Below are 213,325 nucleotides of genomic sequence, written 5' to 3'. Positions count from 1 at the left end.
TCATTACTGTCTCTCTCCCATTATCCACAAATCCCTCTTGGAGCCCACTTCAATAAAGAATATGTTTCACAGAGCTCTGCATAAGGGGGGTAATGATATCAAATAATACGTGGATTTCTACATCATGATACTGTGTCAAATGTATCAAAATTAATCTCTTCAACAGCATATTTGAATTTTGGATCCCTGATCTTGAAATACATTTTAGTCGGGGGGAAAGCATCTTCGTCCCTGCAGCTCTGCCTTTCTCTCTGCACTTGTGCAGTCTTGACAGCAGAGGTCACTAAACTATACGTTGTGACGACCGCAGCACCCTTTGCCATGGACCTGTGTATGTGTGTGCCACAGTTTCTTTACACTGACAGTGTACACCTCACAACTGCCACTGCAGTCAAACACTGCATGATTCGGTGTGTGTCTCCCAGCTTTGTTGCTGTAGCAGTGTATAAGCATGTCTCTTGAGTTTGTCATTGATGTGAAAAAGCTGTTTTCCTTGTCCACAATGAAATGCAAGACCAGCACTTTCATTCACATCCAATGCTGTATCTTTTTCTGAAAATAACCACCCCCCATAAACCTACTGTAGATGTCAATATAAATCAATATACATGCATGGATCATGTAAATAAAGCTTGCCCTTGCTGGGCAGCCCTAAACAAAGCAACTGCTGTTTACTGTGATGTCACAACTCCAGCCTCATACTGTAACATAGGACATACATTCATGTATATGACTCATGAATATCATTACAAGCTGCTGTAATGCTTGCAGAAAAGTTACATCTGTTTTCATTTACAACCCTAAAACAAATTCTCAATAAATTTTATTCCTAAAGAAAGACACCCTAACCCAGACACATAGACCTGCGTTGACACTGTGCTTTTACAGCCTCAAACAATACAAAAAAAAGTCCAGGTTTTTATTTTGCAAAGTAAGAGAAAAGGTCAATCACCCATTGATTTTAATCTGGACTCGGCCAGTAGCCCTGAGGTTTTGTGACAGCTGTTATTTACAGCACCAGGTCAGAAAAGCTTGCAGCTGCACATGGCACACCTAGCTTAAACTAATGAACCTATGCTCATCAGAATAGATCTGTAGTATAACCGATTAGAAAGTTAGAATATGTAACATTTCTGCAGTAGAATGTCTAAATCTAAAATTCTTTGTCATATATTTTCGTTGAGTTGTCTATTTACACTGTCCTGAATGCTTCAAACAATGTTCAAGCCCAGAAAAATGTTAACTGAGGTAATGGTGCGATTCACTTGTCGCTCCATCTTCTGGGACAGAGTCAGAGAGTGAGGAAGGTATTCGTAATGTGAATGTGAATAAAACTTTACAACACTGCTCCATTCAAGAACATTCTTGCTTTAGTTCTGAATTTCATCATTAATCGTGGTTGATTAACAACAAAGACAGCAACTCCCATGATCCCGGATGTATGTCTGATGAAACTATCAACACTCACTGATCTTCTCTGTGAGTTGTGTCTTCATGTTTTTCACAACAGGGCAGAGCTGTACAGGGATTCATGCCAACCAATCACTAAATGAGTCAACAACCGGTCAAACTATACCAAGTACAAATGTGGGAAAAACAATCTGCTCCACCTCTGTGGTCTCTCCATCAGTCAAGGTAACAACATCAAGTAAATTTTTATATGTATAGCTTAGGTTGCAGCCTGCATCGTGTAATGCAATTACTCTGGAGTAACTATGTAACCTTCGTACGAGTGCATGATACATTTATGTAGTTACTTGAGAACAAGCTCAGATGTTATGGGCGGTTAGTGGACAACAACTTTGAATTAGTTAAAGATAAAGTGTAGTTATTTGTTATCAACTATCTTATTTTTAATCAGCACCTGTCCTTAGATGTGAATCATACAGGCACAGGATATATGTTGTGTAGCGTGCTGTTGTGGCTGCCCAAGTGTAACCACTGTAGCGTCAATTCCACGACTGAGCATGTGGTAAAACCTTGATCTAAGAAAGCCCAAAAAACTAAACGTGTGCTTCATTACATGTGGTTCTTTGTCTGTTTCTTTATATTGTAGGCCGAAGCTTCTGGAGAACAAGAACGTCGTATTTTTTAAAGGTGAAATTTCAATGGAAGCACACTCTTTGTTATACACAGCAATAAGAGATGCTGCATTATAGTGGGTTCAAATGTTTTTGCAGCATTAGTCATGGGATATATTCCATATTATAGTCACATTTGATATTTTATTCTGAATTGATGCCTTTACCTACTTACTCAAGCACTTCTACTATACTTTGGTCTGAACCCTTTGCCTTGCTGTCTTGTGTATTTGTTGATCGTTGACCTCAATACTCATGCTTCTCTTCTCGCCAGGCACTTGCATTGAGACCTTAAGGCCTTTATCTCTCTGAGGGCCAAACGTCCAACTCTGCAGGGTGCCACCTCTGGCATTTCTCTTAAACCTTGAAACACAGACTCAAGTAGATGTTCGAACATTTTAAGCAAGTTCAAAAGCTACGTGGAGGTCAGTGGGGACACTTTTAACTCCTAACTCTGTCTGTCTCCCAGAGCCTTGCCTGTCTCAGGTGTACCACGGTGTTGCCTTCCATGGAGCAGACTACCAGACCGTCTTCACGGCAGACCATGAGGAGTGTCAGAGAGCCTGCACAAATGACCCTTACCGTCAGTTCTTTACCTTTATGAATGGAAACTCAGCAGAATACAGGTGAAAAAGGATAATGTCACTTTAAATTGTGTATTGACAGCTTATAGTGTCAATCCTACATGGATACATTTATGTTTGAGGTGTTTATGTACCAAAACCCTACTAATATTATCACTAATTAACAATTAAGTAATATATTTTCCTTCTGTTTATAGATATAAGCGCCACCTTAAATTCAGCTGGACAGTACCAAGGGTTACTGAAGCACAGGCAGGTGCTGATTCTGTGTCTGGATTCTCCCACAACATAGAAATAACTCAACAGTCCAACACAGGTACACAAGCCCTCAGTAAATGTGGCAGCATTGGTTGTAGAGAGGTATCTTGCAGGCTGTCTTGCAAGTTTTCTCGGGGTTGTATCTGAGTATTAACAGCATGTTGGACCAACTTCTTTGCAAACACTAACATCCCAGGAAACTGAACAGAGAGTCTGCCTGTCCAGAACACTGCCATGCCTTGTGCATTGCTCATCCACAATGTGCCTTCCTCTCTTATGTCCGTTAATGTCTGAATGTGCATTTGCGGTGGTGCTAGAGTGAAGCTCAAGCCTTGATCAGCCGACAGTGTCCTAGATTGTATAGCATTATAATGCTAATAATACAATAATAATGACAACAGTCAAGGGAATAGTCAACTTCAGGAAGTAGGATTCTTTGCTTCCTTTTTTAACCTTTTAAATTACTAATTCCCACTCATAATAATGTCTGTAAGGGAAAGAGATAATAAACTCTGTGGAGGTATTATTTTTCTACAAATAAATGTCATCAGTATGATCTTTAAGTACAACTGAGTAAATGTACCTACTCAGCTACCTACCAGCTCTCGTGCACACACTAACAAAGACATTAAATGACGCCGCTCCAATAAAAAAACTGATCGCACTGATTCGTACAGTACATCACACCTCAGGAGAAATCTCTCTCACTTCCTGTTTTCAGCCATTTTTTTCTCTCACTTCTGCCTCCTCCAAGCATATTGATCCCTCCCCTTTTCCCCATTCCTGCTTGAACCACAACGCCGGCCTATTCCGTACACCCTCGCCCCACGCACACACAAACAAACACGCACTTTCTCCATCGTTCCCTTCCCTCCTTCCTCTCTTCTCCCTCCAGCCTCCCCTCCCCCGTGGGAAACCCAGTGCAGTGTGACTGTGGTTGTCCTTCCTGGAAGCTGTGGTGGTGACTCTGGCTCCTCTGCTCAGAGGCTAGAATAGTGCCAGCCAGCCTGTGTGTGTGTTTGTGTGTCGTCTGAGTGCCTGTGTGTGTGTGTGTGTGTGTGTGTGTGTGTGTGTAGCATGCACCCTCCACAAACATTCCACCACCGTACCGTCCGTCCGACCGCCGGCCGGCCTCGCACGAGAGCCACGCCGCCACCGCGGTTCAGTCCTGACGCCAGCCCAGAAGACATTACACACACACACACACACACGTAAACAAAACACTCAGAAACATATACACACACACACACACACACACACAGGACGCATGAGCACATGAGCCTGGCTTTAAGCACACACTCGCACACTCACCCGAATAAACAATATGCACTTTGCGGAACACACACATTTTTGGACCGCAGACCACAGACATTGCATCCTGAAGTAGATCAAAGCGTTCTCCAGCAGTAAACACACACAAGGCTCTTCTCTGCTCTCTCATCCCCGCGGAGCCGTTTTGGTGAAGCACGGCACAATTATGTTGATCTTCTTGAGGAACAACTCCTCCAACTGTCACCCATCGTCGTCGGGAGGGGGGGGGGGCTCCTTGCGCGCCCTCCGCACGCTGGACGACTCGCCGCGATTCACACTCTTTCTCGCTCTGTCCTTTTAAACCTTCACAATCCTTCTCATCTCCCGTTAACCCTGTCTCCTGCCTCCCTCCAACCCTGTTATTGAACGTCTACGCCGAATCAGTCACCCGACCACAGCCCTTCAGATCTTTTCCTTTGTTTTCCCGTCTCTCCATCTCGCCCTCTTCTCCCCTGTCTGTCCATTGTTGAGGAGACAGTGGCGCAGACAAACGGGGAGAGAAGATATCCGCTGGTGTACCACAAGATTGGAGAGAAAGAATGGCAGAGAGACAGCAGAGGAGAAGGAAGATACATAGACTGATATGAGGGTAACGTTAATTACAGGGGACTGCCAATTAGAGGGCAAAGTGATGGGTCTGTTTGCCTCGCCGCGGCATCCCAAAAACATCACCAGCTCCCACCATGTTTATCCTCTGCAGCCACAAGACCACAGCTCCCATCAGCCATCACTGGAGACGGCTTAGATACCGAAAGGGGTTTACGGCTGGCGAGCATGCAAGCAGTGTTTGCAGACATGACTAATATGGATAAGTGGAGGGCTTTCAACCATTCCTCCGCCATTTGTACTGACAGCAGTTCATTTCTGGCTTTTCGAGAAGTTTCTGCTTGCTTGTACGGTCGGAAAAAACACACATGAACGTGAACAAGGTAAAGGCATTTAGTCTTTATAGAGATTTTCGTTGAACATTCTTCAAAATAGGAAAATGTAATCAAATGTATAAAGGTTTTGAGAGGAAAAAAAAACCAAACAAATATCACAGTTAAAAGTCAGTAAAAATCAGCGTCGCTCTGTTGAGCGGTGTATGTACAGTATGGCAAGATCATGAATTTATTCAGCTCCTCTTGTTCTCTCACATTCCTTCATCATTCCATTACATATGATTGTTTGTGATTATCAGTCTGATATGGCTTTTAGAGTCCTTCAACACTTCATATCTGCTACATGGTGCGCACCGGAGCTCCATGTCCACCGTACAGAGTCCATTTGGAAAACCCGGAGTCGACCCTCAGAAAGCTCCGATCTCAGTCCCCCATCCCTGGGCTGATTTAGCCGATCCGCTCAAGACCCTGCGCTGGCCTGCGGGAGACCCCAGAGGTGCGAAGGGCCTGAAAGAGACTTGCAGTGGGGCAGAAGATGATAAAGTAGAGGAGGAGGAGGTAGAAGAAGAGGAAGAGGAAGGGGTGAGGAGTGGGAGGGGCGAGGCCCTGGTGGCGCTGTGAGGGGACGGCTGAGTCGGCCTGGAGGGGGCGAGGACTGGTGATGCTGCGAGGGAAGGCACCCTGTGGACGGTGGCCAGGGCGGTAGGCGCGAGGAGCTGCGGCGCGCCCTGCTGGCACCCGGCTAGGGGGGCGAGGCTGAGGGAGGCGGGCGTAGCGTAGCTCCCCAGCAGGGCTAGATCTCTCCGCCCGCTGGAGAAAGGAGGCGAGGAGGAGGCCTGAGAGGTGGGGGAGATCTGAGGGAAGGACGCCCACGGCCAAGGAGGGAAGGGCAGGGCGGAGGCCGGGGGCGACTGGAGGAGGAGGGGGTCTAGCTCACTTGCGCAGTGGGAAAGGTGGGAGACGAGGCGGGCTCCTATGGGGTCCGGGGACTCCGCATCGAGGGAGCTGAGGTACCGCACCACCTCCCCAACACACTCCCTGAAGCCCAGGGTCCTGTAGTCGACTGCCAGGGCCCTCGCATCAAAGTAACCTAGGAGGGGAAAAGACAGTTTAGTCATACACTGATGAATAGTCGTGGAATGGAGTTAGTCTTCATTTCAAGGGCTTTTTGAGTTGATGCTTCACAAACGATGGATGAAACTGATGCATAAAAAGCTAAAAAGTGATTTTTCTTTTCATGCAACAAACTCAGAAGTCTCACCTTTTCCGCCCATGGCATGCAGGAGTTTGAGGTGGTCCACAGTCATCTGCAGGATCTCTGCTTTCTCCAGCTTTGATGAACCCTGCAGGGAAAATGAGCAACACCATGAATCAGTTGCATCCGAGTTTATGGAGCCGCTTTATCATTTCTGTCACCGAAACAGTGGTCTTAATTCCTCCCTTGCTTTGTGAGGAGTTACCTGTTTCTCAAAAGCACTGGGCACCAGCCTCCTGAGCTCTGACAGGCTGTGGTTGATCCGGTCTCTGCGCCTCTTCTCTATGATCTACACAAGAAGACGAGCAGAGAGACAGTCAGGGCAAACCAGAAAAAAAAAACAAAAAAACCCGACAGTACTGAAAAGATTAAGATCCAAGGCTGCAATCCACTCACCCCTCTTCTCTTCTTTCGGGCCAGAATCTGCGAGGCGCTGCCAGGAGACATGGACCCGGTGACTGGGCTGCACCATGGAGACAGAGAGAGAGGGAGAGAGAGAGAAAGAGAGGGAGATGAGGGGGGATGGCATTGGCACAGAGAGCAACGCAGTGACTTTGATTCTCCTGCATATTGTTATTATTACCCTCCTTAATATGACACAGAGACAGGATGGCACATCAGCTCCCTTCAATCTAATTTGTTTTTTGGGCAAGGAACGGCATACGAGTGCCCGGGAGAGGAGGGAAGACAAGATTGTTTTTGGTTTAATGCGTTTCTGGACATTAGTCTCAGTGAAATGACATGCTGTTCTCCTTTCCATCTGAGCGAAAGCACTTTTAGAAAGATGATTATATAGCCTCGGGGCGATGCTTTCGCTCGCATGGGACTCCAGCGTGCGGCTCCAGCGAGTACAGTCACTCAATATGGATTGTGTTTGTTTGCGAGCTCTCGTCTTACAGGCCTGAAAGACGCCTGACAGCTTGGAGTTCCCTTCAAACTGCCCCACCAGAGACTTATTGAGTTTCTATTAGATTTTGACATGAAGGCTGCCAATTCAGCTGTGTGTTTTTGTTTAGGTTTATGTTTGATGGGGCTGACTGGAGGAGGCAGAGCTGTCTTCTGCTTGCGTGACAAATGGCAATTTGATTTATCCAAACCGTCTTCAGTGTTACTGGCTTGCTCATCCCCTGTGATGTTACCAGTATCGCTGTGAATGTGCGCACAAATGGAAATTCTTTTTCCCGTTATTTTCATTATTAAGGAATCTGACCAGTTTGCCTTTAAAGCAAGAATGATTTAAAGAGTGTGTGCGGTTTTGGGAGACATTTGAATGCTGATCAAACGTTTCCAAGACATTATGATAATTCATACATGATATCCTGCATTGCATTGTCACTTTTGGTTTAAAAAGCTCTAATTATTTTCTTTCAACTTAAAAAGCATTTAGTTTGTATCATCATATCTTCATAATATCTCCATTTTCAAGCCTCTATTTCTTCTATAACTACATGTATTAAACTTTTTTTGTATATGACTAATGAACAAAAAATGAGCAATTCAAGTTATTTTAAGTTTTCTGTGTCTAAGATCTTAACCTGAATACAACAAAGCTGCAAAGGTATATAATAATATCAGTATTTTTAAATAGATGAATCACAATTTTTATGTCTCATATTAAAAGTGCACTTTAGGTTCGGAGATGAAATTCAAACTCAGATTTGTAATATTTGCAATCTTAGTGACGCGATGATACAATCTGAGAAATATTTGTTTTTGTCATAACTGACTAAACCAGCTGTTCTCAGAGGAAAATAAGGTCCCCAGAACACTGTCTGAAGCTAAAAAAGGGTGGCAGGGTCCGCCACATATAAACACAGTAAAACAGTATGAAACTGTGTCATCCTTTAAGGTCAGTCGGTTTATTCAGTCATGAAAGCAAAAAGAGTTTGTTTATTTAGCTGCGGCATCAAAAAAATCAGTCATTGAAGCTTTCTCTCTTCTGGTTAAAATTTCCTCCCCTAAATTACACAGTGCACCTTTAAAGTATAATAAAATAATTTCACTGTATTTACTCAAATACAATGTTCCCACGAAATGCTAAAAATCAATCCTCGCTGTGTTTGGTGAGGAGCTGTCGCTCTCTGTTGCTTCAGCGTTAATTTGACAGCTCAGCCTTTGGTTTTTTTTTTTCTTTTTCTTCTGTTTGACGCGACATCAAAGAGTTCCTGAACTGGAAAGGATTAAAAACGTAATCTTGTTACATCACAATAACTTTCAATTATAAATTACCCCTAAAACGTCCTGGTTACTGAAAAGAGAATTTCAACTCATGACGCTCTTTAAAGTGTGTTTTATCTGAAGACATTTTCTAAATTCGAATCCATTTAGTTTGAAATGTCAGAAGATCCTGACGTCTCCATGCTTCAGACATGACAGGCCTGATGTTACTTTTTGAATTCTACCTATTACAATAGTGCATGATATACATGCAAACCTGTGTATTTACTCAGATGTTAAAGAGAAATTACAAAGTTTCATTTAGAGGCCTCAAGTTAAACCTACTGCTGACAGCGCAGGTTGTTTGGAAGAGTCAGTGGCGTTAAATCACCATGAACAAGATTTATTTTTAGTTTCTAACATGTGGGATGAATGCGGACAACTTTAGTAGAGTCGCAATCTCTTTTTTTCAGTTACTGCTCTCAGCTCCTGACACTTCAAAACTGAGACTTCTCCTGTCGTCTCTCAACTTGTCTGCATTTTCCATGTGTGGCAAGCGTCTGAGTGTCAAAACGCTTGTAACGCCCACAGATTACAGCCAAATGTGTCCAGAGCAAATTTGTCTTCCCTTTCTAATTGCAGCTGTTGACTATGTCATTTTCCTTTTTAAGTGTGATCTGAAGGCATGCGCCGCAGCCTCAGGTGTGGTTGGCGGACGCTCACCAGAAGCCGTCTTCTTGTCCCACGTCAATAAACTCGTCTGTGTCCGAGTCTGGGGAGCTGTAGTCGTGAGGTCTCTTCATGTCTTTGACCCTTCCTCGCCTCCTGGACTGATGGACTGATGGATGGATGGATGGATGGATGGATGATGGATCTGGACGATCTTCTCGACCGTTCTCTCTGCTGCGTGGAGGCGACACACCGACGACCGTCTCCCCTCTAGACGAAGCGCTCACCCTGTGTGCCCCTCACTCTGTTTCTCTCGCGCTCCTACTTATAAAAGCCTTGTTGTCCTTAGTTACTTCTTGTCACTTGTGTTTGTTTTTGTCTCGTTTCTTCATGTGTCTCCTGTCCTGTCCTCTGTGAGTCAGCACTGCCACTTGATCGACCCCCAAGGGCCCATGGCAACTAAGAAAAATCACAAGCTGCTTTAGTCTTTTACTCTGTCACTGGCATCCAATCATAGTCTCTCGCTCTCTCGCTCTCTCTGTTATTTCTCTCTTGGCTGCCTCTCTCTGTCACAGCCACCCAATGACAAAATAGGACTCTGGCAGTTGGGGCAGGGTTGCCAGTTTTGGCTCCCCCCCGCCTCTTCTCCCTGTCCCTCCTCCCTCCCTTTAATCTGTCCTTCCCTGGCTTGTCACCCTCCTTCCCTCCCTCCCAACGCCCCCCCCCCCCCCCCTCGGCCCCATCTTTCCACCCCTTTGCTCAGTCATCCTCAGTCAATTAGCCTCCAATCCCATCCTGCGCTCCTTCCTTCCTTCTTTCTATCTATCCTCCTTTCTTTCTCTCTCTCTCTCTCTCTCTCTCTCTCTCTCTCTGCTCCTTTAATTATACTTCTTTGTAGAACAATGGCAGCGGGAGGGAGGAGAGGAGAGAGGTGAGGAGTGTGGGAATGATGGACTGTGAAAACGCTCCATCGTCTGCAGGGGAGTGTGCGACAGCGCACAAAGCTTGACTCTCACACAGTCACACAGGTGACGGGGAGAATGGAAAGACTGAACTCCTTTTTTTGGGTGAGTATGAGAGACAAACACAGAGAGAGAGAGAGAGAGAGAGAGAGAGAACACGGCCGCAGCTATGATCAGACAGGAAACACATGACCTGCAGGCAGCTGTCACTGATCAGCAATTATGAAGAATCAGAATATTGTGCATGTTTTTTTGTTTTGTTTTGTTTTGTTTTTTTACATTTATTCTGGAACACTACTTCACATTGCTTTAATACTGCTTACTAAAGTGTAAAATCATTTATAACAGTATTTCCACACCAGACAGACAGGCAGCTCCTGCAGCTATGCTCCAAAACTGTTCTCATGATCTTATGTTTGTCCTGTTTATTTAGCACTATTTAATTAAGCTAAATAAAAGTGGTGCTTGTTATCTTTTTTTCACACAATCAAATAGCGAGTGTAAGCTATGAGTTGCACAGGACACATTTACATACACACTAACCTATTAAACTGTCACTTGGAGTGGTTGTATTCATATAATCCATCATTTCAAGTTAGCTGAACACTTTCTGTTTCTATGTAGCTAACTTGGACAGTTCAGTCATTACATTGACCTAAAAATGACTATTTCAATTGTTGTGCAGTACATTGTTGACATTTTTATTGTTAAAATATTAATGTTACTTTTAGCTAACCACAGCCAGGCGAGAACAGCTAGAACTTTCTAAACTCCGCTTTACCTAACAAGCTACAGCTACTTTAACATAATTTTTAGCTAACTAGTTACAGCTATTTCAACTTTTCACCATACTTTTAGCTAGCTACAACTGGTTTAGTGAGCTACAACATTAAAGTAAACACATTTTAGCCAACTAAGTATTTAAAACATTTATCAGTTACATTCATAGTCAGTGAACTGGTTAGCTAACTATCACTAGCGTTAAGTACATCTGGTTGGGATTAACAGATTTTTCCCATAAGGAATGTCCAACTTCAATTGCTGAATATTGTGTTTTTTAAAAAACACGACACAGAATTTGCGGTCCTTTTCGACGTCGTGTGCAGCTCCCACACATTTTTGAATCTGTGTTTCAGTGAGTGCAGGGATGAGGGCAGAAACCGCAGGGTCAAGAGAGGAAGCGGCCCGGTGAGTGTCTGAACATCTGGGCTCTTCACGGGACAAGATAACTCTCTGTACACTCGCACACACACACACACACACACACACACACACACACACACGGTTGGTGCGGCACTTCAGTGCCATGTTCCGCTGCCACCGTGGGAAGATTGCTGGTACAGATTGCCATGGAAACACGAAGCCTAGGCGCCCGTTGTTATATGTGTGTGCATATGTGTGTGTGAAAGACGGAGAGAGGCCAAGTGGCATGCCCCCTTCCACACAATGCCCAGCTGAGTGTGTCTCTTCCTGCCTGGCAGACTGGAAGGGTGTGTTACTTTAAACATACCACAATGCATGAATGTGAGATGTTTTTGAGCGAGTGACGTTTCTTTTCTCCTTTTTTTTTTTTTGTACTGAGTTCGGTCCTGTAAGTTGCACCAAGCTTTTTGTAAATAAAAATCAGGTGTATTTAGATTAACTCTATGCGTTTCTTTTACTCCAGATGTTTCTTTTTCTCCTTCTCTTTGAGGATGATGTGCTTCCCAGCAACCTTGTTTTTCTGACCATCTCACTCGCATTAGATGTAACTCAGCCCTGCCCTCCTGCGTTTTATCATATCATACACGTAAAGCAATAAACTAACTTGAAACATGTGCATGTGCGTGTGTTTTTGTATTAGCCGAGTGTCAGTAATCAGTGTGACCATCACCAGGGGGGATTATAGTGTGGTGAGTATGAGTCAGGGCTAACAGAAAAGAGAAATCCCTGTCTTTCTCCGACCCACCATCCCTACAAACAAACCCCCCGTCTACATATCCTTTCATTACCAATCATTCCTTAATTCAGATCTGGATCTAATTTCAGCATCAGAAAACAGGGAAGAAAGAGTCTGAGAGGAAAGAGACATCTATGAAGTCAGGCCTCAGTCTCTTCTCTGTTGTTATTTTTATCACCCGCCCGCCCGCCTCTTCAAAGAACAACTTTCCTCTCTGTATCAACATTTTTTTTTTGTTTTTTATGTCGATGAAATCATTCTGGTTTCACTCATCGATGCTGGCCGGCCACTCCTCCCAGTTGTTCCAGGACGAGGCAAGTTGCATGAAAAGCATGTGATAAGTGGAAAGTAATTAAGAGGATGAGTGAATAAATAAATAAGTTAATTATGAAAATGGCTTCATGGTGGGGGTGTTTGATGGAGAGAAACATACAGAAAGAATGAGAGAGAAAGAGAGAGAGAAGGAGAGAGAGAAAGAAAGAAAGAAAGAGAGCTGGCACTGGATGGTGGGATGGAATTCTGGGAGATTTCTGGCGATCTTGGTCGGCCACTTCAAGTCCTCTCCCTCCCATCCCCCCAAACCACAACAAGGCGACGTCCCTTATTGAAATTAACAAGCTCATACTTTTACAATTTGCGCACACACGCACACATGCGCAACTGGAATATGAACGTGTGAACGCTCAGGGACGCACACACACACACACACACACACACACACGCAGCCCCCTTCACACGAATGTGGACAGCGCATACCCACAATTTATAAGACACAAACACTCAGCTGCAATTATTGTTTCTGATGCATGACTATTGCTATTGTTCGAGAGTCTGTGAGATGGAACCGGCTCGGCAGGAAAGTTTGTTTGTGACTTTTTTTCTCCGCACCCACGTCAGACTGAATCACTGATCAGATATGTCTCACTGCACGGTTGACTTTGATTATTTGTTCTCTGTTTTTTAGCAGCAGAGAAAAAAAACATTCGGAGCGACACTCTCCCCCCTTAAAATGCCGACATCTGAGTGTTGAAAGAGCAAAAATAAGTAAACCATTAAAGATCAAACAGGCACAGAGACAATCTGTTTAGTGGCTCTTAATTGAGACAAAAGTGCAGAATTACAAACAGTAGTGGTGTCGAAATCCTATACAGTATAAGAGCCACACGAGTGAACTCAAGTGGCGTCCGTCTGTTTATCTGTGAACACACTAAAGATGTATATTCATTTGTAGTAACATAAGTATATTTATCGTGCAGACAAGCTGCTGAATGTGTTTGTTTTATATGTCAGTGGACCATAAAACACTAACAAACATGATTAAATCACTTTACATGGAAATAAACACCGTTATAGTTTCATTTCCTACACGGTATATTTTACAAAACAGAGTTGTTCATTATAATATATGGAGGGTTTATCGTTAAAGAGACAGTATGTAATTCTCAATTAATTTCTGGTTCCTGGCAGCTTTACGGTGAAGTTTGTGCTTAAAAAAGAATCGTTTAAAAAGTGTCAAACAAAGACAAAAAATAAACGCAGAGATAATCTGCAAGAATGAAGCCAAATCAAACAAAGGTTAAGTTTCCAGCCAGTGTTACTCACAAAGACATGTTGTTTGTATCCTTTGCGCTCTAAAAAATGTTACAGTGCTGCGTCTTAAATGCAAGAGCAAGGTAAGGTTTTTTATTATTGCACGACAACGAAATGTGATTGTGAAGATATAAAACACATGATAAGAAATGGAGAATAATAATAGAGACAGACACATAAAAAGGAAAAAATAAGAGATCATAACAAGCTAAAGCTCAACTCGATTTGTATCTCAGAAATGTCGCACTTTCATTAAATAAGAAAAACAAGTTCCATTCCATCCATGAAACACAATTATTTTTAAAGAAATTTAATTGACGGCAAGCTAAGAAATCAACACACGTGTTAATGAATGCAAAAATTCCTTAACAGAGATCGACAAGTTGAAAATTGTTAATCCAAGTTCACACAATGTTCCCCGAAAAGAAAATTATTCTTTATAAACATTTTATCCTTGATATTAATATAATGCTTTAAAAGGTCCTACTCACTAACTGTGTTTAAGGAATGTTAGTGTTTTTAGAGTTTGTAAATGAGACTTTTAAATTACAAGGTACCCGAAAAAAACAATTCCTCAGATGTTTTCATATAGCATTAATCAAAATCAAATGTTTGTAGTGTTCAGTGTTTGAGCTCCTGCAGAGAAAGTATGAAAGGCCAATTGTGGTCAAAGCAGCCCCGCATGGTGCGCTGCTGTATGCGAGTGCTATTGACATACACCCCCTCCAAAAAAAAAAAAAATCATTTGATTTCTTATTGGTATGAGGCCTTTATAGCAGTCGGCCTGTGGCTGGGCGCTCAGTGGCTGGGGTCGGGATTGGATTGGCATGGGAACTGGCACCGGAGCAGCTTGGCACTGTCCAGGCTGGACCCATGAGGGAATTATCTGCCCTTCAGACACATAAGGAATGCCTGGGACCTGTGGCACCGCCTGTCTGGCCGTCTCCACGATTTCACTCGGAATAACCTGGATATATGGGGCATTCCTGGGAACGGCAGGTCTGTTCCTATAGGGTGATTCCACAGAGCCGCATTGTGTTTTTAATGATCTGATGGAGCCGATATGAGGTGTGAATAAACCTCCAGAGAAACGGGGTTAGACACAGTCAGAATATATGAGTGTGAGATAGTGGCTGCTGTGATTTTAAGGTGTCAAGAGGGCAGGAGGGCTGCAGTGACGGGTCATGCTGCCTGTCAGAGAGCGAGAGACACAGGGGGAGAACAGAGAGAGAGAGAGAGAGAGAGAGAGAGAGAGAGAGAGAGAGTGAGAGAGAGAGAGAGGGAGAGAGAGGGAGAGAGTCCTCCCTCCTCATCCGGCCCCTACACACAGATAAATAAAGAGGCTAAAAGCCGGAGAGAAGAAGCAGAAAGGAACTTTTGTGGCTTCCGAGTGGGGTCCCTTTCATGGCCGTTCCCACAGTACTAAGGCCCGTGATGACATTCACCACACACACATACACACACGCTGATGGGCCCTGTGACTGCGGTGACTTTCGCTGGTGCCGGGCCCCAGACGGGACGGCGAGGGCCCCGAGAGCCACAGGCAGCCATTGTGCTGTCGCCGCGGAAACCAGCCTCTTTATGTCAGACATGTTTTTCTGTTTGTTTTCTTTTTTATGTCTTTAATGTGGGCAAGGGGGAATGTTTCCCCTCTCATCTCCTCCCCTCCCTCCCCACTGTTCTGCGTTATTTCCCCCCAATACCCGTCTTCCTCCCTCCTCCCACCGATCCATCCACATTTGTTTCTCCTCTTTTTTCCTCCCTCGTCGTCCTCCTCCACTCCATTCCTCCCTTATTTTGCCTCCCCCCATTTTTTTCCCCCTGGAGATCGTCATTTGTTAAGCTCTTTGCTCGGACAGCCCATATCTTTGTCGTGGTGTTGCGGCCTCCCTCTCACTCAGCCCCTTTTTATCTATACTTCATGAGGTTTTGGCACAAACCGGCACTTCTCCTTTCCTGCGCTGACAAAAAAAAAAAAAAGAAAAAAATAACAATGCGCACAACTCTAAAACAACAACAACAAAAAAACCTTTCCCCGAAAGAATTCTGCCTTTCCCACGCTAAGCCAATTTTCATCACAAGATTAAACAAACTCCCAATAACAAAATGAAAGAAAAAGTGGAAGGGGGGTAAAGGAAAAAAAAAAAAAAAAAAAGAATCTGGTTATGATTCCAGTCTCCAAAAAAAAAAAAAAAAGCCAAGAGAGGATGCCCCAAAGTCCTCCAATGAGAAAAACAAACCTGAAAAGAAAAAAAAAAAAAAGTCCAACTGTTACTATTTTTAAGTGCTTAAAGAATGTCGTTTGGTGCCATGACTCAAAGGCACGCCGGCCCTCGTCCGTAATCAGTTCATTCTGACTGCGCTCCTCCGCCACATCACACACAGGACGCAATCTTTCATGAGCCGCAGAGAGAGGAGGAGGAGGAAAAGGGGAAAGTGAAAAATGAAAGAGTTCAGGGCTAATCCACTGTGTCCCCTCAGCCATGCATGCGACGGTGCCTCGTTTGATGGCTGGCAGGGGGGTTAGGGCTCAGGCTAATATTAGCCACTGTAAAGCTAGTTTCGCCCGAGCGTTTTTCACTGGGAAGCTGGCTATCGTTCAAGTTTACGGAGGAGACTAATTTTTACCGCATGGAGTCATGTGATGCCTAATTCCTCCATCAGCTTTTTTATTTATGACAGTGTCCAAAGAAAAGGCGTCCAGGAGACGCGCAATTCTGAGAGGAAACTGTACATGACAAGGATATATTGAAAACATATGTTTCTCTTCGCTGGTCAGCTCCAAATTTAAAGTTTGGGATCGATTGGATGCCGGGTTTGACGCTGCCCCCGACACCCGTGGCTGCCGCTCCCTGGCAGCCTCTCACTTCTCCAAATCCCTCTTATAACTTTACACCTCAGATTACGGCCTTATCACTGAGGCATCCGGTCGACACCTCGTTCCGACGGCAGCTCAGAAGAGCAGGCATAAGCCCCTAAAAACCAGCATAAAAACTTGCCGCCACCACACTGCTGGGTAATTTTTAGCGTTCCCAGAAGGGGATTACAGTGAGTGTGCAGGGAAAGAACAGAAGAGTTGTGATGTAGGCACGATGAGGAACATCAGTTTCATGCCCAGAGGGAGCCGGTACCACTTTAAATGTTCCTGATGGCTTTTTTTAATTATTAGAAAAATACTACCATTACTGAAACAATGGATGCACTGACCACAATCTGGATTCTTTTTGGTTCATTTTCCAAACTATGTCTGTATTGTTCATTAAAACTAATGAATTGGATCAGCTCAGCTGACAAACATTCAAACTCTGTAATGAACTGGAATGGTCTCACACCCCCCGCTGTCTGATGAGCATGCTGTTTCAAATGTTCTTATGAATGGATTATAAACTGGATGTTAATGAACACTGACAATTGTATGAAAGGCTCCTCTCATCCAATGTGAATACATTAAGGTTCTTTGTTGAACTTGATAGGCCGACTGCTTGGAGTGATGTTATAGTATATCTTTAAACTAAGCTAAGAAATTAAGCAAGGCTACGTCAAGCTAAGTAGTTCATAATTTATTGACTACCTTTCACTTTGTCTAAATACTTTAGTTGACACTTTTCACTAATACTTTGATCCCTTGAGCTAGTTCCTTTCTACAATTTTAAGCTTACCATTTCAACAATTATCATTTAGCCTTCTTGTAGCTATTTGCTATTCTACCTGTTTTATCATGAGGCTAGCCTATTTTAGCGGTTTAACATTTTTATTCATTACCCTTAGCTTGCTGTTGCAGCTTTTTTTTTTGTCAGGCTAGCCTACTTTTAGCTAAATATTTAATAGTTTTTATCCATTTGGCCTAACTTTAGCTTGCTATTTCACCTGTTTCATTGTTAGGCTACTTTTAGCTATAGGCCTCTCTGTTTAATGATTATTCAGCCAGCTAACTAAACTTCTCTGCTTGTTTGCTGACTTGTTTTTACCCTCTGAAATGTGTCGGCAGAGTATGTTCAACTCATTTTTGACAGGAAGCTCACTCTTATTGTACATTTGCAAAAGATCCGCACCATTGCATTTGTAGGCCTAATCCTATTTGTCTGTGTTTTCCTTCTTAACCTTGAAATTCAAATCTCAAGCAGCTGAGTTCAGATAGTTTATTAAATTGTTTGGAACTAATATAGCAGTTTAGCAGTAATATAGCAGCTTTTTTTTTTTTTTAAATATGAAAACACAATGCTGTCATTTTTGACATCAAACAAACACAAGACAATCCCGTCACAAAGCACGAGTTACAGCACAGAGACGTATGGATGCAGACAGACACAGAAAGCTTTTACACACACGTGAGGTGTTCTTGCGTAGTGAACTAATTCTGTAACCTCTGCATGTCGCTCACGCACAGACACGCGCCGTCTTTCTCAGACATGAAAACTCGCTTGAGGACAACTAGCTGACTGCATATAGTGCAGGAGGCTTTGATCTTTGGACTTGGCTGTGGCACAGACAGCCAGCCAGCGCTGAGGCCCTGCGCTACCGGAAGCTTGTGGTCTGGGACGGCTCCATTTACTACTCTGTTCTGGTGCTAAATATACAATAATAAAAAGGCTGTTCAGATTTATTTCAGACGGTGATACATTTCCTCTCCAGCGGGGTGGCGGAGGGGGGGGAAGAAAGGCCGGCGAGAGACAGACGTCTCCAGATCACCAAAGAACATTAAGTGATAATTACAGAGAGAGATAGAAAGAGAGCGACGAGGTTTCCCCCTCTCGCTTCTCTCTTCCTCTTCCTCTGCCACCACAGAGGAGAGTGGCGTCTCCAAACTAAAGAGGGGCGCCCGCTGTATTAGGCTCCCAATGATTGGCTATGATTGCATTATCTGATCTCATGAGGGATAAAAGGACAGCAACACACACTCGCACACACACACACACACACCACACGGCTGTATTTCATTGCTCAATGTTCAGTTCCCTCTCAGAAGTCAAACATGGCTTTTTTTAAAAAACATCTTTAGACGTGCAGCCATAAAACACAAAACGGTTCAAATTCAAACATTGCCTTTATCTGTTTTAAGTCATTTTTTTTCTGAAACACACAAGCATGCGCACACGCACGCACGCACACAAACACACACACACAAACAGACACACACACACACACACTCATACTCCCCTATGTACTCGACTTCACCACCAGTCCACCGCACTCCTCTCAAAGCTCTTTGATCCCCGGTCGAGGGTCCTCTCCGCGGTGCCTCCGTCTGAATTCCAGAGATTCTGGGATAATTCAAACGTTTCACGGCACATACTTGGTCCCCCCAGGAGACAGCGGCAGAGATGGAAAATGCCACCACGGTCTCTCTCCCTCCATTGTCCCTACTCTTTAATCAGGCCCTCTCTGTGGCTCGCGCTGCCACCGTGGTGTGTTGTCTCAGCCTGGGAAAATGCCGGCCTAAGTGGCTGTTATGTGCTGAGGCGCAGACCACAGGGACCCAGAGGGGTGCTGCTGGAGCCCTCTGTGCCAGCCGTGGGTCTCACAGTGGCTAACACACACAATGAGTGAGGTCCCAAATCTGGATGCAGACCTTACATAACAGCCATAGCTACATCTATTTACTTTTCAGACTGGTCCTCTGTCAGTAAATCATACGCCATCATAATCATAGGCCAAAAACCCAATCATAAATCAAGAATATTATTTGTTCCTTTGGGGTTGCTGGGTGTAAACTAGCATTAAACTGCCACACAGATAGGGCAGCATTGTACAAACCCTCAGTGTGATTGCTTGGCTGTGAAACGTCTGTGGAGAGGGAGTTTCCTGCCCTTATGTCAACAAAGGACCAAAACAAAGGCTTTGTGTTTCCCTGAGTCAGAGCAAGAAGAAGGTCAGCTACCTCAGAGTTCAGCCCTGCTTTGGGATAGACTCGTGTTCGGACCGGGCATCCGGGTCAACCGAGCGTTGGGCTGCCTTCAGCCGGACACAACGCTCCACCAGGTCAAGTTTACAAGGACTGATTCAAACCTCGCTGGTTTATGCCAGTTTATATTTAGGGCTTATAAGCGTGAATAGAGTTTTTATGAGGTGCTATAAATTTCATTTTCAAAAGAGGGTGAGCATGGAGGCTCATGTACGCCTACCCTGTGGTTTCCACAGGCCACCACGAAGCCTTTGTGTTCTCGCTGTTTGCCATGGGAAAATATCTGAAACAAATAAGTCGCTCGGTCGGCACCCATCAGTGTTAAAAAACACTTCAGAGAGCTGTGGATTGTGATGAGAGGGTGTGGCGCAGCGCTGAAGGAACTACTTGTTTACTCTCGCTCTGTCTGAAAATAAAAAAAAAAAAAAAAAAAGGGAATTATTTCCTCCCCGAAATGGAAGGCAAATAAACAAGTATTCTTGAGCAGACAACGTGGGCAGGAGCGAGCCGCCTGCGGTCGTGCAGCGGCATGCTGGACTCGGCATGAGAAGGAGGGTGACACTCTGAGGTTCTTCCCCACAACATCATCACCACCATCATCACTGCCATCATCGCTATCACTGAGGTTCTGCCGAGAGAGGGGCAGACATGAATCCAGCTTCAGAGGAGTCCAATGCAGGATACGTTTAACGGTCGAAAAACACATGATAACTATAACGTATCGAAGGGGGATTAGGATAATATATTCACTGACCGACTTTTTTTTTTTTATCATTATTAAACAAGCTCTCTTTGTTTTTTCAACTGAATAAAACATCTGAAAACTGCTTGTTTACTCGCTTGTGGAAAGTAATAATATTTCTGAATTTTTATTAATGCCTCATTAGTTTGTAAGCGTCAAAATTCCTAGTTTGAATTCCTCCTCCAAAAACTACACAGAGCCCCTTTAACCGCTCAATGATAATTGTTGCTCTGAAATTCATAATGACAGTTGATACCATTTTAGAATGTCTGCTTAATTCACCATGAATTGAATTAGTATTTAATATGTCTCAACTCTGATTGCTTCTGTGAATCTCTTCTCTAATTAGCCACTGTATCTGTGTTTTATTTTTGTTAAGTCCTGGGAATTATTTTAAGGATGTTTTGGTTATTCATTTGCACAATTGCGTCCTTATTTTAGAGACGCACAACTACAGCGCAGTGTCTTGAAACTACTGGCTGAGCTACAGCCGCCCCACTGGACACGAGCACCCATATGAGACAGGGCTTATCACACCATACTGCAGCAAATGAAGGCTGGCACCATGCTGTTTAATTTGATACCGTGCATGAGCATAAAGAAATTACTTTAATAATTCTAATAAATATTATGGTTGAAAACTCCATCCATTTAAATCATTGTGTCATGAGACAGTATAAACCAAACAATGTCCATGTGAAATATGCCCTGCTGAAGAGCAATTTGACAGGAAACATTTTATTCCTGTCAAACCTGGGACTTTGTCTTATTTTGCGATCCACCCACTAGATAATCATAATAATAATAATAATTGTCATTTTACATCAGATAAAAAACTAATTAGATTGTCTCGAATTTTAACACTATCCTCTGGGTTCATGAATCATTTTTTTTAGGTTTTACTGATAATGAATTTCAACAACATGAAGGTCACCAAAAGGCACATAATAATTTAAAGGTCCATGTAGGCTACAGGTTTAAAAGCCCGATTGTATAATAATAATAATAATAATAATAATAATAATAATAATAATAATAATGATAACATAAATAGAAAATAGAATATTATATATAGTTCACAGGTTATATTTATAAATAAAAAAGTTTTATTAATTTTTCTAGATAACGTGAACAGGATCCTGTTCTACATACTCCGATGCAGCAGTTGGCGGTACGCACCTAAAAGTTGACATCACAATCCGCCGAAAAAAGCGAAGAAGAAGAAGACTCACAAAGCGGAAGTTGTTGGCTAACGTGCACCTGGCTAATGTCTCTCTTCGTGATATCAGAAAGGTTTTTATCACGGGCAGTTGCGTCATTCCGCAGGTGAGACCGTATCAAATATCACCTTTTCTCCGTGTGTGTCACCGTGCTTCCTAGAGTTCAGTCGGTGTTGTTGTTTTGCTGTTTTGAGTCCTAAAGTGTCACCAACTAGCTACTCGGCGCTAGCAACACAAGCTAGCTTGTTGTCAAACACAGCGAGCTGTCAAACGTGTATCTATGTGGTGAAACGCTCGTATAAGCCCTTTTGTCTTTAAGGCTGACTACAATATGCACACTAATGGGTGACGTTATTAGCTCAACATGTCCTTCTTTACCCCTGACCCATTTTGACTTAGTATTCTATATCTGTAAATGAACTGCCCCCTAAACAAGCAAAACAATTAAGTGATGCACAGGATCATACTGCCACTGCCAAACTTTTGCTGTGCTGTATGCACACACACACCTTTTAAATGATTGTCTCTCTGTCTTTCCTACTCTCTCTCTCTGTCTCTCTAGCAGGGCTCACTGAGGTGTAGTCATGGAAGTGCCATGCTACATGCCCAAACTGCTGTTTGAGCTCAATGAGCAGCGCAAGAGGGACTTCTTCTGTGACTGCAGCATCCTCGTCGAAGGCCGTGTCTTCAAAGCCCATCGCAATGTGCTGTTTGCTGGCAGCGGCTATTTCCGGGCTCTTCTGGTTCACTATCTACAGGTGAGAAGATGCAAGATTCAGTAGTTTTTTTTGCCACATCAACATAATTGATTGATTCACTTGTGAATGTATTTTGGTCTTGGTGAGCTCACCCAAAGGCAGACAAGACAACCAACACGCTCATAAAATACACAAATGAAACACATTAAAATATCATGAATAGAAAAAGAAGAAGAAGAAGAAAAAAACACACAGACCAGCACCAGTAGGCTGGATTAGCAGTGACACCAATGGCCCATTAGATAAAGTGCTACAAGCGCAGTCCAAACAATCATATTTGATCCAACAGTGCTCTCTTTCCATGCTCAAACACATAGGAGTAGAAAAGCTGATATCAGTATTAACCATAATGTAATTTTGTATGTTTTTTCAAGAAGAGTAGGGCTAGTGTTTGACTAAGATAATGTGTTTATTATTATGTTATTAATGATGACTTACAATCCTTAAAAAAAACAAAACAACAAAGCAGATCACTTTCTATCTCTTTTCAGGATAACGGACAGCGCTACAGCACGGCATCGTTGGACATCGTGACAGCCGATGCCTTTTCGATTATTCTGGACTTCCTTTACTCTGGCCGCTTGGCCCTGAACAGAAGCAACGTCATTGAGGTGATGTCGGCAGCCAGCTACCTGCAGATGACAGATCTGGTCAACTTCTGTAAGGTATACATCCGCTCCTCATTGGAAATCTGCAACAAGGAGAAGGAGAGGTACATGGAGAAGGAGAACCAGGCGCAGGATGGAGGGATGGCCCCCGCAGACAGCGGCACTACTGCTGCGACGACCTCCAGTGGTGCGGAGGCTGCGGAGCCTCGTTCACGGGTGGCAGAGGCAGATAGGGGGTCGGGTTCAGGTCCGGAGTCTGTGACCTCGGCTAGAACCCCCTTGTCTATCCCCGTCACCACAACTCCAGGCACCAGCATGGACGGCCACTACCATTCCAGGGAGGAATTTGGAGCTGGCAGTGAAGAGCAGAAAGGACACATGGACCAAACTAACCTCTCTTCTTCTTCATCGTCTGCCTTAACCCCGGAGTTAGTGAACCCCAAGATAGAGTACGACCCTGATGAGGAGCTTATAGAATCCCCTGACACCAAAGACCTGGCCTCATACCCTGGACCCTCTCTCCATAACCCTCATCATAGCAGACTACTTCCCCCAAGTCCATCTCCCTCCAATGAGCGCTCTCCCTTGGGATACAGCCCTTCTTTTAATACCAGGCAACTGATGGAGATATTAGCCCGGGGTGAAGGCCCCAGTCCTAACGGGGACAGAGTGGGACAGCGTTTTAACCCAGGACTAGGTAGCAGCACAGGAGGAGGCCGGATGGATGAAAGTTTAGGATTTGTGGGATCATCTATCATGGAGATCCAGTCTGATTGGCTCGGAGAGGACACAGGTAATTGGCAGTCTAAGCTCTCGGCAAACGCCGCAGGGTGACATATGTTTCTCTCAATACACTTCCAAGCAGAAGAGTATGAATGTATATTCACAGTGCTGTTCTATCGATGTAAATCTGAGCTGTTGGCCTCTCTCTCCCCCTGCAGGTGATGGTCTGGTAGTGCCAGTGAAACTCCATAAGTGCCCTTTCTGTCCGTACACTGCCAAGCAGAAGGGAATCATGAAGAGACACATCCGCTGCCACACGGGAGAGAGGCCCTTCCCCTGCCCCATGTGTGGCAAGAGGTTCACCAGACAGGAGCACCTTCGCAGCCACGCCCTCAGCGTAAGAACTCAGTGCAACTGCGAGATAATCAGCCCGGTTTTTGTAATATGTTGTGACATCTGACCTGCTTTTGATATGCAGTCGTCTAAGTCTAAATAGATAGATAGATAGATAGATAGATAGATAGATAGATAGATAGAATTACTTTAATGATCCCAGACTGGAAATTATTTTGTTACAGCAGTAGTGGGTCCGCAAATAAAACATTTCATACATAACATAAATAGAATCCATATATACATGTGTATATATACAGTGCACAGTGTGCTATAAACAGTAAACAATAATAATATATACAACAAACAAATATGCAAAATATACTATAACAATAATAATATATACAACAAAACAGTAGAGAGACAGAGTTCTCTGTCAGGCAGAGGTGAGAGAGTTGTTGAATAAAGTGATGATTGTTGGCAGGAAAGATTTCCTGTATCTGTTGCTACGACAGCGAAGCTGAAGCATCTTCCAGAGAAGTGCTCCGCTGTCTGACCAGTGTGAGTTGGAGAGGGTGTAGCGGGTTGAACTAAAAATCCTACAGTTTGATCAAACTTTCATTTGTCCAAACGTTGCCCACTTCACGTCAAACAGGGAAATTAAAAGCAGTTATAAAAAGTTATATTTATTTTTTAATTACTTGGGAATAAAAAAGAAAAAAAACTAGTTAAAGCCGGTAATTGCTTTCTGTTAGTCATGAACAGTAGAGCTGCAGCGATTAATCCATCAGTTGTCTTGAAATGTAATGCCACATATTTTGACAATCGATTAATCAGTATGTATGAAAAAGGGTCTAAATTATCTGATTCCATTTCTTTCAAATCTGAACATTTCTTGGCTTCTTTTCTCCTCTATGACAGTAAACTGAAGATCTTCGGGCTAAAGTCAAAACAAGACACTTCGCATTTTTTGACCTTTTTAATGGACTAATTGAGGGGGAAAAATCAACAAATTAATTGATATTAGGGGCGTGATGATGATCCTCTATATCCCTGATTTGACGTTACAATACAATTCGATGTTTTTCTTGATTTAAACATTCCCCTAAGAACGGACAGCTGTGTCATTGTTAGATGTCGCATCTGGAGTAGTAAAGAAATCAACAGATCATCTTCTCTAAAAAGATAAGGGTATTTTAAAGCAACGCTTCCACTCCAGGGTTTTTGCAGGTTTGGGTTAGGCAAGAAAATTAAATATATCACCCTTCAGAGTTAAAACAATAAACAACAAAGATATAAATGAAGTTACAAAGTTTGTTTCTCAAATCTGTATTGAGTAAACCCTCTTCACAAACAAATCAATAAAGGATCTTTGAAAAAGAAAATAAACCCCAACATCCCTGACACTGTTGGAGTTACCTCTGGTACCAGTCAGTTGATCGTCTTTGTGCACACAGGATACGTTTCTGAAAATGCAGCGTAAGCTAACAGTGTTGTCTCTAAAGTTTTGCTTTTGTTTTTCTCGCGCATATCGACGGATACAAAAACAGTGGGAAAGTTGGGGACCCTGTTTGTGGTTTCAGTGAAAGCTTATTTTGAGTTTAGAATCAAAAACCATGACCCACCTAATTGACAAGCAAAACATTGTCAGTAACAGCCCATGTCGACAGTAATTAGCCTTCTCACTGTTTAATTGAGAGCTATTAGTGTTATTAAATGCAGCTCTTTTTTCTCTGTCACTTGTATTTTGTGTGCAGTGAAGGAAGTATAATGAGAGCAGCAAATCTTTTGGCCCTTGGTGTTATTCTTCACCTACGAATGATCTACATGATGGTGTTACCTGTGCAGAATGTTTAACGTGCTGCCTTCACTCTCACTGTGTTGGCGATGACAGGTCCACAGACACTACTGGCCAGTGTCATGTAAGAGCTGCAGGAGAACCTTCACTGGATCCAGCGTCTCACCGGGACTCAGGCGCTTCGGTATCTGCGACAGCTGCAATTGCGTGACCACAACTCACGACGATTCCGCCCCTGTTCACCCCGTCAGCCAACCAGAGGCCATGGAACGTGCAGACGGGGGTACGGATTGGTCCAGTTTTATGGACGACGTGGACGAGGTGGAGGTTGGCAGAGTGGAGGATTTGGTAGAGAAACAGATGCTTGAAAGGCAGCTGGCTGTCTGCACTGATGTAGGTCACACACTGTGAATCTGTTGCCTGCTGTACTCGGAGAGGAGAACCATTCCTTGAGCCGTTCTACTGTTCGGGTTAACCCTTGCCATACTGTTACTGATCTTAAACTGTTACTGTAAAATGACTTTATCTGTTGAATCATTTGTTTCCAGAGCAGTTTTGACTGTTGTTTTGCCTGCCAACAAACACTGTTGATGGTGTATTTTAAAATCATAAATGTAGTCCGTAGTTTTCTGCATATGCTTTCGCACAGTTGATCTAATCAAAATGTCTCCGTATGTGCTGCACATGAAAAGAATGTGGCGGTCAAAGCTGTAGTTTTCTGGATTTTTCTTGACACAAACAGTAAGTTTGAGGGTTGTTGCAATAAATGTCTTGTGTAATTTTGTAAATATTTCTCTATATTAGACTTTGTATTTATGTACATGCATATACTTTCCAGTCTGCAGATATATGCACATTCCCCTGCTGCTTGTCATGTATGTGCATCAGATGATCAACCTGCAGTCTTGATATACAGACAGTGCCCGTTGACGCCCTCTAGTGGAGAAACAGAGTTAGGAGGGCAATCAGTAGCTCTCTCAATGCTCTCAGCACGCGATCATCTGGTTACAATGTACACAAACCTATTGTATTTGTATCTGGCCTTGTTTTTTGACTGCAGCAAGTCAGCGTTTGAGAGCTGATGCAAAAGCACCGACGACAGCTGCCAGCAGTACAGTGTATAAAGAGTTCAGCTGAAATACTTTTTACCTGTTTGTTTTTTTCTTTTGTATGTTGACCTTCACAAAGTCAGGAAATACCGAGTTCAAGCTACGTGGCAGCCAGGTGCCCAGGCATTTTGGGGAGCAGGGGCTGAAGTAAAAAAAAAGACGTATGTTCAAACACTTGTTCCTCAAATAATCCACACATTTGACATGATATTCATATATAAGGCCAGTCACATTCTAGAAAATAGGAAAGAATGCAATTTAATGGCATCCAAACTTTACAGTAGGCACACAAGCTGGTTGTTTTTTGAAGGCCCATACTATTTCTTTTTGTCTTGACATACTATGAATGATACATGTGGATTGCACAATGTAATGGCTGTAGGATAATAACGCCATCTTTGTTCAGATCGATTCTTTATAAACTTCACTTTCATTTCGGTATGAACTCCCAGGAAAAAGAAGGCTGTCTCTAACTGCTAACTCAGTTATAGAAGTCACCTTTGTCCCGTGTTGGTGCTTGTTACCCAGAGGGAAAAACAGAAATGATCCATTTGTTCTCACCACAGTCGCGCCAACAGCAATACCACTTGGAAATGCTTACTGGGAGAAAACCTGTCGCACACCACTTCCTCAAATGAGACAGAATTATATAGTTGTTGGTGTGCAAGACAAACTGCCAACTGAAACACTCTGTGAGGCAGGTTTACTTTTGACTGAAATCTCAAAAAGTAATGAATTGAGAAGGAAAACTGCTGTTCAGGTTCTACTGTTGGGGCTAACCCTTGCCATACTGTTCTTGATCTTGAATTATTACAGTAATTGGCAAGAAAGTTGAAATCATGTTCAAAAAAATCTGCCTGCCAGGCTTTAAATTCACAAGAGTCGCTCTTCACACACTTCAGTTTTCCGACCCAGACCATTAGAGGAAGTCAAAGCCTGTGGAGCCCAGTATGATCACGAGCTTTCTTTCTGCTTTCGACGGGCGATTACCTTGTGTTGTTACGAAGTGCACAGACCGGGGAATTTGAATTAAAGGGACACAGTATTGAAGTCACATTGGTCCTGTGTCGTCGGTACATGCTACACTGAGGGAAACAGAAATGATCAATTTGTCTTTACCACGGCGACGCCTGGAAGTAAAACCACTTGGAAATGCCTAGTGGAGGAAAATCTGTCACACGCCACTTCCTCAAATGAGACACAAGGATATACCTGCTGGTCCTGCTGGTGGTTAACAGTTGCACAGTCTGCCAGTGTCAGCAGGCTCCATTCAGTGTCTCAAACTGTTGGAAAACTGTGAAAATTAATTATAATCATTGAAAAATAATAACTTAAGTCTAATGCAGCACAGAGCAAGTCAAATGTTTTCCTGACAAATTAGACCACGGACCAATATTTGATGAGGTTTTGTCCCTGGGTCCCCCTTCTGATTGTGCTTCTAGGTGTTCTTTTTAAACGCAGTCAGACGTGTTTTCACTGTGTTTCTTATGAATGAAATTCTGAACAGTGAAGATAGACCCGGGGGTTCGTTTCACAAAACAGGTTTAGTGAAAACTCGGAGTCTGTTAACCGTGAAATGAGGGAAACTCTGAGTTTCCCGTTTCACAAAGGGAGGTAACTCAAACCAGAGAGAGAGGGGTAACTCTAGCCTGTTTCACAGAGAGAGGTAACTTAAGCTCTCAGTCAGTTACCATGGTAACATACTCTATGAACCTAACCTGGTCGGGCCCAGGTTTCTCTCCGTCTCCGCCCTCTTTCAGCCACACAAGGTATTTGATTTCCTCAGTCATTCAGTCAGCAGGCGAGTTTTGGGGTAGTACAGTTCCGCCGAAAGTTTTTTGAGAAAATCATTGCAAAAATTAGGCACAACCTAATCCGTCCTTACATTTCCAACATTACCAACCGAAGTCATGCTCTCACATCCCAGCAGATATTGTGTTTCGCTGCGGTTGTTTTTTGCAAATGGGAGGTTTTTTATACAACGTCGGAGATGCAGAGCACTTGAGCAAGGCAACTGTATGCAGAGCGGTCAGAGACACCACATGCCATCATCACTTTAGTGATTGAGTCACCATCACCACCACCACAGCAGTCAAATAAAGACATAATACACATTTCACTTGGTCTTCTTTATTTCCTGCAAATACATGAGATAGTTTAGTCAATGTTCCAATAGTTAACATGATTAACATAATTCACCTGCGACCATGCACCCACCTCTAACTTGTGCTCCAGTATTTCAATTTCTAGGTCTGCCCTCCTAATCTGGCGGTCCAAGTACTGCATTTCTTTGTCAGTTTTTTTTATTTTTTTCAGCAGGAGAATTGTGTAAACCTCTTTGACGGGTAACTGGGAATACAGACAAGGAGGACATTATACAGTTGCACATGAATTCCACAGAATGAATCTCTGGCGTTTACTGAACATCCATCTCACCGTGTCAATCTGTGCAGTGGAAGTTGAGGGACCGTCCTGCTGCTGCCCAGCCATGCCCTGTTAAAAAAAAAGGATGAGAATGTGTTGATACATCAGTGTAGGATAAATGTGTATTCCACCAGAATGTTAAGAAATGTAAATGGGAAGAGAACTATCAGTAACACATCAAGATGTTACCTCTATAGGCCTCTCCGGATCCCCCTCTGTAAAGGCAGAAGATACTGTTTCCTCGTACTCTTCATCCTAGATGAGTGATACGTTTCAGTATATTTAAACTACCATTTGACAAATACTCTTTGGAGTATGGCCTACTTACAGTTACAAGGTCTGTTGTGGCGTGAGGGCGCTCCACCAGGCAGATAGCACCATCAGAATCTGCTGGGACAAAAGTAAAAAAAAAAAAAGTCATGAAAGGGAAATAAATATTCTTATGAATAGGCTTAAATATATATATATATATATATATATATATATATATATATATATATATATATATATATATATATATATATATATATATATATATATATATATATATATATATATAGGTCTAGGCATACTACATTTTATAAAAGCACTTGTGTCTTGGGGGGTGAGCTCAGAGGATGAGCTTCCTCCAGGGATTCCCTCAGACACTGGCCTTCCTAAATCCTGTCTTAGGGCCAGCTCCTCTGCCTCCGTTAGAGGTGGCGGTGCTGGGCCACCAACTGTTTTACGGGCATCTGCTTTTTTTCTGTTGGCTGAGTAGAAGTCTGTGTTAGTTTAAATAGGCTTGATTATTTAACAGAACATGGTATAGATGAGAAGACATTTATGTGTGTGACAACAGCATTATGTTGGGGATAAAACAACTGTACAGTCAAACAGCCACTTAATATTCACTTTACAATGTAAAACATGATCAGAATGAGGTACCCCCATGAGATTATGCCGAGGTCTTACCTGTTTGAACCATGTTTTTATGTTTCATCTTAAGCTGCTGCCAAGTGCGCTTCTCCCCCGCCGGGTTGCACCTAAATGAAATATATTAATAGGCTACCACTCAAGCAGTTTCCCCCTGTAATATTATTGTGATTGCAAAGGACTACATTTAAACTCACGCGTTGACCCGAGCAGCAATCTTCTCCCACGTCGTCTCCCTCTCTTTTGCTGCTGCAGCGGTGTTACACTTCCTTCTGAAAACGTGCTCAAACTCACCGTATGAGCGCATTAGTATTTCTAATTCCAGTGGGGTGAAAAACGTAGCCCTCCTCTTCCCTATTGCCATGGTGATTGCCAACTAACTCAAATCAGCTGTTCTGGAACCGAAAACTCAGAGTTTCCTATCTCAGAGTAGATGGACTCAGAGTTCAGGGTTGGGCTCAGAGTTTGTTGAACCTGCTTTGTGAAACGGACCCTCGTCCTGTTGTTGCAGCCGGGGACGAGTTCCACAGGTTGGCGCAGTGTCTCCGCGGCCACAGAGGGCGAACACACAGTTTGGTCCTCCCCACCAGGTGGAGTCACGTGTCCCGTCAGACTGTTTTGTCAGGATAACTTCCTTCTCTGTCTGCAGAAGACAGCGATCGCAGAGAGAGAGATAGAGAGACATCATGGCACTGGGACCTGCACACATCGCGTCTTTCATGTGTCTGATCCCTCTTCTCCTGCTGGCACCGGGATGCGCAGCGCGCTACACGGCGGACTGGGCCAGCCTGGACGCCAGACCCCTGCCGCAGTGGTACGACGACGCCAAGTTTGGGATCTTCATCCACTGGGGCGTCTTCTCGGTCCCCGGCTTCGGGCAGTTTTCTGAGTGGTTCTGGTGGTGGTGGGCGTCCGGGAGGCAAGCGGAAGTGGATTTCATGAAGAAGAACTACCCTCCGGGCTTTAAATACGCGGATTTCGCGCCCCAGTTTCGCGCAGAGTTCTACAACCCGGATGACTGGGCAGATATATTCAAAGCGTCGGGAGCCAGGTATGAGATCTCTTCCTGCTTCCATCAGGTGATCACTGACTGCTGTTATACTGTGCACTAACCTGTTGGAGCCACACACCTGGCTTTATTTTGACTGCTCAGAGCCCCCCTGTTGTCAGCCTGTGTGCACCTGCAGGGTTCATGTACATGCTTGCCTGCAGGCTTTGTTACCCAGCACATAATAACCAGAAGAAAGCTATCTATATTATTCAGCACAAAAGTCAAACCAGAATACTGGTAACAGAATACTGCAGCACTTCCTTCTCACAGCAATGCGGAAGAGCGTTTATATGCGGTCTCCATGTCTTTACAGGTACATTGTATTCACAACCAAGCACCATGAAGGATTCACAAACTGGCCCTCACCTGTCTCCTGGAACTGGAACTCGATGGATACCGGTCCTCACCGGGACCTGGTGGGAGAGCTGGCTGTAGCTGTCAGGAAGAGGTGAGGCGGTCCGGAGAAGGAGGCTGCATGTATATTCATTCAGTGAGACACACTGACACGGCTGTAGTGACAATAAAGGAAGACGTTTATGTATGATGTGAATAATGATTGGTTTATAGGGGTGAATCTTCCAGGGGTCAGGGTTCAGAGTTTCACTGAAGTGTGCTTTCACACTACAGGTCACTGCGTTTGGGTCTCTACCACTCAATGTTTGAATTCTTCAATCCCCTCTACTTGGCGGACCGGGCCTCCGGATTCAAGACTCAGAATTTTGTCGCCCTCAAGACTCTTCCGGAGCTACTGCACCTCGTGATGTCGTACAAACCTGATCTGATCTGGTCTGATGGGGACTGGGAGGCACCTGACACTTACTGGAACTCGACCCAGTTCCTGGCCTGGCTGTACAATGACAGCCCAGTTAAGGTGAGGGGGCGTTCACAAACAAACAGCAGGCCACATCAGAGCGCTGTTTGTTCGATCACATTCTGTGAGCATGAGGTGGACCTAAGATAGGTCACAAATAAAAGTGACCAAATGTGAGAAAATAACTTCTGCAGCAGAAATATAATATTCTGATATTTTGTGCATTCATACATTTTATTTCCTCCATTTTCCCGAGAGAAGGGAATCATTTTCTCACGATCTCAAGATAAAGATGTAATTAATTTGAGATCCTGAGAAAACAAAACGATAGTTTAATTCCTGGAGTTTTACTTCTTCTTTGAGTTTTACTTCTTCTTTGAGGTTTTACTTCTTCTTTAAGTCCAGTGGTGGTCGACAAACCAGCCTATGTTTTTTCTTTTTTTTTTTTAAATTAGTGTCAATCTTAATTATTCTAAGTAACTAACACATTGCTTACTTTCCATGATGTCTTTTCTAGCAGATTCAACAATGTAGGCTAACCCTTCATCTACTGTAATCTATCAGTACAGGTTTAATTTTTTATTCTAAGGTGTGCGTTGTCTAGGTGGATGCTTGCCTATTTCATGGAGTGTTTAATTTAACAAGGTTACAGTAAATATGTAGTAAATAGTACTGAAGTACTTCAGCAGAGAATAGTTTGGAGGGTTTTTTCGATGAAAATAAAGTAAAGAAAGTACATTTTAATTTTGGCATGGTTTGCATTCACTTTGGGACATTTAAAAAATAGTTTTAGGTTAGTCTGCAGTGCTGGTAGTTCTTCATTCTGTAGTTGATGGCTTGTGTTTTTCAGGAAGGGGTGATTGTCAATGACAGGTGGGGTAAAGGCTGCTACTGCAAACACGGTGGCTACTTCAACTGCGCTGACAGGTTCTCGCCAGGTCAAGTTCCAAACCACAAATGGGAGAAATGCCAGGACCTCGATGCCTTCCAGTCTTGGGGCTACCGAAGAAACATGAAGCTAACCGATGTCATGGACCTGCCGTCCGTCATAAAGGTGAGAGGTCACAGTAGGTCTTCGCCCACCGCTGATGTCTGTCCGGTCATTTTGAGATGAACTATTCTGTGATTTTGCGTAATTCTAACACACTCTGTCCTCAGGACTTCGTGAGTGTGGTGGCAATGGGCGGTAACTACCTGTTGAACGTCGGGGCAAATTCAGATGGCATGATTGTCCCGGTGTTTGAGGAGCGGCTGAGGCAAATTGGTGTCTGGTTGGGGATTAATGGGGAGGCCATCTATGCTTCCAAGACCTGGAGGGTCCAGAAAGACAACACCACTGTCCCTGTCTGGTGAGATTGAGATTTTATTTGCCTCTTTTTTTTTTTCATTCCATTTCTTGCCGTTTACCTGAGAGCCAGGTAAAGGTGGCAGCAAGCTAAGCAAGCTAGCCAAGATGTCCTCTATTCCTAGCAATATCTTGCGGTTTTGTGATATAAAATAATGCAGTTTTTGTCTAAAGTAACCAATGCTTTCTATTATTATAGGTACACTGCCAAAAACAATACAGTTTATGCCATACTCCTCAGCTGGCCGCCCAAGCAATCACTTCAGCTCCCATCACCAAAGACGTCCACGGCCACAAAGGTAAGCCTCATGCCTCTGTGCTTTGATTTCGCTTTCCCTTCTTTGTCATCAACATAATCTCTACACACTACTCCTCTACATCCACAGGTAACACTTCTGGACTTCCCTAATGTACCACTGAAGTGGGCCCCAATGACGCAGACAGCTGGACTGACGGTTCTGATGCCTCCGATGCCGCCGTCTCCTGCCAACGCCTGGTGTTTGAAACTAGAGGGCGTGGCCTAGCGTCAGGGAGATGGAGCAAGATCGGGAACAAGTCGTTTTTTGGGGGGTTCAGGGTCTGTTACACTTTACTTTCTGAATGAATGTATGTATATGCGTGTAATTGTATAGTAATGATTTAACTCTCAGGGTGAAATGGGATTTAAAATGCACAGCGGGACGTAGAAAATCCCTTTTTACACAAAGATTCTGCTATAAGCGTTGTATAGGTAAGCCTTTGTTTTTTTTGGACTTAACCTAGGAGAGGGGCGCCAGCATAATGCCGCCCCAGTGTGCAACTTTTGTTACTGACTCTGTTGGCGGATCAGAGACTAAACAGAACCGTGTACCCAAGAAACATTGCCGTCTTGAAAGTGAAGTGTAAAAGGGGCTTTCACTGCCCCTAGACAACACAAGAGCAAAAACAAACAGCGAAACAAATGCCTGCGTCTTTCAATCAAAAGTACTACGTTGGGGGGGAAAAAAGAAGGAAAGCGGCGTCTGAACACACAGCGCTCTCCAAACTCAGGTAAAACTGTAAAACTAAGCAGTGCTGATCAAATAAGAGTCAAGATTCTGTTACTGCATTGCCTCTTCCTTACTTGAAATGTTTTTAGAGCCGTATTTCCGTGTACTTCTTTAACTGTTACATGAGAAAATATCTCGTGGGGCGGCCATGGTGGGCAGAAGGAGGACAGAAGGAATGTGACGTCATTCTCTGTTCAGGGCTGTTCATTAATCCACTTTATCTTTAAATAGCAAATAGATGTTTGCTGCTATATTAAAGGGGCACTATGTAGTTCTGGAGAAGAAAGTCTGACTCTGAATTTTAATATTTACAATATTAATTAGTTAATAGTACCAAAGCTGGAAAGGTGGCAGGGTTTCACAAATATAATCAAATGGAAACAGTATGAAAATGTGTTGTCCTTTAAGGTCAGTTTGTTAATTCAGTCATGAAAACGTGAGTTTGTTTGTTTAGTTGTGTTTAGGCATAAAAAAAGTCAGTCAATGACGATTAAAAATGAAAAATGTTGAGTGTCAGCGTCTCCTAGAAATCCAGTGGTATCTTGCCTTTTAAGAGGAATCATGAATGTGTTAAAATGTGAATACAAATCCCAAAAAATTGTTTTTATATGGTTTCTTAAATAAAATTAATCAGTATACTCGTGTGTGTGTGTGTGTGTGTGTGTGTGTGTGTGTGTGTGTGCATTAGACATTGGAGATGTTGTTGTCCTCTCTCTTGTTCATTTTAACCATAATTCCTGGTATGCGAAGCTGAAGCTGAGACGATAAAACATGATTTTAAAAATGTTCAAACACTTTAAATATTCATGAAGGTGAACTCTGTTTTCTGTGTTTCTTCCTTTTCCATATCAAACACAGTCTAGAAAGGTGGCAGGGTCCGCCAAAATGTAAACAGGGTACAACAGTATGGAATTGGGTTTGAAATTTCTTCAACAAAACTCCATTGTGCACCTCAACATGAGAGAACCATCCTTAAAGTCATTTCTAACACCGAGTCTTTGTGTCTTCCTTGTATTACCAAAAGTCCAAATGGCTGCTATGAAAAAGTCACCTATGTCTTATTTAAAATACAGTACTAACCGTATGTGCCTGGTGTTAAACATGATGTATCAATGGCAGAGGGTCTGTGGTTGAAGAAGGAATCATGAAGCCAACTGAGGAGGGCGACAATTAGCCTTCGTTAGTCCAATATGCCACAACACCACAGAGGAAGAAGAAGAAAAAGAATGTGTTTACGACTTTGGTTTGCTGGTTGCAGAGAGCGAGTGTGTGCGGGGTCCCTGCCGGACCGAGCGGTGTCACATGGGAAAGTCGCCGGACTTGAGTGACTTTGAGCGGGGGATGATAGTGGGAGCACGGCGCGCCGGCTGCAGCATCTCGGAAACAGTGAGCCGGCTCGGCTTCTCCAAGACCAGCGTGTCTCGGGTGTACAGGGAGTGGTGTCAGGAGCACAAGACCTCCAGCCAGCGGGGGTCCTGCGGGAGGAAACGCCTCGTCGATGACAGCGGGGAGAGGGTGATGGAGAGCGTGGTGGAGGCGAACAACCGCGCATCGACCGTGCAGATCCAGGCTCTGTACAACAGCAGCGGGCACGAGAATCCCATCTCGCTCAGGACCACCCGGCGGACCCTGAAGCGGCTCGGGTACAGCCACCGGGCTCAGCGGCGGGACTCGCTCGTCATGGCCGGGCTGGAGGCTCTGTCTGTGTACGCATCCTGCCCGGAACAGCTGGAGACAGCATCCGCAGATGTTGTGGGCAGCGACCGGAGCGACGCGGGCAGAGGAGATCACACCTCCACGGACCGTGTCTGCAGAAATGACCCGGGACCTTTGGGTGCAGAGGCCGTGAAAGGCCGACCACGTTCACATGTGGCGCCTCATTAAAAACAGAGTTTCCTTTGGGTGCATTTCTTTATGAACGGAACAATGTGTAAATATGTCCAAACAGAACTAATAATATAATCAGAGTATAGGAAAACTACAAATAAAAGAGGAACACAAGTTTAATTTAAATATAAGTCTATGAGCAAATTAATAAAACAAATAAATACAATCACATTGTTTTTTGTTTTTTGACATATGCCTGTCTACCTTTAGAGCCATATTCAGATAGGCCTGGGGGAATCTGAATACTGTTTTTGAGTAAATCAATAAAATGTTTCTTTTCTTTCATTTTTTAAATTAATTTATTTTATATAACAGCCTTTTATATATCTAGATTTGCCCGTTCTGATGCCAATCTTTACACATAATGTTAAGTTGAAATACAATCTGTATGCTGTAGGTCTGTTTGAATCATTTTTCAAGGCTCTGTCTTCATAAACTGTCCTTGTATAATACTGTCACCTATTTACAATGAAAGAACATTTCAAGAAGTTTTGATGTTTTCCAAGAAATCAGAAAAAAGGTCATGTAAGATTCATACACTAAGATTCCCTAACACATGATTTAACACTGGAAATATTAATATATTTACTTATCAACACAATATTTCTCAAAAAGTTATTGCAGTTAACATCTCACTGGGGACAACACCCTGAATGTGATCTTCAGACATTACAAACTAGAATGAATCACAATCTTAAAGGTGCTCTGTGTGGTTTTGGGGTATTATCATTAATCAGAAGATGAAGATCTTCAATGAATGTAATGCATACACAAATTAAAAATAAACATACTCTTTGAGCCATGGCTGAATAAACTGCATAAACAATCTGACCTTAAAGGACAACACAGTTTTACATTGCTTACATTCGGCGGACCCTGCCACCTTTCTAACTTCAAACAGTGTTCTTGAGACCTTATTTTCCTCTGAGAACAGCTCGTTTATTCACTTATGGAGTTTGTGTTATCACCTCATTAAAATAATAATAGTGCCCCTTTAAATATGGGATGCTGAATTTGCTTTATTCAGATTAGAAGTGGACTGAAGCAGTTCATTGCCGGTGCAAAGTCAGCAGGACTGTTTGTATCAATAAAAACTCTAATTTTTATTATTTTCTAACCAGGACATTCATGTCGTATATAACGTTTGCAACAAATAAAGCAATTTCGTGTTATTTGGATGTTATAAATACCGTGTAGATGTTGTCAGTGTGTATGCAGATGTATGCCCAGTAGTAATGCTCAGCTTTTAAATAAAGTTGTAATAAAAAAAAAAAAAAGACAGACGGGACAGTCACGTGACGCTTCATGTGATAACAGTCATATGATGGGAACGTTTTATTTACCTGAGGGGTAGAGAAAAGGTGAACTCTCAGTTTAATGTGGAAAACAGGCCGTGAAGCAGTTTCACTTCACCTTTGTTGCTTCACCTGCGGCGACAACACGTATCAGCTCTAAACCGACTGTTAGCTTCGTGTAGCATCACAGTGTAGCAGGAGTTAGCACCAGGCTAACCCGCTGTCATGCTAGCGACATTAGTTTTAGTTTTAGCTGTAGTTTCTCAAGCCGCGGCTCGGTACACCGCCGACTGGACGAGTTTGGACGCCAGGCCGCTGCCGTCATGGTACGACCAGGCCAAGGTGGGGATTTTTGTCCACTGGGGGGTGTTTTCTGTGCCCGGGTTCGGCAGTGAGTGGTTCTGGTGGCACTGGCAGGGCCAGCAGCCCCCGGACCAGAAGTGCGTGAGCTACATGTCCAAGAACTACCCGCCGGGCTTCAGCTACCCGGAGTTTGCTCCCCAGTTTCACGCTCAGTTCTTCAACCCGGAGGACTGGGCCGACATATTCAAGGCTTCAGGTGCAAAGTGAGTGGATTTCTGTAAAATAAACAGTTTCACTTCCGGTATCGAACTGCCCTGCTGAAAAAAAACAGCACAGACCAGCACCAAAACACAACATATGCTGGTCTTGCTAGTGACTGTTCACCAGCATATGTTGTGTTTTGGTGCTGGTCTGTGCTGTTTTTTTCAGCAGGGTGGTTCTTTCTTGACCTACACAGAATCATAATCACACATACTGTTTATTAAGCATACACATTGTCTCCGCTGCAGGTATGTGGTCCTGACCGCCAAACACCACGAAGGGTTTACTAACTGGGGCTCTCCACACTCCTGGAACTGGAACTCAGTTGACACTGGTCCTCACAGGGACCTGGTGGGAGATCTGGGGGAGACGGTGCGCAACAGGTGGGCCATCAGGTGTTTAGTATGAAGCTCAAGGAAAGAGTTTACAGCTGGTACTAACACAGTGGAATACAGTGGATTAAAGAGTGTTGCACAACCTGTCCTGCTCATCACACATTCACCAGCTGTTTCCTCTTTCTGTTGGGCCAATATGTGGTCTGATTTCAAGTTGTGTAGTCGCGTATACTGACACACTCCATTTCCAGTTCAGGGCCAATTCATGTCCTGATGTAATAGTAGTAACTTTGCTGTAGATTGGTGATGCATCAATTTTAGTCTCTCTTTGGGCTCTTGGAGATCATAATGAGTATTTTTCACACTTTCTTTTTGACATTTTACAGACTTGCAGTGACGAATCGTGCAAATATTAGGCAAAATAATCACCATTGAAAATAATTGTTAGTTGCAGCCCTAATACCGACCCTATTATGTCAATTGTGATGGGCAATGTACATTGAATCCAGTTTCCTTCCCAATGACATTATACCTATAAGTACATGCCATCATTACATGCTGCAGCCTCAGCTTTTAGTGCCACAGCATCCCTGTCCTCATGATACTTTACATAAAAGTTATTCCAATAAGTAAAGGGGCTTAATAGAAGATTATTATTTAATATCAGCAGAAATCCTGTGCTGAGTTATCGTATTGTGGGAGAATACATTTGGATCAGTGCATCCCTACCCCAGATTAGAGCCCAGCTGGTATATTGGTCAGCTGATATCATCTGATATTAGCCTTTAACAGATATGTTAGTATTGGTGTATGTGTTTTCTCATAGATGCCGATATAAAACATTTTCTTATTTTCCCAATATAATGTAGAAAAAGAGGATTTGGGAAATGTATAATTACTAAATAAAATCCTAGTGAATTTCCTTAATTTAGTTGATTGTTATACATAAGATATCCTTCATCCGTTACATATCTTTGTCACAAGTGTTTGATAAGCACATTTGTTGGATCATTGCATAAAATGTGTGTGTTTGAGCTGATATTTAGATATCTATTTATTTTTATCAGCCCCAGTATCGAGCATCAGTCAGACACTACCCCAGATACCAAGGAAACGTCCAACACATGCAGAAAGATCAGTTTAAATATGGTGATGTTGCAGCTTTTTTATTTTAATGTTGTTAACTTCCTCGTTAAGGTCATTGCACTATGGACTGTACAACTCCCTGTATGAGTGGTTCCACCCTCTGTACCTGAAGGACAAGAAGAATGGATTCAAAACACAGGAGTTTGTGATGAATAAACTACTACCAGAGCTTTATAACATGGTTGTAAGGTCTGTAACACCTACTGGCTGATTTCAATACAGACATGTTTATTGCATATAATAAAGCCAGACATCGGTATGTTTAAATCTCGGTCTTCCTCTTGTTTTGCAGGTACAGACCTGAGGTGATCTGGTCCGATGGGGACTGGGAGGCACCTGACACCTACTGGAACTCCACTGAGTTCCTGGCCTGGTTGTACAATGACAGCCCTGTCAAAGTCAGTGTGCTTTCTTGTTAAATCAAGACACTCAGCTGTTCATTATTTTCGTATGGTTGCAGACACTTACCAGATCTTCCTTGTATCAGGATACAGTAGTGACCAATGACAGATGGGGAGCTGGCTGTGCGTGTAAACACGGTGGCTACTATAACTGTGAGGACAAATATACTCCAGGCCAGCTGCCACAGCACAAATGGGAGAAATGCACATCTGTGGACACACATTCCTGGGGCTACCGTCGAAACATGAAGATGAGTGAACTGATGGACTTGCCCACTATCATAGAGGTGAGGATATGTGATCGTATTATTTAGAATTGATGACTACACAGGCTGTTTTTTGCTATTATACATATAGAATACAGATCATTCTGCTCTTGTACACAGCTGCCATGGACACAGTCAAGTGTTACATGTGGCTGTACTGTTTGCTAAAATATACATTTGTAATAAAAGCCAACATTCCCACAGGGATCAATCTGATCTAACATATTTTGCTGTTGGAATAACTTGTGCCTTTATTTCTCTCATCATTGTCAAGAGAATACTGAGTAGAAGTATAAGACAAGATGTGTCGGTCATTAAATGTTCTGCTGAATAAAAAGTTGTACAAGAACAACACTAATGTCATTTGTGCGTCTCCTCCTGCTACTGTTGCAGGATCTGGTTCACACGGTGGCTCTGGGAGGTAACTACCTCCTGAATGTGGGTCCCACACCTGATGGGATGATCCCTGCCGTGTTTGAGGAGAGGCTCAGGAGTGTCGGAGCGTGGCTGGAGATCAACGGGGAGGCCATCTACGCCTCCAAACCCTGGAGGATACAGACCGAGAACACCACTGTGCCAGTCTGGTAAGAAGCGGTTAGGAGTTGCTGATCTTGTCGTTCCTGTTATTGATAACTGAAAGCACAATTTCCTCAAATCTGTATAGGAGTGGTAGAGTGTGTCTCATGATGCATCACATGTTGTACAGAGAACAAAGGTACAACAAAGGTCACTGAAATGAGCGTTAACGCACTCAATTTAAGTTTCGCTCTGCTGTGGAAGAGCTGCTGCTGAGTATTTTGAGGGTTAAGCTTCAGAAAATAATTTGATATGAACATGTGGAAGTGTTTCGTCCAGTAATCGAAAGGCAGATCTTTTAGATTTCAAATGTACTTGTATTTTGCAAAGTTGGTTGTTGGACAGAAAATCCACAAAATAACATGCAAATTAGTGCATGTGCATTGGAGGCTTCAAATGTGAAAACGACCATCTAGTATCAAAGTCTACACAGTGAAGCTCAAACATTCACCTGTAGAAAGCTACGTGTTTGACTGGAGGGGTACTTTAAGATCTTTTAAAAGCTCTATTAGTGAAAACATGGGAGATAATTAATGAGAAATGTGGATGTAATCAATCAATCTGTGCTTCATCTGGCTTACTGCAGGGTTTTGTCCTTTCACCTCTATTTTTTTTTATCTTGCACACATGACTGTAGTAGTAGTACATACAGAAATCAATATATTGTGAAATGTGTTATATCTGTACTAGGGCTGCACAAAAAATCGTTAAAAAATCGCGATCTCGATTCACACATACACGTGATCTTATTTCTACACATAGCGATTTTGGAGCATTTTATATCTCGAGCTGAATCACAAACAAATGCTCCTATTTTCCTCCCGGATTTTTCAAAGCGCCCCCAAACGCAGCACTGCTGCTGCCTCCTCCCTCAACCTGTGGTAAAGCATCTTTACAACACGGGATTCAGCGGAGGAAGCCCGCCTGCAGTTAAGTGTATGGAAGGAGTGAGTGAGAGGCCATCTTTAGACAGGGCAGCAAGCCGCCAATCTGCCCGTCTTTTGGGCAGCTAGGTCTGCGGTTTTAGACAGAGGGCGGCAAATTGAGAGTCCGTTTAGGTCCGCCGATTTGCCGCCTCAGAGGGTACACTTATTTCCACCTCGCCTGCTAGGTGAGCAACTGGACAGCCGCTGAGATCCGGGAGATGCTAGCGTCTCCTGGATCTCTAGCGGTTTCGTTGTGTTAGCTTGTTGTTGTAGCGCAAGCTAGAAACGGTCGCTACTTTCAAAGTAAAAGCCCCCCGCTAAGAACCCAGTTCTAAACTACAATGGGGTGCAATGTAAAGCTCTTATTTTGAAGACAAATTTGTTGTCAACTGTTCCCAGCCCAACTTCGGGCTTCATGTCACGTCACATGTTTACTCGATGAATATTATGCCTCCGTTTTAGAAAGCCAATCAAAGCAGCTATCACATATCACCTAGCCAAAGATACGGCCCCAATAAACACTGTACAACATGAGGGATTAAAGGATTCCCTGTCATCTTGGAGACAAATTATTTTTTTTTTTTCTTTTGTAAAAATCATTTCTCATCCAATGATAGAACTTGAACAAAACAAAAAAAACATTGCTTTATGCCTCTGCCATACTACAATGTTTTTTTACTCATGAGTGCAATAAACATTTTGTGAAAAAATCGTGCCAGAGAATCGCGATCTCAATTCTAAGCAAAAAAATCGTGCTTCACAATTTTTCCAGAATCGTGCAGCCCTAATCTGTACTCAGTTTTTCAGATCATTGACACAAACCAAAACTACAAGTATTCATGGACTGGTGCGATCAACCTTTAATATCAACCTATTATAGAATATATCCAAAACAAGAGAAATCATAACCCAAACAAAACACAGCGACAGTCTTCCAACAATGATACATCGCACAAATGTTTAAATCATTCAGACCTACAGTACAATTTACTGGGGATCTGTATATGATGACGCTTTGAGAATACAGATGTCATTGTGAAAAAGACTCAGAAGCGTCTCTACTGTTTGTGTAACGTTTTATTCTTTTATTGATCTGTAGCTTTGTTCATTTGTCGCCTGACTTGTCATAAGGAAAATAACTGACTTCAAGGTGTTGTTAACCTCATCTATAAAAAGTTATTGGTAAAACAGAAAGATCCTTAGTTTCGCTTCATACTTAGTCTCATATGCTTTTATTGAGGACTATCAACGGCCCTATAAATGTCCTCTAGGATTATTTTAAATTGCTGAAATATCCCCTCAATGTGTCAGACTGAGTTTGGTCCTGACTGGGAAGTGGAGGCCTTTGGGGATTGTGCATTGACTCCGAATGTCTGTGCTAAATGTTTCTCATTCCTTTCTTTTAACCGGCTCGGTATTTGCATTGCAAATTCCTTACAGGCAGAGAGAAAAAGAAATGGAAATTATTTCAGATGTTAAAGAAATACAATTAAGTTTGGTTTTACTCCAGACGCCATTACACCTGTGAACAAGTACAAGTAATGGTCAGTTAATCTTGTGTATAGACTGACAGTCCTCATCCCAGTTCTCTGTTATGTCCTTGGTGTATTTTTACAGTATGTGCGTTAATAAATTGTCTGTGTGCATCTGTTTGTGCCCTCGCTTGCCTTGAATCGGACCTTGAGGGATGATGAAGTATTTTGAACTGAACTGATGCAAGTTCTCGTCTCCATCTGTCTAGGTATACATCAAAAGGGGAAACCGTCTATGCCATTGTGACAACCATACCTCCCAAACCCACAGTACAACTGCTGGGACCTAAAACATCAGCAGATACTAAGGTAAAGGGGCTGAGACAATGATGTCTTTATACAGATTATAAAACCTGCTGTCAGCAGCTCAGTGATTATTAATTTACTCAGGGAATATAGAAGTCCATACATGAAATGTAAGAAACTTAATTACAGATTTTTGTCTTTTGTCCAGGTGACCTTGTTGGGTAATCCACAGCCTTTATCCTGGTCGCCACTCACCCCCAGTGCTGGCCTTATTGTCCTTTTGCCTGAACGTCCCTCCTCCCCGGGTCGAGCCTGGACACTCAAACTGGACGGTGTCCAGTGAGCCTTACATCCTGGAAGTCAGAGTCGGACCTCTACAAGGCTGAATATTTAGAATTGGTTTATCTCAGGAGGATAATGGGAGGATAAGGGGAAACTTGTGTACTTTGCTTGAAAGACCAGCGCTTCTGTCACTTTTTTTTTTCCACATTATTTTTGCCAAAATGAAACACTCTTGAATGATTCCTTTGTAGCTTAGAAGACAGAAGGGTCACCCCTTCTTAATTGTGCTCTTTTTGTAATCATTTATGAATGAAAAGCGGAATCTGCTGTTTGGTGTGCAAAGCTTCCCTGGCATCTTCTAAGCATTTTTTTTTAAATGATTCAAGTGGTTGGTTTCAAAATGAATAGTTTACATGCAAAGCACTTTTTTTATTTTTTTACTGTATGCTTTTAAAATGTTTGAATAAAAGATGATTTGATTAATGAATGGTTGTTTGTTCAGTAGGTTGGTGATCTTAAAGGTCCCATTTTATGAAAAACACGTTTTCTCTGGTCTCTACATACTGTATATAAGCTGGTCCTCCCTGGGCCTGCCAACTCCCAGAATGAGGAAAGCAAGCGACTGCTGCATGGTCTCTGCAGCCCACCCACTGGTAAAACGGCGCTCCTATAGGCTGTTCAGATTCAGCTCCTTTCGTTACATAACAAGGGGAGTCATTTACATAGGCCGACCTCCTCTGCGTGGTGATAGGAGATACCCGAGAGGCCACGTCCATCCCCGAGGTGAAGTTCGGTGTGTCCAGCGGTAAGATAGCAGTGTTTCGTAATGTCGTCGCTCAGAGTTAGACATGCAAATTACTCTGTTGTTGGTTGTAAAAACCAACGTAAGTGTCTATATTCTGACCCAGCTACAGAACAGAAGAGACAGTGGTTGCATTTCATTTTTAACGACAACGTGCCGGCTGCGGTTCGTGTTAGCTTGTATGTGTATGCTAACCACTTCACATCAGACTCCTTCAGTAACGAGTGTCAGTAACTACAAAGCTGGCTTTGCCTCGACGCTGACCCTCGTAAAAGGATCAGTCCCAACCATATGGGACCCAGCAACTGCACCCGAGACACAGGTAAGTGTTGCTGCGGTTTTATAGTATTTACAGTTGCCTATGAGTATGGTGAAGTCAGCTTGAAATTGGCTAACTAGTTAGCTCCGCTTTGGTCCACTATGCAATGGCGTTTGAAGCGAGTTCATTGTTAATAATATTACGAGGGAGCTTGGTTGTCACAGTAAAAAGTCTGGAAACGTGCAGATTGGAGACAGAGACTGTGCGAAGACACACAGCTTTTGCTAGCTGTTAGCCATTAGCTACATGGTAGTAACTGTAACAACACATAGAACAAACTAACATTATTCAGACACTAACCATTCTGAAATGTCCTGCTGCAGCCTCAGAGTCTGTACTTCTTCAGGAGCCTCTCCTTCTGGGTCCGATTCTGGGTCAAACTGGTTCGGTTGAACTAAAGCATCTCCGCGAGCCATAGTGTTACATATATATACAGCCACCATAACATTAGCGCATGCTACCGCTAGCATAAGAGGCATCTTCTCCCTGAGAGGGACGCATAGCAGGCAAGTAGGCATTGACAGACGGAGCTCATTAGCATTTAAAGGTGCAGGCACAGAAACAGCCTGCTCTCAGTAGAGCGACTTTTAGACAGCTGAAATTCAGGACCACGGATGGGTTTGGGGCAATGCATATCGAATACAGTGTTGTTGGACCTCTGACAGCTGTGTGAAATTGATGAAAAACAGTATAATATGGGACCTTTAAAGGTTTGTGCCATCCTGATGAAAAGCAACACGTTGCAGATCAGAATCAATGTAAAGACATAATAAAATGCTGCTGGTCATAATCCATTTCCTTACATCTTTCTGTGTCCTTGGATCGCAGGGTTTTTGAATCCCTCGAAGCAAATCAAGAAACAAAGCTGTCTTTTTAATGTTTCTGATGGAATGTTAAGCATATCCAGTGCTCTCATGTTGAGCTCAGACACAATTACCTGTAAAAACCCAAATCCCATCCGAGTTTCTGTCGTCTCAGGTAAGATGTACAGATGTTTAGAGTGCTGAAGTACGACAAAACAACTTATTTTTTTGTACAACATCATACAGACATGATTGGGGAAATGATTACATGGATACATCTGGCTGGTTTGCTGTGCAGCGCAGGACTTGTTAGCACTTTTATATTCTGCAACCAAATGGAGAGCCTGAGGATGACATTATTCATTCACCTCCCACACTACTTTAAAAGTCCTGAGCTCTGGTTGTAGTCTGCTTCTCTTACCCCAAGGCTACTGCTGCGTGCTTTTAGTATCAGGTGGACACTTTATCTTCAGTAACAGCAGGCTGGATTCATGAGTACAGTTCTTTACCACAGCTATTGTGTGAAGGGACAGAAATATCCCCTCAATGTGTCAGACTGAGTTTGGTCCTGACTGGGAAGTGGAGGCCTTTGGGGATTGTGAATTTGACTCCGAATGCCTGTGCTAAATGTTTCTCATTCCTTTCTTTTAACCGGCTCGGTATTTGCATTGCAAATTCCTTACAGGCAGAGAGAAAAAGAAATGGAAATTATCTATGGAAAATTATTCTCTTTGACCCTTATTTTGCATTTTTAATGGATGCTGCCAAGGTTAGTATGCCTGAGCTGCTAAGAATATCTATTATGTTATTCAGTGTTTCGCTTTTGGACACTAAAGGAGACTGAGTGTCTGTTTTTTTGACATCACACTGCGTCACCATATCACACATTTGTGTAACTTGTGCCTAGCAGCTGGTTTGATTTAGCGCAGCTGTTCTGTTGTTGTTAGCGGAGCTGGGTCGGGTGTGTTAGAGCCGGCCAATCAGAGGAGACTGGGTATCCAGGAGGGGGGGAGGCCTACAGAAATGGAAAGTATGAGAGACCTGATGTGTTTTTTGAGCATTAAAGCATGTAAACCTGTTCTAGTAGTAACCTAGAATAAAACTATGAACCTGAAAATGAGCATAACATCCTCTTTTAAATGATTTTCTCTTGAGACAATGCCACTCGTTTGGAAACGACTTGGAAAGGTAAAGTAAAATTAGTTGTCTCTCCTAGCACAGTTTTCATAAAGGCCCTAAAATGTCCCTATAACTATATATAGCTTGATTCTGGCAAAAGTCAAGAAAATCCAACTAGCAAACAAGAAAAAAAAAAAAAACAGAATTAAAACAACAAAATAAATTCTTAGAAAAAGAGAGTTGGTTGTTGAGTCTCACCCCCAGGTCATCAAATACTTTGGTTTGGTTGGAGTCTAGACAATCAACTATCTTTCTCTAGGAAATTACCTTTTGGGGCTTAAAACAACACTCGAATCCAAAATGACGGAAAGGTTTGAGTTTGTTTGTTTGTTTGTATTGCCAAGCCGCTGTCTATCATACCACACCCACACACTCCTGATGGAGTCGATGAGTCTTTGATCAACTCATTCATTAATAATAACCAAGAAAGTTATATATCCAAACTTTGCCAAAAACACTTTTGATTGTTGCTTAATTAGCCATGAATATTTAAAGGGTCAATTCAGGCCCAAATCAAAATCACATATTTTCCCTCGTACTCATACTAGTGCTATTTATCCATCTAGAGATCTGGAGATATTGGCTGTGGAGGTGTTTGCCTTCTCTCCAGTGTAATGGAGCTTCATGGCACTCAGCTTGTGCTGATCAAAGCGGCACAAAAAGTAATTTGATAAACTCAACAGCAATGTCTCTTGCTGGAAATCATGACCCGGTTACTCATAATAATCCACAAAATGTGTTATGGGCAGTTTTATGTGGGAACCAGTTTCTTTCTGTATCAGTGCACAAAAGGAAGCATGTATCTACTCATTGGCGAGAGGCTAGCTAACTAAGCTAGCTAACTAAGCTAGCTAACGTTTCAGCTCAGCCGCAGAGAAGAGAGGCTAGCTAACTAAGCTAACTACGTTACAGCTCAGCCGAGGAGGACGCAAATAATGTTCATACAGCTGTCACTATCACGAGCCTCTCACCCATGAATAGATGTGCGCTTCCTCCTGTCTGTGATACAATGTAGTCCAGTAGAAAGAAAATAGTTCCTACATGAAAATGCGTTCAACAAAGGTGAGTGCTGTTGAGTTTTTTTACATGTATGTTTTTGGCGCTTTAAGCACCACAAAAAGCAGACATCTCTCTGGCTGGTATCTGATAACTTGGCAAGTCACAGAAAAACAAGCCACGTGGATGAATATCACTACAGGTTAAGAGGAAAGATATGTATTTTGGATTTTGTGGGGTGAACTGTCCCTTTAATATGATATAATTCCCAGTGCTTAAAAACATCCAACAGAGTCAAAAAATGAACACCAAAGAAAGACAAAGGAGACACAGCGCCCCTCATTTAACTCGCTAAAATAGCTTTATAATAATCATATTAATAGTAATAATATTAGCCATTAGAAAATGTTTTGACAACGTTGACAGTGTTACATTCTGTGTTGGGGTAAACCACGTCACAGTGTGCCATCTCTCTGGGCTTCAGCGCTATCAAGACGTGCTCCTTTTGACACATCTAGATCCATCAAACATACGAGATCAATAAATAAATTTGTATGTACATATGAGAACCACAACACAACAAACAGAATCATGATTTTACACATCACTGTGCAACGCCGCCCCCCCCACCACCACCACCACCACCACTGCCGCCCAGCACGTATCCAAACCGCATCTCCCGCTCACCGTGGCGTTCTCATGCATCTTGTGTATCACCGGTGGCATTATGAAACAAATTTCACATCTTATGGCATCGCTATTGCTATATGCTCCAGTCACTTGTTTTAATCAGAGGAAAAAAACAGAAGCATTTCATGTTTGTATATGTACAATTATGCTGTCTTGGCACTGAATCAAACGTATAAAAGAAGAGAACTCAAGAAATAAAGCCGAGCTCAAAGACAGAATAGCTCGCTGTATCAAACCCGTCTGGTTAAAAATCATGGCGTTCAGTGAGAAACACGAGAGCGAGATGAAAGAGGAGGAGAGAGTGGAGAGCGAGGGGCTGTCGAGTTTTTTGCTACATTATAGAGCAGAATACAGAGAGAGTAGAGTCTGTGTCGGCTTGATGTCCGCGTTGTTTTCCTACTCGGGCAGGAACTGAGAGTTGGGAGTGGAATAAATGCACATGGAGAAAGAAAAAAAGGTCTCATGTTTGGATCTTCCATTCAGTCCATCCGTTCAACGCTTGCTTTCCTCTTTCGGTGATCTCTCACTCCTCGCGGGAGCGTTCATCATTGATCCCAGAGAAAAAAAAAAAAGTCTTCCCAGAGTTATTGTCAGTTTGCTTCTCTTCTACTCCGTCTCCTCGGTAGCAGCGATTTAAGACTTCAGAGATTCAACTATTATTTTTTTTGTTAGTGTACACAAGACTCGCCCCTTGAATACAGAACAAAGTTTACCCATAGCTATAGTTGACAACACCGTTTATAATAATGAGAGTGATGGCGATAATTAATCCTTTTAATGACAATAATCATACTAATAATAATCATATTGTAATAACAATATATGTAATATTGAGAAGAGCAATGTCCATTGGCAACAGGTATTTACATTTTTGTAAACGTGAGGGTGGCAGGGTGTTCATTTTTTGTGTAGATACGCTCACACACGCTCGCACACACACACACACACGCACATACTGTACACACAAACGCAGTTACACCTCAGAGCTAAAGGCACATCAGAGTTTCAGTTTAACATCTTCAAGGGTCTGAGCTGCTCCGGAGGCAGAGGGGAGTAAAACCTCTGAGAGGTGAACCAAATAATACGTTTTGAGGCAAATCCCTGCAAGTGAAGAGGGCAAGAATTGAACCAATAGAAACATCAGCAGGTGATTGCTCACATTAAGTATTCTGTACTAATTATTCCTTGCGCTAAATAAATATTGCAACATTTCTAGAACAGAAATCTGAATAAAGCCAGGTTAAAAATTCCTGTTTCGTTTTGTTAGATACAAGAGTCAATGGTTTTTAAAGAGGGAGTTTTGAATCTCTCAGCCTACATTAAAGCATAAAATACTGCATAAACAACGTGCTTTTGCTTTTTGGAATAAAACCAGGCGATGAATGATTTATGAACGAACTGGAGGGAATAAAGCTGGAAAGTTTGGTGTATGTTGGTGCGACTGAAGTGGAAAAAAAATGGCCTGTAAAGATATGTTTTGTAGAATTCCATCCATGTCCAGGCAAAAATAAGACACTGCAGGTGAATAAGATAGAATACCTTACAATAATCAACCCATTATCATCATAAAACTTCCCAAGGTGATGAACTATGTTGAGACAATTATTTTGTGTATCTTAGGTTTTCTAAAAATGTTATTTTTAATGATGAAAATTTAAAGACAGAGACATTTTGTAAAATGTGTATTTTAGATATTTTTCTTTCCACTTGTCTGAAATAAAACACATCATGGTGGTAAAATAGCCTAAAATCACTAAATTGATTAGTGCGTGAAAAACCTATCGATATTTCGGCCTGCTGTGTTCGGTTAAAGGAGTTTGGTGAAAGTATAAGAAAAAATTATTGAAGATATAATTCTTAGGATTTTTGTGTAATCAGAGTGCTTTTTAAAAAAATGTTTTTCCTGTCCATGGTTGACATTTTTCAGTGATCCCTCTCACCATAATTCCTTTTATACAAAGTACTTTTCAGTGAAATTGCCTACAAAATCCGCGAGAGATTCACAGGAATCGTTGCACGTATGTTATCTAGTAATCCAACAAAGATAGATTAAATTCCTGCTCATTCCGTGCTGTTGCCAGGTAGTTACAAGCATTCAACTGCTGAAAAACAGGGTTTGTTTGGTGAAAAAAAATTCATCCACGAAACAAGACATGGTAATTTTCACCACTTTTTGACAGCTGCTCGGTTTTCGTAAAGCAGAAAAAAAACAAACATTGCTTTGACTTCTCCCGCTGAGGTTGAACTCAACCAACCGACTTTGCGTTTTCCTCCAGAGCAGCTCTGCCTCTCAGAAATGTCGACACAACTAAAACTCAAATCTGCTGCTACACAACCCTCCTGCAGATGTACAGTATACAGCACACACACACGTCGGCTACAACTGAGCTCTCGCCTCGACCACCACTCCTTTCACTCTCGTTCTCCAGTCTCAGGAAATGGCTACTGGAGAATCTGGGCTTAGTGGATCCACCCCTGTCGTTTAAAGAACTTGGACAAAGTTCCTGCGGGACTGATCCGGTCCTGTACTTTCAGGGTCCGTCGGTTGTGTGGTGTCCCCTGAGGACAGAGGCTTGGGTCGGGGGTTGGAGACACTGCTGCTAGAAACTGAGGTACTCGGAGTTGACTTGTCCGTCTGGCTGTCCACAAGGGGTTTTTGCACTTCTAGAAAGAGGTGAAAGGGTTCGTATAGAAGTCCGTGTGGTGTGGTGGTGAGTGCTCAGATCACGATTGTACAACTATACACCCAGGCGCTATGTTAAGCTGAGGCTCTTGTATTCATACAGTGAGGATATAAGATAGATGGGTGAAACACTGGACAGAAAATATGGAATTCCTACCACCAGAAAGTGTGTTTGCAATGGACCTGTTTCAAGGCAAGGTGGCTGGCTAACACCTCAACATGTGATCAAAAAGTATAGAGGAGAAAGTCAGCGAGAATTGAAGAAGTAGTAGTTGCTACGGCGGATAAATATCCCACAAAGCCTCTTTGATTCCCGGTGTCCCTCGAGCCTGACTCGTAATGGAAAGACCTTGCCGTCCCTCCGTGCGTAGGTGCGAGGGCTGTGAGGGTGGAGTCAGGAGGCCTTCACAGTGGAGTAACAGTATAAAAGCAGGTCTTTGTGCTTTGTTTGATGAGGGCTGTGTCAAACACCGCCGAGATGTTGTCGAGCTGGAGGGTAACAGAGGAGGAGGATGAGGGGATAAAAAAAGGCTGCTCTACAGCCCACACTGCTGCAGATGAATTAAACATGATTCTCAGCCCTTTTTTTTTTTTTTTTTTTCTCTTCTTCTCCTCGCCAGGGCAGCTTCGTTCCACACGGAGGTGGTTAAATTGATCCGTTTAGATTCACATCAAAACACCAATTGCTGTTTCAAGGTCGTCAGTATTATTGTCCTCCCGCGGACGTTATCTTAGTACAAAGAAGCGACTCGTTGAAATAACCGCACTGTAAAATCTCAGTTTCTTTTTACCCCGACCACAAAAAGAAAACGGTTCAGACGCTACAAAATTTGGCTTACATTTTATCAGTCGAAAAAAGGTCGATTCTGCTAAATTTCCCTCGGGCGAGGTCGACATAAAGCATGCAGTGTCGACGTCAACGAAAAGGTCCGCCAGTCTTAAGTGTGTATTGCACGTGAGAGTGAGGGGGGAGTGAGGGGGGAGACAAAGGGGGTGGCATGTCGGTACAATAAAAACATTTTCGTCGACAATATTCTCTGGAGACTTTATACTCTTCTATTTACATATCTTTCTATTTATATACTGTAAACTGTGTTCAAAGGAAACCTCCACATATAGCTGGTTAGGCACATGTAGTTGGTTCTAAAGAGGAAAATACAGGGAGGAGATGTACAGCAGTATATGTTGTTCGAACCACAGACAGATATACAGTAGGCCTAAGGAGGATCATACTCGGCAAGTAACACTCTTGCCAGTTACATACCCTGTGAACCCGACCCAGCGCTCACAAACTGAAGATAATAATCATTTGAAGTTCTTTTTCACATGTACTGAGTCTGGATATGCCACACAGCTGTAGTATAACACAATGCTATAATCTATCATAATAATACTGTAGAATTTCACATTTGATATATGCTTTTTTTTTTGTACATATACTGTACTCAATAGTCTCTACTAATCTAGAAATGTAGATTATATTATAAAATATACATCTCCCATTAAAATATCCCATTTTGCCAACACATTCCATCCAAATAGAAAACAAAAGAAAAGAAAACTGGTCATGCTAAAAGATCCCCATATTTTGTGTGTGTGTGTGTGTGTTTGTTTTTTTTCCCCCCGTTCTCTTTAAAATGGCTGATTTGGATTTTTAGTATTCACTGGGCTTCATCACACACGTCCCTCGCGACACGCAGCCCTTCATATTCACGCCACACGCACGCACACGAGCCTATATGCACCATCCGTACAAAATACTTCAATTAGAAACGTCTGCTCCGGACATAAATTCACAAGCGAGGCTCCCTCAAAAGCTTTTAAAAATCATGCTACACTTTGTCCTGATAGTATGATTTCAAGAAGTAAATAACCAGGAGGGGGGGAGAGGAACACCTAGTGCAGCAGACATACGGTACGTTGCCATTTGTGACGAGTGTTATTTCAATCTCAGCGGGATTACCGAACACTATCGAGTAGCTTCTTTTCTGCCGTTTCACATCGGGTGGTTTCCTCTCTGTGATGACTCTTTGGAAGGGGTGTGGACGGAGCTACATCGAAAAAAAAAAAGGACTCCGTTCGTTATTTCGTTTCTCATCAGCCGTGTGCTAAATGAAGAGGGCTGTACTTCAAGTTAGGCAGAGGCTTTGCAAGCTCTCCTCCTTTTGCTTCATCTTCTCAACTATGCAAACGTGTCTCTTCTATCGAGGAGCGTTTGATAGAAGAGAGGAGAAAAGACACCGTGTGTCATGGGAAAGAAAAGACTAAAGAAAGTGATCTTCTTCCATGGCTGTTTCGTCGCGTCTGTTAATCCCTGACTCAGGGTGGAGGGAACGCTCTGCAGACAAAGTGGTGTTTGGGTTGGTTCCTCATGTGACCACTCGGTGGTGCTAAAGTCTCACAGTGAAATGGGGGGCCTTCTCCGTAACAGCCACCAAAAATATATGCCCCCTTAAAAATTCCCAGAAACCCCACCCCTGAACACTCCAAACTTCAGAGAGACTGTGTAAAAAGCAAACTGCTCTGTCCTTTTTTTTTTTTTATTCCGTGTCTGCGATGCTCTCTCGCTGTCAAGGCTGTGATGCTACACTGCAAAAACTCCTTTTGGCAAAACACGAGTGTGCACACTATGTACAAATAGCACTTGCACATTCAAACAGCCTCACTGCTGAATGCTGAGGGTTGTCGGAGGACGTGAGGAAACGAAGGGGAAAGAGGCAGAAAATAGTTCCATATTCTTCGACTGGGTGCCTGGGTGGACAGATGGCACCTGGGTGAAAAGGAGCCCGCTGTAGGTGACTGACTATGCTTGGAGGATGTTCTTTGGGGATCGTCAGCCATCTGACTTTAAGGGCATTTAAACTGATGGTGAGAGTGAATCCATGTGTATTCATCCATACTGGTAGCATCCGTGAAGAGATGTATCTTAGTTGACTCCGTTGCGAATGGCATTGAGGAGATGCCAACGAGGGATCCACTGGGAGATTCTGTCATCTCCTCACACAGAGGTTTTGTGCCTGTTAAGCCCTTTATTTGCAGTGATGGAGAAGTGCTAGGTGAACACGCACAGGCATGCTACTACTGCGTGAGCCTCTGCTGACTACTGTTACAAAAGTGGACTGTTTCCTCTTCGTCGTCAGCCAAAAAAGAATTCTTAAAAAAGCCCATAGTTCACATCTGCTAGCTACTGCTTCAGGTCTGGGCTTCTGTATCAGTAAAACGTCCAAATTTCAAGACACTAAAATGGCTGTCATTGCTTGTTTAATGAGCGAGAGAAGTGGAATTAGCGGTTGTGGTAAGTGACGTGATGGAGATGCGGAATGGGGGGGGAGAGGATAAACAGCAATGACGCGCAGAAGATCTAAAACCGGGCTCAGAGAAAGACCGAGATTGTTAGTGGGGGAAAGTGAGGAGGTGGACGCTCAGAGTCGAGTCTGGGCCTCTGGGATGTAGATCTCGATGCTGTCGGCGCTCTCCGTGGCCGAGTTCTGCCTAAAGGAGGCGGTACGCTTGGTCTGCAGCAGCCTCCTCCTTGCTTCTGTCCTCTGACGGTCCCCGAGGTCCAGGGACTTCTCCCTGATGGGTAGGGTATGTCCACCCAGACGAGGCACCACCAGGCCCCCCGACCCGCCTCCTCTTTCTCCTCCTCCACCTCCGGCGCCACCGTCCGCGATGCTATCTGCCCGGAGGCTGCCGCTCACCCCGCCCGCTGGCTTCTTTGGTAAGGGAGGAGGAAGCTTCTTATCCTCCTGGCGCAGGGATGGTGAGACGTCGATATATGATGAAGACGGACAGTGGATTTATCGTGGCGGGTGGTGAAAAAAAAAGGTTTGTACGAAAAGGGGTCCCATGCAAAAAAAGTGGGGAGAAACAAGGAATGTGACAGAGATGAGCAAAACAAGCAACAATCACGGGCCGAGACAGGACAGACGAATGACCAAAATCAACAATAAATAAGCACCTCAGCATGCATTGGCATACAAGGAAATGAAATGGGAGAAGAAGAGGCCAACAAAGATAATGGAAAAAGAAGAAAAGAGAGACAATTGTTAGTTTGTTATCAAGATTCAAGTCGTTGATCAGTGAGTAGACAATATGAACAGCTGCAACAAATGCACGAATGCATTTCGATTTCTATCAGTTTAAGACTCCGTTGTCTCGTGGCTCGACTCAGATCCTCTTGCTGCTCTGTATTTTCACAGCCTGCAAAGGCTCGGAGGGCACGACCATCTGCGCTACTCTTCTGCACACTGCCATCTTAGCTCCCGGGGAGCGCTTCAGGGAAACCAGGGCTGTTTGGACCCCCGGGCCTCTCACCTTCTTTTCAGGTGGGAGCCTCCAGTTCAAGTCCTTGAGCCTCTGGAGGTCCTGAAACTTGACCCTGACGTCCTCTATGTTGAGCTGGAGCAGGTCCCAGAAGCCTGCCAGGTCCTGAGAGGTGGGCTGGGGGTACGCTGAAGGGTCCTGGGTGCAGCACAGGGAGATGGGACACAATAAGTGATGTGTGACAAAGTAGTATGTGGATTTGTGAAAGACGACAAGATTGCACAGGATCGACCTCTGCAGTTGTGCTTTTGCAGCCAAGCTGATTTTGCCCTGAGCAATAGTGAATCTGGGCAAAACCACGCACCATATCTAACGTGTGCTGTCATGATTTCAGATGCAATCGCACATACTCACCACACTTTGTTGGCAGAGGCGGAAGAACTGCTGGACTTTCTGAGACATGAGCATCTGGGCACTGCCAACTGCATTTCGGATCAGCTCGAGCACTGGGGAGGAAACAGCACACGAGTACTTTTAGAAATCCAAGAATTATTCATCATTTGTCTTTATCTCTCATCCTTTTGATCGTCCTCCCGAACTCACCCTCCTCTGGCAGCTCGTTCTCCTCTGCCTCCCTCTCCATGTTCTGGCACCAGCCCTCCATCCTCTCTACCTCCGTCTGCAGGAGGCGTAAGAAGAACTCTCCGTCTCTCATGCAGGGCGAGGCTCGGCCTGAGTCGGGCAGGCTCCGGGGGCCCTCCAGGGACGGCGTACCCGCCCAAGCTCTCTCAGAGGCAACGGGCAGAGGGGAGTGGGAGCGTGGAGGCAGGTGTGGGTGCTGGTGGGGCCGTGGGTCTGCTGGGCAGGGCTCAGTGGTGTAGCCACTCTGGATAAAGTCCTGGGTGGCAATTAATTTGACTGTAAGGATGAACTTGTCCTTCTAATACCAAGTAGTTAAATGTCTAGTATTTAATACTGTTTGACGTAACCATTTTTAAAATAATTTTTTGCTACTAAATGCTTGGAGGTTTTTATTTCAGTTTTTTGCTTTTGAAAAGAAAGAAATGCAAAAACAAGGGAACAGGAACACACGAAAAAGCGAAAACGGAAAGTCACTGACAACAAAGAGGGAACACAGAGGACACATGGGGACCGTGGAACAGGCACAGGAACAAAAGAGACGCAGGAAACGTAAGATAAAACCAGACAAACCAACCAAGAGTACAAGAAATACACAGACATAATTACACAGCGGCTAATGAACAACTGAAACTAGTGTACACAGAAAAAGGGCGGGAAAACTGACAAAGACAGGAAGTAAATCATGACACGTATGGATAAAAATTTAACATAAAAATGAGAAGTCGACTGAACCTGGGACCATGACAGTTGTATAACTTACTTTAAAAACAAACCACGTCTGTTGACCAGGTTCACATGAATAGTTTGACAATATGGGGGGGAAAAATGCGTGTTTGCTTTTTTTGCAGAGAATCAGAGGACAGGATCGATGCCATGCTCACATCTGTTCGTCGATTATGAAGCTCTAGCCAAGAAACAATTAGCTTAGCTTAGCACAAAGACTGGAAGAAAGGGGGAAACACCGAGCCAGGATGCGTCCGAAAGAAACAAGATCAGCTTAGCAGCACCTTAAAAACTCACTAAATATAAACTAAGTAACACCTTTGAAAATTGGCAACTTATGGCCAGGCTAGCTGATTCCCCGTTTCCAGGCTTTGTGCTAAGCTAAGCTAATTGTCTCCTGGCTGTAGATTTGTTGCTCTTTGCCATTTCTCAGCAAGACGCAAGTGCAAAATGTCGACTGTTCCAAGCCACCTGTATTGGCACAGTGAAGCGTTATTTCTGAACAGATCTCCACTCTGCACGTCGTGAGACTGCATATGTAGACAGATGCTCGTTAACAAACTCATTTTTGCCCGAGATTCATGCTAAACACTGATTTACAGTTGGTTGCCTCCAACAATGCAAGTTCCTCGACAAACAAACTTCTTGGAAAAACAAATCCTCTCTGGAAATGATGCATTTTTTCACCTAAAACACAGAATATAGTTTAAAAGAACACCATCTTCTCCGATGAAGGACGACTCGGGTGATCAGTTTTTTGCGCATCGTCGCACACTTACCTCTCTGTAGGCCCACTGTCCCTGTGTGTGGACGGTGCGGTGGCACTCTGTGTACTGGCTGGCGGACTCCGGCTCTGACGAGTGCCTTTGGAAGGAACAGCCGAACTGGAGACTCTTGTCCTGTGTCGGCACGGCGATGCTGAGCCCCGGGAAGCCCTCGGGGTCCAGGTCGGCCTGCACGCTCGCCGTCACGCTGTTGGAGCGCTTGAAACGGGCCCGCCTGCAACACGGGGGGAGTCACAGCAGGCCCAGAGGCCGTCCAGTCACACGGAGTATCACACGCAAACGCCTTTCTCAAATCATATTCCCCCCAAATAATTGCACATTCCGATTCGAGCAGGGATAGTCATGCTGTCACTGCAGTCGCTACGACTCAAGCGTTTGTGATAAGCCCTGCTAAATCCTCTGGCATATGACGCACCAGTGTGTGCAAATGTCACGTCAATGGACTCAGTGATGAGTGTTTACTCTATCACAAGTTTGTACCCCACCTCCCCTCATCCTCCTTTGCTGTCTGATGAGGTGCGAGGTGTGACTCAGATTTCCGTTCTCGCACTCCCGGTTTCTCCCGGACGTCACACCGTATCCCTTCGTGATTGCAGCAGTCGGGGGACATTGTTAACAGGTGCATGATCAAAGGCTGCGCGGGGTTCGGGAGAATGCGATGCTGCGACCGCTTGCATGCGTGTGTGCGATTGTGACCCGCAAGGCATGTTGGATATAATTAGGAGATGGCCTGCATCACATGTGAAAGTCATGTTGAAAGTATGAGTTGTGGCTGCAGTAGTCATGGTTACAGTTGAAAAAAAACAAGACTTCCTTGGAACAAAGTGTTACTGGTTTCAAGCTGTGACGTCTGATGAAATGTTAAATGAAATAATGGGATCTAGCCCAGAAATCAACCATAGGTGGCTGCACTGCTGGGCGCCCGGTAGATGAAGGCTTTTCAAATTACATGTTGAAATTATTCACATAAATTATTCTGGAGAGACAAAAAGCTCCTGATGAAGCCACATATGTGGGGGCGAAGCTAAATGAGCGAATAAACAAATGCACATCTTAGTTTTCAAATTTGTGTCCATAATTAAGGGCAAGTTAAATGTCAGGCTAAAATAAACACACTCCGGGTCGAGAAGAGATTTCAAGGATAAATACTTTTTTTTCCTGCTTTGACATTTAGTTGTGTTTTCATTACCTTTTGTCTTCTTCCACTTGGACTCCTATAGAATGGACCTCTGTCAGAGCTTTGCCCTCTGCGTCTGAATCTGACAGAGTCTCTGAACTGTCGACCTGAAAAACAGAAGCAGCCACAAAGTGCCACGGTCAGAGCGCAGAGGGATCTGTGGAAACATTGCAACCTAAACACTACATACACAACTGGAATTAAAGGAGCAATTAGACTTTTTGGTATACATACTCGTACAATTTGGGGCCTAGATGAGAAGACTGTTTCCACTCACAAGTTCGGGATTTTATCATTGTTTTTCACAGATATAATCTGTTAATTAGTGAGCTGTTGCTAAACAGATTTGTTGATGGTGGACAGAGCCTGAATAGCTGTTTCACTCGTGCTTTCAGTATCTTTGCTAATATGCAAACCAGCTCCTGGTGGTGGCTTCATATCTACCAGACACACATGAGCAGAAGCAGAAGCACTCCAGCAGGTCGCCAACAAGCAGTTATAGATACATACGCATAGATTTGTCATGTTAATTAGTGAGTCAGGAGTGTTGGTAGAATATTTTAAGGCTTTGTGGAGAGGCAGAAAAGCTGCTTCACCCGTTTCCAGTCTCTATGCTATACTAGTCAGTTCCTGACTTTGCTCCGTAGTAAATGCACAAACATGAAACTGGTATAAACCTTCTCATCCTTCTCTTGGCACATATTTCTTTAACATTTATCTTGTGTGATTATGATTGTATTTCGATTCTTGCGGAAATGATTAACCAATTGACATTTTAGTTGGTCCGCAGATCAACTTGGCATTTTGATAATGAATAATTTCAGTCATTTTCTTTTTTAAGCAAAAATGCACCGCATCATTCACCATGTTTCGGTTTGAGCTTCTCAAACGCGACGATTGTGCTTGTGGTCACACCAACCAAGCAGTCTTGTGAAGGACATCTTTCACTATTTTCTGACATTTTGTAGATCAAGAGATTTAACACACTGAAATAAGACTGATTAGTTGCTGATTAATTTCGGTAAAGGTGGAGTGAATGTGCTTTCTCACCTGCACAGCTATGGACGGCCTCCACTTCCTCCCACCACGTCCGTCGTCCTGCCCCCCAGCTTTACTCAGCACGATGCTGTTCTGAGGCAGCGAGACCGATTTCCCCAGGCTGCCGCCGACCCTGCTGTCCCTCTCGCGTGCCGGCCTCGGTGGGCCCTCCAGCAGACTGTCAGCTGAGCTGCTGTGTTTGGCCCTCACCCCGACTCCTGGACCCCCTCCGTAGGGCACCAGCTCCCTCGAACTCCTAACCCCGTCTAGGCTCTCTGCCGAGTTACTGTGCTGTCGGGATCTTCCAGGGCCCGTGGCGGTGTAGTAGCCTCCTCTGGAGGTGCGACCTGAGGGGCCGTCAGTGCTGCCCAGGTCCACGGAGTTGCTGTGCTGCTTGGGGCGCCCGGGGCCTGAGCCTGAGGTCAGCTGTCCGCTGTTCTGGAAGTAGGCATCCTGGGTCGACTCGGTGCTGCTCTGGGCTCGCACCGAGAGCGAAGACTTGGTCATGCGAGGTGGGAGTGGGGGAGGAGCACCTTTACGATAAGGAAAGACTGAAGTGTCAGAAGAGAAGGAGAAAGAAGGACAGAGGCAAAGTGGGCTGTTAAAGGCGACATGGGTCCTACATCAAGAGGGAACAGGGGAGGTGGATACTTACAAAAGGGACAGACTGAAAGGAGAACGTGAAAGGAAATGGTGAAAAGAGGGAAGTTTTGGACACGAAATGCAGAGCGAGGGAGAGAAAAGAACAACATCAATGAGAAGTAATGCCAGTGCAGGATGACAGAGAGATTTACAAATGCAGCTCAAAAAGCGCTCCGTCTTTTCACCGAAAATCAGCTCGTGGTTTGATTTTCAGAGAGTGGCGGGGAGTAAAGTGGTGGAGGAGATAGACATGACGGAAGTGACAAAAAGAAAAAAACCTCTCCCCCTGAGCTAACTTAACTCTGCTTCTAGAGGAAATAAAGCAATTTCCTGAGAGAAATATTAAAATGAGAAGCGCAGATTCTGCCTACGTTCACACACACACACACACACACACGCGGTTTATTTTCAGCGAGTAAAGAATCAAAATGCATTTCTTTCCAAGCATCTTCATCACCAACCAGCTTGTCACAGTTTACAAAGATCCTTACCATTAAGCTCTATAAGCGCCAGTGTGTGTGTCTATTCAGGGTTATGTGTGACTTGAGATTGCGTACTGTGCACGTGTGTTTGTGGTTAATGTGTATCACGGCTCACAGAAAATTTAATAAGTATCGGGGGGGAGGATTTGCTGGTCTAAGCTTGGAATTTGGAGTCCTGTGAGGCACTCGAGTGGCTCTGCAACATACACACCCACACACACACACACACACACACACACACACCCACTCTCTCTCTCACTCACACTCGAGATTATTGGAGATGAAAAGTACATTAGGCTTGTGTAAGAGTGTGATTGCAGAGATTAAACAAAGGAAATATCATTAAAAAAAAACACAAAATGAACAAAAACAGACATTTTTCAGACCAAGAAGAGAAGACGAGTGATACAGAGTAAGAAGGAATCGACGCAGACATACTATAGATAGAGAACAGCTGGAGACTCTGAGTTATCATCATAATCACAAGCGTTCCTGTACCTATTACTGAGCCTGAGAAACCGCAATCGCACAGGGCGGGTTGACGGAGGACGGAGATGAGAGAGAACAAAGAGCATGCACAATAACATAACGCACACGTCGATGCTTATAGCATGCACATACTGTATACACACACACACACAAAAAAGATAGCGCCGCGGAGGAGCAGAAGGCTTGGTTGAAAAAGTGAGATCATGGAGATCAAAAGAATACGAGAGAAAATTACATTAATAATGGATGCATTCATTGAATGTTGCCTTGCAGTTGGTGCGTGTGTGAGGTCCGCGCGTGAGCATGTGTGTCAGAGTCTTTTGTCGAGGTAAGCAGACACAAGCTGTCATAAAATCCCCTCTCCCACTGGCCGTCCCCACTGTGTCTCCCACCAGGTCGCCACCGCAGAAAAAGACAACCGCACATCTCGCAGAGACACAGCGCTGGTACGCCACACCGCACACTTACCGGCCCCGCTCTTGATGCTTCCCTGGGGGCCCGACATGGAGAAGACGGAGAGGCAGTCGTCGTCCTGGGAGCAGCCGGCCTGGATGGCACGCACGTAGCTGTGGCTGCGGGTGCGGAACACGCCGGGGAGATCCAGGGCCTCGACGGCTTGAGACTCCACCTCCCCGAACATGGTCTCACACACCGACTCGAACTGACGGTTCAGCGTGTCTCCCAGCTGAAGGAAGAGAGACACACTGCTGTAGTATATCTTATTTTAAATTAAATGTTTACATGCTTTAATGCTCAAAAAACAAGAGATTTCTCATTCTGTCCAGCGCTTCAACACTGTATTCCCCCTCTGTCTGAAACGCTCTGTTTTAGCGCCTGTCTCTTTAAGGCCCCCCCTCCTGAATACCCAGTCTCCTCTAATTGGTCAGCGCACACATGCCTGAGCCAGCACCACCAACAACAACAGAGCAGCTGTGCTTAAGTATTTATTATGTGTCAAACTTGCTGCTAGGCATAAATTATGCAAATATGTGACATGATGATGTAGTGTGATGTCATAAAGTCGCGGTATTCAAGGCGGGATTGCCATTTCAGGAGCAGTGTTTTCTGTGGGAGAGTGGAGCTTCTGTTGGTGCGGACCTTGACCTTTTACATCCAACAACCTTTTCAAAACACTGAAATAAAGGATAAAAGCCTTTAATACAAATAAACAACATCATTTGTTACCTGTGAGCTGGTCAGAGAGCGGGTGTAACTGCGGGAACGGGTGTGGGTTTTGGGTGTAGTTCGGCTGTTGGGGTAGGAGTCTGTGCACTGCTTACACGAGTACCTGGGGGAAAGAAATAATACACGTCGTCAGCTTCCTGCCACGTGAAGACACGGAGAGGTATTTCTTACTTGCTTCATTCTGGCTGTAAAATCTCCAGCTGTGCTCCTTGAGTCAAAAAACACACTTTTTTTTTGTAATGTTCAGCAACAGCTCACACCATTTGGTAAGCTACAGCTGTCACGTTAAATGTCACTGAGTCAGCCTCCATGACTTTGCCACCTGCAGAAATGATTGTGCAAGTGTTGTGACACTGCATCTCCATGTCAAGTGGGAAAAACTGCAAGGATTCATGTTATAACTCTAGTTTGTTTGTCTTAGTTAAATTCAGTCTGAACATTTGAGTAAACCTTTTTTTTTTTTTTTCATTTTGCTTATGCTAAATGCTGATAAATCTCAGACCTCTGAGTCCGAGTTCCCCAGCAGCTGGCATGCGAATGCTAGTTTTCTGTGTTTTTTAAAAAAATGAAATTGAACTGTGATGATGTGAGTAAAAGGTTGGATTTGTTAATTTTTTTTACAAGGCAATAATTCAATAAACAGAAACCACATCTCAAGATGCTGGTGGTTCATCTTCAGAAAAGTCAACAGCTTTGAATGTCACTGATATCTGTCAAGGATTATTTTAAAGGGGCACTCCAACAATGTAACGCACTTTTACTGAGCCTGTTAAGACACTTATTTAATATCGTCTCTGACTCTAGAAGGAGCAAACTGAATGTGTGGAGTCCCAACGTGTTGTTACTAAGCAGGGTGTCGTGATTTTAATCAAGTTAATTTCCTGTTATACTATCTACTGTTATTACTACGTTAATATCCTCATGTGTCATGTTTTACTTTCCACTTCCTCTCTTTGTCTGTTTTCCCGCCCTTTTTGCTGCACATTACATTTGTCCTGCCTGTCACACCTGTCGTCAGGTCTTGTGTTACTGCCCGTGTTCCTTGTGCTCTTTGGATTGTTTAGTTTTTTTGCACTTCTGGATTACTGTTTTGTTGCCTGCTATCAGTTGCCTTTCATTTTGTTCCTGCATTAGGGATTTTGGATTATAGGGTTCAGCTGCTGTTTTCTAATAAAACCCTTCCTAAAACAATCCATTTGTCATGACACTGACCTTTGATCCATGCTGATAGACCGTCTGAAGGCGTCCCTCTGGGCTATCAGGGTGGACTTCGGCGAGGCTTTGGGGCTGGTGTCCGAGTCAGCGCTGTCATCATCACCCATGGCCTTGATGTAGCTGCCGCTACGCATGCGGCGGCACGGAATCTCCCCTCCACTGTCGCCCACTCCGCCACCGCCATACCCACCTCCCCAGTCTTCTGATGGGACCTGAGGCGCAAGCGCAGTCACAAAAACATTCACAGGGTAAGTAAGACAAGGGCTGGGGGGCTTAAAGGGTAAGTTCAACCAAAACATTTGAATTCAGTCTTTATCTACTCACCCTCTCGCGATGGAAAGACAGGTGGAGTTTGGTTGTCGGCAAAACATTGTCCGAGCCTCGCAGCAAAACAGCTTTACAGCATTTTCTAAAACAGTAGATAGGGACTTGATGGGATGGGGTTTTAAAATGATAAAAAAAAAAAAAACATAAAGTTTGCATAAGCAAACTCTTGATTTTTACACAGTTTTTAAAGCGGGAATCTTGAATGTAGCTGCAAACAGCTCGACAGCCGTCAAGGATGAGTACTGACACGCTGTTTTGCTGTGAAGCTCCAGAAATGTTTTGCTGACTTTGAGACCGCACTCACTGTTTTTCTCACACTTTTTTTTTTTTTTATAGTGTGGAGGCGAGTAGATAATGACAACATTTTCATTTTCGGGTGAACATATCCTTTAATCTGCAACAATATGGTGAGTTCAAGTGTGCGACCATGTAGCGTACAAACATGGTCAAACTCAGTTTTAGTAATATTTTCCATAAATTGGTTAAGGACGGTTAAAATGATTATATAGTCAGTATGCATTCTTCTTCTACACCAACTGTTAAGGGAAAAGTTAACTCACAATGTGAATTAATTAGTGTTGAGATATTGGAGATGTTTTCGCTGCGCTGTCGGCAGCTTCTTCACAATATCTGTCGTTAAATTCAAAAGACTTCTCAGAACAGAAATATGTTTCATGAGTGAAAAATATTTCACGCCTCGAACCGGAGGAAGACGATGACTCAGACGTACTGTCGTGGTCACGCGTGCTCCCGGAGTAAAGCCGACACACACCAGCGCGGACAGCTGGATCATGCTCATGCACACGATGAGAGCGCACACTCACACACATGCACATGTATGCATACGTGGGAGATGATGAAAAAGAAAGAGAGAAAGGGACAAAAGGGACTTACAGAGAGAGAGAAACTCTGACAGCTGGAGAAACACTGACACGGAGAAGGAGAAACAGCGTGAGCCCGAAGCCGACGGACAGAGAGCAAATAAACACACACACACACACACACACACACACACAGAAAATGGCAGGTAGACGACAGGGAAGGTGGCGGACAGAGAGACAGACAGGTGTACGGGGAGTGACCAAAGAAGAAAAAACAGAGAAACTGAAGCTTAAAGGGGGAGAGAGCAGGAAGACAGACAGGTTGACAAATGAGAGATAAACAGAATGAGAAGCTCACACACAGGAACACGGTCAAGACGAGACACTGAGAGGGAAGACGACACACGACCAACGAGGAGAAATGAAATGAAACAAAAAAAGGAGACAGGTTCCTTCTGTGGCCGTCTTGTGGAGCGAACGAGCTCCTTAAATAAGTCAGAAGGCTCTTTAAATGTTCCCGCTCTCTGCTCTGTTGCCGTTTGTCGGAGGAACAACATCTAAGGCCGCCAACGAAGCTGCGAAATGTGTTCTGGCAAATTCATACAAGGTGACTTCTCCTGCCCGACACACACATCGAAAATTCAACAACATTCCAAACTTTCTATTAGTGTGTCGGGAACCTGAACAATGGGAAAACGGAGAGCCGGGCAGCTTTAGAGAGAGACAGTGAACACACCACACGTCCTGCCTTTAAAGCTGCATAGATGATTATTTCGGGGCCAGTCGCGGACAGCAGGGCCGTCAGCTGGACGTCATAGCAACGTCAAAATACCACAAACCGTGATGTTTCAGCTGTCCTGCTAGAGTTTTTGTACGCGGCGCTTTCAGCAGCGCTATACATCCTAAAAAAACTGTAAGCCAAAGTCTAACACAGGACAAGTGCAGCTTTAAATTTCATCACTGTGGAGCACCGCTCAGTTGGATATGTAAATATGAGTGTGTGTGTGTGTGTGTGTGTGTGTGTTAAGTGTTTGATCCCGCTTGTTTTCCAGTAGAATGAGTCGCTTCACACCTTCTAACAGGAAGCAACAGAAGCCGCTTGAGCCGAAAAAACCCATCTTTTAGTTTTTGCAAATGCTGTGAGGTGTGTATTCTCACACAAGCATGTGACCAAACTACCTACACACACACACACACACACACACACACAGAAGGCCCCGGGGTTTGGCATCCAGTTGAGTGTGTGTTTTTAAGGTCATCACTTAAAAGATGATTCAGCCTAATCTCCCGATCCCCCTGGCCTTCTACTATCTCTCTCATTTTCTCACCCTGCTCTTTCTCTCCTCCTCTCGCGTCGCCCCTTGGCTACCATCACCTCCTTTATCTCTCCTCTATCCCTCAGCTTGCTTTGCTATCTCTGCATCCCTCCACTTTGCTCTTTCCTCCCCTCCATCTTTGTCCCCCTCTCGCTCTCCGTCTCCGTCTTCATTTCACTCTCGCTCCATATTCCCGTTTTATTTTTATCATCCCTTATCTATCAGACACAGGCCGAGGGGAAGGGAGAGGCTTAGGGGACGGAGAGCGCCGGGTTGTGATGCCACACATCGTGATTGCCGTCGACACCATGGGAGAAAACCTTCCGCGTGTCCCTTTGCCTCTGACCAGCATAATTCAGACTTGTGAAGATTCTATCACTTTTTGTCCCTTTCAGTTTCATTCTGAGGCTTCTTCTCTTTCCCCCCTTGCTTTTGTAATGAAAACTTGAGTGGCCACCCACTGAGGGCCGAGTATAAGTCAGTATAAGCTTGTACATACAGCACGTGTTACAAAAATGCTCGTTCGTAGCTTGGGAGTACGATTACTATGTCTCCTTTTAAAGAGATATTCCGGTGTAAATTTAATCCATGGTCTAACACACCGTGAAACTGTGTTAGACTCCCTCTCGAGAGATCAAGCTAGCAGACCGCTAATTTACGGAGTTTTATCAACCTCAGAAACGACCGCACGACAACAATACACTGCAGTAAATGGATCCAAATATAAACCGCCACCAAAAAGCCACAAATAATGCTCAGAACAGCACCAAACTTCAGCAACAGTACAAACAGGGTCTCAGCACATAGTCCGGGGCATCTAACCTCCGCTAGCTTAGCTGGATTTCTACTGAAAAGCTGACTAAATGTACCTCTCTTCTGCAGCAGCTTCCTGTTGATGGGAAGTCCCGACGAGTCGATTACCGAGTGCAGTAGAGTTCCGCGGCTCATGGATGAAAATGTATGATTATGACTCCATGGAAAAGCAATCAAAGTTCATATGTGTCTTACCTGCCAGTATATAACAGTTATTATCGAGAGCGGACAGGGAAAAGAACGAAATTGAGCATTTCTAACCGCACTCGGTAATCGTCGCGTCGGGACTTCCCCGACCCGGAAGCTGATGGAGGAGAGTTGAAATCTGTTTTTAGCTTCACAATAGAAATCCAGCTAAGCTAGCGGAGGTTAGATGCCCTGGACTATGTGCTGAGACCCTATTTGTACTGTTGCTGAAGTTTGGTGCTGTTCTGAGCATTATTTGTGGCTTTTTGGTGGCGGTTTATATTTGGATCCATTTACTGCAGTGTATTGTTGTCGTGCGGTCGTTTCTGAGGTTGATAAAACTCCGTAAATTAGCGGTCTGCTAACTTGATCTCTCGAGAGGGAGTCTAACACAGTTTCACGGTGTGTTAGACCATGGATTAAACTTACACCGGAATATCCCTTTAACAAAGGCCATTTTGTGAGTTTTGCAATGGATACAAAGGTGCACACATTTTCTCGGTAGTCAGACCAACAAACCCGGTGATGGTGTTGTATAGGAGGATATATGACATGAGTCTCTTATCTTGCTGGGGTTTCCATGGCTATACTGAGCATTGAAACGTCCGACCAGGTATGAGCTGTATGATTATAATAAATATCTCGATGAAGTGGAATGTGAAGCAGCCCTCCTGCTGACAGCTGGCAGCACTGAAAAGGCCATCTCTATTCTCAGGGACATAGACAGTTCTCCTCCTCCTCATTCAACATGTTCTACCAACCTGAGATCTCCCCGCCTATAGCATCTATCCCCGAGCCGTTAGCATCTGCATGGCTGCTGACGTGACGTGTGTGAAGAAAAAAAAGTATTTTAAACATAACATTTGGCCACATGTGAGCAGTAGATGTAAGACGGGAACACAAAAAACTGACCATTTAATATGAGCGGATATTGTGAATTGTTAGCAATTTTTACACGACCAGCACAAGCAGAGCATTTATAGCATTTATCTGGAGTCAGTTTCCAGCCTTCTGATAAATGTATGTCCAATATTCAGCCCCAATATCACATGAGGGAAATATCCGCCTCTTTAGCTGCCAAATGCTCCACATGTTTGCCAGTTCATCGCTACCAGTGTCTGTGACAGTGTTACTGCGAGAACAAAAATATCTATGGCCTCTTTAAAGTTTAAGGTTGTTGAATGTATGATATCTTGTCTTTACACACTCCGTCTTGCACTTGTCTGGCAGCAAAGAACAAGACTTTGGAGTTTGGAGCCGCTGCTTCAACATGACACCTGTGATGCTGTTTGTCCTCGGGTCTGGTGTTGGTGGAGTAGACCTGAACAACTCTATATCTGCAGCTCCAGGACGCTCTCCGCTCTGAAGCCGAGGATCAATCCGGCTGACTCCAGCATATCTAAGCTCGGCACAAAAAATTCCATCTCCCCCTCTTTCTCGCAAAACTGCAAGTGGCGCCTGGAGATATGGGAGCGTCTGCGGCTGGGGAAGTTCATTTCGTGTCCTGAGGTGTGAATGCGACGGTGGCCCGAGGCACACAGAGGCAGATTGTGTGGGGTTTGTCCTTTGAAAGCGGTAACACACACAGTCGCGCTCTCTCTGTCTCTTCTATCAGCAGACCTCAGCTGTGTCTAAAGGATGAGAGTTGGAAAAACACCAGGGACTCCTGTGGCTACCTGCTGTTCCCGCAGAAACACAGCCTGCATGGCGGCTCTACCTCAGCACAGCTGGAGGTTTGTGTGTGCATGTTTGTGTGTTTTTTGTGTGTATGTGTGTGTGTGTACTCTGTCAGAAGGATCCATAGGTACCAAGTAGCAGCCATTAGCTTTTCATTTCAGATAATTTGTGTATACAACATGAGAGAAAGGGTTGGGTACAGAGATAGACTTTAAATAATCACTGTGTAGGTGATATGTGCTGACTTACAGCAAAATATCAAGACAGTACATGGAGCCTCTCTGTTGGCAGCTCAGTTTGGACTTGCACAAGTTGATTGCAAGTCTTGTATTAAAAAAAAGGGTTTTAACACACAGCAAACACACGTATAAAACCGGATAGAGGAGAGTGTCAGTGTCCAAATGATTGACATTGTTTTTTTTTTATCTTACACCCACTACATTTCCCATCATGCCTGTCATGAAGTCAGTGAGTTGTGCTGCTCTCGATTGTTCTCGACTATTGATCTAAAGGAAAACATGGATGCCTACGTCAAACTTCACGAGCTTCAACGATGGAATTACATTGCGTGAAAATCTGTCGAAATAGATGGAAATTTGATGTGTGATTGTAATACATAAGGAATTTCTTTTAGTCTTGATTGACTTTTCCATTGCACATTGGTGTCATGTGACAAAAAATATTATCCATTTGACCAGTATCAGGTATGTTGTGAAGTTATAAGAAGCCATTTTTACATGATCTATGACATCAGGAAATCATCAGAATCAAGATTTATGGACATTTAAAACATTGGAAACACTGTTATCACTGAAAAGGGAGTTTGATTTAGTTGTGACTCTGAGAGGAAGGTGTAAAGTAATGTACATGGTGAGACTGATTCTTATTTCTGTGTGAGAACACAGCAAAGTGTGTTTTTTATGATGTCTGTTGTCTTGATGTGTGGGAACCTTGCAGTATTAATACTGCAAGGTTCCCGCTCCTCTTTGCCGCAGGTCAGCGCTGAGCAGCAAACAGTCACCCGCACACTATATCCCCTCTGTACACACAAACACACACACATACACAGTGTTTGACATGCAGGCACTCACACACCTGCAGGTAGTGGAAGGTCCTCTCCTTCAGCTTACTCTCCACGGGCACGAGGGCTTTGTCGTAGCCTCCTCCCCTGGTGGAAGGGTACACCTCCCTGGCCTGACTCACTGTCATGGCTGACCAGGTGCTCCTTTTCAGGGAGTGGCCGTGGTGCCCGTGGTGTCCCCCTCCATCATTCCCAGCCAGAGCTATTGTGGTACAGGCAACACACTCCCCAGGCCCCTGCCCTGGCCCTGGCCCTGGCCCTGGCCCTGGCCCCGGACCCGGCCCCTGCCCACCGCCGCGCTCCTTGGGCCTCTTCATGGTGAGTTCCTGGATGGCTGCGTCAAGGCTCTCGTGTCCGCTGGGATACCCCCGTCTGCCCCCGCTGACCAGGAAGCTGCTGTCACTGTCCAGGTTGTCGTCAGAGCTCCACCAGCCTGCTGTCCTGCTGCGATGGCGTCGGCCAGACTCGTGCCGCGAGTCGCCGCTCTTGCTGCGCTCTCGGGACTTGCTCCTCCTAGTGGAGCGAGGCTGGTGACCTGAGTAGTGGCCTCCACTCTCCTCCCCCCCACTCCGGTGGCCCCCTCCTCTCTCACCACGGTAGTCCCCGCCCCCTCTCGTGCCATTGTACTCACGTTTGGATGGCGCCTCCAGGGAATGGGACTTGGCAAAGAGACGCTGCACGGAGTTGACCAGGTGGCGGATACGCGAGGGGCTCTCGCTGCGCTGCTCGGCGCCCCCACTGGTGGTACGCTGGTACTGCAGTGTGTGGAAGCCGTCAGGATGAAAGGGCACCTGCTTCTCAAACTGGTCTATCAGATTTGGGGGAATGCGGTGCATCTTCCCTCCGTGGCCAGACAGGCACTCCTCGCAAGAGTCAAGCGACTGGAGAGGCGGGTGTTGGCTGGGGTGCGAGCGGGGGAAGGTCCCCCCTCCGGAGTGGCTATGGGAGTGCGAGTGTGAGTGGGAATGATGCCGCTCAAGCGCCAGGGCCTCAGCTGGACCCGGAGGGTAATAGTGGCCATCGCTGTGACCCTGGTAGTAGTCTCTACCCGGGCCATCGCAGTCCTCAGGCGTGCAGTGGCAGGGGCCTCCTCCGCCACCACCGGAGGAGGAATGCTGGGACATGCTACGGCTGACATGGTACCCTTTCATAGGCGCCGGGGCGTGGTGGGCCGTCCGGGCCGAAAGGGGGCGCTGTGGGCGTGACAGGGCTGCACCGGTCTCACCTGCAGGCACAGAAAGAATCACCATTCAGGTCCTGACAGCAGAGAACACACTGTATTTACGGATAACGTATCAAATAATTGAATCTAGCGTTCGTTCTTGCAATCAGAAATATTTTTCCGTCTCATTACACAGAGTAATCGCGAGGTGATGAGTAGCTGTTGCTGATCACTCGCCCCAATCGCTGCTGCACTTGATTTGAAGTGCTAAAACACACCCAAACAGTGATTTGATCTTTTCAAAATAAGATTCAGAGCGAGTACAGGTATGAACAACGTATTTGACGTTTTAACACCGTTTGTGTCTGTGTGAGACACAAAGTAGGAGGCGCTGGAGTGTTATTCAACACTCATGACTTCGTAGATTGATGTCCAGATTGTTTTCTCTCTTCAGTCAAGTGGCCGGCTAAATTGAAAATGAAAACACATTTTTTCCCCTGTTCTTATTAACATTTTTATTGATTTTACACTTCATTTTTTAACGCAACCATGGACAAACAATAACAGCTCTCTTCTTCTCATTCCTCTCAAAGGCCGCTGGGCTGATTAATCAAGAATATTAGCCTCTCTGTCTCTCTCACGGTGTATCTTCACTTCCTGTCTCACTCTCCTGTTTATCATTATATTTATCAGCCCAGCACTCCTTGGTGTTGCCTCAATCCACGCCTGCGGGGGATGAGTTACAGCGGAGGAAAACGGTGCCTTTATTGATCACATGCGTCCTGTTCCAGGTGAGATAGCGAGCGTCCAAGTGCATTTGCGAACGTCTGTTGCGAATTCGCAGCTGGACAATGACGCGATTCACAATTTCCAGGTGAGCAGGCACGGAGAAACGTACAGGAGAGGACGGGACCTTCTCCAGGAAAAAAAAAAAAAACAAATGCAGGAAATGAAATCAATACATCTCGCCAAGCTGCAGCAGCGATGTGGCACAATGTAAAACCTTATCGCCCACGCAGTCTGGCTGCGGTGAGTAAAAGTAAGCAGAATGGAAACGGGATAAAGCCTATCTTTGTGTTTGCTTTCCTTTTCAGCACAGGGATAACAACGGCGATTACGTTCCAAATGTAGTAATCATGTGTTTTATTGGACTGGCATTAATTGCTGCTTTTGTAATAACACCCTCTGCTAACCACGCTCGCCACTAAACTATATAATGAATCACGGGCACCCAGCCTGTTTATAATGCACGCAAGCATTTCGCGATTTGATTAAATTGAGATGAATTACTCAATGAAAAGGCAGAATCGAGGCGGCTCGGCTGGACGGGATCTCGCTGAGCTCCGGCGAGTGTTTCACACAGAGATGAGAGATGGGGGACAGATGCTGGGATAATCATTAAATAGAGCATGGCCTGTTTGCCTTGATTGGCTGAATGAGAGCTGCCACCCGGGAAGCTCACCCACATCCAGCCGTGGCATTGGTGTAGCCGTGACGACGAGCCTCTTTCAGTTAAAATCCCAGCGTGGACGGATTTCAGACAGCCGTGACACCTGGGTGGATCGGGCCGCCGCGTGTTAGCGTAGGCCGTGCGAGGCCGGCACACGCTGCAGCTGACAGCGTGGCTCTTATCAAGTGTCAGATATGGAGTTTAAATGAGCCAGACCGAAATTTAAGGGTCTCCTGAACCAAATGATGTGTTGCAATCGATGCTGGCTGCTAGAAAGAAAAAGAAAATTCGCTCGAGGGTTAACAAATGGTTTTTAAAGCGTTTAATTGATTGTTAACGGTGAATGAAATACTGACTCAAGTTTAATCAAGGAGGCACTATGTCATTTTGGAGAATAAATTCAAACTCAGAATTTTAATGTTTACAATATTAATGAGGTAATAATACAAACTCAGCTCTATTATTTTCCCATAGCTGAATAAACGAGCTGTTCTCAGAGGAAAATAAGGTCCCAGAACACTGAAGCTAGAAAGGTGGCAGGGTCCCCTGAATGTAAAACGAAGTAAAACAGTATGAAATTGTTTTGTCATTTAATGTCAGTTTGTTTATTCGGTTTGTTCAGTCATGAAAACGTTTGAGGGTTTGTGTATTTAGTTTGTTTGGGCATTAAAAAAACGTCAGTAAAGACTCTTTTCTTCTGATCTGTGCCGTTTATTAATGACGCTTATGAAGTTTGATAAATAGACAACACAATAACCACAGCATCATTACAGTTTATATTTCTTCACATGGAAAGCAGAACGAAAAATTTTAGTTTGGCTTTAAAATGTTTAGACCTTTGCGAGAAAGCGAGACATGAAATGAAGATAAACGCATCGAATGGTTTATCGAGAGGGATATTTTTTGCAGCGTGCTGTGCTCGCGTGCGTTGTTCGCTGTTTGTGAACAGGCAGCAAAGTGAGCAGCGCCACTCCGCCTGGAGGAGTAAATTAAACCATGTTCTGTTTATTATGAAGTCTTTGGCTTCGGAGCAGGCCGCCGGCCATGAGCTGTCAATCACGGGGCGTGAGCGCAGGCGTTTAAAAAAAAAAAAAAAAAAAGACGCCCGTGTGCGGAGGGACTGCTGAAAAGATAGAGAGGTAGAGGAAGACGCAGCCAAACGCTGGATGTCTCTTCCCTTTATTTCCTCCTCTCTATCCATTCCTCCACATGCTCCCTCTCCTCTCCGTCTCTCCTCCTGACCTACTTCTATCCATCCTCCTGTCATGTCCCTCCCTCCCTACGCTCTCCTTCTTTCTTTGTTTTTTGTCTCTCCTTTATTCTTTAACCTGTCTGGCTCTCTCCCTGACAACGCTTCTCTCTGTTGAGTTAATTACAAAGTTTGTTTCCATTCCTCATTTCCTGGCCTCTCGTGATCTATCTGTCACCCGCCAGCGTATTATATTACAGTATCATGTACGCCCGTTTTTATACGCCAAATAATTCCATCACTGCCCCTCTGTGTTTTCACAGATCTCTTCAAATTAAATCCTGAACATGCTGCCATTATTTGATTTGACCCCTACCTAAATCCCTCCCTTTTGTACTCCACATCTTTTTGTTTTCTCTCTCTCTCTCCGTGCAGGCACAGCTCCTCAGGAGCAGCTCAGGAGGGAGTCGGAGCTGTACAACATGCTGTCATTGTTTAACACTGCTTGGCATCAACAAGGTTGTTACAGAGGCTTCAGTCTGGAGCCGTTTCATTTTAAATATTCATGCGATCATGCCAGCTGCTCTGACCCACTTTGCTAACAGCTGAGTCTGCCCTGCTCTCTGCCATCTCTGTGAGTTGTGGGTCAAAGGGTGTTCCACTGTAAATTCAAACGCTGAAATGATTTACACAGATTTTGACATATTTTTCCTCAGTTAAAGGGAATATTCTTGCCTGTCAAGAAGCAGAGTAGCTGAAAAATGTCAAAATATGGTTTTGCGGGTAGAATCATTGGTGCATTTCGTTTCAGATGGCGAGTAAAAACCAAACGGTGAGAGCGTTACACATTTTCAGCAATAAATATTTCTGCGCTCAAATCCCAACCAATCAATTTAGCAGAACTTTCATACATAACAATTTCGCCAGAGACACTGACATCGATAACTTTGGATCTGTTTGAATGCGGTGTTCAGTGTAATTGGACATGACTAGTCAGCCAGTTGCTACGCAGATGCGAACAGGTCAGTGTTTGTGAATCATAGATGAGGCAGCTGATGGTAAAAGGCATCATTCCAGAGAAAAAAACGTTAGATGAAGAAAAATTGTCATTAAAGGGATATTCCGGTGTAAGTTTAATCCATGGTCTAACACGACGTGAAACTGTGTTAGACTCCCTCTCGAGAGATAAAGTTTGCAGACCGCTAGCTAACGTAGTTTTAGCATCCTCAGAGACGACCGCACTATTTCGAGGCATCAAACATTTGATACCGTTGCCGTATTTGTCGGAATAGGTAAACAAAACTCACCACCTGAGAAGCCTTCCTTGTTGTGGGGAAGCCCTGTGAGTCGATTACCGAGTAGAGTTTCGCAGCTCAATGATGATCATTACTGCGGGACTCTACTGCACTCGGTAATCGACTCACAGTCTGGCAATGACATCAAATGTTTGATGCCTCGAAATATGTGCTGTCGTGAAACCCTATTTCTAATATTGCTGAAGTTTGGTGCTGTTCTGAGCATTATTTTGATGACGGTTTTATATTTGGACCCATTTACTGCAGTGTATTGTTGTCGTTCGGTCGTTTCTGAGGATGCTAAAACCACATTAGCTAGCGGTCTGCTAACTTTATCTCTTGAGAGGGAGTCTCACACAGTTTCACCGTGTGTTAGACCATGGATTAAACTTACACCAGAATATCCCTTTAAAGGAATAGTTCAGTTATTCATGACGTAAGATAAATACATTGATTTCTTCCCACGGTTGTGAGGTCTGGACCTGCACTGCTCCACCCAGCATGAGGAGTAAGATCAGGTTTAGGATAAGAATATCATATAAGCCCTTCAGAGACAGAGGTAGGCAGGTCATGCCTTCACCAGCCTAAAGAAAAACTAGACTATCTGCCTGGTACTGTGGCTGTATGCCTCTGCACACCATTTCAGTGGCTTTTCCTGAGTGATGGCATTGAATAATTGCCAGAACATTTTTCACAGACTATCATGATGTCACAGTGAAGTTGACCTTTGACATTTTGGACATAGAATGTCGTTAACTTCATAATTCTATCCTGTAATGCAACTTTGTTTTAATGGCAAACCATTTGTTCTGTGAGGTCACAATAACCTCTGACCTTAAACCACCTACGTTTACTCAGTTCATCCTCAAGTCCAAGTGGACATTGGTGCCAAATTTGAAGATACTCCCTCGAGACGTTCTTGAGGTATCGCGGTCACAAGAGTGAGAATGACAGACGTGAACGGACAGACAACCCGAAAACATAATCGCTGGTGCAGAGGCATAAACATTGTGCCGTGAACATGAAACTACAGTCTACATACAGACAAAAAAAGGGAGAAACAGCTGGTTCTGTCCTTAAGCAGCCAGATTGTGTTTTTCTGTGGGTTCATGTACTTCACTGTCGACACTATAAGGTTGTCTCCAGCAGGTTACTGTACCCAGGCAGGAAGCAATCCTGGCTCGTGACTTCCTGTAAAACTGCAGATATACCATTTGCAGACATCCACTTTCATTGGGAAGTGTATCTACCAAACTGTCCAACTGTCCCTTCAATTTATATAAATGTCACAAATTACTACTTCGAATATGGTTTTAATTCTCTACCAGAATGGGAGACAATAACAGACAATCATTTGGACAAGGCGGCCACTGCCTTGGCTTCTACTGAAATGGGCTAACACTGCAAGGCGGTCGGTATTGTCTTCCTGAATGCAGCCTTTGTTTGACTGCAGATACAATGAACGAAGCCGCAGCGTGGTCAGGGGCAGATATGTCGACTCATTTGAGACGCCGGGAAGGTGAAACTGCACAGAGTCCTTATAGAATTGTAGTCGAACAATGAGAAAGTTTTCATTAGCCCGGTATCTGTCCATATGTGCCAGTACAGTAGACTTCAAATAATCTATTAGGCACAGGAGCTGTGCAGACCCATAATGGAGAGTGGGACAGACAATCGTAAAATGTATAAATACGGGGTTGGAAACAATAGAGGATTGGCTCAGCTGTGTGTTGGCGTGCGCCTCCTTCTTCACCAGCCAGAGAGACAGGCATGCTGGGAAACTGGCAGAAGGACTGTTTTGCTCCTCTCAGCTTTTAGCCATGAATGATCTATTTTCATTTTTCCACTGCCTTTTCTCATACACACACACACACACACACACACACACACACACACACACACACACACACAGCTCTCTGGCAGCATGGTGACTGCCGTAGCTAACCCATCAGGATCCAGAGAGAATCGAGGATGATGGAAAAGATGGAAGATTTCAAGGGTGACCCGCAGCAGAGGGCCCGTGACGGCGAGCAGCAGCCTGTCAGCTCTGTGCATACGCAGAGCGAGGCCGATGTATGCGAAGAAGAGAAGAAAAGCTAATGGCTTAGGGTTTTAAAAAATGCAAACACACCTGCTGGCTGGGTACATACTTTCGTTTCTGTGTTGGATCAAGGTATTGGCAGGAGTTATGTGCAAGATGCTGCGCCCGAATGCTCACAAATAGGTGGTGAAAGGTGGTCGACAATGGGCTGCTGCCTGAAGGTGCCTATGAGGAGCACAGGAGAGTGATAGTGGAGGAAAATGTAGCAGAAAGATTGAGAGGAAATGCTGAAGTGGGAGGCAGAGAGGGTGTGAGAGCCGGTGTGTGAGAGAGAGGATGATGGCCACAGCACAGGGGAAATATGCTCCCATCATAAGGGCAAAATTGAAGAGTGCCTAGGGGGCAATTCCTCTATCTCACTCTCCTAGTCTCCTCCTCCTCTTGCCCTGTTTTCCCATCTCACATCCTTCCCATTCTCCCTTGCACAACCTGCTTTTTTTCCCCTTCCACTGCTCCTCCTCGTCCTCATAGCGCCCATTCTTTCACTCCTCCTCTTAGAGCACCTGTCAGCAGAAACGACCGTCCAGCAGGTTTTTCATGTGCGGACGTGCACGAGTAAAACAGGTCAGCTCCGTCAGTATGGGACCAGCGGGGTCAGCACAACGTTTTTTTTTACAAGATCACTTAGATTCAGCTTCAACTCATGAGACTTCATCGGGGATATCGTTTGTGGTGAAGCCGAATCGTTAATACAAAAGCAAACACACGGAAGCAAACAGACACAATCCTCACAAACGACCACAATACCTTTGAGGGTAACCCCATAATAATCATCTTGAGACATCTCTGTAAACCATAAACCAGGATCTACATAATGACTGATATAATAACATTTGCCAACAGCCACCAAATGGATACAAAAAAAAACAACTTTTTGAGACTATAATTTCCTGCAGGCAAAATATTTCTGAAAATGTAATTTATAAAACTTTTTAAACCATTTTTTAGGAAACTTAATTCAAGGCTTCTGGTGCTGGGGGGCGGGTTATTTTGTTCAGGGACCCACTGACACTGCTCATGACTGCTATTTCTAAAAACCAGAACTAGTGTGGAGGGTTCTGACTCACCCCCGGGAGAATATACAACAGATTTTCACTATAGACGCCTAATTGAAGCAGAGTGAGAGTCGATGTCGTCCACCATAGTCCTGGGAAATTGGTGACGTATACAAAGTTCAACATCATTCAATTTACGTCTTTGCCCATCAGGCGTGACCGCCATCATTTGTCAGCACAAGAGGAGACATATCATGAGTAGGGATGTATATCGTTAGGATTTCATCGATACCGATACCAAAACTGATACTCCTTATCGGTACCGATACTTATCGATACTCTTATCGATACTACAACATGTAATTTTGTGTAAAAAAAAATAAAGACTTTACAAGATGTCAAAAGATTACCACAAGGTAACAATACAGCTTCAACAGAACAGAAGCTATGCAATTACAAATACTGCGGAACAGATAACCAGGACTTTTATATCTGGCGGATACCGGAGCACAAAGCAGCAGTTCAGCTGAGTTTAGCACCGGGCTGGCAGGAAGTCAAGTACCGAAATATCAATATAACATCCGGTTACCTTTCAAAATAAAACAGTCAGTGTTGACACCAGCACACAAATCTCAAAAAAGAGGCAAACACAAGCTCTTCTACTAATCCTTCGGTCGGGAACACTTCCTGTTGTTGTTTTTATGTGGTCGCGAGTGATTATGTGATTATTGCGGGACGTCCTCGGCCTCGCGAAGCCAGCTGTCTACCGTACTGTGCCGTGGCGGACTCAAAACGCAACCGGTGGGGGTTACCAGACGGCGGACGGCGGAGCAAAACCGGATCAGAGCCGTAATGCAGCGGACAGTGTGCAGGGGAAATTCGGTGTAAGCAACATCACGCAAACACTTGGAGCATAGTATGAAGCTAAAGGAGTGCGGCGTGTTTGATTGTTATAACAAAGCGAGTACAGTTAGCAGCCCGGCTAGCAGCCTGGCTAACGCTAAAGACTGCAGCGCCGTGACAGCGGCACCCGGTTTCGTTTCTGCGACGTCAAGTCACGGAGTTTGTTGTTAAGTTTATAGTCATTACGGTTGGGTAGACGTTCAGAAACCATCCATGTCAAAAACCGATAAAAAATCATAAAAAAAAAAGTATTCTTTTTTTTTTTGTTTGTCCAGAATCTTAACGGTACCCCGGTACCCGGTAAAGTACCGGTCCTCGGTATACATCCATAGTCATGAGAGCATAAAAAAACATGGACACTTTCTCAAGTGTTTCACCAGGTGATCTCTAGTGTCATCTTGAACATGTAGGTATCCAGCGTTTTTGCAAGTCAAATGTGCATCTAAATACGTGTTCTTAGTTGTCATACCAGCTCAATGCAGGTTTGGGCATGCTCAGTTTAGACTGGGACTCCAACAAATACCAGATACATATCTTTGAAATGCAATTCTGTAATCAAGAGGATCATTGTATTGGGTAGTTTTCTAGTGTTCGGCTGCAACCCACGACATCTATAATGAAGTCTACTTGATCATATCAGAATGTATCCCTTTTTTTAAAGGAACATTAATCAGTCTGCTTCAGCAAACGAGACACATTTAGCATAAAGGTGTATGTTTACGCGACTGCAAACAGCCTGAGAAGGCCTCTGACTGTGCCTTAATGAGCAGGAAAATACCAACACCACTTAGCAGAGTGCTGCTTGCTCGTAATTGGCCCGCACATTCGCTCTCTACCTGCAATAACACGAGAGGACACTGGTGGGGATATTAGTTGGGGGTAAACACGGATGAAAGGCAATAAGAGAATAACACGACGGGCTCATTTCTGGCCTTGACCCTCTGCAGGAGAGCGCTCCACTCGCTCCCTGTACCACTCATACTCGTATTCATCCTCTCTCTTCATATCTCCTTGCCCATGTCTTGCTGTTCTCATTCTCTCCCTCTTCTTCTCATCTTCCCTCATCTTCTGTCTTTGCGTCCTTCTGATTCCCTCTCTTCCCCTCTGTCTGCTTCTTATCCGCATCCTCCCTCCTCAGCCCCCTTACCTCGTCGCTTCACGACTCTCTATCCCTCGCTCCCTGCACGCTGCGCTCCCCCTCTCTGCCTTGCTCTCTCCTTCTTTGTCCCTCCATCTCTCTCGTCGCTCGCGTTGAGCTGTATTACAAACTCTCCTGACAGAAACTCAAAGGTAGATGCAAAAACCGCCGCTCAGAGGAGAATCCCGACACACGCTCAGAGAGTTTTCCCACTGTCATGCTGTCACAAAGTTTGTTCTCCTTAAAGTGCCTTTGTTTTTTATTTGACTGTGTGTTTTTTCATCACAAGCAACAACAGTGTGTCATAGAGAGACGCATAGATAAAAGTATGCAACGTAGACACATTAAAGTCACAATTCTCATTCATTTTCATGAAGTTTTCGATACGCTTCACGGTCATAACTTCCTCAGCAATAGTCTTTCAATATATTTACATTCAGCATGTACCTCGCTACATAGTAGATGTCTTTGTTATGTGGCGGGGTCAGCCATTATCGTGCTGGTTTCCAATTGCCTACACACCCACAAGGACCTGACAGGAAACAACGCAGCCTCGGCCTTACTTGTTAACCGTTCACTCTCCTCACACATAATTATGATGAAGAGTTGCCGGTGACAGTCTGCACACAGAACTCACCAACTCAAAATCTTAAAGGGATTATAAAAACAAGGAACACGGTTTGAAGCCAGAAAGGTGGCAGGGTCCGCCATATATAAACAAAGTAAACTGTATGAAACGGTGTTGTCCTTTAAGGTCAGTTTGAAAATGGATTATTTGTTAATGTTTTCGTTTGGGCAGGACTTTCTTGAGGAAGGAAACGGGGCCCCGTCCAAGCAGTGATGCATTTTTGCATCCGTGTTTTGTTTGGAATCAAACACTTTCACTTGCGCGAGCAGCAACAGCCACCATCGCTAAACAGAAAAAAAACCAACCTGCTGTTTACAAGGTCAAGAATGAACCTTCATTCTAAACTCTGCCAACATGCTTGTAAACTGGCATAAGGACTCCTCTCAGTTTTGAGACGCGCACACTTCTCCTGCTGCCAAATGACAATCTTTCTCTCAACTTCGCCAACATGGGACAACAACTCCGCCGAGTGTCGAGAAAAAAATGGAAATTTTGAAAAAGCTATGACTGGACAAAATCAATCTGCTGAGGAAAGCTGCGTGATACCATCAAAAGCTCCTGTATGGAGTCAGAATGGACTTAGTAGTAAGATTGTTTAGTCTACTGCTGTTTCCAAAATGAAGAGTGAACAAGTTCTGGACACCCATCTTTTGATCGACAGATGATTACAGCAGAGGAAAAAAATCACAGCGAGACGTACTTAAGAGCAGAAAAAAAGAAGCAACTCACGCACTAACATCATGCACTGCGGAGGACCACTCCGGCTGTGATTCACAACTTTACCAATTTGTAGACGGACCTCCAGCACGCAGTGACTTCCAGCTCCTCTGCACAAACATGGATACCGGCTGCAGCTGTGTTCGCAGATGCAAATCACAGCCAGGCAGTGGGGTGGACACATGCACACGCTTCTAACCAGCTGACTTGAGTGTTGCTAGGCTACTTGGTGAACTAGGTTACTACATGTAGAACATCTTTGCATAAATCTCACATGGGTGTTCATAGAGAGAGGGAGATAGATAGATAGAGAGAGAGAGAGAGAGAGAGAGAGATAGAGAGAGAGAGAGAGTATAATAGCCTATTGGGACCAGTAATAGTGATCAGCCTCAGCTCATCATCCAAAAGGTGCAGCCATGTCAGCAGAAGATTAGGACTTGCTTGTGTGTGTTTAGTTGAAGACAAATGGAGGCATGTTTGAAATGCAAATGTGGTTTACATGCAAAATGTATATGACCATTTGCATATTGTATGTGTGCCTGTATGTGGTCGCTCATGCACGCTGCTTTGATGTAGGGTTGCCATGTATGGTAGGTTTGTGGGCAGAGCCAGTACAGAGGTGGGCCAAGTCCTTCTGCTTTCCTTTCTTTTCCTTTCCTTTCCTTTCCTTTGTTTTCTTGTTTTTTCCTTTCCTCTCCCCCTTTGCAATTCCTTTTTTCCTTCTTTCCTTTCTTTTCCTTTCCTTTCCTTTCCTTGCCTTTCCATTCCTTTCCTTAGACTTTCCTGTGTTTTCCTGTTTTTTCCTTTCCTCTCCCCCTTTGCAATTCCTTTTTTCCTTCTTTCCTTTCTTTTCCTTTCCTTTCCTTTCCTTTCCTTTCCTTAGACTTTCCTGTGTTTTCCTGTTTTTTCCTTTCCTCTCCCCCTTTGCAATTCCTTTTTTCCTTCTTTCCTTTGCTTTCATTCCCTCTCCTTTCCTTTCTTTTCCTTGCCCTGCCTTGCCTTGCTTTGCCTTTCCTTTCCTTTCCTTTCCTTTCCTTTCCTTTCCTTTCCTTTCCTTGCCTTTCCAATCACATGTTCACATCCTTCCATTCCTCACTCTCTCTTCCCAGCTCTGTAACTCCATTTTAAAGCAAGCTAGTATGAATGCGTACATTCAGGAGCCCTCTAATATTGAGCAGATGGAGGAGGCTTAATAACACTTAATCTCATTACGGTGCAAAAGAAATAGTTCGGCAGTCATCTTGGCTAAACGGGAAGTGTTTGCATCATTTAGTTAAAAGGCGGGCTCAATGTCCGCTGTGCCACATGCTGCATAAATCAATAGCTGGATGGATTTTACACACGCACACACACAGATACACAAACACACACAGCCACCTACAGATACACAGAGGAAGATGAAAAGCATGTCGTGCTGAGAGGTGTTCTGTCACTCCTGGCAATAGGGACACAGCTGTGCAATAGGTGAGAAGTGACAGTGAGTGGCAGTGAAAATACGATGTTTTGTGGTAGCGTGTGTGGGTGTGTGTGCGTGTGCGTGTGTGTGCACTGCCTTCTCTTGCTGGCTGTGCTTGTAACACTTGTTTACCTCCATCCAGCGTCCACCACCAGCATCAAACACACACGCATACATGCACAGGCAAACTTACGCACGCTATCCGTTGAGAGGCTCTTCAGGGATGATTCAGCAGTTACGTTTCTGATTTAAGTGATCAACGACTTTAACATTGCACTGTTTACTCTGATATTGGCAGGAAATATCCGAATCAGTGCTCAGATGCAAGTTCCTGCCTTGGGTACGTTTCCTGATGCAATCAAAGCTTCATGTCAAATGAGAAACTTACTGCCTCGGGCTACATGCTGATTTCCACATGCTAATGTTCTCACAATGAGAATGTTAGCATTCTGATGTTTAGCACGTACAATGTTTACAATGTTCGCCCTCTTAGTCTATCAAGTGCTAGTGCAAGCATGCTAACATTTGCTAATTAGCACTAAGGTAAAACAAGATAACCTTTCATTGATTCCCCTAAATGTTTGGATTAGTTATTTCCCGTTTTATTTTGTAAAGTATGTCCTACTGTCTTGTTGTGACCCTCTACTTCCTGTCTTTGTCTCTCTCTCCACCATTTTATTTGATCTTATTATTCGTTGTTGCTCGGTTTTTGCATTCTGGATTTTCGGACTGTGGCTTATCGTTTTACTGTTCGCTTTTTGTTCCTTTAACTGCCGGCCTCACTGTGTTTGTATTTTGGTCCTCACCATTTTTACCTACTTACATCATTATGCAATTTTGTCACAATTATGTAAAAAAAAAAAAAAAAAAAAAAACCAGCCCAAACTGAAGTAATACAGCGTTTGAAGCAAAATGTTCAAGACTGGAAATACTTCTAATGAGTTTGAAGGCCGATGAGTTGCGTGGGTCCTGCCCTTAAACACAACACTGGACCTGAGGCATGAGTTGGACTTGATGTGAGCAGGAACAAGATCAACAGTCTCCACAGGCACAGTGAAAGCTCGAGAACATTGTGTCTGACTGTTGCAGAAAAATCTTTCTCATTTACACGCCTCGAAACACTCAAGTTTTACTTTTGATGTTATTTTCCCTCGGTGGAGATGAGCGATGTACGTAATTCCAGTAATGCCTCGCTTATGCGCTGCACCGCCAGACAACGGTCTTCTATATCACTTAGTGTTGAATTTGTTGGTGCCGCACGTTGGTGGCCTTGTGTTATTACTGTACTCTTTGGGTTAAGTGTGTGTCAGGAAAAAAGAAAATAGACGGAGAGAAAGAGAGAGTAAAGGTGGAGGAGGATTACCTTGAAATCCAGCTCATCTCACATCCAGAGTTTGTAGCTGTACGCGACATGAATGTATAACTCTGTTCACTTGATTCATATTCAGCACAGTGTGCCGCACACTTCTATTAGCCCAATATTATCCAAATCAAATTAACTGAGGGTAATTTCATTTCTGTAATAGATACTATCTGATAGGATACACACAATGCCATGAAGCGTTACAACCACTCTTCCTCCACAAAGACTGTCATCCATCTGACATTTAGTCGTGTCATTTAAAATCAAGCACACTCGCATTTGAATTTCATGAATGGGTGTTTTGGTTTATAGTCGCCTACAAACTGAACACGGCGAGAAGTCAGCAGGGCTATAAATGGAAACGGTCCTCTCATTCGCTCCATTTACAGTTAAGAATCGACAAAGCAAACGAGGTGAGTGACATTCAGGAGTCATTCATCGAGGATGCAGACAAAAGAACAAGTATCGCTCAGGAGGAGAAGTGAAAAAGTACTCTGCCATTGTTCCCCGACTCATTATGAGGCACAAAATCCGCGCAATCTAAACCAGGCAAAACAATGAGCCTGCACGAGAGCGAGGATGAAAGGAAGAGGGAAAACAGGAGATAATGAAGACTTCATTAATCAGCGCTGATGGCAGCCCTCATTTATCATGCCATTGTTGAAACAAATACAAACTCCACCGCTGAGATCTCCTTAAAAAAAGCCTGATTGCGGAAAACGTTCCGCTCGCTGTCACGCAGACATAATCTGTGCAACTGCGCACACACCGCAGAGCAGGAATCCAAAAATCTTTACACAACCGCACGCCGACCTCGGGTGAAATTTACAGGTGGCACGTACGTTGGATTTCCAATCAATTCAATGGAGCAGAACGGGAGGATTTGAATGCAGGAGTGAAGGGAGCAGCGGTGTCTCCCTGCCGTTAGTGGCTCACTGTGCCTTTGATTTTTATGGCAGCGAAAACTGCCGGTTCAATAAAATGTTAGTGAGGAAAAAAATTGTCAAGACGAAATGAAAATGAGTCTGCGGATCTAATAAAATTGTCAAAGAAAAGATCAGGGAAAGCTGCAGGTTTTACTGTGGCTTATGTGGAATGAATAATGCAAGAGAGCTCAAATTGTCTGTGGGTGGAGCGACGGGGAACAACACGGGTCAGTCAGAGACGAGTAGATAATAAAGATAATAATGACTTTGAAAAGCATCAATCTGTGCTTTTTTCTCCCCTTGAACACCTCACATTAATTAAGAAAATAGGACATATAGATGATACAATATGAGTTGCAGCCTTGTTTAAAAAGTCACAGTGCACCACTGAACAGTACTTCAGAACTCGAGTCACTGTTAAAAAGGACACAGTTGACTCCACCTGTGTGGCTTCAGTTACTTTGACATATTCGGTGCTGGTGGCTTGTTTTTTTTTATGTCCTGACAGTGACAGTTACATCAGCAGGATTGTATTATCCTGACAATGTCTGCCTGCATCCACCAGCGTGGTGCTGAGCGGTGGGAACAACACGCTGTTACGAAAAAAAGTACTAAAGCTTTACTGGTAAGTTTGAGCAGGTTTTACATGTTTATTCCAAACAAGAGAATATGGATACAGTGTGAAAGGATCAGGTTGCATTTTTCAACTCTGTCTTAAAGGGATATTCCGGTGTAAGTTTAATCCATGGTCTAACACACCGTGAAACTGTGTTAGACTCCCTCTTGAGAGATCAAGTTATGGAGTTTTATCAACCTCAGAAACGACCGCAGGACAACAATACACTGCAGTAAACGGATCCAAATATAAACCGCCACCAAAAAGCCACAAATAATGCTCAGAACAGCACCAAACTTCAGCAACAGTACAAATAGGGTCTCAGCACATAGTCCGGGGCATCTAATCTCCGCTAGCTTAGCTGGATTTCTACTGAAAAGCTGACTAAATTTACCACTCTCCTGCAGCAGCTTCCTGTTGACGGGAAGTCCTGACGAGTCGATTACCGAGTGCAGTAGAGTTCCGCGGCTCATGGATGAAAATGTATGATTATGACTCCATGGAAAAGCAATCAGAGTTCATATGTGTCTTACCTGCCAGTTTATAACAGTTATTATCGAGAGCGGACAGGGAAAAGAACGGAATTGAGCATTTCTAACCGCACTCGGTAATCGTCGCATCGGGACTTCCCCGACCCGGAAGCTGATGGAGGAGAGTTGAAATCTGTTTTTAGCTTCACAATAGAAATCCAGCTAAGCTAGCGGAGGTTAGATGCCCCAGACTATGTGCTGAGACCCTATTTGTACTGTTGCTGAAGTTTGGTGCTGTTCTGAGCATTATTTGTGGGTTTTTGCATTTACTGCAGTGTATTGTTGTCGTGCGGTCGTTTCTGAGGTTTATAAAACTCCGTAAATTAGCGGTCTGCTAACTTGATCTCTCGAGAGGGAGTCTAACACAGTTTCACGGTGTGTTAGACCATGGATTAAATTTACACCGGAATATCCCTTTAAACAAATCCAGTGGCTATTTTCCAAAGTTACTAAAACAATATTCCCTCTTTGTGTTGCCATTCTCCCTCTGTAGGATCGTTTAAAGATACACACTCCATCCGTCTACCTACAGGGGTTTTAATTAAACTTTGGGCACTTTTGTGGGGAAACATCAGTGTAGATTTTGCGCTCCTATTGGAATAACAACAGGAAAGCATCTCTAAATGGTTAATGTGAGCATCAGAAACAATTAAAGAAAAAGCAAAAAATATTTCAATGTACAAATGGGCATGCAAGTGTTAAAAATGTTAGCTTATCCTTTAGCTTACCATATTGTTTGTTGCTCAGCCGAGAGGCAAGCATCATACTTCGTGCACCTGTTTGTCTGTTTCTATTTTCTTTCTGTTTTTTTTTTTTTTCAGGTGGAAGAAAACTTGAGGACAACAGGACTGACGTGATGACGACAACTGACGAGCGGACAAAGAGCGAGGGAACAACACAGGCTTGAATACAATCTAAACTTAAGAGAGGATGCAGGTGGAGGGACACTGGGAACAGGAAGGTGCTAACGAGACTGATATGAGACAGGTGTGGGGGGAAACAATGAGGCTGGGGAGGAGCACAGGAGCACAGGAGGGAAGGAAGTAGACTGTAATAACAAGACACGAGAGGATATAACTACGAAATAAAACAGGAAATCAACAAACCAAAGAACAGTGACAGTCAACCACCAAAATCTAATCAGTTCATCTTCGCCTCAAAGTGGACATTTGGGCGGAATTTGAGGAAATTCCCTCCTCCCCTGCCAGCTCAGAGGCATTTAAAAGCTAACAAAAAGCTAAATTGCTTTCAGATGATAGCTGATGGGTTCTGAGATTTCATTTCAGCCGAGGCATTCATCCACTTTTGCTCTCCACACGAGCTGTTTACCTGCATGTGAGCAAAGCCCGCTCAAATATAATTGGTCAATTCTACTCAAGAGTATAAAGGGAACGCAGAGTCTTTTCCCCTGCTTATAAATGTGTATTCATATGCAGATATCTGTTTATATAGATTATACCACTCATTACTGTCCTGCATTGATACACACTGACTAGCTCCAAGTTTTGAAGCAACGCAAGTTTTAAAGGAGAATTCTACAATTTTAAAGGGACAGTGTGTACCAATTTAAGTAATTTATTAACTCAAATCAATGTCTTTGTTCATAAGTAAGTCCTCATTGGTGTACAATTACCTCTGCCAACAATCTGATTTATCCTCCTGAGCGAAGAATTACCTATCTGAACATACATAGCACGGGCAAGCTCTATGGAGGCCGCCATGTCTTTCCGGCTTTAAAAAAACTATGGACTGCCGAGAGGGACACAAAGCACTAGATGGTACTACGTAGTAAGGCTAAACGCGTTTTCGCTCAGAGCTAGCTTGACTGCGGAACTGTGAGGGAACGTCTAGTTTTATAGCCTTAATAACTAACTACATCTTTACCACATTACTTGAATCAGTAGAAATACTCGACGCTGTTGGGAAAGAGTCCATATTTTGAAAATGAGTTTCTTGTCCGTCAGGGCCACCGTAGCTCCCGGAACGTCTCCAACGTCTTCAGAACGGGAGGGGTGAGCAAAGGAGTGTTGCAATGTAGAACCTCACAGCTAGATGGCGCTAAATACTTGATATATTACACACTGTCGTTTTAAATTGAATTGTAAATTGTATTTTAAACAAAAGTCAGATCTACAAAAAAAAAACACCATCAAAACTAAAGTAGCAGCGGCTGAGATATCCCATGTCAAGCTACAAAAATACTACACTTCCCATAATGCCAGTTGAAAAGCAACACCCTGGCTGGTAAATACTCATGTCATTCGTTCTCCAAGCCCACACTGAGATAACCACGATGACATTACAGGTTCCAGACTTGGCAAACGCCCCCATATGCACGTACACTGAACTCAATATGTAAAATCAATGGAGGCCCGTTTGAATGTGACTGTGAGAGTCTTTCCTGACATGAATGAAATCATCCCGCGAGGTCAGGGGGTCGCAGATGTTAATGCAGTGCATACATTATTTAGAATTGAAAAAAAAAAAATTGAATAGATAAATACTAATTATCTTAGAGAAAATAGGATGAGCGTAATGATGAAATTACAGCTGCGTGCTCTCGCCTGATAAATGAGGTCTGGAGCCGCTTCTCCGAGACAAAGTCTCTGTTCTCGTAGAGCCAACTTGAGATCCACGGATAATCAGGATCCTGGAAGTAGTGGAGTGGAGAGGAGCACGCTAATGAGAGCTAATGAGGAGAGAGCTCGTGGAAACAGCCTCTTGATTACCTGTCTGACTCGCCGTAATGGAAGACAATGCAGCCATGATTAGTGTGTTTCCAACAGTAAAATTGCGGTGCGCATGTGAAGTTTACGCGGGGTGCACACTTTCTCTGCCGTCTCTTTATCTCTGCCGGCGTGAGCCTCGTTCGTCTGCTCGGGGACTTATCATTCCTCTAATGTCGCACGGCTTCACAAGGCCTTGCAAATCCGTCTATCTGCGCGCGAGTGTGTGTGTTTTCCAAGGATGGTCCGTCCATCACCCATCAGTGGAGACAATAAAAGACAGCCATGATCCCTCCGAGAAATATCCAAAATCAGAGAGAAGCGCAGAGAGCTGGGATGACTCAGAGTGACGAGCTTAGCAGAAAACTTTGTGAGGAATTTTGGATCTCTGGTGAGTTTGAGACTGAATGAATGACAAGCCATCTGTGGGAAACAGATGAGCCAGACAGCCACAGCTGAGAAAGCCTTCCCACACAGAGGGAGAAGCTATATTCAGCAAACAGGGAGGGTAAATCCACCTTAATTCAAGTTTCCACATTTGTAGAGGAGACTACCCATCTGCGGCAGATATCTATACGGTTGAATCATCTTTTTTTCTTATTTTCCCTCCTAAACAGGAAGTCTGATCCTTCCAGATTACGAAGAAAATCTTTTCTTGTGCACGGAGCGCAAAAAGATCACCAAAATCTGACGACGCTTGCGAGAGTCCAAGCACAAAATAATGCCTCTTCTTAACGCTCGATACAAATTATTCTCCAGCTGTGGCGCAATTGATTTCTGATTGTTTGCAGCTCGGCCGTCTTTTTTTTTTTATTTTCACTCACACTTCCCTGGCTGGAAACAAGCTTGACACCTGCCATTCTGGTCGAAAGGAAGCGGGCAGGAAGGGATGGAGGAGGATTAAACAAGCCAGATCCATGCTCGGAGAAATTCTCAAAACAAAAATACTATTCTTTTCTGTGTTCGAAAAACACACATAACTTGTCCGGATTGTGCGTGGTCATTACACCAGCAGCCTTTACTTGAGCTGAAAGGCAGAACAGAACTCATTAGCAGGTTGTAAATATGTTAGCAATCCCTGTATAATTCTGTCAATATTTTCTCCACTTGTAATTCATATGATCCCGCTGTTGATCCCCAGAGCCACAAAGCAATTTAACTTCAACATGGCGCAACTCAAAAGGTTTTATAACAGTGGCGATTCATTTAGTGGTTCAATTTTTATAATAGTATTGATTCTACAAAGCCCTGTATAGTCCACAGAGTCACATTTCCAGGTAATGCAAAGAGACGCCTCTTTTCAAGAGTGGAGGTAATGTTTTTCCCACTTGTATTGCTGCGCACTTTTTAACCTCTTTTAACCAGTCAACCTCTCTCACCGTACTGTACAGTGCTTTTAGAGCAGCTAAGAGGTGCTGTTCGCCACTAAGTGAAGTGTTGCGGTGTATTAGCGCTGCATCATGGGGGTTTTATAAAATGTTGGAAATACTTCGGCGTGTGTTCCATAAATCTGAATTCCCCCTCTGTTGCTTTAAAGCCGTGCTGTCGAGACTCTTTTGTATCGGATCAAATGTGTGCAACGCGGGAAACACGACTCCTAACGAATGCTAATGTTCTAGCAACATCGCCATCGATCCCTTCATGTAGATTTTATTTATATTGCCCAATAGGACATATAACAAATTTGGCTTAAGGGGCTCTACGAGGATGCTCCTCATTAAGCTAACTTCCTTGTGTTAAAGTGTAGAAGCATAATTACGACGAAAGACGCACTTTTAAGATCAGGGTTCGTACACATTTTTCAGGGTCAAATTCAAGCACTTTTCAAGCACTTTTAAGGGTCATTTACAAAATTTTCCAGCACCTAATAGCTGGGGTAAAATACATATCTACAGGAATATATATACTCATGATTATTTTTTTCACTTTTTATCACAATTATGTACATTGTATTATGCTGTAAACATCTAAAATGATGTTTCATGATAGCAAAAACTTTAGAAATTAAAGGAGAACACAAAGTTTTATCCAAAAAAAGGGAAGCCACTTGGCGTTCTTCAGGTACACTCGCACCGGGACAAAGAGAGACCTGAGAGCACCTGGTAATTTTCTTTTTTGACATAAACTTTTTATAAGCTTTTCGCCTATTCATCAAAGTTTATTAATATTGAACGTGTCATCAGTCCAAATTGCATCCAATTCACCTTCTCCTCAGCCATCCTTCTCTATTGTTACCAGGCTGTTACCAGATTTTATTTCTCCTTGTAATTAGAAAACTATCCAGTCTGATCCCAATGTTGCCAAGACACAGAGTTATAATGTCAATCACTTTCAGGCACTTAAACTAAAATCCAAGCACTTTTCAGACCTTGAAAACACAACATTGAAATTCAAGCACTTTCAATGATTTCAAGCACCAGTACGAACCCTGTAAGATTTACCGTATTTTTGTTTTTCATTTTCTTTCCAATAGCAAGGGCTACAGTACACGGCGGAAGGATGTACTCATGCTGTTACGTTTTAGGAACACGGCAAAATGACTCAACTTCAGGCCGAGTTATTCCGGTATGAGTACAAGCCACGCAGTCTTTGTGTGGAGGCCGAGGATGACAAGACGTTGGTTCCAAGATTGCTCAGCTGTTATTGGACCACAGAGTGAAAATGTACAGCGTGTGACGCACTCTATTTTTGGACCCTTGAGGTAAGAAAAGTACTTCATAGAGTGATAATATGTCAGATGCTCTGATGTTAGCTGCATCTCAGTAGCTAATAAAGAAAGACGCATCATCATCGTTAGCTGACTCAACTGGGACTGGCTTTGAAGCCAATTTCCCAAACTCTAAATACAACATGACATGATTCACACTTTCCTTTCGCTGACGTTGTGAAAGAAGCGGCTGTGAATCACTGAATACCTTTTTATTCAGCGTAACAAACCCCCTGCAAAAACACTGATTTCACTATTTGACACATGTGATCTGTTAAAACATTTCATCTTATCCCATTCCGGGTTACAACCAACACGTGTTAATCTGTGACCTGCTGAAACAAATTTGCTGAAATCTAACCAAAGTGAAGAAAAGTCACAGAGTAAGCAGGATCCATCCAAATCCATCAAATCTCCGCTAACGCTAACGGTAGCCCCACCTAATCACCAATAGTAACCACGGGCGCAAGAGAAGTGGTTTATTTCCCTCCGGATCAAAGTTATCGTTTGCAAGAGGAAGATGTTATTTATTCTTTCAAAAGCATAAAGAGGATAGTTCTGTAAGCCAATCAGCAGGGAGCCCCTGACTGCTGAAGCTGAGGGGTGACAGAGGATTAAAGCAGTGGGAGGAGAGCGCAGACAGGGTGCAGATGTGTTAAGGAAGCTCAGTGCGGAGGCTCATGAGCCTTGTTAGCTCTGCCTCTCACAGGAAGCTGATCTCCCTAATCAGAATAAGCAGCTTGTCAGCGCACACTTCTCATCATCCAATTAATCACAATCAGACAGGAATCTACAACACATTAGCGCTACCTGGACCCAGAAATTCACTCAAACATGCACACACACACACACAAACATGCAGTCTGAGGAGGACGTGCACAGGCATCTGCGGCGTGACCTCGCTAAGTTTCAAGGGCGCCATGAAAGCGGAACGATTTGCGCTCATCACATCGACACTAACCCTTAACGGCCTTTCCTTTCAGCCAGCTGTGACGAGGGGGCGAAAAAAAAAAAAAAAAACCCAAAAAAACCTGGAGCCAATCAAACGAAAGATTAAATCACACAAGCTGAGAACGAGAGGGTAGTAAGGGGGGAAGTGAGAGCGCGGAGAGAACAGGCAGGGGAAGCGCTCGGGTGGGGAGACGGAGCGATTTTAAAGAGCACTGTCAACCACTCGCTCCCGTTCTCGGCTCCTTGAGGATCAGAGGGAGGCTCGGTGTCACTCGCCTGTCTGCTCTTTGATGTGCGCCGCGCGAGAGACGACGCTCGCAGCCTTTCATGTCGTACTTTGTATTCAAGCGTCCAAACCCTGGCGAGAATTACAGTAAGATAGTCGTTTAGTTCAAGCTCATCACACAGGCGATTTGCTCCTTCAGAGGCGTTCGACAGAGGACACCGAGCTGTATTTCACCGCGCCGCGCCGTTCCCTGAACGCACCACTCGTGCGTCACAGACAGACACAAAGAGAAGTTTGTGTGGCCCTTTCAACTGCAATGTCAAGGGTATCCAGGGATTTCCTGAGCCGAGGGTACATCTTCCCCTGAGCTGACTGATTTGATGTAAAGCAGAAGTACATTCTAAAGGTCAAGCGCTTTGTTCAGTCCGCAACCCTCCACTTATTGTCAAGAGCTCCAGACCGTAAAGTCGGGGAGGGGGGGGGGGCATCAAGTCGTTCTTTTAGCTCTGAGAGAGAGGGAGCAGGTTCTGATTGGCTCGTCTTAGCACTGTACAGATTGTGCTCCTGCAGCCGGGCTGGATCAGTGGAGACTACATGGTCTAGCATAGGTAAAGATGTCCATTATTTCGCCTGTGCTGCACACGCAACAGCTTGGTGTCGGCTCCTCGTGATCAAAAAAGTAAAAAAAAACCTCACGTTTGGCTCATCATTTGGCCTGATCAACTCCACTGAGTGCTCCACCGCGGAGAAGACATCCATCATATCAAAATCAAAACGCAATGAGGCATAAAATCGATACGGCTATGTGTTTCCTCCTGTAGCATTCCGCTGGTACGCCGGTGCCAGACATTGATAGCGCTCTAAATCATCCCGCAGCAGAGAGACTTCCTCGTGACTCACAGGTTTGCGGCGCGTTGGGATGAAAGCAAGTTCAACTAACACAAAGAAGAAAGGTGATTTTAGCACAATGACAGACTGGTGATGAAAGTGTTTCGGAGAGACAATACGGGCCCACTTTGGACTGCGTTACGCTAGGATAGGATAGGACAAACAGACGTGATAAGGACCGCGCTGTATAATCTGCAACGCCTGTCAAATCAAAATAAAGTACGAGGGCAACACAGAAAACAATCGGCATCAACGTGAGTTTGTGCAGAGAATGGGTAATACCTCCAACACCTGCAAAGCAGCCACAGCAGGATGTGGTGGTTCACATAAAGCACAGTAAGGTTTGTTTTTCCTCTTCCGTTACACTGCACCGCTGGATGTTGACAAAAAATTAGTCTTGAGAGCAAAAGGTGCGCACCTCGCTTAGTTTATATCGGGTGACTGCAAACGAAGGTGGACTCAAGTTGACTGCAGTTTCTGTTCCGATGACTTTCAACTTGACTCGACGGGAAGCAAATGACTTGAGGCTCGACTTGGAAGTTAAAGACTAGTGGTCTGACTTGACTCAAGACAGGCTGAATAAAATGACTTGTCTGTTTTCATTTTACGGAAGACTTAGTCTAATTTTGTCTGGATTTCGCTGTTTAAAAGTGATGGGGAGGGAGTATTTTAATTCAGCAATAAGTAACCTTTGTTAAGTTATTTGTTTTTGATTGATTCGGATTTCCGACCCCGGACATGTTACAGAACATGTCCGGGGTCGGAATCCGACTTTGCATATTTACCGACAGTGCCATACTGTGATCCGCTGTGTTGACGTTCTGCGAGCTTTGATCAAAGCCATGCATTCACTGCAGCCGCCACTCTATTCAGTGCTACACACTTCAACTATGTTCAGGACCAACACAACACTCAACACAACACGTTTACATGCACAGCTTAGTCGGATTACAGCCACAGTTTGACTATGCTACTCAACCAGACAACTGCAATTATCCGAGTATACATGCCGGTGAGAAAATCGGATTATTGGGCCGAAGCATGTCATACGCCGGTCCGCTAGGTGGCGCTGTACCCATTTCAACTAGTGGTAACAGAAACACCTCCGGCTGACCTTTTTATGTCACCAGCTGCCTCGGCATTCAAGAAATGACGAAGCTACATCTCTTTGTACACTTCGTATATGATGTACATGATAATCACACAAACTAGATGCACAATGGCGCTCTTTCTTGTGGTGATTTCGGAGGAAAGACGCCGCCATCGCTGTCTTCCAGCTTCCAGCTCACGGCCCCCGGGGAAAAAATCTCACGCCTGCGCAGAACGCAAAATCCGATCCGATCTGATGGAACATATACATGCAGGAGTAATGCGACTATCAATCGAATAATCAGGGTGCTTTAATTCGACTATGAGAAATCCGATCCAGTCCGATTTTAGTCAGACCAAGATACATGCATCTTAAATATCCGATCAGAGTCGGACTAACAGTAATTCGTTTTTCTTGTGGTGTCATGTAAACGCACTGACTGTTTTCATTGACTAGACCAGGATGCACAGACAAGACTTTCATGGCAGCAACACACACAGGGTCAGCTTCTTCCAATGGCTTTGTCAAGCTGGTCACAGCCATAAGGACATTGCATAACGCCCTTACTGAGTCTTGGAAATGGAAAGATAAAGGACAGCCAAAGAGCTCTAGACAACACACAAAAACCATTTGTTTTGCCAGAATCTATCAACCCCCACTGAAAAAAAAAATACAACCCAATCACCGTGTACTGCACCTCTTCTGCCCTCTTGTATGGTCATATAACATTTCCAGTTTTTGTACATTATTAAAGGAATGGTTTGACATGACGTCACAGGGTAACAACGTCTGCCTGGCACCACATTATTTGTGTTCAAACTCTACAGAAAAAAGGAAGGAAAAAACAGTTGGCTAAGCTAACTGGCTGTTTAATTGGAGAAAAGTTTTGTTCTTCTTCAAAATATCCAAAAATACCAAACCATTCCAATAAATTAAAGCTATTAAAGCGCTCTCATTAATTAACACCTTTATATCGTGGCTGTTGAATCCATACAAACATTCCCTGCAGGTTGTCTGGCAACTTCACAGTGATGACAAAACTCACAGTTTCCCCCTTCTTCCAGTCTTTATTGTAATTGCTAATGTAACCTCCTACTGTGCTGTTCTCATCTAACTCTTGGCTAGAGAGGAAATGAGCGTAGTTCCCAAAAAAGTGATAAACCGTTCTTTTCACTGCATTCATCTGACCTATTTACGTGGTGTATTTAGAGCCAGCAACATCTCAAATTCCTGCAGAAATGTTTGACCTTTGATTTGTACGACGACAAAATAAAGACAGAAAAACTCTTCGTGTGTGTCTGACCTGCACTGTGTAATCCAGTGGAAAGGTTATAGCGAGCGGCAGGCTGACTCATGCTGAAAACAAACCGAAATACAAACACCCACACGTCTGCGCTCTAACACGACACGTACGACTGAGGGCCTGGAAAACACGCCGGGTATATGAAAAGGTCAAGGGTTGTGGATCAATTCTGACAGGGCCACCGGGATATGGACACAGATGGCGCATAATCTACCATCCCCTCTGAATTATGCACTGTGACTCTCCCTCTCTCTCCCCCCTCTCTCTCTTCTCCGGCCAAAATCGCAGCCAAAAACTTTCATTCAGACCTAGTTACACTCGACTAAAAGCCCTTGTTGGTTCACGCTCCAGTGACACAATGATGACAGAGCCGATGCCCAGATCGGCAGAAAACAAAAACTTTTTCACGGGTGCGATGAGTTTCAGTTTTATTTTGTTGCCTACTAGGACAGGTTTACATGCTTTAAAGCTCAGAATCACATCAGCATTCTCAAACTGTCCAGAGCTGCAGCGCTGTAATCCCCCTCTGTCTGAAACGCTCTGGTTTAGCTCCTGTCTCTTTAAGGCCCCTCCCTCCTGAACACAACAGTCTGCTCTGATTTGTCAGCTCAAACACTCCTGAGCCAACACAGCTCACTGTGTGCCCGGACACTCTCATGTTTTCAGCTTCCAGTCATCTGGACTTGTACTGTGAAAGTAGGCACGAATTATGCAAATGTATGACATGGTGATGTGTAGTCACAGAATTAAAGGTTGGACAACTGATGAGGCGTTTTGGGTACTTCAGGAACATTGCTTTCTGTGGGAGAGGGGAGCTCCTGTCGATGGGCTTTTTGACTTTCAAGGCCTTTTACATGCAGGAGCTACATAACGCACTGAAGAACAGTAAGCATCTGAAAAAAGAGTAATAGGTCTCCTGGAAAAGATTTAAAATGAGCTAAAAATTATAATCAGAATTTGAAGAAATAATAGTTTTGATGTTGTTGATGAACGAATGTTGTCATCCAGGTCCGGGTAATTCTAAGTGCTGTATCGCAGGCCGCTGGACTTGTTTCAGTTTCACATCTCATCCAGTTGGCTTACTCAGTTCTAACTCACTGGAGGGGAGCTGGCAGGCTTTTTAAACTCTGTGTGGGAGTGACCTCACAGAGTCGTCAAGGACACCTGTCGGCTCTGCGTTTTGATGTTATGTGAAAGACATCAATGTACTGTGCTGCAGAGATATTTACTAAAGCTAGCATGCTAACCAGCTAGCCCCGAGCCACTGTGAGTCTATGTAACAGTCAGATAGTTAACAAAATCACTCCCCTGATGCTCTACGCTCCCAGTCCTGGCAGAGTTTACTAATAGGAGCGCTAACTACACAGCTAGCAGCAGTTAACAGCAGTTAGCGGTTACCCCGGTGATATGTGACTCCCTTTTGTTTAGACTGTGAATTTGAGAGGTGGCCAAATTCATAGAAAAAAAAATTGAAAATGTGCAATTAACTTTACTTCGGCATGAAAAGAAACAGAAACAGAATGGTTTTAATATAATCATATAAAACCAGCAGGGTTTTATAGACAGACAAACTTGAAGACTCTTATCTTTCACAACATAATTATATATCCAGTATCCGGGATGACACTGTGAACTGCTAGGATTTTAATATGATTCTAGTGTTAGTGGAACAATGCCAGACTCAGCACCCTTATTTTAATCTTGAAGAAAGACCTCAATTTGAAATGTGAATAATCACTGGGATAACAACGTGCTTTTCCAGGCAAATTTTACTTCTTTCATGTAGCTGAAATTATGCTTTATGCTGTCACACAGGTAAATTCAATTATTGATTAAAGTAAATGGCTTTGAATCAAAGCACCGTAGAGATCAGAACAGGTTTTTGGACAAATCTGGGACAGCTTTCTGCTGTCTACCAAAGCTGGAACAAAGGGAAGGAGAGCACCGTGTCAGTAAGTGTTTGGAATATATCATTTTATGGATAACTACATGAAGCATCCAGAAAAAAGCAAATAAACAAACAAAAAAACTATTGCTGCAGCAGTGACGGCAGTGACGCTTAAGAGTGCAAACAGAAATTCACATACAGATATAAGAGATATGTACATAAAACAAATGAAAGCAGAAGAGGACACAGGATGAGCTCCGCTGCCTTTCAATTACTGTCCCCTCTCTCCTTAAGGTCCCCCAGCTCTCATCTGAGACTGCTGTGAAATTGAATTGCTGAGCACATCTTGACAAACAAAGCAACTCTCCACCTTGCTGCCAACAGAGGGAAGGACTGACAGCGTGACGGCGACAACACACCCATGTCATAGCCTGATAAGTTAGGTAACTGTTGCAAAGAAAACAAATCTGGGGGCTTAGATCAAGAGTGCAGCGGAGCAACTGAATGGACCAACGAGGTGAGACGCACTGGTGCACTCTATGACTGGTCGTGCTCCTGTGCGCTAAGACACTTCCCAAAACCTGGTTCTGCAAATAGTGCCTGTGGAACAATGTGAAACTATTCACATTCCTTGTGTCAAAAAGGTTCAACTACTGCATGTAACTAACGACCTCTTCTTCACAACGTCCTTTTCCTCTTTACCTTAAGGAAATCGTTTGATAGTGATTTTGGAAAATGCGCTAACTTCACGTTTTGGCTGAGAGCTGGAAGAGAAGATTGATACCTCTCTCAAGGTCTCTGCAGTAAATATGAACCACAATAAGTGGCTGAATGATATCAATAACACTTTCACGCTAGAACAAGTCACTTCCCCCAAGTCCAACCCCCAAGTTACTGAAGCCTAACCTGCATATCTGGTCTTTGTCAAAAGAAAAGTTATTAGTACCTGTCTAATAATGATATTATTGGCTAGTTTATTTGTCCTGTTCAACCTATATGAACCTACAGCCAATAGCCTGTTAGCTTAGCTGAGCATAACGACTGGAAACACAAGGAAACAGCTTGTCTGGCTTTGTCGAAAGTTAGCAAAAAATCCATCTACTAGCATATTAAATGCTCATTTAAGGGATTGTATCATGTTTGTTTAATCAGTACAAAAAAATGACCTTTGAACAGAGCCAAGTTAGCTTTTCCCCAGCTCCTACTGTTTATGTTAAGCCAAGCTAACCAGCAGCTAGCTGTAGCTTTGTATATATACAAGAGTGGTATCGATCTTCTCAAGTACCTCTTGTCAAGAAAGAAAAAAAGATCATTGGCTCTACTTAACACCTGCAGCAAGTGTGTTATTGTTTAAGGCCGACGCAGGTTTTATTCATTCAGTAGTAGGTATAAACTTGACAGGACAGAGGAAACTCTCCATGGGGAATAGAATTAAACTGACTAGCAAAAGAGAGTTGGACGTGCCTTCAAACGCACTTGCTCCATTTGCTTCAGGCCATGTACCATAATGGATTAAATAGTGCCCTCTGTCTTGGACTGTGGAACTTCTCTGCTATGTTCTGAATAAAAATGTATATTTGTCCTACTTAGCCTATGCTACATATTCTGTGACAGAAATGAACTGTTGAACTTACTCTCATAAATAATAGAGCAAACACCGAGTTGTCTATGTACCAGTATGCAGAGTTGAAATCAAGTGTAGCCTAGTATTAAGTATTCGGAGCAAAGCGGGCACTGCTGCATTTAAAAACAGGATGGCGGTACCATTTTCGCTCTGAGAACAGGGAAATCAGACAAATCTGACTGACACTGAAATTTCACTGGCAGACAGCCTGTCCGAAATCTGCAGGTTTAAATCTAATGATCGAAGCACAGAAATAGCACATGGAGAACAAATTGGTCCCTGAAGACATTCATTCCTTTTTGGTACAAGAAGTATTATACGGAACAGTCTCATCCCAGTTTCTAACGTGTGATTATAATCGATCAAGTTGAAGAGTTGTAAGGGTTCTTTGGGGAGTAAGCTAATGCAGAAGTATCCGTGGTAAATTCAAGTATGCTACAAAATGAAATCTACCTTAAGAAGTTATCTAGTGTCAGATTCAATCTTAATATTTTATCTGTAAGAAGCCATGACTATTAAACTCACAATAACCATCTTTAGGCCCCTTGGGGGCAGTGGAAACAAACGTCAACATGATATTCCAGCACGTCGTTGTGATAGCAAATTGCTGTCTCATCATTACACCTAGCAACATTAGCATTGCCTACACCAGGCAATGGAAATTCCAATATATCTTCACCAACTTCGGTGGGAAATATCTGTCTATTTAGCTGGTTTTCAGAGCTTTTTGGTGCTAAACCCGGGAGCCTTCTGAGGGTGAGTGTAGCTAGTAGTTGCAGCGCGGTGAGACTGAACCGAACTGCAAAGCTGAGGACACAGAAACCAAGACAAATAGCTCAAAGAAGCGACAAAACTCTGTAAAAATAAGGGAAAGAAGCGAGCAATTTCACACACGTCATGTGATCATGTGATTTTTGATATAAAAACATAAATTATTTCCCCTTTAATTAAAAAAAAAATTGTGAAAAAGACAAACACACATTGCAGAACACACTTGCACAACAACTTCTCAAGCCAGGCGCACTGTAGGAGGGCAGTGTGGTTTGAGATGCTCCTGGCCTGCTTAGCCTGAACCCCTCCCCACCCCGGAGGCCCTGGGGCAACCCTTGGGCCTACCGAGCTTCCTGGGGCCCACAGTTGGTGATCTAGTTTTACAAGCTGACACATATGGGATCCCTCTATTATTCATACTCCAGGGAGGTGGAGTATTGGAGTCTCGCATCATGGTGGAACAGTGGGAGTTGGGGGGGTGTTGCTTCCGCGTTTCCGCATCACAGCAGAGTGCGAATTTGTGCGTCTGTGTGCGCTCGTTATTTCTGGATGGCATTTAATGTTGACACGGGGTTACGTAACATATCAGATGATCCCCGCACACCATCAGACTGTTTCATATACGCACGCAGGACGGATGGCTGGAAGGTTCTTTATGCACAATTTGCAAGAAAATACAGACATGGCATAATGCAGACATGGGCATGAATGCAACGAGAAAAGAAAGAAGCGCACAAACAGAGAGTTATTGAAAATCTACAGGGCCCCTGTCCTTAACCACACACACACACACACACACACACACACACACTGATTACTTCTCTCTGCTTGTACATGAGTGGGCCTCCTGACCAGCAGAGAGGAGCTGGGAGTGAATTACAAACCATTATCCCTTGCGCTAAAGCAGTTACAGCCGAAACCTGAGAGCCCTCACCGGAGGGGAGAGATGGAGAGAGTGCAGAAGGAGATGGGTGAGGAGGTGGGAGGGGGGGGGGGTGAGGCAGAGCAACGGGGAAAGTGACTTTAGGACAAATGGAAACGAGGGGAAAACAGATGGGGAGAAGGTGACGGAGGGATAGAGTGACAGTGGAGTGGAACAACGACTCCTTGACATTTCTCTGCCACTCTGCATGAGGGGAGTGTGGTTGACGGTGTGTACCTTTCGGGTTTGTGTTTTATTTTTCACCTCTCACCGCTCCTCACCCGTTCGGTTCTTATCGCACCCCCCTCCCCTCCCCTCCCCTCCCCTCCCCTCCCACTCCCGCCCCGTTTTCTTGCCCCGTCTCTGTTCCGTTTTCCTTCATCGCATTGTCACAGGTTCATGGTTTTCTTGGACAGATGACATCACATTAGTCACAGTGTTCAATCAAATGTCATTATCATTTCACAGAACTCTCATTGTGTGTGTTTGCACGTGTGTGTGTGTGTGTGTGTGTGTGTGTGTGAGACTGTGTCAGTAATGTCACTTCCACTCTTGGCAGGAACAGAAGATTTATCCCTATGGGGACTCATCTCACAGCTCTCTGCGCAAATATGAATAAAGAAGAGGGGAGATGAGGTTAGAGAGTGCCAAAAAGAAGAGATAATAAGTGTGTGTGTGTGTGTGTGTGTGTGTGTGTGTGTGTGTGTGTGTACAATGTTCGTGTGTTTTAAAATTCAAGAGAGTTAGAAAAAAAAGGTTTTTAAAAGGGGATGGGGAGAGATGAGGGCGAGAGAGGAGAGACCGTCGAGCAATTATGAAACGAAGGACAAGAAGAAGAAAGGACGAATGGAGAGACGAGGACCGGAAGTGGAGGAGAGGATGCACAGCAGTGATGTCCTCGCCGGCTGGGTACTGGGTAGCGGTGGTGGTGGGTGTGAGCCAGGGATAATCCTTGTATCCCATTGTCTCCTGTTTTCAAACCAATTATTGTCATCTGCAGCCCCATGAAAGAGAGTTAATGAGGGGAGCAGAGCTTTGGAGTGTCAGGCCACAGTCAGGGGAGCGCCGATAAAAAAGCGAGGATGGAGAGAACAAGGGGATGGGGGGGGGGGGGGGGGGGGGGGAAGTGGGACGGCAATGCAAAGGGATAAAGTGTAAAATAAGGGAGAGAGTGGAGAAAATGTCAAGAGTCAGGCGGCACAGTGATCCATTTTGCATCATGCCCTACTCCGACTCTTCTTCCCCTCCCGCTCGTGCACTCTCTCCTGTCCTGCCTCACAGGAAACCTCGCTTTTATCTTCTTCCTTTTCCCTTTTGCGTCTTCCCTTAAAGCAACTGAATATTATCACAGGCGTTTATCTGGTTTGACATTAGGCATACGTCCCTGTGTGCTAGTTTAAGACATTAGCTTGCTGGGGAGAGACAACGCTACAAGTAGCCACGCTACTAGCTCAACTAGGCTACATTTCCAAGTGCCAGTCAGCTAGCAGGTCGTCTGTTTTTCCAGGTAAGATTTGGGATAGCGCAACAAAATGCTGCATCACAATATTTTTTTGACTTTGAAGAAATAACGCCATTGTTAAAGGGATAGTTTCGGGTTTTTTGACATGGGGTTATATAAAGTAGATATCTATAGTCGATCTGTTCCCTGCCGTAATCAGCGATCAGTGCAGTCCAGAGAAAGAGCGAAATTTAACCACCTAAAACAAAGCTCACCTTAAAAAAATCTGTAACAGTTCAAGTGTACGTTGTACAGAGAAAATTCACACCGCTTTACATCGCCGTCAGACCAGCCTTTCTTTTGGCACTACATTTTCTCAACCATAGAACCTCCATATCCATACGCAGTTGCGCTAATGCGTAAGGATACGGAGGTTCTACGGTCTGTTAAGTTTCATTTTTATCTAAAGTAAACCTCTCGTCCAGCTACTGGGCCTCGCGCTGTATTTCGCCGCTCGCAGATCACCTGTTACCCAGTTGCGCTAATGCGTAGGGATACGGAGGTTCTACGGTTGAGAAAATGTAGTGCCAAAAGAAAGGGCGGTCTGACGGCGATGTAAAGCGCTGTGAATTTTCTTTATACAAGTAAGTAAGTATCACCCATAATGGTTCCTCTGGTAACCTCTGCAGCAGAGGTTACCAGAGGAACCATTATGGGTGATACTTACTGGTATAAGTACCAAGGTATCATAACAAAAGACGCACCAGTGGCACTTTCAGTGTGTTAGAAGGATCAGCTATGTGGGCAGAGCAATAATAACACAACTGTTAACCCAGATCTTCGTTAATGAGTGATAAACTGCACTAATCACTCTCTTAGAAAGAAGATTAATGAACCGTTACCGCTGAAAACCACAGTTCCAGTTAAGTGACAGGATGTGCCGGATGCGTCCTTCGGGCAAGGTATCATGGGGGCTGTGAGGAATGAGGTGGTTAAAACTGTGGTGTTGCTTTAGTTGCATGTTGTGTTACTTCTCATTGTGAACCACTTGTGATGTTCTGCTTGTCATACCTGCTATATAAATAAAGTGGGCTAAATACTTGCTCACTTACTTAATAGGGAATTCTGGGAGCAGCATTTGGCCTCAGTTGACAGCCATAAATCCTTGTGGGCAACCTCATGTGGATTCAGAAAGAGCAATGAAGCTGCTTTTTATTGGAAAACACAACAAAACATTCACCGGGGTTCCAGATCAGCTCGCTAAACACTAAGTATTCGTGTTCGTTTTCGGCAATTAAAAAAAAACAACCTGAAAAGTTAATGATCTGAAGAATCACAACGAGGTTTACGTTGAAGGTGCTTTGGAATTTGTTTTAAAGATTTTTAGAGAGCAGTGCTGTTAAGGCTGTTTCTTTGGATTAACAACATTACCACCAGTTCTCCATCTGAGCTTATGAAATGTTTGTGGAGCAAAATGACTACCTACGTCATAAAAATGACAAAACCGGTGGGAAAATCCATCAATTCATCGATCAATCTGTATGTCTGCGTCCAATGTATGATCTCCTCTACGCGCTCTGTTGAATATTTTTATAGGTGTGTTGCAACCGTCAAGGCCACTACACTGAGCTTCTCTCTGCATTCACTAGACAGCCCGTCTGCCACAGGCTGCTCTCACCATGGTAACCATAACATGTAACGTGCCATTTTTGACTCCATACATTCATTTTCATCAGCCTGTTCATCGCTCCACGTCTCTCCCACTCACTATTTTCAGTAATATCGGTTTCAGTTACTGCTTTGAGTATTGGCAAATATGCGTAAGTTAGTTGAGCTATGAAGTTTTGTTTTATGCTGATGTAACAGTGAGAACAGCTGAAATGTCAGATATAATCCCTGCCCTCCTGGGGAAGATCTGGTGGTTGAAAGTTTGGGGTTAATTTTTCGCTCCTCACCATCTGTCCACCCGATTCTTGTGAACGCAAAATCTCAGGAATGCGTCGGGGGAATTTCTTCGTATTTGGCACAAATGTCAACCCGGACTCGGATACATTAGTATTTCATTTTCATGTTTCACTTTTCTCTCACTATAGCTCATAAAAAATAAACAACAGTGTAATATTAGCCCTCAAATGAAAGCTTCATATATATTCATGTGTGGGCATTAAAGGCGCAGTAAGTGATTTTGGATAAAGGTAGTTGACTGTTGTGTCATTAAGTAGTCAAACACTTTGGGTTGGTCTTACATGATCTAACATATTGCACTTTTAAACCTTATCGATATATATCACAATTTTACCCAGGTGTTTGACTGCACACACACACTGTCTCTCTCTTACACACATACACACCTCAAAATCATAATAACTCCGTTTAACTTTGTGTGGAAATAAAAAAAAAGGAGATGTTCAACTTCCAGTCAAAAACATCCAGTTTTGGAAGTTATCAATCATAAATTTGTGTCGCGCTTACAAAGCTCAATTCTGAGGCTGCTCTACAAACAGTTTTCTCAATATAGCAACTTATCATCAAATCTTACAAATTTCGGGCACAAAATGACTAACTTCCTGCTGAAGCACCGCCCACTTTTGGGTTTCCTCACAAAACATGTTTTCAGCCACAACTCAAGACTTTTTATACTAACTATGACAAAAGTTCACTCAAATGTCTGATACGACAACATGATAAAGTGATGACATTTTCAGTCCAAAAGGTCAAAGGTCAACATCCCTCTGACATCATGATGATGGGCAAAACCAATTTCCTGGCCATTGTTCAACACCATAACTCCAGAACAAAAGAGGAGATTGTGAACATATTTTAAATTTGGTCAGAGGCTGAACTGGTGGCACTAATATTGGCTGCCTACTTGAAACTGTAGTCCATTACAATTCAGTTGGCTTCGCTGATATTGAGCTTCAGGTGATTGTCTTTGCAGCATGTGATGAAGACCTCTATCAGTCTTCTGTGACCCTCTGTAAAAATAGACGGCTTGTTTCAAACTGGAAATCATTCGCTGGAATCAAACATGTCAGCGTACCTTCCATTTTGACACAGAATGCACTCAACACCTTTTATTAAGAGCCCTAAATGTCTACACTACATCCATTATATGAGTCTGTAACCCTCATCTTGACTGTTGGGTGGAGGCGTACATCTGTGACTTTTGAATTAACAACAAGAGATATTGTTTTATGGTGGATTTCTGCTCTTATCCCATGAAACAAGCGATGCCAGCTCACATTTATGTCCGTTCAAAGAGTGACAGCTTATTCTGATTCTTCTTAGATCAATAAACAAACACCCCTACTAGAGTCACTTATTCCCCACATTAGTCAGTGTGCACGTGTCCTGTTTGGGTGGGTTTATGTCTGTGTTTGTGTGTGTGTGTGTGTGTGTGTGTGTGTCATGGTGTTTGAAGCACATGCTGTTTCAGCTGTGACTGGCAAGGCGGGTCACTGTGGGAGCATAAATGCTGCGAGTGACTAGAATTTGCGACCGCCTCCCTGTAGACACAGCGCACACACAGTCACTCATGTGTGAAAAAAGCACGCAAACGCACGCACGCACGCACGGCCTGAATCTGTTGCGTTTCACAATTTCAGAAGTGCACCTCCCTCACTTTACCAGCTGCTTTCTGTGACAAATCCGATCTGTTTTGGGCTCAAACCCTCTTATTACCTGCGCCGACAACTCACTCACGGCTGAAAATGGAATGCGGCGAGAAAGATTGCAGCTGAAGAACGAATATAAGGTGATAATGAGGATGTGATTTTCTTCTTGCGGGCTTTTGTGTGCGTGATTGTGTTCGTTAGAGAGCGCTCGAGACGGAGAGAAGGTGGCGGGGAGAGAGGAGAGAGGAGAGAGGAGGGGAGAGATGTTGCAGCGGTGATGAAGTAGAAAGACAAGAGGGAAAACGCTGGGAAGCTTTCACCCCCCCCCCGCTCGAAAATCTCGACGCTGCACTCTTGCCGCTCGCGAGCGTGATCAATGAGAGAATGTGCGAGGTATAGAGGAGAGGGAAGAGGACAAGATATCTCACTGCTCTGAGTCAGCAAAGAGACAGAGGGAGGGAGAGAGAAATGTTATTTCCCAAGATCAAACCTAAGTGTGTAAGCACCGGCACACATTCATCACAATACACACACACATTCATTAGGACATATTGTTTTAAAATCCCACGAGAGCCCGCGGAGCCACCGAGCTCCCCCTCATCAAATCAATGTAAACACTAACTCACCATTAAAACAGGATCACTCCCAGCATAAGAGCAGCGCTGTCGGTTGATTACGAGCTAAAACAATAATAAAACGCATCTCGGCAGGATTACTGCTAATCTGTAGTCGCAATACATATCATCCACTGATGTGCATGTAATTGGCAGGATCATTACTGGGTGTCTGTCTTTCTCTTATTAAAAATTCAAGGGGAATCACAATAAATTAGCCGCGCATGGCAGGTTCGCAGCTCCCCTCGTCGGTTTTGTCTTAATCAAACAATTTAAGGGTACAAGTGTAATAAGCAAATGTAAATTCTGCATCCAAGAGCAATGATTTAACTAATTGAAGAGAGACTTGAACGGCGCTCGGCGCTGACACGGGTACCGGTGCGGCTCGGTAAAGAGCGCGTCAGAGATAAACTGGATATCAAATCAGTTCGTCTGATGCACATTCAAGCATCACTGAAATAGTTTGTAACGATTTGATCTCGTTTTTGGAGATATGTAAAGATGCAAAGCCAAATATGATTCACGGTGTTGCATTTTCAAGACAAATGGGATCCAAGGATATATTTTACAGAGGTGACAGTTTACAAAAAGTTTTTTCAGCATCACATAATAAAAAAAAACGAGATAGCTTCGTTGTACAGGAGAAACAGTGTCTTGTGTAGGTTTGGTATTTTTGTGCAAAGACTTAATAGAAACAAAACTATGGAATACTAGAAAACTCGACACGTAAGCCCAGCACGGCAGGGATTTGCATTTCAATTACAACAGGGGCCTAACGAAGAATAGCCACTAACAAAGTTCCACTAGATCGCTTATAAACATGTTTAATTTCCTATAAATTCTTCACAACACAAGTTCCCCCTTTATTGAGTCGTTTAAACGCAGCAAAATCACCAAATGTTCAGCAGCAGTGACTCAACGCGGCTCCCGAAACATCTTGAAGAGATGAAACGGGAAAATACAGTCTGAGAGCACAAACAAGGACACAGGAGAGAAACTACATTTCAAACCACAGAGATTCACTTAGAAGCTGCAAAATTGCTGGGAGAAGAACAGACAGAGACTTCTTAAAAACGTCTCTCTAAGGTTTCCTGCACAGACATGAGTCTGAGTCTCACAGCACAGAAGGGGAGAAGGGGGGGGTCGTCACAGGTTGGCCACGGTCGAGTACGTCACCCTGCTTAGAGGCGGTGGCGAGCATGCGTTGGCGCCAGAGACGGTCTACCTCGGGCACGGCGTGGCTCAAAACGTTGCGGTAAAGCTGGTGATCGGAATGAAAACTCTGCAAGGCCAAAAGTGCCAATGGAGAAGCCCCATGAGAGTCTATAGCCACGCTAATGGCTCTGTGAGGCTGTACTTAGCCACAGCGGTGCTTTCAGCTCAATGCTAACATCCGCATGCCACCTGAATTTATTAGAATGAGGCCAGTTTGATGGCACAGCTGTGCAGGGGGGTCTAGGCCTTTGGAGCTCTCTCTTTTTTTAACAAGCTTTCCGGAAGGGCATTTTTCTGTTTAATCGCCCCTGTAATAATGGCATGGCACCAGATGTACGAGCCTCTGGCAAAAAAACACATCAGGATCACCCTGACAAGTGAGCGCTGGCATCTGATGAGCCTCCACACTCCCAATTTGTTACTCAAACTGGACTTCAGAGGTTGTATTTAAGGTCTCACGTGAACGAGAAGCAACACACCCCCAGCTTTTCTTCACCAAAAACTACATAGTCCCCTTTACTTTAACCTGCATGCTAACATTTGCTAGTAAAAGTGCAGCTGAAGCCGATGGGAGTGTCATTAGCACGATCATTAACTCAAATGTGAGAGGCACTGAAATTTGGACATGATGATGAGTCCAGTTGAAAAGTGGAGGGACATTTAATACCGGAAGCGTGGAAAAAAAACTATATTATCTGGGCAGAACAGATATCCGCATCGAATGGTTCGTGAGGTATTTCAGCGTTGGTCAAAGTGTTCCTCTGAACTGGCCGACTGACAGGCCGAGTGAGTGGCTGAAGAAGTGGAATGCAAATACGTCTTTTTTTTTCCGCACTGCTCTTAGGACTACTCGTGCGACTTCTCTTGACACTGAATGACTTTTTGTTGACATCTCCTGCGGCGAGGCCCTGTTTTCCTGGTCATTAGCTGGCTTTTGCGCAGAGCTCTCTGACTGCCAGTGCTAATTCTACACATTTAATTGGCCATCAAACCACTGAAAACCTCGACTGGCGGAGACCAACTCGAACTGCTCCCGACTCTGTCGCTGACTGATTATGTCTGAATGTTGTGCCAACACGCTTTAGCCGCGACCGAGTGCACAGAGAGAGACACTGTGGAACCTCAGTATGTGCCGGGCAGTGTGTAGAAATACTGGTGTGAATGCGTTTGTGCGAGTGTGTGTGTGTGTGTGTGTGTGTGTTCTAAGCGATGGGCGCTGGTCATGCGATCCATGCTGCTGTCTAATTATCCAGATGTGATGGATGGCTTTGATTAAATCATATGAAGGCTGAGACAGTCGCCGCCTCCCTCTGCCTCGCTCTCTCTCTTCCTCTGTCTCAGACACACACACACACACTGAAACACACACACACACACACACACACACTTATAGAGGTTGGAATTTCTCCTTTTTCTTTCACTGCATGATATGGGATTTGAGTAGTTCAGAACAGATGAGCCCTGCTTTCAACACTGATAAAAGACATCCATAAATCATCCGGAGTGAGGGAGGAAGAGAGAGAGAGAGAGACACAGAGAACGAATGGCAGAGAGAGAGAGAGAGAGAGAGGAATATAGGCAGATGCAGAGAAACGGGCAGTCTGAAAGAATAGAATATCAGTCATTTCAAAACTAATAACGCCCGCTTAATGTTGATTTTCACACGCAATAACTGACTCCATCTTGTCATCAGAAATCAGATGGGCACAACAGTTCCGTTCATCACGTCATCGGGTTTCTTCTGCAACATTTCCCCGCCATAAATGTCGCAGCCGGCTGAGTTCAGGGGGCCGCCTCTCCTCCGAACTTGACAGGTTTTGTTTTTTCGAAAATGCCAGCAGTGGCTCCGTGCCGCAAAACGGCGGACATATTTATTACATGCTTTTTTGTTATCGCTTTTTCATCGCGTCCATTTTCCCGTCAGCGCTACAAAGCAGGAGCTGCGGCTCTCTGACAGTGACAGATGGCCCCCCTGTTTGAGCAGCTCGGGGAAGAAGCTGGAGAGTACATAACTTTTCTTTCTTTCTTTCCTTTTCTTTTTCGCTCTCTTTTTTTTTTTTTTTTTTTACACATTAATAACAAAAGTAAAGTTTCTTTTTGCACTGCAGGCTGCACCATGAACATAAGAAAGTGCATAAAGTAATAATCTTCCTGCGTTAAGGGCACGCTGTCGTGTTGGAGAGCCACGTTGTCCTTTGAGGTTTGTTTGTTCTGCCGTGAAACAAAGAGAGTTTGTTAGGCCATGAAAAACAAGTCTCTCTCACGACAACCAATTCTTCCACAAAACCACATAGTGCACCTTTACGTTGCTGAGGCAGAGGATGGCACGCAGGAGAGCTACAGAGAGAGCCGCTCTCAGCCTAATTCTCTTATCTGCCGCTGATAAGCCGCACTGGAGATAATCAAGAAACACAATTGATAACCTGTTCTCCTGCAGGCTCGCTTCCCTCTGCCTCTACACAAACTCGACTACACACATCCCTAATGTGCCTCCTAATGAGACGCCGTCCTTCAGCGCGACAGAGAAAGCTGCTGTTTGAAGTTTTACTTTCCCAGAAACCGTATGCCGACAGCCGGGAGAGGCCGGGCACAGAGCCACAGCGCCGCGTGCACACGCGCACATGTAAGCACAGATACGCACATGAATGCGTTTTATGTATGCACGCCCACACACACGGCCATTCAGAAGTGGCACTCGAGTGAAGGGGGGGGGGGGAGAATGGAGGAAAGTGACTCATCTCTGCAAAATACACCTCAGATGACATCAATTGAAGCCTCTCTGGAGCTCGCCGTACTGTAGAGCGGTGTTTCATCAAACGCACTGCGACTAACTGCCGTTAATCTCAGTTATGAAGGGTGACCTTTATCAATAGCGATGATATACGCTAAGTACAGTATTTATGTGAGCATCTGCAATTTGTAGTATCTGTGTTTCCACGCTTATCCAATCAGGTTATTGGTCGTAAGTGGTAAAAATCACAAGTTATAGCTGGTTGCAGTCACCGGCTGCTGCCCCGGTTGGACTCCGAGGCGACGCCTGATTTGACAGCTCGATCTCTCCGCAAGCAACGTCGAAACTCAATGTTGTTGGTGTCGAATCCTCCGTTAGAGTCCCAGGAATTTCTCACTTCCGAAAAGCACAATCCGGTGGCCGTGACAGCGCGTGTTGATCGTCGATTATACAGCCTCAGCTGGACAATGATGTTGTGAAGTAACGTCGCTGCCCTCCCACTTTGAATGGTGTCCGCGCATCAGGCTAGTGTTACTCGTTAGGAGATCAGCGGCCTGTGTAATATTATTGCAGATTGATTTGTTTTTGTAATGTTTATGTACTGAGGTGTGTAACGCAGATACAGACAGGCAGATTTATCTCGCTGCTGCTATCAAATGATGAGAACGTAGCTGCGTTCACAAAAAATTGATGATCACGAGGCTAGCTGGTTAGCATGCTAACCTCGGGAGACATCTCTGCAACACAGGACGTCGGCATCCTTTCGTCACAATCTGATAACTTGATAACATGAATTCTTCTTTGTCTTCTTCCTCTTCTTCTTCTTCTTCTTCTTCTTCTTCTCATTTCCTTATTTGACAACTTTCCTTCATCAGGAGGGACCTGAAACTGAAGCAGCTAAATGGAATCCAACCACTGTTTATCATTTCATTGATGCTGTGACCTGTCGAAAGGACTTCAGTGAAGAAGGCCTACTTATCTGTTACCTTCACTGCATCGGATCAATGACAGCACAGCCATTTCTGGAAGGGTGTACATGAAGGTTAACACGACTGTAGGTTGATAAAAAATGGTAAAGTTGTTATAATACACTGGACAGTATACTTGCCAACCCTCCCAATTTCCCTCGGAGACTCTCGTTTTTCATTGCACTCTCCTGGTTTCCTCCCGGGGGTCACAGTCCTCCCGTATTTCTTGCAATTTATTTGACATTTTCACACTTTCACCCCCCTTTCAGTTATTTTAACCAGTCTAGTTTCTGTTGCTTTATAGCATGTAGTCTGCTTTACTGCTGCGCCTCGTCCTCTTCCGACTGAGCGACTGCGCACGGAGGAACGGAGGGGAGAAAGAATATTAAAAACACATTTCAAATGTATCTCGTTATTTTGATTCTTTTAATGTCAGGAAACACGGTTCTTGAGTCCCAGTTTTCTTTTCCGGGGTCGGACCCCCAGAATCCGACTGCAATCATCCTCGTATCCAAGAATAAGAGGTTGTCAAGTAAGAATTATGGAGATGTCAGTTAAACACAGTTGGTGCACACACATACTGTGTTGGGACACCACAGAGTTTTGATCAAGACTTTAAAGGGCATGATTTAAAAAGCTGAAGAAACAAACTGACCTTAAAGGACAACATCATTTCAAACGGTTTTACTTTGTTTATATGTGGCGGACCCTGCCACCTTTCTAGCTTCAAACAGTGTGCTGGGGACCTTATTAAAAAAAAAAACCATGCTGAGCTTAGATAATAACACATTGTTAAAGAAACCACTGGCTTCAAATCTTTTGTCTTGTGACCCGTTAGTCGGGGCACCTTGTCCCCTTTTTTCGAAGCTGTTAGCATCATGAAATTCAGAGTTTCATTGGACTTTAGAGAATATCAGAGAAATGTCTAAAATCTGATTAGTAAACACTGCAGCAAAGCGTGTTTTCCTTCTTGCCAAGGCCATTGATCATCTCACCGCCCGTCAGACTTCTCATCTTTCTAGCCCTTTAAATTCTAACCTTTACTGATGAAACCCAATCAAACCGCGAGGCCTCCTGAGGGCACGAGCAGCGTGACTCACACTCCGGACGTCTCCATAAAGAAACTGATGGACACGGCGGAGAGGAGCGCCTTCTTCTGTCGCCTCTATTATTTCTATCTATGTCTGGACGGCTCGTCATGTGTTATCGCTTACGTAACACTCACGCCTGTCACAAGTGAGCTGCGCCGCGCTCTCCCAGACAGCACTGACAGGTATGTGCAAAGCCGGGTTGGGGTTCAATACGCAGGGTTTGCGGTTCTTATAGCTGCCCATCAGAATCACACACACACACACACACACACACACACACTCACAGGGCACTTTGTCTCTAAGTGGCCCTCTCTGTAGCTACACATAAGTGGAACCGTCAGAGCTCCGTATAGGCTGCTTTATCGAACTGTGGGCGAAAAAGGAGGGATGCATGCCTGTATCAGCCGAGGCGATGATGGATAAATAGGTGAGCAGGGAGGGGAGGATAAATAAACAAAATAACCAATGGATGGGAGGGAGACGGATGGAAGACAGTTAAGGGGTTTCAGCCAATTAGAGAGGGAGAGTAGATAGATCCAGAGTGCTTCCAGACACCAGATGGACTGAAGAGCGCTGGCGTCACAGCAGTAACAAAAGACTCAGGAGAAAAGAGGGAGGGAAGAGTGAGGGGAGGAGGAGACCGAGGCTAAGAATAGTCGTACAACCTCGGGCCAGCACAATCGGTCGGCCCTTCCTGCTATTTTTTACTTTACTACCGTGGCAGCCAGCACTCGTCTGACATCTTTCTCTCCACTCTTTCTATATCTGTCCCTCCACTGGCCATATTTCAAACTGTAAGAACGACTCTGTCGCAGAACAAACAGCACGCACAGCTCAAACGGTCGTGTGTAGCGCTCCGCCGCGAATGTCGATCGCGCCTTCAAAAGCAAGACATCTACAGTGAGTTACTCGATCGATGCCGGTTCACACGTGCGATCAAACACAAGGCCGCGGAGAGAGAGAGAGAGAGAGAGAGAGCAGAGTGAGTGGCGTGCTTCTGATCCCCGCTTTCTTAGAGCTGCTTCACTGACGTCGGTTAATCCTTGAGAGGTTCCACTGGGAACCCTCGTGCGCTTCTCCAGGGTATGGATTTCAAGGACGCACAAGACAGAAGTGGGATTTACACACATGTGAGGGTGCAGGTGACAGGAATTACACTTGAGTGTGCACACCTTCTACTTACCACAGTCTCATCAGGAAATGGTGCTCCATGTCGTCAGGTAGAAACGGCCGGCTGGATGAACTCGCTTTAAATCACTCTGCAGAGAGGAGAAGACAAAGAAAATGTCAGTGAAGCTCCAACTGCAAAATGCTCACATGGGCTAATTTGCGCGTGCATTTTCATACCTGGCAGGAGGCGTGTAGCTCTGTCTCTCTTTATTTTCTCTACAGTACATCCCTCTCTCTAAGCTCCGACCTGTAAAATAATCCCTGGTGGTGCCTGAAGATGTAATGTGCTGGAAAATGTGCGGCTGTGCCTGTTGGTCCCGAAACAAGAGGCTACCCTGGCTGCCTGGCTAATGCTAACTTGGAGCGCTAGGCCCTGGACCCGCAAACGGAGGGACGACCGGAGGATATGTGGAGAGGTGAGCGAGGGAGCAGTAGAGAGAGCAAAATCAGCAATGGAAATAAAGGGACTGGAGGGAGGGAAAGAAAGAAATAGAGAGGAAAAAAGAGAGAGGGGATGACTAAGAGCTAACAGCTTAATTGAGTGTGTGCTGCATCCAATTACCTCCTAAAGGTAGCAGAATGTGGGAAATCACTTAGCCTCAAGAAATCAAAGGAACACACACACACGCTCACACACACTGAGGCTTACACAAAAATAACACCAAGTGTGTCACCTGATGTGTGTGTGTGTGTGTATGTTTGCACCTGTGTTCATACCAGAGATAATAGTGCAAACATGACATTGTGTGCTCCTCCTTGCTTTCTGAGTGAGCTCCATGCTTAATGCTACTAGGCTAACAGAGGATACCACAGGATTTTGAACATTTTGCTACTGTTCTTTAAAGCAATAGCAGTTTATTACATTACTACTAGCTGTTAGCATTAGCTCCACTGACATTTTTTCTGTCGGTATCTGCCTCATTAGATCTAGCGCATAAGACAAAAGATGAACGTGTGCTCCTCCATGCTGAGTCTGAGTGAATTGTATGCTAAATGCAACTAAGCTAACAGAGGATTGCTGTTTCATTAGCATTAGCTGTTTATTACATTACTACTAGCTCTTAGCATTAGCTCCCCGGCCTTTTTTTCTTTCTTTCTTTCAGTCATAATTGTGTGTCATTATAACTAGCGCATGAGACAAAAGAAAGAACATAGCATTGTGTGCTCCTCCTCGCTGTGTCTGAGTGAGCTGTACGCTTAATGCTACTAAGCTGACAGAGGATGCCAGATGAATCTAAATAATTAATTGCCATTCAATTAGCATGAGCTGTATAGTACTTTACAACTAGCTGTTAGCACAGTTCCCTGGGCTTTTTTTCTGTCTGTCATATTGAGCCTGATTATAGCTAACGCACACTCTCAGCATGTAGTTTGAGGCTCCATGGCAACAGCAGCCAATATACTGTACCGACTACATTTAGACTGCTCTAATCTGCAAGATGACTGGATGCATTCCTTCAATTCCCAAATGCCTCAACAAGAGCCTGATTTCATTTCAGCAGTGTATCACCTGCTAATTGTATTCCGCTGAGCAAAATAGAGTTGTTTCATACACAGTCGCATTCACAGACCGAGGGGCACGGTCCATGAGCGGTTTTTAATATGCATTGTGTGACAAGCGGCGCTGTATCTTTGCCAATCCTATACGGAGGATCTGCCGCTGTCGTTCGTCAAGCGGAGCATGGCAGATGCTCTCGCGAGCTCCCATTGATTTGTAAAAAAGTGTGTGTGTGTGTGTGTGTGTGTGTGTGTGCGTGCATGTGCGGGTGTGATGCGTCGCTAGCTAGCTGCAGAGATAATTAGAACACAACTCTTTTGCCGTCCCTGCAGGCCACTGATCCAGCTGCTTTCATCTAATATAGGTCAGCTGTGACAAAGCCCTCAGCATGGACACTGATCGGCTCTGCTAGCTCGCTCATACACAAAATATGCAGCTGAACTACTTGAACACACACCACATGGACGTGCATGTCCGTGGCTCATCACGTGTGGTGAACGTTGAGACATATGCAGGGGAATGCCCACACTACGGCTTCCACACACACCAAGGCCCCCCAGTGTCCTGCTACCGCTGAGAAACACACCGCCCACTTCACAAATACCCCAGGTAGTGCAAATGAGATGCCCTCAGGTCAGCATCTCTCACAGCTGAGGAAAATATTGCCGGGCATCGTCAATGCAAATTCAGTCGCTTGCTCCGAAAATCAATGCCAGACTGGAAATTGTCTTTAGTTTCTCTGACGGTAAGTGTGTGTGTTTAATACTCTCTAGCACGAGAGCTGCATTAGTTCATAGTCATTTGCCGTACTAGAATACGGTGGATGCAACTACCAGAACCTCAAAAGCCCTTAATTAAAATTGGACACAACAGAGGAGGAAGTGAATTAATCCATTTTAAAATCTTGTTCGCTGACTTTTTAAGTCCCGTGGCTTTTATCAATGCGACAGTATCCAGCGCTCTCCCAATACGTAAAACATGAGCCAAATTCACAATTGAAACAAGCTATCCATTCTCAATAAAGGAGACCAGTGGCTGACCCAGGATGGAAGTCCACAATCGTCACATTTTCCCAAATCATTCTGCGATCCTGTGGCAGATTTGCATCACCAGGTTGGAATATTACTGTGTGGAGGCAACTCGAAAAAAAAAAAAACAAGTCAAAACACACTGATCAAATTTGTGATTTGCACGGTCACAGCCACAGACTGTTAACATGTAATATCATACAGTGCCTTCAGTTACACAGATATGTATAGATATATGCGATGACAGGCTGCTAAGCGTCAGGTCTGACAACACAAGAGAACTGAGGATTCTCACTATTTGCCAGTCTTGTTGTGCCTGACGATAAAAATTGTATTCTTTTGCTCGGCTTTCCTGTGAGTTTTGCAGTTTGTCCTCTCTCTTTTTGTTTTCTTCGTTCAGCATAGCTGGAAGAGAGCACATTTATTTGAACACTCTGTTCTTTGGCAACAGCTGTGGGACTCAAAGTTCTCTTCTGCATAACCCCTAAAAATGCAGAGAGCGCTACGGCTTGGTTAACAGTATAAATCCTCAATAACCTCATAGACACTTCCTGAAATGCATGCACTATACACACACACACACACACACACACACACACACGCAGACATATACTAAATCTGCACACTCAGAGTCACTCTCTGTACTTCCAAGCCAACTTTCAGTACACCGTCCAGCCACCTGTCACCAGAGGTCACCTCAATGAGGGTCCCCGGGCCAAGACTGCAGAGCTTGATGGGATGCAAACTGAAGAGCAGCTGGGATGAAGAGGAGCGAGGCAAGAGAGGAGAAAAGCAATTATTTTCTCCCTTTTCCTCTCTGCAATACACAGCTATGACCCTCTGATCCAAAGGCCACATTTATTAAGTGCCACCGCTGATGTAAAGAGTACGACGAGTGCCTGCTTCACCTCCTCAGGTGCTTTGTTCAACCTACTGTATTGATGACCAACTCAACAGAAAGGCATCATTATCTTGCGCCTGCTCCACTACAATGGGATCACTGATGGAGCAATAATTGGTGCAAATTGCAAAGTGAACGAGTAGCGGTGTAGCCTTTGGGATGGCTTGATTGAGAGGCCTACGCTGTGTCGCATTGCGGGAGATCCATGGATTCTCTTGATTCTAATCACCACTTTTCTTCCTCATTCAGCCTCTCTTTATTTTTTCTCCCCACGCATGCCCGGAGAATGCAAAGCTAGCAAGTGGGATCATGCAGGGCTTTTAACAACTGCGGCTATTTATGCAAATACAATCAATATTTGATAGTCCCCCATCTCCACTGACTCTCTCCCTCCCTCTCACTTCCTCTCTCCATCTCCCTCTCTAACAAGAGACTGCAGTAGGGGCATTAATTAGGGCCAGACATGCGCCAAGGATTCCCCACAGGGCTGAGCAGCAAGGCCAGTTCATACCAGGCCAGGAGAGGACAGGCTTGGCCTGACCACTGCAATCAGGAAACAACAAGAGACCACAGAGGCGGCAGTTGCCGCACAGCAATCCACAACAGCCCTGCTAAACTTAGAGAGCTGGACTGAACTTGCTTACTAGAGGAGGAGAGTAAAACACACACTGGTATTTTTCAACAACAGCTTTTAAGTTGTTAAAACTTGGCATTATTTTCTTGTTCTTGATTGTTCAGCTCAATGACATTTCGCTAAATCCACCCTCAAGCTTCCTACTCTTGCTCAGCTCCTGAACAGCTTACATTCATAACAGTGGCAGATTGAAAGTTATTCATTTTTTCATTCCCTTTGACAGAAGTAGATAAAGGAGACTTATCAATTCTAACCAGCAACTGTCAGTTTCAACAACTGGCGCTGCCGAATTTTATCAGCCGTAGCTGGCCAGCACCTTAAGGTAACTTTAGCTGGTTGAAAACACCGGCGGCAGACTTTTTAAGGTTAAAGCTTACCTGTTTAAAAATAGAAATACTGTAAAGGTGTCCCTCTATACATCTATTGAGCCATGATGCTGAACATAACAAGTAAGAAGGCTTTACAATGTACATGACACATGAGGGCAGAATTTCAAAATAAGACAGGAAATGACAAACCCAAAAACTCAAACCATGGGTTGTCGAACTGGACAAAACCAAAGATCCAAGACCCAAGAAAAACCCAAGAAAACAATAAATGAGACACGGAGATGTTATATTGCTGCGCTGAGCAGCAGCAACAAACTTCATCACATTTTTCTTCTACGTGTCACAAACTCCCAACAACTTCTGCATTATAGAAACTCTGAGGGGACGCACTACTTTTTATGTTCTCTAGTGGGGGACTTTTAAATCACCATCTTGTGATGGTCAAGGGCTCAGGAGTCAATGACGTTTTTTTTTTTCCCATTAAAGAGCCTTTGTAGAGTGCATTACTGTATTCTCAGCTTTAGGGTAACAGCTAAACCAAAAGAGCCCAAAAAGGCTTAGTTCCGTTTGTAAACCACTGTCCTACATTTAGGACATAGCACATACTGTATATTCTTATTAACTTCATAGGGATTTCCACAGGATTAGGTTCAGGCAACCCAAGCAACTTTCTTAACACCAGCCATTTCCAATTAGATCCTATTAACAGAACACTGACTTCAGCTCTGCAAACAGCCTATAGGGGATTTCTGTCGGCTTAACAGACGAGGGAAAGTTTAATAACAGTTGCATGTATTCCTTCCATATAGCTGCGTATATACTGTTCTGATTTTCTTCATCCCGGCGCACCGTGAAGCCGCGCGATAACCCCCAGATCCCACCAATGCACATCGACTAAGACATACATTTAAGTATCATGCCTATCATATATGTACCCTGTAAGGATCATGCTAATAACTTCTAGGAGATCATGTATACTGTAAAGTCCCGATGCGTCCTGCGTGCTGAAACGAGCTCCATTAAGCTGCAAGTGAGATGAGCCTTAGAGAGAGATCGGGTCAGGCTTTCTCCGGGAGAGAAAAAAAAGAAGGAGATGGGGAGAGAAGAAAGCAAGAAGGATCTATAAGAGCTGATCCAGATCCCGCAGAAAGATGAAAAAAAGGAGAAGAAAGAATATCATGAGGAAAGGTTAACAGAATGGTAAGTCTGGAGGAGAGGTCAGGTTTTCATACAGAGTTCGGTCTGAGGGCTCGTCCAGGCGAGCATTTATACCAACAAAATCAATGCACTTCAGTGGAATATCAGCAATTGCTAGATCAAATCAGGCAAAGTAAATACACGCAGTCCTGTGAGGTAGAATTTGGTCGAGTCTGACACGCACATCCGTGCCCTCGTCCACATCGCAAACCTTTGAGAGCGTTGACCTTTGAAAGAACCGGAGAGCCAAAAAGCGGAGGACGTTTTCATATTAGCTGTGCGGTACCAATTTTATATAATGCTGCCCTTGTAAGTGTCAACCAGTCAAACAAAAAGAGATGTGGCATGGTTCGCAGGCAACCAGAGAGTCAGAGGTGGATGAAGCGTGTAAGTGTCCAGTTAAGCGTCAAGACTTGTACTGATGTATCGTACACGATCAAATCATACTCCGTCTCACTGTAACTCTGTACAGCACATAGTTTCATAAAATGTGGCGAGAGGAGCGATAATGAGAATTTATGTAATCACGGAATATGTGCCTATACAATTATGTAAGATTCTATCCCACAGGGCTCCAGACGGACTTTTCACAATGGTTGCCATGGAGCGCCCAACTTTTTCCTCTAGGAACCCGAGCACATAATTTAAGTGCACGTGATAATACACTCTAATTCAATTTCTTAGCACATTATGTAAATTGTTGTAAAACAGTAATGGAGGTGCAAATGCAAGTTTTACTTCATTTAAATCACAGCACGGGCAACAAGAAATTGCAATAAACATGTTATGTGTAAAAGAAACTAAATTAATAACTACATTTCGGGGCACTGATGCGACTAATGAAAACGTTTAGTCGCACTTGAAAGAATTTTGTGTGCAACCAAAATACTCTGTATGATTATATGCTCACTCTGTTGTCTAAGTTGTTTTTTAGATCCAGACCTTGATTTTTTTTTAAGGCCATATTATGAATAGGAAGTAAAAAATGTGATATATAGACTGATGTGTGCAAGCTTTCTGCAGTAACCCTTCAAATACAGTGACAAAGATATGACAGGGTAAATGAAGGAGAATGAAAGCTGCTCTGTTGTCTGGTGGTACGGCAGCAGACACCTCTGTATCTTTTGGCAGATTGCAGCACTGTGAACAGACTGCGGCTGGGGTCGGTGTTGTCTTTTGGTATAATTACAAATGAATTGCTCATGTCTTAAAAGTGGGTTTTCATATCAGCATATATTGGACAACATCGCAGAGATTTATGGCTTCACTAGACGTTTATTTTCCTTTCGAAAGACGTGTTGACAGGCTGAAAATGATTCGGTCTTCATTACTGACAGTCTCTGCCTGCATAACAAACTTAACACAAGTAGCCCAAACTGACAAATTACAGCTATCCATTCAGTCTCTATGTGGTATCTCCTCACAGTTTTGAGAATGCACATATCAGCTACTGTTTCAACACCTAATACTTTGCAATAAATCAACCTTACAGTGTCACCAATTGCTCGGCGCCACCTATTTTCTGAGTACTAAGGAACAAATTTACTGAATAAGAATCAATGAGGACGCGTTGACCTACGAAATGCAAATAGTGTCAGAAAAGGAATTCTTTTGGGTCCTGACACAAACTTTATGTTCTGCATAGAAGATGCTTAAAAACTCCTTTTGCACTTCCCTGTGCATTGAATGTATGACCTCACCACCAGCTGATACCTTTTTCAACACGAGGACTGTCACCTTGCCAAATCCTCTCTACATGTGCAGCTGAATAAAGATCTTGTTTGTAGACACACACACACACACACACACACACGCACACACTGGCAACTGGCTGCAAAACAAGCACCCCGCCTCTCGTCTTAATGGCTTTTAGACTCTGTTCTGACTGTACACAAATCAAACGAATTTACCAGCTCGAGGCACGCCTGCAGACAGACTGCACATTAGAATGAGGTGGTAGTGATACGGTGCTCTTAAGCTGGCACAGGGCTGCATGCATAAATCAGAGGAAGCGCCGCTGAGCTGAACAGAGGAGGTGAACGGAGAGAAGGGCTCGGAGTGGCTGAGAAAAAGGTAAAAAGCATCAGAAGGACACGAAGTTGAGACAAGTCCGGGAAATGGAAGCCGAAGCGGAACAATGTAGGGACAAAAGTCTTTCCTTCTGCTTCAGTGGGTTTCTGCAAGTGAACCATGTGTTAGGGTTACATCTGTGCATGTACTGTAAATGTGCCTGCTTGTATGACTACGCATGCAGCCGCAGCCGCAGCTGTGCTTCGCTTCACGGTCATGTGTCTTTATGGGTGCAACCACACACCCAAACACACGCACATATTCTCTGTGGTCAGGGCAAAACACTTAGAGCGCGGCTCCGTCTGCAGCGCTCACCTGACAGCTCACCATTTCTCACAGCATTTCTCTCTCTCCCTCGACTCTGAAGCATCCCTCGGCCCTCATTAGGCGATTCCTTGGCAGCAGCTGGATACCGTAAAGGAAACGTTTCCTCTCCTTCCCTTCCTCTCTCTCTCTCTCTCTTAATCAACCCTTCACCTTCTCACAACCTTTCCACTTGTGCAACATACACCTCTCTTTGCCTCTAAAACTGTTCCCCACCTTTTCATAAACTGCCCCCTCTGCCCTTCCCTTATCTTCTTTGTTAATTGCTCGGCTCTCCCAGGATGCGAGAATGGGATGATGCGGAACAACTGAGCAAGAACAAAAGCACCAACAGAGAGCAAAACATTAACCTGAAAACAAATTTGCAGGGTTCAACATGGCCCCAAACTACCTCCCGTTATTCGCTAGTCACAGACGGGCAGTTTGGAGAATGACTTAAGTTATGATTAATTCATTCCACTGCGGCTGGTGAATAAAGCAGCAGCAGTGATGCCTCACAGCACCCAAACAATCAGTGTCTTTCTCATTATTCTCAGTCAGACCTGAGAAAGATTTGGTTTATGTGTGGGTGTTTGAACGTATTCGATATCTACGCACGCGCGCGTGTGAATCTCTAAATGCAATTTTTTCGTCCGTGTCCCTTCACCCGAAACCCAATTCCAAGCCTGCTAATGCATTATGGATCATTAGACAAATATACTGACGGCGCACTGATTACAGAAATGAATGATGCATGCTGTTGTATAAGCGTGTGCGCTGGAAAATGTCTGTGTTTGGATGCACGCAGGGAGGTCATTTAAGAGAGACAGACTCAAGGCAATGAGTAGGATGTCCATTAGTGTCAGACTATTGGTAATACGACACAGGGGCTGCAGATAGGGTTTACAGCATCGTACCAAACCACGTCATCAGGTTCACCTCAAGGTCACCAGCAGGGAATCACAGACAGCCGGAACCACATTTTCTAGTCCCGACGATGCATTGATCCGAAATTAAAAAGACCAAAGTCTGATGAAAACAAAAAAAGTAATTAGTCCGATGCCTCCAGCGATGCCGTCACACGCGTAATCTTCGTATTTATAGCGTGCACACACTTCAACTACGCCTGACACTTCGTCTTCAACAGACTCATCGACTGTTCCTCCGTGCTTTGCGACTTATTTCTGCCACTTACACAACTTAAACACAAACGGACAAAGCACGGACATGCATGTGAAGGGACTCTGAGTTAACGTGAAGTGGACAACGATTATACACACAAAAAAAACAAAAACAAAGACAAGGCTTCGCCAGCACAGTGATGGGTAATGAAGAGAGCGTGCTGTGTGTCTCAAAATATTAGCTTCTGGCACTCGGAAGCAATACTGAACTGTCACACACAGCCGTCGCTTACTGGAGCAACATCTGCTCCTTTCGCATGCTGCACTTTTCACTACAAAGATGACACATTTCTGTGATAATTTTAGTTAAAGGTGCTACATCATATGTGAGAACTGGCAACCTCTCACATTCACACAAACTGGTGCTGTTGCAGCTGCTGTTAGCTAGTTAGCTAGATTAGTCTTGTGGCCTTTTAGCACTGGGGAAGTATTTATATTATATAGTATTTATATTTTAGACCATTATGTACTGCCATTAGCAGAGGACCAGGATAGGCCGGGGCTTGCTGGCTAGTATGCTTACTTTCATAGATAGCCTATCTCTACTAAAATCTTACGTCCTGTGCCTTTTGCAGGAGTTTCCGAGCACAAAGACGTATATGTGTGTGTGGTTAGGGCTTTAGGATTCAAAATTGTATCTACTCCAGAGATAAAGTGCCAGAATGAAGTTTGAGAACCAAATTGTCCCATGAAAACGTTACTCTGATGTGTCCTTGTTGAAAGAGAACAAGTGGGACTTCAATGTTGGCCCCTCTCAGAAAAGGACAACTTCATGGCCATAGAACCGACCAGTGTTTACACTTCTCCATGAACAAGCATTTGTGTTTAGGCCCTCGCAACATTTTCAAGAGTGCTTTGGAATTCTCTGTCATCACAGAACATCAGCTGAATTACATTTCCTCTCAATGGTCCCGTACACAGCCAAGCAAACGTGTCCGTCCACCTAATCCTCTACTCTGATCTGTGATTATACCTCGGCTTTGATACAACACCCTGACGCAGAGCAGCGACGCTGGTTCGCCACAGTCTTATTTCATGTGCCGCAGTGGGGCTCGGCCAATCAGAAGTGCAGATTTCCACAGGAGGAGTGAATGAGAGCAAAGTGTGGGGGTCATGTCAAGGTCACAGATGATGTCATGGTGGAACGAGCCTCTTCAAGTGAAGTCATCAAAGCCTCATTATTCCTTTCACTCAGGTCCGCTTGGGCAAATTAGCTTCACCAATCAGATGCGTGTGCATGCATGCGTGTGTGTGTGTGTGTGTGTGTGTTTCACACTCTAATTTGTGCCAGTGCCCAGTGTGAGTACAAAAATGAGCTGGCTTTTGTGTGCCTGTGCGTGCGCGCAGGTGTGTGTGCGTGTGCGCGTGTGCGCGCAGGTGCTAATTGAGTTTAAAATTCAGGCGTTCAAAGAAACACACAGCGCTCGTGGTCTGATGCTGTTCACGGGAAAAGGGCACATCATCATCAAAACGTGCACCATCAAACAGCCCCATTATAAAGACGCGCATGAAGGGGGAGGCAGAGGAGGAGAGGGAGGAAGAAAGCATCGAAACCAGTTTACAGGCAACACAACTTTCCTTCTTTAACCCGCTGAGCTGTCCTCACGAGTTACATTTACACGTCCTTTTTTTATCGAAAGGGAAAAAGGGATGACAAACAAACACAGAGAAGAGTTTATATATCTTTAAATCGTCCTCCGATTTGTCGTCACGCTCGCCGGCGGAACCACTGGGCGTATCATTCGTCACAGACTGGCTGCCTCCGCCGCAGTTTGGATATTCCTGTTTGGATAATGTGCACGGGTTTGTGTGCCTGATTACAACATAACGAGCGTCAAAATGGATTGCTCGCGTTTTTTTTTTTATCTTAACAGTAGGGGATGCGTGCATGTGTATATTTATCTGCATGTTTAATAAAGCGAGTCGGTGTTTCGCACACATGCACGCTGGAGGTTTCGCACACTGGGTGTCATATTGGGTTAATGCATTGTTTTGCAGGTTTAAGATTCACCTTACCTGGGGGAGCATGTAAAACACTCCATCACATGGAGCTTTGCTAAAGGCCAGCACTGTCACAGCTGCTTTGCGAGTCTCTAGGTAACCGCTGCACGTACATACACACCCATATAACCTGTGTGGACAAACATGACGCCATGGAAAAGCATCCAGTGCTTCTTTTTCTCATGCGAGCCTCAATTTCCCTCTGGTAGCCAATGTCTGTGTTTATTCGTGGAAATAAACCGGCTTTACTTCTGCATTGGATGTGAAACACAACTGTGATGCGAAACAAAAAATTCTGACAGATATATATATATATATATATATATATATATATATTTAGCTTATAGCAATTAGCAGGGGGAAAAAGCAGCAAAGACTGGAATCACACAGTAGATGCTGAACAGACCAAGGTGAGCACGCAACAGAGAGAGAAAAAGAGAGAGGGACAACTAGACCCTAATTAGCGGATGGGAGCAAAGCGTCGCTAAGAGTTTTGACAATGAGGAATGTTGTAATTCCGAATCTTCCTTTCCTCCCCTCCTCTCCCCTCCCGTCCCTCTCATTAATTGGCTGTCACGAGCTTCTTGATGTATGTCTGGTATGTGCGTGTGTGTGTGCGTGCGTGCGTGCGTGTGGCAATTGTCAACATCAGACCAGCGTGGGCTGCGGTTGTGTTGAATGAGCGGCCGCATCATTAAAAGGAAGCGATTATCTTATTCCGCGTGACGACGCTGACTACATTTGTGACCCACACACACACACACACACACACACACACACGAAGGCTCTGTCACTTTTTTTTTTCTTTACCAGTTTTTTTTTTTTTCATTCTGTTTCCATCAATCTGTCAATTTGTCAGCCCTTTCTCCGACACGGCTTTCTCACTTTGATGCCCCTCACATTATGCCCACGCTTGAACACACGCAACAGGGGTTGGTTGGGGAGTCAGGCAAAAATGAGTGGAAGAATGTGGAAAATGCCACCCAAGTGATAATGATAGAAAGAAATGCCCGTATGTGTGTGTGTGTGTGCGTTAGCTAAGTTGTGTTTGTGTCCATTGCAAGTTTAGCCGGCACAGCAAGAGAGAAACGGAAAGTTACTGAGGTGCCGCACAGAGTCGCAGAGAAAATAACAGAAATAAATAAAAAAGCAGAGTAAAAAGAGAGGTAGCAACTCGTTTCCTCCCCTACCGGGATCCGTCTACCACCTGTGCTATGCCATCTTTACTGCTCGGCTTGTAGCCCTTAAGCAATACAGGGATTAGCGTAAAATTTGTTCTGTGAAGCTCCTGCTGTACTATGTGGCTGTGATCTAAAAGAATCACTCTCAATGCATTAAGACCTGAGGGGAAGCTCGCTGAGCAGTGAGGAAAAACAAAGAGACGAGGGTGCTCGTGAAAAAAAAAAAAACTGTTGCTACAAGATTCGGCCTATTTAGTGACGGTGTGAGATCTCTTTCAGTCTTTGCAGAATGTCAACGGATCAGAGGATAAGAAAGAAGAGTTGCTGTTACCGACATGTTACCTGGCAACTTGGGAATAGAGCAGGATCCACTTTAGCCACCGCGGTGCGTTTCAGACGGAGGACTTTATCATGATGAGGCCAACTGAAGACACATTTTCTGTCTGACGCTGCCTGATGCTAAATATGTAACATCTGCTCCCTCTGAATGTGTTTACGAAGTTATTTTCTACCCATTGCTTATGTTTGTTATTTTCCATTCTTTGTACCATTGATTAGAAGATGTTTTAGGGAAGAAAGATGAAGCATGTTTTACAGCTACTGAATCTCTTTTGGTTCATTATTTTTGTTCTAATTTGGTTTGTTTCTGCAACTCATAGCAGATATGTGAAATGTGGAGAAACTGGATCTTGGACGCATGATCGCACTAAAATCATAGCCACGTTATGGGGAATTGATATGGCAGTAAAACAACTACAGATCATTTATTTTTCTACCCCCAAAATTACACGATTAATACCACTCTCATGTTAGTGCGCTACAGAAGCAGCTGGAACCATTAGGTGACTAGCTTAGCTTAGCACAAACACTGGAAGCAGGGGGAACAGCTAGCCTGGCTCTATTCAAAGACCTACAGTTCACAGGCATGTGGTTTTTTTGAGCTAATGCTAACAGCAGCATGCTAAGATGCTCACAACGAACATGTAAACAAGCTGATGTTTGGAAAATAAGGGCCTTAACGTTTACCTTTTTCAGTTTAGCATGCTAACGCTATGCTAAGACAGGTAACCCTTTAGTGGTGTATTGATCGAGGTCAGGACTCATTGTGCTTCAGCTTCTCATCTCAGGACAGAGCCAGACTTACGCTTTTTCCTCGCTTCCCGTCTTTTTGTTAAGCTAAGATCATCACACTTTAAAGTAGACATTCAGTAATTCTCACCGTAAGTAGAAACTCATAACTATATTGATGCCTACCATGACTTCAACCAGTGGTTTGTTGACCACATTTTGAAAACAGAGTTTGGCAATATGGCAATAACCATCTTAGTTTTGTAGAGCCTGAAGTGACCACATTTGGACAAGGGGTGGAGCTTTGGGGATAATCTGGTTGGATCTGAACGAGAATGTGAAAGTGACTTGTCAGTCACAAGGTAGCCACGCCCAGAACCATCTCCTGCTTTTTTGTCTATTTTATTCTAAATAAGACCACAATTCACACAATTAACATATTGAAGAAGATTTGAAGCTAGGAGTTGCCCCCTGGTGGTCATTAATAGAATATTGCAGGTTTAAGGCACTTCAGCATTGGCTTCATCTGAAGCTCCGACCACTATTTATACACAATCTGAAAGCTAAGTAGCTAGCATAGCTCACTTTACACACAAATAAACATATAAATCAATAGGTGAGAAGCGCTATCTTCAGCGTTTTTTTAAGTTTACACAGATAGAAAAGAGAAACCTCTTGTGGCAAATCATTCTATACTGAACTAGCATGTGAAGCCAGCCGTTAACAGCCCGCCTCTCAGGCCACGAGCAGCCGAACAGGCAGGGTGCAGAAGATCTGAACAACTGTTTTGGCACACCCTGTCTCTTCCCGCGATGCTGTTTCTCATTATCCTCCTCGTGTTAATCCTGAGACCTGCTCATTAAACAGAGCAAGAACATCCACACACTGTCAGCAACTCCGCGGGAACAAAGTGCCAATGCACGGGAAAAGTGTTTCGCACTCAAGGAGACACACGCCACATTCTCTGACACCTTCACCATATGTGCCACTCACGTCGTGGAGCCATCTCTGCCTCCATCGCATGCTGAAACGCCTTAGATGACGACATGTAATCAATTTTTCATACTAGGCATATACTGTTTTCACAGCTACTGATGCCGGCCTGGCACGTGTGTGTCTGCAGTCATCAGAGTCTGTGAATTATCTCCCGAAACATAAACAAATACAATATGTATGTTTGGCCGGAGAACACTGTCAGCACTGGTCTCTGTCCGTGCCAGCTGTGTGCATCCGCGCACATTTCTGCCTAATTAAAATTCATTCCATTCTCGTTTCGCTGGCAAAGCGTCCTCGGAACAGTTCACTACAAAAACGACAGTGTATGCTTCAAAACCGCTTCACGCGAGATGCAGCCTTGCATAACATGACTGTGGTTTTGCCTTGCTGCCCATCCCCACACATTCCCTCCTAGTCCACTCAGAGCACTCAGCGACATCCATATTGCATGAGAAGCGTCGCTGAAAACATGTGTGGAGTGTTTCGTCAAAACATACACAAATACACATAGAATGCACTGAAAGGATGCACACACGGGGCTCTCGCCGCGCAGTTTGAGGTCAAGATTGAGGCCTCAGAGCCCTGATAGCACCCCCTCTTCTTCTTCTTCTTCTTCTTGTAGTTTTATTAATTCATCGAATGGGAGCTCCGCACCGCAAGCCGACACAAACCATAATTCACAGTGCACGGCGCTAACAGCTCGAGCGTATCTCAAAAAGCTCTTTACATGACAACAAAGCTAGCAGCTCGGTTATATTTGACCTGATGAAGAGCGTGGGGAGAGGACCGCGGCAGACAGACAGACAGCGAGAGAGAGAGAGTCGCGGAGAGAAATTGCCTAAACTCAGCTCGCCTCTGGTGATCGTCAGCTCGCAGAAAAGATGGAGGTTAAATGAAGGAGGAGAGAATTATTGCCAGCTTGAGGAGAGGGAAGACCGAGTGGTTAACAAGAGGATTAAAAAAGAAAACAGCATGTGGCATATTACACAATTTCTCAGACTCCATAGTTAAATGTGAAACTTCTCCACTTTCCGGTCTTTTGGACTTCTCTTCTCTCTCGGCTCCTCTCCTGCACCGAGGTTGCGGGCACATTGCCAGCAGAAGGAGATAGAGGACAGAGAGTGTGTTTGTGGGTCCCGGTAGAGATTGTGTAACCTCGACCTCTAACCCACCCTGGAGAGATCCAGACCATCAAATATGCACATGGCAGCCAGAGCAGATATATGGTTTCTCATAGAGTGAACTCTGCAGCAGGCTCATTCTTTCACTCCTACATTTGAATACATTTGGAAGCAATTGAATGCACCCTTCCTCCAGTTAATGACCTCTGTTTAACTTTACAATCACAAAAGCTGAGCCGGGGTTTGAAGTTTCTCATTCTCGCTGCAGACGCACCAGATTGTGACCCCTCTCTCTCACCTGCCGGCCTTTTTATCCGGCTTTTTTAGCATGAGCGGTTTCCTTTATTTCGCCGGTGCCAGCTCCAAGCTGAGACAAGGTTGCCCCTGATGAGATGGGTTTTGTGGAAAAATACATTTCCGAGCGGCTCGCTCAAAGAGCATGAGCGCCGCAGGAGGAGGACCTGACTCAGTCTGTTCACCTGGAAAACTATGAGACAATGGGAGAGAGTCAGGCAGGAGAGCGAATCCGAAAATGCCATCCAAAGTCGGCTTCACACCGTTTCATGAGGGATTGTTATCATTCGGCCAGGATGCATTCGCTGGCAGCCCTGGGTGTGTTGTCAAACACAATGAACTGTAATCCAATGAGCCAGATCTCATCTTGACGTGGCCCGGCTGCCACTTGAAGGTATTTTGATAAAAGCCCGGACACAATCCCGTCATAATGGGCTCAATCAAGTCCCCTCTCCGACAGGAATCCACCCAAAACGCATGGGCTTTACACCGCTGGGCCTCTCGTATTGTTCAGTGTTTTTCTCCACCACTTCTGCTCTCGCTCCAAATAGTTTCCAGAGTTTATAGCTTTGCCATCAAAAGACTCAATATAACAGCATACACTGTTGTGGCCACAAGAGATTCTGTGTTGTTTGAGACTCTCAACTCCTATTTTGTTGTTGTGGGTGGATAACACATCACACACACACACACACACACACACACACTATAAAGCTGGAGTTGAAAGGCATCTTGAGGAAAATTGGGTGCACCAAAAAAAGTCAATTATGTTCTGTTTTGTGTGTGTTAGGAGTGTGTTTTGCAGGGTTGTACTTTCTGCTTTAAAGTGCTGGGCATTAGTGCTCTCACTTGTCCGCCCTTGAATTAAGCTTGGTAATGGATATGCCGCTTCCTGTTACATACAGTATGGATTTTAAGTGATGAATATGTAAATGAAAATGTGCCCACCTTTACACAGTATATTGCAGATTCTGATGATTTTTAAGCTCCACGCCTGAAGGTGAAGTTGTGCGATGCAGGATAGCCGACGGTTGGGTCTCATTCTCGGGTCAACGAACGCCGACGCTTAAATACCGTGAAGTGTGCCTTTAAGCGAACAGCTACGCAGCAGACTGCCTGCCTCTGTCTGTGCGTGACACTGCAGCTGCACTGCTGAGCTGCTGAGGCTCGTACACATGTGGCGTCCACGGAGACAGCGCTGCTAAATAACGATGATGTGATTCTGGGCGACCCTCCTTCTAACCCTAACCCTCACCCCAGGTGGACGAGCGAGTAAGAGCCAGCTTGTTTGCTTTAAGAAGCTTTTTTGACAATGAAGCCTTATGTTGTTCTCTGGTTTATCAGTCACGTCAACAAACCACACTGCTGATTGGAGTCTCTGTTAACTGTTGCTGACTTTTGCTGTAAATTGATGACTAAGAAAGTCCCCATGGACTAAGAGTACTGAGCACCATTCACTATTTAGACTGACCTCTCATAACCCCCAGCTGTGACTGACTTCCAGCCCCCTTCATTTAGCTCGCAGATGGGCCTGATCCAATCCTATATATCGGTATCGGGCCCGATATCGATGTCATTCACTCAGAGGATATTGGACGGACAGGGCCAATCCACTTACCCATAAATCCACTGTAAAGTGGCACGAGACACGTCACCGAACCCGAATCCATTCCACATCTGACCATGAACCCGAGACAACTTTCTGAAACTGCAGTCTAAATGCATATAGTTTGGAGATATTTAAGTCTAGAAATGGTGAAAAACAAAACAGCGATAAGTAACGTAAACCAGCACAACAACAGGCTGAGGTACGGTCGCATTTTAGTTTTTTTTTTTCAGTTTCTTATTAGAATATTATTTGAATGAAAACGTTCCATCTGTTGCTTCCTCCTGTGTAAGTGAAGCCTGACATATATATATATATATATTCCTTTGGACTACATTTAAATTCAGTGCATTTGTGTATATTCTTTTACTCTTCTAATAAGAAGTGCTGTGTTTTATTTTAGCTTCATGATGTAACCTTAAACACAACACCAACAATAAAAGTTATAATATTAAAATGAAAAAAGAGCCCTTGTGTCTGAATCAGCCGTTGCGTATCGGCATCGGATCGGAACTGAAAAATGTGGGCTGGCCCGTCTCTAATTTGGGCTGTGGCCCAGTCCCAGAGCCGCGAGGATGGCCGACGACTCTTAGCTCTAGCTGTTCTGACAAACGACTCGCAGCAACACTGCTCATCTCTCAAGACAACTGGACTGATGTTTGAAACGGACGGATGATTCCCTCCAGCTGAGCAGTCACGATGAAGTCCAAACCGAACCGCCGTAAATGACCACATCAGTCATGTACAGAGACAAAGAGGACGAGCAGGAAAAAAAAGGTATTGCTTTTAGACATTTAAATAAATAAATGGAAGATGGATAACTGACGTTTTCAGGCCGCGTGTGGCCGCCCGGAGATGTGACCTCGTAACGGTGAGGATCGGATCTCAAAAGTCCCGCTGAAATGATGAGAGCGACTAACACAGCTCCCGTGTTCGAGTGTATGAGGCTTATAGAGCCATGGATGGGTGGTCACATTGACACACACACACACACAGACACACTTAAGTCCTGCAGTGACATACTCATAGTCTCTAATTAGCACCAATACTGTGATGTAAAGGGCAAAGCTGTCTGCTGGCTTTTGGGCATGACACTCCTACGATAACCTTCCAGTCATCAGGATGAGGGAGGACCAGGGGACGAGGGAGAGAGAGAGGGAGAGCGGCTGCATCCCACGTACATGCACTACGGCGCGGCACTCGAAACAGGCCCGGTGTTACGCCTTCTGACTTTTCAAGGCTGCTTTGTGTGTCACGCTGGTGATCGCTTTGTAACGGGGTGGCCGTTGAGACTTTCGGGTGAGTCATCTCCGTAGGACAATACACGGCAAACTGAGATTTGCCACTCCCTCGCAGCGTGTCCCATCATGCTTCGCTCTCTGTATCAGCCCCTCTCACCCTCTAATTCTCTCCCTCTCAGGCGGCTCGCGCGGAAACTTGACCGCGGCCGGCGGTTCATCTCACCTGAGCTAAACTCTCAAAAAGGCGTCAAAAAATGGAGAAATGAGGCGATCGATGGCAATTGTGTTTGGAGTGTCTACCGTGGTGTAAAGAGAGAATGGCAGGGCGTGTAATAGAGATGGAGAGAGGCAGTTAGGGGGCACACGTGGACGAGGAGGAATAGACAGCCGAGTCGCAGAAAATTGACTGCGTGGCAGTGCGACAATGAGGGACTTTCAATGAGAAAAGAAACACGGTAAATTGATTTTGGATCAGCCTCTCAGCAGAGACTCTGCTGCCACTATGGACCCAGACATTACCATATTTGAAATGATAATCATTTCTGCTTAAGGTCGAGAGGTCCTCCCTCGGTTTATACAGTAGACTCTCCTTCACACACGAATCCATCCAGGAGACAGTCGAGCGTACACAGCCGCCGAACGCTGTGATGGGCTTGAGGCTCAATGAACCGCGAGCCCCCCAATCCCTCCGTCTCGTGTCGGAACAGATGGCAACACAACCAGGGCTTCACACTCATCCATCATCCAGCCTTCATCCGGCCGGGCCGCGACACGTAAGTGTGTTTTTTGCGAGAGTTTGTCCACGGCGCCCATTCAGGTGAGGTGACACCGAGGAGATTGGCTGTCAAACCGAGATCACAGTACGGCCATCGGCTTTCAGTCGCACCATGGCAACATCTTCGAGGTGTGCGCGTGTCTGAGAGATGCGTGCGTGCGTCAGCTAGACGGCAAAAGGAGAATATCCAACGAGTTCAGCAAAATGTGGAAGAAAGCGTATCGGTAGAACGCATCATGAGATGATGGATGCCATGTGTCAACTGTGATTGCTGTGAACACTGAGGCTACTGAACGCGGCGCAGTGTTGGTGATGCCTGTCAAAACTCCTCCGGCTCTCTCTCTGCTCTCTCTCTCTCCACCCCTCTGAAGCACTGGAGGAGAGGAAGTGCAGATGTGTAGTTAGTGTATTCAGCTCATCATCTCTCCGTCTCTCTCTCTCTCTCTCCTTTCTGTGAGTATGGAGCGCCTCGGGCAAAAACTCTGAAACCATCTGCTGTGCTAAGCCGCCTCTCCTTTCTACTTTTGCTTCGAGTTTCTCCCGTCGCACTTTACTCCCTTTTCTGCTCCCTTCCTCCACCCCTTGATTGTTAATTGTTAATTGTGCTTTCTTTAGTTTGTTCAGGGCCCCCGGATTCAAAGCACGCCCATGAATCTTTATGCTTATTGTGACTGACTTAGGTTGTCTTAATTGTCGCAATTAAGATGCTTTAACTCAGTGTTATTTCATTTTTTTGGATGGTCAATCCTAATAGCTGAGGCTTTGGAGAACACCTGCTGGTTCAGACCAAGGAGCTGAGTCTTTTTGGATACGTCAGATGCTTTTGAAAAAATGTTTTACCTGGCCAAGCGTTTATTTTATTAACCATCTGCTTTCAGAAGGTGAGCACAAACGTCTGGCTTCCAAGAAGACAGCACACTCGGTCTTTTCTGCTCTTGTGTGAATGCCAGTTTAAAGGGTAGCACGAGATGTTAGATGCTACTTATGTCACATACCTTCTGTTAAGCTAAAGAGAACAGCTGGTTAAACGCTCACGCTAACAGGGCTGTGCAACAGAGCGCCTCACTCTACCTCACCTGTCATTGTTTCAGACCTTTTTAAAAACAGCATCTGAGAACCTCCTGTTAGCCCTCCAGACCTGAAGTTTAGATGACCGCAGTGGTAGTTTCTGGACGTACTTTTTTAAAAATAGCTTCTGACTGAGCCTTCTATGTTCAAGCCAGTGCCCGGACCTAGTTAGATCTATGACTGTGTTGCAAACACTTTTTCTGATGATTTTTTTGCTTCTATCATGAGCTGCTTTCTTTGTAAATCTTAAAAAGCGTTCTTAAAATGGAGCTTTTTCCAAGCATTTTGTCCTTTTGTACACACCCGACGGCATTTTGGGTCGCTGGAAACAGCCTTTTTGTGAAACTTCTTCCAGGGCGAAGATATTCAGGAACTCAAAATGGGAAAATCTTTGAAAAGAACTTGCACCAGTGTTTGTAGCATGATTGGCTAATTAGCTTCCTCCGCTCCTTGTGTGTCCTCTGTGTTCCTGCTTTTGCTCCTGGTGGCTTTTCCGGTCTGCTCTTAGTTTTACCTTGGATTCTCTTTGGCCAGCTTTTTTTTGTTGCCTGTTTATTTGGATTTCTGCCTGCTTCCGTTACTTGTATTTGCATCCTTTTTTTTTAGCTAAAACGCAACAGTTTCCATGTTCCTCACTCTTCCTCATGAAATAGACGGATGCTAAAGCTACAAGTAAGAAGTGAACATGCTCACGACGATCCATGTAGAAGTCATGGAAGTGAAAAACAAATAGCCGTGGCATACACTTAGTCATACCGAGTAATGTGCTATCGCAAAATGTGCTTGGCTTTGCTGATGCAATGCTCCCTGGCCTTAATGATGGGTTAGGTTATCCTAGCCTACTACCTGAGTTTGTATGCCAATTTGCCAGGCGTGCTATTGTTTGCAGCTCTGTGTTTTTTTGGTTTTTCGAAAGGGACATTATCCCATTTCACTAAAAGCAGAGCATCACTGTTAACGGCGCTAATGTACACCGCTTCAACATGTTGAGAAATCACAATGTTAATGGAGTGCACAAAATGTTGACGGCGTGAAAAATGAAAATGAATCTGATGTCAGAAGGACAGAAAAGCCTCGGATGAGAGGAGAGTACACGCTGGGAGTCGGGACGATCCCTCAGACTTGAGAGGCTTTAAAAGTCTGAAAACATTCTCTGTTGTGCTCTTTGTCTTCCATCTTTCAGTTTGCAACTCCTGTATATTTTTTTTTTTATCTGTCATTCGGCTGCTTTCCCTTTGTTTTTCTTGTAAAACAGAACCGAACGGAGCGCGCCGTTTGATTCACTGCAACAGGGGAGCTGCTCTCCAGTAAACTCGGCTCTATTTATTCTTTTTAAACTTGATCAAGTCAAACGGCTGCACGTCTGTCCCATTCGACCAGTCTATTCATTAGCTAATTAAAATAAATGGCCACTTAGCCAAATCAATTCAACGAAGACCGCTGCGACACCGGGGTCCGGCTCTCTCCCCATGGATCAAGTCTTTCTGAAGCAGCGAGGCTGACAGACACCTGATGGGACCCGAAGAGACTGAGCTCTCCCAGGGCGAGCGCGGTCAGGTCTCCTTTCTTTTGTTCCAGTGATCTGAGGTGTGAAAGGTGATAGTGGGCGTATACATAATGCATTCAATGAAATAATATTGCACACCCGACTATGAACAGTATCACAGGCTTGACTTGACAATGATTCAAGCGCTGAATTATTCCGTTTAAATTATGCTTTTATTATGCCGTTGGAAGCATCCGCATGACCAAGGAGCCGACATTTGTGTGTTTGTGTGGGTGTGTGTTTAAATTCGAACAGAATCAACGCAACAATGAAAACCATTTAATTTAGTCTATAACAGTCTGTTTTTTCAAAGTGAAGACACAGAACAAAAGGGCGGTTATGTGATGGAAAATGAATTATTTGAGCAACCAACAATGGACAGTGAGCCAGGGGAGATATTTTTCAAGTATTTGAGACTTCATTATACATCCATTCCACATTTAGCTGGCACAGCAAAGTCCATTGCTCACATCCAGTGTCCAGCGTGAAAGCAATTATGTGTCGTTTGGGCCCACACGAAACAAGGAATTCACTCACTTTTTGTCCAATATGTCATTAAAACGAATCCTAGAAACTCTGTTTCAATGTTTCTCTTCTGATGATGTTCATTTGTTAATGTATCATCTCATATACAACTTTACAACACAAACGCATTACCTTACCCTAACCCTACTACTATTGTCTTAACATCTAATTCAATTTAGCGTTCCACGGACGGATATCCATGGTGTGCTAACATCTCTCAAGGCCCAATCCACCTGTCCCCGACCACTTAGCCCTTCCCTCTCCACTTTGCTCGTTCACATCTTCGGGTAGATTTAGTTGGAAACTGTTCCAAACGGAGGCACACTTAAAAGCAGGGGTTATGAGAACTCTGTCGTTTGAATGTGTTGTGTGCAGTAGCGTGCACAGACTTTTTGAAGGGCAGGGGCGAAAAGAAGGGCACTTTAGCGCACATTTTGGCTCCCAAGAGGGCACTTTAGCACACGTTTTGCCTCCCAAGAAGGCACTTTAGCACGCGTTTTGGCACCCAAGAGGGCACTTTAGCACGTGTTTTGGCTCCCAAGAGGGCACTTTATCATGTTTTAACCAGCCAAGGGGCAGTTTAGTGTGTTTTGCCAACCAAGAGGGCACTTTGGCACGCTTTTTTGGCTCCCAAGAGGGCACTTTAGCACACGTTTTGGTTCCCAGGAGGGCACTTTAGCGCGTGTTTTACAACAATTGGGCCACGAGGGGGGCGACTGCCCCCCCCCCTTGTGCACATCACTGGTTGTGTGTTTCCTTTATAACAAACATAAAAACTATCGTCTTTAGTTTACTGATGTCTCCGTAGCTGACTAACTAGACAGTCCCACATTTTGATGTATTTTAATTTTGCATTCCTCCCCATTGATGGTATAAGACAAATGACAAATAGTGTAGGGATAATACTGGGATTGAAATGGGTTGGAAATGTCCGCTCGTTACGTAAACACTATCGACGTCAACTGATGACGTATGAGGGTCTTGAAGGGTTGTCCAATTTCACAGGGGGAGAGTCAGGATAGGTGGAGACAATAACTAGCTCCGTTCTGAGACGCAAGGTGTTCGCTCGCAAATGAGCAGTCGGGGTAAACCTCGGAAATGTGATCACGCCCAACTGAGCAGGTTGGTAACACGTGAGAACGATTGTGAAGCTAAGTGCATCATTGGTACGTGAAGAAATGTATCTGTTTACTTGATCTACATCTGCTGTGTTCCTGCTGCACATGATGACTGTACAGACGAAAAACACTGACAGTTTGAAAGAGTTTAGAACAGCTGGTGAGGCAGTGGGAGTATTCCAATATACAACGTGCTCCTCGGTGCAAAAAGAAATGTAAAATCGACAATGTGGAGTAACTGTGAGCCTTACGTTGTCAACATGGAGCCATTTCTGGACATAATTGAGAGACACTAAGGAGGTCTCTTGCATTTTCTACGTCAGAGCTCAAGTTTGGAGTCCAACTTCCCAACTTCGAGGAAAGTAGATGTGATGTGACTCCACAGTGACATCAGTCTGTCTGACACCCTCCCCGTCCAGTCGTGTTAACACCGCTGGTGGTCTCTCACTATCTCTCACTGTCTCTCTCCATCAGTCACACTTTTTGTTTCTCCCTCTAACAGTCTTTTTTTTTATAGTTAGACGAGAATACAGCAGATGGATGACGATGACTGAGTGTCTATTACCTACTGTAACAAGGGCAACAACTTTAGCGGCAGATCTTTTGTCGATCCAGTTTAATCCACCAGTGGGAAGAGCAGCTATGCCAGCTGAGAACCGGCTTAACCAGCTGATCACAGCTATATCATTATAGACAACGCCACAGTTATAGGACGAAATGTCCCCGTCTTCAAAGGCCTGTCTTCTAAAATAACTGGGAATATATGTGGGTTTATTAATATTAATCACTTCAGCTTACCAACCAGTAATGGACATTTACATGATGAAATGTAGGGTGGTTATAAAATTGAACATCACAGGTCACTAGTTTTGTGCATAATACATGAGCTAATGCTGAAATGAGTCTTGGATCATCCTAATCTGTAGGAAAAATATACAGAAGGTCACACGCAGCATTAGGAATGCATCAGTGACAAAGTTTGATGCATTTTTACGCTGCTCATCTCTGCAATCTGTGTTTCCAGCTGAGACCACTGCGTGTGTGTACACATGCATGCCAATAAAACATCCATGTGTGCACAAATGCCCGTGCACATGCACACGGATAAACAAAATACAGGCACAAACACACATGTGCATGCATAAGCACATTATACACGTACTGAATAAACAAGGCGGAGAGCTTTGGAGCTACTTTCGTTCTGTCCAAACTGTAGCAGGGGAGCCGTATCAGGCAGAGGTTGGTAATAAAACTTTCCTTTAGTCAATGGAGTCTGTGAGAGTGTGTGCTTGTGTGTGTGAGTGTGTACTATATGCTGCACTCAGCGGTGTGGGAGGTCTGATTTGTAGCAGTAATATCGACAGGCAAGGCCTTGGAATGAGGTCTTTCCTTTGGGGAGTACCCCTTCGTGCCAGCACAGATTTGCTCACACAAAAGAAACACACAACCACGCACAAACTACATTTCTATTAGTGTACGGTGGACATTTCCACTGATGGCAGCCGATGTCTTACACCTAACCTTTATACCTTTTAGGGCAGAATACAATCCAATGGGATTATCGAAATCATCAGATTTATGCATAGGGCAAGGAACAGCTGTACACGCTTTTTTTGTAATAAAACCCTACTGAAGATTTGGAGTTTGACCAGTGGCCACATGTCTTGCCACTGACACAAACCTACATTACAGATTCATCCTGTTTCAATCGGTGCATAACAGCAGTGATGTTGTGGCATCATAAGGGGGAAAGCGATTCAAAAATGTGTAAAGTTATCACAATCTGAAGCTTTTGGACCAAGCAGTAACTCGTGGGCAGGGCCAACGCAAGGAACTCCCCGGGAGCTAGAAACGTTTTTGGCTTATGGCGCTGGAGTTTTCTGAATCATAATGCAGAATTCACGATAATATAAAGCAACATAATGCCAGCTGGGATCATTGGTCTATCTGATATCAGTGTGTTAGCGTTGATCGACCCGTCAGGCTTCCCCACAACAGGAAGCTGCGGCAGGAGAGTGGTGAGTTTTGTCCATTTTACAATAGAAATCCGGCTAAGCTAACAGCTGTTTGATGCCTTGACCCTATTTGTACTGTTGCTGAAGTTTGGTGCTGTTCTGAGTATTATTTGTGGCTTTTTGATGGCGGTTTCTTGTTGGAGGCATAGACTGCAGTGTATTCTTATCGTGCTGTCTTTTTCTGAGGTTGCTAAAACTACGTAAGCTAGCGGTCGGCAAACTTGATCTCTTCGGGAGGGGGTCTTACTCGGTGCCATGGTGTGTAAGACCATGGATTAAATTTAAACCAGAATATCCCTTTAATTCTAGGTAGTTTGACTTTAAAAATAAAGACAAAATGCATAGTTTCAGCAAGAGGTTTGGCTGCATGGGACAAGTACAGGACTGTCACCCAGTAGGCCAGGATTTGTATCAAAAATCTAGCATATTATTACACTTTTACACTTACAGTTTTCCGTTGCTCCTTGGTTTGGATTTGGCAACAAAAATATTTTCAAAATATGAAAGCATAACTTCTTCCATGTGCATATCATTATGGTCCTTTTCCCCGGGTTGCAAAGCTATGACATTGCCAAAACTTGATTGGTTGTTTGCATTTTCTGGTCCTGGAGCAACATGAATAATTAAAAATAGATTCCACAAACAACAACAACAACAACACGCTGATATCAGATCGTGTGTGTGTGTCACCATCCAGCTTTATAATCTCCTCTGTCCCTCTGTCTGATTTATGTCAGTTCAAGAAAAATAAAGATGTAAACCAAACTTGATGAAAAATATATTCCTGGGGTAAGTTGTAATCCTGAAATAAAAAGTCAACATTTCTCTCATTATTTTGACTTTTTCATCTCATGTAACGCTATATATATATATTTAAATTAGGTTTGGCTAACTAGGAGGAAATGGTCTTCCATAGCCATGACACAGGAGTCAATAGTCCAAATTTGTCTTTGTAATAAACTGTGTGACCTTACGTCAAGTTAGCAACCATGGCAACAACCAAACAAGCTTTTCTTCCCCCTCAATAACCCTTTATTGGATGAAATGTACAATCCTGAGAGTTCGGAGGAGTAAATAGTGCAGTACAGAGGAAAAGGAAATAAGCTCAGGGAGCTTTTGTGACTGACTAGCTCTCGAATGTCCCTGGCTGCTTGGTGTGTTGGGGTTAGCTCATAAAGTGGCACAACACTAATTCCAACCTTAACCCTCCACTTATTTACTAAACTTATAAAGGTGCCATTTTGTTTTTTCAAGAACACAAACCACAGTCAGGCATCACAGACTCCGAGGTGTTTCTCACACCGCAGAGCTCCACATCCAACACACCTCCAAACCACAGTTGCGCTCCTCTCTCACTCGCACCACTGATTGAAACAGCAGAGACACAAGGGAGACAGACAGTCAGAGGGGAGCACGTCTCCCATCTGTAAATCAGACGATGCGATCTCTCTGCAGTTGTCCACACTTGTTACACACACCCTGTTCCTCTACTGACACATTGGCCAATTAAACTTCTAAACTCTGACACTCAGCCTGCCTGCTTTTTAGAGTATCTGGGTTATTTTTCAGTATATGTGTGTGTGTGTGTGTGTGTGTGTGTGCGTGCTCAGGATATACCGTCCTGGCATTTCTGTCAGGCACTGGATGGATTCCTTTTTGACTGCAGAACTTTTAAAAGGTATGAGACAGCAAAAAAAAAAAAAAAAACAGCACACTTCCCCCTCCTCCCTCTTTCTCTGCGCAGAATGGTGTAACAGAGACCTAAAAGAGGTCTTTTCATATCCTCTCTTTGTCTGCGGGCCTCTTTGGAGTCACTTTAAAACATATGAAGCTGTTTGTTGTCCTACTAAGTCCTCACCCATGAAGCTCAGCCAAACCATAGATAGAAAATAAAACAGTTCCTGTGATGCCAACTGGCTCGTCCTCAAGCACAATTAGTCTGGCAAGAGAAGGGGAAAAAAGTCACCTTCAACTAAGTAGAGAGAAGAAGTCCAAGTCGCTTTGGTGAGGCTGATAATTAAAGAAGATTTTAAGGACTTTTTGGGTGACAAATCCCCTGGAGAGAGATATTCCTGTCTCTTTTTCTTTTTACAATATCGTGACAGTATTTTCTTCCCCTCACATGCGTGACAGGCTCAGCAGAGGGGGGAGGCGGCGCTTCAATCACGATTTCAATCACTCATTTTGCACCGCAGAGTGACGGCGCACAAAGTATTTCCAACATAATCACATGATTTCCAGGTGGCAGGCTTAGGCTGATTGACAAGCCAATTCATTTTGAAAAAAAAAAAAAGAACAGGAGGAGATGAAAAGGCCAGAAGATCTCAGAGTATTTCAAAAGCGCGGGGACCATCAAAGATTCAGTTCAAATGTGACAAATCCTGCTCAGCGCCGAGCCGCGGAGATCGCCACAAAGACGGTAAATGATTGCCACGCGCCGGCGGACCATTTCTGCAGGTTATCAGGAACACGACGAACACCTGCATCAGGTGTGTGCGTCCGTGCATTTGTGTGTGTGTGTGTGTGTGTGTGTGTGTGTGTGTCTGTCCGTGTGCTGATTTGAATATTTTATGAGAGTGTGTGAAAGTGACCGGCTGAGTGCACACATCCACGCAGGATTATGGAAACAGTGGATTATTTCCCCGCCGCCTCGAAGAAGCGCCTTTAAATCCTTAAATGAACAGTCAAGGAGAGGACGGCAGCTCGCGGATGAAACGGTGTTTGTCAAAAGTGACCTCCACTTTTCGCAGCGAACAAACGCTTTGTGAAACACATCAGCTGTTAAAATTTCGCAAATCCACTGCGTTTTTTTTTTCTTTGTAAGTATTTGTGGTGGTCGACAGGGCTTTTTTTCGTAAAAGTGTACTTCATTCTGTGCGTGTGTGTGCACATTTAGGCATGAAGGAGAGATGTGTGTGTGTGTGTGTGTGTGTGTGTGTGTGTGTGTGTGTGTGTGAGTGTGTGTGTGTGTGTGAGCGCATGGCACCGACACCCAGCAGTAAACAGTGGGAGAGGAAGCAGGATGACTGAACCCGGCACTCTGTTAGACTGTTGATAAAGGGGAGACCTTCCTTTAGAACACAAGAGCAACAAAACAACAAGCCTCGCCTCTCCCCCTCTGTCTCCTCTCCTTCTTCTTCTTCTTCTTCTTCTTCATCTCTTCTCTTTCCCTCGATGTCTCCCCCTCTCCTTGCCTCTGCCCTGCATCTGTCGCTCGCTGGGAATGCCAATGGCAAAGACGTCGGGGCAGCGCGGTGAAGGGAGAGATGAAGGCGGGAGAGGGGAGAGAGAAGAGGGGGGATGCTCGAGGAAGGAGTGACAGGGAGCCCATCCAAGAAACTACAGAGGGATGGAGGGATAAATGAAAACAATGAAACAACAAGCTACCCAAAAAAACAGACACCTAGATGAAGACAAACACAAGATGGGGGGGGGGGGGGGGGATGATGACAATGATGAAGTGTGTGTGTGTGTGTGTGTGTGTGTGCATGCGTGAGCGTGATTGTGGGATCTGGCAAGCGTTGCGTTTGGCCTTCATCGGGGAGCTGATAAATCCACAGCCGTTTGACTCCTGCCAGACGCCGCCCCGCACATACACACACTACATCTCCATCTGTTTGACTTGTGCCAGTTTCCCCCTTTTCAATTACCCAGCATGCCTCGCTCCCTCGGCGAAAACGAGCCTATTGAGCGAGCGCCGGGAAAGGGGACACAGATGGACAAACATAAAAAACACAGATAAAGACTTCAGGACTAAAATTATCCTCTTAGTCACCTGAGTTTTTCGCGCGCCACCTAACTAGCGTGTAACTTCTGATGAGCTCTGACTCGTTCAGTCGGCGGTTTCCTCGTTAGGAGCATTATTACGGCGGGCGCGTAGCTGTGAAGGTTGTGCGAGTCGGTAATGAGAAAATATGAAAATAGACGAGGCGGTGATTGTTTTCAGACCTGAAACAGTGTTCTCGGTGCGGGACATTCCTGTTTTTAATGGCCGCGTCGACGATAGGAAGCTGATCATTGCGTGTTTGTCTGGGTCAGGAGTCAAACCGAATCATTTCTAACCTCCTGTTAAACATTGGGAGCTGACATAATAGCCTGCTGCCCTACAAAGCCGTGCAACAGAACAGTGGTGGTATTTAACTGGGTATTGAATTTAGCAACTAATGCAAAGAAACAAACCATCATTCAATAACTTACTGTGAAAAATGGCAACCCCTGTTTGCTTTTTTTATCCGAACAAATTAAGTCCAAGGGGAGTTATAGTATTTTCTAACCTGCGCCCTGAACTGACGTGTAATGGCGCGCAGATGGCACATACTTGGTCCGGCGGATCGCCTCAGCAATGTAAAAATCCTTCGAGGCAACACGGACTGTCAACTTTACAACACATGCTTGTTTTTCCACTCACGGGCAGAGGTAAGTGTCTGGCAACATTTTGAAACACGATTCAAACGGATATAGACATTAACGTTCGATAGTTTAATCCTTTTTTGAAACCAGGTCTCGCTTGCTCTGAAATCTCAAGAGAGGCGAGCTGTTACAGGAAGGGAGGGACCGATTTTGAGGATCTAGATCGCCAGCGGTAACAAACTCAGCTCACAGGATTCCAGAGAAAACCGTCCTCCCTCCTTGAGCGTGTCTTGTGTTATCGGTCACAACAAGGACTGAACAAAAAGGTGTGTCTCTGGTCGATGTCGCCCTGAAGGATTATGTTGCAGGCACGTGGTGACTGCCAGCTGAGCTCATCTGCCGGACCCATTCCAAAAGCTGTATGAATCATTTTCACACCAAATCTTGTAGTTTATGGTGAACAACAAGCAGCTGGAATAGGCTGACCATAATTTCAACCCCCCCCAAACAGAGACACTGAAGTGTCCCACTAATGTTTTGTTTGGTTTTCTAGTGGGTTGAAGATGTAATTTTGTCTTGACCAACTTTGATTGAAAACACTCGATGAAGCCAAAGTTGATTGGAGCCACCCTCGTGAGCAAATCTGGTGATTGTGGTGACGCCACTTAATTAAACTGATTTCAGTGTTGGATGTCTTTTTTAACACTGCGACGACAGGGTCTTGAACTGGCTATATTTCGAATCGCAAATTATCTGCTTAAAGAATAGATTAAAACATGTTCTGCGCTCGCGTAACCTTGCAGCTTTTGGTACCTGACAGTTTTCATGCAAAGTTCATCACCACGAGAAAAAGATGTTTTTTCTGTTTATCTTCTGTGGGACGCCAAAGAGCAAAGTTTGTTTTAAGGTATCATTGTGCGTGACATGTTGATTGCACACTGTATGCCCATAGAATTATGACACTATATGTGTTTAGATTGGTTTTCAATAATCCTAAATTTCGTCACAGAGTTTTGTCTGCCGCCTTGCAGAAAATCCCCGAAGGCTGACTGGTGCTCCAGTCCTGCTGGCAGCCTGGCACCATTTCTAATTGCTTTCACATCTCCATTATGGACTAAATGAGCGCATTAAGTCAAGATCTGTCCTTTCTGAGAAAGAAACTGAATCTATGCCATTCTCTTTTGCGACAGCAATGAAAGCAACAATAAAACCTGGGGGTCCATCGTGCCTGTTCCTACTTGAGGCGACATACTAAGACTGCGCCTTCATTGATATTCTTGATGGTTAAAAGAGTCTTTTTCAGCCCTAGATCACCGTGAAGCCAAAGATTTCCGTAAACATGTAAACATCATGTTTCGAACACAAGGACATGCTCTCACTGAGATTGATGTTGCATGACAGCGCCTTCAATTAATAGTTTCATGGCATGTGTCACCTGAGGGTCTGGGTATTATTGCTCTCAGCGTTAATTGGTAGCATGCATTGCAGTGTATCCATGGCCCCTGTTCTACATAATGAGGTGTTGTTGTACATGTGAGATCGTATCCTTGGTTACAGGTGAAAGCTGTCTTGTCAATCAAAGGGGAACGCCGTCAGTCCCGGAGATCTGGACAGGAATATGAAGTGGGAAGAGCAGGAAGCGTGGGAGGGTGAGGAAAAGGAGATCTAAACTGAGGTGAAACCTTCAAACCACCTTAAGATTCCTTCAGTATCACACATCAGTTCATTCCAAACCTAACAAGTGGGCAGATAATAGTAAAACGCTGGTTTCTGTAATACCTCATCTCGCTGCTTTAAACCGGCTGCTGAGAACAGCACAAATTCAAAGACTCAACGCTGGGTGTGGACTGCAACTTAACCTCCATAAATCCTTTTTGGTCATTAAGATATTCCTTGGAGTAAACTGGCAAACGCGACACAGCTCCTTCGCTGTTCCTGTGCGGGGTTAGGTAGCGTTGATTAACGTTCGGCGGTTTCCATTCCGCTGACTCATTCAGGGAGCAACTCTTCTCCCCACCTCGTTTAAATAGGAGGGCAGATAAAGGGCTCCACTTGGTCAAACAGTGCCGAAGCATGTGAGACGGGCTAATGAGAGCGGCGTGGCCCAGGCCTCCAGAGCGTCGTCTGTGTGCAAGAGAGAGAAAGTCTTTATGATTTGGCAAGGTAACAGCGAAGGCTGTAAAATTAATAAGGCAACAGCAGCGAGTATCGCTTTCTTGAAAGCAAATCACACACACACAGATGTGGAAAAAAAAAAAAACACAGAGCAACAAAGCTGTGTTGCATGTTAGCTGAACATGAAGCTAAACAAGTTACAGGCCCACACCCAGAAACAAAGTGGCGTGATGTAATGCACAAAAGAAGAGAGAGAGAGAAAAAAAAAAGAAAAACACAACATGGTGTGCTCGCTTCCAAAATCTAACATCATCCCAGCCTCCCACCCTCCCTCTCCTGCCTCTGCTCAGCTGCTGTAAGTAGGGCACATCAATTTTTCACACTGCCTCTGTCTCTCACTCAGTCTGTGGCTGCGACCATAGCACCTGTCTGGGCCACAAGGGCCATAACCCCCTCTATATGTCCCCTCATACAGTGTCCCGCCCATCCCTTCAAAGACATCCTCACATCTTCACTCCCCTCTGCTCCTCTGGGGTCCCTTCTGTATGCTGCTCCATCCATCACACTCTCTGTCTGCGTTTCCTGCTCCCTCAGCTGTGCATCTCTCACGGCAACACGCCATCCATCCTCTAATGTATGCAATATGTAATAATCACAGAGGCAGAGGAACACACACATGCAGACGCACGCGTGCCACGCAGGGGTGGCTCGGTAATGACATGGAGATTAAATGGCGAGGAGAAAGCACAGGACTTTACAATTCAGCCCTACACGCGCACAGAGAAACGCCAACACGTATAGATGGAAAAATCCAAGGAGAAAGTGTCTTTTTTCCAAAATAAAAACGCGGTAACAGTAGTGAACATAGGCTGTGATGCTTCAAGAACGACTTCTTACTGCCAATATTACATTTAGCTTCATCGCCGCGTAAGTGCTCTTCATCAGTATGACTGCAGACACCGAAATTCCGTTTTTTTTTCTTGTTTTTTCCTCTTTGAGACTGAAAATAACCCGACAATTAAGTCGAATATCCTCTACAGCTACAGCGCCCTCACTATAACCCCCCAACACACACACACACACACACACACACACACACAAACGGTGAAAGACCGTGTCGACTGTGAAAATAAATGAAATTAATAAAAGAACCAGATCATTACGAGGACACAGGTCAAACCTCTAATTTCATTACTTCTAAAACTTGTCTTTAATGTACTTTCCGAGGCTGCTTGTGAGAAATGTCGGGTCAATTGGTGTCACGGTGAAAGTTCACAGTCCCGCAGTTGATACAACTTCCTCCTGACAGGAATATGGGTCGGGTGTGACGGGCCGGATCCTTTACTGGAGGCTTCCACTGTGAAAATGCTAAATAATTCACATGAAAGGGCAGTTTTGAAAAGCCTTAACCGACTGAGCTAACCTATCCAGTATTGGAAGGGGGCCAAGCGAAGCCACAATAATAAAACTTCATTTCAGCTACCTTAAAGCTAATACGTCTCTAATACCAGAAGGGCCACCTGGGATCTCCTTTACATTTATATTTGGAGCTGGGAGGAGCAATGGGAGTTTGGGAGGCAGGCCGCCGCCGATTATGTTGCTAAACGACCAGATAATCGTACGTGGAAAATCCATTCTTTTTCTATTAACGCCCAAAGATGAGATGACTTTGAGCTTGAATTAAGAGGCTGCACAAACATTAGTCCGCCCAGACGTTGATGAGATATGTGAGAAGACTTTGAACGTCAAGAAAAAGGGGAAAAAGAAAAAAAACTGCAGCGGAACGTGCGTGTGCATGTTTGTCAGGCGGTGTCGCCTCATCAGCAGCACTCTGCGAGAATGGCAGCTATCAAATAGCTGCGGCTGGTTAAATAAAGAGGTCTGGAGATGGTTATGTGGCGTCTTTGGAGAGATAAACCATTTGTCAACCAAGCTGCGGGGCCGAGGACGGGACCCATGCACAGAGACAGACGGAGGAGAGGAGGAAGGGATAACACATTGGCGGCGGAGGCACAAACAGAGAGGAGGGGTAGGATGTAAGAAATAGAAGACGAGAGGGAAAGACAAACAGCGAGAAAAGACTGAGAGGAGACGATCGAGTGATTAGACAGATGGAGGGTGTAAACACAGGAGAGCGAGGGAAAAGAGGAGGGAGGGGAAAAAAATGAGTGCGGAGCGACAGCCGAGAAAAGATGAAACTGGGAGCGGATCGTGTGCGGACGAATCGAGGAGCAAAGACTAGCTGGGGGCTTTGAGACACTGTATAAGGCAATAAAACAAGCAGGCATGACAAGAGAGCCGGAGGGAGAGAGGGGAGCAGAAGAGCGAACGAAATGAAGGACGAAGAGAGATGAGGAGAGCAGAATCGTGAAGACATTGTTGTGTGTGTGAGAGAGAAAGTAGGAAAGGAGGAAAGAGCAGAAGGAGACGGGAGAAAAAGGAAAACCGGGGATGTGATGAGGGAGGATAGGAAAACAATGAGAGACGATAGAGACGTGAAAGGGCAGCAGAGCGGCAGAAATCAATTCCCTTTGGGGGTCGCAGGATCGGGGCAGTGGAGTGCAAATGCTACATTATAAACACTCAGTGGGCTATGGCCACAGCACAAGCCATCAATTTGCCCTGGATGTGCAATGAAAAATATCCTCGTCGCTTCCGTTCCTAGTTTTTCCCACATGAATGGAGTCGCCGTTGACTCACTGCACGTACGGACAGCCGAGTCGATGTCTCATAAGGTTGGCGTTCGGTGGATTTCACACCACCCCTTCGTGACAGGACATTTTCCCCCTGCACAAGCAAGCCGAGCTGGTGTCCTGACCCAAAAATGTTCTTCCATCTCGGCGACCTGGCCGCGTTTGGACGTCGCGTCCGCTTCATGTGGGATGGGAGGTCGCGACGGGAAAGATTCGCGACATTAGCTGCACGATTGAAGAGACAGGTCTCGGGTTCGTAAGAAACGTCGTCTGATTGCGTCGAAGGGCGCTTTCAAAGACACACAGGGAGACCGCCACAGACGTTTGGTCAGGTATTCATGGTGTTGCACACAGTTTTACACATGACAAGTGACAAAAGTAGTTACTGAGTGAAGAAAGAGAGAAACTCAAATCCTGCCTTACTCTCTCACGCCTGCACAAATGTTACTCTGAGTTACTGGACGCAGCCACCCGGATTTTGAAATTGATGAAGGGTTTATGTCAACACTGCAGTTGACTAAAAGTATTTCATAAGAGCCAAATGGCCTTATAATCCTCAGTCTGTGTGTTTAATGCCTGGCAGCTGATCCACAGTGGGAAGGTGAACTAAACAATGTGATCCTCGTGGGACGGACAGCCAAGGCCCTAACGACACAAACCTAAAAATTCAAAGTAGGTAAGATGATTCTGGAGAAAGATGGTTGACAGTGGAGCCTCTCTCCCAGGTCGTCAAATACTTTTGTTTTAAGTCTGTATCCGACCCAAAATTCTGATCGAGGCATCTGCATTTAAGGACCGATCTTGGTCCAGAATCGCCCTCCCTGGCTTCAAGTTCGCATTGGCTTTCACGACAGTCACAGAAGTTGTGCACAAACTGTCAGATTCATATATCTTTTCTGGATCCCGCATGTGGGGCTGGAAAGCCCTGCAGGGCAGAGGGGGTATCTGTTCCACCGCGCTTAGCCTGCTGCCACCGTGACCCGAGCTCGAATAAGCCGAGAAAAATGGGTGTGAGGACTGATGGACGGATTAAGCAATGAGTGTGAACCAGATCCATTGTCCACTGGAAAAAAAATGGTTCTCATTGTGCCTGGATATGCTGTGCTCTTTTGTGCTTAATGGGCTTAGATAGGACTGGAGAGGATTGTACGCAATAACACTACAGAGTTCTAAAGGTTTAATTTCATTGATAATATCACCTTGGCGGACGGAGCCTAAGCCTTTATCCCTCGGTGCTGCTGTGAATCAAGCCTCAGCCTCCTCTCTCTCCCTCTGTCTTGTCTTGTTGAAGTATTGCTAACGTGTGTAAGTTTGCTTTTGCCTTCGGTTCCTGCGGTCAAAGCCATCAATAAATAACCTGCAGCACCTTTTTTTTTCCACTGCATGCTTCCACTCACACACACAAGGATCCAACATGAATGTGTGCGCACACACTTGCGTACTAAACCCATAAACATTCCTTGCCAGGGGCGTCTTCATTATTAGAATCGCCACAACCGGTGCAGAAGAACGGAGACCTCCCCGCAATCATCCCGCACGATTACTGGTACACTTGGCCGCATAGTGGCTGGTTTTCATTCATTCATCCGGTTTGTTTCCCTTAAGTCTGTCTGTTCCTTCTTGCCATTATTTTTCATACTCTCTGCCCTCAGACTGGCTGCCTCAAAGCCACTCTAATTGCATTGGGGATCGGCCTTTAAAGGGTTGCCATGGTGACCAGTAGAGCCTTCCACCGCGCCGCATGCCTTGCTCGCTTCCCTTACTTTGGCTAAATCACGCTCGCTCGCCGTCTCTCTTCCTTTTCCTCTTTCATGTGTCACTGTACTTCCTACCTCGTCTATACTTTTCCACTTCACTCCATTCACCCTTTAATTATTTCCCACTTTTCCACACGGCTTGATGGAAGCGCGGGGGTGTGGGGGGGGGGCGGGTCTCCCCGAGGATGAGCGATGTGCAGATGTGGGAGGAGAATGCCTCGCCAATAAACACTTTACATGTATGGAGGCAGGCGCACACGTACGCACGGCCACATACACACATCCCCCCCCCCGACCGAGCCCCCAAACACACACGTGGCTTGGAAAGCCATCGTGCTGTGTTAGCCAGGGGTGCAGCAGCAGCAGCAGCGGGGAATTGAAAGGCAGCCCAGCTAGAGAGTGTGTGACCATCGTCACAGCTGGCCAGCAGTAAATACATGCCGGCTGACAGCTTTCACAATGACGAGGCAGCGTTGTCAGTCAAAAAGAAATACCTCGCCAGGAACTTTCCCACACTTCAACTTTAATCACGGAGGCGTAGGTGAACACGCAGTAGGAACGGAGTAAACAAGGACCTCCTGCTGGCCAAATTTCCATAAAATCAACTTCTTTATCAGTTCTGATTTTGGGATGTTTGGTGTTTAGCATTGCGTGATTTGTGCCACTGCCCCTTTTTTTTTGCATTCTGCACACGGCGCCACTTTGTTTTCAGACTATTGTCAGGACGCCGAGCAAAACTGTGGATTGAGCTGGCATTGAACGCTCCAAAAAATTCAATGTCAGTGTCAAGAAAAGTTGTTGAAATAGTAATCCTGACAGCCACGCTGCAAGGCAGGGTAAAAAGCCTGTCATTATACAGAGATTATCACATTTCACCCTGTGGTAATTTCAGATAATCGTTCCGAAATGTGACGGAAGTAGTTGTGTAAAGAATGAAAAATAACTTGAGGTATTTCGAAGATAGATACCTCACATACTGTACACGTAGATAGATAGATAGATAGATAGATAGATAGATAGATAGACAGAGGAAAGAAACTTTTGGGGTATCACATTCAGACGTCCAAATGGCTGCAGATTAAGTGGCAATTATCTGTGCCACCTGCTGTTTAAACTGCAAACAGTCCAAGTGTGCTTGTATATGTGTATATGTGTGTGTGTGTGTGTGTGTGTGTGTGTGTGTGTGTGTGTGCGACTGTGCGCGTGTGTGCTGGAGATGACATTGATCTGCATCCATGTTCGGCTGGATGCTGATACGAAGCCAGCACCGGGGGGGGGGGGGGGGGGGGGGGGGGGGGGGGAGTCAGAGCCCCAGTGGATTTGCCAGTTTACAGCACACTTACAACACATTGAAACACACACACACATATGTACAGTGTGTCCCAGCTCACACACACACACACATGCACACAAAGGTTTTGCACGCGTAAACTGTGACATGAGCAGTAAAACGCAACAAGCCTCTGCAGCTCCATTGAGCGGTTTCACCTGAGCATGAAGACACTGCCGCACAGTGTCTGTTTTTCTTTCCCTTCATCTCCTCCAGTCCCGTGGGGCACGGACTTTTATGCGCGCGTGTGGCACGCATGCATTTCCGCGACTAGTTAAACTCAGTGTGGGTAAAAGCCCCTGCTGATCGAGCCATTTCCTAACATCAGCAGGCAAACAAGCCACAGGGAAAACTACACATTCTACTTACCTCTACCTCTCTTTCTTTCCTGTCTCTCCTCCTCTCTGCCTCCTTCGGCATCACCGCCCTCTCATGTTTCTCCTTGTACTGTGCACTTCTTCCCAGAGTGTCTCCTTCCTCCTCCCTCCATTTATGACTATCTCTACACTCAGTCTGCCCCTTCTACCTCATTCCTTCTTGCACAACTTCCCTGTTCACCCTCCATCTCTCCGCTTCTTGCCTTCAATAATTCAAGCAGCTTTTCTCTCGGTGTGCAGTATGTGAGGTAGGAGTCCCTCCAGAGTCGCAGACAGCGAGCCTAAGAGCCCTGAGCATCGCTGATGGAAGAGCTTGTGCCTGGAAGAGCTTGTGCATCTTGCAAGCGCGTGTCTTTTCGAAAGAGTGTTCTGCATGTTTAAAGATGAAGAAGTGGATAGCGGGGACTTGGGATGCATGTTTTTAAAAATACGTGTAGTCAGTGTGTGGGTGCTGCTGGCTGTTCGAGACTAGTTTTTTCTTGTTTGTGTGTATGTGTAGAGAGACGGAGGTTGCAGAGTGTGTACGTTTGTAGACAGGAGAAGCGTGTGTGCATGTGGATGTGACTGGGGCCTCAGGAATGAAGCCGTAATTTCATCATACTTAGCTGTTTGTGTGCGTTCAAGTGTGTGTGCGCATGTGTGTGTGTTTTAAACAATACAGGAAAATATAGGAATTATATATGTAGGAAGATGTTTGTAGCGCCGTCCAATCAAAAACCATCGTGCATGTAAATAGGAGGTCACTGTAGCATTACAATTCTGTAGCCTGGCTTCCAAAAATGAAATGTATGTATGTAAGAAGTTAAGCATTAAAGGAGAACTTCGGTCGATTTAAACATGCAGCTTCATTGCTTTATCTAACCTCGACTTGCCAGTACCGAAGACGCGAACACATTTGGTCCAGCCATTTCAGAGCTCCGTGAACGGAGATTTAGCATTGAACGCTAACTGCATGGGGTCAGAACTTCACGCTGTGTTTTAAGCGTCTTAACATGTTCCACATCTCACACCAAAAGTTATGCAAAATCAGCAGACAACTTAGCACACAGCACTGTAGCGTGTATGACTCAAAATGAATAAAAAAGTAGTTAAAACAGTGTGTTTGTGCAAGCAGCTACTTACCTGTTTGTTGACATCCGCGTCTTCCGGTAGCTAGACCAAACTAGCATATCCATCGAGTGTGCACTTAACAGGCTTAACAGGCTATTGTAAGGCTCATGGCTCATGACAGGCTGTAACATGGACATGTACATTATGAACAGAAACACGAAAATGCTGGAATACGTTTCTGTCTCCGCCAGTGAGGGAGTAAGTGCACGCTCGACGGATTGACTAGTTTGGTCTAGCTACCGGAAGACGCGGATGTCAACAAACAGGTACGTGGCTGCTTGCACAAACACACTGTTTTAACTACTTTTTTATTCATTTTGAGTCATACACGCTACAGTGCTGTGTGCTAAGGTGTCTGCTGATGTTGCATAACTTTTGGTGTGAGATGTGGAGCATGTTAAGACGCCTTAAACGCAGTGTAAAGTTCTGACCCCATGCTGTTAGCGTTCAATGCTAAGTCTCCGTTCACGGAGCTCTGTAATGGTTTGACCAAATGTGTTTGCGTCTTCGGTACTGGCAAGTCAAGGGTAGCTTGAGCAATGAAGCTGCATGTTTAAATCGACCGAAGTTCTCCTTTAAAGATAAATCGGGAAATCCATGTTCATGCTAACGTATCAAATGTTTTGTTTTTTACATTTAGTCAGTTTTGTGGTTTGAGGTTTGTTCTGTTATCTTTGTGGAAATAAACAAGAAATATTCCAAGTTAGCATCACCATTAAACATCATTTTATGTGATAATATTCATATTTGGTCAAGTGTATGGGCCATATTCCATTTGACCTTGTTTACTATTTGGTCCAAACGTTTCATATTTTGGCAAGCTAAAATCCCTTCAGTTAGCTATGCAACTTTGAGTCAGCTATGAGACCTAGCATGCAAAAAGATAAAACCAAGTTAGCTATTAGCTATTCAGTTGTTACTTAGTATTTACTAAGTATTTACTAGGTAACAACTGAAGAATTAGTTTGCGTCTTTCGATTTCGTGACAGCCTATGTAGAACTCCACTTAGTAAAGAGCAAACTTAAAGGGGCTCTACAGAACTTCTACGGATCTTCTAAAGAAGTGTTTTCTGGGAGCCAGTCGGACGCCATCTTGGCGACTAGCCCTCCAAACTGTTGTTTTGGGCTAATGAGACCAGGGCCCTAACTAAACGAGTGGGGAGAGAGCGATTACATACATGGGATATGTCATGCAACTGCCATCTCTGGTGTTACGTACTTTTATATTTAAAATGCTTTGAGTGGCACTCGAGAACGTGCGCAAAGCCACATCCTTTGGACTGTCGCTGAAAACCCGACCCAAAGAATTCCAAAGTCCAGCTGCATTAAACAACTTCTACAGGCATAACTGGCCGGTATAGACAACCGAGAGAGACGGGGCAAGGTCTCATTTTACGCGTCACGTTAGAATCTGCTCACATGTGGCCAATAAAAAAAGAGATCGATACATGTAAACTGCTACATAGAGCCGCTTTAAAAAGAGCTGGCGCCACTGGTTCCTGGTTGTCAGTAGTTTGATAGGACCTGTACTCTTGGCTACTTGAATGTTGGATGGATGTATGTATAAAAGAAAAGACAGTAAAGAGAAAGGAGCATGCTGAAACACACTAAGCAGATTTCAGCCCAACGCCGCGTGTGAATAAAGCAGGTAAATCCGTTAAACCTTCCACTGTCTCGGGGCTTCTAGAGAGAACGAGAGCGAGGAGCAGTCAGAGGGAATGATGCAAAAAGATGGAGCCATGGAACAAGAAAGGCTAGCACCATTTTTTTTTCCCCCCCCCATGCAGCGAAAGGGAATTTTAGGTCAAGCAGGAAAGCAGTGTGGGAGTGTGCTTGTACCCGCCTCCAGAGAATTCAAATGAGAAACCATTCGACTTGACAAGGACATTAAAATCCAATATATTCACATTATGAGGCCAGCGCTTTTCGGAGGTTATTTTGGACAGCCACACACATAAACGAACGTGCACACACACACACACGCACACGCACACGCACGCACACGCACACACACACACACACACACACACACTGCTTTCCGAGCTGAAAAGAGCTCTTCTGGAGTGTCATCAGCAATATTATTCGGGATTTGTCACTTTTGGCACTTCACTGTGATCCGGTGACACTATAAGCCTGATCACTCCTCATGACTGCTCGGCACATGTCGATGTCCATAAAAGCAGACTGATTTGAAAGCTAAGAATGGATATGACTGCGCACACACAGAATATGCGTGTGGGTGTGCCTGGACACACATCCTGCGACTGTGAAGTGCACACAGATGGCACATGGAAACGCGTCACGTCACACAAACACGGTCATTATCACGAGGCCGCTGATGATCATTGTTTACCCTTGGTTAAGGGATCCTACACATGCGTGTAATGAATGGCATTAGGGAGCATGTTGGAGTCTACCCACTAATGGGAGGGTGAGTCTGACATTTCACCAGCCTTGAGTATTACTCCTACAATTAGCTCTTGACATTTCTGCGTCAGACTCATATTTGGGCCACTTTCTCTAGGCCCGGGTGAGAGTGTGTGTCCCTCCTCGTGTGTGTGTGTGTGTGTGTGTGCGTCAAAAGTGGATGATTAATCCTCTTATTTACTACCACCGCAAACATTTACAGCTGTAATTTTTTCCATCCCTGTCTTTGATAGCGAGTGGGCTTTGGGGCTGCCGGTGTATCTGTGTGGACCCAGGCTCCAAATCCCCACAACGGCCACAAACACAACTGAGTCAGGACTTAATGGAGTTCACCTCTTTATCACCTTGCTCTCATTTGAATAGGGGAACGGATGTTATTTTTTTTTTGGAAGTGTGTTTTTATTTATTTTTTTTAGAGAATGTTAAAACGTTGCGAGGGATCACATAACGGCAGTTTGAATCAAAGGCATCCTGAGCAGCATTGATATTCCCTCCCTTTACTAGTCTATAAGGAAGAGGCTGCTGTGTGTGTGTGTGTGTGTGTGTGTGTGTCTGTGCGCGTAGTAGCTGCTGATGCTTCTTTTACATTGCCCAACTTCAAAAGCAGCGTTTCCACTTTAATCTTCTCTTCTCCTGCACTGCGGACCCAAGGAAAGACAGAAAAGAGAGACCCGGGCTCTTTCTGCCACTCCCATCCTTCCTTCGCCTCCCAGAAAAGCCTTCCTTTTTTCTTCTTACTGCACCCCCCCGCTTCAAGTTTTCTCTATAACACACTCATGCACATGTGCGCTTATCCTCTCCCTCGCCCGCGTGCGTCCACATCTCCGCTGTCTAAACACAGAGCCCTCGCAAAACGCACGCTGGCTGGCCTCACAGTGACTTACAGTAATAGCCTCATCTTTCTTTCTCTCGCTCACACTCAGGCAAACACACACAGTCACACTGCATTGCCAATTGTTGGCGCAGTGAGGTGAATGTACCAGGCATATTAAGTCATACTAGGAGAGCGCCGAGTGTGGGGGTGGGAGAAAGCTGGCACCGGCACCTTGTGATTTCCACCACTGTGGCGTCAAAAATTGAAAAGCCAATTCCAATTGGGCCCCAGTAATTAGAACTGACCCGAGTAGCTGCACTGAATATGGGATGAGAGAGAGAGAGAAAGGGAGAAGGGCAGCGTGGATACAAGGACAAATGACCTACACCTCCAAATGTATTGTTTCAACGGTCGGGTATAAATGAACCGCCATGGAGGCTAACTGTCATCACGCTGACCACATAATTATCTTTGACAATCACTTTGGTTATATTAGCAGGTTTCATGCCAATCTTGATGAAACAGAACAAATCCAGAGAAAAGCACGTATAAGAGTCAGTAGCTGGAGATGGTCGAGGTAAATCTCATGCTTTCGTGTTAAAAGCCTAGCCTGTCTAGTTCAAAATTACATCCTGATTAACATGTTGTATCTAATCTGTTTGACTGTTACATAAACAGACATCTTTTCTAAAAGTGGGGGGTTTTGGGGGGAAGTTCCGTGTTGTATCTAGTCAGGGTTCCCACTCAGGGAAATTGTTTTTTTCAGCACCAGATTGTGACTAACTGACCTGCTTCATCTCCTTTTGCCATCTTGTAAAATCTCACAGTTACATATGGTCAATCAATCACCAAGGGGTGTGTACTGCGTCATTACATTCTGCTTTGTTTTGCGTGTTTTATTTAAATAATTAACCCTAGTTTAATAAACACCAATACTCAAGGTGCAATATGTACGAATAAGTAACAGCATGGGGGAGGAGTCACCATTTTGATGTCATGTCAAAGATGTCTATGGTGAAAACCTACTCTTCACAGTGGCCCAAAGCTTGCTGGCATTGTAAGCAACAGCAACGGCCTCCCAGTGCTCCCAGTACAGGCAGGCTATTTTATCTGGGATAGAACCATTAGCTGCACTGCTAAGTGTGCTAACTAGTTAATGACAGTTGGTAGCAGTTAGCGGATATTCTGCTTATTTGTTAAACCCCCTTTTGGTCTGAGTATGAATTTCACAGGTGGCCAGTTATTATTTTATCATTCAGATCAGAATCAGAATCGGAATCAGAAACCCTTTAATGTCCCGCAGACATGTGTTTGTCCCAGCAGCGACAGAATATTACAGAACAAAAACCAGTTGCAAAAATAAACGATATAATGAAAAAGGGAAGAAAAAGAATAGAATAGACGTAAATCAATATTGGCATGATATAGTGCAAAATTAACTGCAAATTTAATATATGTGGGTGTTAAGGAAACTGACCAAAAACAGAAATTAGAGAACAGGGTGAGGTCTACTGGGAGCAGCGCTGGTTGTACAGTCTGATATAGTGGATGGATGTATTTTAAGTTACAGGAAAAAATGTACAAGGAAAATAATAATTAAAATATGTTTAAATTTATGGTGCCAAACCTGGCAACGTCTCTTTTGTAACATAAAAGCTGTCAGCTGGAGTGTGCTGCTGCTGCTGCTGCACTCGCACGACTCAGAATCCCAACATTGACATGTAGGCTCTGAGTCCTCATTTACACAATTATGGTGTGAAATATTTCAGTGGTTCTCTGGGGTCTATGGAAAGGACGTGTCTCCTGACCCAGAACTGGCACTTTGCCACACTAGCTGTAGACCTAATTTACCTGTTGGGCCACAGACTGAAGAAAATGTCAGCTTATTAGCTGGGAATCTTGCTGTTCAGTGCATATATAGGACATTAAGCACAGCAACAAATACATAAAAATAAGCACCGCAGAAACATCAGATCACTTTGTTTAGCTGTATATGATTAAAGGTTACAGTTATGGCTCAAAATGGCAACAGAAATATACAAGTTTGCAGAGTTTCAGGTGTTTTGGTGACGTCACAGTGATTCAGTCTATTGGCAATGAGCGTCTGAATGGAAGCTGTCAAGAAGATGATTCTAACCAGCTGTAAATCACCTCCATCACATTTTTTTTTTTTTTAACAAATTAGATTCATTATCATAATCATAATCATACAAATAGAGAGAAAAATGGTTATACAAATCTAAAGCATACAATCGATTTTAGATTTAGGTATCTCCATTGACTATCTTATAGATGAATAATTTTTTATTATGTCTATCTGCCCTTTATTCTTGTAACATGTGACTATGTAATTTTAAAATGGCTTGAAAATAAGTGATACTGTATATATGTCTGGCATCTTATTATTTTGCTCTAGTCAGTTGATTTTTGTCTTAACGTCTTAACATGTGTCATAAATATAGAACTGAACACTGAAACTGAAGCCCTGACTCGCGCTCTGAGCCTAATAAGCATATAAGAGATTGATATGCATTTTCTTACTTCTTATCCCATTATGTTACTCTTGGAAAGGAACAACATTAGCATACATCCAAAGGTTTGGGTTTTTTTTTTAGCAACCATTAATTTAAAAATGTGTCAGTCCTCAAATTAGGTTTAACTCAGTTGTATTCTTTCTGAAAATATACAAGCCAAACATGTTGATCTGCATTGGTGAAGTGGAACAATCGGAGGTTTTTACAGTTCATTTTTAGGAAAAAGGAACCGTTTTTGTCTCGAGACCATGTTCAAAACGACACTACATGAACGTCGCCCTCACTGAATGCTGTTGGGCTAAAAGGGAGCACAGTCCTCCCCCCTCCCCTCCCCCTTTTACCATGTCACCCTTAAATCATCTCCCCTCCCCCTCTCCCTCTGCATCCTCCCTTTTCACCTCACCCTCACCCTCACATCCTCCTCTTTGATTCATTCCGTTTCAGCACCTTCATCCAACCTTTCTCCGCTGACCCCGTCCCTCAACTCCCAGGCTCTCCATCACTGCTGACCCTCACATCTTCACTCTCTCTCCCCCTCCTTTGACCTCCCCACTGGCTTCACCTTGCCCCGCACCTTGTCCACATGCTTCCAGTCCCACTATGGCTGATGGACTGAAGCAGAGAACCCGAAACCAGAGGTGGGAAATGAGAGATGCAGAGGAAAAGACGAGCAGGGGAGGAAAGAGTGAGCTGAGAGGAGGGAAGTTAGAAAATGTCAAGAGTGAGTGACAGGGGAAATCATATAAGTTGGTGGGTTAGCTACGTATAAATATGGGCTATGGGATTTATTTTCAAAGTGCACACACACACACACACACACACACACACTAACACAAACACACACACACACACATACTAACACAAACACACACACACACACTAACACACACATACACACACAAACACACACACACACACACACAATTGTAGCTTCAAAACAGTGCACACCAGTCAAAGGAAGCTGTCAAAGGAAATGGTCACACTGGGCTGCCCAGGGTGAAGCACGGTGAGCTGAGAAGACACACACACACACACACACACACACACACACACACACAGCACTACACAATCCCATCACTCTCTTACTTCCTGGCTGCTTTCACTCAAACTAAATCCAACACAGAGGACAATAAACACTATTTAACCTGTGCACAACCAACCGTTCGGAGATCCGTCACTTAATTGCCTTTTGAAAAAGGACCTGAATGATTAAACAGAAAGTTGTGGCTTAAAACCTGCCCATGAATTCTAAACCAGTCGACCTACATGAGTTGATGAAGTAGTCTCGGCCAGTAACAGAGAGCGAAATCAGCGTTTGGCTCAAAAAAATCATATTGAGATTACTTTGACTGATATTACAGCTGTGAATTCATTCAAGATCAGTGGGAATGATCATTTTTATCACTGATATTCATGTTCACAAATTAAATAAGAAGTACAAAGGAATATAAGAATACATGTCAAATTCATTTGGTGAAAAATACAAAATTTAAAAAATAATATTGATAATAAATAAAGTAAATGGGAAAGTAAATAAATAGTTGAATTAATACGGTAAATAAATACAGAAGCAAACTGACGCTGAAATATCTTTTTCTGTCACAATTTTTAAATATTTTGATTACCTATGTATTACCTACAAGTATTTTGCATTTTATTTTTAGTGCATTTAATGGCATATTAATGTTTCCATTGAGCCATTTATGTATTATATAATTTCTTCATTTATTTCTTGATTTTTGGCAGGTTTGGTCCTCCATATGTTACCTGCAGCATCTGCAATGTGGACATTGCACTTGGCCAAACTGTAATTTTGATAATGTTTTGATTAAGAGTGATTTAAATTCTGCAAAAAAAATAAATAAATAAAAAATTGTCAGTTTAATCCAACCCAATTGGTGTTAATGGCTCAGGTAGATTACTGCTTACTCACAAATCATTATCTTCTTCAGATCTTCTTCAACTAATGAATGCCTGTTTTGTTCAAACAAACAGTCTGAAAGCTGAACATTATTAATAAACTGTTATTATACCTTAAAAGTTCCCAGCTCATATGCATTCATGAGATAATCAAATACTATGATTATATATTTGTTCTTGAACATGTGAAAGATCTTACAAAGATGAAAAGGTAAAAGTCATCGCACCAACAGAGGCTCCTCTCCTCACACAACTCTGCTCCTGAAACGCCTTGTCAGTGGTCCTGCCTTTAATTTTGTTACTTTGTGACATCACACTACATCAGCAGGTCACACATTTGCACAATAAATACCTTTTGGCTAGTTTGGCACCTAAGAATAGATATAGGGTGGTAAGAAGCTGCTTTCGTAGTCAACCTATGTTTTTCTTTTTTCTGATGAGGCTTGTGGGCAGACCAAACAGGTGTTGGCTTATATAAAAATGACCAAATTGCTTTGTAACGGACTGTGTTTCAATGCACATCTCCATGTAACCCCCAAATGCCAGAAGCACAAACTGAAACAGGATCCTTAAAGGTCCTTAGACAGTTTGACTTTCCCCTGCACTGATCCCAGCACTCTACCTGCAGAAAAGGCGGCAAATCTTCCCATTTTAGACGCCATAACAAGTGCATTTTTGGCCATTCTTCCATTATAAATCACTTTAATGATCTGTCGTTTTTCAATGGACCGACCAATGGTTTTGGCACCGATCCAGTGAACAAAAGGCCTACAGGCAATCACACGCCATGGCCATTTCTGGCGTCATCATTGTGAGAGGGTGTGCTGAATTTCATTTAGCCAAGTAAATTTGACACGCTGATGATGAGCTGGAAACCAGTCGCATTATGGGAACGGGAGAGTAGATGCACTCGTGCCTTTACAGGCCCGGGGTTCATTAGCTGCACAGACACATATACGCACAGTGGATGTTTTGCTGAAACACACACACACACACACGCTCATTCTGTAGGGGTGGTGAATGTATTCCATTAGCGGGTGCTGTAGGTACCAGGACCAAAACTCTGTGCTCCGTCTCTAATGGTCTCGGTCCTGCAGCCCTCCGGTGATCCAACCAATGCAACTGACTGTCACACTGGCAGGCGTGTGTGCTCAGTTTGTATGTGTGTAATTGTGTATGCACCCTGCTAGTGTGGACCCCCTGTAGGGATTGTCTATTGCCTTTTTTTTTCACCTGCTGGTGTCACTGCATTTGCTACCAGTGTTTATACAGTGAGGGGTCAGGTTTAGTAATACAACCTAGACAACCACAACTATTATAACTACTGAAAACAATGATCCTACTGCTAACATTGCTACCACGTATCTGTCAAAACAAAACTCTTCTCTGTATTAAATCATCTTCTCGCTGAGTCATTATTCATATTCCAGTGTGTGTCCTCATTAGCCGTGGCTGTCACACAGCAGGGTCAGGGTCCCTGCAGTATCATGTCAGGCCACAAGACCTTTGCTCCCCTGTACGCCGTCAGGTCAGAGCTGTGTGACAGCTGTGGGGCCCTCCTGCTCTCTTCCTGGCAGCGGCTGCAGCCTCTGGCCCTCCTCCAGACGAGCCACATTTAACCCAAACTGGCCCCGACTGGAAATCAGCATTGCTGTTCTCACTACTAGCTGGAGAGCTTTTTCTTCGGTGGGGGGAAAAACACGAGTGACAAACATCCAATTTTGCCTGCGCACTGTACAAATCTGTTTTCATTCAACTGTCAAATTAACTTTTTAAATAATGAACCGCATCAGCTGGAAACTGAAAGAAAAGTGTTTAGCCAAATCAAAGAGTGGCAAACAAATGGAGTAAGTCTGTCATGAATTGATGAGTATAAGTGGTAAGTGGTTATTGTAATGTGGTTGTCGGCTGATGCCGTGTTTCTCGGCAGCTGGCGATGAAAACATGGAAATGAATTTGTCATTATTACAGTGTTTTAACTCGTACTTACGACCACGTGGGGAAAACATCGACAGGACCTGATGTGCAGTCAGATTAAGCATGTTGTATGGACGATTACATTCAACCTGTCATTTCTTATTTGAACAATGTATTGTCAGTTGTAATGACTGTATGATTTCCGTCTCATCGGCCACCCGTGTATAACCCAGGCGGCAGGATAAATATTACAATTGTGTGTTTTTGCAAACTGCTGTCAATAGCGCTTTTCCAGTCCAATGACCACTCAAAGCACTTTACAACACTTGTCACATTCACAGATTCACACACACACTGATGGCAGCGGCTGCGGGCCTGCACTTCGGGGTTCAGTCTCTTGCTCAAGGATAGTTCTACCTCTCCACTGCTCTGCCTGCTGTGCCACAAGAAAAACAACCAGCAGCTTATTACACCTTATCCTGACGTTTGTTGTCAGGCAGCCACCTCTTGTGGCTATAGTAATTATAACAGCAGTAAAGGAGGAAGTCAGGTGTACTATAAACTGCTAGGTTTGTTTGTAACTGAAGGAATTTAGCAGTTTTAACCCAAACCGCATTGTTTTCCTTGAACTAACCAAACGACTTCAGTGCCTGAAGTAGTTTTCTAAACCTAATGAAGGTCCAGCATATCTGTCGCTGTTAGTTCTTTAGGTATGAGGTTGCACTGTACAGCTTTATGTTTCTTCACATTTCACTTTTTCACTTTTATGTTATGACTGTTTGAGCAGAAAAATCTCTTGGCCAGGATGAGCAAAATATCATGTTTTGGCTTAAAATTTACAGCTTTTCCTTCAAACAAAGAAGAAAATGTCCCAAATGTTGTTATGATCCGTATGAAACTTGCACCCATAACCTACCTGCGGTTTGCAGAACCTGTGCCGCCAACTCTGATCAATACCTCAACAACTATCTGAGAAAAATGGGCTGAATGTGAACTTAGCGTTGCTCGTAGCTGCCTGAGAGCATAAGCAGTGAGGAGCATGTGATTCTGATCGTCACATGTACTTCTGCTGATGTGCACTGAGACACAGAAATGGATCCCAATACAGTATGTGCACATCAGTAAAGAGGGGATTCTATTGTTGGAGGTGTAAAAATGAAGCTTTCTGGCCTTCACATTTGTCAGCTCTGGTGAGAACACCGCTGTCAGCCGACACTCTCGCACACGCTGTTCCACACCTCCGACGGATGGCAAATTTTTACGACAGGATTTTTGCTTCATCTAACTCACAGATCGCACTCCGAGACAAAGACAGACCCCCGCTGAGACGGAAAGAGGAAACAGAGAGAGAGAGAAAAAGACTTGCGCGTTGTGCTTATGTGTTTGTTCTGCGGAAGACACCTTGAAGGAAGAAAGGAGAGCACCGAGGCTTTACTTCTCAAAACTCTCATTTAGTCTGTCTCTTTGTCTTCCACTCGTCTGTTGCAAAGCACCAATCTCTCCATCACATCCCAGTGTGACTCAGCACCCCGCTGATCAAACACCTTCCAGTCATTCCTCTCCTCCATCGCCCCTCTCTCCCCCTCCCTCTGACAGACTGTCGAGGGCGGCCGCACACAAACAGCTCCCTAAAATGCCCCCCTGAGGGACCAGCCCTGTATTCTTGAAAAGTAAGAAGCGCCCTCCAGGAGAAGGCTTTACAGAACGAGTAGTGAATAACTGGCAAGAGAGAAAATAACAAGATAAGATCACAAACACAACTCTATCTTCTTTTTTTCCCCTTCTCCTCCTCAAGCACCTGAGCACAGCTCGCAGCCAGGATACCAGGAGACAATGAGGCGTATTTCTCTTTTCTTAGGGCTCCACTTATTCCTCCCGTTATAATATTTCCTCTGACTTTTTCCGAGTGTCCCCAAAACCTTGAAAAGACTAAAAAGCACAAAAAAAGTCACGGTTTGTTCTCGACTGTCAGTCAGGCCAGTAGACCTACCCAGTCGAGTCTCTAGTGGTGTCACAAAGCACGGCTGGCTATTCTGATGAGCCGTCCAGAGGACGAGTGATCCTGACGGAATGGATGACGCTGATAGTTATTCGGGCGGCGGCTTGTGAGAGAGCTAAACAATCAGGCCACGCGATTATGTTTCGTACGAGCATGACGTGAGATCGAATGACAATACCAGCTCCCTCGCCGTGAGAGTAACGAGGAAAGAGAAGATAAAGAGGCTCGTGTTTGTCATTATGTCTTTGTGATTGGTTCGCAGTGGTTAATCGGTGAATCTTCAACTATGCTACTCCCATGAACACTCACGGCAACTATACAGTAGATCATTATTCTGCTCCTCACAGAGAACTTATATATACAGTGTGAGTAAGCCAGCTAGCATAATCTTAGCTGCTTTAAATGTAAATTGTAAGTGGTATTTAATTACTTTAATTGGCACAGGCTGAGATTATTCATTTAAATGGTACGAATGTTGATTCATGTCATGTTTTGAGCTACAGTACCACAGTCTGTTTTCCCTGTCTGTAGTGATTTGAAGGTGATTTATTATGAAAAACAGTGACTGCCGAAAATGACTGATCTGTAAATGGGCAAATAAAAACGGGCAGCACCAGATATCGCGCTGGTGGCTAATGAATTTGAATGTGGAGTGATTACTCCGCGTCAAACCTGCCTGATTTTGGACTGTCAGCAGTGGCAGTTCTGGATGTTTTGCTGCTGTAGGTGAACTTTGATTCCCCCAAACTGATGGATGATAATCCGGGATGAAATACATGCTGCCCTTGATACATGTGTACCGCTTTCACAACAACATCAGGGTGTATATGCAGGGTGTGTAAATGGGGGCAAACACTCTCTTTCCCACTCCTTTTCCATTGCCTGGAGATGAGGTTGCCTTTCTGTTTTGTTTTTTCTGGTGCGACACGTTCATTGTCGAACCACAGGAAAACGGAAGAGAGCTGCACATACGTCATCAGACTGCATCCGAAAGATGACAAAACTTGTTTTAAACAGGTCTTTATCAGTATTAATTTGATTTTACACATTGTTTTCTTTTCCAGAGCTGATGATGACAGTTGCTGAGCTTTACCAACACAATGCCGATACCAGGAAGGACACGTGATCTTTTCAGAAAACGCCAATGGATGTTTGGTTTTGCTTTACAAAAGAAACGGTCTCAGTTGGGATAAAGAAGAGCTCATGGTTTGGGTTAAAAGAGCTATTTCATTAAAGGGGATCTGTGTGGTGGAAGCTGGTTATTCATTTGTGTAAGTGGACACCCAACAGAGAGAGGAAATACGATGGTTAAAAGAAACCAACGTTGGCTGCCAGTAGGAAATGGTAAATGTCATATTTTTTCTAACCACCCCCTACACCATCCCACCTCCACTCCATTTGCAGGTCCCCGTGGAGGGTCCGCCACATTAAGTGCCATCCCAAACCAATTAGTGGGGACTGGAAGTGGGTTATAGACCCTGCAACATTGATGCCGAGTTCCTGGCCACGTGCAGTGCGGCGCTGAGTTCGTCATGGAAGACGCTCCATGAAAATCTAGGTTCTGTGCGGCAATCCACACAAACTGCTCAAGCAAAGAGGCCGCGGTGTTTTCAAGATCAACCACTTCTTATCTCCTGTTGTTATTGGCCATTTGCTCAAACAACCGATGATGTCATCTTACCTTGACGGACCCTCCCTTCGGCTCAAGAGTCAACTTTAAGAATGAAGAACAAAGCTGGCATGAAGTGGAAAAAAACAAAAATAACCGCCACCGAGTCCCTTCCTCTCTCCTGATATCAATATTGCAAGCTCGCGAGCTGGCGTATGCATGTCACCATCAGTGGAGCCTGGCAACAATGCCTTGAGGATCTCCTGCATTATTCAGAGAGCCCAACAAGCACTAGGGCTCTGCCATTATCTATTTAAATCTGAGCGCCAGCATGTCCCACTGAAAGCGTGTACTTCCACCACCACCACCTGCCCCGCTTACAAGAGATAGAGAGGGCTGTAGAGTGGAGGCGAGGGACTGGTCCATGTAAAAGAGGTTGGAAAACACGCAGAGGGGGAGAGATCAGGAGGCCAAAACGTTACAGGCCGAGGTGGTTGTGGGAGCAACGAGATGAGGACAGCGGAGAAGGAGGAATTAAGGCATGACGGTTATCAGAGTAAGGCAGAGGTTAGGCAAACGTATCGGAATAAAGAGGGGAGTGTAGAAAATGGAGGCAGGGTAAGAAGTGATGGAGGGAGATATGAAGAGGGCATTAGGGAAATCGGCAGTAGATGAGTTTTTGGGGGGGAGTGGAGAGAATATGAGGTGATGAACGGAGCGAACGAAGAAGGGAAGAAGGAAGAAAGAGGAAGGAAGGAGGAGGCATGAAAGGGGCAGGAATGCAAAAAAAAAGCCAAAAGACAGGAGAAAGGGGAAGACAGGATAGAGGGCAGGAAGAGAGTGAGCGAAGAAGGAGAAAGGAGATGAAGAAAGGAATGGGCGACTGAGAAAAAAAGGCAGAAAGAACATTTTAAAAATGGTGCACCTTGAGGAGGGAACTGAGCTAAATGAAATGAATAGCTACAGTATGATGTAGCTTTTTAAAAGTACTCCTCTCTATCATTTCATATCTCTCTCCCTCCCACCTCGCTCCCCACCATCTCCCATTCATCAAATGACTGCCGTCCCTTCATCCTGAGTCATCGACGCAATTGCTCATCCACTCCATTAGACCATCATCCCGCCCTCCTTTATTCCTGCTCTCCCCTCTCCTGCCCCTCCATCCTCTGATCGTCTTCAGGTGAATCACATCCCTCATTCGGTGCTGGCATTAGTGGAAAAAGCTAAGGCTAGACCATAAAAACATCCAGTTATTCAAGTCATTTAATCTGGCATCAATTCTTCTCATATCATTCCCATTTACTTGCCACTGGGGAGAGATCATTTCATATCCAATCAATCAACTTGTTTCAATGATTTTCCATGAAGCAGGCTACATGCTCTGGAGTGAATGATCTATAATCTGAGTGAGTTTACGGCTATTCAGATGTGTTTTCTGACACATGCACTTGCTTTTATTTTCTAAATTTTACCAAAAGTTCAAATGAATGGACCAAAAATGTGTGTGCACCTGCTCTGACGTACACGTGGTGAGGCTAACTAGCCTACTAGCAATGCAGTAACCTGGTGTTAGGCTCCATTTAAAGCTACTGTGAGTGATATATTTTAAAATACTTGTTAAATAGCTCTATATTGCGTGTGTTTGCTAAGTAACCCACGCTCACCTCCTCCCGCTCGTGCAGTTAAAGAGAGAAGACATTTTCTGGTATCCCGGCCCACTTTACCCAATCAGGACAGGGATCTCAATAAAGGGGCGGTCCTGTCTGCTCGTGCAGGGAGCAGCATCCTCCAGAACTTAAGGCTAGTCTTAAGTAGGCCCGGTCTTAGTGATTCGCGTTCATGTGAATGCTACGTGACGATGGCTGTTGCCTAGCAGCAGCATGTGTTTCAGGGATACATTTGTTATAAGAGTGGCGCAGCTGCTTTAAGGAATAGAGCGGCAGAAAGTGTGGGTTAATCTCTTGTGTCTTATTTCACAACTGCTGGAAAAGTGAAGACGCATTGTTTACAGTCTCCCGCAGCCCTGCTAATGTTTTGCTAATCATTTCTTATTTGCAGGAACGTTCCCGGACACTGAAGAATATTAAGAGTTGTACAGCCGCCACAACAAAACACAGTTTTGTGAGTTCAGGGAAACAAGCTGACTTGCTCAGCCATTCCAGACAATGCAGCTCCTCGTTCATATGCCAACAGAGAAGATGCTGACTTTTCACCTGGGACATGTGGCTTCAGTCTCTGTCTGTCAGCAGTAGATCACGTAGGCCAGTGTTCTTCAGTCCTGCTCCCTGGGGCCCCAATTCCTGGATGTTATAGACGTTTTCCTTACTCCAACGCACCTGAATCAAACGATCAGCTCGTCATCAGGCTCTGCTGAAGGCTGCCCGTTCATTTGAATCAGGTGTGCTGGGGCAGAGGAACATCTAAACCATGCAGGGTGGTTGGTTAGGGTTAGACCCAATCAAAACCCCCAAAATGTATGGATCTATTTTATGCATTTCAGGGTTCTTGTTATTTGTTTCTATCAGGCACTGATATAAATAAAGTCAGCTGAATGCTGAGTTTTCTGGTAACTCAGTGAAAGATTTAGCTAATGCCACCTAACAGTTAGCAACAGTTGTCATTTCAGCTGACAGAAATGACTGTCATCGGCTATGTGAGAAGGCCGCTTTTGTTTCTGGCGCGAAATTGACGACTCGTTCCATCAAAAATCACTATAATTACAAAATCTACTCCGTCCAATGTGAGAGCAGAACGCTCGGCAGGCATGGTAACAGTAACTATGGGAGGCGCGGGTTCATTTCTGAAACAACGACGTTCCTGCTTTTACTTTTTACTCAATAGAGACGTTTCAGTTCTGTCATGATAAATAACAGTCACTTCACGGCGTCTTCATAGAAAGAGTGGCTCCTATCAGTTTAATTATGCAGAAAAATGATATGTTTTTCACGACCGAGTGCCTCATGTATCTCCTGCACATAATCGTCAAGGGAACCACTGTGCAACGTGCATATTCCCCTTGGCGTTCACCACTGAAGGTACAGTTAGAATAAGCATTGCAAACAGTCAGCTCCTGAGCAGCATTTCTCGAGCATATAACATCACAGGACGCATGTTTGATATGTCGGATATTGTGAGTCCAGGGACTGAACTGGGTCATATTTTTCATACGCTGTTGAACATGAATGCTCCCCATGAGACTCAAAGTCATCAATCATGAAATTCATCCATTCATCAATCACGCAAGAAGGCATGATTGAAAAACACACACCCCATCCACACACACAAACACACATTCCTCTATCAATATATGAATGATGGATGAACATATGTTAATGTGATTCTTTCCCAGGAGCGCTTGATCCACAGTCCTCAAATCAGCTTCCCCTCCGGCTCTGTTTCCGTCTCTCCCCTGATTTTGGCGTGAAATTCTAAATGATCATTCTGCCGCAGTTCTCCATGCAGCCCGTAATCATTGCAGCGCTCGCTCACTTATTCTGTCAGTCAGGGAGGAATGGAGAGGGCCAGCTGACACCCAACACCCAGCCATCCTCCGCTCCCCCTCACAAACACACACATTCACAAGCACTCAAATAAACATTCGCACAGGCGACCGAAGGCAAACAGACAAACGCGGCGTAGAGAGAAACACCCATGCAGAAAGGGCAACTCGCCTGGCTGGGGATGGGCAATGGACTTGGGCTTGGGGCTTGCTAGGGTGGAAAGGGGAACAATTTCATGCCCAAGTGCATCAGAGAAGAGTACACTGGGAACACGAGCAAACATTTTTCCACCCAGATAGGTTACAGCAATTACCCTCGCCTCTTTAACCTTGCCGCTCGCCTGCGAGCTCTGTTTCAGGTCCCATCCGCAAGACGAGTGGAACACGTGAGTTTGTATTGGATTGTTGGGGGTTGGGTGGGTATCTTTCTCTCCATTACATCATTCTGAGCACGACGAGTGGTCTGTAGATCTATTGTGAGTGTGACAGCGGTTATGAGTTTGGTTTTGACCCGTTAGCCGGAAATATCGGCAGCGGGTGTGATTAAATAGTCGTCATTCCGAGGGGAAATGTGTCAAAGCAAGGCGCTAACGCCACGGTAAGAGTGGCACAGTTACAGCAACAATGGCGATATGCATAAATATGAGGGGGAGCGCTGACAATTAAAAGAGATGCAGGAAGATATGAAAAAGTGTGAATATGAGTGTGTGTGTGTGTGTGTGTGTGTGTGTGTGTGTGTCGCCACCACTCCACAACCAAACCTGGATTAACAATACAGGCCAAGCTATTTTATTAGTGTTTGCTTTGGCGCCAACACTGTGAGCCGGCCAACAGATAGAGAAGGGAGAAGGCCCTTCTGACACCGGAGACAAGATTAGCATTAATATGAGTGCAAACACACAGAAAATGTCACAGTGGTATTGAGCTCGATTCCAAACGCCTCGACCTCTGTTTAAAGCCTATAGGAAAAATGATTTCAGCATTTCTGCCGTTGATTATTTTAGTCGACGAAATATTTCATGCCTGCCCTCCGTTTTTTCCCTTTCAGCTCAGTCAGCTGACTCACTAAGTGTCACCAAGTATAACTGAAAGTGTCTGTATCTCATCTGTATGACACTTGAAATAACAGATATATCTGGCCCGTGTCACAACCTTCAGCGTGATGTCATTGGGTTCATCTTCGCGTCCTGTGGAAAGCTCCCTAGAGAGCCGCCGAAGACATGACACTTTCTAACAGGTTGAGAAGAACTCTCCATAAGAAGTTTATGTGAGCGTCCCCGTAACTTTGTATTAAACAAATGAATTCCTTTTAACTTGTCTTTTTCTTTTTGATGTGCAACAGAGGGGGGTGAACAGGACACGAAGAATTGTTTGTCTCCCTACATGAAGCTTCTTGCAATTTGACATAATTGGTGTGACTCATTCCACTTGTATAGCCGGGATACACAGACAGTAATGCAACTGCTTCACTCCAGTAATCTGTAGAAAGAGTTTATTCTGGTGAATCAACATGAAATGAGCATCACCCGGGGCTATAATGGTTTGTGCAGTTGTACCGAACCGCCACAATACGGGGGGTCACAGTCTGGTGCACGCAGCAGCGCGGAGAGACGTGCGTGCTTTTAGGACCGATGCATGTAAGCAAAAGTGTTTTGTCTGAAAACTTTGAGCCGTTAGCGACACGTGCGGAAGGTAGCACAAGAAGCGCGTGGCCTGCGGGTTAATTAGAGTGTAGTCTGGTGGGCACTGGAGCTGAGGACCCACCTGCGTCCTTTAAATACATTGTTTGGGAACAATTACAAGGTTACCAGTCAGCTAGAACATCAACAGAGAAAAAGACATGGGTGGTGCGTTGGTGCTGCATCACTGTTTTGTGAATGGGAACACATCAGACGTATTTATTTCACTGCTTGAAGTTGTAATTTGTCGGAAATAGACAGATTTCGAAGATAGCTCCAAAACTACAGGTGGCAGCGTGACTGCTTGTGGACTTGCTACTCTTTGCTGTAGCGACTAGCCACCGTTAGCACGTAGTTCAGTGAGCCCTGGAGGAATATTTTCACATCTCTACCAGCATACTCTCACCCGAACCTTAGGATGATCGTGGGACGACAAACCAAGACCGTTTTGGCGAGTTTAACTTCATTACTCACTTTGATAGGAGTGTGTTTGGCGTTAACGAGGCAGTTGAGCTCGTCGCAGTTTGGCAGAAGAGAGAAACTTGAATTCAGACAGTGCACTTTGCTATTTTTTTCTGTTTAGAAAGGAAAATAAACCTTTCAGTTACTGACACTGTGTGACTTCAGTGGACATCTCTGTTACACAGTACGTAGACGTCCTTGCTTAACGTAACATCAACGCCGCTGTTTCTTCACACTGTGCTGATAACGTTTGCTCATTTTTTGGAATGTTTTATACAAATATTCTGGCCAAGCGCAGTAAATAAATGTTTCAGTGTTTTAAGCGTTCAAACATATCAGAAGAAGAAGAATATCAGTGTCCATTTTTTTTTTCTGCTGACGTCTCCGCTCATAAGATGCTCCCTGAATTGACGGAGCAGCATGCTAAGCCAAAGCAGGGAGCACACTGCAGAACCCCCCCCAGGGTAGACAAGATAGAGCCATAAGGAAGACACTACTAATACTGTTATAATACTGTTTTTTAACCTTGAGCCCCGATAGCACTGTAGGAGGCTCGGGCGGTGTGTGGCAGCTTTTGAGTAGGAGCTGTTATGAGTGATGAGGGAGCCATATTTAAACGGACCACCTTGCGGCGAGAATAGCTGTGATTGGTGTGAGACTGATTGGTAACAATGATTCCTTCGGCAGGCTGTCGGCTGATTACAGTTCCGTGTCCCGCATGAAAGAACGCTAAGCTCCATTTTACCACTTCCTCCCCGGTGTCAATGATTTCAGCTAACAACTAGCGACAAAAGTGATCTCATTTATATGACGCCTGCATGAGAGGCCGCTTCGGTCTGCGTCTTTGTGTAATGCAAGACTCATTCTTTCAAAACTGACTGCAATTATAAAAAAACGACTATATTTACTGTGTGAGCGGGGAGTTTGGCGTAGTAACAGCAACTATGTGGGTGGTGGTTGTTGTCTAATGGTTGATTTAATTCAGAAATTTAACGGACATGACTCATTCCACTTGTATCACGGGCAGAAAGGAACGCCACAGCTTCTGCTCGCCTCTCCATATGCATTGTGTTCATGACTAACAAGCTGGGGGTCGGCAGAGTTTCCATCCACTCCACCATTAAACCTACCGAAGCCACTCCGTATTAGACCGACCGAGAATGCACCGGGTTATTTTAGTTTCAATAACGTCTGCTGCGTCCAATCACCTTGTCTCTGCCGGCCTGTGTTTCGTCACGACAGTAATCTCTTTCCTTCCTTCTGTTTGGCTCTGTGAGAAAGATACAGCTGCAGGACAGGCAACATTTTAAATGACTGATGTTACAGCCGCTGATTAACTCAAAGGTAAATGTTATACTGTTAATTAACACAGGCATATTAGCAAGCAAGTCAAATTATACCATGCATCAGTCATGGTTGCCCCTTCAGAACCTGAGCTGAATATTACTCCAGAAAAAAAAAAAAGAAAATTACAACCTGCATCCTGATTATTCAAATTGAGAACCACGCCTACGCCTCTTATCAGTCCACTCCACATCTGATCCTCCAAGCCGACTTTCATCTACCTAAGAGTGCAGTTTACTTCGCATCTGTCATTGTCATTGCACTTTGATTTGTTCTAACGCGGGTTATCATCAGGGGTTTAATGATTTAGCCGCAAAAATGATTCATAAAAACTGACTGGTTGATGTCTGGATCAACCAGACAGCATCTTTTAACCTCAGCCTCCATAAAGCACATGGACGACGGAGCAGGGCTTACTTATATTGTGTCTGTGAGAGCCCAATAAAACCCCCAGCTCTAGAGCTGACGCTCTTTATTGATACGAAATATGCAGAATGGCCTCTTTACGGCTTAACACTCGGCACAGTTTATAAACGTCTAGGGATGAGGGAGAAGCTCATTATTACCAGGGAGGCGACAGAAAGTCAAATTGACCCAAGAATGTCCAGGTTAGGGGTTTGGGTGGTCATTAAAGGTGCAATATGTCAAAAAATAACTAAAAATATCAACAGAATTGGAAGAAATAACAGTTTTCATGCTAGTGTCAAAGACGTTTGTATTATGTTGCAGAGATGTCTGATGAATGATGTAAACACCAACACTTCCACTCTAGCTGCAAGGCTAATTGAGCTAACAAGCTAACAGTAGCTAGTCATTGATTTATTAACAGAATACAATTAGCCCCTATTGTTTGGGAATATAAATTCATCTACTGGCCTATTCTTACATGTTGCAACTTTAAAATATCGCAAGTGGGAGAGAGAGGTAGAGAGATGAGAGTGAAGTAGGGAGGGCAAAAATCTTTCCACGGATGTTCGCAGCACGCCGAAATTGCCTGAGTTGTTCTCATCAGCAGTGCCCATTCAAGTACATTTTAAATGAATGCACTCCACAAACATGGAGGGCAATTCTTGCTCCTCTGCCCTGTACTATCATGCAGTGGTCGGCTTTCGAGTCGACTGTACCGATATGGAAACACTCGAAGCCCTTCACCTTGTCATCCAGACCACTATTGCTTTTCCACCACTGCGGGATTTCAGCACAGAGCTTTGATAAACTGCAGAGATGATAACAAAGCGCTTTGTTGCGAGGAGATACCTTATCAGTGCCAGTTTGTATTGGGGGAAGGAAGTAACGGTGAATTCTGAAAGGTTTGAGTCCGGGGCTGTTAATGGCAGGGAAATCTGATATGACATTGTGCAGTATTTTAAAAAGATGGTCCACAAATCATCACATTTCTCAATAATGCTCAGTGTATCACATCGATCAAGAGCTCACTTTGTGTCAAGTGCAAATTCAGTTTTCCATTTTACTCTAGAATTGCTTCATGACATTAGAAGTAATGTTCGGAAACCTGGGCACCCCACTGAAGGCATCACTTGGATTTGGAAGACGTCGTCACTTTTGTCCAACTGAGCTGGTTGTTTTTTTCAGCCATGCTAACAGCTCTAGGGACGGCAATGTTGGACTGACATTCATGGTCCTCAGAGGATGAGCTGTACTGCCTTTGGTGACCCCAAGTTTGACTTACTTTGTGGAATAATTCTACTGGACAGATTTGGTACAGACATTTGTGGTTTCCAGATGATCAACCCGACAAGCTGCTGGTAGGTTATTATTTGTGATTCTGAGCAATCCATCTCAACAGCTGTTGGATGGATTGCCATGGAGTTTGTCACACGGATTCAAGTCCCACTGAGGATAAACTGTAATGATTTTCATGATCTGGCTTTTCCCCTGCTGTCCTTATCAGATTGAAAAATTCAAAGATGTGCAATTCATGTCTGCAATGCTGCCAGATCACAACCAACAGCCTTTACTGAATCTCTTTCTCCCTTTTCATTCCCCCTGTTTCAGATCTTCTTCTGCTCTCCATCTATCAATGAAGCTTGACCAGCTTGACCGCTTTTGTCCACTACTCTGGTTTCTGAGCAAATATTTGCCAAACTTAGTGTTCTAACGTGACACTATTGCTGAAACAAAAATGGTGAGAATGGTATAATACCTGCTTGAACCAACATCACCATTGTGAGCATGTTAGCAGGCTAATGTTAGCATTTCACTCAGTGTACAGCCTCACATTGCCACTAGCATGGCTGTAGACTCTTAGTCTTGTCGTTAGGCCTGTAAGAGGAATGATCAAATCAATGATGTGCACAATCAGTAGATGTTCTGAGGATATTACGATTGACCAAATCATAATCAGATATTGGACATTAAGCCAATTTGTGCCGAGACACTGTTTGTTTCTGAAGTCATTACACAGAATAATGAACTGAATCCTCTCAGAGTCTGTAATCATTCCATCACTGATCCACGAGGTGTTGCATTTCCCACTCCCCACATCCCTTTTTCCTGGAAGTGTGCGGGAACCTTTATACAGGCGTCACTTAATCTTCGTGCGCCCATCACGACGGAGCACAATTACCGAGCCTCTTATGGCATTGTGAAAAAGAAATAATAGGATCTGTGAAATGCGTGTTGATGTACTAAAATGAGATCTGGCAAACGCATCCATACACACTGCAAGAAATGTCCAGATACGTATAGCCCATTCTCTTTTTTTCCCCTTGGTTTGAAAAACAGAAAATCAATTTTAAGGTCGGATGAGATTTGAAAAAGTTGCAGCGAGCCGACAATTTGATAGCATCATGCTTTCTTAATGTTTAGTATTTCCTGGTGGATGAAGAGGAGAGCGTTTTGGTCAGAGAGAAGATAGGGATTCTTCAAGAATGTTTTTTTTTTTTATTTATGTCCGTTGCATTAGGCGTTGTGGTTTTAAAAGAAAACATTTTGTAGCTTTATAGTGTAAAAGCAAGCTGACACAGGGAAAAAAAAAGAACATTTCCTATTTAACAACACTGTTTTTCTCCTGCCAAACTGACCCGTTTTCCATTTAATGGACGAGATGAGCGGCGTGTCCTGCTGTATAACAGAACATGCCGTCTCATCGCACCATTTTCACGTCTGACAGATTTTTTTACAGAAAAGTGCAATTGATTGCGAGTGCATTTGAAAAGCAGCCCTTTCTGCAAGCTGGTGGTGCAGGCTGGCACGCTCAAGAGGAAGTTCGAGAGGATGTGTGTGTGTGTGTGTGTGTGTGGTGGTGTTAGTGTTGGTGGTTGTGGGGTCAGCTGGCACACTCACTCACTGTACCAGAAAATACAAAAATCTCATCCTGTAGTTGGAATCGTTTCGATGGGATGGGCTTGAGCGTTCAGGCCCCAGTGAGCTACTGAAGCGTTGATAATTTATCTCGCTGACACTGAAAACTACAGTAACTGGTCAGTCAACACTCCGACTCAAATTTGTTATCCAATGATATCTGTTTCATGTCATCTGGTTTTGGAGCCGCACGCTGTTGGATGCGAGGATGTTTAGTCGATGTACTCACACATCAGAGCCGGTTTATGCGTTTACTCTGCACTACAGTTCACAAACACACACACACACACAAAGCCAGATGCAGCCAGAACAATCTGATGCAAAATATTAACCTTATCCGTACAACTCGTGCATTTCCTCACCGTCTGGTACGTCTGGTATTCCTTTAGATGTGACACCACAGGAAGAGGCATCAAAACCACACCTGCACATGTGCTGCGCCTGATCCATATGATCTTTTCACACGTTTTACAAAATAATCCAACTAATGCTGCACAGCGAAGTGAGGCGGTGCCAAAAAGAGGGGCTGGATTTCAGCAGCATGACTGTAACGTACAGGAAAAGGGGCGGTCACTGAGCCAATTCATGCGAAGCCAGATGTTCACGGGCCGAATGGTTCGCATCCCTCACAGAAGCTGCACAACCTTCGCCTCCCTGAATCATCCAAGCACACACTGGTAGAATAATACATGTGCAGCATCATAAACGACCCCACCTCGCCACCAGCAGCGCACAACCCCCCCTTGAGGGATTTTTGGACCGGGGTGGTCCTGAGGTATCATCTCCTCCCTGTCCCGAGCGCCGTGCTCGATGTGCGCGGCTCTCCTGTGATTAATTTAAAGCCGTTATGCACCTCGGCTTCGCACTGTGAACGCGATACTTGTGCAGCCAGAGCGTATTCCTCTCCGGGACATACACACTCACACATATAACACACACACACACCACACGCACGCAGACACATACACGCTTGCAAGCGCGCTTTCACGGTCAGCGAACATTTACGCACAGATGAAAGTCGGCGATCGCCAACAACATCTCCGCGTCTTTCACATATGTGTTTGGAGCTTCCTGCCAAAGATAAATTCGGTGCTTGTGTGTTTTCTAGTCTCTCTGTGTGTGTTTGTGTGTGTGTGTGTGTGTGTGAGTGTGTGTGGAGGAGGGGGGTCGTCCTGCGTTCGCAAATGGCGCAACTTCTCCCGTTTTTCCCGTCAAGTTGACACAGCTGGGCGCCCCGCTGCGCTGACAGCAAGGCGACCAGCCCCCCGATGTTGAACGCCGGGCCGCAGCAGAGCAACCCGGTGTGCAGTCGTTATCTTCTGCACAGGAAGACAAAAAGCCATCTGACAGCCCGCTCTCTCCCGCACAGGAGCACCTGCACCTTCAGCCTTATATCCCCACCCCGCCGGCCCCTGCTCCATCCATCCATCCATCTATCCCTTCATCCATCCAGCTGCTTCGGGAGCATCCTTACCTTAAAGTCGAGGCTTCTCTTCTCTGCGACGTTTCTTTCTTTCTTTCTTTTTTTTTGGTGGACTGATCTTCGCTGTAGTGACAGAAGCAAAAACACACGCCTACTCCGCAGCTCCCCGATCGCCGTGTGGAGGAGAACGAAGGATGGAGGAGCAGCGGTGAAAACCAGCGGTGCTCTCTCTCCCCCTCTCTCTCTCTCTCTCTCTCTCTCTGGTTCACTGGCAGGGATCCCCGCTGAAATATTACCGGCAACCCGATTGGTCCGTGGGATCCTCGGCGGCCCCTCTCTAGGAGGGGCCAAACAAAACCGCGGGGACAGAAGTGCCAACAACGCGCCACAAATAAATCAATCTCACCAGCCATGCAGCTCTAATGTCCAGTATGTGTTCAGTGTGTATTCACACGGAGCCTAAACCACGTGTTTACAATGCGGTTATGCATTTCAAGTTGCACGGTGTGGCAAGTTTTGTCTGAAGTTGGTTGCTAGTCTAATTCTGCAGCAGACTACAGATACATAATATAGTATTTGTTTGGACTTAAAGAGGCGGGCACGATGTAGTTTCGAGCAGATCATTTTAATATTTAAATATGCATAAGGTAATGATACAAACTATATATATATAACGACTGTTTTACTTTGCTTATGTCTGGCGGACCCTGCCACCTTTCTAGCTTCAAACAGTGTTCTGGGGACATTATTTTCCAGATAACAGCTTGTTTATTCAGTTTTAGAATAAATAAATAAATGAATAAATATGAGTTTGTATTAGTACCTAAATAATATTGGAAAAAAAAAAGTTAAAAATGTCTTATCCAAAACGACAGAGCGCTCTGTTAAAGGGTAACTATACCCATTTCACACATAAAGTGAGTTTACAGGTTTGGAGTTTTACTGCATATGTGAAAAGAGTTGTATTAAAGCCTTTTGTGGCTGCTGAAGAGGCTGCATGTATTCTGATAAATTGCCCCCAATGTAATCACTCAGTTGCATCGTGGGTAATGTAGGCACCACGTTTTGAAGAGCAGCACACTACTTTAGATTTGAAATAGAAATATTTACATCCGAACAAGAGATATTTTTTTCTTCCACGCATTCTTCTTCCTTTTCAGAACCTGGTTCCGACATTACCCACGATGCAACTTGCTCTGGAGCCACAAATCCTTTTTACTGCTGAAAAATAAGATATAGATATTTAAATACACAACTATTTCAGACTCTATAGTGCCCCTTTAAGTTGTACAATGAGGTAGCCTTCACACATTGCTGCCTCATAATTATGGTCTATAAGGCTCAAGGTTACATGTCCAGTCTATAATATTTCTTTACTTTTGTTGTACAGTTTTATGATTGAAAAACCAAATTCACTTTGCACTGAATATGGATTCCCCATCCACAAGAGGCATCACCAAATGTAGACTACAGCCTACCCCAAAGACCTCACCATGATGTTCGAGCAGCGCAGCCGCCGATCCTGAATACGCCGTCACGTCACGCACTTAACTTAGACTGAAGCTGTAAATGGGTCAGAGCAGAGAGAGAGAGGGAGAGTGGAAATAAAGACTCGTTTTCAATAGGCCTTAAGGGCATTTCATGATTGCATGAGTGTTTTATTGCACACTTGAAAACTACATTGGCCAATACTCGCAAACAATGAACTACATTTATTTTTTGTTCTCGAACTTTTCAGATATCGTTCCAGTATTGGAGGACATTTGGGTTTCTGAATTTTCTACAAATTAACCTTCTATTTGACAATTTTCTGTTACATATTCATCAATAATAGGCATTAAACTATAAAAAGCTTTATTGGCTCATCTCAGGCATAAAAGGACTTTTTTTGTATTACATGTTTCATTTGATATTTGTGCAACCCTGTTACCAACACTCAGTAACAGGGTTGCAGTGGTATTTATATTATTCTGGAAATATGCATAACAGGGTTGCGTAAGGTAAAATGAGACATTCAAGCAAGGCTGACAATGTTATAAAAATATGAAAAATATAAGAGAGGACTTACCTTTTCTCTATCCATGCCGCTGGGAAACTGTTTGATGATGTCACTTCCAGTCTATCATGTGACTAACCCTTTTCTTCTTCTTTTACCATGCAAGTGTTTAAGGTAACAGGGTTGCATGCAAGTTGTGGGACACGGGTTTCTTGCATAATAATACTTATTTAAAACATTATGTTTTATTGAACAAAGATGTTTCCCCATCAACAAGAGACATCTATGAACAAAACAATACAAAAGAAAGCAGATTTAAATGTCATTTTGACAGTTTTTATTGGAGTTCAATTTGGTCACCAGGGTGTGGGACAAGAGAAAAACAGCATATTAGGGGGTATTCCAGACTTATTTGACATCTTAAAAAATATTTTCAAAAAAATTTTTCTCCCAGTTTATTTATAGTTGGTCTCTGGACAATTTAGAGTCACACAGCAACTGCATGATTTTGTATTTTGTAATTGTATTATTTGAAATTTCATGGGTGGGACGTAACATTTTGGAATGGCCCATAAACTGCAAAATTAAAATAATTAAAAATACTGCATGTGAGGGAATGAAACGGACTGAAAAGGCGTACGTGGGGGACTGTTAGGGCGTTAGAGCCTCAGAGTGTTTTTCTTTTTTTCCCCATTGGTTCCTAACAGGGACCGTCATCTTCACAGACGCTGCATCGCGCCTTCAGTGTTAATTTCTCATGATGCAGCGCAAATATATTCAGCGCTGCAGCTCCAACAGAGACATAACCCGAGGCTCTTCAGGAGTCAGTGCATCACGTCCCACCATGAGCGTCTTTATCTTCAATAGCTGAGGTCTTTGTAAACTACAGCCATCATGTTTAGACAGAAAATATATATTTTGCCTTACAGTTGAACAAATACTGGTCACAAAGGAATGTGGGCTCAGTTTCCCTATTTTCATTTGCAAAACAGAGTTTACCCCCATTCGTGATTAACAAATATTCATGATATCTTAAAGTGACAATGAGGTCTAGTAAAAAAGTGATATTTTTCAGAGAGCCTAATTAATTGTTTTTACTATACAGCTTGTTTTCCTTGTGATTTTTCAACCACTGGCGATCTTTAATTTACTGCTGCGGCACTTCTGACAAGGATTTAGCATCTTCAGCATATGTTAATAACTTTGTTTTCAAGGGAAGTGATGTGCGAATGGATTGCAGTTATCCCTGGCATCTTAACGTATCCTCAGTTGTGTGAAATAGTCCTGTTTATTTAGAAACAGCAGTGACAGTTGTGGGAGCTGAGGGAGCAGCTTAGTTACACTGGCAGACTTTGGTTTCAGCACCATGGCCAGTGACACTCTTGCAGGCCACTGTGTGAGACTGTTGGTGCGGTGCGTGTTTGTGTGTGTGTGTGTGTGTGTGTGTGTGTGTGTGTGTGTGTGTGTGTGTGTGTGTGTGTGTTTTCTGCTATTCCCACCAGACTTCTGACCATCGACGTATGTGTTTACTATCAGGATCAAAGTGTCAGCGTGTCAAGTCAACCTCAGATCAGAGCTGAGACTTAATCTACTCTCGTAGTGTTCACTTTCATTTTCAGGATGACGGAGTGCCTCTGATGACTTGATCAGGTGACGTTTGAGCTTATGAGTGTTGCTGGTGTCTATGTGGGAGTAACGTAGAACTGCATACCATAAAGGACTCTAGAGGGTTGATCAACCTATCGGCAAAGATAGATCGGTATCAGCAGAACTATGTTGCAGTTTTACGTCGCGTTAGGTTCAGTCTTCATTTGTCTCTTGTCACAATTCTGTGGTTAGGTTTAGGCACAAAACACAGTCTGTCATGGTGAGGCAAACATTGTATTTGCGTCTTCAAATACCTTGTTTTGGTCTCCACAAACATGGCTGCAGATATCATGACTTCCCACAAGCACGGCTAAAAAGGGTCTTAAGGCCTCCTTAAAAACATCCGGTGGTGTCGCGCTTACGAATGTCGTACATAGCCAGTGCACAAATTTGAACGTATGCAGAAATGCTGACTGCTAACATTTTATCCTGCAGACTGGGCTGCGCTGGCTGGCTGCTAACCCAACATCCTCAATGTCTAAAGGCGCAACGTATACGAATAATACAGTTTCAAACATTCAGGAATGCATGCACATTTCAACAGACTGAAAATAACAAAAAGTTTTGACATTATTTCAAATACATGGTTATCAATTCTTACATATTGCACCTTTAATTTGGTTTTTCCATTCCATTTCTATTTATCAATTACTTTAAATTTGATGTGCAGTTTCAGATTTATATATTCATTTTCGGTATTTATTTACAACTTTTAGCTGTTTAGTTCCAGCCTCTTGTGGCAAACTATCATTATCATATTGCCTTTTAAGGATCTGCTATCCGTTGACCTCTGATGCACACACGATTGACCACACCAACCCTGTCAGTAGGTGTAGCTGCCACAAAGTGAAGCACACTGACATTTACATGCAAACCTGTAGTGTTGCTACAGGCAAGTGTGTCATACTCAATCAGAGTTGCATTACGGCAGAGTATGGGAGAGAAAATCACGCTTTAATGCATTAGCCCCATTATCGCTTTGCATTCGCACGCGAGCTCAGTCGTGGCACACCATTTTCCTACATAACAAGGCCACTGAGATGTAACTGTACACCTTCTCTCTCTCGACGGACGGCAGCCTAATGAATATTTATCGGTTCACTGGGTCAAGGTGTAATATCCGTATTTTCAACGCGACACAACACGCGCCCTCACCCCTCATGTATGTGGCAGGGCATTCATCACCAGGCCAGAATCGTTTACAGCTCGGCCCCGCGCCACCTGCTTCGCAGCCTGCCAGCGGATCCGTTTGCATCTTCATTAGCACTCTTACGAACTGCGCTACGACCAGATGTCAGAGGGGCCTGACCTCGGCTCACTTTGAATAAAGCCAACCCACTGGTTGCAAAATTTGTGTCAGAGAAGAAACGTGCTACTTCTCTGCACATCCTGAGATTGAAGTCCTGATTTACCATGGTCACAAGTAAATTGGATATGCTATTTTCTGCTCCAGAGGCATTGGCTAGATTGAACCCAGAACCCCTTCTCCGTGGTTTTGAGGCAGGTAATCAATCTTTTGAAAACACACACAAGTCAGTGGGAAAAACATACTAATAACGTCTCTCAGTCTGAGGTAAGTTTAAGTCGGAGTGAGCATTCACACAGATATGAGCATATACAAATACATACTCATGCATCACAGTGGAGAGAAAGCAGGCAGTATTTTCTATTAAAGTAAAGTGAAAGAGGTGATTTGACATATTTGATCGGCAGCTGGAGTAGAGACGCAAAAACAGTTGAACTCTATATTGCTTTTCTTTGCCAAGTTAGAGTTAGTGTCAAGTTAGCGCATGCTAATTATATCAAAACAGCTCATAAACCAGTCAGTAATGACAATTAATAATAATACATTTATTTTATATAGCGCTTTTTAGGTACACAAAGCCGCTTTACAGGTTAAAACACAAATATAAAAACAACACAATTAAAATATAAAGAAAAGAAACAAGTTATACATTAAAAGCATTTTTTAAAAAGGTGAGTTTTGGTGAGTATTGAGTTCTGTACAATGGAATTATCACATTAATATCCAATGCTGGGTTTGCCTTCTGATGATATCTCATGATTACCTGTGGTCAGAGAGCATCATCCCCCCTGGACAAAATAAAATTGATCACCTTCGGGGAAAAAACAAAACAAAAAAAAACAGTCACTCAATTGATCCCCAAACAAATGTGATGAGCTCTATCCATGGTTCATCCCCTTTGGGCCTTTTGATGTGGGGAAACTTGCTGAGCCGCCGTGTCCTCCTTTTCTAATAAAGCTGTCATCAGCTGCCAATGTGCACTTTCATGGCGTGGCTCCAAGCTGGCTGAGATCAATAGCGCCTGTCAGGGAGCGCTCCCTGGGCGTAATAAGGCTGGGAGACACATGGTAAGTAGACCACAGGGAGGATCCAGGCAACGCTCTGATTGGATTTGGACAGTGATTTCAACAGGCAGACATGACACTGTGTTTAGGGGGAAAAGATGTAAAAGAAGAAACTTGGCCATGCATAGCTAGAAACTAATGTTATTACAGAATCAAAAATGGTCCGCTTAAAGCAGAGGAACCTGGATGTATGAGATGAAGCTGTATTTAGTTTCTGTTGGCACAGTGGTGATGTCATAAACCCCGCTAGTGTAGTGTGATATCACGTCGGCCTACCAGGCTTCAGAACACACACACACACACACACACACACACACACACACACACACGCATATCTTTTCGCTATATATATATCACTTCAGAGGATCTACAGCTCTGCCAGTGTCATGCATATTTCATCAAACAACATGCAAGGCTGCTGAGCCCATAGCTCATGTAGCTCTGACATCTTTACTAACCAGGCAGCATTGATAGACACACACCACTTTCTGTGCTGGAAATTGACTGTTAATGTGACAGACTGATAGAAAGAGCCATTCTTGCACTGTCCCATGCAAACACACGCCCACACAGCACAGGCACGCAGTATTATATATCCTGTCATGTCACCGCTGAAGTGAAGTAGTGACATTTTCTTCTTGGACGTGCAGATGAATTTTTGCACGATGTAATATGTCACCAGAACTTCCCAGTTCCTCAGAGACTTCTGCGTGAGGATGTTCTCTGACACAGTGAGGTGGAATCCTTCTTTGTGCATCATTGCAAATGCAGTGGAGTGTTTCTATATGAAGACTTGCATCATTGTTTTCCTCACAGATTAAACGAGTGCAGATGATTATAGTGTATAATAAACTGAGGATAAACAAGACTACAAGTCAGCAGCCATGTTGGTGAACTCTCTAAGCTGAGATCTGAACACTGATGAAAAATGTAGACAGGGACAAGATTCAGTCCAAGTTGCATTGACCAATAATGTTTGGCTTGGGTTGAATGCAGGTAAAAAGTCTTTGTGGGGAGCAAACAAGTTAGAGCTAGCATCCGACTTCATCCAATTGTTTTATTTATTTATCTGCTTCCATATGAAAGTATCTGTTTAGATAGAGATAGGGCCTGTCCTGCATCCGAAATAGGAAGTCCTGGTATGTGGACATCCGCTGGCAACACTGAAAGCCCTGAAGCGTTAGCCATCTCCATCAGAGGCTAAACTGGAGTTGGGCAGTAGCCGATGGGTTCAAAGATTGCCTTGTTAGCATGTCAGCAGCTCTGTACTGGCTGCAGACACAGGCACAGTGCTTTGAGCGACATGCAAACAAAACCATGCTAGTATTCTCAAAGTGACAATGCCGACAAGCAGATGTTCATCAGTTGTCATGTTAAGCACCAAAAAAAAGTCCCAACACAGTCCGGATTCTTACATGTTAACATGTCTAACCAGCCGACTTCATGAAGTAGCAGCTGTGTCACGTCACACAGCAATGGCAGCAGCCGTGGGGAGGAGGTATATGACACTGTTGTCATTAGGCTAGCGAATGGAATATTTAGACACGTTTCAGTACCAAAGTGCTGTAAAATGAACAGTCATCTTGAGTCATTTCCCCTTCTCTATTTCTTTTATATATGCAAAGAAGCAGCACTGCTGATGGTTCTTAGCGTGTAGACTTGCCAGAGAGACATTATTTTGTTATGTTTTTTTGATAACTTTTGGCATCCTGCACTTGGAACGCTTAGCGGTCCGAAGTAGGAAAATTCAACGAGGGGATTCTGACCTCCGACTTTGACTGAAATGCAGCATTAGTTTAACGGATCAGCAGGCTAACATTTGCAACTCCTTCAACAGGTGATGAGATATCAGTAGGATAATCAGTAGGATTTAGTAGGAAAGTCAGTAGGATTTATTATGTGAATGTGTTGAAGAAAAATCGCATTGAAATCTATCCAATAGCTGTCAGCATGCTTCACTAACAAGCACAAATGTCAATTGAACTATGGCGCTGGAGGAGAAGTCAGAGAATAGCCAAAGTCAGTGGGATTCATCCTCTGGGGACAACGAAAATCTGTACAAAATGAACAGCACTTCTTCTATTAATTGTTGGGATATTTAATAGTGCGGGGGACTGTGGTGGTGGACTGTTATGGATTGCTATCCCTGGAGCCATTTCTACAAATAAATATTCAATTCCTGTGACCCACCTTTAGTCTGTAAATAAAGAGAGCCCGGGTAGAAGGTGTTTGTTTTTTTCTTTACAGCCGATGGTTGCTGTTAATCATTCAGCAAAGCAAGGTGAGGTTTATTTAACACTCCCTCCATTACTTATTCATGTTAAAAAAACACAAACATGGGCATGATTTGTGAGCCGTCAGTACTTCCTTTTTTCTAAAGGGGACCTAGGGCTGTCGGGTAAATGGATCCTGCTGTTTGGTTGCTTTCGCTTCTGTTTTTAACCCCGTGAGGAGGAACCTGCCTGCCTGTTTTTGCCATGTAGATTTAAACATATGAAAAAAAAAAAAGACTCATAACATGGCGTACTGACCCGTCCCTGAATAAGTGTTCCCAATCGACGGTCATATCTGCATCATTGAGTTCACTGATGTATTCTCAGGTCTGAACCTGTCACAAACTGCAATGGTGCATGTTCAAATGTGTGAGGAACTGATTGAAGTTGAAGCCGGCAATTAGTTTCATTGATAACTGTGCCGCCGGGGAGGAACACGCTGAACACAGGGGGACACGACACATCTCCTGAATGGAAACAGTTCCATTACTCTCTGTCTGCTGTCCTCACCCCCCTCCTCACCATTCATCTACGGATGTAATGACCAAAGAAAGAGCAAGATGCTGATCTGTCAGGATGATTCACTGTCAATTTAGCAGGCTTTTTATAAAGCTCCGCACAGTGCACCAGCTGGGTAGATGGAGCCGGCCTCCTAACTCTTGTCATAATCTACATATTGACACATATGATGGCGCAGCGCTGATTGGGGACGACTGGGAGGAGATGACTTCCCAGCAAACACTTTGATTTGACCGAGTGCGGGTGTCAGGAGGCGATAACTGGAGTGGCCATTAGCGGCTGGATTTGTTGCAGACGATGCTATGACATGTGATATGGTGCTGAACGGCATTATGCAACGAGGCTCTTTTTGAATTTGTGTTATCGCGCAGCAAATGTGTTGGAATAAAAATGCTTGTTTACAATCCGTCACTGTTTCAATTTCTTGTCGACATGAGAGAGCCACTGGCTATGATGCTCGCGGCAGTGTAGCTTGTGCCAAAATTGATTTAAGATGTGAAATCTAGTCTTCCAGCAACCTCTTGCTTACAGAACATACTCTGTTTGCATCTCTCAGAGGAGAGAGGCTCGTTTTGAAAAGATGCATTTATATTGCCGAGACGTGCCTCAAGGTTTTAAATTATCGCTGTATGGACTTTCAATGAGCAGGCACTGAGAGGCGGAATTACAGCAGCATCTTGGCCTCGGTAGGGTTAGATATAGCCGCTCATCGACCTGACAAAGCCTGCGCACGGCCAGCTGCCCGTCTGGCTCCTGGCTGGAACAGGCTGCAGACTTTCCAATAAGCTCAAAAAACAAGAGGTGGTCTTGGTGCATTTGCTCCAGCAGGCAAACTGTTCCTCCTCATAAGTGAATTATGATCCAGATGAGATGATGAAACGCCGCTGGTACAAGTAGGGTTATTCTATTAAAGCCTGTGTGTAGTGTCAATAATACACAAAACACACTCGAGTCTGGCACCGACACATGCACAGCGGCCCTGTAACTTACATATTTGTACGCACGTAAAGTAACATAATGTAAGTATTATATGTTAAAATAACTTTTAATAGGGTGAATGGACTCCCGCTATGGCTTGTTTCTGCACTGTTACTTCAGTGGGTAGGATCCCAGTTCCCTTTTTAAAATGTACCGCAATGATTGATTTTGATTTTGCATTGAATTTATTGGTTAAATATGTTTTTAACACAGTGTATCTCTCCTGTGTGGTTCACTTGAATCTGGTGTGTGAATTTATTTCTGTAGTTATATTTCTTCATTAAACTACCTTTCTTTGTGTTTTTATTTTGTGAATACTTTGTTTCTCAACACAAACCTAATATCTTTTTCACATGCTACTGTCTCTGCACGCGACTCTATTTGCTATGGTTTTAGGTTGCTGTGTACATTTTTGTGATGGAAACAATAAAAAGCATTCTCAAGATAAAATCAAACTAAGATTATCACATTTTTTTGTATCTAAATCTTGATCCACGTAACAATGTTGTGTTCATCCACAGTGCTGTCACATTTTGCTGCACAGACTACAGTGTAAGAGGTCATACTGATGCAGGTATAGAAGATGTTGGAGTTACCACAGCAACAAGCTGCGGGTTTGACCAAATCTCGCAGGAGATGCAAACCTGAGGAGGTCACCACGGCGGCCTCATCGATCTGTGCGTCATACGCTTCCTGTAAATAAGCACACTGGCGCCATTGCGTGGCACAATGGAAAATTGCAGGAGACTGTGACGCGGCAAGATCCAAATGTGTCATCAAGCGTGATAATGCCAAATACAACTTGAGATGAGGGAGTCAGGAAAATAACTGGAGGAAGTTAGAAACGATAACACTGATAACACCGTATTGATCTTTACAGATCAGATTACAGTCTAGTCACAGGCATGTGGAGCGTGTTTTTAAAATAACAAATTACTTATAAGTTGGTTCTTAGTTTAATCAACGTCAACAAAGTTGGACAGAAGTTTCCAGAGTTAGTTATAATCGCACAGCTCCGCCTTCTCCTTTCAAAACCTCACATTTAAGACACCTCTCTCTCTCTTTCCTACGTAATGTAACCCAGTCAAACCTTTAAATAACCGAAGGCACGAGATCTCCTCTGTAATTAACGGGCTTTAAACTGAAGCCGCACGTCCGAGCGCACTTACCCAGAACTCGAGTTCACCCGTCCCATTTCCTGGATGAGGTTCCTGAGGGAGGATCCAGAGGGGCAGGCATGGGAAAGTTCTCCCCACTTTTTCCGATTACATCGATTCTTTTTAAAGAAAGCAGGCAAACGCAAAGCGACTGCAGACCGCTACTGCAGGCAGCGGAGGCTGACACACAGGAGTCCACAGAGAGTGCTGCCGAGGCCGGGAAGCCAATAAGGAGACAGAGCCGCTTCACGACAGAGAAAGGTAGGCAGCGTTCACAGTGAGGAGGTCTCATCTGGATATTAATGTGAGCCAGTGGTGATCAGTGACCTGCGGTTCATCTCACAGGCTGTCAGGATGATCTGACTCCATCTACAGCAGGCTTACAGCGCCTAACACTCTTTTTAAATTACCTTTAATCACACTTTTGCTTTAATTGATTACACTTTATATAGTCCTAAAGTCAGTGACAGGCTGTCTAAACTTTATAAAGTCTTACATGTGTGTGGTTTTCTGTTTCACAATATTAGAAGAAGTCAGTGATGGAATGTCACCAAGTATCACGCTTACTCAAGTGCTGTACTTAAGTTTAATTCTGAGGTATTTGTACTTGAATTATTTCCATTTTTGCTACTTTGATACTTCCACCGCACCACATTTCACATTTTTTACTCCAACATATTTATTTGATAACTTTAGTAACTAGTTACACGCTGCAGCAGAGCCAAAGAAGCACATTTCAAATTAAGCTAATCGTAAATAAAAAAAATTTAAAAAAAAGATTTTGATAATCAGAAAAAATTGCTCATGATCGATTCCAGTGATCAGTCAGGGCGATAACTGGTTGACACATGTACATGTTGAGATATGTATGATTTACTTTCACTTGTACTTTGAATACTTAAGTACATTTATTATTAGATACTTTATCAAGTACTATACCTACATGACGACACTCCACTGATGAACTGATTTACTGGACTAGTAAGTCATTCGTTGTTTAACATTTGTAACTTTTTATCTATCCCCTTTTTTACTGAATGTATCTGTAATCTAACTACATCTTTTCCCCTCAGTAACTTTACTAGAATACAGTTACCTTTTTTGTGTCCTAATTACAAAATCCCGTTTCATGTGTTCTGTTACTGCCCAAGCCTGCTTGTGGGAGAAAAATGTTTTTAAAAGTAGTCCTGTGAAAAGCCTGTTGTGACTTGTAGTGTCAGTGGTACTATTGATTTTTTTTTATTTAGTTATACTCTTTTATTGTATTTTCCACTGATATATGTTAAATGGACTTTATACAGCATAACTTATCTCGCACATTGATTCATTACAGCTCTGTTGGTATTCTGTGTTATACTGGTAGAGATAACAGAAATACCCAAGACAATACTGCCAGGAGTGAAACAGTCCAGTTATCGTTTTCGTGCCTGACAGCCCATTGTCTCGTCTCATCCTGTCAGAGGAGTTTGTATTTTCACTATTAGGAAGTTTGTTTTTTCTCTCAGAGGAGAAGAAATAACAGAAAAACATAGAAAAAAAAAAAAAGTCTAAACAAACACACAAGCAGCGTCTCAACTCCCCCGCACAGGATGTTTATTCAGATGTGTGCGTGTGTGTGCGCGCGTGATTGTCTACGCGCACGAGTTTCCCACCAGCCACCGACTGTCATTTATCAGTCATAACTTCCATCAAGCCCTCGTGTGGTTTTTTTTTTTTTTTTATGTAATCGGTGACTTGACTCAGCTCTAAAGGAATCCAGCTAGAATGTAATGAATGTACATAATAACGCTGCGTAATGTAAAAGTTTGAGGGGCCTCTCTTGGACCCATTCGCTCCAGTTTTATTGTGAACAATGAAAGCCTACACCGCTCAACTCATATTAAATGTTCACTTTAGTACCAGGTGTTTCTGTTTTAGTTCAATTTAGTGTATGGAGGCCTTGTTTTTCACATGCTGATGGTGAGGAGCTGGAGCCCGACCTAACAACGCTGTGAGCTCATGGAAGAACTAATAGCGGGCTGCAGCCAGATACACATGTTCCCCTCGGTAAAGAAAGACGCCATTATGCTGAAAAGGTCGCGGAAACTTAGCTCGTTTGTTGCGTATAGAAATCGTTAAACACTTACTGTGCATTAGCCGTGCGTTGATGGCAATCCACGAGAATTCTGCAGCGGGAATAAAATATACCAATTAGGTGTTAAGTGGCACATTCAAGCCAATCTGTTCAGCAATGTAGCAGTAAATAAAAAGGTGGATGAACTGTTTGACCCGCATAACAGCTACAGCTAGATGTACATGCTGGTGTAATGGGCTCCAAGCAGCCGGTACGGCCGGCTCAATCAGAGGAATCAATGTTTTTCTGCATTTCTGCATACCGCAGATATGTTCACACTATAAAATCTCTTTAGGCTCTATTCTCAATGTTATAAAGACAGGCACATAAAGACAATTCATAGCGCTCGAAAAAAAATCTTGTTCTGGCTTAAAATACCTTCTTTGGATGCCACAAACACAGCTGGAGATGTCCCGAGGGCTCCTTAAAAAAATGTTGATTCTCACGAGTCTTGGGTCTCATTCCCGACTTGAAGCGACAGCATTTGACGAGTTGGGAATGAGACTGAAATCAACTATCTTAGAGATCGGACCTTTAAACAGATGATTTGAAGCCGGTTTATTTTGCTAACAGTTTTTTTTAAAAGTGGGTTTCACAGCATTTTTGGTGAAATATGCAACAACACAGGTTTAAATTCATATAAGCGTTAGATTTATAGGGGGAAAAAAGACATACGTGCCAAATGATTTGCTTTGTTTGTTGTTTTTAAGAAAAAATGGGGAACGTCTTCTTGGGCATTTTGAATGTGACTGTGCATCTTGTATCATAAATACACAACTTACCTTTTTAACAAATCAAACTGCCTGAACATTAATCGAAAGCTCAGCGAGTTGTGATATTAATTGTGGATAGACGGCCTGTCTCGTTAGACATGCATTAGGAGCTGCGGCTGACCAATATGGCGGCCGTGTTGACACTTCACTCCGATGAAGAGTTGAGGAGAGTTATCGGCCTGTTTGTCTCAGAGCGCCCCCATAGGTTGAGTATGGCTCCGTTTAAATGTGTGTCTAGTTTTGCATTGCTGATATCTCTGCTGCAGAATTCATTCAAGGTGTGGTCTCCGATGCACAGACGCTTTTAAAGACGGTGTAATCCAATAAAAACTGCATTGATTTTTACTTGAACCTGTCTTTATTTAGTATCCTCTGTTTGATTATTTTCAGAAGTATGTTTTACAGCATTTTTGTTCTGTATTTACTCATTCTCTACCACCTGTCCCTCTTAGGAGCAGAGGATGTCCAGAGCTGACTGGTCCTTCCTGGAGCACCTGCTGGAGGAGGGACAGGAGTATTCGACAGCCATTGGCCGCGTCTGGCTTACTGTGCTCTTCCTGTTTCGCATCCTGGTACTGGGAACTGCTGCTGAATCTGCCTGGGACGACGAGCAGGCAGACTTTGTCTGCAACACGAAACAGCCTGGCTGCCCTGCTGTGTGCTACGACAGAGCCTTCCCCATCTCACACTTTCGCTACTTTGTCCTCCAGATCATCTTTGTCTCCACGCCGACTATCTTCTACTTTGGATATGTGGCTGTAAGGGCTGTGAAGGACACAAATGAAGAGAATGAGAGGCAGGCAGAAGAAGGTGGTGGTGGGAGTAAGAGAGGAGGAATTGAGATAGAGAGAGACGATAAGTATGTTACTAAAAATAATGAGAAGGAGAAACAAGAGGATGGTGGAAAAGGCAGAAGAGTTGACAAGGCTCCTCCCGAGCCTCCTAAACTGAAAGGCAGGCTGCTGTGTGCCTACGCGTTCAGCATCCTGGTAAAAGTGCTCTTAGAAGCCGGTTTCATGGCCGGGCTGTGGATCCTATATGATGGCCTCTTCATTGCAGCGAAGTTTGAGTGCCAGGGGTTCCCTTGTCCTCACACGGTGGACTGCTTCGTCTCTCGTCCCACGGAGAAGACCATCTTCACCATCTACACTCAGGTGATCGCCGCCATCTCCCTGCTCCTCAACCTCATCGAGCTCCTCCACCTCCTTCAGCTCGCCATCTCCCAGCGGCTGGAGAAACACTACCGCAAGGAGCAGGAAGACTACCTACCGCCGGTAAAAGCGGTAGCAGCGCCGGAGGAGAAACTAGAGCGCCAAGCGGGGGCGTTTCCGTCGCACAAAGCAGCGAGCCACGTTGATCTCCCCGTCCAGGCTGCATGCCACGCCAACCCCTGCGAGAGCTACAGGGATCTGGAAATAGAGGTGAACTGGGGACCTGGGGAGGCTGTGAATGACGTGCTTCCGAGTTACGTGAACTGCATGGGGGCTATGAGGACGACACATTCCCCGAGAGTCCATTATAAGAAACAGGCACCACAACACACTGGCAAAAACACTAAGAGTGTCCAAAAAGGACACCTAAAGCAGAAACACTATGTGTGACACAGTCTGATGTGGTGTTTACAACTATGAAGGATTTGTTTGACTCCAGATTTTCTTCCAGTTCCTCCCTACTATCCTACACATGACACTTGACTATCGGGAGTGCACGGTGAGAGCTCAAATTAGAGAAAAAAACAAGGAAGAACAGCTATTGCACAGTAAACTGGATGCCTCGGAGGCAGGCAGACATTAAAACCCAGATTTACCAGATGAATTGACCTGTTCAAAAAGCAAAATTTTGAGAACGCTCCCCGAGGCAGCGAAAATGAGACCCAACAATAAAGAAGACACCGTCATAAGATGCTTTCACGTTACACTTTATGGCTTTTAGTCTTGGATGTCTGCGGAGGGATGTTGTGAGAGTGTGCAGCGGGAGCACGTTTAAGAGTACTCCTCTGAGATTTGCACTGTAACCCCTGGAGTTCTCTGAAACCCCCTTCCCCTCTCCAGGCCTGTGTTCGCACTGAGGAATGCTCCGGTCTCTGGGTCCTGCTCAGCTCCCCAGAGGATAATGGCTGCGTGGATGTAGGCACGCATGCATGCACACACACAATGTACTCCCCCCCCCAACTCTTTCATAAGTTTTGGTCACTCGAGTTCGGGTTATTGACTGAGAGGGAAGGGGAGCCAAACCGTGAGAATCCTGGGATTTTAACGTGTCATCTCTTCGCCAGTGACCGAAGCATTTCATCTATGAGGAAAGAGGGAGAGAGCGGATTTTCGATTGCAAGAGCTGAATAATGGAGCGCAGACAAGTAGCCGGTTTGAAAATCAAACCTTTTGGAGAGCCTGGGAGAGAACTCAAGAGATAAATAAGTGATTGAACACTGAATGGACTGAAAGCGGTACAGAGATGTGCAGACCTAAAGGTGCACTATGTAGTTTTGGGGAAGATTTTAATCCGAAGAGAAAGATCTTTATTGACTAAACAAACTAAATTGACAAAATCTTTGTTTTCATGACTGGACAAACAAACCGACCTTAAAGGACAACACAATTTCATACTGTTTTACTTTATTTGGCGGACCCTGCCACCTTTCCAGCTTTATTCAATTGTGAGTTTGTATTAGTATCTTATTAATATTTTAAATCTTCAAATTCTGACATTGAAATTCACATCCAAAACTACGTAGTGCCCCTATGAAGAGAAACTTTAAGGTCCCATTTTTACACATTAAAGTGGGTTTACAAGTCTTGGCGAGTTCTGCTGCATGTGAATAAAGTCAAATTAAGCCTTTTGTGGCTGCAGAGGAGGCTGCGTTTCATCTGATACGTTGCCTCTGGTGAGGTCACCCTGTCGCGAAGTTGTATTGTGGGTAATGTAGGCACCGAGTTTTGGAGAGCAGCACGTTGGTTTAGCTTTGTACTTCAAATCAATACATCAGAACCAGAGATATCGCTTCCCTTTTCAGAACCTGACGTGTACATTACCCACAATGCAACTCAGTCACTGAGTGACATCACTGGAGGAAATTTATCAGATTGCATGCAGCTTCCTCTGGAGCCACAAAAGGCTTTACGATACTTTATTTCACATATGCAGGAGCACTTACTCAACAACTCTTAACACACTTTAATGTGTGAAATTGGTGGAGCTACCCTTTAAATGAAAGAAAATGACTAACTATGTGAAAACTGTATTTAATGTTTAATGTCTGTGAAGAAATACCAGTGCTTATATTTATTATTTTGTGTAAAATAAAGTGTACCATTAAATAACCACTAAATTCTGCAATGTTCACCTTAGAAAAAATACACTGTAGATGGTATACAGTGACTACATTCCGTGCAGGTTGATGTCTTGCGTACGTGATGGTTTTATTCCTCTCCTGTGGATACAGGGATGAGATATCTCCGTGGGGAAAATGTCTCTGAAGTGTGCATTGCCTCTGTGTCCACCCATACACTCTCTGCTACCCAAATACTGTCACAATACGGAGGCAGTGAATCACTCAAGAGCAAGCCTTGGGAATAATAGAAATACGGAGCTGTGGAGAAGTGGATGAGCCTTACAGGGTATCAAGAGCATAACCTCCTTAGGGGGAAAAAATGGAATGAAATCACTTTGATTTAATGGCTGTTTTCAAATCCGCAGCTCTGGTTGTAGGGGGAAGAAAGGCATCAATTATATGCCAGTAAAAGTTCATACAAGGTGGAACAGCACTTTCTATTTAATATCCCCCAGGGAGTACTGACTGTTAATGCTGTTTTCGCGGAAAGCAATTGATAAAATCCAGAACTCAGCACCTTCCAAGAAGGTGCTCGCCCAGGCTCCGCATGAATGTAGCCATATGTCTTTTCAGGGCGGCAGCCTCTGCGCTCGGCAACACGGTGCTCATTTCCAGCAATTTACAGAACTGTCTCCATGACGATAAGAGATTATCTATAGCAGGAAAGGGGGTTTATGGGAAATTTAAGTGAGACAGGTTCTCATAAAACAAACAGCTTGAACCGTGTGAGGCCAAACAAGGTCTACAAAAAGCAGCGGTGAAACTGAAATCAAAACTACTTTTTCTCTGCGGTTTAATCGACATGTTTTATAATTTGATAATAATAGGAAGACTCATTTCTGAGCTCTTAGAGTGGAATGTGCTTTCATTGTTGGCAGCCCCTCCCTGTGTCAAGGATAAATTGGCAGATATTGTCGAGAGAACAATCCAAACAGAGCCTGCTGAAGCTGCCCAGTTCAGTGTCTGTTCACAAGAACTTGGCTGGCATTCTCATGCAGTCTTGTTATCTCAGTCCAGGTGGGTGGGTGCATGTGTGTGTGCGCTCGCATGCATGTATCATGTGTCTGTTTTCACAAAAAGCCAAGGGGTCATGGAACAGATTGTGCAGGGGGCGACCCGCATCAGCCCGGCTCCTGCCAACACAAGCTGACAGCGGAGCTCGCTTTAGCATCCATCTTCCTTATATTTGATCATGCGGGAGAAGCCCTACACCCTGCTCTGTTCTTTCCGCAGCGTAAACTCTCGCCTCACGTTCAGAGGAGCAGACATAAACCCTCCAAGCTGAACAGACTCTACACAGTCATATCTACTCAGCAGAAAAACTGCAGCCATTCCAGTGAAGCCGCCTAACAGCGCCGATCAAAGTGATGTTTTGGCTCCATGTTCCTCTGTCAGGACAACAGGACATAAGCAAATTGCTCTCCCAGTCATTGGTTTGATTACCCATAATTCACGTCTAGACTTTTTCCCACACACCGCTTTCAGAGGACATTCCAATAAAGCCTTAACAATGGAGATATTTGTTTGTGTAAAGCTGTGAGCAAATAAAAAAACGAGTGGGAGTCATTAGCTGGGACGACCCCAATCTGTGTGACAAGTCATCTCTAACGGTCATACATGCGGCCTCTGGGATCAGCTGCCATTCTGACTGCGCTTCCTGACATTGTTGGAGTCACCGCTGATGCATTTCCTAACTCTGCTGGTGAAGCCACAGGGCCGCTGATCGCACACAAAGACACACAGTTTGGTGAATGAGTGCACGCTCGCACACACACACACACACACACACACACCTCCGCACACGCTCTTAGAGTGTGAAGCAGCTCAAAGGTCCATCCAGTTGCCTCCGGGTTCCAGCAGGTCTTTACCCAGAGGCAAATCTCCTTTAGGGAAGGTCTTACAAAGTCATGTCATGTCAGGCTCCGGAGGGTCTTTAAAGGATCCACATGTGCCAAACTTGCTCTGTTGTCACACCTCCTGCCAGCTGTTCTGTTGAAAGCTTAATGTATCCCGAGGAAGCGCCCTGAACAGGCAGAGAAGCCATTCTCTCTCTCTCAGTTTGTGACGCTGTCTTTGACTTTACATTGACTTCCATTCATTTGTACAGCCTAACCCCAACCTTTACATTAACCCTAACCGTATCCAATTTATGCCTTACCCTAACCTCAATTCACACCTTACAACTTAACTTGACCAGAACCTCAGAAATCATGTTTTGGCCGGTCTTTGGTCACCATGAAAACTACTGGTCCTCACGTGGTTAGTGTTTATGCCAGAAAGGTCCCCGATAGGTAACAAAAAGTCACACACACACACACACACACGCGCACGCACACACACACAGAGTGACAAACAGGGAACTGACAGGGCTTAAAATAGCGAGCCACAAGGTGAATGAGGTTAATCAAAATGATGCAATATATCTTGATTTTGAGGTATTTAGAAATAATGTGCCACATATTGCTTAAATCAAACAAACAAAAAAAAAGCACTTTTAAGGGTTTAGCGTTCATGCAATTGTGTGTGTTCTGAGTGCAAACTCCCATTGTTTCACTTGACTTATATCTGCACAACGCCGACACACGACTCTCTCTGTATCCATAACAATGTCACGTCCATGCACCCACTCCTTAATTTGGCCATTTGTGCTACTCGACAAAACGACTGCAAAATGCTTTGAGCAGATCCTAAATTTAAACTCTGGGGAGGAAGTGGGTCTGTATCTGTTTCCTGCTCCAGTGTTGTTACTCCCCAGGGATTGGTCGTTCACCCTGACAATGGGGCTGCGCCGCAATGGGCATTGTTGCATTGTTTTGTGGCGGCTCCACTCTGCTTTGTTGACCTAATGTCATGGCCACCCCATCAAAGACCAGTGAAGGATGAGGGTAATGGGCAAAGAGCCGTTTGTGCGGCTGGAGTCAATTAGGAGGGCTGATGCTGCTTATAGCCAGCCGTGTGTGTGCGTATGTGTATGAGGGGGGGTCTAAGTAAGCATGTTCTTGTTTATTTGGTGGTCTCTCTTAAACAATTGGTTGTCAGAAAAAGAGTTACAGGTAGGTTTTACGACTTGTGCTTGGTAGTTTTGGGGTAATGAGCTGCAAAGTAACACATTACAGTGTTATATGACTTTAAGCAGTAAAGTTGTAGTTATTTTGGCGAAAGTCACACAAAGAATAATCATTTTGAATAGTAACAGTAAGTGACTAATGCGTCTATTGCCAGTTTAAAGCTGCAAAAAAACATGTTAAATTATCATGCAAAAAATATTATTAAGTAAGCTGCACTTTTCAATATTTCAATATTTTTGCATTAACAATGAGTGTGGGTAAATGTCACACATAAGGTGCTGCTCATAGTGACAAACCCACAGAGAATCGTCTTCGGGCTGTACAGTTCTCCAAAGCTCCATGGGGCCTTTTAGCACCTTTTAGCTCATTGTTTTGTTTTGTTTTCGTCGCACAACTTCACTGTTTTGGTTCACTCACACAGCGCTCATCAACGTTGTTTCCAGCAGTTTCCAGTGAGATTGCTCTGCTAGACAGACTGTGTGCAAACTGCCATAAACAAAACAACAGACAAGTTAGCAACTAGCCATTGAATGCAGTGAAGCATGTATCAAGTAAATAGGTAATCAAGCCATGAATGGTGGAGCCATAACTGAAATTGAATGATGGACTTATATTTGTCAGGTGGCCAGGAACTTGAAGTGCACGCCAAACTGTGTTATAGACCTGCTGGTCTGCCATGTCACTGTTGCTTTTGGCCTAACCTGCAAGACATCTACACTGTCTCGTTCTGTGTTCAAGTAAGCAACATCCTTTTACACTTTTAAAACAAAGGCACAAAAACTACTTGGTTAGGTTTAGGAAAAGTGGTTTATAAAGGTTCTTGTTTATAAGGTCTTAAAAGTTAAAAAAAACTCCCAAATCCACGCCAACAGGTAGTCTCGCCTTTAACTGTGTGACTTTGTGACATCATATGTCACGTCGCACACATTAACGACAGAAGTAAAGCTAACTGGGACCTGAAAACAGGGCAGAGCCGACTGTAGACATGGTGAGCGGTGCTGGCTCAGGCGTGTGTGAGCTGACCAATCAGAGCAGATTTGGGAGAAGGGCTCTTAAAGAGACAGGAGCTAAGGAACCCAACATATAATATGGCTGAAAAAGAGCACAACATTATTTAAAATAACTACATCCTTAAAACAACCATCACTGACTATCAACTGTACACATGATTTGAAAACTGGTCTCCAAGCTCATAGTCCTGTGACTGACCCGCCCATCCATGGGTCTGTTACATAACTATTGTAACTGCTAATGTTGCTCAGGCACATTTTCAGGCGATGATCTGTGAGTGTTGTGTTTTCAGCTCATTCTACTCACCCCAAGCAGACAACCGTCCAATAAACACTTGATGCAGCTTTAAAGTTTAATACATAACGAATGAAAATGTTGTGTTTCTCCTTCAGACCTAATAAAAGAGAGACTTAATTTCCAAATGTTGCTTGAAGAGAAAAAAAACAATAAATAAAGTTGGTCAGTGGGTATTTGTTTTACCAGTTGTTCAGCACTTCAATTTGAAAGCCCTCTTTTTATAGGGTTGGATCATTTCTGAAACAGCAGCCCTCGCTCATTGACATGAAAACTCACCATCTAAACCCAAGTATGACTGATATCAAATTTTTGTGTTGCATGTGATGTCAGCTGATTTAGTGGATCCAACTATCCACTGCATCCTGGCTGTCAGAGAACTTTGGTTTTCTTCGACTGTCCCCCGTGAGAATATACCTGCAAATATTTCTACTTTGACTTCCCCTGCTAGGACGAGACCTTCCATATGTTTACATCCAGGATTCTCGTCTGTGTATAGGTTTGATATACAGCAATACCTGTATCCCTGTGTTCTGTGTGTGTGTGTGTGGTTGTTAAATAGGGGATGTGGTGCCCTTCCAGCAGGCAGACAGCTCTATTGTTCCTGCAGCCCAGGGAACAACGTCTCCGGCCTGTCCACTCAGGATGTTGAATTGTACCTCCTTTAAAAAGAAAAAAAAAGGAACAACCAGCATCACCCACGCCCATTATCCCCATCATCCAGCAAGAACAATGGAGCACCTCCAAACATCCCCGTCCTTTCCCAGGAGCCTCGGCGCTCGGTTCCCACAGTACTGTCCAGATCTAAGCCGCTGGGCCATTGTTAGTCGGCCGACCTGTCCTCTGATTGTTCCCTGGAGGACACACACACCTTTCACACACCTAAAAGCGCTCCGAGTTAACGTTCTCTCTCTCTTTTGCAGTTTAAGTGAGCCTCTCCGTCCTCGCTGGTTTCACATGGAAACTTCCACCAGCTTGAAGTAATTGCCGAGCTTAACATGCACAACTGAGGTCGTTCCACTCTGGAGCGGGTCATTCCACTCTGATAGCAAACTTAAGTGGGGAGTACAAGCCGATGACTGCAGATAGCGCACCGCTTACAGCTGCGGCGCCAATGTAAATCCGGGCCTTGTAATCTTTCTCCATTTCACTAGCTGGAGGGGTAATGTAACGGAACTCATCCTGGCACGCTGGAAACTTGATTCATTAAGAGAGCTCGCGGGGTGCGGGAGAGGTGGACCTCCACAAAGTTTTCTCATTTTGTGGCCTTTATGACACCGATAACTCGTCCGTCTTCGATCAATGATGAATTCTTATTAAACTCTTTGTTTCCCGGCACATCAGTGCTCTTGTTTTAATAACGAAGGCGAATAGAGATCTTTTTGATTGAATAGTGAGAGCCTACACAGGGAGGGCAAACGTCATGGCAGCATCACTCAAGCGTTGAGTGAGTCTGTTTATGAATTCTGTGACCGCTACATTATTCATAATAATAACAAAATGTATTTTTAATCACTGTTGACATTGCTGTTTTTGGACTTGTGCATCAGTCCTGACGTCACTGATGGATTGCGAGATAAAGAGAGGCAAGCTGCCCTTTAACGGATGTGGTTAATTTTAGCCTCACGCTGTGCCGCTGGATCAAAAGGAATGTTTTCACAAAATTTCCCACGGGGTCGCGCTTGTCACTCTGCTGTGTCACATCACGACGCTCGTCCAATAACAGCGTCCTCCAAGATGATCGCAAATATAGATTTTAGCCAGTTTAGGACCCGTTCCTCACACAGGGTTTAACTTATTCCGCCAAGTTGTTATCTGGATAAATTCATCCTGTTGGTTCTGATCCAGCTAACCGGGTCATTGAGCGGAGCTGTATGACTGATTGGGTAACCTTAAATAGAATGGTGCGCTCGTCATACGGCGCTGAAACATGGCGGAGGGAAGTAAACGCCGGGTTGATGGCAAGAAACTTTTTACCAGTTTTTGCCTCGTCATGTATTGTTTCCTTTGCTTGTCCACGTCACTCAAATTAAAGCGTTAAAATGTTTAATTCCCGTCAGAATGTCATGATCAGATTTGATGTTTTCTGCCTTTTACCAGTCAAAGGTTATGAGTTTTGGGGTTGTTCTTTTTAAGGGTGCCTGTGTATGTAATGTTTTGTATCATCATACACAGGTATTTAATGAAAATTAAAATGTGATAATTGCTCCAATACATCATGATGGTTTCTCTGTACCTACAATATATCTAAAAGCATCATACCAACAATACAAGGAATTTTAAGCCAGCTTTGAAAAACTGAAAAATCCAGACTTATTCAAATGAACTGTTTTTTTTCTGTAATCATCCTTTTTCTTCGCCGGAGGCAGAACACATAATTGTCTCCAGGCCAAATTCTGAAAGAGGAATGAGTTCCCAGTTTCCCCATTTCTCATCTCTTTGTCTCCCGTGTTCCCTCGAAAATAATTTCCTCCTTGAAGCTGAATGAGCAGAGCCATTACTTCCTTCCTCTGACTTTGATGTTACTTTCTGTCCCTGGCAGCAGTTTCACAATCAGGTGAGATCAGATTATTTGTTCAGACCCGAATGTGAAACAATGCTGCCGAAACACGTGTGACAAAAACCTGAAACTTTTGTTTTATTACTCCGTTAGAAGAAATCAGCGGGCGGAACCGGCGATGTCAACAACTCCTTAAAGGAGATGCAGATATTTACTGAAATATCAACACAGCTGTAGCGGACACAAACACATCTTTAATCGTCACACCTTGAGTGAAACACATGATTAAAACTTTTCGTGTGCAGTCTTCCTTACATGAAAGTATTATGTGGATGCTGCAGACAATACTGGGACTAAGCAGCTTAAACTTCCTGAGGGGACCTCCCATACTGTCGGATTATATTGTCAAATACCATCAAAGGTTACATGTCATGAGATAAAAAAAGACCTACAACAAAGACCCGTCTTTCTTCCTCCTCTCTCATGTTCTCAAACAAAAGTCCTTTCCTAAATGTACAGAAAAGATAAAAAGGACAAACACTTTGTGACAGGCTTGAAACATGCAAATCGGTTTTTTACGCACGACATGACAAACTTTGTTTGATGCAACAGCAAAGACAAAATAACATCTGTCATTGTACTCACAACTAGATTTAAATTAAACAGAAAATGACCAGTTCACCTCAAAGCCTGCCAACAGTTTGAAGCGTGGACACTCAATATGTAAAGGTGCAGTATGGAAAGAAATTTAGTTGAAAGCATTAAAAACCACAATTATTCACAGAATGTAAAGGAATAACAATTTGTGATATTTACTGAGATTGGCATGCTAACCAGTTAGCCCCGGCCCATCCTGTGCTAACAGGGTAAGCACCAACACGCCCTCGGTGCTCCGAGTTTGGCTCACGTTTGGCTGTTTGCACGGCTAACTGAGCTAATTAGCTAACGGCAGCTACAGTTAGCAGCAACAGCGGTTACTCTGGTGGTGTTTGTGTTGTGTCTGAATTCAACAGATGGCCGGTTCTTACATAATGCACCTTAAGGATGTTCTAATTGCAGTGTCAGTCAGGCGTTAACAGTGCAACATCAGAGGGAAGGTCAAAGAATCACATACAGCACACTTAAGCTATAGTCGACTCAATTCAAGTGTTTATGATCACCCTCTAAAAAGGTATTTACACAAGTGAGCTGATGCTTTCTGGTCACCAGGGATGAGGATGTATGGCTGCACTGGTGTTTCTGCCCTCTGGTTCGACCCCTTTTGCTCTCCTGCTGAGAAAGGGGCAAAAACAAGTCTCTCACACCAATAACACGAGGGGCTAGCTCTTCTCGGGTCGGTTCCTGTTCAGAGCCGCTCTGGGCGTGAACTCCAGTTTCTCTTTGAGGCTAAGCACCTGGGTGCCGTCCATGCCTGCCTGTTCCTCTAGCTTCCTCTCCTCCCTCAGCTCCAGGATGCCCTTCTCTTCTCGAAGTTTAGGGGTCCCTCTGACGAACCACTCCAGGTGGTAGCCCACCGCTCCCACCACGAAGGCCACGGGGAAGGTCACGTAAGGGGCATAGGTCCGTAGCGCTGTCCACATCACAGGCCACATGACTGCACGCTGCTTTGGCTCCCAGGTGCTCCACGGGGGGGGGGGGGGACAATAAAGTGGTGAGTCCATTTTGGCAGACATTAAAAGATGATTACAATATCAGTACTTAAAAGAGCATATCATAAATATCAATTTCCCCAGGTAGTTTTGGAAAGCACTTATTCTGAGCTACTTCCCTCTTGTAGCTGAAGGTCAATGTGACTATTAAATCATCAAATTAAAACTACTGAGGTTATAATAATCCTTACTGCACATAAAATTATGTGGTGGCATTGTGTTGATAGCAGATAGATAGAATTACTTTATTGATCCCAGACTGGGAAATTATTTAAAGATGTCTGAAATGGACTGTTTCCATGCAGGTATGTGCAATTATTTCTTGTCTGATATTCATAAGCGTCAGACTGTCACCCCACATGAAGGCTGTCTGTCCTTCTCATGCCCTTCTCACAGTTTCCCCAGCCAACACATAACTGTTACGGCATATAAACACAATCAATGGCGGACTCAATGAGAAGGTCCAGAGCAAAACAATCCCGAAACCAGACGTTTTTACAGTGTACACTGCCTGACATAAACCTGCCGCACTGTCAACATAACGGTAGCATCGCTTTATCAACGTTTATCAAATTATCGACGATGGCGCTGCGTTCTTTCGAGACACTTGGACGTCCCTACGCATTTGCAAGTTACATTTTTGTGATAATTTGCGATTTTTAGTTTGTCGCATCCTCGCCGAAGTGAAAAGCGCTTCTCCTTCATTCCGAAAGAGCTTTTACTTATGCCCCAGGCCGTGTAGTTTACTTTATACACAAGGAAGAACATTACATGGTCAAATCTGTTATGGAGTTTTGCATAGCGTCGACTAACCATACAACGTCGGGCAACAGGGGAATAACTGACTGGGACACAGCGTCTGATGACGTGAGGAAACGGTTGACATCACTACGAACTAACGTTTGCTCGAAAAACAACAACAGTATCCTTGCTGGGTTTATATATTGAAAAGTTTTCTAAGGACATTAGTTTGTGACATAAGTCTCCGCTCACCTTTACCCGTTAGCACGTTGATACAGCAGCGGGTCAACGCAACTTCCGTGTGACAGCCGGTCACCTTCCTGGTTGAATTTGATTGGCTGATGAGCTCCAGTTTGCTGTCACCAAGAGGGTTTAACCTGCACATTGTCGGTGCTTTAACTCCGCCTTGTGGTCGACATGGTGCACTACATGAGTGTATGAGGAATGCCAAAACAGACATTTACATTTAGCTTATTGTGAGGAAAGACAAGGGGATTAGTTAATACTTGTACTGACAGTGTTGTGTACAAATACATTAAGTAATATTTTACAAGATTACTTCATAGACAGTAAATAAACATGCATTCATTCAATTAACAAGCATCATTAAATATGGTTATAACAGCTTTGAAACATTTATGAACATAAAGAGACAAAGTGTATCCAAATACAACCTATTAATTCAAATTAATTCAAAAATTAAGTACAGATTTTATGCCTCTACGAGTCTCATACCTACTGTACATGGATGTTTGTCTCCTCCGTGGCTTCCGCGACAAGGAGTCTTACAAAAACATAATTTCTGGGTTTCTGTGTTCAAACATTGATGACAATTGTGCACAAAATCCTCCTCTTAAGCAACACTCAAGGAAAGCTGACAGATCTGTCACCAGTAGCGTGTGATACGTTGACAAGGCGTGAGCCACCCTCTCTCTTGGATGACAAACCCCTCAAGTGCAGACAGTGTTCTTTTTTCAAAAGCTCATTTTGGCACAAACAGACAGGGACACTTTCAGAGGCTTGGTACACCGTGCAAAAAGACACACACAGTTTTAGAAGCTTTGGTTTTGTTTACTTTAACCGCAGAGAAACTGTGTAGATTTCATTCACCCAGCGGGAGGCCATAAACCGCAGAGCAGACTACAGGGTGAAGAATACCCTCCTCTGTGTTTGTGTTGTTTCTGGGTGGTAAGTCGGGAAATGTTCCTTGCAAATCTCTCCATGATTGATGACGCTGATATTTCAGCTCGCAAGCTCAAACGTTTTCCATGTTACTATACCAATGCAGGGGACAGGGCTGATCTATAGCGATTGGAATCCGGCCTGTCACGGAGCGATGACCTGTTCGTACTCATTGGTCATCTCTCCAGAGGCAGAAAAAAAACTGAGCGCTGTCTACATTTTCATTACCTCGAAATGCCTGCTGAAATAGTAGTGATTAACAGGATTCTGTGTGGGTGATTATGTTTCATGCTTCAGAATGATTCCTTTAAGCACTTCCTCCCTCTATGCTGTCCACCTTTCAGTTGCCAGAACTGGCAGTTGATCAGTCCTGTCAGATAAAGTAAAATGTGCTCATCCCCCTGCGGGAAAACAACATTACCAGTGCCAGTTCTGCTTTACCAGCAACCTTAGCGTTGGCAGGATTATTTCATCAGCTCGTGTTTATTAGTAAATGAGATTTAGAGCTGCGCTAGCCAGGATTTTTATGCAAAAATACAACAGTCTTTATCAATCCGAATCACAAGCCGCGGCTGACAGAGTGGAGTGTTGCCCCCTCGCTAACCGGAGCCCCGCAGACCTGCTCCATTTGCCCAAGTTAATTACAGATGTCAGGCATGGTCAATGGTGGGAAATTTACTCATTACACAGAAAATGACAATCAGGACTTGGGGTAAATCACTGCTGAACCACACGAGCCAGAAAAGGGCTGCTGGAACTCTCTCTATAGACTGACACCTTCAAGCACGCTGCACATTTGGCTGCACTTTTAACTGACTGAACTCAGCGTTTTGAAAGTGATCCAGACACTAAACCACATCAATGTTCAGGTGTCAACAGAACAGGGGGGGGGGGGGGGGGGGGGTGACAGGGAGTGTGTGACACAGAGTGTGCTTAAGGACCTGGGAGAGCTATGTTTAGCCTCGGATTAAGATGGAGGGAGAGGGGTGAAGTGGAGATGGGAGGTGGGATGTGACCGAAAAAGATGCAAGGGAGAATTTGATGGATTGCCTCTGATTTGGAGGGAGCCGAAGAGAAGCAGGAGGACTCTTGACACGGACTGTGATCAAGCAGAGGAGCAGATGGTGAGAGAGAGGCGTGCCAGATGTGGAGGGGGAAGACAGAGGCGCTTTTGCTCTTTTGTGCGGCCAATCTGCCCAACAAAGGGAGAAATGAGAGACTGACTGGGGGATGAGGTGAAATCAGACTTGTTAAAGAAAGTACGGTAACAAATGAACTTGTGCAGAGAAATAATATATCAATTCTCAATCTATTTTCCTCAATTCAAGTACTAACAATAACCGTTCTCTTGCTTTTTTTACCTTAAAAAACACCCAAGTGGTTTTGGAATTTCCATTGTTCTGTCGCGTTTACACAATATTTAATCTTTAGATACAAATTGAACTCTGTGCACAGTATGCAGCGTCTTGTAATACACATCAAGTCTCTTATGCATTTTATCATTAGTATGAACGATTGTCAATCAAGACTATGAACAGGTCAGAATGTGATACAAAAGCATTTATTTGTTTTTGGCATCACAAACCATTTTGGCATGTTGACTGATCGCAGAGCCTCAGTGGAGTGCTTAGAAACTGGCCTGACAATCACTGAATCTCTCTTTTCACTGAGGTGAAAGTGGTAAACATAATGCGTAACACCTTTCAGAGCTTCTGGGTCACTTATCTTTTGGCCACATGTTATTTCATTATTTACGGCGGATGCTGGCTCACAGGAGTGCAACTTGGCAAGAAGGAGATAATGAAGTCATTTTATCTAAACATTCAGAATCAATTAGTTACAGAGCCTTGAGGAAAAAAAAAACCCTTCTCAGTGTGTGAGAGAATTCTGATATTATAAAATGGCCCTTGTTTTTCTTAATAAGACCAATTTCAACACAAAGCAATGTCCAATTCAGTGTGCGACCACTGTATAGTAGTACCCTCTGGGTATGCTGAATACTCCTGATATGCATACATATTAAAGAAAGTTTAAAATCACTTCAATGGAATGTGAATGTGATCATGCTGCATGTGAGCAAAGTCAGAGGATATGAATTTGAAGTCCAGCAGAATCATTGTCATGCAGTCTAATTGAGATATTTTGACAGTAGGAGCAGTGAAAATGATCACTGATGGATTACTTACTGTATGTTACTTCCTCTCATCAAGTGTTTACGCTGATGTTTGGTTAGTCTGGTCAACATTCAGTTAATCAAACACATGTAAACAAGTGCTCCCTGTTTCCCATTTAAACTAGCCATCATTTCGATCCAGTACTGTACCGGTAAGAGTCAAAAAGAGACCTGATAACTGTCACCAAGGCATCTATGGTAAGATTATCACTGTTTAAAGGTGACTGATGTTCTAACCTTTCTAACAGCCACTGAACTTCGGTCAGGTGCATGGCATAAGGCATATACTTACAGCAACTAGCTATGAAATAAGGTGTACTGGCTGACATGTTGTATACATACCAACAGGTTTGGGCACTTATGGGAAAGAAATAAAACCTCAGCAAAATCATGAGCTGAACATGGAATGATACTATGGATCCACAGTGCAGCGGGTCTGTCAGTGGAAAGAGGCTCACATGAGCCTGGTGACGGCCCCGGACAGGAAGTCCTCATAGCTGAGGCGGATGTTGCCCGTCATGCCCGTGTCTCTCTCCCTGAACACTTGCGTCATGGACTGGAGCTGAGTGCACACCTGGATGAAGCGGTCCAGTTGGATGCCGGGTCGTGCGCCTCGCATGGCGTAGCGGCGCACCAAGTTCTCCGAAAACTGGGGGCTCAGATTGTAGCCCATCTGAGCGAGGGCTGGAGAGGAGACAACAGAGGACAGATACACAGGATGGAAGTGAATTCTTCTTCTTTGGGTTGCATTTCAGTGTTAATTTTAAAAAGACTGCTGACAGTTTTTGATTGATCCCTATCCCGATTGAATACACAGTACATAAAACAAAACAGTGGAAATAAATAAATAATAAAGGTTTAGTTGTTTTTAGATGTTTTAAATGGGCGAAATGTAACAGAACGTGAAGAAATTACTGTTTTAACGTGTCAAAGTCGTCTATGTACTGTTTTGAAGAAATATCTGCCAAAGATAACATGCTAACCAGCTAGCCCTGGGCCTGAAGACTGATTGTCCACCTTCAAGGCTAACTGAGCTAACAGTAGCTGCAGTCATGTATGTATAAAAAAGGTACAGTTAGCAGCAACTGGCAGTTACACTGGTGATATACTGCCCCTATTTGTTGGGAGTATAAATTCAAGGTGGCCAGTCCTTACGTATTGCACCTTTAACGCAGAAAGGTTTAACTTTCTATCTTTAAATTGTAGCATTTAAACACACACACACACACACACACACACACACACACACGGATACCTTGCTGTAGCTCCATGCCACTGATGGACCCTGAGCAGTCTCTGTCATGCTGCTGAAAGAGCACCCTCCACCGCTGTATGAAGTCCCACAGTGCCGAGAAGCCAAACAAGTCTATTCGACCAGTCCGCGTCTTGTCGAACATGTCTAACAGGAAATAAAAAAAAAAAAAACACAGCCTGTTCAGCACAGACAAGACTCAGACGCTTTTCTTCGGTTATTCTTGCGACACAGCAAGAAGTCACACATTTCTCATTATGGTAATAGGACAATTAGTCACTGGCTGGCAAATTCTGTTGGAATGCATGGCAACATCAAGATAAACACGACTCAGTTCATTTGTCTCATCAGTAACATAGTTCTTTCTGAGGTAGACTCCTGGCTGCATAAATGTCTCCTTTTAGAAACAGAGATTTCTATTTACAAGTTTGGGAGATTTTAGTGAGCTACTCTCATTTAAAACCAGCCCATTTTCTTTCTCCTGCCACTCCTTCATTTATTTGTTTTTCCTTAAGCAACTTCCTCCTCCACCTTGCTAAAGCCGTTTAGCTCTCTGAAAGCATTCTGTATAGTTAAACTCAGTGTGATTTGGCCTAAGGAAACGCTGCCACAACATTTCTCGCTTCTTTATCCTCACAGAGCTACTTCTGTTGACCCGTGCAACTTACTGATCATCATGAGGCAGGTCTCGTCGTTAAAAGCAGAATAGTTTGAGTTGACAAGCGCCTGCTTCAGCTCCTTTGGGTTGATGAAACCGCTGTGGTCAGTGTCGACAGTCTGGAACCACTGGTACGCCTCTGGGTTAACACCAGGAGGGATGTTGCCTGAAGGGAGGATAGAGAGTAGAAATAGGATGGTGAAGAAAGGACAGGGATTTTCAGACTGACTTTGAAGATGCCCATCAGTAGAAGATTGTTTTCATGGCATGATGTTTCCATCAGCAGTTTCTTCTTCTTCATCCCTGTGCCAACTAGTCTGATTTATTCTCTTTATTATTTCCATCCTTATTTTTTCTACCAGTTATTATTTCACAAGTGCTTTCAGACTCTGAGTGGGGGAATAGTTAAAGAGACAGAAGAAAGAGACAGTGAAGATTCTCCTAAATGAAACGGCTGCCTCGCTCCGATGTAAAACGATTTCTTATTTATTGAGAGATGAAGACACGCGCTTCAACTCCCTGACAGTTGAAATTGCAAAAACTTTATCATAAAAAAATGACATCTGTGCTTGACTCAAACTTTGGGCCCTAGTGGTGTTTGTGGTGAAGGCCCTGACTCCATAGACTGCACAGTAGACATTGACTATAACATCCAATACACGTTAAGCCAACAAACTAAACATCTTTCTTATTAAATTATTATAGTTACTTGTTGGAAGAATGTATAAATGAGAGAAAAAAATCATCCCAATTGTGTGAGATTATACCAACAACCTAATTGCACACACCAACACACACAGTGTCAAATATCTACACCCGCCAACCGTCAACTGTGCTTACATTTTCCATTTCGAGAGTATAATTTAAAAGATATAGAAGACAAAGAAGAAGAGTAATTTATCATCACGTAATGTCTTAAAACTATTAACTTACAAAATTCTTTAAAAAAAAATCTTAAAAAAACTGTCAGCTAGAGAGTGCAAAAATTAAGGATGGATTTCTTTTTAATCATTATAACATTATAACAGTACCTTCTGTCTAATTTAGTAAAGAGAAAACAACTATTTAAATCAAACTATCTACCACTGTTGTGTTCATGTGAGTGTTGGTCCCGGGGCATCATCATTAATGTCGCTACAGGGTCATCGCTGAAACTAACCAATCACGTTTTTGTATGACGTAGCTAAGCAAGTTGGGGAAAAGGACCAGAAAAATATGCACGGGGGGGGGTTTCAAAAACATGTTAAACCTTAAGAAAGGGTGTATTTCAATCCAAACCATGTTATCTACGAATCAAATCAAACAGAAACGGGCAACACAATGAGTGAACGGAGTGGAGTGAGTGAATGTTTAATACTCCGCTGAAACAATAAGGGTAAAAAACCCTCAAAGAAAACACAAATCTGCATGTCCTGTGAGAAAGCATGAACTCCATGTGATTCCTCTTTCTAATTTAATAATGTGTTTTTCCGACACTAATTAACTTTATGTGTTTTGCTTTGGGGACAGAGCTGAGTGGAGATGATGTCAGGTTAAACCATCTCCACGGTGTTTGATTCAAAGGGCATTAATCATAAAACATTCAAATACTCCAGAGGAACTTGGATTGCAAATAAGAACCAATACGATAAACCAAACCTAATACTTCGTTGTGTAACCCTGACCAAAGAGTAAAAGAGAAGTGTAAAGACATGAAAAATAATAAGTGGACAGAATCATATGTTCCAAGGAGGATTGATTTCCCCATCCTCTGAGTCAGAGTCCCATATGTAACCCACTTCAACACAATGGCTTTCCCCTGATGCTATCGCTGTTCAAATAATGATCCTGGAACAACATTGATGATGAACATGATGTTCTAGTGACAACACCAACACGAGTTGCAAAAGCTATGACATCACAACGTCGTGATTGGTCAGTGGTGGTCCTGTAACAAGATTAATTATGATGTTGTAGGAACAACACCAACGCCGGTATGAGATACACCACACATAGGCACAATTATTAGTAGAATATCTGCCCGATTTGTACCTGCAAATGTGTGAATCTTAATTTGAACTGAACTCTCCTGTTCTCTCATTGGAACCTTATTTTAAAGGTAGGCTTTGGACCGCCATTACTGCACTAGCATGAAGCAAAGTGCCACACCTGTCCTCACCAAATAAAGTGTTAAATTGCTATTAAGAATTTTTCTCCCTGCGCCCCATGCTGCACATTTAGCTGAGAATTTTACATTTTTAGGAAAAATATATATGAATTATACATACAAATGATGTACCCCCCTCCCCGGTGCTGAAGGAAATTCAATATTTCCACTATCCAGTTTATTTAACTAACATCATGTATAAGCTTACGGTAAGGAAAAATGCTGAGCTCAGGAATAGTGACTCTCCCTAGAGTTGTTTAACTAGTTTGTATTCTGCAAGCGAATACCTCCCCAGCTTTATTATATATGCTCAGTGTTTCATGAGGCTCAAGGTGTGAGACAAGGGTCAAGGGTTGAGGAAAAGTCATCTCAGCGCAGAGGGAGATAGTGTCGGGCAAGAGGCCATTACCTGAATACGTGGAGGAACAGAAACCAAGTGTGAGGATGGTGTGAGATGAG

The 213,325-nt window shown here is 44.1% G+C and overlaps 8 protein-coding genes across 13 annotated transcripts in view; 4 read left to right on the top strand and 4 right to left on the bottom strand.

Moving 5' to 3' along the window:
• Window positions 1-5,159: 5,159 nt before the first annotated feature.
• On the bottom strand, window positions 5,160-9,875 carry heyl (hes related family bHLH transcription factor with YRPW motif like). Its single transcript, XM_030411262.1, has 5 exons — window positions 9,251-9,875; window positions 6,767-6,833; window positions 6,576-6,659; window positions 6,377-6,458; window positions 5,160-6,205 (listed from the first exon to the last, which is right to left on the bottom strand). The coding sequence occupies exons 1-5, from the start codon at window positions 9,328-9,330 to the stop codon at window positions 5,523-5,525; spliced, it is 996 nt and encodes a 331-aa protein (XP_030267122.1). The 5' UTR covers window positions 9,331-9,875; the 3' UTR covers window positions 5,160-5,522.
• An 11,631-nt stretch (window positions 9,876-21,506) lies between these two features.
• On the top strand, window positions 21,507-26,912 carry zbtb8b (zinc finger and BTB domain containing 8B). 2 transcript variants are annotated; one of them, XM_030409843.1, is made up of 5 exons: window positions 21,507-21,657; window positions 22,117-22,309; window positions 22,801-23,710; window positions 23,859-24,037; window positions 25,868-26,182. In XM_030409843.1, exons 2-5 carry the CDS (start codon window positions 22,136-22,138, stop codon window positions 26,180-26,182), a joined length of 1,578 nt encoding a protein of 525 aa, XP_030265703.1. In that variant the 5' UTR covers window positions 21,507-21,657; window positions 22,117-22,135. The 2 variants fall into 2 exon arrangements, with proteins under 2 accessions (XP_030265703.1, XP_030265694.1); XM_030409834.1 differs by having other exon boundaries at window positions 21,532-21,657; window positions 22,114-22,309; window positions 25,868-26,912.
• Window positions 26,913-30,766: 3,854 nt separating this feature from the next.
• LOC115579042 (tissue alpha-L-fucosidase-like) lies at window positions 30,767-35,448 on the top strand. Its single transcript, XM_030412498.1, has 7 exons — window positions 30,767-31,270; window positions 31,584-31,718; window positions 31,898-32,141; window positions 32,932-33,135; window positions 33,240-33,430; window positions 33,626-33,725; window positions 33,813-35,448. Exons 1-7 carry the CDS (start codon window positions 30,906-30,908, stop codon window positions 33,948-33,950), a joined length of 1,377 nt encoding a protein of 458 aa, XP_030268358.1. The 5' UTR covers window positions 30,767-30,905; the 3' UTR covers window positions 33,951-35,448.
• A 2,176-nt stretch (window positions 35,449-37,624) lies between these two features.
• Window positions 37,625-44,391, top strand: LOC115579041 (tissue alpha-L-fucosidase). The gene is made up of 8 exons (XM_030412496.1): window positions 37,625-38,202; window positions 38,449-38,583; window positions 39,733-39,870; window positions 39,974-40,079; window positions 40,169-40,369; window positions 40,742-40,932; window positions 43,592-43,691; window positions 43,837-44,391. The coding sequence occupies exons 1-8, from the start codon at window positions 37,862-37,864 to the stop codon at window positions 43,969-43,971; spliced, it is 1,347 nt and encodes a 448-aa protein (XP_030268356.1). The 5' UTR covers window positions 37,625-37,861; the 3' UTR covers window positions 43,972-44,391.
• Window positions 44,392-48,346: 3,955 nt separating this feature from the next.
• On the bottom strand, window positions 48,347-179,295 carry dlgap3 (discs, large (Drosophila) homolog-associated protein 3). 4 transcript variants are annotated; one of them, XM_030412488.1, is made up of 13 exons: window positions 179,087-179,295; window positions 114,659-114,745; window positions 70,262-71,472; window positions 64,024-64,238; window positions 62,812-62,914; window positions 62,095-62,311; window positions 60,026-60,564; window positions 58,988-59,082; window positions 57,793-58,012; window positions 56,252-56,546; window positions 56,063-56,154; window positions 55,700-55,846; window positions 48,347-55,131 (listed from the first exon to the last, which is right to left on the bottom strand). In XM_030412488.1, exons 3-13 carry the CDS (start codon window positions 71,396-71,398, stop codon window positions 54,805-54,807), a joined length of 3,387 nt encoding a protein of 1,128 aa, XP_030268348.1. In that variant the 5' UTR covers window positions 71,399-71,472; window positions 114,659-114,745; window positions 179,087-179,295; the 3' UTR covers window positions 48,347-54,804. The 4 variants fall into 4 exon arrangements, with proteins under 4 accessions (XP_030268348.1, XP_030268347.1, XP_030268346.1 ...); XM_030412487.1 differs by having other exon boundaries at window positions 114,670-114,745; XM_030412486.1 differs by lacking the exons at window positions 114,659-114,745; window positions 179,087-179,295 and adding exons at window positions 60,669-60,680; window positions 81,838-81,930 and having other exon boundaries at window positions 60,026-60,546.
• A 10,643-nt stretch (window positions 179,296-189,938) lies between these two features.
• Window positions 189,939-196,012, top strand: gja4 (gap junction protein alpha 4). The gene is made up of 2 exons (XM_030410650.1): window positions 189,939-190,236; window positions 193,314-196,012. The coding sequence occupies exon 2, from the start codon at window positions 193,323-193,325 to the stop codon at window positions 194,460-194,462; it is 1,140 nt and encodes a 379-aa protein (XP_030266510.1). The 5' UTR covers window positions 189,939-190,236; window positions 193,314-193,322; the 3' UTR covers window positions 194,463-196,012.
• A 7,287-nt stretch (window positions 196,013-203,299) lies between these two features.
• Window positions 203,300-206,330, bottom strand: smim12 (small integral membrane protein 12). 2 transcript variants are annotated; one of them, XM_030413074.1, is made up of 3 exons: window positions 206,191-206,330; window positions 205,708-205,880; window positions 203,300-204,687 (listed from the first exon to the last, which is right to left on the bottom strand). In XM_030413074.1, the coding sequence occupies exon 3, from the start codon at window positions 204,655-204,657 to the stop codon at window positions 204,385-204,387; it is 273 nt and encodes a 90-aa protein (XP_030268934.1). In that variant the 5' UTR covers window positions 204,658-204,687; window positions 205,708-205,880; window positions 206,191-206,330; the 3' UTR covers window positions 203,300-204,384. The 2 variants fall into 2 exon arrangements, with proteins under 2 accessions (XP_030268934.1, XP_030268932.1); XM_030413072.1 differs by lacking the exon at window positions 206,191-206,330 and having other exon boundaries at window positions 203,300-204,685; window positions 205,708-205,841.
• Window positions 206,331-208,182: 1,852 nt separating this feature from the next.
• pef1 (penta-EF-hand domain containing 1) overlaps window positions 208,183-213,325 on the bottom strand; it is a 7,337-nt gene continuing 2,194 nt past the window's right edge. Inside the window, exons 3-5 of the mRNA XM_030412799.1 lie at window positions 210,731-210,886; window positions 210,066-210,209; window positions 208,183-209,494 (exon numbers count right to left, since the gene is read on the bottom strand). Coding sequence (XP_030268659.1) covers window positions 209,265-209,494; window positions 210,066-210,209; window positions 210,731-210,886 — 530 coding nt within the window. The 3' untranslated portion in view covers window positions 208,183-209,264. The remainder of the gene's footprint in view (window positions 209,495-210,065; window positions 210,210-210,730; window positions 210,887-213,325) is intronic.

This window comes from Sparus aurata, chromosome 3 (assembly GCF_900880675.1).
Source record: "Sparus aurata chromosome 3, fSpaAur1.1, whole genome shotgun sequence".
Lineage (NCBI taxonomy): Eukaryota > Metazoa > Chordata > Actinopteri > Spariformes > Sparidae > Sparus > Sparus aurata.
The sequence above is the reverse complement of the archived record's forward strand: the minus strand, read 5'-3'. Positions and strand labels throughout refer to the sequence as shown.

What these genes read in the sequence shown, in the direction of transcription:
- smim12 (XM_030413074.1), bottom strand. Translation starts at nt 204,657, where the DNA reads ATGTGGCCTGTGATGTGGACAGCGCTACGGACCTATGCCCCTTACGTG.
- dlgap3 (XM_030412485.1), bottom strand. An exon ending in TCTATCAGCATGGATCAAAG is followed by an intron (nt 62,915 to 64,023) that starts GTCAGTGTCATG and finishes TCTTTCCCCCAG; the next exon opens with GTACTCGTGTAAGCAGTGCA. An exon ending in GGCCGTCCATAGCTGTGCAG is followed by an intron (nt 59,083 to 60,025) that starts GTGAGAAAGCAC and finishes TCTGTTTTTCAG; the next exon opens with GTCGACAGTTCAGAGACTCT.
- gja4 (XM_030410650.1), top strand. Translation starts at nt 193,323, where the DNA reads ATGTCCAGAGCTGACTGGTCCTTCCTGGAGCACCTGCTGGAGGAGGGA.
- heyl (XM_030411262.1), bottom strand. Translation starts at nt 9,330, where the DNA reads ATGAAGAGACCTCACGACTACAGCTCCCCAGACTCGGACACAGACGAG. An exon ending in CCCGAAAGAAGAGAAGAGGG is followed by an intron (nt 6,660 to 6,766) that starts GTGAGTGGATTG and finishes CTTCTTGTGTAG; the next exon opens with ATCATAGAGAAGAGGCGCAG. An exon ending in GCATGCCATGGGCGGAAAAG is followed by an intron (nt 6,206 to 6,376) that starts GTGAGACTTCTG and finishes TTCCCCTCCTAG; the next exon opens with GTTACTTTGATGCGAGGGCC.
- zbtb8b (XM_030409834.1), top strand. Translation starts at nt 22,136, where the DNA reads ATGGAAGTGCCATGCTACATGCCCAAACTGCTGTTTGAGCTCAATGAG. An exon ending in TTCTGGTTCACTATCTACAG is followed by an intron (nt 22,310 to 22,800) that starts GTGAGAAGATGC and finishes ATCTCTTTTCAG; the next exon opens with GATAACGGACAGCGCTACAG. An exon ending in TTGGCTCGGAGAGGACACAG is followed by an intron (nt 23,711 to 23,858) that starts GTAATTGGCAGT and finishes CTCCCCCTGCAG; the next exon opens with GTGATGGTCTGGTAGTGCCA.
- LOC115579042 (XM_030412498.1), top strand. Translation starts at nt 30,906, where the DNA reads ATGGCACTGGGACCTGCACACATCGCGTCTTTCATGTGTCTGATCCCT. An exon ending in ACCTGCCGTCCGTCATAAAG is followed by an intron (nt 33,136 to 33,239) that starts GTGAGAGGTCAC and finishes CTCTGTCCTCAG; the next exon opens with GACTTCGTGAGTGTGGTGGC. An exon ending in AACACCACTGTCCCTGTCTG is followed by an intron (nt 33,431 to 33,625) that starts GTGAGATTGAGA and finishes CTATTATTATAG; the next exon opens with GTACACTGCCAAAAACAATA.
- LOC115579041 (XM_030412496.1), top strand. Translation starts at nt 37,862, where the DNA reads ATGCTAGCGACATTAGTTTTAGTTTTAGCTGTAGTTTCTCAAGCCGCG. An exon ending in TTCAAGGCTTCAGGTGCAAA is followed by an intron (nt 38,203 to 38,448) that starts GTGAGTGGATTT and finishes TCTCCGCTGCAG; the next exon opens with GTATGTGGTCCTGACCGCCA. An exon ending in AACACCACTGTGCCAGTCTG is followed by an intron (nt 40,933 to 43,591) that starts GTAAGAAGCGGT and finishes CCATCTGTCTAG; the next exon opens with GTATACATCAAAAGGGGAAA.